This window comes from Sus scrofa, chromosome 15, assembly GCF_054392235.1.
Source record: "Sus scrofa isolate SSC_HxYL_T2T_F1_AM1 chromosome 15, Sscrofa_HxYL_maternal_Yorkshire_Landrace_v2.0, whole genome shotgun sequence".
Classification (NCBI taxonomy): domain Eukaryota; kingdom Metazoa; phylum Chordata; class Mammalia; order Artiodactyla; family Suidae; genus Sus; species Sus scrofa.
In genome coordinates, this window is record NC_139397.1 from 45,734,945 (window position 1) to 45,974,322 (window position 239,378).

At 48.0% G+C, this 239,378-nt stretch overlaps 5 protein-coding genes and 2 long non-coding RNA genes across 23 annotated transcripts; 4 read left to right on the plus strand and 3 right to left on the minus strand.

Annotated features, from left to right (window-relative positions):
- Nucleotides 1-2,629: 2,629 nt before the first annotated feature.
- Nucleotides 2,630-82,838, plus strand: SCTR (secretin receptor). 8 transcript variants are annotated; one of them, XR_014828804.1, is made up of 14 exons: nucleotides 2,630-2,930; nucleotides 15,678-15,798; nucleotides 38,404-38,511; nucleotides 46,410-46,516; nucleotides 50,601-50,698; nucleotides 52,942-53,074; nucleotides 53,690-53,843; nucleotides 62,192-62,252; nucleotides 63,597-63,666; nucleotides 69,454-69,545; nucleotides 72,005-72,131; nucleotides 76,522-76,563; nucleotides 76,987-80,857; nucleotides 81,006-82,838. XR_014828804.1 is itself a non-coding variant. In XM_084998154.1 (13 exons), the coding sequence occupies exons 3-13, from the start codon at nucleotides 38,382-38,384 to the stop codon at nucleotides 77,134-77,136; spliced, it is 1,164 nt and encodes a 387-aa protein (XP_084854280.1). In that variant the 5' UTR covers nucleotides 2,630-2,930; nucleotides 15,678-15,798; nucleotides 37,912-38,381; the 3' UTR covers nucleotides 77,137-82,838.
- On the minus strand, nucleotides 73,568-85,439 carry TMEM37 (transmembrane protein 37). Of its 4 annotated transcripts, none has more exons than XM_003133305.5 (2): nucleotides 85,338-85,439; nucleotides 73,568-80,272 (listed from the first exon to the last, which is right to left on the minus strand). In XM_003133305.5, the coding sequence occupies exons 1-2, from the start codon at nucleotides 85,356-85,358 to the stop codon at nucleotides 79,613-79,615; spliced, it is 681 nt and encodes a 226-aa protein (XP_003133353.1). In that variant the 5' UTR covers nucleotides 85,359-85,439; the 3' UTR covers nucleotides 73,568-79,612. The 4 variants fall into 4 exon arrangements, with proteins under 4 accessions (XP_003133353.1, XP_084855778.1, XP_084855779.1 ...); XM_084999652.1 differs by having other exon boundaries at nucleotides 73,568-80,649; XM_084999653.1 differs by having other exon boundaries at nucleotides 85,195-85,439.
- A 7,105-nt stretch (nucleotides 85,440-92,544) lies between these two features.
- LOC110256906 (uncharacterized) lies at nucleotides 92,545-148,205 on the minus strand. Of its 3 annotated transcripts, none has more exons than XM_021074723.2 (3): nucleotides 147,864-148,205; nucleotides 93,247-93,445; nucleotides 92,545-93,004 (listed from the first exon to the last, which is right to left on the minus strand). In XM_021074723.2, the coding sequence occupies exons 1-3, from the start codon at nucleotides 148,146-148,148 to the stop codon at nucleotides 92,559-92,561; spliced, it is 930 nt and encodes a 309-aa protein (XP_020930382.2). In that variant the 5' UTR covers nucleotides 148,149-148,205; the 3' UTR covers nucleotides 92,545-92,558. The 3 variants fall into 3 exon arrangements, with proteins under 3 accessions (XP_020930382.2, XP_084855871.1, XP_020931171.2); XM_084999745.1 differs by lacking the exons at nucleotides 92,545-93,004; nucleotides 93,247-93,445 and adding exons at nucleotides 114,212-114,676; nucleotides 114,919-115,117 and having other exon boundaries at nucleotides 147,864-148,182; XM_021075512.2 differs by lacking the exons at nucleotides 92,545-93,004; nucleotides 93,247-93,445; nucleotides 147,864-148,205 and adding exons at nucleotides 114,212-114,676; nucleotides 114,919-115,117; nucleotides 115,518-116,052.
- LOC146395814 (uncharacterized) lies at nucleotides 109,245-111,610 on the plus strand. The gene is made up of 3 exons (XR_014829721.1): nucleotides 109,245-109,399; nucleotides 109,807-109,895; nucleotides 110,041-111,610. It is a non-coding gene; the product is annotated as an uncharacterized LOC146395814 (long non-coding RNA).
- On the plus strand, nucleotides 146,750-154,364 carry LOC146395815 (uncharacterized). Of its 2 annotated transcripts, XR_014829719.1 has the most exons (3): nucleotides 148,111-148,445; nucleotides 150,055-150,233; nucleotides 150,615-154,364. It is a non-coding gene; the product is annotated as an uncharacterized LOC146395815 (long non-coding RNA). The 2 variants fall into 2 exon arrangements; XR_014829720.1 differs by lacking the exon at nucleotides 150,055-150,233 and having other exon boundaries at nucleotides 146,750-148,445.
- Nucleotides 154,365-158,349: 3,985 nt separating this feature from the next.
- LOC110257058 (uncharacterized) lies at nucleotides 158,350-210,646 on the plus strand. Of its 4 annotated transcripts, none has more exons than XM_021075599.2 (4): nucleotides 158,507-158,718; nucleotides 189,071-190,139; nucleotides 190,547-190,745; nucleotides 190,988-191,454. In XM_021075599.2, exons 2-4 carry the CDS (start codon nucleotides 189,747-189,749, stop codon nucleotides 191,431-191,433), a joined length of 1,038 nt encoding a protein of 345 aa, XP_020931258.2. In that variant the 5' UTR covers nucleotides 158,507-158,718; nucleotides 189,071-189,746; the 3' UTR covers nucleotides 191,434-191,454. The 4 variants fall into 4 exon arrangements, with proteins under 4 accessions (XP_084855898.1, XP_084855897.1, XP_020931258.2 ...); XM_084999770.1 differs by lacking the exon at nucleotides 158,507-158,718 and adding an exon at nucleotides 172,409-172,591; XM_084999771.1 differs by lacking the exon at nucleotides 189,071-190,139 and having other exon boundaries at nucleotides 158,384-158,718.
- LOC146395816 (uncharacterized) lies at nucleotides 160,430-161,943 on the minus strand. Its single transcript, XM_084999773.1, has 3 exons — nucleotides 161,743-161,943; nucleotides 161,139-161,337; nucleotides 160,430-160,896 (listed from the first exon to the last, which is right to left on the minus strand). Exons 1-3 carry the CDS (start codon nucleotides 161,884-161,886, stop codon nucleotides 160,451-160,453), a joined length of 789 nt encoding a protein of 262 aa, XP_084855899.1. The 5' UTR covers nucleotides 161,887-161,943; the 3' UTR covers nucleotides 160,430-160,450.
- Nucleotides 210,647-239,378: the final 28,732 nt, after the last annotated feature.

Consider the following 239,378-nt stretch of genomic DNA (forward strand, 5'->3'; position numbering starts at 1 on the left):
AACCTCCGTATGCCAAGGGTTCGGCCCTAAAAAGCAAAAAAAAAAAAAAAAAAAAAAAAAAAAGTGTTAGTTTCCTAGCCTTCCCTTTCCACCCTTATTATGAAATTGTTTTCTCTGGCAGGTTTTACAAAGCCACTAACTGCATCTACAGCTTCCCACAGGGCACTTCTGATCCTTTTCTCAAAATACGCTGAGAGACACAGCCTCCTATTTAAAGACAAATGGCTTGCCACAGGTTAGAACTTTATTGAATTGCCCAGAACAAATTTCCTTTTGCTTTTTCACTGGAGATCACAAGGGTCCAATATAGAGCACAAATTACCTTGTTTTCTTTTTATGTCTTTCCATCAAAAAAGCAATAGAGACTGTGCTTATAGAAAATATTCAAGCAACACGAAAGTCTATACAGTAAAAATGGCAAGTTCTTACCTCACGCACTTTCTAATGCACATTTAGGGTGTCAGAATTTAGGGGACCCAGTTAATAATATTTTTTCCAGTCTCAATCTTGAACCAACAGGGAAACAAGATTAACACAGATGGGACCCTGTATCACTTTTATTAGTGATAATGCTGGTCTTGGAGAATGTGGTGTATACTTGTGGGCAAGCGGGTTTATTAGTGCTGTTTGTCTTAGAGAATGTGGTTTACACTTGTGGGCCAGAATTAGATAAATCACCTCCTGCCACTGGCTATGCTGGATCAAGGCAGTCAGAACCTTGACCTCCAATGGCAGCCTGGCCCAGGGCCATCTAGGTACAGGCTCTCTGCTGGTGGGAGTGCTGTGAAAGGCAAGAAGTGTGTGTGTGTATGTGTGTGTGTGTGTGTGTGTGTAACCTCATGCCAGTCCTCACCCCAAAGCATCAATCATGTAGAGTTTGCCTCACCTTCACATGTGGGGGAGGGGGGTTAATGAGGGGTAGAGAGAGGAAGATTACATGACCTCCTTCCTGCTTTCTGCTGCTCGAATAGTGCTTCTAACAAACTTGTGCATATTTCATTGGGCCTTTGGGTAAGTACTTCTACAGCAAAAGTTCCTAAAAGTGACTTAGTGGTTATGCACATATTAGGTTGACATGGACTGAATGTTGACTGCGGACCTGGGAGAACTAAAGCCATTTATCCTCCTTCTATTTTTTTAGGACCATACCGGAGGCATATGGAAGTTCCCAGGCTAGGGGTCGAATTGGAGCTACAGCTGCCAGCCTACACCACAGCCACAGCAACACCAGATCTGAGCCATGTCTGCGACCAACGGATCCCCGACCCACTGATCAAACCCGCATCCTCACGGATACTAGTTGGATTCATTTCTGCTGCACCACAATGGGAACTTCCTCCCCCCATCTATTTCTGCTATGGTTTATCAACCTCACCTCACTTGAGCAATAGCATCTTCAGTAGGGAAGGCTGCTAAAGGCTCCAGTAAGTTACTTTTTTTAGAGCCACACCCAAGGCATACGGAGTTTCCCAGGCTAGGGGTCAAATCGGAGCTACAGCTGCTGGCCTATGCCCCAGCCACAGCAACATGGGATCTGAGCCACCTCTGGGACCTACACTACAGCTCACAGCAACGCCAGATCATTAATCCACTGAGAAAGGCCAGGGATTGAACCTGCAACCTAATTGTTCCTAGACAGATTCGTTTCTGGTGGGCAAGGACGGGAACTCTGAGTAAATTACTTTAATAGCTGCTAAGTAGTCTGACCAGAGGCTAGCCACTCAGAGTTAGGGTCAGCCAGAGGTGTGTAGATCCAGGCTTTTCCCCTCTGACCTTCTGAGTCACATGTACCTGGTGACATCACTGGTCTTCCTCCACCCTCAATGCCCTCCTGTCTAACAGGCATAAAACCACCCAGGGGTTTGGAGAGAATTCAAAGGCTGATGTTCTTAAAGTGCCTGGGAGAAAGATGAAGGAGAGACGGAAAGATGAAGGAGGATATGGAAGAGGCATCAGGGCTGAGAAAGGAAAAAAACGGGTCTAACACCGAGGGGCCAAAAGCCAACCTCCAGGACTTCTGAGCACTCAGACTCAGGATGAACAATACTGAGCTATCTCCCTGTTGCTTAAATGACCTCCCGGAACCACAAAGCTTCCGGGGGTTCATCTTTAGCCCAGCTCCCAACGCCTGGGGCCAGTTGGTGGTTCTTGGTCTCATTTGATCATCAAAGCCTTCTCAGTGTGATGGAGCTCACGGGTGTAAATAAAACTTTCTGGAATGAGCATGTGTAGCTAATGGGAAAGAAATATGAAGTGAAAATTCGAAATGGAATAGCTGATGGGCAGAATGGATGCTACAGGGCTTTCCTGAGCACTCCTCTACATCACAGGACACTAACACAACCTCCCTACGTCCCGAAGGCGGGTATCATCAGATGTGTTGTTCCAGAGAACACTGAGGCTCAAAAAGGTGGCCTTCGTCGCGCGTCGCATGCAGCAAAGCGGTGGCGGGACTGACCCAGCCCTTAGGAGCGAGCTCTTTCAGTCCGAGGGGGTGTGGCAGCTGCAAGGCCGAGCCCGCGTGCTCGCTCCCGGTCTCCTCCCCCCACTGCCAAGCCTGCGGGAACCAGCTCCCCGCCTGAGCCCTCCCGCCCTGCTCCCCCGCCGGCCTCCGCGCCGGCCCCCAGCCAGTCCCAACTAGGTGGAGGAGCGCCGGCTGCGTCGCGCGTACTTATCAACCCGGCCCGGCGGCATAGCGCGTGCGGCCGCCTCGTGGGAGGAAGCGCGGTCCGGGGGTGGGGTGGAGTGCCCCAGTCATGGCTTTTCAGGGCGCAGCGCCCGGCCCGGGTCCGAGCGCCTGCGGGGGACGCTAAGCCCCAGAACTGGCTATGCGAGCGGGCTGGCGGCCGTCCGGGCGCCGAGGGAGCGCACGGGGCACCATGCGCCTCCGCCTGTCGCCGCTGCTGCTGCTCACCTGCGCTGCGCACACGGTGAGTACGCACGTCGCCGCCGGCCCCATGCGGGATGGGGGGTGAACGGAGACCCCCAGGATCCTCTGCTGAGGAGCGGGAACCCTTCCTCTGCATCCGTCCCCACCAACAACGATCCCCTCCTCTCCAGAGGCCGCTTCCTCCAAAATAAAAACAGCGTGTGCCCAGGAGAAGGTGGTCCTAAGATAAACCCCCTTGCCCTCCACCCACCCCTTCCTCCAAGCTGCGCCCCCGACCCCCTCCTAGAGAGCAATTCTGGAGCTGCCCCTGGCCATGCCTTTTGTGTGCTGGGCACTTTGCCTGCATTATCTCATTGAAACCTTATCATCGCCTTTCAAGGTTGATATTATCACCCTCACTTTACTGACAAGGAAACGGACACTTGGAAAGACCAAATATCTTGGCCCAAGAAAAGACAATTGGAACCCAATCCGTCTGCCCCCAAAGCCTTGACATTTTCACACACGCTGCCCAGCTGAGGATGGGAAAACGTCCGAAAGCTCTGACTGCAGCTGCCGGGTCTGTGATGGGACTGCTTGGCGCTCCCTGCCTCCTTTCTCCTGTGGGTTTGGCTCCCCAATGTCTGTATGTCTGGGGACTCCTGGGAGCGGCTGGTCTCCGCAAACCAGATCCTAGGAGGAGCTGGAAGAGAAAAGAGAAGGCAGCAGAGTGGGTGGCTTGTTTTTTCTCTCCCTCAGAAACTCTGGGGAATCCTGGTCCTCTCCCTGGGGGATTCCTGACTGAGAGAGGCAGACAGGCCTGATGGAAGCAATGCGGAGGGGTTCTTGGGGTGGGCTGTGGGCGTGCAGATTCCAGAACAACTCATTTCCACCCACCTTCCAAACTAGGCTTCCAAGAAACTCCCCAGGGAAAACGCTTGGTAACCCAATTCTGAGTCTTATCTCTGTCCTGGGCAAGTCCTCCCTGGTGTCCAATGACCTTATCTTTCCTGTCCTCCTTGATTATAAGAAAAATCTGCTTGGAGTTCCCGCTGTGGCACAACAGGATCGGCACCCTCTTGGGATCGCTGGGATGCATCGGATCCCTGCCTGGACGCAGTGGGTTAAGGATCCGGAGTTGCCGTAGCTGCAACTTAGTTCTCCACTGCCCCTCCACTGCCCCTCGGATCTGATCCCTGGCCAGGTGGGGCAGCCAAAAATAAATAAATAAATAAATAAAAATTTTTAAAAGGAAGAAAAAGAAAAACCTGCTTCCTGAGCTGATGGGAGCATTGACCCTCAGGAGGGGCCCAAGACCTTCCAGAGTGGGGGTTGAGGCTCTTGTTCCCAGCTCTCTTGTAACCTTGGAGCCTCTTATCCTTGGTGCTGGCGTTGGAAAGTGCTAGGGCAACAGCACCCACTCATTCCTCTGAGCTCTCAATTTGGGGAAGTGCCACCTGAGACACTGAGTGAGTTCAAAACCAAATGCAGCCAGGAGGTGTGCTGTTATTCAGTGCCCAATGGGAGGCAGCAGCTCCTCTTCGTGACACCCCACGCCCACGCCCAGCCTCCTTTTAAAGTATTTCCAGTAACTTCTGCTGTCAGAAGAAATCAACAGGTGGCTGGGCTTCAGGACTGAGGTTCAACCTACATTTTAATCTCAAGAGGACCTCTGTGTTATCCGGAATAAACAGAGGGGGAAAAGAGAGGCTTCACTGGGTTCAAGGCTTCCATGTGCCTTCATCACACCCTGGTCCAATTTCCTCTTTTTACAGGGGAGCAAACTGAAACCCACAGAAAGTGGGGGCCTGCTTCACATCAGCAGGTTTGTGGTAGCGCTGGGACTGGACTCCAGATCTCGCGACGCCTAGCCCCCTAGGGCTCCATCCATGACGTCCATGATGTCCCTTGTCATTACACATCATTTTCATCCACTCCTATACTGCTTTGTGCTACATGGTTCCCTGTGGGTACATCTTGGTTCTCTGGTTATTTTATGGGCTTATCCAGACCTGAGGGTCACACTTGGTAGAGAACTCCTTCAATAAATAGGAATGGAACTGACCTACTTCAGCTGGAGTATCTCCCAGCCTATAAAACCCTACTTTTATTCTGTTTGACTCTGAGTGGTCAGACATTTGATTTTGAAATTTAAGGGTATTCAAGTAATTCTTTATTCATTTGGGGCTTGCTCTTGAGGGAAATCATAGGCATCTTCCTAATGAGGGGAGGTTGATAAGTCCAAATCGCTTATTACTACTCCCCCCACCCCCACTACCACTGTCACCTTCCCATATAGGGCACGTCAGGAAGCTCCCTTACACGTGGACTAAAAGGTGATGGTGCTTGAGGGGGAAGTTTTCTGAGCCCTCCATTGGAAGCCCTGGCCACACCTCCCTTTACTGTGCCCCCTCCGTGTATCTCATGAGGACTTTTACCTGCAACAGTATTGTAATTATTTACCAGCACATCTGTCCTCTCCAGTACATTCACTTTGATCTTGAGCTCTGAGACTTTGCCTTGTTCATCTTTATCCCTAGAGCCTGTCAGTGCGAGAGGGACCTTGATGAGTGCATGTGGGTTGAATGGATGAATGAAATGATGATGCTACCCATAGTGGACGGTCTTAAGCTGGGGCAGTTTCCTATAGCAACAAGTAATGAAGAATGACACCCTGAAAGCAATCATTGCTTACCACATTGTACAAAAATGTGTCAAGCAAAGGAGAAGGAGTCGCTCAAGGTAGGGCTCTTTAAGCCAAAGCACCTGGCAAACTGCCAACCCGATAACCTTAGTGGGTTAAGTGGGGCACAGGGCTGCTTTTTCCTTCAAGCAGGATTTCTTAGCTTTGACACTAATTCTGAATCTTAATCCCAGGCTTTCCACAAGGGGTGACAGGAAGAGAGCCAGGCCCTCCCTTGACATGAGAGAGAATGATAGGATGGGGACGGTGGGGACAGGGCAGAGAGAGGGGTAGGCAGATAATTATTGCTGGGGGGCTGTCCTGTGCATTGAATGCTACCCACAGAATCCCTGGATTCTACCTACCAGAAGCCATTAGTATCTCTTCAAGCTGTGCCAACAGGAAGTGTCTCCAGACATTGCCAAATGCCCTCTGGGAGCAGGGAGGGCAAAACTGCCCCAGTTGAGAACCATTGCCTTAAAGGTTGTTATGTTTCAGGGTAAATGCATGAACAGGATTCATACCAGGTGTTCACTGGATGTTGGATTCAGGGTAGGGGGTGTTGGTGGCAGGGTGTCTGAGTCAGAGGACAGAAACAGGTGCACCCGATGAAAACCCATATCCAGACAAGGTGACTTCCCCAGGGCCTGGGTTCATTGGTCTTTGCCCCCGCTCCCTTTTCACTCTCCCCTCTCCATCCCACTCCTTTTCTGTTGATGGCTCAGAAACACACAAACTCCAAGGATGGGGTCCGACACATAGAATCTTCCAGCCCGTGGTGGTCCCTGCTCCTCTCAGGGTGCCTCTGGGTCCAGAGGCTGACAAGCTCTGTGGCAGCTTGGTGAGCAGAGTTCTCAGAAGCCTGCAAAGATCACCTGAGGGGGGCTGGCCACTGATACGCCTTAGGGGAAAGTTGCTGGTATTTTTGTATCCCTCAACAGTCACTTTCAATTTTCTGAGGAAGTATTTGTGGATTTCTGTTTACGTTTTTTACTCTCCCTAAAATTAATGTGACTGATGATGAAGATGAAGATGATGATGATGATGATGGGAAAGGCTTCTCTTACTGAACACTTATTTCACACCAGATCCTCAGCTGAGTCCTTCCCAGCACTGCCTGATTTCTGTCTCACATCAGCAGTCACCTTTATTGTGCAGATGAAGAAACTAAGGCTCAGAGAGGTGAAGCCGTTTGTCAAGGTTACCCAGCTAGCTAGACACAGTGGCGGGAGATCTCAAACCCAGGTGTTCCTACCCAGTACATGCACCTGCTCCCAGAGGCAGAGGCCTGCTCTGGCTTCTGGTGCCCAAGGGGCTGTCATAAAATTCTCTCCCAAACCGCAAAATGACAGTAATTTCAGTTTAATCTAATCACTTTATAAAACAAATATTGAAATTATACAGAGCGTTTTATGGAGAGGGCCAGAGATGAGCTTGGGGTCATGGAATCAAACAAACAGGAGGTCCTCTTCCCATACTGTTTAGGGGAGCCCTTGTGGCTTTGGCACCTCCTTCAGGAGTTTCCTTAAAGCTCCCCTCCTTCGGCCCCATTCCCAGGATCCCTACCTGCCATCCCCGCCCCTCCCCATACCAAGGAGAGCACAACTCTCTTGTTGAAAGCTCAGACCTAAAAACCAGGTTTAGAGCAGCTCCTGATTTGGCCCCCACATCCCTGCCCTTAGTGAGCCAAGGCTGCTCACTACTGACCTTCATTTGGGCTGTGGAACAACCTGTGGCCCACAACACACAGATCCTATCTACTTGCTTACATTACAAACAGAGGCCTGCCCAGCAGTTGGGAGGGCATAAGAAAATAGGGATATCCTGGGACCCACCCAGCTTCACAATTCTGTGTCTGACAGAATCCTCCGGGCATGTGGGGAATCAACACCCCTGACAGGTCAGGTCCTGCTGCCGTGGCCCATCATGCTGCCAGGGTCCCTGAGTTTTCCAGTCTTCTCCAGAATCCCCAGCTGCCTGACATCAGTTCCCTCCACCTTAGCTCTCAGAGGCTCCCCCTGATGTCCTCTAAATTTCTGACCTTAGTACCTCCTCTTTCATGTGCAACAGACCAGTTGACCTCCTATTTCCTGCGAGTCAAGGAATGAACTTCTGAGCAACATCTTCTCTTACAGATGTGTCTATATATTGTACCCCCCTATTTCCTTCCTCCTTCCTTCCCTTCCTTCCCCTGGACTGCTGTAACATGATACCATAGACCAGGGGCCTTAAACAGCAGACACTTATTTTCTTTCTATCTTTGATTTTTAAATTTAGGGCCACACCCACACCATATGGAGGTTCCTAGGCTAGGAATCAATTGGAGCTGCAGCTGCCAGCTACATACATCACAACCCCAGCAACACCAGATCCAAGCCATGTCTTCGACCTACACCACAGCTCATGGCAACATTGGATCCTTAACCCACTGAATGAAGCCAGGGATCAAACCTGCAACTTCATAGATACCAGGTGGGCTCCTTACAGCTGAGCCTCAACAGAAACTCCATGACACTTATTTTCTAACAGTTCTAGAGGCTGGAAGTAGCAGATCAAAGGCCAGCAGGGTTAGGTTCTGGTGAGACCTCCCTTTCCTGGCTTGCAGATGGCTGCCTTGCTCTCACATGGCCTTAGCTGGTGGAAGGGTTGGGGGTAGGGGGGTTGGATGGTAGAGAAGGGAAAGGGGTGGGGGAGGGAAAGGCACCAGGACCCCACTCTTATGACCTCATTTATCCTAAATTACCTCTTTATGGGTCCCATCTCCAAAGAGAGCCACATCTGGGGTTAGGGTTTCAAGGACTTTGAGGAACACAGACGTTTATCCACAACAGCACCCCAGTGGAAGAGGCTTTACTCTGGTCCACCACCAGTTGCTACACCTGTGGTCCCAACCCCAAACCCCACCATGATCAGTGATTTTTGCCTTCATCTTGACTGACTTTTTTCATCAGCTGGTCACCTAAGCCTGTCTAGCCCTGTGACAAAGCCCCGCCTCCCCCGAGCTCCGGGCCTTTGGGCCACGGTTCCACCCCTGCACCCTCATGACCAGTGTCTTGGAAGAGGCATCCACGATCACTGCTTCCACTGCCACCCATTTCTCAGCCTGCTGCCACCTGGTTCCCACCCACCATGCACTGACATCAGTCTCCCCAGGGCCTGGTGTTTTGCCACTTTCACTAGACGTTTGGCTTTGCTCTATCCAGGGGACCACATGACTTATGAGGGAGGCTCAACGTTAGGAGGAATGACATCAGGGCAGTGGGCACACACACTGTCCTGGGCAAAGTGGACAGGGGACCCGTGGGACCCTGGAGGTATTCAGCGCCGAGACACGGTCCTTCCCACTCCCCCCTCCCTTGGCGCCTATCTTTCTCAAGCTTCCGGTCCCTACGCTGCTGCTCACTAGGTCCCTCCCTTCGCAGTAGTCCCTCCTCTCGCGTGGTTTCTCCTCTCGCGTGGTTTCTCCTCTCGTGTGGTTTCTTCCCTCTCAAGGTTTCCGCTCTCGTTACGTCTCCCCAGGCTGTAAGGATCCACCTTCCCAGCTGAGTCTGGCGCTGCCTTTCCTCACTCTGCTCTGTTTGACCGTGTGAGATTCCTTTTCTGTCTTCCTACCATACCAGGAACCTGGCTTTTGTTAACTAAACTTATCTTACCCAAACACCAAAGCTTCCATTTCTTTTCCTTGTTTTCCCTGTTCTTGGAGCTACCGAGGCATCCAAACCAGACTCTTGGAAGCCATGCTGTCCTTTGCCCTCACCCCCTACCTTAATCCATAACCTGCTCCCGCAGAATCTGCCTGCTCACTGTCACATCTGGGCCCCCTGCCTTATGGGGTGTTGGATGTTCCTGCTTTGGAAATGATTTCTGGCCTAAATGGTAGAGCCACCTCCTGCGGGTTCCCTGCTGCTGCTTTTGGTCCATCACGATCTGGCTGCTGCCTTCACCGTGTACTCCAGCCACTGGCCTCTCTGGACTCCTTGGAGACCCATGAGCTTCAAGAACAGGAACCCTGTTCCTTCACCTTCGTGTTCTCAGTGATGAGTAGATTGCTGGCCGGCCTAGGTGCCCAGTAAATGTCTGATGATATATAATTGTGTTTTGAACGTGTGATAGAGTTCCTTCTTTTTAGTTCTCCTTGTGTAAACTAGACTAGTATTATTTCTCTTTTTTTTCCATGGAAACTATTTCTTTCCAGTCTCAAGGTGGCAGACAAATAATTGTAAAGTGTGATGAGCAAAGTGATATTGAGTTTCTTCACTTTCTTCAAAATTCAATAGGTTTTCATTATAGCACCTCCCAGATTTCACCTTTTCAGATTTAAATGTCCAAAATTAAACTCTAAAATAGCTAACTGAACTCCCTCTCTCTTTTTTTCCCCCTTTGGGTGCAACTGAAGCATGTGGAAGTTCCCAGGCCAGGGATGGAACCAGAGCCACTGCAGTGACCACACTGGATCCTTAATCTGCTGTACCAGAGAGCTCCGCAGAACTCTTTCTTGCTATCTGTGGTCTGTTTCTTTATTCACTCTCTACAGACTGGACTTTTCTGTTGCTTTGTGAAGGATAGAGTATAGCTGCCCCATAGCTTCCAAGCTTACATGCTTAAATGCTGTGAGCTGTGGCGTAGGTCTCAGACGTGGCTGGGATCTGGCATTTCTGTGGCTATGGTTTAGGCCAGCAGCTGCAGCTCTGATTTGACCCCTAGGCTGGGAATTTCCATATGCCACATGTGCATCCCTAAAAGGACCAAAAAAGAAAAAAAAAAGTTGTGTCCCGGTATATGCCTAGAAGTGGGATTGCTGCATATGGTAGTTTTGTATTTAGTTTTCTGGAGAAACTCTGTACAGTTTTCCATCGTAACAATTTACTCTCCCATCAACAGTGTAGGAGGGTTCCCTTTTCTCCGTACCCTCTCCAGCATTTGTTATTTGTAGACAGTAATGATGGCCATTCTGACCCGTGTGAGGTGGTGCTTCATTGTAGTTTTGATTTGCATTTCAACAATGCAGAAAGAGAAGAGAAGTGCCTTTGAGTTTGGAAGAAAAAATATTTTCAACCTGGAATTCTCTGCCCCAGTTTTTAGTTTGATAATTAATCAAGTTAATAAGAGCTCTTTCACTCCTGCGAAGATTCAAAAATTTACCTCCTGCGGATGCTTTCTTAGGAAGTTACTAGAGAATGTGCTTCTGTAATACCAGGGAGTAAAGCAAGAAAATAGTCAAGGAATAGGAAATGGAATGCTAGCCAGGAGAGCCGGGGAGAGGACCCCAAAACCCACAGCCAGGCATCAGGCCCAGGTTGACAAGAGGAAGGATTTTTGCTGGGGAGAGGTCTGCAGAGGTAAAACAAACAGAACTCTTGATAGATGTTGAACAGAACTGGTGGAGCACTTGGAAAAATTAACCGTATGTACATAAAAGAACTAATCCAATGAAAAAAACAAAGTAATTATTGACCACAGGAAAAACAAAATGTACAAGAAGAGACATAATCATTTTACATGACTGGACTCAGCAGGGACCAGTATTTCATAGTCAAAAGAAGTCATTATAAATGCAGGCCATTCATTTAACTAAAAATTAAATCAGGAGAAGGATGTGTCGGGAAGTTTAAAAGCATCTAAATCTTTCTCTTCCATAATAGAGAGTTTTGGAGAATGTCCCAAATTGGTAAACCAAGAAATAACAGTATAAGAGTATAATTTTAAAATATGGATATAAAAATGAAAATAAATAGCTAAAAAAATTGAAAGTGGTTTTCTCTGGAGAGCAGGAAATGGTTAGGCAAGGGAACTGCTATTTTTCATCATAGACACTTTAGTACTACTACAAGTAAAAGGAAAAAAGGATTTAAATAAACTTGATTTTTAAAAACTGTTTAAAGAGAGCTTTTCAGGATTAATAGCTCTTGTTCTGAGGAAATGTTAATATAAATTTTAACAATACTTTCACCTTCACCTGTTTCTCCTGTGAATTTTAAGTAAAATTATATTTAATACTTTTAAATTGAATAATTATATAGAAACATATGTGTAAACATACATGCATTTGACTTCTAAATATCAGCCTCTCCTCTCCTTCTCTAAGGAAACTTACGTAATAAGGGGGCTTTTTCCCATTCATTCTCTTTCCGAGGCTCCATTGAATGCAGGATCTTGCCAGCTACTCCCAGGAACCTCTCAGGCCCCACTCCTTCACTGCTGGCCACTGCCTGGAAGCCATGGACTCAGTCCTTTCGGAATACTGTTGCTGTCACATGGACATCAGTGGACACCACGTGTTTCTGCAGTTTGCATTCCTCTACACGAGATTATCTTAGTTTATTAAATGGAAGGATTGAGGGAGGTGGGATGATCCACTTCACACCCATTAAAATGGGTAGTATTGAAACAGAAGAATTACAAGGATTGATGAGGATATAGAGAAATTAGAACCCTGTTCTTTGCTGGTGGGGTTGTAAAGTGATACAGCTGCTATGGAAACCAGTATGGTGATTCCTTAAAAAAGTAAATTTGGTATTATATGACCCAGCCATTTCACTTCTTGGTATATAATCAAAAGAATCAAAAGCAGGGTCTTGAAGAGATATTTGTACCCCCACATCAATGGCTGTGTAATTCACAATAGCTAAGAGGTGGAAACAACCCAGCTGGTAAACAGATGAACACAGGGTGGTCTATCTATACAGTGGAATATTATTCATCCTTAAAGAGGACTGAAATTCTTATAGATGCTATAACATGGACATGAAATGATCCAGTCACAAAAGAACAAATATTGTATGATTCCACTTATATGGAGTATCTAGAATAGACAAATCCATAGAGTCAGAAATTAGAATAGAGGTTATCAGAGGCTAGAGGAAGAGGTAATGGATAGTTATTGTTTGATTGTATAATTTCATTACAGAGTTTCTGTTGGGCCATTGAAAAAGTTCTGGAGGGAGTTCCCGTCGTGGCGCAGTGATTAACGAATCCGACTAGGAACCATGAGGTTGCGGGTTCGGTCCCTGCCCTTGCTCAGTGGGTTAATGATCTGGCGTTGCCGTGAGCTGTGGTGTAGGTTGCAGACACAGCTCGGATCCCGCGTTGCTGTGGCTCTGGCGTAGGCCGGTGGCTACAGCTCCGATTCAACCCCTAGCCTGGGAACCTCCATATGCCGCGGGAGCGGCCCAAGAAATAGCAACAACAACAACAACAGCAAAAAAAAAAAAAAAAGAAAAAAAAAGAAAAAGTTCTGGAAATGGGTAGGGGTGATTGTACAACTTTGTAAATGTACTTGATACCACTGAATTGTACACTTAAACATAGTTATGATAGCAGATTTTTATGTTATGTATATTTTCTACAACTTAAGAAAGAGAAATGTGGGAGTTTCTCTTGTGGCTCAGCAGTTGCAAACCCGACTAGTATCCATGAGGATGTGGGTTTGATCCCTGGCCTCGCTCAGTGGGTTAATGATTCAGTGTTGTCATGAGCTGTGGTGTTGGTAGCAGACATGGCTCAGATTCCGAGGTGCTATGGCTGTGGTGTAGGCCAGCAGCTGCAGCTCCAATTCGACCCCTAGCCTGGGAACCTCCATATGCCTCAGGTGTGGCCCCAAAAAGCCAAAAAAAAAAAAGAAAAAAGGAAAGTGAATTATAGAGTGAAAAATTGATTAAGGCTCGTTCATAGGGTCCTGTTACAGTCACATCCACTCTCTTCCCACCCTTCCTTACCTCCTGACAACCATTTGTACTCCTTTTTTATAACTCTGCTATTTCAAAGATGTTATATAAATGGAATCATACAGTTCGTAACGCTTTGGGATTGGGTTTTTTCATTCAGCATACCTCTCTGGAGATTCATATAGGTTGGTGTGTGATTCAGTTCTTTGTTTCTTTTTATCACTGAGTAGAATTCCATAGTATGGATGTACCATCATTTGTTTAACAATTCATCCGTTGAAAGACATCTGGATTGTTTCTGTTTGAGTTTGTTAGGAATAAAGCTGCTATAAATAGTAGTGTGCAGGGTTTTTTTGTGAATATGTTTTTACTTCTCTGGGATAAATGCCCAAGAGTGCTGTGGCTCAGTCATACCATAGTTGCATGTTTAGCTTGCCTTAAAACACTGTCAACTGTTTTCCGGAGTAGTTGTCTCTTTTTACAATTCCCTCAGCAATGCGTGTGTGACCTAGTTTTGCCATAATCTTGCCAGCATTTGTAGTCATCTTTATTTTAGATATTCTGATAAACATGTAGTGAGAGCACACAATGATTTCAGTTTGCGTTTACCTAATAGCTAATAATGCTGAACATCTTTTCATGTGCTTATTTGCCATCTATATATCTTCTGCTGTGAAATGTCTCTTCATACATTTTTCTTATGTTCTAGATTTTTTATATGTTTACTATTGAGTTTTTAGATGCTCTTTATATTCTAGATATTAGTTCTAATTTGTGGATTGATAATATATGGATTGCAGATATTTTACCTTGATCTGTAGCTTGTCTTTTCATCCTCTTCACATGGTTTCTTGTGGAGCAAAAGTTTGTTATTTTGATGAAGTCCGATGTATCAATTTTTCTTTTCTTTTTTTTTGGGAGGGGGTCTTTTTAGGGCCACCCATGGCATGTGGAGGTCCTCAGGCTAGGGGTTGAACTGGAACTTCAGCCACTGGCCTACACTACAGCCACAGCAACACTAGATCTGAGCTGCGTCTGCAACCTACAACACGACTCACAGCAACACCAGATCCTTAACCCACTGAGAGAGGCCAGGGATCGAAGCTGTGTCCTTGTGGATGCTAGTCAGGTTCATTTCTGCTGAGCCACAGTGGGAACACCTACCAATTTTTCTTTTTATGGGTTGTGCTTTTGGTGTCAAGTGTAAGAAATCTTTGCCTAGCTCTCCACCTTGAAGATTTTCTCCTATGCTTTTTTATAAATGTTTTAGTTTAATGTTTTGCACTCAAGTCCATGATTATTTTGACGTAATTTTTGTATAAGGTATGAATCTTAGTTCAAGGTCCATTTTGTTATCTGTGGATGTTCAGTTTCTCTAACACCAATGCCATGCTGTTTTGATTACTGTACGGATATAGCAAGTCTTTAAATCAGGTGAACTGATTTCTCCCACTCGCTTTTTTTTTCTTTTTAGGGCTACACCTGCAGCATATGGAAGTTCCCAGGCTAGAGCTTGAATAGGAGCTGCAGCTGCTGGCCTATGTCACAGCAATGCCAGATCTGAGCCACGTCTGTGAACTTTGCTGCAGCTCAGGGCAATGCCCAATCCTTAACCCACTGAGCAAGACAAGGGATCGAACCGGCATCCTCATAGATACCAGTTGGGTTCCTAACCCACTGAGCCACAATGGAAACTCCCCCACTTGCTTTTCTTTAACAACTAGAATTTATGTTGTTGAGGGGATTTAGGTTTACAGAAAAACTGTGCACAAAGTATAAAGAATTATCATATGCCCCCTCAACCCCTCTCTCCAGTGTCTCCTTTTTTTGGAGGGATGCACCTGCAGTATGCAGAAGTTCCAGGGCCAGGGATCAAGCCCAAGTCATAGCAGTGACTGGAACCACAGCAGTGACAAAGCTGGATCCTTAACCCACTGAGCCACCAGGGAACTCCCAGTGTCTTTTATTAGTAATGTTGTGCATTAATGTGTACATTTGTCACAATTGATGAGCTAATATTGATACATTCAAATCTATGGTTTACATTATGCTTCACTCATTCTTTTTAAAATTTTTATGTATTTAAGTCTTTAATTGAAATATAGTTGCTGTACAATATTGTATTGGTCATAGGTGTACAATACAGCGATTCATAGTTTTTAAATGTTATACTCCATTTACAGCTCCTGTATAATGTTGGCTATGTTCCCCACATTGTACAATATATCCTTGTAAATTATTTTATCTCTAAAAGTTTGTACCTCTTATTCCCTTGCCCCTATGTTCCCCCACCCATTTGTTCTCTATATCTGTGAGTCTGCTTCTTTTCTCTTTTATTCACTAGTGGGCCTCCCTCATTTTGAGCCTCCATCACCTAGCCCCATTCCTGCTCGTGGAAAGTCCTTATGTGGTAGAATCAGCTCAGTGGCAGTGGTGAGCATTCTTTGTTTTGGTCTTGCAGGTCGGAGCCCTTCCTCGACTGTGTGATGTGCTCCAGGTGCTGCGGGAGGAACGGGAGCAGTGCCTGCAGGAACTGTCCAAAGAGAGGACGGGAAACCTGGGCATGGAGCAGCCAGCCCCAGGTACGTGGCCCACCTGCATCCACACTTGAACATGGCTTGTGTCCAGTTCCATCGGGTCAGGGGAAGCTTGTGCCATGGGCAGGATGGGGATGGAGGGGCTGGACCCATTCAGAGAATGAGCTAAGGGGAAGGGTCTGGAATGGTCTTGGTGATTAGTCTACACACACCCAGAAAACCGCATTGTCACCATTCTTTGGTTCTCAGAGTTTGTGGTTACAGCCAGTATTTTTGAAACATTAGCTTCTTCTGCATGATGACTTCATCAAGGTAAGCATTTGGTGAAAATTACTTGTCAAGGCAATGCACTTCTCATTCATTCTCTCACCTCCACTGCCAGTTTGATGGGTGAGGCAATCAGAAAGGCAGTGTGGGGGTCAATGCTGGCTGACACTCACTGGCTGTGTGAACGTGGACAAATTATTTAACCTTCTGAGCCTCAGTTTCCTGGTCTAAAAATGGAAGTGACAAAGTCTGCATCAGAATTACAAAGATATATGAGATAGAGTAAGAATGTATGTGTGACTGGGTCATCTTGCTGTGCAGTAGAAAATCAACAGAACAGTGTAAGTCAGCTATAATGGAAAAAATAAAAATCATTATTAAAAAAATTACAAAGATATATGAGATAGAGTATGTTAAATACAAGTGTTTCTTATTTATTTATTTATTTTTATTTATTTATTGTCTTTTTAGGACTGCAGTGGAGGCATATGGAAGTTCCCAGGCTAGGGAGCAAATCTGAGCTGCAGCTGAGGCCTGCGGTACAGCCTCAGCAACATGGGATCCAAGCCAAGTCTGTGACCTACACCACAGCTCACAGCAATGCTAGATCCTTAACCCACTAAGTGAGGCCAGGGATCGAACCTGAGTCCTCATGGATACTAGTCAGGTTATTATGCTGAGCCACAATGGGAGCTCCTGGTGTTTCTTAAATATTATTAATTTAAATTAATTATTTGTATTAGTCAAGACCGTAAATATTATTAATTTGATATTTACATGTTAATTTTATTTCTGTTCCCTTCTTTCACTTATCTTCTTTGCTTTCTCTCTTAGAAGGGCAGGGAGGGATGTGACATTAAGAAAAGAATCCTTAGGAGTTTCTCTTGTGGCTCAGGGGGTTAATAGTGTCCATGAGGATTCAGGTTCAATCCCTGACCTCACTCGGTGGGTTAAGGATCCAGCATTGCCTCAAGCTGTGGCATAGGCTGAAGATGCAGCTCAGACCTGGCATTGCTGTAGCTATTGTGAAAGTCTGAAGCTTCAGCTCCAATTCGACCCCTACCCCGGGAACTTCCATTTGCTGCAGATGCAGCCCTAAAAAAAGGGAAAAAAATAAGAAAAAGAAAAAAAGAGAAAAGAACCCTGGAGTTCCCTGGTGGCTCAGCAGGTTAAGGATCTGGCATTGTTATTGCTGTGGCTTGGGTCACTGCTCTGGCATAGGTTTGATCCCTATTCCACATGCTATGAGTATGGCCAGAAAAAAAAAAATCCTTTGCAAATAGTCAAACAAAGACTTGCACAGGAAAGGTTTTAGCAGCACTAGTAACAATAGACAACAGGTGGATTTAACCCAAGTGTCTGTCAACTGATGAATGGATAAAGAAAATGTGGTATGTACATACAATAAAAGAGTATGAATGAAGTCCTCATATGATCCAGCAATCCAACTCTTGGGTATATCTGGAGAAATCCATAATTTGAAAAGATACACGCACCCCAAGTTTCCAACACTGTAGCAACACTATTCACAATAACCACGACATGGAAACAACTTAAATGTCCATGGATAGAGGAATGGATAAAGAAGATGTAGTACTTATACACAATGGAATACTACTAAGCCACAAAAAGGAACAAAATAATGCCATTTAAAGTAACATGAATGGACCTAGAGATTATCATGCCAAGTAAAGTAAGTCAGACAGAAAGACAAATGTATGGAGTTCCTGTCGTGGCTCAGTGGTTAATGAATCCGACTAGGAACCATGAGGTTGCAGGTTCCATCCCTGGCCTTGCGCAGTGGGTTAAGGATCTGGCGTTGCCGTGAGCTGTGGTATAGGTTGCAGACGCGGCTCGGATCCCTTGTTGCAGTGGCTCTGGTGTAGACCAGTGGCTCCAGCTCTGATTAGACCCCTAGCCTGGGAACCTCCATATGCCGTGGGCGTGGCCCTAGAAAAGGTAAAAAGACCAAAAAAAAAAAAAAAAAAAGACAAATGTATGATACTGCTTACATGTGGAATCTAAAAAATTATGTAAATGAACTTATGTACAAAAGAGAAACTGACTCATAGACATCGAAAACTAATGTATGGTTACCAAAGGGGAAAGGAGGGAGGGATAAATTAGGAGTTTGGGATTAAAACATGCACACTAACATGTAAAATAGATAACCAACAAGGACCTACTGTACAGCACAGAGTATTGTACTCAATATCTTGTAATAATCTATAATGGGTGAGAATGTAAAAAAATTATATATCTATAATGGAATCACTTTGCTGTACACCTGAACCTAATATGACATTGTAACTCAACTATACTTCAATAAAAACTTTTTCTTTTTCTTTCTTTTTTTTGTTTTTCAGGGCTGCACCCATGGCCTATGGAAGTCCCTAGGCTAGGGTTCAAATGGGAGCTACAGCTGCCAGCCTACACCACAACCACAGCAACGCCTGGTCCTTAACCCACTGAGTGAGGCCAGGGATTGACCCCAAGTCCTCATGGATATTAGTCGGGTTTGTTAACCACTGAGCCATGGCAGGAACTCCTGAATTTCTTTTCAATAGACAATTTTTTAAGAGCAATTCACTGCAAAATGAACAGCAAGTACAGAAAGTTCCTGCATACTCTCTGCCCTGCCCCATCTACCCAAGCACATAGCCTCCCTACCATCAACATCCTATGTGATGGTACTTTGTTACAACTGATGACCCTACATGGACATAGATAGCATCATTAGGGTTCACTCCTAGTGCTGTGTATTCTGTGGGTTTTGACAGATATATGATTACATGTGTCCACCGTCATACTGTCAGAGTAAATCTCTCTGCCCTAAAAATCCTCTGGGCTTCACCTCTTCATCCCTGCCTCTCTTCTAACCCCTGGCCACCACTGACCTTTTTGCTGTTTCATAGTTTTGTCTTTTCCAGACACTCATAGATTTGGATTCATGCAGTATGTAGTCTTTTCAGATTGGCTTCTTTCCCTTGGTGATATACATTTAAGGGTATTTTCCCTTATGTCTTTTCTTGGCTTGGGAGCTCATTTCTTCTTTGAGCTGACTAATATTCCATTGTTTGCATGTACCACAGTTTATCCATTCTCCTACTGAAAGGCATCTTGCTTGCTTCCAAGTTTGACAATGCTAAATCAAGCTGTTCTATGTGGGTGTAAGTTTTCTACTCACTTGGATGAACGCCGAAGAGAAGGATTGCTGGCTCACGTGATAAGAGGAGGTTCAGTTTTGTGAGAAACTGCCAAGCTGTCTTCTGAATGGCTCTGCTGTTTGCTTTCCCACAGCATTGGATGAGCATTCCTGTTGCTCCACATCCTCGCTAGCATTTGATGTCAGTGTTTTGTTTTGTTTTTTTAGTTATTGTAAAATACATATACATACATCTTACTATCTTAATCATTTTAGTGGCTCTTGATGCCGCTGAGGAAAGCAGACATTCCCGGAGTTCCCATTGTAGCTTAGCGGGGTAAGAACCCAACTAGTATCCATGAGGATATGGGTTTGATCCCTGGCCTAACTCAGTGGGTTAAGGATCTGGCATTACCGCGAGCTATGGTATAGGTCACAGATGTGCCTCAGATCCGGTGTTGCTGTGGCTGTGATGTAGCTGGTAGCTGCAGCCCCAATTTGACCCCTAGCCTGGGAACTTCCATATGCCACAGATGCAGCCCCCCCCCAAAAAAAAAGAAAGAAAAGAAAGAGGAGGAGGAAAGGGGAATGGAGGTCCCCAGGCTTTTAAATTAGACTGTGTGATCCTAAACAAGTACCTAATGTCTCTGGGCCTCAATTTCCACATTCATTTTACAGGGTTGGTGTCCAATTAAAAGCATTCAAAAAGTACTTAGCATTTACTGTTACAAGGTGAGAATGGTGAGAAAAAAAGGAATTTAGATTCCTCTCAGTGCATAGGCGCGTGTTTTTGTACAGGTGGCAGAAACAATACGCCAGCTTCATCAAATAGGGCCTGATTTTTGACACGTTACAAAAAGTCCAGGGCTGGTGCAGAGTACTCAGGTGTCAGCAGATTCCAGATTCCGTCTTTCTGCATAATGTGTGGCTGTTGCACCTCCAGGGAGAAGGGAAGAGGAATGGAGATTTGGGGGAGAAGAGGTGAAGGTGGTGAGTTCTGTTGTGGACTTGCAGAGTGGAGACTTTGGAGAAGGGTCAAGATGTGAACGCTTCCGTTTGGGTGACAGCTGAGGCTGAGGTTGCAGGAGGAGAGGATGAAGGAAGGGAAGGAGGAGAGGACCCAAGAGGGCCTCGAGATGCCTGAACTTATGTGTCAGGGCCAGCCTGAGGCAGAGGCCACACAGTGTGAATGCTGCGATGTGTTTTAGCCAAGTCACCCCTCCTCTGCATGAGGGATGGGACAGGACGGCAGCATGGAGCCTCTCCTTCATCTCCTCTAGCCATGGAAGATGCTTTCAGGGAGCCCGACCATAGTCTTATGGCTCTCAGGGTAGGGGCACCACTGAGCCAGAGCCTTCTGACCTCCTGGGCCTGCCACTCTAGAAACTGGCCAGCAAGACCTGCATGTCCCCAAGGGGAACGCCCAAAATCCCAGTGACAGGGCCTGGGGCTTTCATTCAGGCCTGAGACATAAAGCCTAGGGTGGCAAGCTGCTGGGAGAGATGATGCTGACCTTGAGTTCTCACTGAGAAGCAAGGGACAGTTGTTTTAAAAATTAGCATCTGAAGAGTTTATATGTCCCATCGATCCCCAGTGGTTCAGCTTCTGACTTGTCCACGCATCTACCCCAAACAGTTCCACTTGCCTCAACCAAATTGCTTACAGTTTCCTGACTGTGTCAGTTTCTCTCATGCCTCCAGGCCTTTGCACGTACTCATCCTTCTGCTTCAACACCATTCCCGCTTCTCCGCTCTGCCAGCCACTCTCCTTTTTCGACTCCTCCAGGAACAGTTTCCCAAATGCTCATAACTGCTGGTTTAGTGGCCACCCCGACTCCTGCAGGACCCTCCATTTCTCTCCCTCCTGGCACCTCTGCACTGCCTCACAGAGATATGTATGCTGGATTGGAAGGGACTGTGTCACTTTCCTCTTCTTCCGCAATGCACGGCACAGGGCCTGCAAGACCGCGTCCTTGGTGTGTGTTTCTTGACTGATTTACTAAATGAATGAATGAATGCAGATATTTGACTGAGACAGAGCAAGGAGAGTGAGAGAAAACCAAAGAGAGGATACTTGAAGGAGAGAGTGGGAGCTGAGGCAGAGCCATTGAGGTAGAGGATGTGGATGCCCGCCCCAGCTTGCCCAGCTGGTCGTAAGCTAGCCGAGGTGAGCCGCGTAGCCAGGTCACCCATGGAGGGAGGGGCGCTCTCTAGAGCCTGACCTGGGGTCACCTTATGGGCGCTGACCTCACATCGCAGGACTGGGGAGATCATGAGCATGCCCCTGTGACTGATCTGGAGTAGGTCTGGCCCTCTTTTGTCCCCTAAGGCTCCCTTGTGGTCCTAATTGTGCATCCAGAACTGAGAAAGCTCATTAGAGACCTGCCTCTGGCTCTGCGTCTCGCTCCCCTAGAGAGACCAAACTCTCCTGTGTGCGATAAGACTGTGCTGCATTTGCAGTATTGGAGCCTGGCAAGGCTGCAGCAGGTGGAGGGTGCCCAGCCTGGCCCCACCCTGGGAACAAAGGCTCAGGCCACTTGGATCTGTTTTGCATTTTGGCCTCCTGCAGCTTTCTTGTAGGAAAGGAAAGGGGGTCTGTGGCTTTGAAAACCTGCTTGAAAAGCCCCTAAGGCAGAAGATGTTGAAGGACCCGGCCTCCTAGAAACATCTTCAGGCCTGTTCTGCTGAGAGGTTGTGAAAGCTGAGCCAGAAAACTGATCACAGAGTTTAGCGTGGATGTGGTGGCCCCTTGAGAAGGAAGGTGGAGGAGAAACAGCAAAGGCGCAGAGCTGGTGGACAGAACCAAGCGGGTGTCAGGGCTGTGACTGAGGCCACCCGGGTGCAGGTCCAGCCCCATAACCTCCACTCAGCAGCACGATGCGGGGGCCCACAGGCCCTCCATCCCCAGGAAGGATCTGTCTGGCGTCCGAGGCGGGGAGGGGGGGCTGGCGGACTCTCTGTTGGGGGCACAGGTTAATGGTTAAGCTGCCCAGTCTTCCCTGGGGAGGCGGTTAATGTTTGAATGCCAGAAGAGTTGCAGGAAACACCACTCACCGAGCTGTCACCAAGCCCTGCACACTTATCACAAATAAAAAATTAACTCTTCAGCTATTCCGGGTTAAGTGGCCAAGGCCTTCCCAGCATTTTGTGGAAACATTTCAGGGTCACCCTAATAACTGCATGGCCTGCTCTACTGGGCTATTTATTGCTCTGTTTTCAGAAGCCGCTACCCCCTCAGAGCTGGCTGGTAGAAGGGCTTTGCCTTTCCCTTGGGAAGAATGTTCCATAGACAGTGTGGTGGCAGGAAAGATGTGGGCTTAGCAGTTGGACAGACTTGGACTGCTCTGTCACTTAGGGCTGTATAACCTGGGAAGACCCCGATCCTTTCTGGGCTTTCATGTCCTCGCCTCAAAATTGGGACACGCCAGAGTTCCTCGTGGCGCAGCAGGTTAAGGATTCAGCATTGTCACTGCAGAGACTTGTGTCTCTGCTGTGGCACAGGTTCCATCTCTGGCCCTGAAACTTCCACATGCCATGGATGCGGCCAAAAAAAAGAAAAAAAAGTGGGGACATGCCATCCTCTTTTCCTCTGTCCCTGCCAAAGGACAGGAGCAGGAGGGAACTGGCTGGCTTCTTGGGTGGGGAGGTGAAATTCACATCCTAACCATCTCAGAGTGAGTAATCCAATGGCATTTAGTACGTTCACAATGCAACCGCCACCTCTGCGTAGATCCAACAACTTTCTCATCACCCGGAATTAAAACCTGAGCCTCTTAAGTAATCACCCCTCATCTTTCCCTGCCTTCTGCCCCTGGAAACCAGGAATCTACTCCCTGTCCCTGTGGATTTGCTGAGTCTGAAAAGTTCGTACAAATGGAATCACAATATATGACCTTTGTGCTTATCTCCTTCCACTAATGTTTCCAAGGTTCATCCATGTCGTGCCGTGTATCAGTATTTCTTACCTGCTGGCTTTTTTTTTTTTTTTTTTTTTTTTTTTTTTTTTTTTTTTTTGCCACACCCACGGCATACAGAAGTTCCCAGGCCAGGGACTGAACCCATGCCACAGCAGTGACAATGTTGGATCTTTAACCTGCCACGCCTTCGGGGAACTCCCATGCTGGCGTTTAATGCAGTTTCTCTAACAGATACTCCAGAATCCTTTTCTGGATTCTCCTGGCTGCTGATGGCCTTTGGCAGCCAAACACCCTGGGACAACCTCACCCTGCCCCGAACTCACCTCTCCCCATGCTTTCCTTGGCACAAGTGATCTTGGCTCATTTTTCAGAAACAAGTAACTTATGTTTATGTAACTTTTTTTTTCTGCTTTTTTTAGGCCCATACCTGTGGCATACGGAGGTTTCCAGGCTAGGGGTCGAATCGGAGCTACAGCCACTGGCCTACACTACAGCCATATCTGTGACCTGCACCACAGCTTATGGCAACACCAGATCCTTAACCCACTGAGCGAGGCCAGGGATTGAACCTGTATCCTCAAGAATACGAGTTTGTTACCACTGAGCCACAATGGGAACTCCTACGTAGCATTTTAGGCATTTTGTTTTCAGTTCTTAAAATAACCTGTGCCATCAGTACCATTATTACAGATGAGGAAATCGAGGCTGTTAGAGGCATCGGATTACCCAGAGCTGAAGCAGGACTCTCAGCCCAAATCTTTTGATTGCAGACTCTGAGGACTATTTTGCAGTCCCAACTGAGCTGTAAGTGACTTATAAGTTCACCCTCCCAAGAAAAGAAGGAAAAGAGAGACTGTCCATGCCAGTTAATGTCTAATTAGTGTGAGAGGCAGCATGCGAGGCAGAGCTTTCAATCGGGGAGGAAGAGCTCTTGGGTGAATGAGGAGGGTTCTGAGGGGCAGGTACATTTTGTACCATTGCTGGGAGCAGGAGGGCTCAGTGTACAGTGCTCAGAAGCCGGCTTCCAGCAGGCCTCCCCAAGGGAGAAGAGCCAGCCTGGCCCAAGGAAGCTGTGCTCAGCCTCAGGTTCAGAGGGTCCTTCATGTTGTCCAGTGCAGCCTCCTAATTCCGTGACCCGCTCTGCTTGAATATTTTCATTGGTGGGGAACTCACTACTCCTCAGGATAGTTCGTCCCCCCAAAAGGCTTGTGCCTCATGGTTTAAAGAGGAACATTCCGGAGTTCCCGTTGTGGTCCAGTGGTTAACAAATCCGACTAGGAACCATGAGGTTGCGGGTTCCATCCCTGGCCTTGCTCAGTGGGTTAAGGATCCAGTGTTGCCGTGAGCTGTGGTGTAGGTTGCAGACGTGGCTCAGATCCTGTGTTGCTGTGGCTCTGGCGTAGGCCGGTGGCTCCAGCTCTGATTAGACCCCTAGCCTGGGAACCTCCACATGCTGTGGGAGGGGCCCAAGAAATGGCAAAAAGACAAAAAAAAAAAAAAAAAAAATAGAGGAACATTCCCACACTCTTTAGCTGTTCCACCTGTGCTGTGCTTTTATTTTTTATTTTATTTTATTTTTTTTGGCTTTTTTTTTTTTGCTATTTCTTGGGCCGCTCCCGTGGCATATGGAGGTTCCCAGGCTAGGGGTCGAATTTGAGCTGTAGCCACCGGCCTATGCCAGAGCCACAGCAACGCGGGATCCGAGCCGCGTCTGCAACCTACACCACAGCTCACGGCAACGCCAGATCCTTAACCCACTGAGCAAGGTCAGGCACCGAACCCGCAACCTCATGGTTCCTAGTCGGATTCGTTAACCACTGCGCCACGACGGGAACTCCCTGTGCTGTGCTTTTAAATGCTTTTGCCACCCTGAGCCTTCAGTTCCTCTAACCCCACCCCCACCACCTCTGTGTGTGGTCCAGCTGGCATAAGTCAGTAGCGGGGTAGCGCTGTCCTTGACCTCAATACTGTAGGTCAGGTCATTAGCAAGAAGACCTTACCAGGTTGCCCTTTGGATGGGCTAGGGATGGGGCTGGGGGTGGGCACAGTCAAGCCAAGGAACAGGTGCTGTGCAGAAGCTCCTGAAGTACCACTGCAGCACCTTGGGGAGGAGAAAGGGTGGGTGGAGGGGACAGGGCCTGGAGGCATTGTGGAGATGGGTATGGCAGCTCTAGGCAAGAGGAAAGAAACTCTGACAAAAGCAGACTCTGGGAGGAAGTTCCCGTTGTGGCACAGTGGAAATGAATTGGACTAGCATCCATGCGGATGAGAGTTCGATCCCTGGCCTTGCTCAGTGGGTGGGGAATATAGTGTTGCCATGAGCTGTGGTACAGATCACAGACGTGGCTCAGATCCTGTGTTGCTTTGGCTGCGGCGATTTGACCCCCCTAGCCTGGGAACTTCTACATGCCGTGGTTTCAGCCCTAAAAAATGCGGAGGCTGGGAGAGGACATGTGGGGACAAGGCACAGAGGGGCTTGGACTCCCTGATGATCTCCACTGGCAGGGTGTGTGGGGATCTGGGGGGATGGAGAGCGCACAGCCCAGTCCAGCATGGCCCTGGAGCCCTGGCTTGCTCCTGGCCCCATGTCCTTGCAGCCTGACACTCTGCTCCCCAAATATCATCAGGCCACCTGAACTCATGTATAAATAGTCAAGGCCTGGAGAATGGATGCTCCTCTCCAAGTGAATGCAGGGCAGCTTGCAGTCAGCAGAGGACTGAGTAGGGAGTCTAGAGGTTTCTAAGGCACTGTCCTGCCCTCTCAGATCAGCTCTCCCCTATTCCAGCCTCCTCCCCACTGCCAGGCCTGCCTCTAGGGCCACCTCTTTGTTGGGGTTGGGGCTGGGCAGAGCAGAGGGAGGGGATGTTACTGTCTGCTCTGGGCCTGGTGCTGAGAGCTTCACGAGTATAAAGGTGACTAGTCTCTGCCCATAAACTCCAGTCAACAGAAATAGATCTTTCTCAGAGTTCCCTGGTGGCCCAGCGGTTAAGGACCTGGCATTGTCACTGCTGTGGCACAGGTTCAATCCCTGGCCCAGGAATTTGTGCATGCTGTGGGTTCAGCCAAAAAAAAGAAACCGCTTTCTCTATTTTCTGTAACTTTAATTCTGACTCCATTCTCCTGGATGGCAGACCTCTATGCCTTGGTATTTTCTGGATCTCCCCTGAAACTTGCCCAGGGTTTCAGAGATGCATATGGCACCATGGTGTCTGCGGGTGCCGTCTAGTCTCGAGCTTTGCTCCACAGGGTGGCGGCTGACAAACCCCTGTTCAGGGCCAAGAGGTCTTTCTGTGCTTTGCAGGGAGCCTAGGCTCCACACAGCTATGGGTCCTGCTCATCCACACGTGTCCCCCATAGCCACTTCTCCGCTGGACTTTCCCACCGTCTGGGGCAAGCGGGCGGCAGGCTACTCGTGCCTCTTTCTGGAAACTTCTGTGTCCCTGCTCATCACATCACCCTCTTGTCTCCCTGTCCAGAGGAAGGTCCTGCACTTTTTCTGTTTCCTCCCAAGCATTGTGATGATGCCAGGATTCCCCATTCTGCCTCCTGCCCCAGGGGCCTTTGGAAACCCAAGTCAGGATGACTGTAAGTCTGCCTGCCCTCCTTGGAGACTGTGAACCAGCACTCTGAGGAGGAAGGGCAGGACAAAGGGGAAAAAATACCAGGAGGGAAATAAAACCATAAAGAATACTAGATCAGAAAATATTCCACTGCACACAAATCATTTAATTCTCACCAAATGAGGGATATCACTCTGCACATTTTATAGATGAGGAAACCGAGGCTCATAGAGGTAAGTGGCATGCCCGAGGCTCACTCTAGCTCCACCACTCCAACCCAGTATCCCATGCAGTCCTCTCAGGCCACGGGCGCTAGGCTGGCATCCCTGCCCCCCCCCAGGTGGCATTTGTGGTCTGGTGGTATCTTTCCTTGTTTCCCTAATTAAACTTCCTAGCCTTCCCTCCCACCCCTCCAGCCAGGCAGCGGAACTGGTGGGGGCGGGGTGGGATATGCATTCCCACCCCCACCCCTCACTTACTCCCAGGACCTCACAGTGATGAGTGTTCTGTGCTTTGTCCCAAGGGGAGGCCAGGCCAGGACGTCCCCTTCCCATCCCTGTTCCAATCATGCAGCCCTCCCCAAACTCAGAGTAGGAGCCTGAGGGGAGTAGGGTCTTAGGCGCTCCACTCCCACCCTGGGGAGGTGCAAGGGGGGCCCTGAAAGCAGCCAGGAGGCCACACAGATGCCCACTCCCCTGGCCCTAGTCCCTCCAGCCCAGTTACACCATGCACCATCAGTACTGTGGTTTCCTTAACATTTTTTCCTTTAAATCAATTGACTTTTTTTTGTCATCATGCTGTATGTTAGATCTTAGACTTATTCATCATACGTTAACTTCAACTCTGTAATCTTTTAACCTCTCTGCCTTTCCCCCCCAACCCCAGCCCCTGGTAACCACCATTCTATCAGGTGGTACTGTGAGTTCACCAGTCTATGAATTTGACTTTTGTGGATTCCAGGTAGCAATGAGATGATACAGTATTTGTCTTTCTGTGTCTGGCTTATTTCATTTAGCATAATGTCCTTCAAGCTCATCCCTGTTGTCACACATGGCAGGATTTCCTTTTTTTTTAAGGCTGCGTAATATTTCATTTCTCTATCCATTCATCCTTTGATGGACACTCAGATTGTTTCCATATTTTGGCTGTTCAGAATGATGCTGCAGTGAACGTGGGCGTGCAGATAGCTCTTGAGATGGTGATTTCATTTCCTTTGGGTGTATACCCAAAGTGAGATTGCTGGATCATATGGTAGTTTTATTTTAACTTTTTGAGGAACCTCTATACTAGTTTGCACAGTGACTGCACCAATTTATATTCCCACCAATGTTATAGGAGACAAATACTAGCTGCAAATCACAGCTGTGGTATGCTTGTTCTATAACATTTCTAGGGCCGCTCCTGCAGCATATGGAGGGTCCCAGGCTAGGGGGCTAATCGGAGCTGTAGCCGCCGGCCCACACCACAGCCATGCTGGATTCAAGCCTCGTCTGCTACCTACACCACAGCTCACAGCAATGCCAGATCCTTAACCCACTGAGCAAGGAGCAAGGCCATGGATTGAACCCGCAGCCTCATGGTTCCTAGTCGGATTCGTTAACTACTGCGCCACCACGGGAACTCCTATTCTATAACTTTTTACTACATCTTAAATTTTCTTTTAAAAAATGTGTAACTAAGAGTTCCCTGGTGGCTTAGGGATTAAGGATCTGGCATTGTCACTGTTGTGGTGCAGGTTCCATGCCTGGCCCAGGAAATTCTGCATGCTGCAGGGAAGGCGGAAAAAAAGAAAGAAAAAAGGAAAAATGCGTTTCTTAAAAAATAAATGAATAAATAAATAAATATGTGTAGCTATTAAAATTAAAGGTGTTGGAGTTCCTGTTGTGGTTAAGTGGTTAAGGACTCAATGTTGTCTCTGGAGGATGTGGGTTCCATCCCTGGCCTTGCTCAGTGGGTTAAGAATCTGGTGTTACTGTGGCTACAGCATAGGTTGCAATTGTGGCTCTGATTTGACACCTAGCCTAGGAACTTCCATATGCCACAGGTGCAGCCATAAAAAGAGGAAAAAAAAAGAAAATAAAATTAAAAATGTTCAACCAGGATGGGGTTAAGATGGCCGAGTATAAGGACTGGAGCTCAACTTCTCTCATAAAAGCAACAAAATTACAACCAACTGCTGAACACCCTTCAACCGAATAGACTGCAAACTATCAAAAAAGATATCCTGGGAGTTCCCGTCGTGGCGCAGTGGTTAACGAATCCGACTAGGAACCATGAGGTTGCGGGTTCCGTCCCTGCCCTTGCTCAGTGGGTTAATGATCTGGCGTTGCCGTGAGCTGTGGTGTAGGTTGCAGACACAGCTCGGATCCCGCGTTGCTGTGGCTCTGGCGTAGGCCGGTGGCTACAGCTCCGATTCAACCCCTAGCCTGGGAACCTCCATATGCCACGGGAGCGGCCCAAGAAATAGCAACAACAACAACAACAGCAATAACAACAACAACAAAAAAGACAAAAAAAAAAAAAAAAAAAGATATCCTACTCCAGAAGACAAAGAAGAGGCCACGTCAAGAAGGTAGGAGGGGCGATTACACAATATAAGCAACCCCATACCTGCTGGGAAAGTAACAGACTGGAAAGTAACTGTATTACAGAGACTCATTTATGGGAATGAGAGTTCTGAGCTCCACGTCAGGTCTCCACACCTGGGGATCTGGCATTGGGAAAAGGAGCCCCCAGAGCATTTGGCATCAAAGGCCAGTGGGGCTTGTGCACAGGAGCTCCATGGGACTCAGGGAAATAGAAACCCCACTCTGGAAAGGCACACATAGGCTTTCACGTGCACTGGGTCCCAGGGCAAAGCAGAGACTCCATGGGAATCTGGGGAAGACCTGACTGCAGTTCCTGAAGGATCTCCTGGGAAAACAGGGGGTGACTGTGGCTCGTTGTGGGGGAAGGACATTGGAGGCAAATGTCTCTGGAATAATCAGCATGGCCATTTTGGAGAAATCTGGCCCCACCTATCAGTGCTGAGAAGCCCCGGGCCAAACAATAATCCAGACAGGATCACAGCCCCATCCATCAGCAAACAGGCTGCCTAAAGACCATACAGGCACATAGCTCTCTAATTTCACACAGAGACAAAGCCCCACCCACTAGAGGGATAAGAATCAGCTCCACTTGCCTGTGGTAGGCACCAGTCCATCCCATAAGGAAGCCTACAGCAAGCCCCCATTATCAAATTCAGCCACAATGGTGGTGGACATCAGAAGCAAGAGAGGCTACAACTCTATTGTCTGCAAAAAGGATACCACAACAAAAATATATAAAAAATGACAGGGCAGAGAATGATGACTCATATAAGGGAGCAAGAATAAAAACCCAGAAAAACAGCTAAGTGATCTGGAGATTATCAACCTCCATGAAAAAGACTTTAGACTGTTGATAGTGAGGATGATTCAAGATATTGTAAATAAACTGGAGGCACAGATTGATAAATTATAGGAAACATTGAACAAACAAATACAAGATTTAAGGATTAAGTAAGCAGAGATGGAAAAGTACAATAACTGAAATAAAAAAATCATTGGAAGCAACCAGCAGCAGAATACAGGAGACAGAACAACAAATAAGTGGAGGACAGACTAGTGGAAATCGCTGATGTGGAACAGAAAAGATAAAAAAGATTGAAAAGAAATGAAGAGAGTCTAAGAGAATTCTGGGACAATGCTAAATGCACTAATATCCATATTAATAGGGGTGCCAGAAGTAGAAGAGAGAAAGGGCCAGGAAAATATTTGAAGAGATAATAGCTGAAAACTTCCCTGACATAGGAAGGGAACCACTCACTCAAATCCAGGAAGCACAATTAGTACCACATAAAATAGGCCCAAGGAGGAACCCTGAGACACATATTAATCCAACTGACCAAAATTAAAGACAAAGAGAAAATCTTGAAAGCAGCAAGGAACTTCTCTAGGCAGAAAAGAAAATGTCACAACCAAAACCAAAAATACCACAAATGACAAGGTTCACCAGTAAAGGCACATATACAGTAAAGATAAGAAATCATCCATGCACAGTTATGCCACCAAAATCAGATATCACGAGAAGAGGAGGGTACAAATGTAGGACACTGGAGATGTACTTGCAGTTAAGAAACCAACAACTTAAAACAAACTTGTATGTATTTAGACTCCTATATCAAAACTTCAGGGTAACTGCAAACCAAAAATCTACAATTGATATACAAACAAATAAGAAAAATCAACTCAAATACAACACTAAAGATAGTCATCAAACCACAAGAGGAGAGAACAAGAGAAGAAGGGAAGAAAAAAGAGCAACAAAAACAAATCCAAAGCAATTAATAAAATGGCAATAGAACATACATATCAGTAATTACCTTAAATGTTAATGGACTAAATGCCCCAGCCAAATGCATAGACTGGCTGAATGGATACAAAAACAAGACCCACATATATGCTGTCTTCAAGAGACCCACTTCACTTCTAGGGACACATACAAATTGAAAGTGAGAGGATGGATGAAAATATTCTATGCAAATGGGAATCAAAAGAAAGCTGGAGTAGCAATACTCATATCAGACAAAATAGACTTTAGGATAAAGAATACTTTAAGAGATAAAGAAGAACATTATGTAATGATCAAAGGATCAATCCAAGAAGAAGATATAATAATTTTGAATATCTATGCACCCAACATAGGATCACTACAATATATAAGGCAACTGCTAACAACCTTAAAAGGACAAATAAGACAATAAGACAGTAAGAGTGGGGGACTTTAATACCCCACTTACAGCAGTGGACAGATCTTCCAGGCATAAAATCAATAAGGAAACACAGGCCCTGAATGAAGCATTAGATCAGATGGACTTCATAGATATGTATAGGACAGTCCATTCAAAAGCAACAGAATACACATTCTTCTCAAGTGCACATGGAACATTCTCTAAGATTGATCACATTCTGGGCTACAAATCAAATCTCAGTAACTTTAAGAAAATTGAAATCATATCAAGCATCTATTCTGACCACAATGCTATAGAACTGGAAATCAACAACAAGAAAAATACTGCAAAAAACACAAACATGTGGAGACTAAACAACATGCTACTAAACAACCAATGGATCACTGAAGAAATCAAAGAGGAAATTAAAAACTACCTAGAAGCAAATGACAACAAAAATACAACACTCCAAAACCTATGGGATGCAGCAAAAGCCATTCTAAGAGGAAAATTTATAGCAATAAAAGCCTACCTCAGGAAACAAGGAGGGTGCTGGAACCAGTTTCTCACAAATACAAAGGGATGACTGTAACTCCAAAGAAAAGAAAGAAGAATAAATATCACTGTATATTATATATATGACATAATAAAATACCTACTAATATCTTAAAAAAAAAGAACCAAGCTGACTGTCCATAGCTGGCTACAGAATCATTTTATAATGTAAATATCATAAAATAATGCCTACCAAATAGCAATGCTCCATTGTAAAATCCTGAGGTGCTGATTTGCTTCTGGAAATGTCTTTTTAAAAATAACTTTGCCAAGGTGTATTTAACAATTTTCACCCATAAGTGTTCAGTGTAATGACTTTTAGTAATTTTGTAGAATTTTGCAACCATTGCCACAATCTATTTATTTATTTGTTCACTTATGTATTTTTTATTATTAAAGTGTAGTTGATTTACCAAAAAAACATATTTGATTAACCCTAAAGAAGTAGGCAGCAGAGGAATAGAGAAGAGACCACATAAGACACGACTTATATTCAACCATATCATGAAATCAGAAACCACATCTTTCTTATTCACTACTGTATCCCATTACTTTGCACAATGCCTAATAAAGATTGTTCAGTCAATAACTTAAAAAAAAGTATTGCTACTCCAGCTTTCTTTTGATTCCCATTTGCATAGAATATTTTCATCCATCCTCTCACTTTCAATTTGTATGTGTCCCTAGAAGTGAAGTGGGTCTCTTGAAGACAGCATATATATGGGTCTTGTTTTTGTATCCATTCAGCCAGTCTATGCATTTGGCTGGGGCATTTAGTCCATTAACATTTAAGGTAATTACTGATATGTATGTTCTATTGCCATTTTATTAATTGCTTTGGATTTGTTTTTGTTGCTCTTTTTTCTTCCCTTCTTCTCTTGTTCTCTCCTCTTGTGGTTTGATGACTATCTTTAGTGTTGTATTTGAGTTGATTTTTCTTATTTGTTTGTATATCAATTGTAGATTTTTGGTTTGCAGTTACCCTGAAGTTTTGATATAGGAGTCTAAATACATACAAGTTTGTTTTAAGTTGTTGGTTTCTTAACTGCAAGTACATCTCCAGTGTCCTACATTTGTACCCTCCTCTTCTCGTGATATCTGATTTTGGTGGCATAACTGTGCATGGATGATTTCTTATCTTTACTGTATATGTACCTTTACTGGTGAACCTTGTCATTTGTGGTATTTTTGGTTTTGGTTGTGACATTTTCTTTTCTGCCTAGAGAAGTTCCTTGCTGCTTTCAAGATTTTCTCTTTGTCTTTAATTTTGGTCAGTTGGATTAATATGTGTCTCAGGGTTCCTCCTTGGGCCTATTTTATGTGGTACTAATTGTGCTTCCTGGATTTGAGTGAGTAGTTCCCTTCCTATGTCAGGGAAGTTTTCAGCTATTATCTCTTCAAATATTTTTCCTGGCCCTTTCTCTCTCTCTTCTCCTTCTGGCACCTCCATAATATGGATGTTGGTACATTTAACATTGTCTCAGAGTTCTCTGAGACTCTCTTCATTTGTTTTCAGTCTTTTTTCTCTTTTCTGTTCTGCATCTGTGACTTCCACTAGTCTGTCCTCCACCTTGCTTATTCGTTCTCTGCCTCCTGTATTCTGCTGTTGGCTGCTTCTAATGAATTTTTTCATTTATTGTATTTTGCATTTCTTCCTGCCTAATTTTTATGTCTTGTATCTCTTTGCTCAGTGTTTCTTGTAAATTATCCATCTTTGCCTCCAGTTTATTTCCACTGTCTGGCATCATCTTCAGCATCAACAGTCTAAAGTCTTTTTCCTGGAGGCTGAGAATCTCCTGATCACTTCGCTGTTTTTCCGGGTTTTTTTTTCTCCTTTATCTGAGTTATAGTTCTCTATCTTTTCATTTTTATAGGTTTTTGGTGTGGTGACCTTTTTGCAGATAATAGAGTTGTAGCCTCTCTTACTTCTGGCATCTGCCCCCCTTGTGGCTGAAGTCAGTATGGGGGCTTGCTGTAGGCTTCCTAATGGGAGGGGCTGATGCCTGCCCACTTGTAGGTGGAGCTGATTCCTATCCCACTGGTGGGTGGAACTTTATCTCGGGGTGAGATTAGAGGTGGCTGTGTGCCTGGGGGGTCTTTAGGCAGCCTGTTTACTAATGGGTGGGGCTGTGATCCCATCTGGATTGTTGTTTGGCCTGGGGCTTCTCAGCACTGATGGTGGAGCCAGATTTTCCCAAAATGGCCACCTCCAGAGAAAGGCATGCTGAAGAATATTCCCAAGAGCTTTGCTTCCAATGTCCTTCTCCCACAACAAGCCACATTTACCCATTTTCCCAGGAGGTCCTCCAAGAACTGCAGTCAGATTTGATCCAGATTCCTATGGAGACTTTGCTTTGCCCTGGGACCCAGTGCATGTGAAAGTCTGTGTGCGCCTTTTAAGAATGGGGTCTCTGTTTCCCCCAGTCCCTTGGAGCTCCTGTGCACAAGCCCCACTGGCCTTCAATGCCAGATGGTCCTGGACTCTTTCTCCCAGTTCCAGATCCCCACACTTGGGGGTTTGATGTGGGGCTCAGAACTCTCATTGCTGTAGGTGAGTCTCTGTGAACCAGTTACTTTCCAGTCTGTGGGGCTTCCCACCTGGGGGAGGTATGGGATTGCTTATATTGTGTAATCGCCCCTCCTACCTCTTTATGTGGCCTCCTCTTTGTCTTCTGGAGTAGGATATCTTTTTGAAAGTTTCCGGTCCATTTGCTTGAAGATTGCTCAGCATTTGGTTGTAAATTTTGTTGTTTTTTAGGAGGAAAGTTGAGTTCCAGTCCTTATATTCGGCCATCTTAATCCCATCTCCTGGAGTAGCACTACTCTTATCAGACAAAATAAACCTTAATGAATATTATGAGACAAAGACAGACATCACATAATGATCAAAGAATCAATCCAAGAAAAAGATATAGCAATTGTAAACATATATGCACCCAACATGGGATCACCTCAATATATAAGGCAGCTGCTAACAACCTTAAAAGGAGAACTTGACAATAACACAATAGTAGGGGTGGACATTAACACCCCACTTACAGCAATGGACAGATCATCCAGACAGAAAATCAATAATCTCTACCTCCTGATTCTCTAGATCCCCTAGCTTGGCTCTAACAGGAGGACTCTAGGAGGCTGGAGTTGATGCCTCCTGGATCAGGCAGGGGGTGGTAACAGTTACCTCCCAATCCCTCTATTTCTTGGCTGTGTGGCAACACCCTGGGAACCCACTTCTCCCTGTTTTGCTACCTCGTTTGTGAAATGAGAACAGAGCTGCGTGCCTTGAAGTGCAGCTGTGGATTAAGTGAGCTCCCGTATATAAAGGACAGAGTGACTCCCACTAGCAACAAAGCAGAGCTGGCAGCCAGAGGACTGGGAGGCCAGGACATTCACTCGGGATTTAGAAGTCAAGTGGGCATCATGGAAAAGTTCCTGTTGTGGCTCAGCAGGTTAAGACTCCGACTGGTAGAGTTCCTGTTGTACAGCGGAAATGAATCCGACTAGTATCTATGAGGATGTGGGTTCAGTCCCTGGCTTTGCTCAGTGGGGTGGGGATCCATTGTTGCCATGAGCTGTGGTGTAAGTTGCAGGTGCAGCTCGGATCTGTATTGCTGTGGCACAGACCAGCAGCTGCAGTTCCGATTCCACCCCTAGCCTGGGAACTTCCATATGCTGCAGGTTTGGCTGTAAAAAAAAAAAAAAAAAAGCAGGCATCATGGAGAAAGCCCATGTACAAGGGCTGCATGATGGGGAACAAAACAGGGGCCAAAGGCTCGGACATTCGTCCATGCCTTAGCTGCTTGTTGAGTACCTGTGTTGTGCTCTGCCTTTGTGGGCACTGGCCCCCAGCAATTGGGAATCAGATAGATCCTGCCCCTTCCTCGCTGCCCACCCCCGGGGCTATCTGCCCAGGGCAGGGGAGCCATCTGCACCCAGGCACCAGAGGGAGCCGCTGCTCCACAGTAACCTCCCTGGCCTCAGGAGGTGGCCTGTCTCACCACCATCTGGGTTTTGCTCCTGGGAGCCCAAGGCTGGTCTGAGCCCTGAAATAGTGCAGAGATTCTTTTTTTTTTTTTTTTTTTTTTTTTTTGTCTTTTTGCCATTTCTTGGGCTGCTCCCGCGGCACATGGAGGTTCCCAGGCTAAGGGTCTAATCGGAGCTGTAGCCACCAGCCTACGCCAGAGCCACAGCAATGTGGGACCCGAGCCGCGTCTGGAACCTACACCACAGCTCACAGCAATGCCAGATCCTTTAACCCACTGAGCAAGGTCAGGGACCGAACCCGCAACCTCATGGTTCCTAGTCGGATTCGTTAACCACTGCACCACGACAGGAACTCCTAGTGCAGAGATTCTTGAAGCAAAGCTGGTGTATGGTGAGGCAGGACTGGGATCCAGTCTGTGGGACTCAAGAGTCTGGGTTCTTTCTGAAGGTTGTGGGCTCCAGGTTGGTGTGGTCTGCTCTGTGCTTCTCAAACCGGAGGAGGGGTGACTGCTGATCTCACGGGTGTCATCTCACCTCAATTTCTGGCCTGCTGCAAACCTCCCTCCATGATGTCCTCCCTGGTGGTGGGTGGCGTGGGCCCTCAGAAGCCTGTCACAGGAGCAATTTCCCTGGCTTTCCTCCTCTGAGCTCAATTTTGGGAGAACTGGGGGGGTGCTTATATTAAATGATAATTTTTCTTAATTAATTTATTTATGCATTTATTTATTTTTAGGGCGGCTGCACCTGTGGCATATGGAAGTTCCCAGGCTAGAGGTCAAATCGGAGCTGCAGCCACCCGCCTGCATCACAGCCACAGCAACACAGGATGCGAGCCGCCTCTGAGACCTACACCACACGTCCATGGCAATGCCGGATCCTTAAACCACTGAGTGGGGCCAGGGATCAAATCCATGTCTTCATGGATCCTAGTTGGGTTCATTATCGCTAAGCCACAATGGGAACTCCTAAATGATAATTTTTTAAAGAGAGTGTAAAAGAGAATATAAAATGAATACCCGCCAAACATTGTACTTAAGTAAATGAGAGAACCCATAAGATAGTACCACTGGTGCAGAAGAGAATTCAAAGAGCCATCATACAGGCAGAATGGTAAAATGATTTTACAAATAGATGCAAAACTGGCTGAAAAAAAATTTGGGTAAATTCTTGATAACTCATAGCGATGCAAAGGCAAAGTGATAGAAATGTGGATTCACATGCCTTTGGACAGGAATCATTTGCATAGACATCAGTTATCTACAGTTTGTAGAGGTGCAAAATAGCTCAAAGCGATAAAAGGCCAGAGAACCATAGAATCAGATAACACTGATTTTCTGAGGCTGTGCTTAGACAGTGCCTAGTTTTGCATTGAAAACCCCCAATAATCTTTTCGGGTCATTCCAAAGCCTTTCAGGCAGAAGCACCCACTCCACCAGAAGTGGGAGGATCTGGCTCTTGAGCTTCCTAGCAGCCAAAGCAAAGAGGAGACACCCCTAAGACTCAATGTATATAAAGACAGATAAATACTAGTTTTTCACCCTTAGTTCAGCTTTTCCTTCAGGGAGGGGCTTCACCTAGGGAACCAGCGAGGTGGAAAGCTGTGTCCTCAACAACATTCTTACCACATATGCAGTGGCGACTCTGGTGCTGCTTCCACAGGCCAGGGCAGTGGTTCTCAAAGCGTGGCCTCAGACCAGCAACACCAGCTCCCCTGGGAACTTGTTTAAAAATGCAGATTCTCGGGAGTTCCCACTGTGACACAGTGAATTAAGGATCTGGCTTTGCCGCAGCTGTGGAGTAGGTCATAGCTGTGGCTCAGATTTGATCCCTGGTCCAGGAATTTCCATATGCTGTGGGTGTGGCCAAAAGTGGGGGAAAAAAGTTATGGAAAAAAATGCCAATTCTCAGGCTCCACAGAGATTCCAGAGTGGGGCCCACCTATCTGTGTCTGAACAAGCCTTCTGAATGATTCTGATACAGGCTGGAGCCTGAGACTCATGGGACAAGGTTCTCAACCCTGCCATCATGATGGAATTCCCTGGAAAGCTTTAACTCCAAATCATGCCTGAGCCCCACCCAAGGCCAATGCAGTCAGGATCCCTGGAGGTAGGGCCCGGTTATGTATGTTTTTGAAGCTCCCCAGATGATTATATGGGGCAGCCAGTATGGAGGCCCAGTGTCACTGAGGCGCTTAGTGAAAGCAGAGGCCAAGAGATGGCCCATCTTCTCTGGAAGCCTTCTACCCCATGTCCGTGAGGCTCGTGCGTTCACCCCTTCCTTCCTCCCTTTATGTCTTCAGCCCTGAGCACCTACCATGTAGGGGCACCTACCTGAAGACAAAGGGCACGTTAGACACCAGTGGCTCCTGGTCTCAAGGAGTCAGTACCTAATGGGAGCACCCAGGCAAGGGTACGGGGGGAGGCCCTGGGTCCACGCTCTGTCCCTGTCTGATGCTGCTTCTCTTCTTGGCAGGCTGCGAGGGGCTCTGGGACAACATGAGCTGCTGGCCCTCATCCACACCTGGACAGACCGTGGAGGTGGAGTGCCCCCGGTTCCTCTGGATGCTCGTGGGCAGAAATGGTAACCACTCAGCCCCAGGGACCCGGCTGGGAGGCTGCAGGGCACCCCTTTGGGTGGGGCTGGGGCCTGGGCCTGGAGGCATGAAGCCAAGGACACTTCTCTGGGGCCAAGGAGTGAGTGGAATGACGGGGGTGGCCCTTACTGGGCACTGAAGCCTTGGCTGGGGAGGTGTGGTGTGGGCTGGGCTCAATTCTCAGGGTGCCGAGCAAGGGGGCAGGATGGGGGGCACATACCTGGAAAGTGGTCATGAGGCCAGGCTTGCTTCTTTCTGCCCCATGCCCCCACTTAGGGGCACCCCCTCCTTCCTGCCACATTTCTCCCCCTTAGGACCCAGGGCCTTTGCTGCAGCCCTCATGTCTGGGTTCCACCTGGCCCTTCCAGGCCTTCCAGAAGACTTCCTCTGTGCCCAGTGGCCAGGTCCTGCTGATAAAGCTTCTGGCCTCCTGGCCCCCTTGGGGGAGCGCTAGCCTGAGCAAGCAGTTTATAAGGATTCCCTTAATTTCAGGCAGAGAAGCGAGGAAGTTGTCTCAGACAGCGGGCACTCAGAGGTGAACACTGGCTGAAGCCCCATCATATCCCAGGCATTTTGATTTGATTTGATTTGTATAGCTTTTGTTTTTATTTATTTATTCATTTTTGCTTTTTAGGACCACACCCACGGCATATGGATGTTCCAAGGCTAGGGGGTGGAGTCAGAGCTACCGCTGTGGGCTTACACCACAGCTCATGGCAATGACATATCCCTGACCCACTGATGGAGGCCAGGGATTGAACCCACATCCTCATAGATACTAGTCAGAGTCATTTCTGCTGTGCCAGCACCAGAACTCCCAGGCATTTATATATATATGAGTTTATGTAGTCATCACAAAACCCCTGCAAACCACAGGCCCTTTCTCTCCACTTGAACCAGTTTAAGAGTAAAAATAACAGTCTAAGAGGAGTTGAGCCACTTGCCTCAGGTTCACAGCTGGGAGGTAGAGAAGCCAGAACTCAAACCCAGATTTCTCTGAATTCAAAACCAGTGCTCTGGAGTTTCCTGGTGGCTCAGCTGGTTAAGGATCCAGCATTTGCCACTGATGTGGCTCGGGTTGCTGCTGTTGGTGGTACAGTTTTGAGCCCTTGCCCCAGAACTTCCTCATGCCACCAGTGGGACCAAAAAAAAAAAAAAAATCAAATAATAAAACCCCCACACCAGGAGTTCCCGTTGTGGCTAACAAACCCGACTAGTATCCATGAGGATGCAGGTTCAATCCCTGGCCTCACTCAGTGGGTTAAGGATCTGGCATTGCCATGAGCTGTGTTGTAGGTCACAGATGTAGCTTGGATCCTGTGTTGCTGTGGCATAGGCCAGCTCTGATTGGATCCCTAGTCTGGGAAATTCCATATGCTGTGTGTGGCCCTTAAAAAAAAAAAAATTAATAATAAAATTTGGTTAAAAAAAAAAAAAAAAAACCAAACTGGTGCTTTGTCCTCCAGGCTATGGTCCAGGAGGATCTACAGACCCTGGGTCTAGGCAAGGTAGTTTTTTGGCCTTTGGCCCCTGCCCTGAGGGTGCTCATTTTTAGTTTAAAATCTGCTGCCCCACCTTGCTCATCCACGCGGGACAGGAAATGCTGCCTGATGAGGCCCTTACCAAGAACAAATGAAAAAAAAAGATGATTTAACACTGAAACCCAACAGCCTTCTAAAGCCAAGCAAGGTAGGGATGGCTGTGCAGCGTGAGAGAAGAGCGTATGTCCTGCATCTTTTCATCCTTTAGTGCACACGGGCACACGTGCATGCCAGATTTGGGGGACATGGTTCTACAGCTCCCTGTCCTGCTCATCCTCACCTGACACCCCTGATAGAGGAATTGGAGGGAACCAGGGGGTTTTTAGAGGAATTGGAGGGGACCAGGGGGGGCCGGTCTGAATCCCACTCCTCCATTGACTTCTTGGGTCCCACTAGCTGCCACAGCAGACCCATCCCTCAAATCCTAAAGCCTGCATGCACTGCCTGCCCACCTGAAGCCCCTGAAGCCCAGCCCCTCTCTGCTAGTGCTTTTGACACCAGCCTCTCTTCTGACTGGTGAGGGGAAAAGGACCCACAGGATCACATGGGGGAGACTGAGAAGACCAGGCCTGGAGGTGACAATTTGTCTGCCCAGGTGGCCTCTGCCAGAGTTCAGTCATGGTGATGCCTACTGCAAGGGACATGGGGACATGGGGTCCAGCTGGGCACCAGTCTGTCTCAGGGTCCAAGTTCCTCATTATCTCTTAGTCTCAATTTTCTCACCTGAAAAATGGGGAGAATAAAAAATTTTTAAAAATAAAAAAAACAAAAATAAAATAGGGGAGAATAAAGAATACCTGCCCATAAAGCCATGCTTGGAAATAAATTTTAATTATCTTCCTTTATCCCTTCTCTTCTCCCCTCAGGTCCCTTTTTTTTTTTTTGAGTGTTTGATGTGAATTTTATTTTTTTAATAATGATTTTTATTTCCATTATAGCTGGTTTACAGTGTTCTGTCAATTTTCTACTGTACAGCAAGGTGACCCAGTCACACATACATGTATACATTCTTTTTTCTCACATTATCATGCTCCATCACAAGTGACTAGATACAGTTCCCAGTGCTAAACAGCAGGGATCCTTTGCTTATCCATTCCAAAGGCAATAGTTTGCATCTATTAACTCCAAATTCCCAGTCCATCCCACTCCCTCCCCCTTGACAACCACAAGCCTTTTCTCCATGTCCATGATTTTTTCTGTGGAAAGGTTCATTCGTGCCGTATATTAGATTCCAGATATAAGTGATATCATATGGTATTTGTCTTTCTCTTTTTGACTTAGTTCACTTAGTATGAAAGTCTCTTGTTCCATGTGTGTTGCTGCAAATGGCATCGTTTTGTTGTTTTTTATGGCTGAGTAGTATTCCAGTGTGGTGTGTGTGTGTGTGTGTGTGTACTACATCTTCTTAATCCAATCATATGTCAATGGACATTTAGGTTTTTTCCGTGTCTTGGCTATTGTGAATGGCACTGCAGTAAACATGCAGGTGCACGTGTCTTCTTCAAGAAAAGTTTTGTCCGGATATATGCCCAAGAGTGGGATTACTGGGTCATATGGTAGTTCTATATATAGTTTTCTAAGGTACCTCCATACTGTTTTCCACAGTGGTTGTATCCACCTTGTCTCTTCTTGTCCTTCCTCTCCTCCCCCAAATCAGGCCAGCAAACTTACCAGCAGTTTTTAATCTCCTGGCATGACCCTCCATGTCCCTCTCTGGGATCTGAGGAGCTCAGGCCACAGGAGGTTAAGTCAGATAAGGTTGACTGGAGCAAGACCAGCCTGGTCTCTAGCTCCCGGTTCAATGCTTCTCTCAGCTGGCCAAGGTCTCCTGTTGGAGGGACTTGAAGCTCTCCTCCTTCCCCAGCCCTCCCCTCACAGCATCCCACAGCCATGGTGCCCCACCACCCTCATCAGCATCCCCTCTGCTCTTCTGCAGAGGGGTCAGGCAGAGCCATGCTCAAGGCCACATCTCTCCCCTGTTGATTACTTGAACTCCGGTCTGCCTCATTAACTAGAAGCCCACAGTTTCCTTCTTGAGGCGCCCCAACCTTTAAATACGCATGACCAGCCAAGGTTACCCAGGCGTGCGGTTCAAGTATGTGCTCTGGCAGGGACGTCCTCTACCCACGTCTGCTGAAGTTTCTTCTTTCTGCCACATGGTGCCGCTGTGGGGCTGCCTTCACGTTTGAAAGGAGGTGCTGCCCACCTCTGATGGATCCCCCACTGCCACCCTAACCCAAGTGCAATGCAGGATCCAGGAGGTGGGGCGGGGCGGGAGGGTGGGCAGCCAAGGAGCATAGGTCAGGACCAGTCCAGCGTCAGTTACTCACCAGTAACTGCCCTCCCACCGCCACCTCCCTGTCCATGGATTCACCTGGGGTGTCTGGGAATCCTCCCAGCCCCTCCTTCTCCTCTCAGGAAGGAAGGCTCCTCAGTGGTGTCCCAAGGATTTCAGGGCTCCCCATCCCAACCCAGGGAGGGGCACCCAGCGAGGACTGGCTGGTGCCCTGGACCTTTCTTTTTGAAAGAAGAAAAAAGTAGAATAAAGGAGTTCCCATCATGGCCCAGAGGTTAACAGACCCAACTAGTATCCATGAGGACATTGGTTCGATCCCTGGCTTCTCAGAGTGGGTTAAGGAACCAGCGTTGCTGTGAGCTGTGGCGTAGGCCAGCAGCTGTAGCTCTGATTTGACTCCTAGCCTGGGAACTTCCATATGCCACACAGTGCCACCCTAAAAAGACACATACAAAAAAAAAAGTATAATAAATTAATTCTTTCTCAGGGCACCCACTGCATGGGCCCAGACAGGATGAATATCCATGTGACTGGAGAAACCACAGGCTGGTTTCTGCCCCCAGATATTTGGGGCAGGGCTTAGAATGTTCCCTCTAGGATGCATTCCTTTGAGTCTTAAGAGGGCACTGGTCTTCCTGAGTTTCTTATTTAAAAACACGCTTCCCCAGTGGGGTCAGGCCTTGGCTTTCTTTCCCTGCTGTCTCGGTGGGGACTGGAGCCTTAAAGCAGTAGAGATTCCTAACCTGATTAGGGTCCTCAAAAAGCTTTTAAGAATCAAATAAAAGCTCTGGCCTGGCTCTTCCCCAAGCTGCACACATGTATCTGTACAAAAATTCTGACTGTACTTTTGGGGGCCCTTGAGGTGTTTAGGGACCTGCCCCTGGGTCAGCACCCCTTACCTATTAGGAATCTAAACCCAGAGAAAGTGGGTGGGATAGAAGGGACTCAAGAGGAGAGCCCAGCCCTGGTCCCCTCTGCAGTTCTACCAGGAGCCCAGTGGCAGAGGCACCGCCTTGTCCTCTGCTCTGGGCACCTGGCCTGGATCATGTGCAGCATCTGTCTCGGGAACCCTGCTGGGTCCATGAGGAGAGGCCTCGAGACTGGCAGCCCAGTCTCTAGGGACATGGATCATGCTGTCTGATAAGAGCCTCTGGATTCCAGGGAGTTTGTGTGCTTTTAATTCAGCTTCTCATCCAACCAGCCTACCTTTGACTACCATTCTTTCCTGTCTAACAACCTACCTTACTTGAGTTAATTACAGAACTCTTCCGTGCTCCTGAATTCCAAGGCTCCAAGCCCCACCACTCCTCATATATTTTATTTAACTGCCCATGGCTTAAGGCAGTTCCCGGACCAGGGATCATATCCAGTGCCTCAGCTGTGGCAATGCTGGGTCCTTTACCCACTGTGCCAGGCTGGGGATTGAACCCATGCCATTGCAGAGACAACTCTGGATTCTTAACCCGCCATGCCATAGCGGGAACACCTCCTGGTCTATTTTAGAAAGGTCCAAAGCAGAAGGGAAGTAGCCCCGCAGCTCACACACTCTCTGTCTGGCACCAGCCTCAGTGATTTCCATGTGCCGCCGTGCTTCGGGCCAGGTCCTGCAGTGTGGTTGATTATTTCCATTGGGCGCAGGGAAGTGTTGCACCTAAGGGCACGCAGCAACCAAGAGCCAGTGCTAGGTTTCCAACTCAGATCCACCTGGTTCCAAACCTGTGTGCCAGGACTCAGGAGCTGTCATAGACCTGGCATTCCCAGACCCCAGAAGCCACAGGATCCTGCTAGAGCTCCCCGTGGGATAGCAGGGAGATGGCCAGGCAGGAGGGCAGTGCAGTATTGGAACACATCCCTGCTGGGTGCTGCTACCCGATTCTGGGCCTTGATTTTGTAAGATGGGCTGGCAGCATCTCCCGCAGTGGGGCGCTGTGAGGGTTAGATCAGAATCTGTACATCAGCATTAGTGGCTGGTTCTAGAAAGGCACACCATGTTTCTTCAGCTCAGAGGAAACTGATTCTAAACTCTGAGAGACAGTGGCCTAGACCCTGTCTAGACCATGCCAGAGAGGAGCATGTCAAGCCCAGCTAGGGAGGCTGGGGGGGCCCTGGGCAGGCTACTCATCAGAGCAGAAGGAGAGGCAGGCTCCCAACAGCAGGGCTGGGATCAGCTCCCTGCACCGCAGCCTCCACAGCATCCGGCCCAGGGACCGGAACTCGGCCAGCCCTCTTTGGCAGCTGGAGCGGAGGAAGCAACTGGGCTGGTCAGTGCATGCAGAGACGCTTCTCCTGAGGGCTTTCCAAGACTTCCTTCTAGGCTGGCAGCTCCTCTTCCTGTCTTCGGGCTCCTGTTCTAAAATCCCCCTGTGGGCAACCCCCCCCTCTTCTGTTATAGAAGAGCTTAGAGCAGGCTCCTTTTTCCCCCTCATTTGCTCTCCTAGCCTGCCTGGCTGCAGGTGTTTGATGAGCAAGGGCTCTGGGCAGCCCCTGGAGAACACGCAGGAGCACATCATTTGCTAGGGGAGGCCAAGGAGCCATTGTCACCACGGTGTGAGGGGCGCAGAGTGCAGCCTTGTGCTGGAGGGTTAGGGTGCAGTCATCTTGTGATGTATAATGCAGAGAAACACAGGGTGTATCCTTGTCATCATGGTTGAAAGACTAGTAGATCCATTCCTTCCAAGAGGGGCGGCTGCCTGGAAGGTTTTAGTTCTGCGGCCGCTCTGCTGGTTTTCAAATGCTGAGCAGCAGGATGTAAAGTTAGATGTAAAACAGAGCTACTGGAGTTCCCCTTGTGACTCAGGGAGTTAACAACCCCACATAGTATCTGAGGATGTGGGTTCAATCCTTGGCCCCACTTAGTGGGTTAAATGTCGGGTGTTGCCTTGAGATGTGGTGTAGGATCACAGACGAGGCTCGGATCCTGAGTTGCTCTGTGGTGGTGCAGGCTGGCAGCTGCAGTTCCAATACAGCCCCTAGCCTGGGAACTTCCATATGCCACAGGAGCAGCCCTAAAAAGAAAAAGAAAAAAAAAAAAAAGAAGCCAGAAGGGGCACCTCAGGCAGGGGATGGAGGATGGGCAGTGGGGTTTGGAGCCAGGGAAGGAATGGCGAGGGCTGGGGTGGTCACAGATGGGCCTAGGATGAAGTGGGTTGCAGTGGCACCAGATGTCTAAGAGACCCCTGGAGTGGGGCTGGGACCTGAGGGCAACGAGCAGAGTCGGAGCAGTGACACTGGAACTTTTGCTTGGGCCTGGCTTTTTGGTGCCTAGGGCCTGTGACACATGTCAGTCACATCCCTTATTGTAAATAAAGCCTGGTGCCTGGCACAGTGGGCCGTAGGGGGTATGGCTGAGGATGTGGGTGAAGGGGTACTGGTTCAAGGCCGTCCCGGTTTGCAGGTCCAGGGATCAAGGATCTGTGCACGACGCACATGCATCCTGGGCCTTTACCCCTCTAAGGCCACCTGCCTACATACCTTTCTCACCACTTTTCCCAACTGACTCTTACCAAGCCTTCAAGAACCAGTTGGGCTGGAGTTCCCTTCGTGGCTCAGCAGTTAACGAACCCGACTAGGATCCATGAGGATGTGGCTTCGATCCCTGGCCTCACTCAGTGGGTTAAGGATCCGGCATTGCCATGAGCTGTGGTGTAGGTCGCAGACACGGCTTGGTTCCTGAGTTGCTGGCAGCTGAAGCTCCGATTTGAGCCCTAGCCTGGGAACCTCCATATTCTGCAAGTGTGGCCCTAAAACAGCCAAAACAAAAGGAAAGAAGAAAGGAAAAAGAGAGAAGGAAGGAGGGGGGGAGAAAGACAGAGAAAGAAAGAAAGAAAGAAGGAAGGAAGGAAGGGGGGGAGAAAGAGAGAAAGAACGAAAGAAAGAACGAACGAACGAACGAAAGAAAGAAAGAAAAGAAAGGAGGGAGGGAGGGAGGAAGGAAAGAAAGAAGGAGAACCAGCTGGGCAAATGGGGAGCTGGTTCAGAGAAAGGGACAGGGTGACGGAAGGGCAGTCCCGGGTCCCCACGCTCACCACAGGATGCTTGGCCCCCACAGGTTCCATGTTTCGAAACTGCACGCAGGATGGCTGGTCGGAAACCTTCCCCAGGCCTGACCTGGCCTGTGGGGTTAATGTGAACGACTCCTTGTCCAACGAGAAGCGGGTAAGCCCTCCCTGTGGGGCAGAAGTGTCTGGGGGAGGGTGGAGTGAGGTGCCCCAGGGCTGAGGTCAGGCGACCTGGGGCTGCCCCTCCTCACCTCCCCTGCTTTCCCTGGGGTGGCCGGCCCACTTCCCTGCCCTGGTCTGTCAGCCAGAGTGAGTTTGAACTCAGCCTCGCAGCCTTGGTGGGATGGGGAGGACTTAACTTCCTTGTGCCTCAGTTACTTCACCAGGGAAATGGGGTTAGGAATAGTCCTGACCTCACAGGATCGTCAGGAGAACCAGAGTAAACACATGGAGGTGCTGAGGCAGGTGCCTGGCCACAGTGTGTGCTCACATATGTCCCTTCTCAGAGGAGCCTGGGGCTCTGGCAGGCAGGGGAGCCCGGCTGCCAAAATCATTGCGCCACAGCAGACACTCTTCTTTTCTTCTCTTTTTTTTTCTTTTAATCAAATGATGCTGAAAGTACACATTTGCTGGTTGTCTTTTGCAACTTCCTGGCTTGGCACCCACCAGTTGCCAACGGTGGACTCACATTAGCAGCAAGACCTGGCAAAGCGGCCATTTGGAGAAATAAAATGGGATTTGCTTACCCAGAGCAGAGGTTAGCCAACTTTAGCCCCTGTGCCAAATCCAGCCCACCACCAGCTTTTCCAAATAAAGTTTTATTGACACACAGCCATGCCCATTTGTACTACAAGCGCAGAGTAGAATAGCTGCAAAAAAGACCAAGTGGTACCCACACCTAAAGTGTTTACTGGCTGTCCCTGTATGGAAAAATGTCTGCTGGAGTTCACATTGTGGCTCAGCAGGTTAAGATTCTGACTAGTATCCATGAGGATGCAGATTCGATCCCTGGCCTCACTCAGTGGGTTAAGGATCTGGCATTGGTGTGAGCTGCAGCATAGGTTGCAGGTGTGGCTTGGATCTGGCATCGCTGTGGCTGTGGCGTAGGCCGGCAGCTGCAGCTCTAATTAGACCCTTAGCCTGGGAACTTCCATATGCCGCAAGTGCAGCCCTAAAAAAAAAAAAGTTTACTGACCCCTGGTGCAGAGGAGAGAGCAAGAGGGTGGCCCAACCAAGACACAGAGCAGAGAGATAGGCAACTGGGTCCAGGACAGACAGCAGTGAGGCTTCCGTCTGCATCTCCACTCTGCTGGGGGCTGCACAGCTGCTGATGTTGAGGGCTAGGGCACTGAGATCACACATGGCTTCTTGGAAACAGGGTCAGATCTTAAAGGCAGAGCTGGCCGGGGTGTCCTGAGGGTTCCTGACAGACTGTAACCCAGGCACAGGACGGCACAGGATACTCAGCCTGAGCACTCTACACTTGTCACCCCATGCCTCAGGCTGGCCCAGTCTGCTTCTGAACTGAAAGCTGCAAAACCAGGTCCTGGGAGTGAGGCTGATGCCCTCAGCCATGGGGGGCATCCCGGACATGGCAGGATCCTAGGTTGACACATTGGTCCTCCAGCTTTTTGTTTGGTTGTTTTTCAGCTGCACCTATGGCATGCAAAAGTTCCTGGGCCAGGGGTGGAACCCAAACCACAGCAGTGACGACACTAGGCCACCAGGGAACTTGAGTCCTCCAGGTTTTTTGACATTTCACTGCTCTTTAATGTCCCCAAATTTAGGAACCATTCATCTGGTGCAAACTACTGTGTTTTGACTCTCCCTCTCATTCCTGAGAGGTGGCTCCTGGCTTCTGGAATTGCAGTCACCTCAGTGGGGAAGCTCAGTGGCACGTGGCAGCCAATCCATCAACCCTGTCCCCTTTCACTGACAGAAAAAATTGGGTCTCTCTGAGTTAAATCTACTTTCTGGTAACTCCCCCTGCTGGAGCTCAGTTAAGCCTTTTCTTATCTATCATTTTAATACTTTTCTTCCCTATGTTTGCTTTTTTCCTTTGAGGTGTAGTGTATCCAGTTTTTTAATGCTCTCTTCAGATGACCCAGTCACCGTCCTCCAGAAATCCTCCAGTTTATTAATGCTTCTCTTACAATAACATGTCCAGAACTGGATGAAACACTCCAGACTTGACAGCTGCTCCAAGGCACTTCATTACTGTAACTGACAAGAGGCCTGTTTTAGTAGCTACCTCATACCTCATACTTCATTCCATAATCTCAGACTGTTGACTCAGAATGAATGATGGGTGGGGAGCGGTAGAGGGTGGAGATGGGGGGAAATTAAGGTGTACTGAGTGTCTTCTAAGTGCCAGGCATTATCTAGATACTCTACCTGATACCCTATTTGTTCTTCCAACAAGCCTGCAACATAGATATCATCCCCATTTTGTAGGTGAAGGCTCTGAGGCTCAGAGATGTTAAGTAATTTTCCCAAGGTCACACAGCTGGTGAGTAGTAACAGTCCTGGGTTTGGACCTCTCTACAATATTTTGAACCTAAAAAATACAGGTATTTACATTTATTTCATGTCACATTATTCCGTTATATTGAGATCTTTTTGAATCAAAGATGAGTTAGTAGAACAAGTAAATGACTATTTGGCTGTGTTAATAGGAGTGCAGTGTGTAGATCCGGGGAGGTGATGGTCCCACTCCATTTCTTCCTAGTCAGAGAATACCTGTGGAGCTCTTCAGCTATCTGGTTCTGGGTGTTTTACTTAAGAAGGACATTCACAGAGTTCCCTGGTGGCCTAGTGCTTAAGGATCCAGCATTGTCGCTGCTTTGGCGCAGGTTCGATCCCTGGCCCAGGAACTTCTGCATGCCACAGGCACGGTCTAAAAGAAAAAAAAAAGGGGGGGCATTCACAAACTGGACCATATTAGTTGAGAAAAATGATGAAGGGCTATGGAAAGAGATTAAAGACATGGAATATTTAATGCTCAGATGATAAGTGAAGGACAGGTAGGCAGAATAGCTGTATTCAGAAATGATAAGCCTCTTTGTAGAATCTTTGTCACTCTTCTATAAACTATTCTACAATGAAAGTTTATTTTTAAAATAACCATGGGAGTTCCATTGTGGCATAGCAGGTTAAGGATCTTGGGTCAGGTTTGCTCCCTGCCCCAGGAACTTCCACATGCTGAGGGTGAGGCCAAAAAATAAATAAATAAAATAACAATGAGCTCTAGGTGCAAGGCAAATTCAATTTATTTTAAGTGGCTCCGGGAGCAGAAATGAAATCAATGGGTACAATTTTAAAGTAATAGATTTTAAAATAAAAAATAAAGTAATAGATTTTAAAGGATATCCATGGGAAAACAGTCACAATTCATATCGGTCTATAGTGTAGCTAAAAGTATTGTATCAGTGTTAATTTCCTGGTTTCAATAATTGCACTCTGGTTATGTAAAATGTGAGTATTAGGGGTAGCTGGATAGAGGATAAACAGAACTCCCTGTACTGTCTGCGCAACTTCTCTGTAAGTCTGAAATTATTTCAACATAAAAAGTTTTAAAACTTTGATTTAAAATAAAAGTAATAGATTTTTGGAGTTCTCGTCATGGCTCAGCAGTAACGAAACTTTCTAATATCTATGAGGATGCAGGTTCGATCCCTGGCCTTGCTCAATGGGTTCAGGATCCAGCATTGCTGCAAACTGCAGTATAGGTGGCAGACAAAGCTCGAATCTGGCTTGGCTGTGGTGTAGGCCGGCAGCTGCAGCTCCAATTCCACCCCTAGCCTGGGAACTTCCACATGCCACGGGTGTGACCAAAAATTTTAAAATAAAAAAATAAAATATGAACAAAAATTTTTTTAAAAAGTAATAGATTTTAGACTCACTTGAGAAAAAATTATCTAATCCTTTGCACTGTTGTATACCCAGTGACTTCCTCAAAAAGCAGTGAGATCCTTACCCCTGAAGTAGACAAGCAAAGGCTTGAATTCAGGGTGGTCAGGGGCTCTGTATATGGGGTAGAGGTTTGCATTGGCATCAGGTGATCCCCAAGGCCTTTTCCTAAGCCAAGATGTCATGAATCTCTGATTTTCTGTCTTTGGGTTATGAACAGAAGAGCTGTTGGAGTTGAAGGGAACCTGTAGCAGGTACACTCTGAGGCAAAAAAGGGCAGGTTCAGCCAGGGGTGGGGGGCTGGGAACTGACACATGCCTCTCTCTCTGCAGTACCAGTACCTTCTGAAGCTGAAGGTCATGTACACTGTGGGCTACAGCTCCTCCCTGGTGATGCTCCTGGTTGCGCTCAGCATCCTCTGTGCTTTTAGGTAAGAACACACCGCCAGCTTGCCATCTTCCCAGGCTTCCCCAGACACAGACTTTGGGTCCTTTTTAATTGCTCAGATCAGAGAGAGGAAGATCCGAGCGGGCCATTTCATCCTCTCTTGACCCAAAGCTTACCTGGAGTTCCCATTGTGGTGCAGCCAAATGAATCTGACTAGTGTCCATGAGGATGCAGGTTTGATCCCTGGCCTCACTCAGTGGGTTAGGGATCCGGTGTTGCAGTGAGCTGTGGTATAAGTCTCTGACACGGCTCAGATCTGGCGTTGCTTTGGCTGTGATGTAGGTCAGCACCTTCAGCTCCAATTCGACCCCTAGCCTGGGAACTTCCATATGCCACGTCTGTGGCCCTAAAAAGCAATAATAATAATAATAATAATAATAATGATAATAATAAGTCTTACCTGGGGCTAAACACTGAAGCTTCTGTGACCTCATTCATTCCTTTACCCATTCAACATTTGCTGAACATCACTGAGAACTTGCTGTACCTGCTGCTTTGCATACATTATTTCTAATTTTCACACAATGCCATGAGATAGGGATCATTATCCCCATTTTACAGGTGTATTACCCAGACTCTAGGTTGCAAGAAACAGAAATCCCAGATGCGGCTGGGATCCCGTGTTGCTATGGCTGTGGTGTAGGTTGGCAGCTGTAGCTCAGAATCAACCTCTTGCCTGGGAACTTCCGTGAACCATGGGTGCAGCCCTGAAGAACACACACAAAAAACCACAACCAAAATAAAATTTCTCATTTATCAAACTGGTGAATTTTTATAGAAATAGTAAATATATGGAAGCTAAATGTCAATTAATGAAGAGTTAAAAAAAAAAACAGGAGTTCCCGTTGTGGCGCAGTGGTTAACGAATCCGACTAGGAACCATGAGGTTGCGGGTTCGGTCCCTGCCCTTGCTCAGTGGGTTAACGATCTGGCGTTGCCGTGAGCTGTGGTGTATGTAGGTCGCAGACGCGGCTCGGATCCCGCGTTGCTGTGGCTCTGGCGTAGGCCGGTGGCTACAGCTCCGATTTGACCCCTAGCCTGGGAACCTCCATATGCTGCGGGAGTGGCCCAAGAAATAGCAACAACAACAACAACAAAGACAAAAAAACAAAACAAAAAAAAAAACCAGCTTAAGAAAAACAAAGGTGACCTGAAGCACAGTAACTGACAAGTTTAGGGGCACCGGCTTTAGATGTGGCTGGATCTAGGTGCTGAAAGGTATCCACAAAAGTCGGTATATCTCCCATCATTTCTTCGCCCTGCATTGGCCTCATCCTCAGGCAGGCTTTCTGAAGGGGTGGCAGAGACAACCACTAGTGGCTGCAGAGGCACACACTACCAGCTCAGTAATACCAGGGCAAAGAGACCTTCTTCTCCTCTAGTCGCAGTTCAAGTCCTGGGGGAATTCTCAAGGCCAGGCTTTGGGTCACGTTGAGCCAATCACTGCAGCCAGCTGATTGGTTAGGGGTGTCATGAGGTTGGGGGGTGGAGTCATCCCCACCCAGAGCTGAAATGTGTTCCCCATAAGAAAGCCTGTTTCCCATACCAGAAGAAGGGGAACAAGTGACATACTTCTGTCCCCTACAGCAAGGAGGAAGCCTAGGCTTTGATTAGTTCAAGGCTTGCTCTAGGTCTCGTAGCTGAAAAGTAGCAGAACCTGGTCTGATTTCTCCCCACAGCCTGTGTTCTCTCTGTGCAACTTGTCCCCGCCAACACATACAATTCTGGGAGCTGGAAGTAATAGAGCAGAATATAATCTTGCCCTTAAAATGTCAGCTTTTTTCTTCTTAAGTTTTTTTTTTTTTCTTTTTTTGGCCACCCCATAGCATTGGGAGTTCTTAGGCCAGGGGTCGGATCCCGGCCGCAGTTTCCACCTATGCCTCAAGTGCAGCAACACCAGATCCTTAACCCACTGTGCCTGGCTGGGGATCAAACCTTTGTCCCAATGCTCCAGAGAAACCACCAATCCTGTTCTGCCACAGTGGAAACTTCTTTATTTATTTATTTATTTTTGTTGTTGTTGTTTGTTTCCATTTGCAGCTTGAGACAGAGTAGCCTGGGCACCAGGAGCCTGGGCTCTCACCAAGGTTCTGCTAACAGAGCGCTTCAGAGATGTCACGAGCGGGACCTGGGTCTCCCTGGTGTGCAGGGGAGGGGCGGGCCTGGCTGAGCCCCAGCACCTCTGGCTCAGGCTCTGGCCCACCTCCCGGCATTCTCTCCCTCCAGGAGGCTCCACTGTACCCGCAACTACATCCACATGCACCTGTTTGTGTCGTTCATCCTTCGGGCCCTGTCCAACTTCATCAAGGATGCCGTGCTCTTCTCCTCCGACGATGCTGCCCACTGCGATGCCCACAGGGTAACATGCCTGCTTGGGCCCCTGGTGTGGCCAGGCCTGCCTGCCTTCCCCGCTCCCCACCCCCACCCGCAGCATCCAGAAGGGCCAGTGCCCAGGCCCAGCTGAAGAGGCAGATCTCAGCTAGCAGCACCCTTTGGGCCAGGTTCCCAGACCCTGCCCAGCTGCCATCACTGAGGGAGCAAGGTACTGGGGACCTAACAGGCTCTCAGGCTCTTCAGACCATGCAAACCACAGCTGGGTCCCATGGACGGCTCTACTCTCAGGGAAACTGCTGTGGCCATTAGGTCACAGAGGTGGGGCCTGGGCCCAGCCAGTGGGCCGCCTCAGCGAGGGCTCTGGAGCTCTGCAGGACACAGCCCACACCTGCCCCAGCCCACCCCACCCCAACCAAGTCACCCACCCACCTGAGGCTAGAGGGCCTGGAGGGCCTCAAGTAGAAGGTGTGGATCCCCTTCTCACTGCACTCTCTCTGCCATGAGGCCCACTGCCTCGGTGACTGTTGACTGGCCAGGACCTCTAAGGATCCCTGCTGACGGCCACCTCACCCCATCACATGGCCACTTCTGGAGAGAAGCCCACAGGTGCACCCTTGGGCTCAGCTGTCTCTCTTCGTAGGTGGGCTGTAAGCTGGTCATGGTCTTCTTCCAGTACTGCATCATGGCCAACTACTCCTGGCTGCTGGTGGAAGGCCTCTACCTTCACACCCTCCTTGTCATCTCCTTCTTCTCAGAAAGGAAATGCCTCCAGGGATTTGTTGCCCTTGGATGGGGTACGTTTCTCCAGGGGTGTGGTGGCTGCGGGGTATGTGGGAAAGGGCACTGGGGCAGAAGGGTTTTTCTTTTTCCCCTTTCATTTTTATTTTTATTTTTTTATTTATTTCATTTTAAAAAATTTTTTGTCTCTTTCCTGCTTCCTGAGGCATATGGAGGTTCCCAGGCTAGGGGTCGAATCGGAGCTAGAGCTGCCGGCCTACACCAGAGCCACAACAATGCGGGATCCGAGCCACATCTCCGACCTGTACCACAGCTCACGGCAATACCGGATCCTTAACCCATGGAGTAAAGCCAGGGATCGAACCCGAAACCTCATGGTTCCTAGTCGGATTCATTAACCACTGTACCATGACAGGAACTCCCTTTTCATTTTTTAAAGTTTTACTTAAGTATAGTTGATTTACTACGTTGTAATAGGATTTGGTTTCTAGTTCCAGTTGTACACTCACTTAAGTTAGTTAACTTGTGTAATGATATTTAACCCTCTGGTTTGAGTTTATTTTCTGTTAAATGGGAACTACTAGCTAAAAGCTAGCCCCAGTTTCTGGCAGCCAGACCCTTTTTACAACGTGATTCCCCAGCACTCGTTGCCTCATATTCCTTAGATGGTCCATTCATATGTCCTCATCCTTGTGTCCTTTCTGTATCAGTTTGGGTGCTTTTGACTGTAGGTATCATAAAACCTGGCTTAGGCTTTACACATAAAAAATTAATTGGAGTTCCCATTGTGGCACAGCAGAAGCAAATCCGACTAGGAACCATGAAGATGTGGGTTCAATTCCTGGCCTCACTCAGTGAGTTAAGGATCTGGCATTGCCATGAGCTGTGGTGTAGGTCGCAGATGCGGCTCGGATCCCACATTGCTGTGGCTGTGGCGTAGGCCAGCAGCTGTCAATCTGATTTGACCCCTAGCCTGGGAACTTCCATATGCAGTGGGTGCAGACCTAAAAAGAAAAGAAAAAAGTATATATAAATTGGGATCACCAACTTCAGGTGAGGCTGAATCCAGCAACTCAGTATCATTTTCATCTTTCTGCTTTGCCTTCGGAATGTCAGTGTTATCATTAGGCTGGTGCTCCCAATGTAACTGCCGACAGTTTCTGGACTACTTGTTGGGGTCACCATTACATCTAATGAAAGAAAAAAAAGAGGCTATGTCCCAGCATTCCCAGCAGATATTCTGAGATTCACTCTGATTGGACCAGCTTAGGTGTCATACACAAACTGGAACCAACCACAGAGGACTGAGGGAATGGAGTATATTGATTGGCTTAAGCTACTCAGACCAGCTGCCTAAAGGAAATTCAAGATTCAGTTTCCAGGAAGGAGGGGAAACTATAGCCAGACAGCCACCTGCAGCCCTCATTGCCTCTCTTCCTTCTTTCCTTTCTGGTCAATGAGGATGATGACAATTCTGACTTCATGAGCACCTGCCATATGCCAGGCATTGAGCACAGCACTTTGCATGCATTATTTAATCAGCGCAACAACCTCCAGAGGCCTCTCAGAGGAGCCTTGGCTCAGTGAAGTGACATAAGGTGCTCAGCTCACACTGAAGATAAGGGTTGAAGCAGCATTCAAACCAAGGCCTGCCTATTTACAAAGCCCCTTAGCTCTTATTCTATATAAACGAATATCCATCTGTCCATCCTTCCATCCATCCATCCATCTACCCATCCATTCACACACACATCCATTCATCTATCCATCCATCCATCTACTCATCCATTCACACACACGTCCATACATTTGTCCATCCATCTACCCATCCAATCACACTCACATCCATTCATCTGTCTATCCATCCATCCATCCAGCCAGCCAGCCAGCCAGCCAGCCACCCACCTATCTGTCCATCCATCCATTCCTCACTTGTTCATTTAATAAACACATGTAAGTTATCCACTGGGTTCTAGACAGAGTCAGGTTTCTGTGAGCAATTCGTAGGCTTAGAGGGCTAGTCCTGTGTATCAGTCATTAGCTTCATTTACTTTCTTCTTGGTTCCTTTAATTAAGAAGTGCCCCTGCCAGGAAAGTCCTCCACTGACTTTTCTGCTTGTCTAAATCCTTACGTACAAGGGCCCTATCTCCTCATGAGACCATCAGGGAAGTTGCCCAAACTGGCAGAGCTTACTTAGCCCTCCTGCTTCGGTGCTTTGGCAGCCTGATTAACACATGATCCCTGGCCAGCGGGAGCCATAGGGCTCTGCATATCTGGAATTCCTTGAACCCCAGATATGCCGAGATTTCCATATATGAACATGGACAGTTCCATCATCTATCATATCAGGGTCATAATTTATTCACTTTTTTTTTTGTTTTGTTTTGTTTTTAGGGCCACACCCATGGCATATGGAGGTTCCCAGGCTAGAGGTCCAATCAGAGCTACAGCTGCCGGCCACAGCCACAACCACAGCAATGCGGGATCTGAGCTGCGCCTGTGACCCACACTACAGCTCATGGCAACGCCAGATCCTTAACCCACTGAGCTAGGCCAGGGATAGAACCCACATCCTCATGTATCCTAGTAGGGTTCGTTAACCGCTGAGCCACAAAGGGAATTCCAGAGCTTTTACTTTGTTAAGATGACTTGGGTATCGGTCTGTGCCCAGAAAAGGGAGATATCTCTGGCTTTTATGGGAAATGAATCAAACTTCTACTCACTGAGGGAACTCAGAGCAGTGGTTCTCCCCCTGAATCATACAGGGGGCTTAGCCATCCCGACTCCCTGGCTCCGACCTCAGAAGCTGGAGCCAGTGGGCCAGCGCTGGAGCCTGAGGCTCTGCATTTCTGACAGGGCGCCTGGTGACTCTGCTATTTCTGGTCCAGGGACCACACTGAGAACCAGGACTTAAGCCGTTATCAGTTTTTCAAATTTCCACCAACTCACTGTTAAAGATGTAAGAAAAAATAATAAACAGGTGGCTCTCAGAATCCATGTTTGTCCAAAGTACCCAGAATTGAGGCAAGTAATTTTTTTATCTAAGTCACATATGTACTTAGTTTAAAGAATTAAATAGAACTACAAGTATCATAATGAGAAGAAAAAAAAAATGCAGTCTTGTGAAAAGGCTCCTACTTCTGCTCCCAGAGGTAACTCCTTCCACTCATCAGCTGTTCCTCCTAATATTTACCCTCAAGTTTCTAAACAATATTTTACTGGCATTCCCTGGTGGTTCGGAAGGTTAAGGATCTGGTGTTGTCATTGCTGTGACCCGGATTTGATCCCTGGCCTGGGAACTTCTGCATGCCACGGGCACAGCCAAAAAAAAAAATTCTACTATATCTTGATTTGTTCATCTGAAGCATTATTTGTTGACTCCTTATGATGGAAGATAAGGATATAAAATTCTTCATCCACCACCATCATCCTTTCTTTAGAGTTTTTCAGGTTTCAGCAAAATCATATCCAGTGTATATACATCAGTATGTCTGTGTACATATTTTTTACTCCTGAGCTAACTGGTGGACAATGATTTTACTTCCAACATTTAACTTTTTATTTTTCATGGAGTCGCTTTTAATTTACTCATTTTATGGTGCCATCATTAATGCTCCCAAATTCTCAACAGAACTGGAAAATGCTGTAGTGTCACCTCCCCCACCCATCATCTAATGCAACAACATGAAATCTTTTAGTTCCCTTTTTTTTTTGTTTTGTTTTGTTTTGTTTATTCCTGCTGTACGAGTATCCTAGGGCTGCTGTGAAAGTTGCCACAAACTTGGTGGCTTCAAACAATAGAAATGTATTCTCTCCAAATTCTGGAGGCCAGAAGTTCAAAGTCAGGGTTTGGGCAGAGCTGATCCTTCTGCGGGCTCCTGAAATGAGATGTTATATGCCTCTCTCCTCATTTCTTGTGGTTGCCCACCATCCTTGGCATTCTTTGGCTTATAGGTGCTTTGCGCCAATTTCTCCTCCATCTTTACATGGTCTTCTTCCCTCTGTGGCACCTCTGTGTGTGTGTGTGCGTATGTATCTTGTGGCCTTAAAACCAGTCAGATTAGATTAAGGTCTGTTTAAGTATACCTCATCTTAACTCATGATACCTGCAGAAACCCTGTTTGGGTCACATCCTAAGGTTCTAAGGATAGGAACCTTTGGGGAAGTTACTATTTAACCTAATATGCCCACCCATGTTCTTTCTAGAAGGGCCTTATACCCTCTGACTGGTTATTCTCTAGCTTTGCTCAACTCCTTTAACCTTTGTGCTGAGATCTCCTTCATTGCCCTCCAAAAATTCTACTCCTTGTCTTCTTGTCTCCCTCTCTTTGCTTTACCCTCTTCAATGTCCGTCTAGCGAAGAAGGCATGGAAGGAACAGTTTTTTCATGGCAGAGCTTAAAATATCTTTGTTGAGCTTTCACATGTAATTTGTTGGGAGGTTTGAGGATTTTTTTGCTTTTTTTTTTTTGGTGACATATGAAAGTTCCCAGGCTAGGGCAGCCATGGCAACACAGGATCCGACCTGCATCTGTGACCTACGCTGCAGTTTGTGGCAATGCCGGACCCTTAACCCACTGGATGAGGCCAGGGATCGAACCTGCATCCTCACAGAGACAAGGTTGGGTCTTAACTCACTGAAGCTACAACAGGAACTCCTTTTACACCTAACTGGTAGTCTTGCTGGGTATAGAAATTAGGTTGAAAATCATTTTCCCCCAGAGTTTTGGAGGCCTTCTGTCTTGGCATCTGGTGTTACGGGACATGCCATGCCATTCTATTTCCCAAGCCTTTTTACTCACCTCTCTTGTAAGCTGCAGAACCTTCTTTCTGTCCTCTGCATTTTTTTTTTTTTTGTCTTTTTGCTATTTCTTGGGCCACTCCCGTGGCGTATGGAGGTTCCCAGGTTAGGGGTCTAATTGGAGCTGTAGCCACCGGCCTACACCAGAGCCACAGCAACGCGGGATCCGAGCCGCGTCTGCAACCTACATCACAGCTCACGGCAACACCGGATCCTTAACCCACTGAGCAAGGGCAGGGACCGAACGCACAACCTCATGGTTCCTAGTCGGATTCGTTAACCACTGCGCCACGACAGGAACTCCTGTCCTCTGCATTTTGAAATTCAGGGATGTGGCCCTGAGTGAGTTTGTTTTCATCCTTTCTGCTGGTTTGTAGAGGTCCTTTCATCTGGAAACACGCATCCTTCATTTCTTGGACAATGTTCTTACACTATCTGTTTGATCATTTCCTTCCCTCTGGTTTTTATTTTCTCTTTTGAACTTTTAATCAGATGGTACACATCCTGGAATCGACCTCTAATTTGCTCATTTCTTTCCTCCTACTTTTCATGCCACACTTTGTGTTCTGCTTTCTGGGCAATTCCTATCTTCTAACCCATCTATGGAATTTTTTCAATCTTGATTATCATATATTCGGTTTCCAAGCCCTCTTCCTTCTTTTCCGAATGCTCCCTGTTTTCGGCATCCTGTTTGTGTCTTTCAGAGGCAGTCATCTCTCTAATCTCTCTGACGCTATTTCTTGGGATTGTTTTGTTCAAGTTCCTCCTACAGCTTGTATAGTCTGTTTCCTCCAAGTTCCTTTTCTCTGGTTGTTTTGGTCCTTGTCTTTTATGTAATCAGCTTTCCTCAGACGTCGGCGACCTTGACGGCTCATATTTAAGAGTGAGTCACTTCAGAAGGCCCTCTGTGTGTGTGTTTGCAGGGGAGCAGGGGACATGTCTCTCAAGGGAGACTGGGCTGGAAGTGGCTGCAGTGTTGGGGGTTCCTCAGCATTGCTATCTATAGGCCCTTTGTCTGGGGCTGTTTGGTTCCCCCAGAGAAGAATCCTTTCATCCCTGCCTGGGGTGGGGTTGGAAGGTTGGAGCTGGAAGGAATCCTAGCTGCTCGAGGTCTGAAAACTGAGCAGCCTTGGGGAGGGGGGGCTCTTACCAGTGGGGGGTGAGGGGAAGCCCTCATGTCCATTAGAAAGAGACTCTGTTGCATATGTAACAACATTTTCTAGTATCCACAGTAAACACAGTAAAAAGAAATTAATTTTTTCACTAATTAGTAATATGTATACACACACACACACACACACACACACACACATACATATATTTTTGACTGCGCCTATGACACACAAAATTTCCCAGGCCAGGGATCGAACCTATACCACGGCAGTGACCCAAACTGTCGCAGTGACAACCCTAGATCCTTAACCTGCTGCACCACAAGGGAACTCCAATAATAGATTTTATTTAACCTAATATAACCAAAATATTAGCACTTCAGTGTATACATTTTTTTTGTCTTTTTAGGGCTGCACCCACAGCATATGAAAGTTCCCGCCCAAACCACAGCAATGCTAGATCCAAGCCAAGTCTTTGACCTACACCACAAGCCGCAGCAACACCGGATCCTTAACCCACTGAGCAAGGCCAGGGTCAAACCCAAATCCACATGGATACCAATCAGGTTCGTTACCGTCGAGTCTTGATGGGAAATCCTTAAAAATGTTAATAGAAGTTCCCGCTGTGGCACGATGAGATCAGTGGCATCTCTGCAGCACCAGGACACACGTTCGATCCCCACCCGGCACAGTGGGTTAAGGATCCAGCATTGCTGCTGCATAGGTCACAACTGCAGCTCAGATCTGATCCCTGGCCTGAGAACTCCATATGCCGTGGGGTGGCCAAAAAAGAAAAGAAATTGTTAATAATATATTTTACATTCTTTTATTCATGCTATATATTCAGAATCTGCTGTCTTGCACTTTTAGCACAACCCATGTAAGAACAGCCACGTATCAAGAGCTCCATAGCCACTTGTGGTGAGAGAGACTGCTTCACAGGCAGCACCAGCATATACTCTCACTTTATCCCTGTGCTCAGCTGAGAACCCCTCCCACCCTCTGCTGGGCCAGAGACCTGATTCCCCTTGGCTCAGTTTCTCCAGAGAATGAACTTCTGTCAGTGAAGAACAACTAACTGTTTGGCGGTGGGAGGGTCCTACTGGCCCCCTGGAGTGATATCTGCCTCCTCTTCAGACTTCAAACCTTTCTACTGTTCCAGTCCCACCCCCTCTCCTATCTGCTGGGGTCCCAGGGACCCCCAGCCCAGGGCATGGGCATCCACCCAGCAGTAGGGAAGGAGTTTGTGTTTCAGACCTCTCTGCTCTGGGACATCAGTCACTGCTCCTTGGCCAGCTTCTGGGTTCCCAAGTGTGTTGACATCTCTTATCCACTGTACCCTTCTTTCCCATTCGTTATGCTTATGGGCTTATAGCATTTTAATTTATTTTTACTTTTTGATAGGCAAGAAGTAGATTTATTAAGATAGGACGCTTGTGAGAGATGCAAGCAGGCAGACAAGGAGGCTCTGCCCCCTGGATCCGGTCTCTTTTTATTTTTTTAATTTTATTTTTAATTGTTTTTGCTGTGCCCACAGCATATGGAAGTTCCTGGGCCAGGGACTCAATTTGAGCCGCAGCTGGAGTAATGCCGGATCCTTAACCTACTGCAAAGGGCCAGAGATCAAACCCATGCCTCAGTAGTGACCTGAGCTGCTGCAGAGACAATGCTAGATCTTCAACCTGCTGCAGGGGAACTCCGAATTTTTAATTTCTTTATTATCATTTTGGAGGGATTTCAGTGAGAAACAGAGATAAATCTATAGGTTCAATTTGCCATGTTTAACCAGAAGTCAGGAAATGTTCTTGTGTTTTTATCTTTAAAATTCCTGGGTACTTTCCATTCTCTAGTCCCCCCATTTTTTTTTTTTTTTTTTTTGGCTGTGCCTCTGGCATGGAGGTTCCCAGGCCAGGGACTGAACCCGAGCCACAGCAGCAACCTGAACCACAGCAGTGACAATGCTGGATCCTTAACCCACTGATCCACCAGGGAACTCCCAAAATGTATTTTCATTTATATGATTTCGATAGCTTACATTACCAGTTGAATGACCAAGCTCTTAATAAGCCAGTATTTGAACAAAACAGTTTTCCTATGGCCTTGTGTCCCACAATATTCCAGTTTGGGAAAGGGGCACCCTTTCCCACATGGCCTCCACAGGCTCACTGGGCCTGCCCAGGAGGTCTTGACTCTTGCCTTCTTCCCCACAGAAGTCCTCCGGAGTCTGGCCCCAAACTCCCAGTAGACCCCAGCCCTCAAGCAGCCTTCAGGATCACTCTGATCCTGTCCCAGTTCCCAGGGAATCCTTGGCACCCTTGGAGCATGAGGCTACACATTTACCCAGGATGGCAAGGGGGTTTCCATGGAAACCAAACTTTGGCACCTGTTCGCTCCATGGACTGGAATCACTGGTGGTCCTTTTTCTCTTAAGGATATTGAAAAGTGAGTCCTCTCTCTCCTTCCCCTCAACCCCCTTATTTTTAATCTTCAGGTTCCCCAGCCATTTTTGTCGCTTCGTGGGCTATCACCAGGCACTTCCTGGAAGATGTTGGGTAAGCTTTTGCACAGAGAAGGAACGAGAGTCTTTTTCTTTTTTTCTTTTTGGCCACCCTGAGTTATATGGAGTTCCTGGGCCAGGGATCAGATCTGAGCTTCAGTTGCCATCTAAGTGGGATCCTTAACCCACTGTGCTGGCTGGGGATTGAACCTGCTCCCCAATGCTCCCAGGATGCTGCCAATCCCGTTGCACCACAGCGGGAACTCCAAAAGAGTCTATTTTATACTGTCCAGTTCTTCTGACTTCTTTGGTGTTGGCTGGGCGAGTCCTGTTTCTCGGACATGGGGCCACGGTCGGGTTTTTGGGAATGTGGGCTGCTGAGTGCCCAACTCTCCCTGGTGTGAGTCTGCAGGTGGGCTCAGCTGCCTCCACTGTGGCTGCATCCTCCCAGGCCCTCCCACCGGCCCTGCCAGCTCTGTGGTTAGGTCAGGTGCCAGCCAGGAACTGTGAAACTCCAGGCTGGTACCGATCCATGAGGAAGCTTTAAGGGCCAATCCAGTTTTTCCTCCTCCTGGCCCCTCCCTGCCCTGCTCCTCCCGACATGGGGTGTTTGACGCCCAGGAGCTGGTGAGCAGAAGCTGCATCCTTATAACCCCTATGGGCACAGGGAGACTTATTCTTGTCCTCTAAAGCTTTGGGCTCTGGGACAGAGTAGACCCAGGGGGGTTCCTGGGAGTGGCTCGTGGAAGGACAGCCTGCAAGAAGGCCGAGGGGAGGATGTGGGGCTGAGGGACCGAGCAGGCGGCTGTGTCTCTTTGCCACAATGACACAACCGGGCTAGTGAGTGGACCAGGGCATCGGCGTTTACAAATGTCTTGCATTCCAACTTCAGTCCAAAATAGTTCCTTTAATTGGATGAATTCACTTAAAAAAAAAAAAAATCTGGATTTTCAGCTTCCCTACAGTAAATGGAAAGTTCTATCAACATTTCCCATGTGCCCTTGTCACAAAAATCAGCTGGACAGAGTTGTGGCCGCCTTAAACCAAGCACGTACTCTCCAGTTTGCCGAACACCCTCCCCCCCTGGCCTGATGTCCCTGGGTCCCCAGGTCACATGGCTGTCACCCAGACACTTCACTGCCTGATGTCGCCTGCCTGGCCTCTCTTAGCAGTGGAGTTTGTCATCATGCTCCCTGATGGATTCTGTTGGTGCTTCTGCTCCTCAGATGCTCCCTGGGCCCCACCAGAGCTCCTGGGCAGCAGAGGAGGGTCAGCCTTAACAGCCTCAGAGGTTCAGACCATAACGTGGGTCCTTCACACAAAGGGCAGCTTAGAAAACGAGTCTCTTGTGGCCAGCCCGGCTCCCCACGCCTACTGATGCCTGCCTGTCCTTCCCTAGGTGCTGGGACATCAATGCCAATGCATCCATCTGGTGGCTCATTCGAGGGCCTGTGATCCTCTCCATCCTGGTAAGTGGCCGTCCTCCCCTGAGCTGGGCTTCGGTGGGAGAGACAGAAACAGCCACAGGCTTGCTGAGCATAGGGGTGGGACAGGGTAACATCGCTCCCTCCAGGTGTGTGGAGGGTAAACCTGAGCTTCCAGAGGCTGGTCAGCAGTAAGAGGGTCTGGAAGTTCCTTCCACCAAGAATGCTGCCTGGGAGCTGAGTAAGGCAGGCAGGGGGCAGGAGTTCACACATGCCTTCCAAGAGCAGCAGCTGCCCTGCCATGCTGCGAGCAGGGTTCTTACCGTAACTGGCTGGCTCTGGCCTGAACCTTCACTGGTTCAGATCTTTGGCTCGTGATTTCTTTCCTTTTACACTTTTTTTTTCTTTTTTCTTAGGGCCGCATATGTGGCATATGGAGGTTCCCAGTTGAGGGGATGAATCCTAGCTACAGCTGCCAGCCTACACCGCAGCAACACTGGATCTGAGCCGTGTCTGCAACCTACACCACCGCTCACGGCCATGCCAGATCCTTAACCCACTGAGTGAGGCCAGGGATGGAACCTGTGTCTTCATGGATACTAGTCAGATTTGTTTTCGCTGCACCACAACGGGAACTCCCCATGATCATTTTTGTAGTCATTCTCTTGTTAAGCTGGGAAGACTCACTGAGCTGGGATCACAGGAGAGGGCTGCACCTGGGGAAAGCGAAGGGACTCTGTGGTCTTGGGCCTTAGTGGTGCTGTGATGGGGAAGTGTGGAGGGGTGACCCCCAGGGGAGCGATATAGGGACTCATGGACAGGGGAGCTCAGGGCGTCTCTACCCTGCCTGTACTCAACCTAGGAACTTTTTAAAAATACTGATAGCCTGGAATTCCCGCTATGGTGCAGTGGGTTAAGGATTGGGTACTGCTGCAGCTGTGGCAGAGGCCACAGATGCAGCTGGAATTCAGTCCCTGGCCCAGAAACTTCCATATGCCCGGGGTGTGGCCAAAAATGGAAAAAAAAAAAAAAAATACGGATAGCCTAGAGTTCCCTTGTGGTTCGTCAGGTTAAGGATCCAGTGCTCTCACTGCTGTGGCTCTGGTTACAGCTGTGGCCTAGGTTCGAGCCCTGGCCCCAGAATTTCCACATGCTGCAGGTATGGCCAAATAAATAAATAAATAAATAAAAATACTGGTAACCAGAGATTGGGGCTCTCCTTGTCCTGAGGAGGGGCCTGGGTGCTCGCATTGGTTTTAAGTTCCAGGGTGATTCTGCTCTGCAGTCGGGGTCTGGAGCCTGGTAGCTGAGCCTGTGGATGTGGATGAGAATAAGGGGGCAGAGGCAGGAAGACACATGGGGGCACCTGGGGGCGTCTCATGGAGTCAGCCTCTCAGCTGGAGGGATGTGTGCAGGCTCAGAGGGAGGCCAAGGCTGCAGAACCAGGTGACAGAAAGGGTACCTCCTGGAGCAGAGAGAGGGCGGGACAGGACAGTACCCCCTTCCTCCATAGGCAGACAGGGTCACTTCCTGGGGCCTGTTGAGAGGAGGGGGCCAGCGTATAACCACTTTTTTTTTTTTTCTTTTTTGGCTGCCCTCAGCATATGGAGTTCCTAGGCCAGGGATCATTCCAAGCCGCAGTTGGGATCTAAGCCACAGCTGCAGCGGATCCTTAACTCACCGTGTCAGGCCAGGGATCAAACCTATGTCCCAGCGCTGCCAAGACGACACCAACTCCATTGCACCACAATGGGAACTTTTTTTTTTCTTTTTTTAGGGCTGCACCCATTGCATATGGAGGTTCCCAGGCTAGGGATAGAATCAGAGCTATAGCTGATGGCCTACACCATAGCAACTCGGGATCTGAGCTGCATCTGTGGCCTATACCACAGCTCAGCAATGCCAGATCCTTCGAGCAAGGCCAGGGATCAAACCTGCATCCTCATGGATACTAGGTGGATTCATTTCTGCTGCACCACAACAGGAACTCCCTTTTTTTTTAAAATAATATAATTTTGGGAGTTCACTGGTGGTCTAGTGGTTAGGATTCAGTAGTTTGACTGCTTTGGTCTGGGTTCAATCCCTGGTCTGGGAATTGAAATCCCACATGAAGCTGCTGTACAACATAGCAAAAAAAAGGAAAAAAAAAAAAAAGTTACATGATCCTACCTACTGTCTCAGCTTGCAATAGAAGGTTTGGAAATTGTAGAGAAATCCAAGTAGCATTAGGCCACTTAGTAGCTCAGGAAAGCATAATGACTTCTCCCTTTTCTGGTTCGTCATAGCAAAATGTGAGGGCCATTCATGAGTCTGGAAGCATGGAAGGGAGGGGCTTCTGAGAAATGTAGTACCTGCTGGGATAGCAATGCAAAGTTTACTTAAAGCATGGGACACAGCTAGTACTGTTTTAGTTTTAGTGTCTTTGGGGGGATTTTTTTGGCCATGGTGTACAGCAGCTTGATGTGGGATCTCAGTTCCCAGACCAGGGATTGAACCCAGGCTGCAGTGGTGAAAGCACCAAATCCTAACCACTCTGCCACCAGGGAACTCCCAAGTAGCTAGTATTTTACACTAAACTTTATTTTTGCTACCCTAAGACATTATTACCCAAAGTCATTTTATGGTAATAAATAAATAACTTGATTATAATTTTGATTATGCTAACTTCATCATAGTGTTTTATAATCTGACTAAATTGAAACTTAAGCAATGATGAAGGATATTAAGCTGCTTTTTCCTACTACAATCTTAATATGCTGAGAACAATATATGAAACCTGCTGTTATTGACCAAAAGTTGTTTTTTATCAGCTTGTCACATTTAAGTAATGTTATAATATTTTTTATTAGTTGATACTATGATGAGAAAATATTGATTCTATCTATCATAAACTATGTTATACTAAGAATATACTTGTTTTTCTGTAAAATCAAAACATATTGGCATTTCTAAAATAATAATAATAGAATTCAGGTAAAAAAATGTATTTATTTATTTGACTCTACCTGCGGCATGTGGGAGTTCTTGGGCCAAGGATTGAACCTGTGCAATAGCAGTGACAACACCAAATGTTTAACTGTTAGGCTACATGGAAACTCCCAAAATGTGTTTTTAAAAAGGGAATAAGGGAGTTCCCATTGTGGCACAGTGGAAACGACCCCGACTAGTATCCATGAGGATGCAGGTTCGATCTCTAGCCTCTCTTATTGGGTCAGCGATCTGGTGTTGCCCTGAGCTGGGCATAGGCCACAGATGATGCTCAGATGTGGTGTTGCCGGCTGTGATGTAGGCCGGCAGCTGTAGCTCCGATTGGACCCCTAGCCTGGGAACCTCCATATGCCGCAGGTGTGGCCCTAAAAAGACAAAAAAGGGGAGGGGGATAAAATCACCCATCAGCACCTAGATGCACACTGTGATCATGTGCTTTTCCTTCCTGTCCTTTTCTTTGAGCACATATACTTTTCTTTTTCAAAATGAGTAATGTAGTTTTGTGTGCTAGTTTTTTTTTTTTTTTTCTGCTTAGCAATAGATGTGAGCTTTCCCATGTCATGTGAAATTATTTGACCAACTGATGTGCTGTCGCTGCCTGATATTCCTACAGAAGGATGTTTCCTCACTTAGTTGAGTGGTGTCCTTGCTGTAATTCCGGGATTTTGACAGCCCAGCCTGGGAAGAACCCTAGGGTCCAGGTTGATTTCTAAGACTCTGGTCTCTTTAGTGCCTGAGGAATGTTGGATGGACACTCCTGATGCAAATGTCTTGCAAACAGCCTATCATGGGGCCTAGAATTCCACTCTTTACCACTCGTTTTTGAGATAATAAAGATTTTCCCTTTTGTGTTCAAGTGCTCCCTCTTACATTTAATACAACTTGGGAGTTCCCTGGTGGCCTAGTGGTTAGGATTTGGCATTTTCTTTCTTTCTTTTTCTTTTTTTTTTTTTTTTTTTTTGTCTTTTTGCCTTTTCTAAGGCCACTCCCGCGGCATATTGAGGTTCCCAGGCTAGGGGTCTAGTCGGAGCTGTAGCCACCGGCCTGTGCCGGAGCCACAGCAACTCGGGATCCAAGCCGTGACCTGCAAGCTCACGGCAACATCAGATCCTTAACCCACCAAGCGAGGCCAGGGATTGAACCCACAACCTCATGGTTCCTAGTCGGATCCGTTAACCACTGTGCCACGACGGCAACTCCAAGGATTTGGCATTTTCACTGCTACAGCCTAGGTTCAGTGCCTGGTCTGGGAACTGAGATCTCACATCAAGCTGCAGCATGCTACAGCCAAAAAAAAAAAAAAAAAAAAAAAAGAGTAAAACTCAATATCAAAATCAATAAAACTGTATTGTTTAAAAAATAAAAATTTGAAAAATTAAATACAACGCAAAGGCAAAAAGTAAAATAAAATGAAAGAGTTGTTAGTTTACATCACCCATAGCCAAGCAAGACACACAAACAGTGAGCTGAGAAGTGTTCCTGAAGTGGGGGCCCTGGGCTTGGGGTCTAGACAGGCCACTAATCCTGTGTCTTTTGGCAATTGGCCCCAGGCCCCAGGCTACTCATATGAACAATGAAGGTGCCCAAATGGTCAGTTCCACTGACCCCTGCTTCTAAAACATGGTTCTGGAGCTAGTGAGTGAGGGGGGAAGAAAGGGGTCACCATTTGGGCAACTTCATAATGCTGCCGGCACTGGGGCTGGGGGAGAGGACACCAAAAGGACACCGAAAGACTGTTGTTCCTGTCCTTTAGAAAGTTAGAATTGAGGAGTTCCCACTGTGGCACGGTGGGTTAAGGATCCAGTGTTGCCACAGACATGGTTCAGGTTGAAGCTTCGGCTCAGATTTGATCTCTGGTCCAGGAATTTACATTTGCCACAGGTGTAGCCATTAAAAAAAAAGAAAAAGAAAAGAAAGTTAGGGAGTTCCCACTGTGGTGCAATGAGAAACAGTGTTAACTTGGGAGCGTTGGGACAGGCACAGTGGGTTAAGGATCTGGCGTTGCTGCAGCTTAGGTTGCATCTGTGGCTTGAATCTGACCCCTGGCCTGGGAACTCCATATGCCTTGGAGTGGACAAAAAAGGAAAACAAGAGAAAAAGAAAGAACTGAATTGGCAATTAGTGGATACACAGAGAGATGCTCGCATTTGGCTCCTTTCAGATATTTCAAGTGCATCATCCCTACTACAGTGAGTCAGGAAAAGGAGGTAATCAAGAAGGCTTCCTAGAAAGAGTTCCCTGGGGGCTCAGCAGGTTAAGGACCAGGTGTTGTTACTGCTGTGGCTCAGGCCACTAATGTGATGAGAGTTCAGTCCCTGGCACGGGAACTTCTGCATGCTGTGGTTGCAGCCAAAAAAAAAAAAAAAAAGAAGAAGAAGGCAAGCAGTGGTTCTTCCTAAGTCAGCATCTTCACCTGGGAGCTTGTTAAAAATGCAAATCTTGGCAGTTCCCATCATGGCTCAGTGGATTAAGAACCCGACTAGTATCCATGAGGATGTGGGTTCCATCCCTGGTTTCACTCAGTGGGTTAGGTATTATCTGGTGTTGCTACAAGCTGTGGGCATAGGGCACAGATTCGGCTCAGGTCTGGCATTGTTCCGGCAGTGGTGTAGGCCGGCAGCTGCAGCTCCAATTCGACTCCTAGCCTGGGAATGTCCATATGCCTAAAAAAGAAAAAAGAAAAAAAATGCAAATCTCATTTGCATTTACTAAACCCATAACCAGTGCTGTGCCATCCTACTGAGTTCGGCAGTGCCCTCTCTGCCCTCAGGGCCAGGGCCAGGCCAGGAGAAGTGCGGGAAGGCACATCAGTCACCTTTAGCCCCACTGCCTTGTGTTTTACAGATTAATTTCATCCTTTTTATAAACATTCTAAGAATCCTGATGAGAAAACTTAGAACTCAAGAAGCAAGAGGAAATGAAGCGAACCATTATAAGTAAGTAGAGGGCAAAGACTCAGGCATGCTCAGTCAGCAGGCATTTACTGAGCATCTTCTGTTTACTCAGCTCCTGCTAGGCACTGTTGGAGACGGAGGAAAAGGAAAAACCTTTTCCTGGGGAGTTTACAGTGGAATCAGGGGGAGGAGGAATGGGTTCATGTGACACCTGCCCTGGGGTTAGAGAGAAAAGAAATCTAAGCAGGATCCCTGAAGGGGGATCTCGGGACAAGGCTAGGGAGTCAGAAGTAGGTCTCAGGGACCCAAATTCAGATTTTTTTTTTTGTACAGCGGCCCTCCTTAGCTGTGGGTTTTGCATCCAAGGATTCGACCAACCCTGGATGGCAGACTGAAAATATTTGAAAAAAAAATCCAGCGGCATCCTGTTGTGGCTCAGCAGAAATGAACCTGACTAGTTTCCATGAGGATGCAGGTTCCATCCCTGGCCTTGCTTTAATCCTTGGGTTAAGGAGCCGGTGTGGCCATGAGCTGTGGGCCAGCAGCCCTAACCTGGGAACTTCCATATGCTGAAAGTACAGCCCTGGGGAAAAAAAAAAAAAAAAAAGAAAAAAGAAATCCAAAGGCAACATTGTATGAGGTATTATAAGTAACCTAGGTGATTTAAAATATATGGAGAAAAGTGTATAGGTTATATGCAAATTCTACCCCATTTTATAGAATTGACTTGAGCATGCAAAGGTTTTGTTATCTGTGGAGGGTCCTGGCACCAGTCCCCAGGGATACAAGGGTTGACTGTATGTGCATTTTCCAGCTTTCACCAGACCTTAGTTTTCACCAGATTTTCTTTAAGCTGTTCAAGAAAGATGCTGTATTAGTCTGCTCAGGCTGCCACAACAAAATACCACAGATTGGCTGGCTTCAATAAGAGAAATTTATTTACTTACAGTTCTGGAGGCTAGAAGTCTAAGGGGAAGGTGTTGGTGGGTTTGCTTTCTCCTGAAGCCTCTGTCCTTGGCTTGTAGACAGCCTGCTTCTGGCTAGGTGCTCACACAGCCTTTTCTCTGTGCATGTGCAACCCTGGTGTCTCTTCTTATAAGGAGACCAGTTGATTGGACTGAGGTCCCACCCTAAGGGCCTCATTTAGGCGTAATCACCTCTTAAGAGCTCCTGTTGTGGCTCAGCAGGTTATGAACCTGACTAGTATCCATGAGGATGTGGGTTAAGGATCTGGCGTTGCTGTGAGCTGTGGTGTAGGCTGGCAGCTGCAGCTGGATTCAACCCCTAGCCTGGGAACATCCATATGCTCCAGATGCAGGCCCCCCCCCCAAAAAAAAGCAAAAAGCAAAAAACCTTAATCACCTCTTTATGGTTTCTTTCTGCAAATAACATACACATTCTGAGGTACTGGGGGTTAGAGCTTCAGCTTACAAGTTTTGGGGAGGGGACACAGTTCAGCCCATAACAAATGTTAAAGACAAATCAGAGGCTTTCTCTGTGATGTTCTGAGTCTTGAGAATCTGGCAGAGACTGTATGGACGTTCCCAGGCTAGGGGTCTAATCGGAGCTGTAACCGCCGGCCTATGCCACAGCAACACCAGATCCGAGCCACGTCTGCGACCTACACCACAGCTCATGGCAACGCTGGATCCTTAACCTACTGAGCGAGGCCAGGCATTGAACCCACAACCTCATGGTTCTTAGTCAGATTTGTTTCCACTGTCCATGATGGGAACTCCCTGAGGCCTGAATTTCTTGGTGACAGATTTCCCAGGCTATCTCTAGAGCAGTGGGCTCCGAAGTAGGGTGGAGCTGGGGATCCATGAGAAAGTTGCCAGAAAAAATACACGATGCTCAGTTTCATTTCAATTTGGGATAAATAGCAAATAGGTTTTTTTAGTACTCACACCAAAGAATTATCCATTGTTTATCTGAAATTCAAATTGAACTGGGCATCCTGTATTTTTGTTTGCTAAATTTGGCAACCCTAACCTGGGAAGAATTAGATATTTATTTATTATTAAACAAATAGGAATTCTGGCTTTGCTAATAATGTGTTAGACACAGAGTGGTAGTAATACATGCACGTAAGTTATAAATAAATAAAGTTACTTATTGGGCATGGGTTCACATATTTTTACTGACAGGGTCAGAAAGTTTTAGGACTGGCCATAGACTGATAAGTATTGAATCTGGGTAATGGGTACAGGGAGTTGGAAATGTTCTGAAATAAAAGTAAAAACAAACAAAAAAGCAGTGGGGGAGTTCCCGTGTGGTTCACTGGGGTAAGGATTAAGGATCTGGTGTTGCATTACAGTGGCTCAGGTCGCTGCTGTGCTGCAGGTTGGATCCCTGGTCTGGGAATTTCCACATGCTGTGGGGGTGGCCAAAAAGAAAAAAAATAGCAGTGGTGACACTACTGCCAAGCCTCCAGCAATCAGGGGGTGTGCCTGTGGGACGTACAGGGGCCCCGAGACTGCAGCCTGTCTCTGTGTCCCCAGGCGTCTGGCCAAGTCCACCCTCCTGCTGATCCCCCTCTTCGGCATCCACTACATCATCTTCGCCTTCTCCCCGGAGGATGCCCTGGAGATCCAGCTGTTCTTTGAACTGGCCCTTGGCTCCTTCCAGGTAAGCTCAAGGGATTGTGACTTGAAGGTGTAAGGAGGTCTTCTCTCCCCTTAGAGTAAAAAGGAGGCCCTGGAGACCAAAGCCACATGTTGCCCGAAGAGTCTAGCAGTGCTTTCGGGAAGGCAGGTGGATGCCTCACTTGGCAGAGATCCAAGAGAAGCAGGGGCAGGACCTCATCGTGCGGTGCAGTGGGACCCATGTTCCCCATCCGTCACATGGGGGTAGCAGTTACAACACCAGGGTGGGGTGAGGGGGGTGAGACTGACTTTAAGGAAGACCAAAGGGGAAGGTAAGACCAGCGCACTGTCACACAGCGCTCAGCGGCGGTACAGACTCCAAAGGGCTTTAGCGGAACCGTCCAGAAATGGGGCAGGGTGTTCCCACTGTGGCACAACAGGATTGTTGGAGTCTTGGGAGCGGTGGGATGCAGGTTTAATCCCCACCCCTCACAGTGTGTTAAGGATCCCACGTTGCCGCAGCTGTGGCTTAGGTCAACTATGGTTAGGATCTAATCCCTGACCTGGAAACTTCATGTGCTCTGGGGTGGACAAAAAAGACAAAAAAGACAAAAAAAAAAAAAAAGAAGTGGGGCAGGAAGATGAGCACTGTGGGAGAGTGGGAGGAGGGGAGGCTGACTGAAAGAATAATATCCTCATCTTCACACTGGGAAGTCCATAAAAATGCCCCAAGCAGAAAAATCCAGAAGTAGCAGCATCAGCATATTATTCAGAATCAGTTCAGAGAGTTCCTCTGAGAAACAGGAAATGGGGGTAGGGGTGGCAGGCTACAGCTTTCTTTCTTTCATTCTTTCTTTTTTTTAATTTATTTTGTCTTTTTAGGGCTGCACTCACGGCATATGGAGGTTCCCAGGCTAGGGGTCAAATCGGAGCTGTAGCCACCAGCCTACACCACAGCCACAGTGACACCAGATCCGAGCCGCATCTGCCACCTGCACCACAGCTCAGAGCAACACCATATCTTTAACCCTTGGAGTAAGGCCAAGGATCGAACCTGTATCCTTAATGGATACTAGTCAGATTCATTTCCCCTGAGCCACAATGGGAACTCCTCCTACAGCTTTCTTTCCTTCTTTCCTTCCTTTCTTCCTTTTATTTCGTGTGCATGAGACAAGAGACATTTGACTCTTTGAAACCAATTACATATACAATTTACTAAAAATAAAAACCAACCTTAAAAAAAGGAGTGCCCTGGTGGCTCAGTGTGTTAAAGATCCCATGTTGCCACTGCTGTGGTGCAGGTTCGATTGATTCCTGGCCCAAGAAATTCCACATGTCAGAGTTGTGGCCAAATAATATAAATAAATAAAAAGAGGGGAAAAAGGAAAAAAGGGGAGAGGGGAGAAATCACCTACCTATGAAGTTTAAAAAATGTAGAAAACCTGTTTGTACAGAAGGGACTCAACATGAACCCCAAACTTTACAATGCTATTTGTTTATTCGTAATTATCTCCTTCCAAAAATAATTGATGTAGCTTTCAGGAAAAACATACAAAAGACAGAAAATAAATAGATGAGGGAATCAGTGAGGAAAGAGAATAAGCCCAAAGTGAATTCATACACAGAAACAAATTCCATGAAGTCCTTTGAAGGTGGGAGAGGTGTGTCATAAGTTTGGTTTGGAGCTTCCCAGAAGCCAAAGCAAAGACAGAAACACAGTCTGTTCCAAGGTTTCTGCTATCTGTGGATGAAAACAAGCTGGTTTTCCAGGAGAGGCCTCATATTATAGATTTTGGGGCCTGAGAGAAATTTCTCCCAGTGGCTTTTCCTCAAGGAAGCAGCCCGTCTTCAACAGCATTGATGGTTCTGCAGAGTCTTCTTCACCTGGGCAGGCCCCAGCCTCATGTTGCCTGGAGTTCTGTCTGGGACGGGTGTGTCCATGACTGTCTTCCTGCCATGCCCAGGTTCCAGAGCGGACACGTCACCGGGAACCGTGGAGTCAGGTTAACCCACACCTTCAGATCCCACCCCAGGGCTGCCCCCTCTAGCCTCCCCAGAGTATGTGTTTCTAAAAGACAAGGGCTTAAAGAGCACACATGAACCACAATACCATTATCACTGACATATTTTTTTAAAACTAAAGTTTATTAGCTCTCCTGATTATAGAAATAGTTGCTTACTGAGGAAAATTTGGAAAATGAGGAAAAGTTAAAAGAAAATGGAAAATTAACCCATAATCTCATAACTTGGATATAACCTGTGAAAATGTTGGTGTGTTTACTTCCAAGTCTCTTTTCTAAGACACACACACACACACTAAATGAGATCGTGATGAGTGGTTTTATATCCTCATTTTAATTCTCTATCACTCCATCATGAACATTTCCTCATGTCATTAAAATTCTTCAAAGACTTCATTTTAAAAAAAAATCTTGGCCACGCCCATGGCATGGGGAAGTTCCCAGGACAGAGATCTAATCTGTGTCACAGCGGCGACCAGAGCTACTGCAGTGACGATGCTGGGTACTTAACCCACTGAGCCACACAGGAACTCCTCATTAACTTCATTTTTAATGCTGGTTTAAATACTGGAATTTCTTAAACTTGATGGCTGTGGGAAGCCCGCCCTATGCGTACCTGGGGCACCTCTAACCTGCCCTCACCTGAACAGTGATACTGTGTCGCCGGATCTTAGAGATCCATGAAACCCTGGGCCCAGTGAGATGGGAGCAGCCTGACCACCAGCTCTGGGGCCTGCTGAACCCCATGACTCAGTTCCTTCATCTGCAAAGTGGGGCTCCTCCCCGGGGCTCTGACAAGTAGTAAACGAAGCATCTGGAACCCAGAAGCCCGCAGTTACACAGGCTAAGCTGCGCCCCACACCCAGCTCTGGTTTATTTCAGAGCCTGCCTTTCACACCCTCTGACAGCGACTCCTAATCAGTGATGCCCTTTGGAACCATCATGGGGTCTTTCAAAGCTGCTGATGGTCACACCCCAGGCACTGGAATTTGGGGGTACAGAGAGCACCCTGAGTAAGCTGCCAGGTGACATTCATGTGCAGCAAAACTTGGAAACCGCTGTCTTGAGTGTTCCTGCCTCAACCCCCATGGTCACCATCCATGTGGCTTCATCCATGGCTGAAACGCTACAACAGGTCCCTCGAGCTTGTTTCTCTTGCTAAAATGCCGGACCCCTGAGCAGTTGTGTATGAAGCCCACCATAAATGGGTTGTTCGTCATGCCCTGGGGTCCTGTGTCCTAAGTAGCTAAGGGCAGGCCTTGAGGGACTGGATGGCGAGGGGTTTGGGCCACTTGAGCCAGGGCTGTGGCACCCAGGCCTCTACAGGAAAGGGTGCTCACCATTGGGAAGCCTGGGGTCCTGAGGGCATGAGCAGCACAGAGGGAGTGAGACACCCTCATTCACAGCTCATGTTTCCGTGCAAGCCTCTCAGGCTCAAACCCTGCATCTCAGCCTGGCAGATCTCCATGCCTGGAGTCCAGGGGCACCACTGGGAAAACAGGAGCTCTGGATGCTAGGGAGGGAGGGTCCTGATAGGTACAGACCCCGTCACACCAGGGACATAGAGCATATGCAGCCCTGAAGCCTCTGACCTGGGAGATGTGAGCAGGGAGTCAAGCTCCACTGTTAGCTGCTGGGACCTGCTCTTGAGGTGGGTTCAAACGCTTGTTTTTCTTTCTTTTTATCTTTTTTTCTTTTTTTAGGGCTGCACCCACAGCATATGCAAGTTCCCAGGCTAGGGGGTTGAATCAGAGCTGTAGCTGCTGGCCTTCACCATAGCCACAGCAACGCCAGCTACAAGCTATGGTGGCAACCTACATGACAGTTCAGGGGAACGCTGGATCCTTACAATGAGCAAGGCCAGGGATCACACCCACATCCTCATAGATTCTAGTCAGAGTCATTACCGCTGAGCCCAGCAGGAATTCCCAAACATTTCTTTTTTCAACTTGAATAGCTCTCTGCTTAAACCTCTCCAGATCCCGCGTTCATCCTGCCAAGGAGCCCACCCCGGCCCAGGGGCTCATGTGGGCCACCCCCCTTGTTGCAGGCAGGACAGGCATGCGTCCAGTGCCACCGCTCCCTGCCTCTCTGGATGGCCCACCTTAGGGATCCCAGCTACCTGCCTAGTCTCTACTGAATGTAACTGACACCAACTCTGTGCAACACACTGGGGACATCCTTGCCTCCAAGGGTCTCAGACTGAGTGGGTGACGCCAGCACAGCTAAGGGCATGTGGGGCCAGAATAGGAAGCCCCAGTTTCTCCCTGGGGTGGGAGAGGTGTAGGAACACTCTGAAAGAGCTATGGGGACAAGTGAGCCTAGGCTGGAGATTAAAGGGCTGAGGGGGGGAGACTGAGCCTGGGGGCTGGAGTCCTGGCACCAATCCCTGTACCCTTGCCTCCTCCACAGGGCCTGGTGGTGGCTGTCCTTTACTGCTTCCTCAATGGGGAGGTGAGTGTCCCGGGGCTGCCCTGATGCCTGGGGGAGCCTCCCGGGAGGGATGGTGGGGAGCGGGGTGCCATGTGGCTGGGCGAGGCCTGGGCCTGTCTTCTAGGAGTTCCAGCTCACTTCACGGGGGCAAGAGAATCACCCAGAGGCCTTGTTAAAACAACCACTGGGTCCTCCCTTGTTTCTAAATCAGCAAACATGGATCCTGTAGGTCTAGACTGGAGCTGTGAATGAGGTGATTATCCTCGGGCAGGTCTAAGGAATGGCTTTGGAGAGGGATGGCTGGAGATGGCAAATCTGCGCAGCCAACGGGAGAGGGGACAGTGTGCCCAGGAGCAGGAGTGGCACAGCTTGGGCTGGGGGAAGAGCAGGACCCTGGCCACAGGGTCATCCTCTCTCTGACTGATGATTGGTCTCCGGGGGCAGGTGCAGCTGGAGGTTCAGAAGAAGTGGCGGCAGTGGCACCTCCATGAGTTCCCACTGCGCCCGGTGGCCCTCAGCTCCTCCTTCAGTAACAGCACCAAGGCCAGCCCCTCGGAGCAGAGCCAGGGCACCTGCAGGGCCAGTGTCATCTGAGGCCGGAGCAGGGCCATGCACCCACAGAGGCCAAGATGGGTCCCCGACAGCTGCAGGGCTCTGACAGACAGTTGTGACCTTCTATGACTAACACTCTCCTCCAGGCCTTGGGGTGGGGGCGTGGTGATAATTCCTCAGAACTGAATGAACCTGGGATGCCCTGGGGCAGGAAGAGGCCTGGGATTTGGGTCTGCTGTGTTTTCTGGGAAGAGCAGTTCTGGGGGTTCCAGAAGGGAGGAGGGGAGTAATGGCAACCGGAATGAGATTTGTCAATATTCTTGTCCTTGGGATACAAGGCGAAGGATGCTCTGGCTCTATCCCTACCCCTTCCTGGAGGAGGGGCTTCCCTCATTCCCCTGCCCCAGTTCAGGGACAAGCTTAGAAGCCCAGGAAACAGGAGAAATTGAGGCCCTTGGTGGCCCCTCCATCCCCTCAGTGCAGCTCACCTGGCCAGCAGCTCTTACCCCAGAGCCTTCAAGACAGTAGCTGAATTGGATCACATCACAGAGGACCACAGCTGCTCTTAGTCACCCCAACATGGTAGAGGCCCCTATTGCTCTTACTGCTCTTGAGTTAACAGTTATTCTCAGTACAGCTGGAAACGGGGCAGAATCCCACTTGACAGAAAAACCAGTTCGCCAAAAGGTCCTGTGACTTGACCAAGATACTCAGCAAGGAAGTAGCAGCACAGGCTACTGCTTTTGTTTCAAAACCCCATGCGCTGAGGCTGTGTCCCCTTCCCCTGCTCCTGGGCAGGAGGGACAGCAGCCTATCTCCACCACCAATGGAGACTTGGGTCTCACCCTTAACCCTCTGGATCCTCGGTCCCTTAATATCAGCACTCCTTCGCCACCAGCCACGTAAGGATGAAAGAGGACTGAATATCTGAGCCCTTTAAGGAAACAAGGCCTATGTGCTCAGGGGAGAACATTCTGCACAGAAGCAGAGACGACCCCACCCCGCAGCCAGTGGAGATGAGGGCGTCTTGCTGGTGGGTGGACCCAGCTCTAGTCCTGGCTTTGCGTGACCCTGGCTCCCCACTTCTGCGTCTCATCCCTGCAGACCAGGTCACCACCCCCTTTGCACCCTGTAGACAGCCCCTGGGATGGAAGGCCAGGTGCCCCTTTTCCAGGGCAAAGAACCCAGCCTATAGGGTTGACGAGCTTTGCTCTCCAAAAACCCTGACTGGTCCACAAAACCTTTCTCCAGTGACCTCTAGGGACTCCATGGAGCTTGGAAACAGTGTTTGAAAAAAAATCACAAGAGGTAGGTATAGTCCAGCCCCACAGAGGGGACCTAGCAGGGCAAAGACCAAACCCCACTCAATCAGCAGCAGCCAAAATGAACCAGGAAGGCCAAGGGGCTAAGCATAGAATGGAATGGGCTGAGGAAAGAAAAGAACCTGGAAAGGGGTCAATTCAAGATACCCAAAATATAGATCTGCCAGCAAGGGTGGAAATATCCACTGGCTCGCGGTCCATTTAACCTTCGGGCATCTGCATCCAGGCTGGTTGTTCATCATTACTGGGGGTCTGGCCAGTTCCCTGTGCCCCCTGCAGTCCAGTAGCTCCAGATACGTGCTCTTTGCAGTGTGTTCTAGCATCAAAAATGGAACCCTGCAGGGGGAGCAAGGCGGTGGGGTCTGACCCTTAACCAGTGTGGACTCACGCTTTCTCCAGAGGACAGGGTATTGGAAGTCAGGTAGGCCCTCTTGGAAAGGCTTAAGGCCAGATTCACAGGGAGGGTTCCCAGAGGGGACCGCCCCTTGCTGGAAGCCAGGGTTATCCAGGGATCATGGGGTCCCCCAAAGGGCAGGACTCAAGGAAAGTTAAATGACTGGAAAATCAGGAGCTCCCGCCGTGGCACAATGGGTTAATGATCCAGCTTGTCCCTGAGGCAGCGCTGGTTTGATCCCTGGCCTGGTACAGTGGGTTAAGGATCTAGTGTTGCCCCAGCTGTGGCATAGGTCTCAGCTGTGGCTGGGATTTGATCCCTGGCCCAGGGACTTACACAAGCTGTGGGTGTGGCTGGAAAAAAAGTGGACTGAACACCTACCACAGGAAAGAAATCCTGACCTCTGCCTCCCTGGCATGACCAAGCTAAAGCAGGGAAACTGCACAAAAGTCCTTTGATTTGGTGGAAGAAAATCCAAGGCACTGAACTTTGCTGGAAGAATGAGTTACTCCTAGCGATGCAGGAGCCCCCAGGGACCCAGCAGCCCACATCCCAGCAGAGTCAATAATGCAGGTGTGAACTGTGCCTGGCTGTGCAGCCAACCTGGGCACCTGTTACCTGACCTCCTTCCAAGTCCATTCCCGTCCCACGAAGGATTCAAGAAAAGGTTTTAAAATTTCTTCTTGTAAAATCAACATCCTAATAACTTGGCTAAAACAGTACAGCTGGTGGCACTGAGGCACCCACTGGCCTCTGGGCTGCAGACCAGCTGCAAAGGGCCTAGGGCTAAGAGGTGGCAGATTCAAGGTCGTAGGTTGGAAGAGTCACTTGATGACACTTTCTGGTAGAATCTGATGTCCTCAGAAGGAAGCCTGAATTTCGTAGGCTGGCCCCAGGAATGGGTGAGGCTGTTGATATGGGTGAGGCTGTTGATGTGGAGGCCACTGATGGCGTTGAGGAATAAGAGGAAGGAGGCCGTGAACTCGCTCCAGAACATCAGGGTGAAGCCGATGAGCCTGACCTGGTTCCTGAGAAGGATCAGGAAGCTCAGGAGACCCCCGAAGGAGAGGACGAAAGAGACGAGGAGGAGGACGGAGCCCATGGCCCACTTGTGCCGGGAGTGGAGGTCCTCGCACACCTGGGACACCATGAGGAACTCCAGGCCAAAGATGGCGACCACCACGGCCAAGGTGGCCATGCTGCGGGCCAGGACCATGCCCCAGGCCAGCTCAGGCACGTGGGCCTGACTCAAGTCTCTGACGCAGTGTGGGGCAGTCTGGTTGGAGGTCGTGCAGAATTGCCACAGCCCGAAGAGGCGGTCCTCGGCCAGGAGCCAGTGGCCATCGCAGATGGAGATGGAGGAGAGGATCACAGCCAGGGAGGCACACAGGATGATGAGGGTCCGGATAAAGGACTCAAAGAAGGACTGGTGAGGCCTCCTCTGGGCCAGCAGCCTCTGGGCCTGGGAGAAAGCAGAGGAGCATATCAGGGAAGCCCTGCCTCCCTCCACCAACCTCTTCAGGGAGGCAGCCTGTGCCTTCCAGCTTCCCACCGCCACAGTGTTCTTCTCCCTTTCTAACTGCTCCCAGCCAGTCCTCCAGTAAGCATTGTCTTTCTGGTTATTCAGCAGGCAAAAAGTCCCCAGACCTTCCTTTTGTTTTTTGAAAACATTTCTGAAGTACAGTTGATTTACAATCGACTTTTCTTTCTTTAATTATCTCTATAATGAGTAAGAAATCCAAATTTTACAGACAGGGAAATCTTTGTCCATTCTGAAGTCAGGAGAATTTGTCTGGCCTGGCTGGTGTGACTTCGAACTAGCAGCCTGCCTTGGTTTCTCTGTGTGCAAAACAAGAAAACTCACAGTGGGCTGTGGGGGCAGTAAAAAACCCTGGATGTTAGCGTATCGATACAAAGCTAAATTGTTCCCCTTCAGCTCCCTGGTCTGCTCGAACACCAGCCCTTTTTGGGGTGGGGGTTGGGGGGCAGCGCACACTCCCAGGACATGCAGAAGTAACGGGCCAGGACTTCCTTTGTGGCTCAGCGGGTTAAGGATCTGGCATTGTCACTTCAACAGCTCAGGTTGGATTCCTGGCCCAGGAAACTTCCACATGCAGTGGGTGCAGCCAAAAATAAAAATAAAGAAGTAACTGGACCAGAAAATCAGGCCCAAGCCACAACAGTGACAATGCCAGGTCCTGAACCCCTAGGCCACTAGGGAACTCCAGTACCAGCCCAAATTTATTCTAACCCCGATCCCGCTGCTTCTGCAGGTCCAGGATCCAGGACTGTATGTTACTCCCTGATTTTCCACAGTACTCAGGGATGTTTGCACTTTGCCCTTCAGCCCAGCTCAGCTTGTACCCCACCCAGAACTTGCCAAAGCTATCTGTCCCTGCAGCTTCCAGGCAGGGAGTCCTTGGGGCTCTCCTTCAGCCTCTAGTTTCAGCTCCAGGAAAGTGCACCCCCCACTGGCAAGCTGGACCAAGGGTTCAGTGAGCTGTCCCTTTTCTCAGCCCTGGGACACCCCCCTGGTCACTGTTCCCAACGCCTGGCCCAGAAGCAAAAGAAATGCATCAAAGAGTAAAGCCCCATATGAGCCCCCTCCCAGGGCCTTCTCCCCAGCCACCTCCTTCAGGCACAGAAGCCCTCTTCCCATGCCCAGAACAAGCCTAGAACTTTCTTCCTCAGGCCTACTGGCTCCTCCATCTGAAAAGCTTTTCTCCGGGCTGCTTCCTTTTCTCCATTCTTCAGGTCTCAGCTGAAATGTTACTTCCTCCAAGAGGTTTTTCCTACCCACCCAGCCCAAAGGACCCGCCTCTGGTCATTCTCTGTCAGGCAGTGTTCTGACCCCAAGTTATCCATTCCTGTCTGTTTTGTACATGTACAAATATATGTATTACTGTCTGTTACTGTCTATTACTGTCTATCTCACTTGGGAATTGTGCTCTGAAGGAGGACAGGGCCTCCCTTTAATCACAGCTGTGTCCCCAGCGCTTGGTGCCCTGTTCAAGAAGAGCCATGAGATAAATGAAAGGTCAGGTTGGCAGTCACTTCCACGTGAAGCTCCCTTTAAACGGAGTCTCCTGCCCAGTCATAAATTACACCCTTTACGTGTGTGTGTGTGTGTGTGGAAGCTGCCCAGTTTGCACCCTTGTTTGCGTGGAAAACAAGACAGCTCATGGATGAAGGTCATGGCTGGAAAACCAAAAGGGGATTCTGGGATGAGCCCTATACCACGTGCAAATGGAGGAGTCCACACATGCAGGTCTGGGCCACAGCTCTCAGGGAGGGCAGAAAGCAAAGCTACACTCCTGGAAGACTCCTGTGGTCACAGCCCCTGCAGGTACACCAGGCTGCCTCCTAACTTCCAGGGACCCCCCAGGGACATAGGAAGAAGGATCTGGTAGGATTTCTGCTCTTTTGCCTAAGTCAGGGTCCTATTTCACTCTCTACCTGGGAGGTTAGTAGAGCAGAAAGCTCCATGAGGAGTATGGAATCGGGGAAACTGTCACACAGCAGTCAGGTGACCTGCCTAAGGTCATTCATCTAAATCACAGTGAAGCCTGGTCCAGCTGCCTGGACGCCTGTATCAGGTGCAGGGGTGGGATGCATGCCGCCCATAAACACCAACTGGTTCTTTGTGGGAGGGGCTCGATGTTACCAGTGAGGACAAGGACTGGAGGGTCCAGAGGGCTGCCCGAGGGCTCAGGACCCCCAACCCAGACCCGAGACAAAGGCAGTCAGGGCCTTGGAAAGAGCACCTGGGCCGGGGTCCTGGCTTTGGTTCTGTGTCAGCATGTCCCCTAGAGGGCTTCCAGGTGCTAATGCAGGGGAGTAAGGGGTTAGCTCTGGCCCCCTCACCTCAGTCACAAAGATCCCTCTTAGCTGCTGGAGACACTGGGAATCTAAGAGTCTGTGCCGGATTTCATTAGGAAAAACAGCCCTACTGCTAAGAAACCAAGAGAACTTTGAAACCTGTGTCTATGAATCATTAAAGGTGTTTGTGTGGTTTCTTAACCTCCTAAGCCCTGGTTTTGTTATCTACAAAGTGGAGTTAGTGCCCCCTGCAGGAAAGCCTGAGCCATGAAGTCACCAGGCGAGGTTACAACAGCCCCAGAGCTACCAAGCTCTAAGTTTAAGTTATTAGGCCCCTAGAGGTCCTAAGTTTCCAGGATGGGAGAACCCCAGCCACAGGCAACAAGTCACAAGAACACAGCACCCAGAGGCCTTTTGACCTCATACATCACGCTGTCTGAAGAAAAAGCACATGCTGTCCTGCCTTGGCCCCACCTGTCCTGGACACAGACTGGACTTTAACCTCCAGGCCCTCAGACATCACACTGGGATCAGAAGATGACAGCTGACCTCCTCTCTCCCAGCCCAAAGGAGGGCATCATTTAAACTCTGACACCAATAAAATGCAATCATGTATATAAAGGTGCCTGGCATGTGAGCAGTGAGCCGTTCCCAGAAGCTATTCCTGCTATTAGTAACAATAATAAGGTCCATTGGAGTCCTCATTCCTCACCACTGCCCCTCACGCCAGCTGCCAGCACTTCTGCAAACTTTCAGTGATCCAGGGCCTGAAACCCTCTCCTGGAGGGGCCAGCAGCGTGATCAGGGAAGAAGGGACAAGAACAGCCCCAGCTGTGACCTTGGGCAAGTCAGTTTAATCTCTTACAGCCTGGACTTTCTCCATTAAAAAAAACGAACAAACAAACCTGAACATTGATTTCTAGTGATCACAGTGTCACTCCTTTGTGGGCCACTGAGTCCAATGCCAAGGTCTTGTCTTCCTCTCTAACCCAGGAGCCCCCTCTGACCAGGATCTAAGTAGACACTTTGGGCTGCTCACTACTCATTCTCCACATCCCCCCTCCCTCCAGCCCCACCCCCTACTCAGCCCAGGGCCGGGTCAGGCCCTCCTCCTCCCCCTCCTCCTGGATCAGCTGGATAGAAATCTCAACAGCTTCCTAAAGAGTTAGCCCGCCCCATTCAAGGCCTGACCCATCCCTGCCTGCAGGACCCCAGGGCACTGGTCAGGCAGAGGCAGGAGCCAGCCTGCTTGCTTTTTAGCGATTTGACCTCTGGCAAGTTATTTATCCCCTAGAGGTTACAGAACCTGCCTCCTGCAGTCCCGGTGAGTTGCAAAGAGTTCTCAGCACCTCCAGTGCTTAGGTCAGTCCCTAAGCACTATTTTCGAGCAAGCACAGCCCCCACCCCCACCCCAGTAGACCCCCAGGGTTTTTCCACATCTTCCCCACACCCCCTTCTCCTTCCTCCATCAAAAAGTCAAGCCCCTTTACCTGGCTACTGGTCTTCCTGCCCCTCCCAGCTCAGTTAATCCTGCCAGCAGTTCCTGTACCTCTTCACTTAGCACTCATTTCCCCCCATCTCTTCTAAATCCTGCTTTGAGGTCTCCCTCCCTAACTGTGCCCTCAGTTCCTCCAGCAAAGACCGCACCCAATCCCACCCTTCTCATGGCTTCTTCCAGGACTCCAGACCAGGTCCTAGAACAAAGAGGAACTCACTTCATCATCTTCTCAGTCCCACCCCTCAGGCTACGGTGTTCTGTTCGGGGAGGATGGCCTTGGGTGCAATTTCTCCTGTTAGGGAGAGGCAGAAAGGACACGTGGCACTGGGAGCCAAGACGTCCCAGTTTTGACTCTGGATTCTGATCCTGAGCTGGCCGCCAGGGGCAGGGTGCTTCACCTCTGAGCCTCAGTCACCTCATCTATAAAATGGGCGGAGCAGTATCCACCGGAGTCAAGCGTGCTGGGGCTCTGCGTCCTTGCAGGCAAAGTCTGCGAGCCTTTCTCAGGCCCAGAACCGCCCTGCGGGGAGGCTGGGAGGCTCCAGAGAAGGCAAGCTGGCGGAACGCCTCCCCTAAAGGCAGGGCGACCACAGGGCATCGGTCCGGCAGGCTAAGACTTCCCTTTGGAGAGCCTCACGCCTGAGGGGGAGAAAGCAGGAATGCACAGGTTCTCATAAACAAACACCTAGCATCACTCTAAGGAGAAATCTAATCTTTGCGATGCGGGTCCTCCCTTTACTACAGCCTTTTCTCTGACGTGTCTACGCTCCCCAGCAATCCCACCCCTGTCCCCCATGATCAGTTTTCAGGAGGGGAGATGGTCTTGCCAGTCCCGGCCAAAGAAAGTGCTGGCTTCCCCAAAGATACCTCCTCTTGTAGCATAAGGAAAGCCTCACGCACCTTCTTTCCTAAAAGGGACCCCTCTGGTGAACCTAACGGACGGACACGACGGACCCCACAGAGAAGCAGAACAATTCTCCCCAAGAAGTTAGGGAGCCCCGAGTACTTGCAGGGCCGCGACGAGACCTCGCGCAGGAAGAGTGCTGGGGTTCGGGCTCCCAGCTCACCTTCCGGATCCCGGCGGAGCACCCGCACCCAACTCCATCCCCGCCCACAAACCCGCTGCTGGAGCTCCTGACGGGTGCGAGGCCCGGTCCTCCCCCAGGGTGGGCAGGCCCCCGGCCCCGGCCCCCGGTCTCCGCGGGGCTACCTGCACGCCGAGGGAGGTCATGCTGCGCCGCGGATCAGCCGCGCTAACCCGCCCGGCTCCTTCGCGCTCCTCCGGTGCGAACTGCCGGCTCTGAGCCAAGTCTTCTCACTGGGGCGGGGCGGGGCAGCCGGGGACGGGGCGGGGCGGGGCGGCCGGGGGCGGGGCGGGGGCAGAGAAAGGGGGCAGAACTAGCCGAGCAGTTAACCTGAGGCCGGCTCGTCCGGCTCCCAGCCATCGGTGGCTTGGTTTACGCTGAGTCAGCGGGAGCCGCCCAGAGGAGCCCCCCAGGGATGGAAGGGGAGGGGAAGGAAGGGCTGCGAGGACCACGCCCAGAGTGGGGAGGCACTCCCAAGTCCGAGGCTGATAGGCTCAGGCCCTTGATTTCCAGGGAGAGGGCGAGTGTGCCCAGGGCTCCTAGAGAGCTTCCTAGAGGACGGGAAGGCGCCGGCAGAAAGGCCCCGGGGCGAGGACCTAGTTCCGCCCCAGCCTGCCCACTCCAGCGTCTGAGGGAGGCGGTGGTGTCTAGACGGAGCAGGCTCGTGCCTGTGCTCTGCTGCCTTCACCACCTTGCTGTGTGGTCTTGGGCTGCTTGTTTAACATCTCTGAGCCACTGTTAATAATGAGATACTATTTGTGAAAGGTCAGGGTCTTGCAAGGCCCTAGGTGAGAGTGGAATCCTCTGGGGCAATCTCTACTGCGTCAGTTTTCTCTCTCTCAAAGGGGGCTGTAAAACTCTGCTGGCCCCTTTGTCTCCTGAGGGATCATCAAAAAGGCAACTAGGACAAAAATCACTGCTCTTTCTTGAATACGCCAGGCCTGAGTTCTCCAGGAGGCAGTGCATAAAGTCCCCACCTCTAAGAGGATAAATTCCAACTAAGACCCTCCCCTGGTTCTCAATATGAGTTGATAAAGAGGGAGGGTGGTTCTGCTTAATGTAAAGGAAGATCTCCTTTTTCCTCAAGGAGGTAGGGTCAGTTAAATTCTTTGGCTCACTCAGGCAGGCAGCTCCTTGGTGACTTTACCCAAGGACATTCTGAATAACCATGCTTATGGCTTCCCGCTCCCCAGAGCCATGTGAGAGGGGGGGGCAGATACAGTGGTCCCTGCAACTCCTGTGATTCATCTGATTCCATCATTGCCAGGGAGACCTTTTAAAATCCAAGCACCCACCTTGTTTTTCCTAAGATTCCTTGTGTGGTCAGGCACATTTGTGGGTGTGCTGCCTGGTATGCTTTCTTGGTAAGAATAGAAAGTCTTGAATCAGTGGAATTTAGAGGCACATGTCTTGTCAGCAAGACTGAGAAACAGAAATGACTTAGGAATAATAAGGAGGAAGTGATGGTTCCTTCCAACCATTTTAGGGCCATTAGAAGGCCCGGGACACAGCCTGAGTCCAGGCGGAGTTTGTGTGTAGGACCAGGCACCCATTCAGGTCCCCCAGGTGGGACCTCTGCATTGTAGGGCCTGAGGTCTCCTAGGTCACTCCGTGGGGCCAGGGCTGAGCAGAGCAGGTGAGGCGGCATCCACAGCAGGCCCTCAGTGCACCTGCCACCCCTGGTGAGAGAGTGAAGGCGCAGATCACTCACACCGCGGGAGCTGACCATCTGGAGGGCAGGGGTTCTCAGTGCCGTGGAGGCCGTGGCAAGGGCAGGGATGGGACCTTCCAGGGTTAAAACCAGGAGTGGCATGGGGGCAAGGGTGGGATAGCACAGAACCCACCCAATTGCTGGACTTTCTCTGCATCTTCTCCAGACACTAACAGGTTAGATACACATCCTACTTCAAGGCCTGGCAGGTTAGGGGAAAGAGGAATGGCATAAAGAAGGGGAAGGCAGGAGTTCCCATCATGGCACAGCAGAAATGAATCTGACTAGGAGCCATGAGGTTGCAGGTTCAATCCCTGGCCTCGCTCAGTGGGTTAAGGATCTGGTGCTGCCAAGAGTTATGGTGTAGGTCACAGATGCGGTTTGAATCTGGCATTGCTGTGGCTGTGGTATAGGCTGGCAGCTGTAGCTCCTATTCAACCCCTAGCCTGGGAACCTACATATGCTGCGGGCGAGGTGCTTAAAAAAAAAAAAAAAAAAAAAAAAAAAAGGAGGTCAACGGGAGTTCCTGTTGTGGCTCAGTGGTTAACAAAATCGACTAGAACCCATGGGGATGAGGGTTCAATCCCTGGCCTCGCTCAGTGGGTTAAGGATCTGGCATTGCCCTGAGCTGTGGTATAGGTCACAGATGGGGCTCGGATCTGGTGTGGCTGTGGCTGTGGCATGGGCTGGCTGCTATAGCTCTGGTTCCACCCCTAGCCTGGGAACCTCCATATGCCACAGGTGAGGGCCCTAAAAAGACAAAAGACAAAAAAAAAAAAAAAAAAAAGAAAGAAGGGGAGGACATTACCCCTCACCCAACCCTCTGACCATTCTTGTCTGATGAGAAAGACAGAGGCATTGTTCTTAGAAAGTTCCGGGGAAAAGACACAGGTACTGATTAATGAATCCACAAGCTCAGTCAGCCAGCACACTCCCATCTCTGGGCCTTTGATTTTTTTGTGGGTTTTTTTGTTTGTTTGTTTGTTTTTTGGTCTTTTTAGGGCCACACTTGTGGCATATGGAAGTTCCCAAGCTAGGGATCAAATCCGAGCCAGAGCTGTGACCTAAGCCACAGCTGAAGCAATGCCTGATCCTTAAGCCACTGCGCCAGGCAGGCCAGGGATTGAACTGGCACTTCCACAGAGACAAGCCAGATCATTAACCCACTGTGCCACCGCGGGAGCTCCTCCTTTGTATTGTTGGGTCACCAGCTGAACCTTTCTGTTTGTCTGTTTTCCTCTCTAAAAGATTCGACACAACCCGGGCACTAGGTCTGTCTCTTCTTCACCCCCACCCCCAAGCCCCGTCCCAAGAGCAGGGACCTCTAGAAATGGTTTCTGATGGATGGACCAGGCCTCAGATGCATTCTGGGCAAATCACTTCCCCCGTGGGAGCCTCGGTTTTCTGTCAAACAGGGAAACATTCTTCTCGGTGCTGTGGGCACCAGGTGGGGCAGTGGGTGTGACGTGCCTAGCAGCAGGTCTGGCCCAGAGTGTGCAGTGACCCCTGACCCTGGGGAAGCATAGATGGGGCAGGAGGCTCCACTCTGCCATTAGGGGGAGCCCTGCTCTGGGGTTTTTCTCCTTTGAGGAGCTGGGGTGGGGGGACTCCTGGTCTAGGAGGCGAGGCAGAGCAGACACACAGGGAGACCCCGAGGCACTAGCAGGGAGGCTGCTAGGAGCTGCCTGTTCCCTGGGTGTTTTCAAAGCTGGTGACTAACTGCCTGCCCGAAGCCTGGACCTCTGACCTCTGCAACACTCCCCTGCTTTGGCACCTGCCCCTTTGCCTCTCCTGCCCCTTTCTGTCCCCTCCCTCCTCCCACCACCCTGCCTTCATCCAGGGTCTCCTCTTCTCCCAGCCCCCTCCTCAAGCTTTCCTGACTCCAGGCCAGGTCCAGCCCCTCGAAGCAGGCCTCCCCCCGCCCCTGGCTTCCTCTGCCTCCAGCTCCAGCCCTGCCTTCCTACCTCCTCCCAGGGCCCTGATGGCCACACAGACTTTGTTGACCAGATCCTAGTGGCCTAGGGGCTTCCCTGGGCCTCCCCAGGGCTCTTCTTTATAAGCTTCCCTCTGGGCCCAGGGCGATGTTGTCCCTGAGTGCACAGGGTCAGCCTCAGAGAGCCCCGGGGCACCAGCTTCTGAGGAGGGAGGTGGGGAAGGGAGCTCACGGTGCTTGAAGTGAGAGTGAATGAAGGAAGCAGGGATGTTGCCTGAGCTGTGTTATGGGTCAGAACTTCACCATGTTGCTGCAGGAGGCTGGGCAGTGATGGAGGTGGACGCAGAGGGTCGCTTTTCTGCAGACTTCCCACTTTTTTGTTTCTTTTTAGAATCTCACTTGAGGTATGCATAAGTTCCCAGGCTAGGGGTCGAATCAGAGCCGCAGCCACCGGCCTGTGTCACAGCTCACAACAACGCAGGATTCTTAACCCACTGAGGGAGGCCAGGGATGGAACCCGCATCCTCATGGATACTGTTTAGGCTCCTTTCCACTGAGCCACAACAGGAACTCCCGACTCTCCACTTTTACAGTCAAGTCCTTCCTTGAGATGGCAGCCCCTCCAGGGGGCACCAGGACCCACAGATTTCCAGGATGACCTTATACCTCTGTCAGGGAGACTTCTAGCACCTTTGCAGGCTAGGACTTGTCAGCACACCCCAAGACACCCAGTCTCTAGGGGATGGTCACCCAGGCAGACACACGCAGGGCAGGTGTATAGCGAGGGTGGAGCCTTTCCTTTCCCCCACATGGGCCCTTCCATCATTACAAGAGAATGAGCACTCATCATTCTCAGACTCTCCCCATAAATGTAAACGGCAAATACTCAAAAAATCATTTTAGGAGGCCACCATGATCCTACTATCAGAGCCACACAGAGCCACGAGAAGAAAACTATGTGCACATCCCCTTGATGAGTCAGTGCAAACATCATCAGCAACATACTAGCAAACCCAATGCAACATCACCTGCAAAGAGTCACATACTGTAATGGAGTGGAATTTATTCCTGGAATAAAATGATGTCTTTTTCTTATATTCCATTTTTCATTGCAAAATAACACATAGGCCCAATGGAAAGATAAACAAAAGGTTTTGGAATACTTTTATACATTTGAAGTTCGAAGCTCAGCCTGATCAGAGAATGGACTAAAGAGCTAACTCATTATTGCCTACTCTAAATTCTACCCTTAGGGGTATGTGAACTCATGCATCCAGTATGGGAGATGGTAGGGAACACATCAGGTTAGGACTCGAGGGACAGCTAGGAACGATGCAGTCTTAAGTAGAGACGTGGATGGTGGTGGCTGTAGGGCTTCTTTCCTCCCCACTTCTCCTGCTCCAGCCACACATGGGCCCTCAGTTCCGCACCACAGCCGAGCTCCTCCAGCCCAGCATCTGGGTCATTCCTCTTCCCTTTGCCTGGATGACCTTGTCCTGATGCTTCATGTGGCTGGCTCCCTCTTGTCTGTGGGGTTTCACTGTCACTGTCAGCTGTGAGAACAGCCTTTCCCTAGTTCCCTCTCTGAGCAGCCTCCCTGGCCCACCCGTGAGGCTCACCCGCAATGCCCTTCTTCTTTCTGTGTCCTTCTCACCATCTGAAAGGGTCTCTCTCACTTGTGCACTTGCTGACTGTCTGTCCTCCCCCATAGCGTGTCAGCTCCAAGAGGACAGACACTGGGTCTGTCTTGTGGATCCCTCTGTTCCCTGCCCATTCCCTGTAGATTCCTGGGAAAACAGCATTTCAAATAGGCCGATAACTGTCCGTGGAAAAAGGCAGCTCCTTGACTTTATTCTTTCCTGTGTGTGGATAGAAAGGAATTTCTGGTTATCCATCCTGATGCAGCGTGCATCTCTGTGCATGCCCTTGTCTGAGCTGGCCTCTGGAGGTTTTGTTCAGGAATGCCTCCGAAGCAGAAATCTTGGCTCCATGAGGGAGCATGAGTGTGTTTCAGGCCCCTCCATCCACATGGCCACAATGTATTCCAGAAAGTCCAAGTGAAGACCCACCAGCAGGGCCACCACCCCTAACATACAGGCTGAGAGACAGGGAGTCTGGAGACCAGCAGAGCCCATGAAACCCCTGGGGATCTGGACACGATGCAGATTGTGCTGCAGGGGTCAGGACTGGTGCCTGAGATGCTGCCTTGCTCACAAGCTCCCCGGAGAATTCCCCCAGAGGCTCCATCCTGCCTGCTCTCTCCTGCAGTGTCTGGGCTCCACAGGGATCAGCCCGTGGGCCCCTGAGCCTCTGCCCTGCCCGCTGCCTCCCAGGCCAGCAGCCCCAGCAGGAAAGCCTGTGCTTGTGTCTGGTCTGCTGGCCTCAGGCCCTGTCTCCATGTGGCTCTCAGCCCAGGCTCCAGAATCCCTGATGCCTGTGCGGTTCTCGGGGTTCTGGGTGGGGTTTTCCACTCGGTGTGGAGGAAGCGGTCCCTTCAGCTCCCAGGATGTTCCAAGGCCCTGGGTGAGCTAGTGGACATCGGGGATGACGTTTCCTGCCTGTCCCGTGTCTCCCCATCTTCTCCCCATAGTCCCTCTTGGATCCTGTGAAGTCCCCTCCCCCATCATTTCCTGGTCCAGGGGGCTTGGAGGAAGGGGAGCCTGTTTAACACCCCAGTGCAAAGGGGAGCCTATCACCTAGATCGGGCCAGTCCACAGAATTCATCTCTTTGGTTTCGGGAACCTGTTGGAGGGTGGACCTGTGACATGGTCCCGGGAAACTTGTGCCTGGCCTTGGAACAGCGCTCTCGTGGATGAGAAGCTCGGTCCCCTCTGGGGGGCTGCCAGGCCACTTGCGGCTGACTGACCAGAGTGGGAGGCCCCCGTGGAAAGCAGAATGAAGGTCAATCCTGATGTCATCATTTTTGGCCCTGGGTCCAGCTGGACCTGAAGCTGACTGGAGCTCCTTGGGGCTGGGCCACCTGGGAGCGCTCTTGAAAATCGTCAAAGCAAGGCATCAGGTTGGCCTGAGGCTTGTGTGTGTCAGTGTGTTCAGCACAAATTCAGGAGGAAGGAAGGCTCCAGAAAGAGGAAGCCCAAGAGAGCACCTGCCCTCCCTCCCACCCACATGTCCCCCCCACCGCCCACGCCCAGGGCTTGTGGGCACAGAGTCCAGGCCAGAAGAGGGGGGATCATGGCGGGGGTGGGGAATGGCAGCCAGGAGAGACGAGGGCGCCTCCAGGTGGATGGCAGGTGTTTCCCGGTTACTGGCATCTTGGCCTGTTTCCCAATTAGCTTGGAAACAATGAAAACCACAGATGCCTCAGGTGGGTGATAAGGAGCTGTGTGCGAGAGGGAGTCCAAATCAGAAAAGGGCTGTATTTTCACCAAAACCCCAAAGGCCAGGTCACCAGCCCTCTCTTCCCGTTGGTGGCCAGACAGTCAAAGCCACCTTTGGGATGGTGTCCTTGAGGGGAACATCGGAACAGGTCCAGAAACAGAGACCAAGAGGATGAAGGCTCGGGAGAGGCGGGGGGGAGGGGAGCCTGCTGAGTCAGTGCCTTGGATCAAGGCTTTCTTGGGGTGGGGGATGAAAGAGGCTGCAGTAAGACGGGCGTGGTGGTTGCACAGCCCGGGAATGGACTGCAAGCTCCTGAACTGCACGGCGTAAAAGACGACACGGTGCACCTTGCAAATTTTATTTCTAAAACATAAAGTAAATTACACCATACATAACATGGAAGAGAAATAGGAAATCAATACACATCCAAAGACAAATGGCGAGAGGGGAAGGAGAGTACATTTCGGGAGGGGGAGAGGGTGAGTGGGGCTTTTGGGGAGCTGCTGGGGAGGGCACTTGCAGGGGTGGAGGGGGCTTTGGGGAAGGTGGTTTTGGAAATTGGCCCGGGGCTCTTGCCTGAGCCAGCTCAGGACTTAGTCTAGGGGCCGCTGGAGCAGTCAGTGCAGGCTCTTCCTGCAGGGCTGCTGCTGGATTCTCCTGTGGCCCTTGGTCTCCTGCAGGAGCCGGAGAACCATCTTCCTCCAGCGGAGGAAAATGCCCGTCAGTGTCTGGGGCTGGGGCCAGAGAGGCTGCAGGTTCTTCCTGCCCGGGTGGTGTCTTCGCCTCTGGCTGCGGGTCTCCTGCGGGAGCTGTGAGAGGAGAAAAGTGTCCCTGCATGCCTGCCTTGCCATGTGCTCTCCCAAGGACAGCAGTCTTCCCAGAACCTTCCAGTCCAGTCCCCACCCAGCAGCTTCTGGTGTGCAGTCCACCAGGTGGGTGGCGGGGGTGAATCTTTGTTCCTGGCCCAGCACCATCCTCTGGGGTCTCCCCGCCGTGTGGCCCAGAACTCAGCTCCCCGCACCCTAACAGGGCCCCGTCCCCATCTTCTCACCTTCAGGCTGGGCCTCAGGGGGGGCCAGGCCATCCAGGGCTCTCAGGCCCAGATGGTGTCTGTCCTCGGTCCCAGAGCTGGATGTTCTGAGCTCCCTGTGAGCCCGGGAGAGGCCCCTGGGGGGCGGCCTGGGGGGCGTTTCAACTGGAGACCTTCTGCCTTCCTCGCCCAGCTCCTGGCAGGGCTCAGGTGGGGGGCTCTGCAATGAGAGTGAGGGGCAGGGAGCCCGGCCCAAGGGGTCAGAGCCCTGTGGGGCCATTACCTTCTTGCTGCTGCTTCTGCCCCTTGACCTTCTGCTCCCAGATCAGGTGAGGGCTTGTCTGCTCCGATACCCCGTCCCCCGTGAGGAGTGAGATGTCCCCGGGGGACTGGGGGTACAGCTCACACACAGGGTTCGGCCCGACTCTCAATCAGCCAGCTTTGTCCTGGGGTGTGGACATGCCCCAGGGACATCCAACCCCATCAGGCTGCTCTTGCTCGAGGCAGACCCACCCCTTACACCCCCCTCTGCACACAGTCATCCCAGGAGGGGACACGGGGCTACCGTGTGGGATCAGAGACGTCCCTGCGCTGGGCTGGAGCTCCCTCTCCCTGTGCTACCTCTGGGCCCCTGCGGGCAAAGGCCCGAAGGCGTCTGCCCTGGGTGCTGATCCATCGTCTGCTGCTTTCGATGAGGTTTCCTCCTCTGGGCCCTCTCCTGCGGCTTCGGCCTCGGGAGATGGGGGCGCAACAGAGCAAGTCCATCCTTCCTCTGTCCTTTCCTGGAGAAGTGGGTGCCTGGCCACCCAGGTTCCAAGTTCTGTTGGGCTCTGTTGCCAGGGAAGTGAGGTCACTTCCTGGGGTCCCCTTCGCCGGGCTTCCTCCTTCCACCAAGCTCCCCAGGGGTACCTCTGGGCTGCTCCAGCTCACCCCCAACCCCATGCCAAGTCTCAGCAGCGTGACACTAACAACACAGCACACAGCCACGATGGGAACTCCTTGAGCGGTTCATTTCTTTGTACTGCCTTCAGTGTCTTTCACCAAGTTCTTTCAGTTTTCCGAATCCGGGTCTTTGACCTGCTGGGTCAGAATATACTCCCAGGTGTTTTATTTTTGTGAATGTCACTGTCCACGAGGTTGTTGTCTTGATTTCTCAACCTCTTCATTTCCTAAACTCCTCTGCTGAGAGTTTGTGACGAGGGTGTAGATATGCCAGCAATTTCTTTTTTTAACTCATTGAATTTCACGGCATTTATCATTGTATCATGATCATCACCACCCAATTAGGTAGCATTTCCACCCCAAACCTGCAGCACATCCCCCCACCCCCGCCCTGTCTGCTTTGGAAACCATACGTTTTTCAGAGTCTGGGAGTCAGTATCTGTTCGGCAAAGAAGTTCATTGTGTCCTTTTTTTTAAATTAAAAAATGCTTTCTTGTTAAAGAATGCCAGAACTATTACAGTAGTAAAAGGAAAGATCGCTGATCACAGATTGCTGTAACAAATACAGCAATAATCAGAACGTTTGAAATACTGCAAGAACGGCCACAGTTGTGACCCAGACACACGAAGTGAGCAAGTGACATTGGAAAAACAGCATCCAAAGACTTGATTGATGCAGGGTTGCCACGGAGCTTCAATTTGTAAAAAACTCCATAAAGCAAAGCACGATGAAATGATGTATGCCCCTATTCATAAAATGGGCAATAAAATCATGAAGATAAAAATACCACACATTTGAAAATATTACATTTATAAGTAAGGTTTTCACCTTGGGTAATATGTGGGGAGGAGCCTCCATATTTCAGTGAACATTCCATTAAATCTCATACGCAGTGATTCCAGAAAAGTCTAGCAACACACTCTGATACCAATAAATTTTTGGGTGATGCAAATGCACTGGGAAGCTCATATACTTGCCTTTTGAACAACCCTTACATTTGAATGTATTGGGAAGACGGTTGGCTGCCTTTGGGGGAAAATACACCACATGGAGTATTATTTAGCTCTTAATTTATTCTTCTTTCTTTCTTTTCTTTTCTTTTTTTAAATATAGACATGGTAAAACATGCCTCTGGTAAATTTATACATTTTTTTTTTGTCTCTGCCTACAAAACCTCACTGAGAATATGTAGAATATTTTCTTCATTTTCTCAGGGCATATTAAGTTATAAGATTGTTTTTATTTCCCTGCTTGGGAACAGCTGCATTGAAAAGAAAGTCACAAAACTCTACTTCAAAGAGACACATGCACCCGCATGTTCATTGTGGCACTATTCACAAGAGCCAGGACATGGAAACAACCCAAACGTCCATCAACAGATGATTGGATTCGGAAGATGTGGTATATAGACACAATGGAATACTACTCAGCCATAAAAAAGAAGGACATAATGCCATTTGCAGCAACATGGATGGAACGGGAGACTCTCATACTGAGTCAAATGAGTCAGAAAGACAAAGACAAATACCATATGATATCACTTATGACTGGAATCTAATATCCAGCACACATGAACATCTCCACAGAAAAGAAAATCATGGACTTGGAGAATAGACTTGTGGCTGCCTGACAGGAGAGGGAGGGAATGGGAGGGATCGGGAGCTTGGGGTTATCAGATACAACTTAGAATAGATTTACAAGGAGATCCTGCTGAGTAGCATTGAGAACTATGTCTAGATGCCCATAACAAAGGGTGGGGGAAAGAGGTATACATGTAAGAATAACTTGATCCCCATGCTGTATAGTGGGGGGGGGGGAGAAAGAAAGTCTCCTTTTCTAAAATACAAATTCAGAGGATTTATAAAATTTTGTGTCAATGATATGGTGTACGAAAGTAATGCACAGGCAGATTTTTCTGCAACTACCTTTTATTGGAACTACATATGCTCTTTCTCTGATGTCTTCAATGCCTTAGTAAAGTTCACCAGTGGTCACATATACTTATGCATTACTATTTAGGTTCTTTTTCATGATGTGTATGAAGCTAGGGCTATGCTTTTCATATTATTATGAAGCCTGGAATTTACTAATATAAATATATGTATATTGTATACATATACAAATTTTTGAGAATTATCAAATCACAGAACTTTAAATATTTAGCATATACAATATGTATATTGTATATAAATATGAGTAGTATATATGGGTATTGATAAAAATATCATCACTAATTATCCAACAGTAAGTGCTTCGTCTCTGTGGAACTGATATGTAAGAACAGCTATTACCTTGAAAATGAACAATGACACAACTTGCAATAAACAGCCAAGAACAGTGATCCATTTACTAGTGTCGGAATGGGAAAAGCTTTATACTTTCAAGGAAAAATATACAATAAGGTACACATTCATAAGGAATTAACCTGTTTTAGATGATATTTAGAATTACACAAGCATTAACTTATTTTAAGGAATAGATCTTTAAGATACGAGTGTACTAGTAACAGTGATGGGAAGATTCAGATGCATTTCCCCAAGTAGCCACCAGATGGCTATATGAGCCCGTTCTTGATTTTGAAGTTTAGTGGTTTCTTTTCTTTCTATACAACTGAAGATTTAAGCAATTCATTATATTTCTTATGGACTTTGGAAGTAACTGAAGTGTGGTGAAATAATGTATACAAATTCAGTGACACGCACATGTAATTGTTTCTTCTGATTTTAGCATTAAGATTGAAGAAAAATTTTTGAGAATTATCAAATCATAGAACTTTAAATATTTAGCGCTCATCTAGTCCTAAATCTTAATTTTAAAAGTAAGAATTGAGCCAAAGCAATCCTGAGAAACAAAAACCAAGCAGGAGGCATAACTCTCCCAGACTTCAAGAAATACTACAAAGCCACAGTCATCAAAACAGTGTGGTACTGGTATCAAAACAGACAGACAGACCAGTGGAACAGAATAGAGAATCCGGAAATAAACCCTGACACCTATGGTCAATTAATCTTTGACAAGGGAGGCAAGAACATAAAATGGGAAAAAGAAAGTCTATTCAGCAAGCATTGCTGGGAAACCTGGACAGCTGCATGCAAAGCAATGAAACTAGAACACACCCTCACACCATGCACAAAAATAAACTCCAAATGGCTGAAAGACTTAAATATACGACAGGACACCATCAAACTCCTAGAAGAAAACATAGGCAAAACACTCTCTGACATCAACATCATGAATATTTTCTCAGGTCAGTCTCCCAAAGCAATAGAAATTAGAGCAAAAATAAACCCATGGGACCTCATCAAACTGAAAAGCTTTTGCACAGCAAAGGAAACCAAAAAGAAAACAAAAAGACAACTTACAGAATGGGAGAAAATAGTTTCAAATGATGCAACCGACAAGAGCTTAATCTCCAGAATATATAAACAACTTATACAACCCAACAGCAAAAAAGCCAATCAATCAATGGAAAAATGGGCAAAAGACCTGAATAGACATTTCTCCAAAGAAGATATACAGATGGCCAGCAAACACTTGAAAAAATGCTCAACATCGCTGATTATAAGAGAAATGCAAATCAAAACTACCATGAGATACCACCTCACACCAGTCAGAATGGCTATCATTAATAAATCCACAGATAACAAGTGCTGGAGGGGCTGTGGAGAAAAGGGAACCCTCCTGCACTGTTGGTGGGAATGTAAACTGGTACAGCCACTATGGAGAACAGTTTGGAGATACCTTAGAAATCTATACATAGAACTTCCATATGACCCTGCAATCCCACTCTTGGGCATCTATCCGGACAAAGCTCTACTTAAAAGAGACACATGAACCCGCATGTTCATTGCAGCTCTATTCACAATAGCCAGGACATGGAAACAACCCAAATGTCCATCAACCGAGGATTGGATTCGGAAGAGGTGGTATATATACACAATGGAATACTACTCATCCATAAAAAAGAATGACATAATGCCATTTGCAGCAACATGGATGGAACTAGAGAATCTCATCCTGAGTGAAATGAGCCAGAAAGACAAAGACAAATACCATATGATATCACTCATAACTGGAATCTAATATCCAGCACAAATGAACATCTCCTCAGAAAAGAAAATCATGGACTTGGAGAAGAGACTTGTGGCTGCCTGATGGGAGGGGGAGGGAGTGGGAGGGATCGGGAGCTTGGGCTTATCAGACACAACTTAGAATAGATTTACAAGGAGATCCTGCTGAATAGCATTGAGAACTTTGTCTAGATACTCATGTTGCAACAGAAGAAAGGGTGGGGGAAAAAATGTAATTGTAATGTATACATGTAAGGATAACCTGACCCCCGTGCTGTACAGTGGGAAAATAAAAAAAAATTTATTAAAAAAATAAATAAATAAAAGTTAAGATTGATACATAAAATATTTGCAGCCCTCTATCTTTTGGGCTTTCTTTTCACTGGCAAAGTCAAGTGGAAGTGCGCTAGTCACAGGAGTCACATGCAGGATTAGGGAAAGGACAACAAAATGACCTGTACAACCACTCCCCAAATAAAAATATAAGAGGCTTATTTATTTAATAATTCAGGAAATTATACTAATCTAGTGCTGAAGTTTCTACTTTGCTTTCATTCTGTCAGTGTAATATAGGGAAAGAATAGGCAACATAGAAGGAAGTCTAAAGAGTTTTTGAGATTATATCTTATCAGTATATTTTGCTCTGAATACAATTATCTTTTTTTTTTTTGTAGCTGGAAAGGGAGCAGCATTTTAATACAAATACTTTCAAATAATTACAGATATTCTTTAATATTACAAAACCTGAAAAGTTGCAGTTTCTTTTTTTAAAATTACTCAGTGAATTTTCTTACATTTATAGGTGTACAACAATCATCACAACCAAATTTTAAAGAAACCTGCAGTACATGCCCTCACCCCCCAACCTGTGTCATTTGGAAACCATAAGTTGTCAAAGTCTGCAAGTCACTATCTGTTCTGCAAAGACATTCGTCATGTCTTTTTGGAGATGCCACACGGAGGTGATAGATAGCATAGGACGCTGTGTCTCACTGTCTGTCTAACTACACTGAGCATGATCCTTTCTAGGTCCATCCATGCTGCTGCCAATGTCATTGTTTCTTTCCTTTCTAATGGCTGAGTCATAGTCTGTTGTGTATATGTGCCACATCTTCTGTATCCACTCCTGTGTTGATGGACATTTAGGGCGTCTCCATGTCTTGGCTATTGTCTATAGTGCTGCAACGAACAATGGAGGACATGTATCTTTTGGAGTCACGGTTCTCTCTGGATAGATGCCCAGGAGTGGGCTTGCTGGATCAAACCATCATTCTGTTTGTAGTTTTCTGAGGAATCGCCATACTCTCTTCCTCAGTGGTTGTACCAATTTACATTCCGACTGACAGTGTTCCCTTTCCTCCACACCCTCTCCAGCATTTATTTGATAATGGCCGTTCCGGCCAGTGTAAGGTGGTGCCTCCTAGAGGTTTTGGTTTGCAGTTCTCTACTGATGAGTGATGTTGAACATCTTTTCATGTGTTCTTTGGCCATCTGTATGTCTTCTTTGGAGAAGTGTCTGTTTAGATTTCAGCCAGTTTTCTAGTAGCTTCTTTAGGATTTTCTAGGTATAGAATCGTGTCATCTGCAAACAGTGATTGTTTTACTTCTTCCTTTCCAATTTGGATGCCTTTCATTTCTTTTCCTTCTCTGATTGCTGTGACTTCCAATGTTACTGTGTTGAATAATAGTGGTGAGAGCAGATGTCCTTGTCTTGTTCCTGATCTCAGCAGGAATTCTTTCAGCTTTTCACCATTGAGAATGGTATCAACTGTGGGTTTGTCCTATACGGTCTTTATTATGTTGAGGTTGGTTCCCCCTATGCCCTCTTTCTGGAGGTGTTTTTTTTTCTTCTTCTTTTTTTAATCAAAAATGGGTGTTGGGTTTTGTCCAAAGCTTTCTCTGCATCTGTTGAGAGGATCACATGGTTTTTATTCTTCAGTTTGTTAATGTGGGGTAGCACACTGATTGATTTGTGGGTATTGAAGAATCCTTGCATCCCTGAGATGAGCTCTTCTTGATCATGATGTACATTCCTTTGCATGTATTGTTGGATTCAGTTTGCTCGTATTTTGTTGAGGATTTTTGCATCTATGTTCCTCAGTGGTATTGGCCTGAGGTTTTCTTTTTTGGTGGTATCATGCCTGGTTTTGGTGTCAGGGTGATGGTGGCCTCATAGAATAAGTTTGGCCTCATAGAATAACTCCTTCCTCTGGAGTTTTTTGGAATAGTTTCAGAAGGATAGGTAGGTATCAGCTCTTCTGTAAGTGTTTGATAACATTCATCTGTGAGGCTATCTGGTCCTGGACTTGTGTTTGTTGGAAGTTTTTTAAATCACGGTTTCAGTTTCAGTACTTGTGATTAGTCCATTCATCTTTTCTGTGTTGTCTTGGTTTCGTCTTGGAAGAGTGTACTTTTCTAAGAATTTGTCCATTTCTTCTAGGTTGTCTTCTTTATTATCATACGGTTGCCTGTAGCAGTCTCTTTTGATCCTTTGTATTTCCGTGATGTCTGTTGTAACTTTTCCTTTTTCATTTCTAATTTTATTGAGTCCTCTGTCTTTTTTTCTTGATAAGTCTGGCTTACCAAATTTGTTGATCGTCTCAAAGAACCAGCTTTTAGTTTCACCGATTTTTTTCTATGGTTGTCTTCATTTCTTTCATTGATTTCTGCTCTGATCTTTACAATTTCATTCCTTCTGCTACCTTTAGGTCTGGTCTGTTCTTCTCTCTCTAGTCGCTTTAGATGTAAAGTTGGGTTGTTTATTTGAGCTTTTCTTGTTTCCTGAGGTAGGCTTGTATTGCTATCCACTTCCCACTTAGAAGTGCTTTTGCTGCATCCCATAGGTTTTGTATTGTTGTGTCTTTGTTGCCATGTGCTTCTAGGTTTTTTGTTTGTTTTTTGTCTCTTTAGGACTGCACCCATGCAATTCAGAGATTCCCAGGCTAGGGTGGACTCAGACCGGTAGCCACTAGCCTATGCCACAGCCACAGCCACACCAGATCGGAGCCATGTGTGTGACCCACACCACAGCTCACAGCCATGGCAGATTGGGAACCCGCTGAGCAAGGCCAGGGATTGAACCTGGGTCCTCATGGATGCTAGCCAGGTTCATTTCCACTGAGCCATGGCAGGAACTCCTGCTTCTAGGTATTTGCAATGTCCTCTTTGATTTCTTCAGGGATCCATTTGTTGTTTAGGAGCATTTTGTTTAGTCTCCATGTGTTTGTGTTTCTTGCAGTTTTTTTCTCATTGTTATTTCCCAGTCATATAGTGTTCTGGTCAGAGAACATGCTCGATAGGATTTCAGAGTAGTTAAATTTACCAAGGCTTGATTCAAGGCCCAGAATACGATCAGTCCTAGACAATGTTCTGTGTGCCCTTGAGAAGACTGTGTATTCTGCTGCTTTTGGATGGAATGTTCTAAAAAGATCTATTAAGTCCGTCTGGTTTGATGCATCATTTAGGGCCTGTGTTTCCTTGCTGATTTTCTGTCTGGAGGATCTGTCCCTTGCTGGAAGTGGGGTGTTCCTGTCCCCCACTATTATTGTGTTATTGCCAAGTTCTCCTGTGAAGGTTGTTAGCAGCTGCCTTATCCAGTGAGGGGATCCTCTGTTGGGTGCATATCTATTTACAGTTGGTGTATCTTCTGGATTGATCCTGTGCTCCTTATGTACCGTCCTTCTTTGTCTCTTACACATTCTTTATTTTAAAGTCTATGTTGTCCGATATGAATATGGCTACTCCAGCTTTCTCCCGTCTGCATGAAATATCTTCTTCCATCCAAAGAGACACTGATCCGTGGAGACAATGGCCTCTTGTCTCCATTGCAGTTGGAACATCCAAAGTCAAATGGATTGGGCAGTTCTGCGAGCAGGGAGTGCTATGTGTGGTGAAGGGTGAGGCTGGCCCTGCCTTCACCTCCCTCACTGCCCTCAGGGGGCCCATTCCGCCTCTCTGACCCCCAGCTCACGTGCTTTCCGCCTTGGCCTTGTCTCTGCACAGCTCGCAGGAGTTCTGTCTCCTGAGGCACTGCCAGGGTTTGGTGTGGCCTTGAGCTGCCCCTGGCCAGGGTCTCTGCTGATAGAGCTCAGAATCCTTTGGACGCACGTGGAGTTTGGCATTAGGACAATGCGGCGGTGCAGCCTCCACACTGCCCAGAACTGGGGTTCCGCCTGATCCAGTTGCTGCCAGGAGGAAAAGGTGAGGAGAAGTGAGGAAGCATGGGGAGGATGAGGCTTAGTGGGGAGAAGCTTCCTGTGTGAAGACCCCCAGAATGGCTGCGGGGGTCCGTCTTCAAGGGACGCAGCAAAGGCTTGATGTGGAAAAGCGGGCTTGTCATCACTTTTGCGTGTGGTGCACAGGAAGTATGTCACCAAGTAGAAATGTTTTAATTTTATAGCGTCCATGCTATTACCTTTTTTCACTTTAGGCGTTGCCTTCTCATGACGTTTCACAAAAGTCCAAGCCCGTGGACAAGTAGCTTTTCTTCTAGGCTTGCTTCTCTAACTTTTTTCATACGCTTCTGTTCTAAATGTGTTTGTGGCTCATTTTGCATGAGCACTGGTGTACGATTTAAAGGGTGTGTGCATTCGTTTCACTACATCTGGTTCTCTAATTGAGTTGCTTGTTCTCTAAGTTTTGAGAAGTTCTAGGATATTGGCCTTCCTCCCTGTGAGTTTCCAAAGCCAAGTGGATTCAGCAGGACTGCCAGTGGGGAACTCAGCCTCCCCTGACCTTGGGTGGGGCACAGCCTGCATTTCCCAGTTTGCCAGCAGAGGGCGACAGGCCCGCCCCTCTTGCCAGTGCTTTACGTGCCTGCTTTGCCCACTGCCTAGTGTGACTTTTTTCAAGGGGTTTAAAAAATGTCACTCTGATTTAATGATGCGTAACGTCTTGCTTTGTTTTGTTTTGTGCTGAACCTGCAGGATCTGGAAGTTCCCAAGCCAGGATTTGCACCCACACCACAGTGGTGATAAGAGCCACAGCAATAACAACTCCAGGTCCTTAACGTGCCGACAAACCAGGAGATGGCAGAGGCTCATAAGTGGAGTTAAGAAGCAAGTTAGAAATGCTTCCTGGAGATCTCATTGTGGTTCAGCAGGTTAAGAACCCAACTAGTATCCATGAGGATGCAGTTTCAATCCCTGGCCTCAACAGAGGGTAAAGGCTCCAGCATTGCCACAAGCTGCAGTGTTGGTCCCAGATGTGGTTCGGACCTGGCGTTGCTGTGGCTGTGACATTCATGGGCAGCTGCAGCTCCGATTCCACCCCAGCCTGGAAACCTCCATATGCCGCAGGTGCAGGCCAAAAAGTTAAAGAAATGCTTGCCAAACATTTTAAAGAGGCTGTCAGGAACGGGTATTTGGTGAAATATTTCCCTATAACTTATAGGGTGCTCTCATCTCTACAGACCACAGCACTAGATTGTATACACATACGTAAGCATGAGTTTCAGAGAAAGGAAGTCAGGCTCCAGTGTATCTCGTGATGTTTGCCCTGTTTTTAAAATATTCTTTTGGGGAGTTCCCTTCGTGGCTTAGCAGTTAATGAACCTGACTAGCATCCATGAGGACGCAGGTTGGATCCCTGGTCTCGCTCAGTGAGTAGCTGTGGTGTAGGTTGCATATGCGGCTCAGATCCCACATTACTGTGGCTGTGGTGTAGCCTGGAGGCTACAATTCCTATTTGACCCCAGCCTGGGAACCTCCATATGCCACAGGGACAGCACTAAAAAAAAGACAACAAAAATAAATGAAAAATAAACTAAAATATTCTATCGGGCACTCTCTAGTAGCTCAATCGGTTAAACTCCGTCACTGTCACTGCTGTGGTACCGGATTGCTCCTTGGCCCTGGAATCTCCCACACACTCCTGAGCCAGCCAGAAAAACAAAGACAAAAACAAGACAAAACATTCTAATGATAAAAAGATATGATTCCAATAAATAAAATGCACAAGATTTTACAAATGGGAGATTCCATTTTGGCATACTTTTTTTTTTTGTACATTAAAATAATACCAAAAGGAAATCTCTCTTCATTTCTAATATTTTCATTGCTAATATTTTCATTGCTAATAACCAGTTCAGGGCCTGTTTCCCTCCTTCCAGCCTCCCCAGCTGGCCCCAGGTTTTGTTCCTGAAACTCTGCCTGCCTGAGACCCAGCTCCTCTTCCTGCCCAGATGCCAGACCTTCCTGCTCCAGCCCTTGCCCCATGGCTGTGACCGCTCCCTTCTCGGTTCAGGCTCCCGAGACAGAATGTCCTTAGTCCAGGACAGCTGGGCACTCAGTTTAAAGGGAGGCAGATGGCCTGAGAGCTGGGGACACTGGGGCTAGGGGTCCTGGGCCAGGAAAGCTGTAGCCAAGGGCTGGGGGCAGGGTCTTGAGGTAAAAGTCACAGCCTCCTGGGCAGCAGAGACTCTGGCAGGAAAAGGCTGCACACTCCACAGAGAGCCCCTCCCCTGCCTGAGCCCCCTCCTCTGGACCACGGGTGTAGGCACTGACCTGCCAGGCCTCTCAGACCCCTCTCGGCCTGGTCCTAGGCTGGCCACCCCCTTTTCAGATGGTATCACTTGCTGATGATGAGGGGACACCTCTTCCCCTCTTCCACATTTGGGCTGGATGATATTTGGTCTCTGACCTTATCAACTGATTTTTAAAATATATTTCCAGAGTTCTCAGTGCACTGTTCTCAGGCTTTTCATTTTTTTCTGGATAGTGACATGATTCTCAACCTTTTCCAATGGACACCCCCCCCCAACTTTCTGTTTTGTTGGCGCCCAGCCAACCACTTTGAGATCATACACATCAGCCAACCTTGCATTCCTGATCCTCCAGGAGGTTATTTTCCTTTTTTCATTCCTCCAGTGGTACTGCCTTTAATGTGTTTCATGTACACCCTTAACTATTGTGTATACTTGTGTGTGCATGTGTTGTGATTTTTGCTTTGGTAAGTGACATTATACTACAAATCCTTTTTGGGGGGGGAGGGATGGTGCCCACAGCATGTGGAAGGTCCCAGGCCAGGGACTGAATCTGAGCCACAGCTGTGGCAATGCAGGGTCCTTTAACCCACTGCTCTGGGCCAGGGATCAGACCCGCACCTCCACAGCCACCTGAGCCACTGCAGGGGGATTCTTAACCCACTGGGCCACAGCTTGAACGCCAATGCTATACATCCTAAGTTCCCTGCTGCTCTCACCCAAGGGCCTGCTTTAAGGCTATTCCTATAGATTTATAGGTCACTCAAATTCAGTGATTTACAAGTGATAGGCTGGATCCCAACGGTGGCTCCTGACATCAGTCTGGTGGGGGCATCATCAGCAATGATCAGAAGGAAACCCGCTCCTGGCCCCAGCACCATCCTCCGAGACACCCACATGCTCTGCAAACAAAGCGGAGGAAGAAGCAGCTGTTCCAGCTGAAGCCCAAAGGTAGGAAGATGGGGGAGAGGTCCACAGAAATCTGTACCCCCATGGAAAGCACAGGAGCAGAAGCAAGGAAAGCCCAGAGGCCACGGACACTGGTACCACTTTTTGGACTGCACGCCTTCTGTCTGGAACTGGACTCAGTGGATCGGGAACACCTCTGCCCATTCTGATCTCCTCGACCACTGTGAGACCCACTTGGCTCGTATCAAAGTGGTCCCTTTGGGGTTTTTGCGCTGGACCTGTGCCATTCTGGATGGACCAGTGCAGGTCTCATTTGTGAAGGCTGAAGGGAACACGGGCACAAGAAATCATCTGCTTTCTAAGCTGAATTTGAAAAAACAAATAAATATAGTATACTAGAAAGTATCAGAGTGCCTCAAACATAAGGAAGGTACATGTTTGCTGAATCTCTTTTCAAAAACAGACAGGTCGCCTGATACAGGAGGCAACTTCCTTTTCTCCAACTATCCTTCCGACCTTGACCTGGAACTCACCTGGGTGTGAGGAGCATATGAACTGGAATTTCTAAGTGGCCTATTTACTTTCCTCAAGGAGGTCAATTTGGACGTGAAGATACTGGTTTACAGAGACGAGAGTGAGAATTCATAGTCTCCCTGGCAGTGTGAAACAGTCAAGTGAAACTCTTAGGCCGAGGCTGGATCCTATGCCAGGATGGCCCACTGTGCCTACACACTAGAGCCACTTGAAGAGCTTTATAAAGAAAAAAAAGGCGGGGGGGGGGGGACGGGAATGAGGTGGGGGATTTGCAGGTCTGTGGCTGTGACTTCTACCTGGAGACCCTGCCCCCGCCCTTGGTTACAGCTTTTCTGGACCAGGACAGACAGCCTGGCCTGGCTCAGGGGATTAAGGATCTGGTGTGGATGTGGCTGCGCAGAAACTCAGCTGCAGCTCCTATTTGACCCCAAGCCTGGGAACGTCCGTATGCTGCAAGGGTGGTCCGAAAAAAAAAAAAACAAAAAAAACCCCTGCACTTCAAGAATTCTAAATGCACCATTCTCCAGCTCCTACATGTTTTCTGGATAGTTATGTGATTCTCAAGCTTTCCTGTTAAATGACCCCCTCCCCATATTTTTGTTTTGTTAGACCCCAGTGCAGAGCCCAGCCAACTTCTCTGAGATGATACAGGTGGGCATGCTTGCATTCCAGATCCGCCTGGAGTTTATTTTGCTTTGGTCATTCTCCAGGTGGTACTGCCTTTGGAGTGTTTGATGTATATCCTTAGGTATTGTGGATCCTTGTGCGTTTCTACGTGTGTGTGATTTTTGCTTTTTTTTTTTCCTTTTCCTTTTTGCCTTTTTAGGGCTGCATTGTGGCCTGTGGTGGTTCCCAGGCTAGGGATCCAATTTGAGCTACAGCTGCCGGCCTCCACCACAACCACAGCAACATGGGATCGGAGCCGTGTCTGCAACCTATGCTACAGCTTGAGGCCATGTGGCTCCATAACCCACTGAGAGGAGCTAGGGATTGAACCCGCATCCTCATGGATGCTAGTCGGGTCTGTTTCAAACTAAGCCACAAGGAGAACTCTGATATTTGCTTTTTCATGCATTATGCTATAAATCTTTTTTTCTTTCTCTCCTGCCTCCTTCCTCTCTTCCTCTTTCTTCGGTTTGCTCTTTCGCCCTTTCACTTTCTTCTTTCTTTCCCCCAGCCCATGGCACCTGGAATTTCCCAGGCCAGGGATTGAATCTGAGACCCAGCTGTGGCCACACCAGATCCTTAACCCACCATACCAGGTCAGGGATCTGGCCTGCGCACCGACAGCAACCCAAGCTGCTGCAGCCAGATTTTGTGTCACAGTGGGAGCTCAAATGCCATAAATGTCATGTTTCCTATTGTTTTCACTCAACAACATGGTTTAAAGCCATTTCTATTGATTTGTGTATAAATCTAATATAGTGTTTTACACATGTTAGGTTGGGTCCCAACAGTGGCTCTGGAAATCAATTTGGCAGGGGCCTAATCAGCACTGATCAGAAAGAAATACAATAAAACAGAAAACGTCAGAGTGCTTCAAACATAAATAGGGTAAGTGTTGTTTCATGAAACTCTTTTCAATCCCAGGAAGCAAAGTTTGAGGAGTTCCCATTGTGGCTCATCAGCGATGAACCTAACTAGCATTCATGAGGACCCGGGTTGGATCCCTGGCCTGGTTCAGTGGGTTAAGGATCTGGGGTTGCCGTCAGCTCAGGAGTAAGTTGCAGACTTGACTCGTATCTGGTGCTGTGTGGCTGTGGCATTCCCAGCAGCTGCAGCTTTGATCCAACCCTTAGCCTTGGAACATCCATGTTCTGCGGGTGTGGCCTAAAAAGCAAAAAAAAAAAAAAAAAAAAAAAAAAGAAAAGAAAGAAACAAGAAAAAGGTTGAAAGTTCAAGTGCGATGCTTCTGCTTGCTTTAGATTTTTCTGCTTTTCACCCACATTAGTAATAAAGATGAGGTGACTTCACAACACCCACCCCCAAGCACCCTGGTGAATCTCTTAATCCATGTGAGTCTGTGAGCAACGCCCTTTATGCTGTGGAAGCCTCCAAGTACAGCACCAATGGAGAAGCCAGAGGACACAACATAGAAATGGCTCAGAGACCAGATGAGGAGGCCTGAATCCTGCAGGTCGTTCCATCAACTTAAAGCACGAAGTGAGAAGCCCGGGAGGGCAGAAGAGAGGCAGCAGCTTCTCACACACACCTGGGATGCAGCGCAAGGGGGCCGGGAGGTATGGAGCACCTGCATCCTGGGTCTGCAGGGCTCCCCTGTCTTGTCTCTCTCTCTCTCTCTGACCTTGGCCTTTTCCAACGAAGGTGAGTTCTAAGGGTGACAGTGGAGGTTTGAGCAAGGGACAGAGGTGACCCAGGGCAAACGCACAGGCTCAGAATCAGAGGACTGGTCGAACTGGTCCAGCTGTAACTGCCCATGTAGTCTGACCACGAGCCCTGGGTGTTCTGTGCTAGAGGACTCCTAGGCCAGAATGGACGTCACCAGGAAGCAGCTGCATTCAGATGGTGACTCTTAGGTGACTGGGATTTTATATACCTAGCCTTCTAAAATCATCGTTTGTGCCTCATGAAAAGTGAAAGCATCAGGAAGTTCGCATATTCTTCTCTATACTCAACCAGACCAAACTCCCCTTCAGTTATTTGTGATTATGGTCAGGAGTGCAGCATAGTTTCTCAAGGAGGCTTTTGTTCCAAGCACAGCTGCCATCCTCTGTCTCAAAGCCAAGAGACAATCTGATGGTAGAAACAGGCAGCTCTTTTCAAGGGAGGGAAGAGAGGGGATGTTTTCAGGCGGCCTCCAAGGCTGATGACTCTCCTGCTCTCTAGGCGGTGGCTCCAAGGAAGGAGGCACATCCCAGGCCAAGAGAGCAGGCGTGGCTGGAACAGAGGATCCTCACTCAGCTGTGCCTTCAGCAGAGAGGCTGGGGCATTGCCAGATGGAGTGATTTAGCATCCCGGCCAGGAGGGGGCGCCTGTCCTTCTCCAAATGCTGCGTTCCGATCATCTTGCTCAGCCCTCGGTGGCCAGCAGGTGGCGACCAAACCTGCCCTTGCGGCCTCTTGCCAAGCGCAGGCAGGCGCAGCAGCCCTGCGTTCTTCCCTGCGACCGAAGGCTGTGTTTTTCTCCGGACGGACTGAGGACGTGCCTGTGGGGCTTTGGGACACGGGCCTGGTGGGGCCCCTTGTTCAGAAGAGAAGACCGCCATCTGAGCCCGAGGTGTGCGGAGGTGTCTGCAGACTCTGATCCAGTGCAGAGCCTTCCTTCCCCGCGCCGTCCTCTGTGGTTTCCTCTCCACTTTGTCAGGCGACACCGTAACAGGGCTTATTTTACAGCAGGATGCGGTCTTTAAGGGAATGGGCTTGGTGGGAGGAAGGGCGGGTGGTGGGGCGTCCCAGGCAGGGGCTGTTTTGTGGGGGGAAAGCCTGCACAGATTGTGACCCGGAAACGCATGTGCGATGGTGGAAGGAGGACCCGAGGTACGGGGACCCTGGCGTCCAGCCAGTTGGATGCAGTGGGGACCCGTCACGGAGCCTGGTGAGACACCCAGAATCCCTGGGCGAGAGGGACACGTTTGCAGTTAGGAACTTCCTTTCGTTCCTTTCTCCTCCTGTGCCCCCTGAAAGTTGGAGGAATGCCTGTTTTCATTGGCTGCATCCAGAGTGTCTGCTTGGGGCGTTCCCGCTGAGGCGCTGGTATCTGCCAGGCGGAGCAGGTAAAGGACCCGACTGTTGCCCCTCACGTTCCAACGGCGCCTCGCATTGGACCCCTGCCCTGGAAGCTCCACATGCCTGGGCCGCGGGGTGGCCAAGAAAAGGGGAACCCATAAAATAGAGTGTCTGCTTCCCTTCCTCCTCAAGGGCACGGAACTGTCCCCTTCTTCACGGGTGCAGAAGAGCTTTCCTAACACCCGCGGCATATCACCACAGGGGTAGAATGTCAAAGCAGTTGAAAAGTACTGAACAGGTAATGGGGCGTCGTTTTCAAACACATTCGTTCTAAGTCTCATCTTTGAAGTCTGTCCAAATCTGAACTGACAAGAAATTACTTTCCTGGATTTCATGCAAGTTATCTCTAATATATTTAATAATCACCTCTTACTTGAGTTTGTATCCAAATTCAAATGTTGCCATGCATGTTGGCTTCTCATAACACAGTAACTGTCTTAAGTATTTGTAAATATTGGGTCATTGAAATGTCTTTTGCAGGATTGGCCTGTGACTAGCAGTGTTAAAAATAATACTAGCCAGGCCACTACCAAATTTTTTATAAGAATGTAATAAAAATACTGTGAGTCATTGTAGGAGATACAAACAAGTGTTGTGATTTTTTTAAATACTAGCGGTTGCATACTATGAAGACAGTTTGAGAAGAAATACATTCAAATGTAAACCTTCAGCATATTTAAAAGCCAAAGCAATGACACCTTTTTTTTTTTTTTTTTTTTCCTTGCTTTTTTATCCCCTTAATGGCTGGCCCCTGAGGTCTCTGGAAGTTCCTGGGCCAGGAATTGAATCTGAGCTGAAGCTGGGACCTATGCATGTACCTGTGGCCACACTGGATCCTTTAAGCCACTGTGCCAGGCAGGTGATAGAAGCTGTGACTCTGCAGCGACCTGAGGCACTGCAGTGTGATTCTTAATCCACTGTGCCACAGCAGCAACCCCACAATGGCACCTTTTGGGAAATTAGAGACTTTCATTTCAAATACACTTTCTTCTGATAAATCAAAATATGAAGGCCTTTAGACTCGTATATCTCTATTCAATTGATAAATTGAATAGGACATCTATAATTTTAATTAATCACAACGCCGCTGGGAACACTTTTGACAGTCTCAAACTGCCTGTTGAAACCACAGTTATCTGAAGAGATCTGATGAGAAGTGACCTACACATTCCAGTGATGATGTCTGTCTGAAATAGGATGTAAGAGACTAGTGTGAATATATCTATCTCAGAAAACGGGATGACCTAGATCAAGTAGATCTATTTCTACAAAGACACAGCCTTCAGAGACTGAATCATGCATAAGTGGAGAGTCTGAAGAGACCAGTAATGAGTGAGGAAAGAAAGAATCCAAGTCAGTCTTCCAAGTTTCCCTGCAGAGAAAAGTCCCAGCCAAGGACCAGATGACTTCCAAGGTGAATTTTTTCCAACATTTACAACAGAATGAGCACTCATCATTCTCAGACTCTCCCCATAAATATAAAAGGCAGATACCCAAAAAATCATTTTAGGAGGCCACCATGATCCTACTATCAGAGCCACAGAGAGACATGAGAAGAAAACTATGTGCCCATCCCCTTGATGAGTCAGTGCAAACATCATCAGCAACATACTAGCAAACCCAACGCAACATCACCTGCAAAGAGTCACATACTGTAATGGAGTGGAATTTATTCCTGGAATAAAATGATGTCTTTTTCTTATATTCCATTTTTCATTGCAAAATAACAGATAGGCCCAATGGAAAGATAAACAAAAGGTTTTGGAATACTTTTATACATTTGAAGTTCGTTCGAAGCTCAGCCTGATCAGAGAATGGACTAAAGAGCTACCTCATTATTGCCTACTCTAAATTCTACCCTTAGGGGTATGTGAACTCATGCATCCAGTGTGGGAGATGGTAGGGAACACATCAGGTTAGGACTCGAGGGACAGCTAGGAACGATGCAGTCTTAAGTAGAGACGTGGATGGTGGTGGCTGTAGGGCTTCTTTCCTCCCCACTTCTCCTGCTCCAGCCACGCATGGGCCCTCAGTTCCCCACCACAGCCGAGCTCTTCCAGCCCAGCATCTGGGTCATTCCTCTTCCCTTTGCCTGGATGACCTTGTCCTGATGCTTCATGTGGCTGGCTCCCTCTTGTCTGTGGGGTTTCACTGTCACTGTCAGCTGTGAGAACAGCCTTTCCCTAGTTCCCTCTCTGAGCAGCCTCCCTGGCCCACCCGTGAGGCTCACCCGCAGTGCCCTTCTTCTTTCTGTGTCCTTCTCACCATCTGAAAGGGTCTCTCTCACTTGAGCACTTGCTGGCTGTCTGTCCTCCCCCATAACGTGTCAGCTCCAAGAGGACAGACACTGGGTCTGTCTTGTGGATCCCTCTGTTCCCTGCCCATTCCCTGTAGATTCCTGGGAAAACAGCATTTCAAATAGTCTGATAACTGTCCGTGGAAAAAGGCAGCTCCTTGACTTTATTCTTTCCTGTGTGTGGATAGAAAGGAATTTCTGGTTATCCATCCTGATGCAGCGTGCATCTCTGTGCATGCCCTTGTCTGAGCTGGCCTCTGGAGGTTTTGTTCAGGAATGCCTCTGAAGCAGAAGTCTTGGCTCCATGAGGGTGCAGGAGTGTGTTTCAGGCCCCTTCATCCACATGGCCACACTGCATTCCAGACGGTCTGAGGGAAGACCCACCAGCAGAGCCACCACCCCTGAATGTGCAGGCTGAGAGACAGGGAGTCTGGAGACCAGCAGAGCCCATGAAACCCCTGGGGATCTGGACACGATGCAGATTGTGCTGCAGGGGTCAGGACTGGGGCCTGAGATGCTGCCTTGCTCACAAGCTCCCCAGAGAATTCCCCCAGAGGCTCCATCCTGCCTGCTCTCTCCTGCAGTGTCTGGGCTCCACAGGGATCAGCCCCTGGGCCCCTGAGCCTCTGCCCTGCCCGCTGCCTCCCAGGCCAGCCGCCCCAGCAGGAAAGCCTGTGCTTGTGTCTGGTCTGCTGGCCTCAGGCCCTGCCTCCATGTGGCTCTCAGCCCAGGCTCCAGAATCCCTGATGCCTGGGTGGTTCTCGGGGTTCTGGGTGGGGTTTTCCACTCGGTGTGGAGGAAACCATCCCTTCAGTTCCCAGGATGTTCCAAGGCCCTGGGTGGGCTAGTGGACATCGGGGATGACGTTTCCTGCCTGTCCCGTGTCTCCTCATCTTCTCCCCATAGTCCCTCTTGGAGCCCATGAAGTCCCCTCCCCCATCATTTCCTGGTCCAGGGGGCTTGGAGGAAGGGGAGCCTGTCTAACACCCCAGTGCAAAGGGGAGCCAAGCACCTAGATCGGGCCAGTCCACAGAATTCATCTCTTTGGTTTCGGGAACCTGTTGGAGGGTGGACCTCTGACATGGTCCCGGGAAACCTGTGCCTGGCCTTGGAACAGTGCTCTCGTGGATGAGAAGCTCGGTCCCCTCGGGGGGGCTGCCAGGCCACTTGCGGCTGACTGACCAGAGCGGGAGGCCCCCGTGGAAAGCAGAACGAAGGTCAATCCTGATGTCATCATTTCTGGCCCTGGGTCCAGCTGGACCTGAAGCTGACTAGAGCTCCTTGGGGCTGGGCCACCTGGGAGCGCTCTTGAAAATCGTCAAAGCTAGGCACCAGCTTGGCCTGAGGCTTGTGTGTGACAGTGTGTTCAGCACAAATTCAGGAGGAAGGGAGGCTCCAGAAATAGGAAGCCCAAGAGAGCACCTGCCCTCCCTCCCACCCACATGTCCCCCCACCACCTCCCACGCCCTGGTCTTGTGGGCGCACACAGAGTCCAGGCCAGAAGAGGGGGGATCATGGTGGGGGTGGGGAATGGCAGCCAAGAGAGACGAGGGCGCCTCCAGGTGGATGGCAGGTGTTTCCCCATTACTGGCATCTTGGCCTGTTTCCCAACTAGCTTGGAAACAATGAAAACCACAGATGCCTCAGGTGGGCGATAAGGAGCTGTGTGCGAGAGGGAGTCCAAATCAGAAAAGGGCTGTATTTTCACCAAAACCCCAAAGGCCAGGTCACCAGCCCCCTTTTCCTGTAGGTGGCCAGACAGTCAAAGCCACCTTTGGGATGGTGTCCTTGAGGGGAACATCGGGAACAGGTCCAGAAACAGAGACCAAGAGGATGAAGGCTCGGGAGAGGCGGGGGGAAGGGGAGCCTGCTGAGTCTGTGCCTTGGATACAAGGTTTTCTTGGGGTGGGGGATGAAAAAGGCTGCAGTGAGACGGGCGTGGTGGTTGCACAGCCCGGGAATGGACTGCAAGCTCCTGAATTGCACGGCGTAAAAGACGACACGGTGCACCTTGCAAATTTTATTTCTAAAACATAAAGTAAATTACACCATACATAACATGGAAGAGAAATAGGAAATCAATACACATCCAAAGACAAATGGCGAGAGGGGAAGGAGAGTACATTTCGGGAGGGGGAGAGGGTGAGTGGGGCTTTTGGGGAGCTGCTGGGGAGGGCACTTGCAGGGGCGGAGGGGGCCTTGGGGAAGGTGGTTTTGGAAATTGGCCTGGGGCTCTTGCCTGAGCCAGCTCAGGACTTAGTCTAGGGGCCGCTGGAGCAGGCAGTGCAGGCTCTTCCTGCAGGGCTGCTGCTGGATTCTCCTGTGGCCCTTGGTCTCCTGCAGGAGCCGGAGAACCATCTTCCTCCAGTGGAGGAAAATGCCCGTCAGTGTCTGGGGCTGGGGCCAGAGAGGCTGCAGGTTCTTCCTGCCCGGGTGGTGTCTTGGCCTCTGGCTGCGGGTCTCCTGCGGGAGCTGTGAGAGGAGAAAAGCGTCCCTGCATGCCTGCCTTGCCATGTGCTCTCCCAAGGAGAGCAGTCTTCCCAGAACCTTCCAGTCCAGTCCCCACCCAGCAGCTTCTGGTGTGCAGTCCACCAGGTGGGTGGCGGGGGTGAGTCTTTGTTCCTGGCCTAGCACCATCCTCTAGGGTCTCCCCGCCGTGTGGCCCAGAACTCAGCTCCCCGCACCCCCACAGGGCCCCTTCCCCATCTTCTCACCTTCAGGCTGGGCCTCAGGGGGGGCCAGGCCATCCAGGGGTCTCAGGCCCAGGTGGTCTCTGTCCTCGGTCTCAGAGCCGGATGTTCTGAGCTCCCTGTGAGCTCGGGAGAGGCCCCTGGGGGGCGGCCTGGGGGGCGTTTCAACTGGAGACCTTCTGCCTTCCTCGCCCAGCTCCTGGCGGGGCTCAGGTGGGGGGCTCTGCAATGAGAGTGAGGGGCAGGGAGCCCGGCCCCAAGGGGTCAGAGCCCTGCGTGGCCATTACCTTCTCTCTGCTTCTTCTGCCCCTTGACTTTCTGCTCCCAGATCAGGTGAGGGCTTGTCTGCTCCGAAACCACCCCCCATGAGGAATGAGACGTCCCCGGGGGGCCGGGGGTACAGCTCACACACAGGGTTCGGCCCGGCTCTCAATCAGCCAGCTTTGTCCTGGGGTGTGGACATGCCCCAGGGACATCCAACCCCATCAGGCTGCTCTTGCTCGAGGCAGACCCACCCCTCACACCCGCCTCTGCACACAGGCATCCCAGGAGGGGACACGGGGCTACCGTGTGGGATCAGAGAGGTCCCTGCGCTGGGCTGGAGCTCCCTCTCCCTGTGTTACCTCTGGGCCCCTGCGGGCAAAGGCCCGAAGGCGTCTGCCCTGGGTGCTGATCCATCGTCTGCTGCTTTCGATGAGGTTTCCTCCTCTGGGCCCCCTCCTGCGGCTTCGGCCTCGGGAGATGGGGGCGCAACAGAGCAAGTCCATCCTTCCTCTGTCCTTTCCTGGAGAAGTGGGTGCCTGGCCACCCAGGTTCCAAGTTCTGTTGGGCTCTGTTGCCAGGGAAGTGAGGTCACTTCCTGGGGTCCCCTTCGCCGGGCTTCCTCCTTCCACCAAGCTCCCCAAGGGTACCTCTGGGCTGCTCCAGCTCACCCCCAACCCCATGCCAAGTCTCAGCAGCGTGACCCTAACACAACACAGCACACAGCCACGATGGGAACTCCTTGAGCGGTTCATTTCTTTGTATTGCCTTCAGCGTCTTTCACCAAGTTCTTTCAGTTTTCCGAATCCGGGTCTTTGACCTGCTGGGTCAGAATGTACTCCCAGGTGTTTTATTTTTGTGAATGTCACTGTCCACGAGGGTGTTGTCTTGATTCCTCAACCTCTTCATTTCCTAAACTCCTCTGCTGACAGTTTGTGACGAGGGTGTAGATATGCAAGCAATTTCTTTTTTTAACTCATTGGATTTCACGGCATTTATCATTGTATCATGGTCATCACCACCCAATTAGGTAGCATTTCCATCCCAAACCTGCAGCACATCCCCCCACCCCCGCCCTGTCTGCTTTGGAAACCATATGTTTTTCAGAGTCTGGGAGTCAGTATCTGTTCGGCAAAGAAGTTCATTGTGTCCTTTTTTTAAATTAAAAAATGTTTTCTTGTTAAAGAATGCCAGAACTATTAGAGTAGTAAAAGGAAAGATCGCTGATCACAGATTGCTGTAACAAATACAGCAATAATCAGAACGTTTGAAATATTGCAAGAACGGCCACAGTTGTGACCCAGACACACGAAGTGAGCAAATGACATTGGAAAAACAGCACCCAAAGACTTGATTGATGCAGGGTTGCCACGGAGCTTCAATTTGTAAAAAACTCCATAAAGCAAAGCACGATGAAATGATGTATGCCCCTATTCATAAAATGGGCAATAAAATCATGAAGATAAAAATACCACACATTTGAAAATATCACATTTATAAGTAAGGTTTTCACCTTGGTAATATGTGGGGAGGAGCCTCCATATTTCAGTGAACATTCCATTAAATCTCATACGCAGTGATTCCAGAAAAGTCTAGCAACACACTCTGATACCAATAAATTTTTGGGTGATGCAAATGCACTGGGAAGCTCATATACTTGCCTTTTGAACAACCCTTACATTTGAATGTATTGGGAAGACGGTTGGCTGCCTTTGGGGGAAAATACACCACATGGAGTATTATTTAGCGTTTAATTTATTCTTCTTTCTTTCTTTTCTTTTTAAAAATATAGACATGGTAAAACATGCCTCTGGTAAATTTATACATTTTTTTTTGTCTCTGCCTACAAAACCTCACTGAGAACATGTAGAATTTTTTTTTTTTTTTTTTTTTTTTTGTCTTTTCTAGGGCCGCTCCCACAGCATCTGGAGGTTCCCAGGCTAGGGGTCTAATCAGAGCTGTAGCCACAGCCCCACGGGATCTGAGCCAGATCTGTGACCCACACCACAGCTCACGGCAACGCCAGATCCTTAACCCACTGAGCGAGGCTAGGGATCGAACCCGCAACCTCGTGGTTCCTGGTCGGATGCGTTAACCACTGAGCCACGACGGGAACTCCAGAATATTTTCTTCATTTTCTCGAGGCCATATTAAGTTATAAGATTGTTTTTACTTCCCTGCTTGGGAACAGCTGCATTGAAAAGAAAGTCACAAAACTCTACTTCAAAGAGACACATGCACCCGCATGTTCATTGTGGCACTATTCACAAGAGCCAGGACATGGAAACAACCCAAATGTCCATCAACAGATGATTGGATTCGGAAGATGTGGTATATAGTCACAATGGAATACTACTCAGCCATAAAAAGGAAGGACATAATGCCATTTGCAGCAACATGGATGGAACGGGAGACTCTCATACTGAGTCAAATGAGTCAGAAAGACAAAGACAAATACCATATGATATCACTTATGACTGGAATCTAATATCCAGCACACATGAACATCTCCTCAGAAAAGAAAATCATGGACTTGGAGAACAGACTTGTGGCTGCCCGACAGGAGAGGGAGAGAATGGGAGGGATCGGGAGCTTGGGCTTATCAGACCCAACTTAGAATAGATTTACAAGGAGATCCTGCTGAGTATCATTGAATACTATGTCTAGATACCCATACTGCAACAGAACAAAGGGTGGGGGAAAAAGTTATACATGTAAGAATAACTTGATCCCCATGTTGTATAGTGGGGGGGGGGGGAGAAAGAAAGTCTCCTTTTCTAAAATACAAATTCAGAGGATTTATAAAATTTTGTGTCAATGATATGGTGTACGAAAGCAATGCACAGGCAGATTTTTCTGCAACTACCTTTTATTGGAACTACATATGCTCTTTCTCTGATGTCTTCAATGCCTTAGTAAAGTTCACCAGTGGTCACATATACTTATGCATTATTATTTAGGTTCTTTTTCATGATGTGTATGAAGCTAGGGCTATGCTTTTCATATTATTATGAAGCCTGGAATTTGCTAATATAAATATATGTATATTGGTTGAAAGGATCTACATATAAATATGAGTAGTATATATGGGTATTGATAAAAATATCATCACTAATTATCCAACAGTAAGTGCTCCGTCTCTGTGGAACTGACAGGTAAGAACAGCTATTACCTTGAAAATGAACAATGACACAACTTGCAATAAACAGCCAAGGACAGTGATACATTTACTAGTGTCGGAATGGGAAAAGCTTTATACTTTCAAGGAAAAATATACAATAAGGTACACATTCATAAGGAATTTACCTGTTTTAGATGATATTTAGAATTACACAAGCATTAACTTATTTTAAGGAATAGATCTTTAAGATACGAATGTACTAGTAACAGTGATGGGAAGATTCAGATGCATTTCCCCAAGTAGCCACCAGATGGCTATATGAGCCCGTTCTTGGTTTCTTTTCTTTCTATAAAACTGAAGATTTAAGCAATTCATTATATTTCTTATGGAGTTTGGAAGTAACTGAAGTCTGGTGAAATAATGTATACAAATGCAGTAACAAGCACGTGTAATTGTTCCTTCTGATTTTAGCATTAAAAATTGAAGACAAATTTTTGAGAATTATCAAATCACAGAACTTTAAATATTTAGCTCTCTTCTAGTCCTAAATCTTAATTGATACATAAGATATTTGCAGCCCTCTACCTTTTGGGCTTTCTTTTCACTGGCAAAGTCAAGTGGAAGTGCACTAGTCACAGGAGTCACATGCAGGATTAGGGAAAGGACAACAAAATGACCTGTACAACCACTCCCCAAATAAAAAAATAAGAGGCTTATTTATTTAATAATTCAGGAAATTATACTAATCTAGTGCTGAAGTTTCTACTTTGCTTTCATTCTGTCAGTGTAATATAGGGAAAGAATAGGCAACATAGAAGGAAGTCTAAAGTATTTTTGCGATTATATCTTATCAGTATATTTTGCTCTGAATACAATTATCTTTTTTTTTCTAGTTGGAAAGGGAGCAGCATTTTAATATAAATACTTTCAAATAATTACAGATATTCTTTAATATTACAAAACCTGAAAAGTTGCAGTTTCTTTTCTTTAAATTACTCAGTGAATTTTCTTACCTTTATAGGTGTACAACAATCATCACAACCAAATTTTAAAGAATTTCCATCCCAAACCTGCAGTACATGCCCTCACCCCCCAACCTGTGTCATTTGGAAACCATAAGTTGTCAAAGTCTGCAAGTCACTATCTGTTCTGCAAAGATGTTCGTCATGTCTTTTTGGAGATGCCACACGGAGGTGATAGATAGCATAGGACGCTGTGTCTCACTGTCTGTCTAACTACACTGAGCATGATCCTTTCTAGGTCCATCCATGCTGCTGCCAATGTCATTACTTCTTTCCTTTCTAATGGCTGAGTCATAGTCTGTTGTGTATATGTGCCACATCTTCTGTATCCACTCCTGTGTTGATGGACATTTAGGGCGTCTCCATGTCTTGGCTATTGTCTATAGTGCTGCAATGAACAATGGAGGACATGTATCTTTTGGAGTCACGGTTCTCTCTGGATAGATGCCCAGGAGTGGGCTTGCTGGATCAAACCATCATTCTGTTTGTAGTTTTCTGAGGAATCTCCATACTCTCTTCCTCAGTGGTTGTACCAATTTACATTCCGACTGACAGTGTTCCCTTTCCTCCACACCCTCTCCAGCATTTATTTGATAATGGCCGTTCCGGCCAGTGTAAGGTGGTGCCTCCTGGAGGTTTTGGTTTGCAGTTCTCTACTGATGAGTGATGTTGAACATCTTTTCATGTGTTCTTTGGCCATCTGTATGTCTTCTTTGGAGAAGTGTCTGTTTAGATCTTCTGCCCATTTTTGGATGCAGTTGTTTGTTGTTGTTTTTTTTTTTTTTTTTTTTTTTGGTATGGAGCTACAGAAGGTGACTATAAATTTTGGAGATGAATCCCTTGTCAGTCAATTCATCTGCACAGATTTTCCCCCATTCTGTGGGTTGTCTTTTCCTTTTGGTTAGGGTTTCCTTGGCTGTGGAGAAACTTTGAAGTTTAATTAAGTCCCATTTGTTTATTTTTGTTTTCACTGTCATTACGCTTAAGAGGTCGATCTGAGAAAATGTTGCTGTCATTTATGTCAGAGAGTGTTTGGCCTATGGTTTCCTCTAAGAGTTTGATAGTGTCTGTTCTTATATCTAGGTCTTTAATCCATTTGGAGTTTCTTTTTGTGTGTGGTGTTAGGGAGTGTTCTACTTTCATGCTTTTCCATGTGGCTGTCCAGTTTTCCCAGCACCACTTATTGAACAAGCTGTCCGTTCTCCATTGTATGTCCTTGCCTCCTTTGTCATAGATGAGTTGGCTGTAGGTGCATGGGTTTCATTCTGGGCATTCTATCCTGTTCCACTGATCTCTATTTCTTTGTGCCAGTACCCTATGGTTTTGATGACTGTTGCTTTGTAGTATAGTCTGAAGTCTGGGAGGCTGATTCCTTCAGCTCTTTTTTTTTTTTTCAGGATACCTGTGGCTATTCTGGGTCTTTTGTGCTTCCAAACAAACTTGAAAATATTTTGTTTGAGTTCTGTGAAAAACGTCCTTGGTAATTTGATAGGGGTTGCATCAAATCTGTAGATTGCCTTGGGTAGTATAGTCATTTTGATATTAACTCTTCCAGTGCAAGAGCACGGTATGTCTTTCCATGTATTTGTGGCATCCTTGATTTCTTTGATTTCTTTGATCAGTGTCTCATAGCTTTCAGAATACAGGTCTTTTGTCTCTTTAGGTAGGTTTACTCCTAGGTATTTTATTCTTTTGGATGCGATGGTAAGTGGAGTTGCTTCCCTAATTTCTCTTTCTGATCTTTCACTGTTAGTATATAGAAATGCCATTGATTTCTTTGTATTAATTTTCTATCCTGTCACTTTGCCAAATTCATGGATGAGCTCTAACAGCTTTCTGGTAGAGTCTTAAGGATTCTCTAGGTATAGTATCATGTCATCTGCAAATAGGGATAGTTTTACTTCTTCCTTTCCAATTTGGATTCCTTTCATCTCTTTTACTTCTCTGATTGCCATGGCTAGGACTTCCAAAACTATGTTGAAGAGTAGTGGTGAGAGAGGACATCTGTGTCTTGTTCCTGATCTCAGCGGGAATTCTTTCAGCTCTTCACCATTGAGAATGATGTTCGCTGTGGGTTTGTCATATATGGCCTTTATTATGTTGAGGTAGGTTCCCGCTATGCCCACTTTCTGAAGGGTTTTTATCAGAAATGGGTGTTGGATTGTGTCAAAGGCTTTTCCCACGTCTGTTGAGAGGATCATATGGTTTTTATTCCTCAGTTTGTTAATGTGGTGTATCACACTGATGGATTTGTGGATATCGAAGAACCCTTGCATCCCTGGGATAAGTCCCACTTGAGCATGACGTGCAATCATTTTAATGTATTGTTGGATGTGCTTTGCTAGTATTTTGTTGAGGATTTTTGCATCGATGTTCATCAGTGAAATAGGCCTGTAGTTTTCTTTTTTTGTGGTATCTTTGTCTGGTCTTGGCATCAGGGTGATGGTGGCCTCATAGAATGAGTCCAAAACTCCATGTTTGAATATTCTACTGCCTACTTGACATCTTCACATGGATGTCTAATAGGCATATCAACCCCCAAAAAATACCATAGAAAAATTCTTAAATGTCCCTGTCAAACTTCCTCCTCCACACTCAGCCAACCATCTTCTCTATTTCAATAAATGGCAGCACCATCCACCCATTGTTTAAGTGAAAAGTTCCAAAACATTGACTTCATCTCAAAAACTTATACCAAATTAAATCGATGTCTTTCCATCTCAATTGCTACCCATCCCAAGCCAACATCGTCACTTGACTGACTAGTGCAAAAACTTTGCCTACCTGCTTCTATTCTTACCCTACTCTCTCTTACACACACACACACACACACACACACCCCTCTTCTACAAGCATCAATCAGAGTGATCAGAGCTCTCTCTCTCTTTTTTTGGCCCTGCTCACGAAATGTGCAGAGTCTCAGGCCAAGGATCAAACCCTAGCCACAGCAGTAACCCAAGCCACAGCCATGACAACACCAAGTCCTTAACTGCAGTGACACCAGGGAACACTTAGATCTCTTAAAACTATTGGTTTCCTACTGAACTTAGAGTAAAATCTAAACTCAGCCTAAACCATTTATATTATATGGTGCAGAATTAATGAAACAGACTTACGAATATTTTTAAAGTGTTTAAAATCCTCAAAGAGAGTTTTCATCATGCCTTAGCAGAAACAAACCCAACTAGTATCCATGAGAATGTAGGTTTCATCCCTGACCTGGCTCAGTGGGTTAAGGATCTGGCATTGCCATGCGCTGTGGTGTAGGTCACAGATGTAGTCTGAACCCCACATTCCTGTGGCTGTGGCATAGGCCGGTAGCTACAGCTCCAATTTGACCGTAGCCTGAGAACTTCCTTATGCCATGGGTGCGACCCTAAAAAGACAAAGAAAAATCCTCAAGGAAATTAAGGAATGTTGATAATATGCAGCAGAACTAAACAGAAGCAAGAAGGAATGCAGAGTATGACAGAATAATAATTGAAATATGGAACTCTACAAATTAGATAAATAATAGAATGGATGAACCAAAGAATGACTTAGTGAGCTATCAGATCAGGCAGAGGATTGCTGCTGAACGCATCAGGAAAGGATTTTTTTTTTTTTATGTCTTTTTGCCATTCCTTGGGGCGCTCCCGTGGCATATGGAGGTCCCCAGGCTAGGGGTTGAATCAGAGCCGTAGCCGCCAGCCTATGCCAGAGCCACAGCAACACAAGATCTGAGTCAAGTCTGCGACCTACACCACAGCTCACAGAAATGCTGGATCCTTAACACACTGAGCAAGGCCAGGGATCAAACTCGGAACCTCATGGTTCCTAGTCGGATTCATTAACCACTGAGCCACGAGGGGAACTCCAGGAAAGGATGTTTTTTAAAGGAACATACTAAAGTTAACAGATACGGAGAGAAGGTAGAAGGGACAGAATTTATATAACCGAATTCCCAGAGAGAAAAAATAATAGGAACCAAATATTTGAAAAAATAAGCAATAATTTCCAGAACGGAGGAAAGATCAAAAATCTCAGATCAAACTGTCTGGAATACAACCTGGCACAAAGTAGACTCCCAACAAATGAATGTTTGTTAAATGAAATAATGAATGAACGAGGGAATGAATATGAATCCGAGTGCCAAATAAGGGAGAAAAGGAACTACACCCAGACACACTAGAAACCAAAAAAGGTAAGCAAAACATTCCAAAATCTTCTAGAGAGGAACTGCAGGTCACACACAGGAAAAGAAATCACATCGACGTCAGAACTTCCAAAGATCAACATGAGAGGCAAGAAAACAATAGAGCCATATTTCAAAATGTTAAGGGAAAAGACTTTCAAACCAAAAATCTCTAATCAAATGAAGCTATCATTTAAAAATGAGGGTTTACCAATGATATTTTCAGGTATATAAAGGCCTTCGAATATATACACACAAATAACCTGAAAATTGCTTTCCAGTAGGCACTCAAATAAGAACTAAAATGTATCTATTAGAACATCATGTGATAGGTGGGACTTAGTAAATGACCTGATACACCTAGCGTTTCACATAAAAAGGAAAATTACAGAAAAATGCCTGAAGAAGACCCCTAAAAATCCAGAAGTAAAATTCTACAAAACATGAGCATGGCTGCTGGGACACTGCAGGGGTAGGAGGTGGGGTGGAAGAGGCCAGAGGAAAGTGAGAAAGTGGTCAACGTACTTGTCGTATTCGAAGGGAAGAAAGCAGACACCCTGAAATACGTTAAATATATATTTATAAAATTATGACAGTGTGGGAAATGGATGGACATACAATGAAAAGAATGTGAATAATCGCCAATATATGTGTTACTACAATACATTGATTACATTGATTGTAATAAATGAAAATGGATAAACTCTTTCATCCAAAGGGTCTCTGGGGTTGGATAAAAATAAGATTCAGCAATTGACTGCATAAAAGAGACCGAAATAGGATACTAAAATGGTGGACAATAAAAGGATAGGAAGAAGAAGTACCAGGAAGTATAACGCCAGTCCGGCACACAGACTTTTCTTGAGGCCCCATTCAGAAATAATGCAGACCCTTCCTGTGCGGGTGCAGCTCCCCGCCATTGCTGGGCCTATGGATTCCAGGGCTGCCTTAAAGCTCGCACACTAAGGAGTCATCCAGTTTCCTTATGGGACAGGGCTTCGATTTCTCTTTCCTATTATGACGTCGAGTTCTTTTTCCTTTCAGACATCCGCATATTCCTCTTTCTTGCTTTCAAGCTCGGCCGTGTTTTTTAAAAATTTTATTTTTACCGTGCATTTCCATATATGTCATTGAAACGAAGGGAGTGTTCACACTTTGCCACATGGTGCAGATATCCCCAGAACATGCACTTAATTTTTTTAATCTTACTTTCTTCATCTATAATATGGAACGGTAAAGCTCAAAACAATTAGGCTAAAAGAAGCAAATAAAATCATATCCTACCACACATAGGCCTGGGTGCATATAAAATAGTCAAATGCCGCCCTCTAATTTTACCACCAATTTTACATTCTGTCGAAAGACAGTAAAGCTAGGACCAGAAGCATGGAATACAAGTGCCTAACTTTTCTCTAGGTCCAGCTTTCACTGGGCTGCAGTTTTGTTGAGGGTAAAAATGCTTCCTCTAAAACTGTTTTGAGAAAAAATATGGGACTAGTAAAGGACCAAATTATAGCAACAGAATTCAATGATCCCTAAGAGGCATTCGGTTAGGAAGTGACTATCGCTTTCTCTGGGATTTGATCTGGGATTCGAGTCTCAAGAGTCTATTCTGAGATCTACCACTGACTTTCTGATTGACATTCATCACATCTCCGTATTTCTGTTCCTTCCTGAGAGGAAATTTAGGCTAGATAACATTGAAGAGCTCCTATTTTCCTAAAAGTCTGCTTCCAGAATAAGAGGTTTAGAACAATTTCACTCCGTTTTATTTTTCTATGAGTACAGAAGTGGTAGCTTAAGTTACCAAACAATTATGACATCTTTACTGATGTGTCCCCCATGCAAAAGAGAATAAACCATTAGACATACAGACTAAATATTTCCTATCTTAACAAAGACCAAAAGCTTAGTTACCTCACACCTAAAAAGTATCCTTAAAGTAAAATGGAAAATCCTCAAGGTAAATGGCCATGATTCTGGGACATTAAATGGACTCTCCCCTTTACCAAAACCACTTAAAACAATCCAAGTGGAAATGCATCTATGGAAAAGGTTTGTGCTTGCTTTTACCATGCCTTCCTAAAGCAAGCCTTGGTTGATTTTCACCACAGTGGTTCCTGGTAACTAGTCTATACCCTTTTCCCACAAGCATATGATGGTCACATTCCAGACCAAGAAATGAGTATCATAAAAATCACAAATTCAACCAACGACATGAAAAAGATGGAAAACATCCACATACTTTAAAATAAACTGTCTTCCACACCATCCTTAAGACAATATTTCTTCAACTCCTTAAGGAGTTCTTATGGTCTATTGTACACAGCTTCTATAATGAACATGTACTACCTGTGCAATGTGAAAAGACAAATTTTAAAAATAATAAACCAGGTCGGCTTCCACCTGGTTTGCTGGAAGTTCTCCAGTTTCTCCACTGGAGAGCCGCAGGGTTCTGGTTAGAACCCAAGGGGAGAGAATAATGAGAAGGCAGGTGAGAGAACTGCTTCAGAGAGAGAGGAAAAGAGGAAAAAGGTTCTTTTATGTATTTTATATTTTCCAACCCAGCCATCAGAATAGGAAAGGAAGCAAAAGACTCAGGGCAGAAGCCCAATCTAGTCAATACAGGTGCACTTTCAGTTGTGCTCCTGTGTATTTTATCCTTTAGGAATCTGAGCATGACAGTCAATTCAGAAGACTATACCGAGTAAATGCACTGTAGACAGTCATTTGGTTTAGCTATATGTGTGTATTACTTTCCAAATTTGGGAGTTGCCACTGGGGCGCAGCAGAAACAAATCTGACTAGGAACCATGAAGTTGCGGGTTCGAACCCTGGCCTTGCTCAGTGTGTTATGGATCCGCCGTTGCTGTGAGCTGTGGTGTAGGTTGCACGTGTGGCTCGGATCTGGCATTGCAGTGGCTGTGGCAGAGGCCGGCAGCTGTAGCTCCAATTAAACCCCTAGCCTGGGAACCTCCATTTGCCGCAGGTGTGGCCCTAAAAGACAAAAGAGCAAACAAACAAATTCCACAAGGTTAAACCAATGGTGTAAAACAGAGTCATACTTAGACAGCCCAACTGTTTGAGAGCTTTATCACATCTCCCCAAAGGAAGCCACGGCTGATTTCCAGCACAAGGTTTCCTGGTTCTGTTCCACACCATGGCACCCCAAGACAATGATGACTGTATTCCAGACCAAGAGACAACACACGGTCACAAAGGAGAGGAGGCCGCACTGAACAGACAGCAAAAACCAAGGCACAGTAGGGTAGAAAACGAGGCTAAAGAAAGGAGGAAGGGATCACGACAGGAAGCACCTTTTCATGGTCTGTATAAGGACAACAGCAATTTTTTTTTTTCTTTTTTCTTTGTCCATGCCCACGACATGTGGAAGTTCCCAGGCCGGGGATCAAACTCAAGCCACAGCAGCAACCCAAGCCACTGCAGGGACCACGCTAGATCGTTAAACCCCTGCACCACAGGAAAGCTCTGACAAAACCAACTGAAGGATTTGAAAAAGTAGTGACACAATTTGAGCAGCATATTTTAAAAGATGCTGTTGGTGAAACTACGGAAGACTAAAGAGGAGCTAGAGGAGAGACAGGGAGGCCACTTCAAGTGTAACAACCAGACTGTGAGGTAGGAAGAAGGAGTGAACAGAAGCAAGTCCGCCAGAATGACAATCAAGTCTCTGGCTCCAGCAACAAGATGTAAAAATGCTTTGAAAGTAAGTTAAAAGAAGCAATTCGCATGTATCGCTTATATTTATCTTCTAAAAGTAATGTACCTAAGAGTCGCGACTTAACAACACTTTAAGTTCTTAAGTACTTTCTTCATTTTTTTTATTAACAATACCTCAAATTAAAAAAAAAAAAACTCTTTTGTTATAGCTGTGGCTCGAACCCCTAACTACAGCTCCAATTCACCCCCTAGCATGGGAACTTCCATATGCCAAGCATAGGGCCCTAAAAAGACCAAAAAAAAAAAAAAAAAAAAAAAAGAAAATTCTCATTCTCATTACTCCATCAGATAATATTACAAAAGAGATTAGTGGTAAAAAGATTTTTTTTTTTTTTTTGCCTGTCAAACATTGGACCAACCATATGAGAAGTTCACATTCTCACAATTCATTCGGAATTTTTATAGGAAGGAAAACAGGCAGTTGTGTTTATAACTTTTTTCTTTGATATTTATATGTATATATATCATATGTACACACATAGAGAGAGAGAGCTATAGCTATTTATTTCCAGAATATTTAAGGTCAGTATATAAAATACTCATCTGCAATGGACAGAGTTAGCATGAATGACTTTTAAGGCTCCGAGTTTCTAAAAATGTGTTGCAATGCTTGCTGACCTCTTTCTAGCCCTACAAGGCTCTAAACTGTGCAACATCCACAGATCAGCAGAGGGCTGCAACAGCCCAGAGAAAACGGTCAGGCAGCTTTACTTGCATCTCTGGCACTGGCAGGTAGAAAAATCACCACCCCTGAAAGCAGAAAACTAAAAGCCACTATATATTCACTTCATTGTCAACAGACTCTAAAATGGGGGCAGAAGCAATCCCCCAAATCCTAAAAATTGAAAACACTCATAATTAAGCATTTTACCAAGCTCCTTTCTCTTCTTGCAAGAAAGTGAGTGTTTGGGAAGCTGAACAAAATCTCACTAACAAAGAGTAATCAGAAGCAAAAAAAAAATCAGTTAAAATGAGCTAGCCACTCACGCCTCCTTTCAGACCACTGCTCCACACTGCCGCTACTGGACTAATCTTCCTAAAAGGATCATTTCATTAGGTTACTCCCAGATCTACTTTGCCCATTTTGTTCTGCATACAGTGCAGTGCTAGAGTCTGACATTACTGTGGCTAGATTTTAAGGTAGATTCCAACCTCATATATATATTCCCTTTTCAGCTCCCCTGTTGTGAATGCTCTTACTGTTCCACACAACATGCAATAGAGTTGAAATGGAAAAGTCACTCTGGTGACCTGTGAAGAAAGAAACACATGTGCATAGGTCTAGGGAAAGGGAAAAGCCACCTTCGGAAAAGTCTGTGCAAAAAGGGAGACAGGAATTTCCCTGGAGCAGTGCAGAAGTGGCTCAAGAAAGGTACACAGGGGGCTTCAACTGAATTTGTAAGGGTTACTTCTTATAACTGGGGAGAGGTGCCAGGTGCTCATTGTGCTATTTTCTGTACTTTCTTTGGGCTGCGCCCACATGGGGAAGTTCCCAGGCAAGGAGGGAACCCAAGCCACAGCAGCAACCTGAGTCACAGCACTGACAATGCCGGATTCTTAACCCACTGACCCCACCAGGTTACCTGAAATATTTAAAAGTAAAAACAGGCTTTGGTATTGTAACTTTGCCCCTCAAAAGACAAGCAGCAATCTATGCAAGCGGTCATACATCTGCCATCTTACTCAGTACTACTCACAGGTTAATTACAAGTAATGCCCTACCTCATTTTTAGCGCTTTCTTTAAAAATGAGAGATCGTTCCCTTCGTGGCTCAGTGGTTAACGAACCTGCCTAGGATCCACAAGGATTCAGGTTTGATCCCGGGCCTCACTCAATGGATTAAGGATTGGCGTTGCTGTGAGCTGTGGTGTAGGCCGGCAACTGTCGCTCCGATTCAATCCTTAGCCTTAGCCTGGGGACTTCCATATGCCGTGGGTACCACCCTAAAAAAAGCAAAAAAAAAAAAAAAAAACACCAACAAAAAAAAAAGGTAGATACATACATTAGCCTTACAGGAAAAGAAAGGACTTTGAATTGCTTCTATAACTGGCTGTACTTTGAAGAGTGGCACCAAAAATGAAAGAGATTTGGGACGTAGGGCATGGCATAAAAATTCAGAGTAGTTTATGATCATCACAGCTTCTGCAATAAAGCCTGAGGACCAAAAACCATCTGTATTTTTTTGTTTATTTGGTTCGTATTTGTACTTTTGTTTGTTGTTTGTCGTTTTGTATTGTTTCATTTAAGTCCACACCTGGCATATGGAAGTTCCCAGGCTAAGGGTCAGATCAGAGCCATAGCCGCCAGCCTATGCCACAGCCACAGCCACACCAGATCCGAGCTGCATCTGTGGCCTATACCACAGCTCATGGTAATGCTGGATCCTTAACCACTGAGTGAGGCCAAGGATCAAACCTGAGTCCTCAGGGATATTAGTCCATGTGCTGTGGTGCAGAGGAAGTATTTCACCAAGTAGAAATGTTTTAATTTTATAGCGTCCGTGCTATTTAAACTTTTTAAATTTTATGTGTTGCCTTCCCATGATGTTTCACAAAAATCTAAGCCCGTGGTCAAGCAGCTTTTCTTCTAGGCTTGCTTCTACAACTTTTTTCACATGTTTCTGTTCTAAATGTGTTTGTGGCTCATTTTGCGTGAGCACTGGTGTACGATTTAAAGGGTGTGTGCATTCGTTTCACTACATCTGGTTCTCTAATTGAGTTACTTGTTCTCTAAGTTTTGAGAAGTCCTGGGATATTGGCCTCCCTCCCTGTGAGCTTCCAAAGCTGAGTGGATTCAGCAGGACTGCCAGTGGGGAACTCAGCCTCCCCTGACCTGGGGTGGGGCGCAGCCTGAATTTCCCAGTTTGCCAGCAGAGGGCGACAAGCCCACCCCTCTTGCCAGTGCTTTACCTGCCTGCTTTGCCCAGAGCCCCGGCTCTCTTCACAGCTGATAGGTACCTGGTCTCAGATCCCACTGGGGATCGAGCTTCATGACCACAGAGGGCTGCATCTTCACAGGGAGGAGCTCCATTGTCCTGAGACCAGCTGAGAGGTGCCACTGGGGGGACAAGTGGAGGAAAACATGGGGAGACCCTTCCTGTGCCTGGCTGACTGCCTGGTGGGGTCCATATTCAGAGGACGCAGCCAAAGAAGGGCTTGATGTGGCCGGTTGTGGCGTTTGGTTCATGATGTGTGTGGTGCACACTGTGTCCGGGGTCCCAGTGGGGCTTGTGATGGTCTATGTTTCAGGCAAATGATTCAACCCCTAGTCTGGGAACTTCCTGTGTCTCAGGCCAATGTGTCCTTTCTCTGGTGAGTGTCCCTGGCAGCTTTGTAATCAGTGACCTGAGCCCAGACGTGCAATATTGCTCACGGGTTCTCTCTCTGCTATTCCTCTGGCCCAGGTGCCTCTTTTGTGCCATGTCTACACTGTCTGGTGATTGTAGCTTCATTCGATGGTTTGACGTCAGGGGGTGTGTTTCCTCTTGCAACTGCCCTGGTTTCTCAGGGATCCCCTTTGGCAGGTCAGGGTCCTTTGTAGTTCCATACGAACGTCAGGCTCATCGGTTCAGTTTCTGAGAAAAATGCCACTGGAAGTCTGGTAGGACTTGCGTTGCATGTGTCTGTTTGGGTGGAGGGGCATTTGAGCGCTACTCATTCTTTTCGTCCATGAGCACAGGCCGTCTGTCCAAGTCACTGCATCTTCAGTGTCTTCATCCACATCTTAACATGTTCATTGGGCAGGTGCTCTCGTGACTTTGAATTCTTAGGTCTTTTGTCTTTGGATGTTCTTGGGGATGAGGTGGTGCAGGGGCAGGTGCAGGTTGCCAAAGAGGTGTAGCAGGTGCTGGAGGGGAAGCTGCTGGGCTGCGCCATGCCCCCCTCCCCTGCTGCAGGACTACAAGGGGCAGGGCCGGGCCATGGGGACAGAGATGCTGCTGAGCTCCCTGCTGGAGGCCAACCGGGTGCCCTCACTCATCCTGTGGGAGTCCCGGGCTGAGGCAAGACCACGCAGGCCCACGTCATCACCAACAGCCACAAGAACCCAGCATAAGATTCCTGACATTGTCGGCAACCAAGGTCAGTGAGACGACCAACATGGACAATGGCATCAAACAAGCCCAGAAGGAGAAGAGCTTTCAAGAGGAAAACCCTCCTTTGTGTTGACCGGATTCATCAGTCCAGTGAGTCAGAGCAGGACACGCTGCTTCCTCAGGTGGACTGTGGGATGATCAGGCAGAAGGGGCAACCAGGGAGAACCCCTCCTTCCAGGATCTTGCATCTCTTCTAAGCCGCTGGGTTATGTTCTCAAGAAGCTTCCAGGGCAGGCCGTAGTGACTGCCTTAAGGTGGCCGCCAGCTCTCCGGGGATCCGAGTCCCGGACACTGGATGCCCCGCCCTCCTCTGAGTCACAGCAGCAATAGCAGTTTTGAGCCCTCTGTGTTCACAGAGGACAAAGTGGTGGACACCCTGGCCCATCTCAGTGACAAGGACGCCTGGGGAAACCTGGACTGGACTGAACGGACAGCAGCAGGTGGTGCTGGCCAGGCTTCATGAAGTGAATTAATACTGTAAGAACTACCTGTTCCATCATAGTATTTACATCACAGTGTTTTTTCAGGATTCATTTCTGTAGGTTTCCTTCTGCTTTAAAAAGCGTATATTGGGAGTTTTCTCAATTGGTTTAAAAAATGTAACTGACTAAATACTGCATAGCATTTCAGGTGTTTTATTGTTTTATTGGTTTTTTTCCTGAACCTGCAAGATGTGGAAGTTCCCAAGCCAGGAACTGCACCCACACCACAGTAGTGATAAGAGCTACGGCAATAATAACTCTGGATCCTTAACCTGCCGAGAAACCAGGAGGCACCGGAGGCTTAGAAGTAGGTTAAAGCTTTGCAAATGAGACACGCGTCCTGGAGGTCTCATTGTGGCTCAGCAGGTTAAGAACCCAACTAGTATCCATGAGGTTGCAGTTTCAATCCCTGGCCTCAACAGAGGGTAAAGGCTCCAGCACTGTCAAAAGCTGCAGTGTTGGTCCCAGTGTGGTTCGGACCTGGCGTTGCTGTGGCTGTGACATTCATGGGCAGCTGCAGCTCTGATTCCACCCCAGCCTGGGAACTTTCATGTGCTGCAGGTGCAGGCCAGAAAGTTAAAAGGAAAGAAATGCTTGCCAAACATTTTAAAGAGGCTGTCAGGAAAGGGTATTTGGTGAAATATTTCCCTATAACTTATAGGGTGCTCTCGTCTCTACAGACCACAGTACTAGACTGTCTACACATGCGCAAGCATGAGTTTCAGAGAAAGGAAGTCAGGCTCCAGTGTATCTCGTGATGTTTGCTCTGTTTTCAAAATATTCTTTTGGGGAGTTCCCTTCGTGGCTTAGCAGTTAACGAGCCTGACTAGCATCCATGAGGACGCAGGTTGGATCCCTGGTCTTGCCTAGTGAGTAGAGGATCCGATGTTGCCGTGACCTGTGGTATAGGTTGCAGACGCGGCTCGGATCCCACGTTACTGTGGCTGTGGTGTAGCCTGGAGGCTACAACTCCTATTCGACCCCATATGCCACAGGGACAGCACTAAAAAAAGAAGACAGCAACAATAAATGAAAAATAAATTAAAATATTCTATCAGGCGTCTCTAGTAGCTCAATCGGTTAAACTCTGTCACTGTCACTGCTGTGGTACAGGATTGCTCCTTGGCCCTGGAATCTCCCACACACTCCTGAGGTAACCAAAAACAAAACAAAACAAAAACAAAAAACAAAACAAAATATTATATTGATAAAAAGATGTGATTCCAATAAATAAAATGCACAAGATTTTACAAATGGGAGATTCCATTTTGGAATCATTTCTTTTGTACATTAAAATAAAACCAAAAGGAAATCTCTCTTCATTGCTAATTTTTTTTCCATTGCTAATAACCAGTTCAGGGCCTGTTGCCCTCCTTCCAGCCTCCCCAGCTGGCCCCAGGTTTTGCCCCTGAAACTCTGCCTGTCTGAGACTCAGCCCATCTCCCTGCCCACACGCCAGAGCTTCCTGTTGCAGGCTCCTGAGAGAGAATGTCCTTAGTTCGGGAAAGCTGGCCGCTCAGTTTAAAGGGAGGCAGATGGCCTGAGAGCTGGGGACTCTGGGGCTGGGGGTCCTGGGCCAGGAAAGCTGTAGCCAAGGGCTGGGGGCAGGGTCTCGAGGTATAAGTCACAGCCTCCTGGGCAGCAGAGACTCTGGCAGGAAAAGGCTGCACACTCCACAGAGAGCCCCTCCCCCTGCCTGAGCCCCCTCCTCTGGACCACGGGTGTAGGCACTGACCTGCCAGGCCTCTCAGACCCCTCTCGGCCTGGTCCTAGGCTGGCCACCCCCTTTTCAGATGGTATCACTTGCTGATGATGAGGGGACACCTCTTCCTCTCTTCCACATTTGGGCTGGATGATATTTGGTCTCTGACCTTATCAACTGATGTTTAAAATATATTTCCAGAGTTCTCAGTGCACTGTTCTCAGGCTTTTCATTTTTTTCTGGATAGTGACATGATTCTCAACCTTTTCCAATGGACACCCCCCCCCAACTTTCTGTTTTGTTGGAGCCCAGCCAACCACTTTGAGATCATACACATCAGCCATCCTTGCATTCCTGATCCTCCAGGAGGTTATTTTCCTTTTTTCATTCCTCCAGTGGTACTGCCTTTAAGGTGTTTCATGTACACCCTTAACTATTGTGTATACTTGTGTGTGCACGTGTTGTGATTTTTGCTTTGGTAAGTGACATTATACTACAAATCCTTTTTGGGGGGGAGGGATGGTGCCCACAGCATGTGGAAGGTCCCAGGCCAGGGACTGAATCTGAGCCACAGCTGTGGCAATGCAGGGTCCTTTAACCCACTGCTCTGGGCCAGGGATCAGACCCGCACCTCCACAGCCACCTGAGCCACTGCAGGGGGATTCTTAACCCACTGGGCCACAGCTTGAACGCCAATGCTATACATCCTAAGTTCCCTGCTGCTCTCACCCAAGGGCCTGCTTTAAGGCTATTCCTATAGATTTATAGGTCACTCAAATTCAGTGATTTACAAATGATAGGCTGGATCCCAACGGTGGCTCCTGACATCAGTCTGGTGGGGGCATCATCAGCAATGATCAGAAGGAAACCCGCTCCTGGCCTCGGCACCATCCTCTGAGACACCCACATGCTCTGCAAACAAAGTGGAGGAAGAAGCAGCTGTTCCAGCTGAAGCCCAAAGGTAGGAAGATGGGGGAGAGGACCACATAAATCTGTACCCCCATGGAAAGCACAGGAGCAGAAGCAAGGAAAGCCCAGAGGCCAGAGATGCTAGTACCACTTTTTGGACTGCACGCCTTCTGTCTGGAACTGGACTCAGTGGGTCGGGAACACCTCTGCCCATTCTGATCTCCTCGACCACTGTGAGACCCACTTGGCTCGTATCAAAGTGGTCCCTTTGGGGTTTTTGCGCTGGACCTGTGCCATTCTGGATGGACCAATGCAGGTCTCATTTGTGGCTGAAGGGAACACGGGCACAAGAAATCATCTGCTTTCTAAGCTGAATTTGAAAAAACAAATAAATATAGTATACTAGAAAGTATCAGAGTGCCTCAAACATAAGGATAGTACATGTTTGCTGAATCTCTTTTCAAAAACAGACAGGACGCTAGATACAGGAGGCAACTTCCTTTTCTCCAACTATCCTTCCGACCTTGACCTGGAACTCACCTGGGTGTGAGGAGCATATGAACTGGAATTTCTAAGTGGCCTATTTACTTTCCTCAAGGAGGTCAATTTGGATGTGAAGATACTGGTTTACAGAGACGAGAGTGAGAATTCATCGTCTCCCTGGCAGTGTAGATAAGTAAAGTGAAATCCTTAGGCCAAGGCTGGATCCTATGCCAGGGCTGCCAATTGTAACTGCACACTGGACCCACTTGGGGAGCTTTAAAAATAAAAAAAGGAGGGGACTGGATCAGACGGGGGATTTGCAGATCTGTGGCTCTCAGGCTGCCCTCCCCAGGCCCCTGTGCAGGCTAGCTGGGCTGGCGGGTGCTGGAGACAAGGCAGAGCACTTTTTCTCACACTTTCGTCCCTGGCTGCTCATCCCAGGTTGCCATCAACAGCATGGTCCTGAGTGGGAATTAATGAGGCTTCCCAAGTTTTTCTATGGGCAGAACCCCACAGGCAACCAGCATATCCCAAGATCTAAGTTTTACAACAGCAACACATGCCAAAAAGGTCCCAAACAATCAGGGATACATGACATCTCCAAAGGAACAAAACAAACTTCCAGTAACTGACCCCAAAGAAAGAGAAATCAATGTAGTGCATGAAAAAATATTCAAAATCATCATGTTAAAATAACCTCATTGAGTGAAAAGACATTTCAGACAGAGAACTAGGCACATTTAAAGAAAGCAGTACATAATCAGAATGACAGGTTCAGAAGAGATAGAAACCATCAAAAATGAATTCTAGAGCAAAGAATGTGATGACCGCATCAACAAATTCCATAAAGAGCTTCCAAAGCAGACTTGCAGAAGCACAAGAAAGAATCGGTGGACTTGAGGACAGGTGATTTGAATTCGTCTACTCAGAGGACCTAAAGTCCAAAGGAATGAAAGACTCCATAATACCTACAGAAATTCTAGGGCACAATCAAGAACAACAGCATAACACAATGGGAGTTCCAGAAGAGAAAGGAGAAGGGTTTTTGAAAGAGTTGATGGCTAACTGTCCGACAAATCTAGGAAAGAAAAAGGACATCTAGATTCATAAAGCCAAAATACCACAATGAGGTTGAACCTAAAAAAGTCTGGGGGCCTGGCACTGGAAGGAGGAGCCCCCAGAGCATTTGGTATGGAAGGCCAGTGGGGCTTGAGTGAGGAGCTCCACAGGCCTGGGGGAAACAGAGACTCCATTCTTGGAGGGCGCACACAGGGTTTCATGTGCACTGGGTCCCAGGCCAAAGCAGTCACTCCATACAAATCTGGGTCAGACCTACTTGTGGGTCTTTGATGGTCTCCCAGGAAAGGAGTGGGGACTGTAGCTCACTGTGGGGACAGCACTTTGGAGGCAGTCATCCCAGGGAATAATAATTAGCATGAGCTCCCCTGGCAGTCACCATTTTAGAAAAATCTGCTTCCCATATTTTTCAGCCAAATCATGGCCGAGAAGCCCCAGGCCAAACAGCAAACAGGCTGTAAACACAATCTCAAACATCAGCAAACAGGCTGCCTAAAGTCCTCACAGGCACACAGCCGCCTCTAATCAAAACCACAGACAAGCCCCACCCACCAAAGAGACAAGACAAAGTTCCACTGACCAGTGTGCAGGCACTAGTCCCTCCCATCACAAAACCGGCCATAAACCCTCTGTCAACCTTACCCACAAGGAGGCAGACACCAGAATAAGTGAGACTACAATCCTGTAGGCTGCAAAAAGGAGGCCACACAGAAAACTAGACACAATGAAAAGACAGAGAGGAGTTCCCTTTGTGGCTCAGTGGTGAATGAACCTGACTAGGAACCATGAGGATGCAAGTTTGATCCCTGGCCTCGCTCAGTGGGTTAAGGATCCGGTGTTGCCATGAGCTGTGGTGTAGGTCACAGACATGGCTCAGATCTGGCATTGCTGTGGCTGGCAGCTGTAGCTCTGATTGGACCCCTAGCCTGGGAACCCCCATATGCCACAGGTGTGGCCCTAACAAGCAAGAAGAAAAAAAAGAAGAAGAAAAAAAAGAAGAAGAAAAAGAAAAGGGAAAAAACCCCCAAAAAACCAACCACTACAGGCCAGAAAAGAGTGGCGAGATGGATTCAAAGTTCTAAACAGGGAGGTCCCATCGTGGCTCAGCAGTTAACAAACCCTACTAGCATCCATGAGGACGCAGGTTTGATCCCTGGCCTCGCTTAGTGCTTAAGGATCCTGCGTTGCTGTGAACCGTGGTGTAGTCACATACACGGCTTGGATCTGGTGTGCCTGTGGCTGTGGCATAGGCCAGAAGCTGTAGCTCTGATTCAACCCCTAGCCTGGGAACTTCCATATGCCATGGGTGCCGCCATAAAAAGAGAAAAAAGACCAAAAAAAAAAAAAAAAAGAGTTCTAAACAGGAAAAATTTGCAGACTAGAATACTCTACCCAGCAAGAATATCCTTTCAAATAGAAGAAGAAATAAAGGATTTCTCCAACAAATAAAAACGAAAAGAGTACAACAATACTAAACCCATTGTAAAAGAGATTCTGAAAGGGCTTCTCTAAATAAAAAAGAAGTAAGGAGAAATAGGATGGAGGAAATCACAACTGGAAAGCAAACACTTAAACCAGTACACAGCTCTAAAAAGAAAAAAAAACCCCGAAAAAACCATATTGTCAAAGTGAAGGTAAAAACAAGGAACAGCAAAAGGACAAACATGAAGATGTTTAAAAAGAACTTCACAATCATAGAATGTGGGGAAGAAAAGTAAGAAAATCTGGACTTTTTTTTTTTTTTTTTTTTAAGAAGGTGTTTGAGCCTATGTGACTATCAGGCTAAAGCAATCAGATATTAGGTTTATTTTTTTTCCTAGTTTTTTTTTTTTTTTTTTTTTCTTTTTACTATTTCTTGGTCTGCTCCCGAGGCATATGGATTTCCCAGGCTAGGGGTCCAATCGGAGCTGTAGCCGCTGGCCTACACCAGAGCCACAGCAAGGTGGGATCTGAGCCGCGTCTGCGACCTACACCTCAGCTCACGGCTCACGGCAATGCCGGATCCTTAACCCACTGAGCAAGGCCAGGGATCAAACCTGCAACCTCACGGTTCCTACTCAGATTCGTTAACCACTGTGCCATGACGAGAACTCAAGCAGATAATAGGAAACGGTTAATATACCTGAAAAACAGGGCAACAACAAATCAAACCCAAACATTTCACAAAAACTAAAAAGAAAGGGACACACGCATAAAATAAAAGGAAATCATCCAACCGAAAAAGGAAAGGAACAAAGGGGAAACAGAATCAACTGGAAAACAAGGTTTAAAATGGCCATGGACTGAATGCTCCAATCAAAAGACACAGTTTGCCAGATTGGATTAAAAAAACAAAAGCAAGAGCCTACAATATGCTGTCTAGAAGAGACTCACCTTAAGGCAAAGGACACAAACAGATTGAAAGTGAGGGGATGGGAAAAGATATTTCCTGCCAATGGACAAGACAGGAAAGCAGGAATTGCAACGCTCGTATCAGACAAAACAGAGTTAAAATGAAGGCCATAAAGAAAGACAAAGAAGAACACTACTTAATGATAAAGGGATCCATTCAAGAAGAGGATATTACAATCACCAATATATATGCCCCTAATATAGGAGCACCCAGATACACACAACAAACACTAACCAACCTAAAAGGAGAAATTGATGGGAAGACAATCATAGTAGGAGACTTTAACACCCTGCTCATGTCAATGGACAGATCCTCCAGACAGAAAATCAATAAGGCAACAGAGATCCTAAAGGACACAACAGAAAAGTTAACCTTAATTGATATTTTCAGGACATTACATCCAAAAAACTCAGAATATACAGTCTTTTCAAGCACACATGGATTGACCACATGAGAATGCTCAGGGACTGACCACATCCTGGGCACAAAACTAACCTCAACAAATTTAAAAGTATACAAATTATTTCAAGTATCTTCTCTGACCACAATGCCATGAAACTAGAAATCAACCACAGTCAAAGAAATGAGAAAAAACTGACTACACGGAGACTAAATAACATGCAAGTAAAAAACCAATAGGTCACTGAGGAACTCAAAAAGGAAATGAAAAAAATACCTCAAGACAAATGATAATGAAGACATAACCATTCAAAATCTGTGGGATACCAGAGTTCCTGTCGTGGCTCAGTGGAAATGTATCTGATTAGCACCCATGAAGACACAGGTTCGATCCCTGGCCTTGCTCAGTGGTTTAAGGATCCGCCATGGCCGTGAGCTGTGGTGTGGGCTGCATACGCGGTTTGGATCTGGCACTGCTGTGGCTGTGGTGTAGGTTAGCAGCTCCAGCTCGTTTGACCCCTAGCCTTGAAATCTCCACATGCCACAGGGGCAGGCCTAAAAAAGAAAAAGGCAAAATCTATGGGATGATGCAAAATCACTGCTTAGAGGGAAGTTCTTAGCAGTACAGGCCTTCCTCGAAAAAGAAGAAAGATCTCAAACTGACAACTTAACCCACCACCTAAATGAATTAGAAAAAGAAGAACACACAAAAGCTAAAGTCAGCAGAAGGAAGGCAATCATCAAGATCAGAGAGGAGATCAATAAAACAGTGATTCAAAAAACAATAGAAAAAATCAATAAAAGCAAGAGCTGCTTCTTTGACAAGGTAAACAAAATTGACAAACCTCTGGCCAGACTCCCCAAGGAGAAGAGAGAACAAACCCAAATAAAATAAGAAGTGAAAAGGGAGAAATCTCAACGGATACTGCAGAAATACAAAAAACCATAAGAGAACACTGTGAACAATTATATGCCAACAAATTTGACAACCCAGAAGAAATGGACAGCTTTCTAGAGACTTACAGCCCACCAAAACTGAGTCAGGAAGACACAGATCAACTGAACAGACCGATCACTAGAAATGAAAGTGAATATGTCGTAAAAACACTCCCTACAAACAAAAGTCCAGGACCAGGTGGCTTCACAGGTGAGTTCTACCAAACATACAAAGAAGAACTTACACCCATCCCTCTTATTAAACTTTTCCAAAAGGTTGAAGAAGAAACACTCCCAAAAATATTCTATGAAGCCACCATCACCCTAATACCCAAACCAGACAAAAGTACTACCAAAAAAAGAAAATCATAGGCCAATATCTTTGATGAATATGAATGCAAAATTTGTCAACAAAATTGTAGCCAACTGAATCCGACAACACATAAAAAAGATCATACACCACGACCAAGTGGGATTCACCACACATTCACAAGGATCGTTCAACATATGCAAATCCATCAACATCATACACCACATTAACAAAAGAAAAGTCAAAAACCACATGATCCTCTCAATAGCTGCAGGAAAAGCATGTGGTAAAGTCCAACATCCATTCATGATAAAAACTCTTACCAAAAAAGTGGCTTTGGAGGGAACATGCCTCAACGTAATAAAAGCCAGTTACGACAAACCCACAGCCAATATAATACTCAATGCAGAAAAGCTGAAACCCTTGCTGCTAAAATCTGGAAAAAGACAGGGACGCCCACTCTCACTCCTGGGATTCAACATAGAATTGAGAGTCCTAGCCACAGCCATCAGACACACAAAAGATAGAAAACTGTATCCAAACTGGAAGAGAAGAGGTAAAATTGTCACTCGATGCAGATAACATGATACTATATATAGAGAAAACCCTAAGGACTCCATACAAAAACTACTTGAAATGATCAACAAATTCAGCAAAGTAGCAGGATACAAGATTAACATTCAGAAATCAGTTGCATTTCTGCATACCAACAACGAAATATTAGAAAAGGAATACAAAAATATAATACCTTTGAAAATCACACCCTGGAACATTAAATGCCTAGGAATAAACCTGACCAAGGAGGTGAAAGACTTCTATGCTGAGAACTCGAAGACATTAATCAAGGAAATTAAAGAGACCTCAAAGAAATGGACAGATATTCCATGCTCCTGGGTTGGAAGAATTCATATTGTAAAAATGGCCATATTACCTAAAGCAATCTACAGATTCAGTGCAATCCCTATCAAATAACCCATGCCATTTTTTATGTAATCAGAACAAACAACCAAAAGATGTATAGGCAACCATAAAAGACCCAGAAGTGCCAAAGCCATCCTGAGGAACAAAAACCAAGCAGGAGGCATCACTCTCCCAGACTTCAGGCAATCTTACAAAGCTACAGTCATCAAGACAGGGTGGTACTGCTACCAAAACAGACATACAGACCAAGGGAACAGAAGAGAGAACCCAGAAATAAACCCAGACACCTACAGTCAATTAATCTTTGACAAAGGAGGCAAGAATATAAAACGGGAAAAAGACAGTCTCTTCAGCAAATATCGCTGGGAAACCTGGACAGCTGCATGTAAATCAATGAAACTGGAACACACCCTCACACCATGCACAAATATAAACTCAAAATGGCTTAAAGACTTAACCCTAAGACACCATCAAACTCCTAGAAGAGAAAAGAGGCAAAACATTCTCTGACATCAAGCTTACAAATGTTTTCTTAGGTCAGCCTCCCAAAGCAACAGAAATAAAAGCAAAAATCAACAAATGGGACCTGGTCAAACTGCCAAGCTTTTGCAGAGCAACAGAAACCATAGGGGAAAAAGAAATAGACAACCTACGAAGTGGGAGAAAATCGTTCTTTTTCTTTCCTTTCTTTTCTTTTTTGCTCTTTTTGTCCTTTTAGGGCCACACCCAAGGCATATGGAGGTTCCCAGGCTAGGGGTCTAATCGGAGCTGTAGCCGCTGGCCTATGCCAGAGCCACAGTAACACCAGAACCAGATCGTGGCAATGCCAGATCCTTAACCCACTGAGGGAGGCCAGGGATCGAACCCGCAACCTCATGGTTCCTAGTTGGATTCATTTCTGCTGCACCACGATGGGAACTCTGGAGAAAATAGTTTCAAATGATGCAACTGACAAGGGCTTAATCTCTAAAATACACAAACAACTTAGATGACTCCACAGCCAAAAAACCAACAACCCAATTGAAACATGGGAAACGACCTGAACAGACATTTCTCTAAAGAAGACATACAGATGGCCAACAGGCACATGAGAAAATGCTCAACATCACTGATTTTTACAGACATTCAAATCAAAACTACTCTGAGATACCACCTCACACCAACCAGAATGGCCATCATTAATAACTCCACAACTAACAAATGCTGGAGAGGGTGTGGAGAAAAGGGAACTCCCTTCCACACTGTTGGTGGAAATGCAAATTGGTATAACCGCTACGGAAAACAGTGTTGTGGTACCCCAGAAAACTATACATAGAACTGACATGTGACCCAGCAATCTGACTCCTAGGCATATATCCAGACAAAACTGTCCTTGAACAAGACTCATGCACCCCTATGTTCACTGCTGCACTATTCACAAGAGCCAAGGTATGGAAACAACCTAAACGTCCAACAAAAGACGACTGGATTAAGAGGATGTGGTGTATATACACAATACTACTACTCCGCCAGAAAAATGAACAAAGTCATACCATTTGCAGCAACGTGGATGGAACTAGAGACTCTCATACTAAGTGAGGTCAGAAAGAGAACGACACCATGTAATAGCACTTGTTTCTGGAATCTAATATAAAGCATAAATGAACCTATCCACAGAAAAGAAATTCATGGACTTGGAAAACAGACTCGTGGCTGCCAATGGGGGAGGGGGAAGGGGAGGGAGTGCGATGGACTGGGAGTCTGGGGATAATACACACAAACTATTGCATTTGGAGTGGACAAACAATGAGACCTTGCTGCATAGCACAGGGAACTATAGCACAGGGAACTATATCTAGTCACTTACGATGGAACATGATAGAGGATACTGTGAGAAAAAGAGTGCGTGTGTGTGCGCGCGCGCGGGCACATGTGCAACAGGGTCAATTCGCCATTCAATAGAAACTGACAGGACACGAAAGCAACTCTAATGGAAAAAATAAAAATCATGAATAAACAAAGAATGTATATACGACTGGGTCACTGTGCAGAATAGCAGAGATTGACACCACACTGTAAATCGACTACACACTAAGTTTTAAAAAATCATCTAAAAAATTTAAAAAGGAAGCTGGAGTAGCCACACTTCTATCAGACAGAAGAGACTTGAAAATAAACACTGTGACAAGAGACAAAAAAAGGACACGACCTAACGATCCAGGGAACAATCCAAGAAGACACAACACTTGTCGAGACAGAGGCAAACAACACAGAAGCTCCTCAGCATCTGATGTGGATGCAACATCGTAGGAGAAAGGACGGCATTGTGCTGGAGAAAGAGTGACTTCAGGAGGTCATGAGCTTAAGGGATTTCTAAGAGAGGGGCTCTCTGAAGGGGATGAGGTTGAAGGAGCCCAGCTGGGTATCTGTTTGCCTCCTGCTTTGGGACGGGGGTTGGGGGTGGTTTCCTATCTGGATGAGGTGGAAGAACTCTTCCCCTGGAGGTGTTTAGACAAGGTGTCTGGCAGGATGCAAGCTTGCGGGTTGGTCCATGTGCCAAAAAACCCAGATAATCTAGAGAGGCTCAGACGCAGGCCTTTCCCAGAAAGAAGCAGAGAGAGGAGCTGGCTTTGACCACTGCAAAGCTACCTGGCCCCTGGTTAGTACGGACAGAAGGTTCCCAGAATGAAGGGATGGGCAGGAGCCAGCATGGCTGCGGCCCTCGGGCCTCAGCCCCCAGAGGGGTTACCCTTCCTAGGAGAGATTTCTTTCCTGCTTTCAAGGAGGCTGGCGGGAGGTGGAAAGCGCTTCTCCTGCAGGTATCTTTTCCTAAGTAACATTCATTCAAGATAATCAATATGCATGAAGGCACATTTTGAGGTGACCTGCCCTGGGCCCTAACAATACTTACCTACATATATACACATATATATATATGCGTGGCGGGGAGGGGTGTTGCTGAGAGACAGAGAGAAACAGGAGAGGGAGAATGAGTAGCAGTCACACAGTTTTCACCAATCAGTCCATGTGTTAGATCCAGTCACCATGTCCCTCCACCCGGCAGGGGCAGGGATGGAACTAGGATGTTGGACAAGGAGGCAACACACTTCAGGCCACTGTGGGGCAGCCCATGCCACAGGAGCCGAGGTGAATCACAACACACCAGGAGGACCAGGAAACCTGTAGGCCAGAGGGGTTGATGTCTGACTCTTGTGGAATTTCAAGCTTCTCAGAGGGGTCCTGGGAAACGGGCAGGAAAGGGAGGGACTTCCCCTAGGTCCCAGAGCACAACCAGGCCTGGGGCAGTTGTATTCTGTCATCAGCAGCACCGGATGGCACCCTTCCTTTGCTAAGTCTATGCAGGAGTTCCCTGTGACACAAGGCCATGGGGTTTCCAGGCACTGGCGGTAGTTCTAGCGCTACAGACCTGATGGCCTCCCTAGGGCACAAGGAGCATTGGGGAGACTGGGAGACACGTGGCTTGTCCAGGGTCACATCCCTGGTGATGAGGAGGAGCTGGGTCTGAACCAGCTGTGTCCTCAGAGCCAGGGCCCTGGCAGCACTCAGGCCGCCCCAGAGCTATGGGCTGTGTTGTGTTAGGGTCACGCTGCTGAGACTTGGCATGGGGTTGGGGGGTGAGCTGGAGCAGCCCAGAGGTACCCTTGGGGAGCTTGGTGGAAGGAGGAAGCCCGGCGAAGGGGACCCCAGGAAGTGACCTCACTGCCCTGGCAACAGAGCCCAACAGAACTTGGAACCTGGGTGGCCAGGCACCCACTTCTCCAGGAAAGGACAGAGGAAGGATGGACTTGCTCTGTTGCGCCCCCATCTCCCGAGGCCGAAGCCGCAGGAGAGGGCCCAGAGGAGGAAACCTCATCGAAAGCAGCAGACGATGGATCAGCACCCAGGGCAGACGCCTTCGGGCCTTTGCCCGCAGGGGCCCAGAGGTAACACAGGGAGAGGGAGCTCCAGCCCAGCGCAGGGACCTCTCTGATCCCACACGGTAGCCCCGTGTCCCCTCCTGGGATGCCTGTGTGCAGAGGGGGGTGTGAGGGGTGGGTCTGCCTCGAGCAAGAGCAGCCTGATGGGGTTGGATGTCCCTGGGGCATGTCCACACCCCGGGACAAAGCTGGCTGATTGAGAGTCGGGCCGAACCCTGGGTGTGAGCTGTACCCCCGGCCCCCCGGGGACGTCTCATTCCTCCCGGGGGGGGGGTGTAATAGGAGCAGACAAGCCCTCACCTGACCTGGGAGCAGAAGGTCAAGGGGCAGAAGAAGCAGAGAGAAGATAATGGCCCCACAGGGCTCTGACCCCTTGGGCCTGGGCTCCCTGCCCCTCACTCTCATTGCAGAGCCCCCCACCTGAGACTCCCCAGGAGCTGGGCGAGGAAGGCAGAAGGTCTCCAGTTGAAACGCCCCCCAGGCCGCCCCCCAGGGGCCTCTCCCGGGCTCACAGGGAGCTCAGAACATCCAGCTCTGGGACTGAGGACAGACACCACCTGGGCCTGAGACCCCTGGATGGCCTGGCCCCCCCTGAGGCCCAGCCTGAAGGTGAGAAGACGGGGACGGGGCCCTGTGGGGGTACGGGGAGCTGAGTTCTGGGCCACACGGCGGGGAGACCCCAGAGGATGGTGCTGGGCCAGGAACAAAGACTCACCCCCGCCACCCACCTGGTGGACTGCACACCAGAAGCTGCGGGGTGGGGACTGGACTGGAAGGTTCTGGGAAGACTGCTCTCCTTGGGAGAGCACATGGCAAGGCAGGCATGCAGGGACGCTTTTCTCCTCTCACAGCTCCCGCAGGAGACCCGCAGCCAGAGGCCAAGACACCACCCGGGCAGGAAGAACCTGCAGCCTCTCTGGCCCCAGCCCCAGACACTGACGGGCATTATCCTCCGCTGGAGGAAAACGGTTCTCCGGCTCCTGCAGGAGACCAAGGGCCACAGGAGAATCCAGCAGCAGCCCTGCAGGAAGAGCCTGCACTGCCTGCTCCAGCGGCCCCTAGACTAAGTCCTGAGCTGGCTCAGGCAAGAGCCCCAGGCCAATTTCCAAAACCACCTTCCCCAAGGCCCCCTCCGCCCCTGCAAGTGCCCTCCCCAGCAGCTCCCCAAAAGCCCCATTCACCCTCTCCCCCTCCCGAAATGTACTCTCCTTCCCCTCTCGCCATTTGTCTTTGGATGTGTATTGATTTCCTATTTCTCTTCCATGTTATGTATGGTGTAATTTACTTTATGTTTTAGAAATAAAATTTACAAGTTGCACAGTGTCCCCTTTGCATTGGGGTGTTAGACAGGCTCCCCGTCCTCCAAGCCCCCTGGACCAGGAAATGATGGGGGAGGGGACTTCATGGGATCCAAGAGGGACTATGGGCAGAAGATGAGGAGACACCGGACCAGCAGTAAACGTCATCCCCGATGTCCACTAGCCCACCCAGGGCCTTGGAACATCCTGGGAACTGAAGGGATGGCTTCCTCCACACTGAGTGGGAAACCCCACCCAGAACCCCGAGAACCACACAGGCATCAGGGATTCTGGAGCCTGGGCTGAGAGCCACATGGAGACAGGGCCTGAGGCCAGCAGACCAGACACAAGCACAGGCTTTCCTGCTGGGGTGGCTGGCCTGGGAGGCAGCGGGCAGGGCAGAGGCTCGGGGCCCAGGGGCTGATCCCTGTGGAGCCCAGACACTGACAGGAGAGAGCAGGCAGGATGGAGCCTCTGGGGGAATTCTCCGGGGAGCTTGTGAGCAAGGCAGCATCTCAGGCACCAGTCCTGACCCCTGCAGCACAATCTGCATCGTGTCCAGATCCCCAGGGGTTTCATGGGCTCTGCTGGTCTCCAGACTCCCTGTCTCTCAGCCTGCACGTTCAGGGGTGGTGGCTCTGCTGGTGGGTCTTCCCTCGGACCGTCTGGAATGCAGTGTGGCCATGCGGATGAAGGGGCCTGAAACACACTCCTGCACCCTCATGGAGCCAAGACTTCTGCTTCGGAGGCATTCCTGAACAAAACCTCCAGAGGCCAGCTCAGACAAAGGCATGCACAGAGATGCACGCTGCATCAGGATGGATAACCAGAAATTCCTTTCTATCCACACACAGGAAAGAATAAAGTCAAGGAGCTGCCTTTTTCCACGGACTGTTATCGGCCTATTTGAAATGCTGTTTTCCCAGGAATCTACACGGAATGGGCAGGGAACAGAGGGATCCACCAGACAGACCCAGTGTCTGTCCTCTTGGAGCTGACACGTTATGGGGGAGGGCAGACAGTCAGCAAGTGCACAAGTGAGAGAGACCCTTTCAGATGGTGAGAAGGACACAGAAAGAAGAAGGGCATTGCGGGTGAGCCTCACGGGTGGGCCAGGGAGGCTGCTCAGAGAGGGAACTAGGGAAAGGCTGTTCTCACAGCTGACAGTGAAGACAAGCCAAGACATGAAAACAAGCTGAATGTCCACCTGCAGGTGATAAAGAGGGAGCAATATACACAACACAGTATTACTCAGCCATAAAAGAGCAAGACGGAATGCCCTTTGCAGCAACATGAGTAGACCTAGAGATTATCCTACGAAGTGAAGTCAGTCAGTAAGAGACAGAGAGCATATCATACCACTTTCAGGTGGGCTCCAATACAGGACACAAATGAACGTATCAAGGAAACAGGCTCACCAAGAATCAGAAAACAGACTTGTGGTTTCCAACGAGGGGGGCGGGGTAGGGTTAGATTGGGAGTTCGGGACTAGCAGACGCAAACTATGAAATACAGAATGGCTCAACAGCAAGGTCCTACTCTGTAGCAGCGGGACCTGTACTCAATACCACGGCATACACCATAACGGAAAAGAATATTTTCAGAAGACTGTACATATATGTATCACCGAGTCACGTTTCTGTACAGCAGAGATAAACACACTGTAAATCGACCATACTTCAGCTTCGAAAAGACGTTTGAGAAGCCTTAAGTACGGCTGAGCATTCCTACCTTAAACTTAAGTGAGGCAAGGGCCCAGAGGTAGCTGCGCGTCGTCTGTCCGGCTGCACGAGGGGCGTGGAGTCCCAGGCACTTCAGGTCACCAAGCACCTCCAGGGAGAAGGCGGTGAGGCACACTGGGGCTCCGGCCGCGGCTTCGCTGCTTCCCCAAGGCTCGTCCCTGAGATCTGCCGAAGCCAACTCCTCACGCACACCACCCGCTCCGCGCCAGCGTGCCCCCCGTGCGCCGTGGGAGCGTGAGGTCAAGGCGCTCTCTGAGCCCCGCCCACTCGCCATGGCGCCTTGCGCGGAACTCCCAGTGCTGTCTCCTCGTGGCCATCGGCCGGCCGGGGCTCCCTCTGCTCCTGCCGCCTATGCTGGCCTCGCTGGACAGCCCGAGGGAGTCGGTGGCTGGAGGCCGGTGGCCCTTGCGTGGGGCCCGCAGGCAGGGTGCCCTGGGAGGGACTGCATCCAGGTGCGCAGGTGCAAGTGGAGTTTCTCCCCAGCCTGCAGCGACCTTGATGAGCGAGGTGAGGCTGGGCCTTCTGGAAGGCTCCCTACTTCTCCGCCCTGAGTCCTGAACAAGCCTGCCAGGTGAGTGGGCTCAGTGGGGGACTGCAACGTCTTCCTGTCTAGGTCCTCAGACAGTGGGAACTGAAGCTGTTTCAGCCCCTGAGCGCAGCGCGCACCCTCTCTCCTAGGCTTTTTCTTTCCCAGAGCAGTGGGATTGGCTCTCTCGCCGTGGTTCCTGATGGGGCCGTTGCCCAGGTTTAACCAGGCAGCGCCTTTAGCCCCGTGGAGGCCAGGGACGTCGGGAAGAGAAGCTTCCTTCCAGACGCAGCCCAGGAGAAATGGAACTTGGGCCTGAGGTGCGATCAGTAAGCACCTTCCAGCGGCACTTATTGATGCCACTCAGGTGTAGGCAGAGCCCAAGACAGAGGAGAGGGGTCCCAGGGTGACTGATAGACTTTCTGTAGGGTCGGTGGCTAGTGGCCTGGGACCGAGCCAGGTTCTTTCTGGAAGGGCCTTGCAAGCCTGTAAGATTGCCCATCTCTCCTGACAGGTGGTTGGTGGGGAAGGAGTGCTGATGTTGAGGGAACTGGGATCCAGGGAGTTAAGGGTGAGACTCAAGTCCCCAGTGGTGGGGGAGACAGGCCCTGTCCCTCCTGCCCAGGAGCAGGGGAAGGGGACACAGCCTCAGTGCATGGGGATTTGAAACCAAAAGCCCTGGCCTGAGCTGCCACTTCCTTGCTCAGTATCTTGGTGAAGTCACAGAACCTTGGGGGACCAGGTTCTCTTCTGTCAAATGGGATTCTGCCCCATTTCCAGCTGTACTGCAGATAAATGGTAACTCAAAGAACCGTGAGAACAGTAGGTGCCTTGTACCATGTTGGAGTGACTAAAAGAGGCCATGCTCCCCGGTGTCTTGATCCAATTCAGCTGTCATCCTGAAGGCTCTGGGGTGAGAGCTGCTGGCTGAGTGAGCTGCACTACGAGGCAGGAGGGTCCACCAAGGGCCTCAGTTTTTCCTGTTTCCTGGGCTTCTCGACTTGCCCCTGAAAACAAGCAGGGAGATCAGCGAAGCCCCTCCTCCAGGAAGGGGTAGGGGAGAGAGCCACAGCATCCTTCACCTTGGGTCTCAAGGACAAGAAACCTGACAATACAGCCCAAATCTCTTCCCCGTTAGCATTATTTTCCTGCCCCTTCTGGAACCCGGAACTGACCATCCCACAAAACAGCACATACACAAATCCCAGGCCTCGTCCTGCCCAAGGGCACCCCGGGTTCCTTCAGTTCTGAGGAATGATTGCCAACCCCCACCCCAAGGTCTGGTGGAGGGTGTTAGTCACAAGAGAAATCCCAGTGTTGGCTGGACTTCCTGCAGCTGCTGTCAGCCCTCTCAGCACCCATCTTGGCCTCTGAGGGTGGCCCTGCCCCAGCCTCAGTTGACACTGGCTCTGTTCCGAGGGGTGGGCCTTGGTGCTGTGCCTGAAGGAGAAGCTGAGGGCCATGGGGCACAGTGGGAACTCACAGAGATGCTACTGCTGTCACTGTTGAACCTCCAGCGGGAGCTGCCTCCAGAGACCATCCATCAGCTGAGGAGAGAAGGTGCCCCTGTGCCCAGGGTCCTGCTAGTTACCCTGGTCCTCGGTATGGGCCCTGCAAGTGCCGTGTAGCAGTCACACCTTCCCCTCTGCTGCAGGCCACTCAGATGGACCATTTCCAGCCCTGGTGTCCAGTAGTTGGGAGGGCCCGCTTTCACTTGGGTACCTTCACCTCCAATCTCAGTACACCTGTCCTGAAGAAAGGGCCTGTGGTTGCTCTACAAACTTCAGATTTTCATCTTGGACAATTGGATGTGTCCTCATGAAGCCAACCTAGGTGAGAACTTATCTGGGGGCCAGGGAGCAGATCTTGGGGAATTTCCTGCATAACCCCCAGTAGTAGCTCAAAGCCTTTGGGACTGGGTTTCCTGCTTGATTTTTGGGAAACAGCAGAGCTTACACCCATTCAAGCGGGATGAACCAGACAGAAGATTGACAGTCACCGGAAGGCTTTATTTGTGTGCAGCACACTCTTCAGCTAATGCCAAGTGCATAGCCTTGGTGTGCTCGGAACCTTATGACCTGACCCCAGTGCCATGGGCGTGGGCAGAGTCCTCCAGCTAAATGTGCAGCCCCACCCATGACCCCCAGGAGTCAGTTTTTGGAGATGTCTGAGTTTGGAGTTGCAGACGTTTCACCTGCATTCTTCATTTGACAGATGGGAAGACTGAGGCTCAGAGCAGGGCAGTGACCAAGGCCACCCAGCAGACAAGCAGCAGACAGCAGCCTGGGTTCTGGTCGCAGTGCCTGCATTTTCCTCCATCTCCTGAACTTGCCCAAGGCTGAGAAGCTCCTGGAGTTCTTGTTCAAGTATCCTCAGCCCCCAGCAAACATCTGAAGAATCCGTTTCAGCTGATTTAGAAATAAGGTAGGACCCAGTGGTTGTTTTAATGAGGCCACTAGGTGATTCTTTTGCCCCCAGGAAGGGGACTCAAACTCCTGGAAGACAGGCCCAGGCCTCCCCCAGCCACACCACACCCCACTCCCCACCACCCTTCTCAGGGAGCTCCTCCGCACATCAGTAAAGCCCCAGAACACTCAATCTCCCATTGGGGAAGTAGAAGAAGCCACCCCCAGGGCCTGTGGAGGAGGCAGGGGCAGAGGGTTTAGGGTCGGGGCTCCAGCCCCTGGTCTCATTCCCCCCTGCCCCCAGGCCTTTATCTCCAGCCCAAGGCTCACTTCTCCCCACAGTGGTTCCAGAGCCTTCCCACACCTCTCCCACTCCAGGGGGAGCTTGGGCTTCCTCTTCTGGCCCTACAGGCCCTTCACTGGGCTGGCATCAACAATAGAGTGACCCTTGGGTGCAAGAATGGTCCCAGGGTCTGGCACAGGGCCCATCATGGGGTTGGTGTCAGTTGCATTAAGTAGAGACTAGGCAGGTAGCTGAGATTATCTAAGGTAGGCCTTTCAGAGGGGCAGGGAGCAGTGGCACTGGAAGCATGCACTTTGGGGCAGCCCAGGTGAGCCCCTGGGCCTGGGTGGGTTCACTGGCAAGATGGGGCTGGGGATCTGGAGAGGTATGAACAGTGACAGCCATTCCAACAAATGCTGGAAGGCGTGGAGCCTAAGAAGCTTGCGTGGAACCAAGAGCTCTGATGATAGTCTCTGTCTGTACATCCTACTCCTCTCCTCAGGCCAGCCTGCCCTCATGCTCTCTGGCTGGCGAGCACATTCCTCAGAGGCCTGGGTGCCAAAGCCCTGTCCTCAGGTAGCCCAGCCCCTCTCCGCAGACCCATCCAGGCCTGCCCTTAGCTATGTGGGACATGGACACGCCCCCAGAGCATGATGAAGGAGCCCTTTTGGGATGGGCTCCAATACACACAACTGCTCAGGGGTCCTGATGTAACAGGGAAGAACAAATCTGACTCCCTCTTAGATCTGTTTAACTTTAACCTTTGTGGCCCCAGGGGACCCAGCCAACTCTCAGATCAGAGTTTGCCCTGACAGCCATTGTCTGGAAGGGCCTGGAATCTGCTCTTATCATCACTGTCCTATGTGCCTTAGAAGTAGGAACCCTCTTAATCCTCTTGGAAACCCATGGGATAGGTCCCAGTACCATGACCCCTTTCTTCAGATGGGAGACTGAGGCGCAGAGAGCTTAGCTACCACCCCAGGGTCATAGAGCCCAGGCCTTCAGGCTCCAGCATCTGGGATGTGGTCAGTGCCTGTGTTGGGTTTCCCTGGCCTCCCTTTACCCTCCCCTGGGACCCCTGGCTGAAGCCTCAGCCCAGTGTGATTATTTGCAGAGATCAGGGGTTTGTACTGGGGGCTGATTTCCCTGAGCACTGTTTCCCACAAGGCCAGCAGCTCAAGGGCCTGGGTTATATTTACCGCTGTACGCCAGGCCCAGCCCCAGGCCCGCCACACTGCAGGGCCTGAATCATGTGTGTTGATGGAATACCTGAACCCAGAATGGCCACTGTCCTGTCCCTGCCTCAGTGTCCTCACCTGTAATTGAGAACTAGGAATGGGTCCCCTGAAAGTCTTACCAAGACCCTTCTCTGTGACACTGGGGAGTGACTGCCCTCTCTGTGCCGTGTCTCATCTGTATTAAACAACTAGTAACGGGTACCCAAGGAGGGCATCCTCAGTCCATGCTGTGTGACTTTAGGCAGCCACTGCGCTCTCTGTCCCTCAGTGTCCTCAGCTGTATCAAAGAACTTGTAAGAGGGCCCCAGTGAGGCTCACTGAGACCCTGCTGTGTGATCTTGGCATCTCTTCCCTCTCTGTGCCTCAGTGTCCTCCTGTGTAACAGGGAACTAGTAAGAGGGCCTCCCCATGAGGACTCGCTAATACCCTGCTGTGGGGCTTTGGGAAGCAACTGCTTTTTCTGTGCCGGGTGACTTGATGTGGTCATTTCCCTCTGTGTGCCTCAGTGTCCTCATCGTAATAGAGAACTAGTAACTGTGCCCCCGCTTACCCGGACTCACTAAGACCCTGCAGGGAGACCTCAGGTGACTTCTCCCCTCTCTCTGTGTGTCCTGGCCTGTATTGAAGAACTTGTAACAGGTGCCCCAGGGGGTTCACTAAGACCATGCTGTGTGACCTTTGGTGGCCGCTGCCCTCCGTGTGCCATCGTACCCTCATCTGAAATAGAGAACGGAAGAGGTGAGGAGGCCTGCTACAGGGACAGGGTCCCATCTTTCTACTCCACACACCTGCTGAGCCACTGTGCATTCTGTTCCACCAAGCACTCCCGCACCTTGTCCCCAGCAGGTCACAGTGTGGTGATGCTCTGTGGCCACTGTAGTCACCACCCCTCCCTCATTAGCTGTGCCCTCCCTCCTCTGTGAAGCCCTCCACATCACAGCCTTCTCATCTGGTGTTAATTGGTCCCTTGTTGTCAGATACCCAGGCTACCCCCTGCCCCCAGAATGTCTAGCCTAGGGCCAAGTACCCAGCAGGGGCTCAATCCAGGTTGACAGCCGCAGGGGAGGCACTTCTCCTTCCGAAGGATGCTTCTGTGGAGAGGCCAACTCCAGCTCTTCAGCACGCAGAGCAAGCCTAGTCTGTGTGGATGCTTAGGGACTGGTGGCAGATCACTGCCATGCATGTGTGCGTGTGTGTGCTGCTGGGAGCCGAGTTTCAAGAATGGAGTCCACCTGATGACAAAGTCCAGGGGACTCTGAAGAAAGGAATCTGCCTGATGATAAAGTCCAGGAGATTCTGAAGAAGGCTCTGCAAACCAGCATATTCACCAGGCCTCGAAACCCCCACCAGGCATTAGAGACCAGTGCCTGGAGATACATATCATTGGCTTCTGTTTTTTGTTTTTAATAATCGATCCATGCCTTGCTTATTGTGCCTTAACTCTGTGTTCTTTTTGCCTTAAGAAAGGAATTTATTATTTTCTATTTAAGCTTCTACCTATTTGTGTTTGTTAGCCTTTAGTTTATCTTTGGAGCTATGGCTCCGTGCTGTCTACTTCCAAAATAATAGCTTCTGGGGAGGTTTCTGTTTTTTCATATGATGATCTTAGATAATGTGGGCATGCTTTATTTAGGCGGCACAATTATTTAGTTTTGGCAGTATAGTATGTAGGCATTAGGAATTGATGATTATTATTACTTTATGGTACAAGTATAAAAATCTATTATAATGTTAGGAGTTCAAGTTAAGATTGTTGCTAGGTAGTAAATCGACATTTGTGTTAAAGGACAATAAGATGTATGTGACATCTACAAGGTTGTCTGTGACCTGTATGTGCCTCTAGCTTTCTGCTTGTTCACTCTTTCATGGCTTTATGGTGTACTTTCCCTGATCCAGGTGCCTTTTTCTATCTTTACACTTAATCTGTAACCCTGGAACAGTGAGGAGATACTGATCTTTTTTGCTGATATAAGTTTTAAGTTTTTCCCTATATAAGCTGCTGCCGTTCACCAGTAAATTTGAGACTGCTTGAGCACTACTGGAGAGCGTGTGCGTCTCCGTTATTCTTCCTGCGCCTGCTGCCCCTCCTCTTCGGGAAATCGCCTGACCGCCGGGGCAGGACCCCGGCAGTGTGTCTGTGCAACGTTTAAAAATTGGAAGATTTCAGACAACTGCGGTTTCTAGCTTTGATAGTTTTGAGAGGAAATGAGAAGTTCCAGCCTCTCTGGTGATGCTGCCTCAGGGAAAGCTCTTCTGAGGCCAAGTGGGAGCCCCCTCTGCTTGGGGCTTGTGTCCCCAGCTCGCCACAGTCCCCACAACTCCCTGAGTGTCCCTGGGCCCAGGCGCTCCTCCTGCCTCCCCTTGCCTTGCCCCTGGAGACATCTGGGTTTGCAGGCCTCCCTCTGGCCCCTTAGTAGGTGCTTCAAAGCTACACCTGAGACACGAGGGCTGCAGGGAGGAGCCCACACAACCCCTGGATAGAGGGGAGCAACGGGATGAGCCTGCAGCCCTCACAGGAGGGGTGTGTCACCTGCCTCTGAAGGCGCCAGGAAGGGGGAGGACAAGGACCAGGGCCAGAGCTCTGGACAGTGTGCCCTGGATGCCCTGTCTTCCAGCCCAAAGCTGTGCCCTGGGCTCCCCCTTTCTCCCACTCCTTGTGCATGGCTGCAGCCAGGCTTCTGTAAACCTTGGCGGTACAGAGGCTGCTGTCCCAGCCTCAGCCCTAAGGGCAGCAGCCACGGGCCCCAGCCCAGCTCCATGTCTGGCAGCTCAGCCAGCTTAGCACTGCTATGAGGTGGCCACCACTGTGAGAAATGGAGCCTCCGAAGGGAAAGGGATTGGAGCTCACAGGCTGGCAAGGGAACCACATGTGGTCTCAGCCCGGGGAGCCGAGGGAGGCTAGAGGCCTGCAGGAGACGTAAGGATCAAGAAGGGCTTCATGAGGGACGTGATCTCTGAGCTGGGTCTCCAAGGACAAGCCATCAGCCAGCCAGGGCCCAGCCCAGCAGAGAGCAGGAACCATGTGCATGATGAGTGAGCCAGCGAGTAAGTGCGCAGCCCCCTAAGAGCAAGGTACTTCTTGACTTTTTTGTCCATGGAACATATCGCCGCCTGACTTGGTGTAGATTTTACCCGTTTTTCTCAGCCTCCGCCAGGCTGTCTGCTGCTTGCGAATGGAGAGCCACCTGCTTGGCTTCCAGCTGTGTTGGAGTCAGGAACCCACCCAGCACACAGTAGGAACTCAGTGAACGTGCACTGGGTGTGTGGACACTGTAGGCCACAGACAGCATGTTCCAGGTCAGAGTCATTCATGTATTACTGACTGAGCCCCCACATGTGCCCAGCACTGCCCTTGTGGTAGGCAGGGCTGTGAATGACACACCTGGAACACACAACCTGTTAGAAGGGATGGACTCATGCTGTGGGAACAAGCAGGGTTTGGGAGGGTCAGGGGTGTAGGTTGGGGAGGAGAGGTTGGGAGGGCAGTGGTGGGAGAGAGATGAGAGAGGTGGGGGACTGTGGCCCCTGCAAGGACCTTTCCTCTGGGTGGGGGAGTCAGGGCCGGGTGTGGAGCAGGGGGCCTGCCCTCAGCCATGAAGGGCTGGGGAAGCTGTCCCTGTAGACAGTGCAGGCAGAGAAGACTCCTCTGAGGAGGTGACACTTGAGCTGAGCCTTGTATGGACCCTGTCTTAACCGTCTCTACACTTGACGCTTTACTATCTGCCCTGCAGGCATGGTGGGTACCCCCTGTTCTAAATCACCTGGACGTAGCAGGAGGCCACGTCCTGCTACCCTTGTCAGCCCCTCCCGCCCCCACGAGGGGTCAATCCCAGCACGTCCTCTATGGGACTCATGCTCCGGGCCACTCTCCACCTGCCCTGCCCCCAGGGTCAGATCCCAGACAATTCGGGCCACCCCTGCACCACGAGCCCATGAAGTTACTCAAAAGGGCCAGTCCTCAACCTGCTTAGCCTGCCTGCCCTTTCCTCCCACAGAAACCACCGTACAGGCTCCTGTCCATCCCCAGCTCCTTGCTCTTTGGCCTCCTGACTTCCCCCTGCATCCCCGAGTGTTGTGTCCCTGCGTGGTGTGTCCCCTGTGGTGCGCAGTCCCCCCATAGTGCATCCCTGCGTGGTGAGCCTCCCCTCCTCCTTGTACCATGAGTACAAACCCCGTCTTCTATGGCAGTTGTCTCCTGATCTGTTGGCCTTGCTGAACCTCAAATTTCCTATTAAACTTTCTGTTTACACCAGCCTATAAGAGCCTTTGCAGATACTTAGAGTAAACAAACGAAGAACGAGAGAACTGCATATCTCGACCATATTGTCAACTGGTTGAATATTTTACTATGTATTAGAAATCTTTTCCCGTAAAATCACAGGCTCCATAAGGGTGGAGGGAAGGACCAGACACCTGCGCAGTCCTGAGTATCCGTCTCCCCAAACTGAGGGCTCAGATCCAGACTTGACCAAGTCCCAGCTCTGCCTTCACAATATGAGTGGAATCTGTTGGTTTTTCAAAGTAAGTTTTACACTTGTCCGCCTAGTGGGAAAGTTCCGAACTCATCTTTCCAGCAATAATCACGTTACATCACACGTGACATGGCCCGTTCCCTGAGTGCCCTTGGGCAGGACGAGGCCTGGGATTTGTGTATGTGCTGTTTTGTGGGATGGTCAGTTCCGGGTTCCAGAAGGGGCAGGAAAATAATGCTAACGGGGAAGAGATTTGGGCTGTATTGTCAGGTTTCTTGTCCTTGAGACCCAAGGTGAAGGATGCTGTGGCTCTCTCCCCTACCCCTTCCTGGAGGAGGGGCTTCGCTGATCTCCCTGCTTGTTTTCAGGGGCAAGTCGAGAAGCCCAGGAAACAGGAAAAACTGAGGCCCTTGGTGGACCCTCCTGCCTCGTAGTGCAGCTCACTCAGCCAGCAGCTCTCACCCCAGAGCCTTCAGGATGACAGCTGAATTGGATCAAGACACCGGGGAGCATGGCCTCTTTTAGTCACTCCAACATGGTACAAGGCACCTACTGTTCTCACGGTTCTTTGAGTTACCATTTATCTGCAGTACAGCTGGAAATGGGGCAGAATCCCATTTGACAGAAGAGAACCTGGTCCCCCAAGGTTCTGTGACTTCACCAAGATACTGAGCAAGGAAGTGGCAGCTCAGGCCAGGGCTTTTGGTTTCAAATCCCCATGCACTGAGGCTGTGTCCCCTTCCCCTGCTCCTGGGCAGGAGGGACAGGGCCTGTCTCCCCCACCACTGGGGACTTGAGTCTCACCCTTAACTCCCTGGATCCCAGTTCCCTCAACATCAGCACTCCTTCCCCACCAACCACCTGTCAGGAGAGATGGGCAATCTTACAGGCTTGCAAGGCCCTTCCAGAAAGAACCTGGCTCGGTCCCAGGCCACTAGCCACCGACCCTACAGAAAGTCTATCAGTCACCCTGGGACCCCTCTCCTCTGTCTTGGGCTCTGCCTACACCTGAGTGGCATCAATAAGTGCCGCTGGAAGGTGCTTACTGATCGCACCTCAGGCCCAAGTTCCATTTCTCCTGGGCTGCGTCTGGAAGGAAGCTTCTCTTCCCGACGTCCCTGGCCTCCACGGGGCTAAAGGCGCTGCCTGGTTAAACCTGGGCAACGGCCCCATCAGGAACCACGGCGAGAGAGCCAATCCCACTGCTCTGGGAAAGAAAAAGCCTAGGAGAGAGGGTGCGCGCTGCGCTCAGGGGCTGAAACAGCTTCAGTTCCCACTGTCTGAGGACCTAGACAGGAAGACGTTGCAGTCCCCCACTGAGCCCACTCACCTGGCAGGCTTGTTCAGGACTCAGGGCGGAGAAGTAGGGAGCCTTCCAGAAGGCCCAGCCTCACCTCGCTCATCAAGGTCGCTGCAGGCTGGGGAGAAACTCCACTTGCACCTGCGCACCTGGATGCAGTCCCTCCCAGGGCACCCTGCCTGCGGGCCCCACGCAAGGGCCACCGGCCTCCAGCCACCGACTCCCTCGGGCTGTCCAGCGAGGCCAGCATAGGCGGCAGGAGCAGAGGGAGCCCCGGCCGGCCGATGGCCACGAGGAGACAGCACTGGGAGTTCCGCGCAAGGCGCCATGGCGAGTGGGCGGGGCTCAGAGAGCGCCTTGACCTCACGCTCCCACGGCGCACGGGGGGCACGCTGGCGCGGAGCGGGTGGTGTGCGTGAGGAGTTGGCTTCGGCAGATCTCAGGGACGAGCCTTGGGGAAGCAGCGAAGCCGCGGCCGGAGCCCCAGTGTGCCTCACCGCCTTCTCCCTGGAGGTGCTTGGTGACCTGAAGTGCCTGGGACTCCACGCCCCTCGTGCAGCCGTGCAGCCGGACAGACGACGCGCAGCTACCTCTGGGCCCTTGCCTCACTTAAGTTTAAGGTAGGAATGCTCAGCCGTACTTAAGGCTTCTCAAACGTCTTTTCGAAGCTGAAGTATGGTCGATTTACAGTGTGTTTATCTCTGCTGTACAGAAACGTGACTCGGTGATACATATATGTACAGTCTTCTGAAAATATTCTTTTCCGTTATGGTGTATGCCGTGGTATTGAGTACAGGTCCCGCTGCTACAGAGTAGGACCTTGCTGTTGAGCCATTCTGTATTTCATAGTTTGCGTCTGCTAGTCCCGAACTCCCAATCTAACCCTACCCCGCCCCCCTCGTTGGAAACCACAAGTCTGTTTTCTGATTCTTGGTGAGCCTGTTTCCTTGATACGTTCATTTGTGTCCTGTATTGGAGCCCACCTGAAAGTGGTATGATATGCTCTCTGTCTCTTACTGACTGACTTCACTTCGTAGGATAATCTCTAGGTCTACTCATGTTGCTGCAAAGGGCATTCCGTCTTGCTCTTTTATGGCTGAGTAATACTGTGTTGTGTATATTGCTCCCTCTTTATCACCTGCAGGTGGACATTCAGCTTGTTTTCATGTCTTGGCTTGTCTTCACTGTCAGCTGTGAGAACAGCCTTTCCCTAGTTCCCTCTCTGAGCAGCCTCCCTGGCCCACCCGTGAGGCTCACCCGCAATGCCCTTCTTCTTTCTGTGTCCTTCTCACCATCTGAAAGGGTCTCTCTCACTTGTGCACTTGCTGACTGTCTGCCCTCCCCCATAACGTGTCAGCTCCAAGAGGACAGACACTGGGTCTGTCTGGTGGATCCCTCTGTTCCCTGCCCATTCCGTGTAGATTCCTGGGAAAACAGCATTTCAAATAGGCCGATAACAGTCCGTGGAAAAAGGCAGCTCCTTGACTTTATTCTTTCCTGTGTGTGGATAGAAAGGAATTTCTGGTTATCCATCCTGATGCAGCGTGCATCTCTGTGCATGCCTTTGTCTGAGCTGGCCTCTGGAGGTTTTGTTCAGGAATGCCTCCGAAGCAGAAGTCTTGGCTCCATGAGGGTGCAGGAGTGTGTTTCAGGCCCCTTCATCCGCATGGCCACACTGCATTCCAGACGGTCCGAGGGAAGACCCACCAGCAGAGCCACCACCCCTGAACGTGCAGGCTGAGAGACAGGGAGTCTGGAGACCAGCAGAGCCCATGAAACCCCTGGGGATCTGGACACGATGCAGATTGTGCTGCAGGGGTCAGGACTGGTGCCTGAGATGCTGCCTTGCTCACAAGCTCCCCGGAGAATTCCCCCAGAGGCTCCATCCTGCCTGCTCTCTCCTGTCAGTGTCTGGGCTCCACAGGGATCAGCCCCTGGGCCCCGAGCCTCTGCCCTGCCCGCTGCCTCCCAGGCCAGCCACCCCAGCAGGAAAGCCTGTGCTTGTGTCTGGTCTGCTGGCCTCAGGCCCTGTCTCCATGTGGCTCTCAGCCCAGGCTCCAGAATCCCTGATGCCTGTGTGGTTCTCGGGGTTCTGGGTGGGGTTTCCCACTCAGTGTGGAGGAAGCCATCCCTTCAGTTCCCAGGATGTTCCAAGGCCCTGGGTGGGCTAGTGGACATCGGGGATGACGTTTACTGCTGGTCCGGTGTCTCCTCATCTTCTGCCCATAGTCCCTCTTGGATCCCATGAAGTCCCCTCCCCCATCATTTCCTGGTCCAGGGGGCTTGGAGGACGGGGAGCCTGTCTAACACCCCAATGCAAAGGGGACACTGTGCAACTTGTAAATTTTATTTCTAAAACATAAAGTAAATTACACCATACATAACATGGAAGAGAAATAGGAAATCAATACACATCCAAAGACAAATGGCGAGAGGGGAAGGAGAGTACATTTCGGGAGGGGGAGAGGGTGAATGGGGCTTTTGGGGAGCTGCTGGGGAGGGCACTTGCAGGGGCGGAGGGGGCCTTGGGGAAGGTGGTTTTGGAAATTGGCCTGGGGCTCTTGCCTGAGCCAGCTCAGGACTTAGTCTAGGGGCCGCTGGAGCAGGCAGTGCAGGCTCTTCCTGCAGGGCTGCTGCTGGATTCTCCTGTGGCCCTTGGTCTCCTGCAGGAGCCGGAGAACCATCTTCCTCCAGTGGAGGAAAATGCCCGTCAGTGTCTGGGGCTGGGGCCAGAGAGGCTGCAGGTTCTTCCTGCCCGGGTGGTGTCTTGGCCTCTGGCTGCGGGTCTCCTGCGGGAGCTGTGAGAGGAGAAAAGCGTCCCTGCATGCCTGCCTTGCCATGTGCTCTCCCAAGGAGAGCAGTCTTCCCAGAACCTTCCAGTCCAGTCCCCACCCAGCAGCTTCTGGTGTGCAGTCCACCAGGTGGGTGGCGGAGGTGAGTCTTTGTTCCTGGCCCAGCACCATCCTCTAGGGTCTCCCCGCCGTGTGGCCCAGAACTCAGCTCCCCGTACCCCCACAGGGCCCTGTCCCCGTCTTCTCACCTTCAGGCTGGGCCTCAGGGGGGGCCAGGCCATCCAGGGGTCTCAGGCCCAGGTGGTGTCTGTCCTCAGTCCCAGAGCTGGATGTTCTGAGCTCCCTGTGAGCCCGGGAGAGGCCCCTGGGGGGCGGCCTGGGGGGCGTTTCAACTGGAGACCTTCTGCCTTCCTCGCCCAGCTCCTGGGGAGTCTCAGGTGGGGGGCTCTGCAATGAGAGTGAGGGGCAGGGAGCCCAGGCCCAAGGGGTCAGAGCCCTGTGGGGCCATTATCTTCTCTCTGCTTCTTCTGCCCCTTGACCTTCTGCTCCCAGGTCAGGTGAGGGCTTGTCTGCTCCTATTACACCCCCCCCCCCGGGAGGAATGAGACGTCCCCGGGGGGCCGGGGGTACAGCTCACACCCAGGGTTCGGCCCGACTCTCAATCAGCCAGCTTTGTCCCGGGGTGTGGACATGCCCCAGGGACATCCAACCCCATCAGGCTGCTCTTGCTCGAGGCAGACCCACCCCTCACACCCCCCTCTGCACACAGGCATCCCAGGAGGGGACACGGGGCTACCGTGTGGGATCAGAGAGGTCCCTGCGCTGGGCTGGAGCTCCCTCTCCCTGTGTTACCTCTGGGCCCCTGCGGGCAAAGGCCCGAAGGCGTCTGCCCTGGGTGCTGATCCATCGTCTGCTGCTTTCGATGAGGTTTCCTCCTCTGGGCCCTCTCCTGCGGCTTCGGCCTCGGGAGATGGGGGCGCAACAGAGCAAGTCCATCCTTCCTCTGTCCTTTCCTGGAGAAGTGGGTGCCTGGCCACCCAGGTTCCAAGTTCTGTTGGGCTCTGTTGCCAGGGCAGTGAGGTCACTTCCTGGGGTCCCCTTCGCCGGGCTTCCTCCTTCCACCAAGCTCCCCAAGGGTACCTCTGGGCTGCTCCAGCTCACCCCCCAACCCCATGCCAAGTCTCAGCAGCGTGACCCTAACACAACACAGCCCATAGCTCTGGGGCGGCCTGAGTGCTGCCAGGGCCCTGGCTCTGAGGACACAGCTGGTTCAGACCCAGCTCCTCCTCATCACCAGGGATGTGACCCTGGACAAGCCACGTGTCTCCCAGTCTCCCCAATGCTCCTTGTGCCCTAGGGAGGCCATCAGGTCTGTAGCGCTAGAACTACCGCCAGTGCCTGGAAACCCCATGGCCTTGTGTCACAGGGAACTCCTGCATAGACTTAGCAAAGGAAGGGTGCCATCCGGTGCTGCTGATGACAGAATACAACTGCCCCAGGCCTGGTTGTGCTCTGGGACCTAGGGGAAGTCCCTCCCTTTCCTGCCCGTTTCCCAGGACCCCTCTGAGAAGCTTGAAATTCCACAAGAGTCAGACATCAACCCCTCTGGCCTACAGGTTTCCTGGTCCTCCTGGTGTGTTGTGATTCACCTCGGCTCCTGTGGCATGGGCTGCCCCACAGTGGCCTGAAGTGTGTTGCCTCCTTGTCCAACATCCTAGTTCCATCCCTGCCCCTGCCGGGTGGAGGGACATGGTGACTGGATCTAACACATGGACTGATTGGTGAAAACTGTGTGACTGCTACTCATTCTCCCTCTCCTGTTTCTCTCTGTCTCTCAGCAACACCCCTCCCCGCCACGCATATATATATATGTGTATATATGTAGGTAAGTATTGTTAGGGCCCAGGGCAGGTCACCTCAAAATGTGCCTTCATGCATATTGATTATCTTGAATGAATGTTACTTAGGAAAAGATACCTGCAGGAGAAGCGCTTTCCACCTCCCGCCAGCCTCCTTGAAAGCAGGAAAGAAATCTCTCCTAGGAAGGGTAACCCCTCTGGGGGCTGAGGCCCGAGGGCCGCAGCCATGCTGGCTCCTGCCCATCCCTTCATTCTGGGAACCTTCTGTCCGTACTAACCAGGGGCCAGGTAGCTTTGCAGTGGTCAAAGCCAGCTCCTCTCTCTGCTTCTTTCTGGGAAAGGCCTGCGTCTGAGCCTCTCTAGATTATCTGGGTTTTTTGGCACATGGACCAACCCGCAAGCTTGCATCCTGCCAGACACTTTGTCTAAACACCTCCAGGGGAAGAGTTCTTCCACCTCATCCAGATAGGAAACCACCCCCAACCCCCGTCCCAAAGCAGGAGGCAAACAGATACCCAGCTGGGCTCCTTCAACCTCATCCCCTTCAGAGAGCCCCTCTCTTAGAAATCCCTTAAGCTCATGACCTCCTGAAGTCACTCTTTCTCCAGCACAATGCCGTCCTTTCTCCTACGATGTTGCATCCACATCAGATGCTGAGGAGCTTGTGTTGTTTGCCTCTGTCTCGACAAGTGTTGTGTCTTCTTGGATGGTTCCCTGGATCGTTAGGTCGTGTCCTTTTTTTGTCTCTTGTCACAGTGTTTATTTTCAAGTCTCTTCTGTCTGATAGAAGTGTGGCTACTCCAGCTTCCTTTTTAAATTTTTTAGATGATTTTTTAAAACTTAGTGTGTAGTCGATTTACAGTGTGGTGTCAATCTCTGCTATTCTGCACAGTGACCCAGTCGTATATACATTCTTTGTTTATTCATGATTTTTATTTTTTCCATTAGAGTTGCTTTCGTGTCCTGTCAGTTTCTATTGAATGGCGAATTGACCCTGTTGCACATGTGCCCGCGTGCGCGCGCACACACACACTCTTTTTCTCACATTATCCTCTATCATGTTCCATCGTAAGTGACTAGATATAGTTCCCTGTGCTATAGTTCCCTGTGCTATGCAGCAAGGTCTCATTGTTTGTCCACTCCAAATGCAATAGTTTGTGTGTATTATCCCCAGACTCCCAGTCCATCGCACTCCCTCCCCTTCCCCCTCCCCCATTGGCAGCCACGAGCCTGTTTTCCAAGTCCATGAATTTCTTTTCTGTGGATAGGTTCATTTATGCTTTATATTAGACTCCAGAAACAAGTGCTATTACATGGTGTCGTTCTCTTTCTGACCTCACTTAGTATGAGAGTCTCTAGTTCCATCCACGTTGCTGCAAATGGTATGACTTTGTTCATTTTTCTGGCGGAGTAGTAGTATTGTGTATATACACCACATCCTCTTAATCCAGTCGTCTTTTGTTGGACGTTTAGGTTGTTTCCATACCTTGGCTCTTGTGAATAGTGCAGCAGTGAACATAGGGGTGCATGATTCTTGTTCAAGGACAGTTTTGTCTGGATATATGCCTAGGAGTCAGATTGCTGGGTCACATGTTAGTTCTATGTATAGTTTTCTGGGGTACCACACACTGTTTTCCGTAGCGATTATACCAGTTTGCATTTCCACCAACAGTGTAGAAGGGAGTTCCCTTTTCTCCACACCCTCTCCAGCATTTGTTAGTTGTGGATTTATTAATGATGGCCATTCTGGTTGGTGTGAGGTGGTATCTCAGAGTAGTTTTGATTTGAATGTCTGTAAAAATCAGTGATGTTGAGCATTTTCTCATGTGCCTGTTGGCCATCTGTATGTCTTCTTTAGAGAAATGTCTGTTCAGGTCGTTTCCCATGTTTCAATTGGGTTGTTGGTTTTTTGGCTGTGGAGTCATCTAAGTTGTTTGTATATTTTAGAGATTAAGCCCTTGTCAGTTGCATCATTTGAAACTATTTTCTCCAGAGTTCCCATCGTGGTGCAGCAGAAATGAATCCAACTAGGAACCATGAGGTTGCGGGTTTGATCCCTGGCCTCCCTCGGTGGGTTAAGGATCTGGCATTGCCATGATCTGGTGTTGCTGTGGCTCTGGCATAGGCCAGCGGCTACAGCTCCAATTAGACCCCTAGCCTGGGAACCTCCATATGCCTTGGGTGTGGCCCTAAAAGGACAAAAAGAGCAAAAAGAAAAGAAAAGAAAAGGAACGATTTTCTCCCACTTCGTAGGTTGTCTATTTCTTTTTCCCCTATGGTTTCCGTTGCTCTGCAAAAGCTTGGCAGTTTGACCAGGTCCCATTTGTTGATTTTTGCTTTTATTTCTGTTGCTTTGGGAGACTGACCTAAGAAAACATTTGTAAGCTTCATGTCAGAGAATGTTTTGCCTCTTTTCTCTTCTAGGAGTTTGATGGTGTCTTAGGGTTAAGTCTTTAAGCCATTTTGAGTTTATATTTGTGCATGGTGTGAGGGTGTGTTCCAGTTTCATTGATTTACATGCAGCTGTCCAGGTTTCCCAGCGATATTTGCTGAAGAGACTGTCTTTTTCCCATTTTATATTCTTGCCTCCTTTGTCAAAGATTAATTGACTGTAGGTGTCTGGGTTTATTTCTGGGTTCTCTCTTCTGTTCCCTTGGTCTGTATGTCTGTTTTGGTAGCAGTACCACCCTGTCTTGATGACTGTAGCTTTGTAAGATTGCCTGAAGTCTGGGAGAGTGATGCCTCCTGCTTGGTTTTTGTTCCTCAGGATGGCTTTGGCAATTCTGGGTCTTTTATGGTTGCATATACATTTTTTGGTTGTTTGTTCTGATTACATAAAAAATGGCATGGGTTATTTGATAGGGATTGCACTGAATCTGTAGATTGCTTTGGGTAATATGGCCGTTTTTACAATATGAATTCTTCCAACCCAGGAGCATGGAATATCTGTCCATTTCTTTGAGGTCTCTTTAATTTCCTTGATTAATGTCTTCGAGTTCTCAGCATAGAAGTCTTTCACCTCCTTGGTCAGGTTTATTCCTAGGTATTTAATGTTCCAGGGTGTGATTTTCAAAGGTATTATATTTTTGTATTCCTTTTCTAATATTTCATTGTTGGTATGCAGAAATGCAACTGATTTCTGAATGTTAATCTTGTATCCTGCTACTTTGCTGAATTTGTTGATCATTTCGAGTAGTTTTTGTATGGAGTCCTTAGGGTTTTCTCTATATATAGTATCATGTTATCTGCATCGAGTGACAATTTTACCGCTTCTCTTCCAGTTTGGATACAATTTTCTATCTTTTGTGTGTCTGATGGCTGTGGCTAGGACTCTCAATTCTATGTTGAATCCCAGGAGTGAGAGTGGGCGTCCCTGTCTTTTCCCAGATTTTAGCAGCAAGGGTTTCAGCTTTTCTGCATTGAGTATTATATTGGCTGTGGGTTTGTCGTAACTGGCTTTTATTACGTTGAGGCATGTTCCCTCCAAAGCCACTTTTTTGGTAAGAGTTTTTATCATGAATGGATGTTGGACTTTACCACATGCTTTTCCTGCAGCTATTGAGATGATCATGTGGTTTTTGACTTTTCTTTTGTTAATGTGGTGTATGATGTTGATGGATTTGCATATGTTGAACGATCTTTGTGAATGTGTGATGAATCCTACTTGGTCGTGGTGTATGATCTTTTTTATGTGTTGTCGGATTCAGTTGGCTACAATTTTGTTGACAAATTTTGCATTCATATTCATCAAAGATATTGGCCTATGATTTTCTTTTTTTGGTAGTACTTTTGTCTGGTTTGGGTATTAGGGTGATGGTGGCTTCATAGAATATTTTTGGGAGTGTTTCTTCTTCAACCTTTTGGAAAAGTTTAATAAGAGGGATGGGTGTAAGTTCTTTGTATGTTTGGTAGAACTCACCTGTGAAGCCATCTGGTCCTGGACTTTTGTTTGTAGGGAGTGTTTTTACGACATATTCACTTTCATTTCTAGTGATCGGTCTGTTCAGTTGATCTGTGTCTTCTTGACTCAGTTTTGGTGGGCTGTAAGTCTCTAGAAAGCTGTCCATTTCTTCTGGGTTGTCAAATTTGTTGGCATATAATTGTTCACAGTGTTCTCTTATGGTTTTTTGTATTTCTGCAGTATCCGTTGAGATTGCTCCCTTTTCACTTCTTATTTTATTTGGGTTTTTTCTCTCCTCTCCTTGGGGAGTCTGGCCAGAGGTTTGTTGATTTTGTTTACCTTGTCAAAGAAGCAGCTCTTGCTTTTATTGATTTTTTTCTATTGTTTTTTGAATCTCTGTTTTATTGATCTCCTCTCTGATCTTTATGATTGCCTTCCTTCTGCTGACTTTAGCTTTTGTGTGTTCTTCTTTTTCTAATTCATTTAGGTGGTGGGTTAAGTTGTCAGTTTGAGATCTTTCTTCTTTTTCGAGGAAGGCCTGTACTGCTAAGAACTTCCCTCTAAGCAGTGATTTTGCATCATCCCATAGATTTTGCCTTTTTTCTTTTTTAGGCCCGCCCCTGTGGTATGTGGAGATTTCAAGGCTAGGGGTCAAACGAGCTGGAGCTGCTAACCTACACCACAGCCACAGCAGTGCCAGATCCAAACCGCGTATGCAGCCCACACCACAGCTCACGGCCATGGCGGATTCTTAAACCACCGAGCAAGGCCAGGGATCGAACCTGTGTCCTCATGGATGCTATTCAGATTCGTTTCCGCTGAGCCACGACAGGAACTCTGGCATCCCACAGATTTTGAATGGTTATGTCTTCATTATCATTTGTCTTGAGGTATTTTTTTCATTTCCTTTTTGAGTTCCTCAGTGACCTATTGGTTTTTTACTTGCATGTTATTTAGTCTCCGTGTAGTCAGTTTTTTCTCATTTCTTTGACTGTGGTTGATTTCTAGTTTCATGGCATTGTGGTCAGAGAAGATACTTGAAATAATTTGTATACTTTTAAATTTGTTGAGGTTAGTTTTGTGCCCAGGATGTGGTCAGTCCCTGAGCATTCTCATGTGGTCAATCCATGTGTGCTTGAAAAGACTGTATATTCTGAGTTTTTTGGATGTAATGTCCTGAAAATATCAATTAAGGTTAACTTTTCTGTTGTGTCCTTTAGGATCTCTGTTGCCTTATTGATTTTCTGTCTGGAGGATCTGTCCATTGACATGAGCAGGGTGTTAAAGTCTCCTACTATGATTGTCTTCCCATCAATTTCTCCTTTTAGGTTGGTTAGTGTTTGTTGTGTGTATCTGGGTGCTCCTATATTAGGGGCATATATATTGGTGATTGTAATATCCTCTTCTTGAATGGATCCTTTTATCATTAAGTAGTGTTCTTCTTTGTCTTTCTTTATGGCCTTCATTTTAAGTCTGTTTTGTCTGATACGAGCGTTGCAATTCCTGCTTTCCTGTCTTGTCCATTGGCATGAAATATCTTTTCCCATCCCCTCACTTTCAATCTGTTTGTGTCCTTTGCCTTAAGGTGAGTCTCTTCTAGACAGCATATGCTCTTGCTTTTTTTTTTTAATATCCAATCTGGCAAACTGTGTCTTTTGATTGGAGCATTCAGTCCATGGCCATTTTTTTGTTGTTGTTGTTGTTGCTGCTATTTCTTGGGCCGCTCCCGCGGCATATGGAGGTTCCCAGGCTAGGGGTCCAATCGGAGCCATAGCCACCGGCCTACGCCAGAGCCACAGCAACGCGGGATCCGAGCCGCGTCTGCAACCTGCACCACAGCTCACGGCAACGCCCACTGAGCAGGGGCAGGGATCGAACCCGCAACCTCATGGTTCCTAGTCAGATTCTTTAACCACTGCGCCACGACGGGAACTCCGCATGGCCATTTTAAACCTTGTTTTCCAGTTGATTCTGTTTCCCCTTTGTTCCTTTCCTTTTTCGGTTGGATGATTTCCTTTTATTTTATGCGTGTGTCCCTTTCTTTTTAGTTTTTGTGAAGTGTTTGGGTTTGATTTGTTGTTGCCCTGTTTTTCAGGTATATTAACCGTTTCCTATTATCTGCTTGAGTTCTCGTCATGGCACAGTGGTTAATGAATCCGACTAGGAACCATGAGGTTTCGGGTTTGATCCCTGGCCTGGCTCAGTGGGTTAAGGATCCGGCATTGCCGTGAGCCGTGAGCTGAGGTGTAGGTCGCAGACGTGGCTCATATCCCACCTTGCTGTGGCTCTGGTGTAGGCCAGCGGCTACAGCTCCGATTGGACCCAAAGCCTGGGAAATCCATATGCCTCGGGAGCAGACCAAGAAATAGCAAAAAGACAAAAAGAAAGGAAAAACAGGAAAAAAAAATAAACCTATTATCTGCTTGCTTTAGCGTGATAGTCATATAGGCTCAAACACATTCTTAAAAAAAAAAAAAAAAAAAAAGTCCAGATTTTCTTACTTTTCTTCCCCACATTCTATGATTGTGAAGTTCTTTTTAAACATCTTCATGTTTGTCCTTTTGTTGTTCCTTGTTTTTACCTTCACTTTGACAATATGGTTTTTTGGTTTTTTTTTTTTTTTTCTTTTTAGATCTGTGTACTGGTTTAAGTGTTTGCTTTCCAGTTGTGATTTCCTCCATCCTATTTCTTCTTACTTCTTTTTTATTTAGAGAAGCCCTTTCAGAATCTCTTTTACAATGGGTTTAGTATTGTTGTACTCTTTTCGTTTTTATTTGTTGGAGAAATTCTTTATTTCTTCTTCTATTTGAAAGGATATTCTTGCTGGGTAGAGTATTCTAGTCTGCAAATTTTTCCTGTTTAGAACTCTTTTTTTTTTTTGGTCTTTTTTCTCTTTTTATGGCGGCACCCATGGCATATGGAAGTTCCCAGGCCAGGAGTTGAATCAGAGCTACAGCTTCTGGCCTATGCCACAGCCACAGGCACACCAGATCCAAGCCGTGTATGTGACCACACCACGGTTCACAGCAACGCAGGATCCTTAACCACTAAGCGAGGCCAGGGATCAAACCTGCGTCCTCATGGATGCTAGTTGGGTTTGTTAACTGCTGAGCCACGATGGGACCTCCCTGTTTAGAACTCTGAATCCATCTCGCCACTCTTTTCTGGCCTGTAGTGGTTGGTTTTTGGGGGGATTTTTTCCTTTTCTTTTTCTGCTTTTTTTTTGTTTGTTTGTTTTTGCTTTTTAGGGCCACACCTGTGGCATATGGGGGTTCCCAGACTAGGGGTCCAATCAGAGCTACAGCTGCCAGCCACAGCAATGCCAGATCTGAGCCATGTCTGCGACCTACACCACAGCTCATGGCAACACCGGATCCTTAACCCACTGAGCGAGGCCAGGGATCAAACTTGCATCCTCATGGTTCCTAGTCAGGTTCATTCACCACTGAGCCACAAAGGGAACTCCTCTCTGTCTTTTCATTGTGTCTAGTTTTCTGTGTGGCCTCCTTTTTGCAGGATTGTAGTCTCACTTATTCTGGTGTCTGCCTCCTTGTGGGTAAGATCGACAGAGGGGTTTATGGCCGGTTTTGTGATGGGAGGGACTAGTGCCTGCACACTGGTCAGTGGAACTTTGTCTTGTGTCTTTGGTGGGTGGGGCTTGTCTATGGGTTTGATTAGAGGCGGCTGTGTGCCTGGGAGGACTTTAGGCAGCCTGTTTGCTGATGTTTGAGACTGTGTTTACAGCCTGTTTGCTGTTTGGCCTGGGGCTTCTCGGCCATGATTTGGCTGAAAAATATGGGAAGCAGATTTTTCTAAAATGGTGACTGCCAGGGGAGCTCATGCTAATTATTATTCCCTGGGACGACTGCCTCCAAAGTGCTGTCCCCACAGTGAGCTACAGTCCCCACTCCTTTCCTGGGAGACCACCAAAGACCCACAGGTAGGTCTGACCCAGATTTGTATGGAGTGACTGCTTTGGCCTGGGACCCAGTGCGCATGAAACCCTGTGTGCGCCCTCCAAGAATGGAGTCTCTGTTTCCCCCAGGCCTGTGGAGCTCCTCACTCAAGCCCCACTGGCCTTCCATACCAAATGCTCTGGGGGCTCCTCCTTCCAGTGCCAGGCCCCCAGACTTTTTTAGGTTCAACCTCATTGTGGTATTTTGGCTTTATGAATCTAGATGTCCTTTTTCTTTCCTAGATTTGTCGGACAGTTAGCCATCACTTCTTTCAAAAACCCTTCTCCTTCTCCTCTGGAACTCCCATTGTGTTATGCTGTTGTTCTTGATTGTGCCCTAGAATTTCTGTAGGTATTATGGAGTCTTTCATTCCTTTGGACTTTTGGTCCTCTGAGTAGACGAATTCAAATCACCTGTCCTCAAGTCCACTGATTCTTTCTTGTGCTTGTGGAAGGCTGCTTTGGAAGCTCTTTATGGAATTTGTTGGTGCGGTCATCACATTCTTTGCTCTAGAATTCATTTTTGATGGTTTCTGTCTCTTTTGAACCTGTCATTCTGATCATGTACTGCTTTCTTTAAATGTGCCTAGTTCTCTGTCTGAAATGTCTTTTCACTCAATGAGGTTATTTTAACATGATGATTTTGAATATTTTTTCATGCACTGCATTGATCTCTCTTTCTTTGGGGTCAGTTACTGGAAGTTTGTTTTGTTCCTTTGGAGATGTCGTATATCCCTGATTGTTTGGGACCTTTTTGGCATGTGTTGCTGTTGTAAAACTTAGATCTTGGGATATGCTGGTTGCCTGTAGGGTTCTGCCCATAGAAAAACTTGGGAAGCCTCATTAATTCCCACTCAGGACCATGCTGTTGATGGCAACCTGGGATGAGCAGCCAGGGACGAAAGTGTGAGAAAAAGTTCTCTGCCTTGTCTCCAGCACCCGCCAGCCCAGCTAGCCTGCACAGGGACCTGGGGAGGGCAACCTGAGAGCCACAGATCTGCAAATCCCCCGTCTGATCCAGTCCCCTCCTTTTTTTATTTTTAAAGCTCCCCAAGTGGTTCCCGTGTGCAGTTACAATTGGCAGCCCTGGCATAGGATCCAGCCTTGGCCTAAGAGTTTCACTTTACTTATCTACACTGCCAGGGAGACTATGAATTCTCACTCTCGTCTCTGTAAACCAGTATCTTCATGTCCAAATTGATCTCCTTGAGGAAAGTAAATAGGCCACTTAGAAATTCCAGTTCATATGCTCCTCACACCCAGGTCAGTTCCAGGTCAAGGTCGGAAGGATAGTTGGAGAAAAGGAAGTTGCCTCCTGTGTCTAGCGACCTGTCTGTTTTTGAAAAGAGATTCAGCAAACATGTACCTTCCTTATGTTTGAGGCACTCTGATACTTTCTAGTATACTATATTTATTTGTTTTTTCAAATTCAGCTTAGAAAGCAGATGATTTCTTGTGCCCGTGTTCCCTTCAGCCTTCACAAATGAGACCTGCACTGGTCCATCCAGAATGGCACAGGTCCAGCGCAAAAACCCCAAAGGGACCACTTTGATACGAGCCAAGTGGGTCTCACAGTGGTCGAGGAGATCAGAATGGGCAGAGGTGTTCCCGACCCACTGAGTCCAGTTCCAGACAGAAGGCGTGCAGTCCAAAAAGTGGTACTAGCATCTCTGGCCTCTGGGCTTTCCTTGCTTCTGCTCCTGTGCTTTCCATGGGGGTACAGATTTACGTGGTCCTCTCCCCCATCTTCCTACCTTTGGGCTTCAGCTGGAACAGCTGCTTCTTCCTCCACTTTGTTTTCAGAGCATGTGGGTGTCTCGGAGGATGGTGCCGAGGCCAGGAGCGGGTTTCCTTCTGATCATTGCTGATGATGCCCCCACCAGACTGATGTCAGGAGCCACCGTTGGGATCCAGCCTATCATTTGTAAATCACTGAATTTGAGTGACCTATAAATCTATAGGAATAGCCTTAAAGCAGGCCCTTGGGTGAGAGCAGCAGGGAACTTAGGATGTATAGCATTGGCGTTCAAGCTGTGGCCCAGTGGGTTAAGAATCCCCCTGCAGTGGCTCAGGTGGCTGTGGAGGTGCGGGTCTGATCCCTGGCCCAGAGCAGCGGGTTGAAGGACCCTGCATTGCCACAGCTGTGGCTCAGATTCAGTCCCTGGCCTGGGACCTTCCACATGCTGTGGGCACAATCCCTCCCCCCCAAAAAAGGATTTGTAGTATAATGTCACTTACCAAAGCAAAAATCACAACACATGCACACACAAGTATACACAATATTTAAGGGTGTACATGAAACACCTTAAAGGCAGTACCACTGGAGGAATGCAAAAAGGAAAATAACCTCCTGGAGGATCAGGAATGCAAGGTTGGCTGATGTGTATGATCTCAAAATGGTTGGCTGGGCTCCAACAAAACAGAAAGTTGGGGGGGGGTGTCCATTGGAAAAGGTTGAGAATCATGTCACTATCCAGAAAAAAATGAAAAGCCTGAGAACAGTGCACTGAGAACTCTGGAAATATATTTTAAACATCAGTTGATAAGGTCAGAGACCAAATATCATCCAGCCCAAATGTGGAAGAGAGGAAGAGGTGTCCCCTCATCATCAGCAAGTGATACCATCTGAAAAGGGGGTGGCCAGCCTAGGACCAGGCCGAGAGGGGTCTGAGAGGCCTGGCAGGTCAGTGCCTACACCCGTGGTCCAGAGGAGGGGGCTCAGGCAGGGGGAGGGGCTCTCTGTGGAGTGTGCAGCCTTTTCCTGCCAGAGTCTCTGCTGCCCAGGAGGCTGTGACTTATACCTCGAGACCCTACCCCCAGCCCTTGGTTACAGCTTTCCTGGCCCAGGACCCCCAGCCCCAGAGTCCCCAGCTCTCAGGCCATCTGCCTCCCTTTAAACTGAGCGGCCAGCTGTCCTGAACTAAGGACATTCTCTCTCAGGAGCCTGCAACAGGAAGCTCTGGCGTCTGGGCAGGGAGATGGGCTGGGTCTCAGGCAGGCAGAGTTTCAGGAACAAAACCTGGGGCCAGCTGGGAAGGCTGGAAGGAGGGAAACAGGCCCTGAACTGGTTATTAGCAATGGAAAAAAATTAACAATGAAGAGAGATTTCCTTTTGGTTTTATTTTAATGTACAAAGAAATGATTCCAAAATGGAATCTCCCATTTGTAAAATCTTGTGCATTTTATTTATTGGAATCACATCTTTTTATCAATATAATATTTTGTTTTGTTTTTTGTTTTTGTTTTGTTTTGTTTTTGGTTACCTCAGGAGTGTGTGGGAGAATTGAGGGCCAAGGAGCAACCCTGTACCACAGCAGTGACAGTGACAGAGTTTAACCTATTGAGCTACTAGAGAGCGCCTGATAGAATATTTTAATTTATTTTTCATTTATTGTTGTTGTCTTCTTTTTTTAGTGCTGTCCCTGTGGTATATGGAGGTTCCCAGGCTAGGGTCGAATAGGAGTTGTAGCCTCCAGGCTACACCAGAGCCACAGTAACGTGGGGATCCGAGCCGCGTCTGCAACCTATACCACAGGTCACGGCAACATCGGATCCTCTACTCACTAAGCAAGACCAGGGATCCAACCTGCGTCCTCATGGATGCTAGTCAGGCTCGTTAACTGCTAAGCCACGAAGGGAACTCCCCAAAAGAATATTTTGAAAACAGAGCAAACATCACGAGATACACTTGAACCTGACTTCCTTTCTCTGAAACTCATGCTTGCGCATGTGTAGACAGTCTAGTACTGTGGTCTGTAGAGACGAGAGCACCCTATAAGTTATAGGGAAATATTTCACCAAATACCCTTTCCTGACAGCCTCTTTAAAATGTTTGGCAAGCATTTCTTTCCTTTTAACTTTCTGGCCTGCACCTGCGGCATATGGAGGTTTCCAGGTTGGGGTGGAATCGGAGCTGCAGCTGCCCATGAATGTCACAGCCACAGCAACGCCAGGTCCAAACCACATCTGGGACCAACACTGCAGCTTTTGGCAGTGCTAGAGCCTTTACCCTCTGTTGAGGCCAGGGATTGAAACTGCAACCTCATGGAGACTAGTTGGGTTCTTAACCTGCTGAGCCACAATGAGACCTCCAGGACGCGTGTCTAATTTGCAAAGCTTTAACCTACTTCTAAGCCTCCGGTGCCTCCTGGTTTCTCGGCAGGTTAAGGATCCAGAGTTATTATTGCCGTAGCTCTTATCACTACTGTGGTGTGGGTGCAGTTCCTGGCTTGGGAACTTCCACATCTTGCAGGTTCAGGAAAAAAACCAATAAAACAATAAAACACCTGAAATGCTATGCAGTATTTAGTCAGTTACATTTTTTAAACCAATTGAGAAAACTCCCAATATACGCTTTTTAAAGCAGAAGGAAACCTACAGAAATGAATCCTGAAAAAACACTGTGATGTAAATACTATGATGGAACAGGTAGTTCTTACAGTATTAATTCACTTCATGAAGCCTGGCCAGCACCACCTGCTGCTGTCCGTTCAGTCCAGTCCAGGTTTCCCCAGGCGTCCTTGTCACTGAGATGGGCCAGGGTGTCCACCACTTTGTCCTCTGTGAACACAGAGGGCTCAAAACTGCTATTGCTGCTGTGACTCAGAGGAGGGCGGGGCATCCAGTGTCCGGGACTCGGATCCCCGGAGAGCTGGCGGCCACCTTAAGGCAGTCACTACGGCCTGCCCTGGAAGCTTCTTGAGAACATAACCCAGCGGCTTAGAAGAGATGCAAGATCCTGGAAGGAGGGGTTCTCCCTGGTTGCCCCTTCTGCCTGATCATCCCACAGTCCACCTGAGGAAGCAGCGTGTCCTGCTCTGACTCACTGGACTGATGAATCCGGTCAACACAAAGGAGGGTTTTCCTCTTGAAAGCTCTTCTCCTTCTGGGCTTGTTTGATGCCATTGTCCATGTTGGTCGTCTCACTGACCTTGGTTGCCGACAATGTCAGGAATCTTATGCTGGGTTCTTGTGGCTGTTGGTGATGACGTGGGCCTGCGTGGTCTTGCCTCAGCCCGGGACTCCCACAGGATGAGTGAGGGCACCCGGTTGGCCTCCAGCAGGGAGCTCAGCAGCATCTCTGTCCCCATGGCCCGGCCCTGCCCCTTGTAGTCCTGCAGCAGGGGAGGGGGGCATGGCGCAGCCCAGCAGCTTCCCCTCCAGCACCTGCTACACCTCTTTGGCAACCTGCACCTGCCCCTGCACCACCTCATCCCCAAGAACATCCAAAGACAAAAGACCTAAGAATTCAAAGTCACGAGAGCACCTGCCCAATGAACATGTTAAGATGTGGATGAAGACACTGAAGATGCAGTGACTTGGACAGACGGCCTGTGCTCATGGACGAAAAGAATGAGTAGCGCTCAAATGCCCCTCCACCCAAACAGACACATGCAACGCAAGTCCTACCAGACTTCCAGTGGCATTTTTCTCAGAAACTGAACCGATGAGCCTGACGTTCGTATGGAACTACAAAGGACCCTGACCTGCCAAAGGGGATCCCTGAGAAACCAGGGCAGTTGCAAGAGGAAACACACCCCCTGACGTCAAACCATCGAATGAAGCTACAATCACCAGACAGTGTAGACGCTATAAAATTAAAACATTTCTACTTGGTGAAATACTTCCTCTGCACCACAGCACATGGACTAGTATCCCTGAGGACTCAGGTTTGATCCTTGGCCTCACTCAGTGGTTAAGGATCCAGCATTACCATGAGCTGTGGTATAGGCCACAGATGCAGCTCGGATCTGGTGTGGCTGTGGCTGTGGCATAGGCCAGCGGCTATGGCTCTGATATGACCCTTGGCCTAGGAACTTCCCTATGCCGGGTGCGGACTTAAAAGAGTACAAAACAAACAACAAACAAAAGAACAAATACAAACCAAATAAACAAAAAAATACAGATGATTTTTGGTCCTCAGGCTTTATTGCAGAAGCTGTGATGATCATAAACTAGTCTGAATTTTTATGCCATGCCCTACGTCCCAAATCTCTTTCATTTTTGGCGCCACTCTTCAAAGTACAGCCAGTTATAGAAGCAATTCAAAGTCCTTTCCTTTCCTGTAAGGTTAATGTATGTATCTACCTTTTTTTTGTTGGGTTTTTTTTGTTTTTTTTTGTTTTTTTTGTTTTTTTTTTGCTTTTTTTAGGGTGGTACCCACGGCATATGGAAGTCCCCAGGCTAAGGCTAAGGGCTGAATCAGAGCAACAGTTGCCGGCCTACACCACAGCTCACAGCAACGCCAATCCTTAATCCATTGAGTGAGGCCCGGGATCAAACCTGAATCCTTGTGGATCCTAGGCAGGTTCGTTAACCACTGAGCCACGAAGGGAACGATCTCTCATTTTTAAAGAAAGCGCTAAAAATGAGGTAGGGCATTACTTGTAATTAATTCTCATTACTTGTAATTAACCTGTGAGTAGTACTGAGTAAGATGGCAGATGTATGACCGCTTGCATAGATTGCTGCTTGTCTTTTGAGGGGCAAAGTCACAATACCAAAGCCTGTTTTTATTTTGAAATATTTCGGGTAACCTGGTGGGGTCAGTGGGTTAAGAATCCGGCATTGTCAGTGCTGTGACTCAGGTTGCTGCTGTGGCTTGGGTTCCCTCCTTGCCTGGGAACTTCCCCATGTGGGTGCAGCCCAAAGAAAGTACAGAAAATAGCACAATGAGCACCTGGTACCTCTCCCCAGTTATAAGAAGTAACCCTTACAAATTCAGTTGAAGCCCCCTGTGTACCTTTCTTGAGCCACTTCTGCACTGCTCCAGGGAAATTCCTGTCTCCCTCTTTGCACAGACTTTTCCGAAGGTGGCTTTTCCCTTTCCCTAGACCTATGCACATGTGTTTCTTTCTTCACAGGTCACCAGAGTGACCTTTCCATTTCAACTCTATTGCATGTTGTGTGGAACGGTAAGAGCATTCACAACAGGGGAGCTGAAAAGGGGATATATATGAGGTTGGAATCTACCTTAAAATCTAGCCAAAGTAATGTCAGACTCTAGCACTGCACTGTATGCAGAACAAAATGGGCAAAGTAGATCTGGGAGTAACCTAATGAAATAATCCTTTTAGGAAGATTAGTCTAGTAGCGGCAGTGTGGAGCAGTGGTCTGAAAGGACGCATGAGTGGCTAGCTCATTTTAACTGATTTTTTTTTTGCTTCTGATTACTCTTTGTTAGTGAGATTTTGTTCGGCTTCCCAAACACTCACTTTCTTGCAAGAAGAGAAAGGAGCTTGGTAAAACGCTTAATTATGAGTGTTTTCAATTTTTAGGATTTGGGGGATTGCTTCTGCCCCCATTTTAGAGTCTGTTGACAATGAAGTGAATATATAGTGGCTTTTAGTTTTCTGCTTTCAGGGGTGGTGATTTTTCTACCTGCCAGTGCCAGAGATGCAAGTAAAGCTGCCTGACCATTTTCTCTGGGCTGTTGCAGCCCTCTGCTGATCTATGGATGTTGCACAGTTTAGAGCCTTGTAGGGCTAGAAAGAGGTCAGCAAGCATTGCAACACATTTTTAGAAACTCGGAGCCTTAAAAGTCATTCATGCTAACACTGTCCATTGCAGATGAGTGTTTTATATACTGACCTTAAATATTCTGGAAATAAAAGCTATAGCTCTCTCTCTCTCTCTATGTGTGTATATATATATATGATATATATATATATGATATATATATAAATATCAAAGGAAAATAGACAGTTATAAACACAACTGCCTGTTTTCCTTCCTTCCTATAAAAATTCCAAATGAATTGTGAGAATGTGAACTTCTCATATGGTTGGTCCAATGTTTGACAGGCAAAAAAAAAAAAAAAAAAAAATCTTTTTACCACTAATCTCTTTTGTAATATTATCTGATGGAGTAATGAGAATAAGAATTTTCTTCCTTTTTTTTTGTTTTTTGGTCTTTTTAGGGCCCTATGCTTGGCATATAGAAGTTCCCAGGCTAGGGGGTGAATTGGAGCTGTAGCCAGGGTTTCGAGCCATAGCTATAACAAAAGAGTTTTTTTTTTTTTTTTTAATTTGAGGTATTGTTAATAAAAAAATGAAGAAAGTACTTAAGAACTTAGAGTGTTGTTAAGTCACGACTCTTAGGTACATTACTTTTAGAAGATAAATATAAGTGATACATGCGAATTGCTTCTTTTAACTTACTTTCAAAGCAGTTTTATATCTTGTTGCTGGAGCCAGAGACTTGATTGTCATTCTGGCGGGCTTGCTTCTGTTCACTCCTTCTTCCCACCTCACAGTCTGGTTGTTACACTTGAAGTGGCCTCCCTGTCTCTCCTCTAGCTCCTCTTTAGTCTGTCTTCTATGGTTTCACCAACAGCACCTTTTAAAATGTGCTGCTCAAATTGTGTCACTACTTTTTCAAATCCTTCAGTTGGTTTTGTCAGAGCTTTCCTGTGGTGCAGGGGTTTAACGATCTAGCATGGTCCCTGCAGTGGCTTGGGTTGCTGCTGTGGCTTGAGTTTGATCCCCGGCCTGGGAACTTCCACATGTCGTGGGCATGGACAAAGAAAAAAGAAAAAAAAAATTGCTGTTGTCCTTATACAGACCATGAAAAGGTGCTTCCTGTCGTGATCCCTTCCTCCTTTCTTTAGCCTCGTTTTCTACCCTACTGTGCCTTGGTTTTTGCTGTCTGTTCAGTGCGGCCTCCTCTCCTTTGTGACCGTGTGTTGTCTCTTGGTCTGGAATACAGTCATCATTGTCTTGGGGTGCCATGGTGTGGAACAGAACCAGGAAACCTTGTGCTGGAAATCAGCCGTGGCTTCCTTTGGGGAGATGTGATAAAGCTCTCAAACAGTTGGGCTGTCTAAGTATGACTCTGTTTTATACCATTGGTTTAACCTTGTGGAATTTGTTTGTTTGTTTGTTCTTTTGTCTTTTAGGGCCACACCTGCGGCATATGGAGGTTCCCAGGCTAGGGGTTTAATTGGGGCTACAGCTGCTGGCCTCTGCCACAGCCACTGCAATGCCAGATCCGAGCCATACGTGCAACCTACACCACAGCTCACAGCAACGGCGGATCCAAAACACACTGAGCAAGGCCAGGGTTCGAACCCGCAACTTCATGGTTCCTAGTCAGATTTGTTTCTGCTGCGCCCCAGTGGCAACTCCCAAATTTGGAAGGTAATACACACATATAGCTAAACCAAATGACTGTCTACAGTGCATTTACTCGGTATAGTCTTCTGAATTGACTGTCATGCTCAGATTCCTAAAGGATAAAATACACAGGAGCACAACTGAAAGTGCACCTGTATTGACTAGATTGGGCTTCTGCCCTGAGTCTTTTGCTTCCTTTCCTATTCTGATGGCTGGGTTGGAAAATATAAAATACATAAAAGTACCTTTTTCCTCTTTTCCTCTCTCTCTGAAGCAGTTCTCTCACCTGCCTTCTCATTATTCTCTCCCCTTGGGTTCTAACCAGAACCCTGCGGCTCTCCAGTGGAGAAACTGGAGAACTTCCAGCAAACCAGGTGGAAGCCGACCTGGTTTATTATTTTTAAAATTTGTCTTTTCACATTGCACAGGTAGTACATGTTCATTATAGAAGCTGTGTACAATAGACCATAAGAACTCCTTAAGGAGTTGAAGAAATATTGTCTTAAGGATGGTGTGGAAGACAGTTTATTTTAAAGTATGTGGATGTTTTCCATCTTTTTCATGTCGTTGGTTGAATTTGTGATTTTTATGATACTCATTTCTTGGTCTGGAATGTGACCATCATATGCTTGTGGGAAAATGGTATAGACTAGTTACCAGGAACCACTGTGGTGAAAATCAACCAAGGCTTGCTTTAGGAAGGCATGATAAAAGCAAGCACAAACCTTTTCCTTAGATGCATTTCCACTTGGATTGTTTTAAGTGGTTTTGGTAAAGGGGGGAGTCCATTTAATGTCCCAGAAGCATGGCCATTTACCTTGAGGATTTTTCCATTTTACTTTAAGGGTACTTTTTAGGTGTGAGGTAACTAAGCTTTTGGTCTTTGTTAAGATAGGAAATATTTAGTCTGTATGTCTAATGGTTTATTCTCTTTTGCATGGGGGACACATCAGTAAAGATGTCATAATTGTTCGGTAACTTAAGCTACCACTTCTGTATTCATAGAAAAATAAAACGGAGTGAAATTGTTCTAAACCTCTTATTCTGGAAGCAGACTTTTAGGAAAATAGGAGCTCTTCAATGTTATCTAGCCTAAATTTCCTCTCAGGAAGGAACAGAAATACGGAGATGTGATGAATGTCAATCAGAAAGTCAGTGGTAGATCTCAGAATAGACTCTTGAGACTCGAATCCCAGAGAAAGCGATAGTCACTTCCTAACCGAATGCCTCTTAGGGATCATTGAATTCTGTTGCTATAATTTGGTCCTTTACTAGTCCCATATTTTTTCTCAAAACAGGTTTAGAGGAAGCATTTTTACCCTCAACAAAACTGCAGCCCAGTGAAAGCTGGACCTGGAGAAAAGTTAGGCACTTGTATTCCATGCTTCTGGTCCTAGCTTTACTGTCTTTCGACAGAATGTAAAATTGGTGGTAAAATTAGAGGGCGGCATTTGACTATTTTATATGCACCCAGGCCTATGTGTGGTAGGATATGATTTTATTTGCTTCTTTTAGCCTAATTGTTTTGAGCTTTACCGTTCCATATTATAGATGAAGAAAGTAAGATTAAAAAAATGAAGTGCATGTTCTGGGGATATCTGCACGATATGGCAAAGTGTGGACACTCCCTTTGTTTCAATAACATATATGGAAATGCACGGTAAAAATAAAAATTTTAAAAAACACAGCCGAGCTTGAAAGCAAGAAAGAGGAATATGCAGGTGTCTGAAAGGAAAAAGAACTCGACGTCATAATAGGAAAGAGAAATCGAAGCCCTGTCCCATAAGGAAACTGGATGACTCCTTAGTGTGCGAGCTTTAAGGCAGCCCTGGAATCCATAGGCCCAGCAATGGCGGGGAGCTGCACCCGCACAGGAAGGGTCTGCATTATTTCTGAATGGGGCCTCAAGAAAAGTCTGTGTGCCGGACTGGCGTTATACTTCCTGGTACTTCTTCTTCCTATCCTTTTATTGTCCACCATTTTAGTATCCTATTTCGGTCTCTTTTATGCAGTCAATTGCTGAATCTTATTTTTATCCAACCCCAGAGACCCTTTGGATGAAAGAGTTTATCCATTTTCATTTATTACAATCAATGTAATCAATGTATTGTAGTAACACATATATTGGCGATTATTCACATTCTTTTCATTGTATGTCCATCCATTTCCCACACTGTCATAATTTTATAAATATATATTTAACGTATTTCAGGGTGTCTGCTTTCTTCCCTTCGAATACGACAAGTACGTTGACCACTTTCTCACTTTCCTCTGGCCTCTTCCACCCCACCTCCTACCCCTGCAGTGTCCCAGCAGCCATGCTCATGTTTTGTAGAATTTTACTTCTGGATTTTTAGGGGTCTTCTTCAAGCATTCATCTGTAATTTTCCTTTTTATGTGAAACGCTAGGTATATCAGGTCATTTACTAAGTCCCACCTATCACATGATGTTCTAATAGATACATTTTAGTTCTTATTTGAGTGCCTACTGGAAAGCAATTTTCAGGTTATTTGTGTGTATATATTCGAAGGCCTTTATATACCTGAAAATATCATTGGTAAACCCTCATTTTTAAATGATAGCTTCATTTGATTAGAGATTTTTGGTTTGAAAGTCTTTTCCCTTAACATTTTGAAATATTGCTCTATTGTTTTCTTGCCTCTCATGTTGATCTTTGGAAGTTCTGACGTCGATGTGATTTCTTTTCCTGTGTGTGACCTGCAGTTCCTCTCTAGAAGATTTTGGAATGTTTTGCTTACCTTTTTTGGTTTCTAGTGTGTCTGGGTGTAGTTCCTTTTCTCCCTTATTTGGCACTCGGATTCATATTCATTCCCTCGTTCATTCATTCTTTCATTTAACAAACATTCACTTGTTGGGAGTCTACTTTGTGCCAGGTTGTATTCCAGACACTTTGATCTGAGATTTTTGATCTTTCCTCCGTTCTGGAAAATTATTGCTTATTTTTTCAAATATTTGGTTCCTATTATTTTTTCTCTCTGGGAATTCGGTTATATAAATTCTGTCCCTTCTACCTTCTCTCTGTATCTGTTAACTTTAGTATGTTCCTTTAAAAAACATCCTTTCCTGGAGTTCCCGTCATGGCTCAGTGGTTAACGAATCCAACTAGGAACCATGACGTTCCGGATTTGATCCCTGGCCTTGCTCAGTGTGTTAAGGATCCAGCATTGCTGTGAGCTGTGGTGTAGGTCGCAGACTTGACTCAGATCCTGTGTTGCTGTGGCTCTGGCATAAGCTGGCAGCTACGGCTCTGATTCAACCCCTAGCCTGGGAACCTCCATATGCCACGGGAGCGCCCCAAGGAATGGCAAAAAGACCAAAAAAAAAATCCTTTCCTGATGCGTTCAGCAGCAATCCTCTGCCTGATCTGATAGCTCACTAAGTCATTCTTTGGTTCATCCATTCTATTATTTATCTGATTTGTAGAGTTCCATATTTCAATTATTATTCTGTCATACTCTGCATTTCTTCTTGCTTCTGTTTAGTTCTGCTGCATATTATCAACATTCCTTAATTTCCTTGAGGATTTTTCTTTGTCTTTTTAGGGTCGCACCCACGGCATAAGGAAGTTCTCAGGCTACAGTCAAATTGGAGCTGTAGCTACCGGCCTATGCCACAGCCACAGGAATGTGGGGTTCAAGCTACATCTGTGACCTACACCTCAGCGCATGGCAATGCCAGATCCTTAACCCACTGAGCCAGGTCAGGGATGAAACCTACATTCTCATGGATACTAGTTGGGTTTGTTTCTGCTAAGGCATGATGAAAACTCTCTTTGAGGATTTTAAACGCTTTAAAAATATTCGTAAGTCTGTTTCATTAATTCTGCACCATATAATATAAATGGTTTAGGCTGAGTTTAGATTTTACTCTAAGTTCAGTAGGAAACCAATAGTTTTAAGAGATCTAAGTGTTCCCTGGTGTCACTGCAGTTAAGGACTTGGTGTTGTCATGGCTGTGGCTTGGGTTACTGCTGTGACTAGGGTTTGATCCTTGGCCTGAGACTCTGCACATTTCGTGAACAGGGCCAAAAAAAGAGAGAGCTCTGATCACTCTGATTGCTGCTTGTAGAAGAGGGGTGTGTGTGTGTGTGTGTGTGTGTGTGTGTGTGTGTAAGAGAGAGTAGGGTAAGAATAGAAGCAGGTAGGCAACGTTTTTGCACTAGTCAAGTGACGATGTTGGCTTGGGATGGGTAGCAATTGAGATGGAAAGACATCAATTTAATTTGCTATAAGTTTTTGAGATGAAGTCAATGTTTTGGAACTTTTCACTTAAACGATGAGTGGATGGTGATGCCATTTATTGAAATAGAGAAGATGGTTGGCTGAGTGTGGAGGAGGAAGTTTGACAGGGACATTTAAGAATTTTTCTAAGGTATTTTTGGGGGTTGATATGCCTATTAGACATCCATGTGAAGATGTCAAGTAGGCAGTAGAATATTCAAATATGGAGTTTTGGACTCATTCTATGAGGCCACCATCACCCTGATGCCAAGACCAGACAAAGATACCACAAAAAAAGAAAAATACAGGCCAGTTTCACTGATGAACATCGATGCAAAAATCCTCAACAAAATACTAGCAAAGCACATCCAACAATACATTAAAATGATTGCACGTCATGCTCAAGTGGGACTTATCCCAGGGATGCAAGGGTTCTTCGATATCCACAAATCCATCAGTGTGATACACCACATTAACAAACTGAGGAATAAAAACCATATGATCCTCTCAACAGACGTGGGAAAAGCCTTTGACACAATCCAACACCCATTTCTGATAAAAACCCTTCAGAAAGTGGGCATAGCGGGAACCTACCTCAACATAATAAAGGCCATATATGACAAACCCACAGCGAACATCATTCTCAATGGTGAAGAGCTGAAAGAATTCCCACTGAGACCAGGAACAAGACAAGGATGTCCTCTCTCACCACTACTCTTCAACATAGGTTTGGAAGTCCTAACCAGGGCAATCAGAGAAGTAAAAGAGATAAAAGGAATCCAAATTGGAAAGGAAGAAGTAAAACTATCCCTATTTGCAGATGACATGATAGTATACCTAGAGAATCCTTAAGACTCTACCAGAAAACTGTTAGAGCTCATCCATGAATTTGGCAAAGTGACAGGATAGAAAATTAATACACAGAAATCAATGGCATTTCTATATACCAACAGTGAAAGATCAGAAAGAGAAATTAGGGAAGCAACTCCACTTACCATCACATCCAAAAGAATAAAATACCTAGGAGTAAACCTACCTAAAGAGACAAAAGACCTGTATTCTGAAAGCTATAAGACACTGATCAAAGAAATCAAGGATGCCACAAATACATGGAAAGACATACCGTGCTCTTGCACTGGAAGAGTTAATATCAAAATGACTATACTACCCAAGGCAATCTACAGATTTAATGCAATCCCTATCAAATTACCAAGGACGTTTTTCACAGAACTCAAACAAAATATTTTAAAGTTTGTTTGGAAGCACAAAAGACCCAGAATAGCCACAGGCATCCTGAAAAAGAAAAACAGAGCTGAAGGAATCAGCCTCCCAGACTTCAGACTATACTACAAAGCAACAGTCATCAAAACCATAGGGTACTGGCACAAAGAAATAGAGATCAGTGGAACAGGATAGAATGCCCAGAATGAAACCCACGCACCTACAGCCAACTCATCTATGACAAAGGAGGCAAGGATATACAATGGAGAACGGACAGCTTGTTCAATAAGTGGTGCTGGGAAAACTGGACAGCCACATGGAAAAGCATGAAAGTAGAACACTCCCTAACACCATACACAAAAAGAAACTCCAAATGGATTAAAGACCTAGATATAAGACCAGACACTATCAAACTCTTAGAGGAAACTGTAGGCCAAATACTCTCTGACAGAAACAACAGCAACTTCTTCTCAGATCCACCTCTTAAGCGTAATGACAGTGAAAACAAAAATAAACAAATGGGACTTAATTAAACTTCAAAAATTCTGCACAGCCAAGGAAACCCTAACCAAAAGGAAAAGACAACCCACAGAATGGGGGAAAATCTGTGCAGATGAATTGACTGACAAGGGATTCATCTCCAAAATTTATAATCACCTTCTGCAGCTCCATACCAAAAAAAAAAAAAAAAAAAAAAAAACAACAACAAACAACTGCATCCAAAAATGGGCAGAAGATCTAAACAGACACTTCTCCAAAGAAGACATACAGATGGCCAAAGAACACATGAAAGGATGTTCAACATCACTCATCAGTAGAGAACTGCAAACCAAAACCTCCAGGAGGCACCACCTTACACTGGCCGGAACGGCCATTATCAAATAAATGCTGGAGAGGGTGTGGAGGAAAGCGAACACTGTCAGTCGGAATGTAAATTGGTACAACCACTGAGGAAGAGAGTATGGAGATTCCTCAGAAAACTACAAACAGAATGATGGTTTGATCCAGCAAGCCCACTCCTGGGCATCTATCCAGAGAGAACCGTGACTCCAAAAGATACATGTCCTCCATTGTTCATTGCAGCACTATAGACAATAGCCAAGACGTGGAAATGCCCTAAATGTCCATCAACACAGGAGTGGATACAGAAGATGTGGCACATACACACAACAGACTATGACTCAGCCACTAGAAAGGAAAGAAATAATGACATTGGCAGCAGCATGGATGGACCTAGAAAGGATCATGCTCAATGTAGTTAGACAGACAGTGAGACACAGCGTCCTATGCTATCTATCACCTCCGTGTGGCATCTCCAAAAAGACATGACGAACATCTTTGCAGAACAGATAGTGACTTGCAGACTTTGAAAACTTATGGTTTCCAAATGACACAGGTTGGGGGTGAGGGCATGTACTGCAGGTTTCTATAAAATTTGGTTGTGATGATTGTTGTACACCTATAAATGTAAGAAAATTCACTGAGTAATTTAAAAAAAAGAAACTGCAACTTTTCAGGTTTTGTAATATTAAAGAGTATCTGTAATTATTTGAAAGTATTTGTATTAAAATGCTGCTCCCTTTCCAGCTACAAAAAAAAAAAGATAATTGTATTCAGAGCAAAATATACTAAGATATAATCGCAAAAATACTTTAGACTTCCTTCTATGTTGCCTATTCTTTCCCTATTTTACACTGACAGAATGAAAGCAAAGTAGAAACTTCAGCACTAGATTAGTATAATTTCCTGAATTATTAAATAAATAAGCCTCTTATTTTTTTATTTGGGGAGTGGTTGTACAAGTCATTTTGTTGTCCTTTCCCTAATCCTGCATGTGACTCCTGTGACTAGTGCACTTCCACTTGATTTTGCCAGTGAAAAGAAAGCCCAAAAGATAGAGGGCTGCAAATATTTTATGTATCAGTTAAGATTTAGGACTAGAAGAGAGCTAAATATTGAAAGTTCTGTGATTTGATAATTCTCAAAAATTTGTCTTCAATTTTTATGCTAAAATCAGAAGAAACAATTACACGTGCATGTCACTGCATTTGTATACATTATTTCACCAGACTTCAGTTACTTCCAAACTCCATAAGAAATATAATGAATTGCTTAAATCTTCAGTTGTATAGAAAGAAAAGAAACCACTAAACTTCAAAATCAAGAACGGGCTCATATAGCCATCTGGTGGCTACTTGGGGAAATGCATCTGAATCTTCCCATCACTGTTACTAGTACGTTCGTATCTTAAAGATCTATTCCTTAAAATAAGTTAATGCTTGTGTAATTCTAAATATCATCTAAAACAGGTTAATTCCTTATGAATGTGTACCTTATTGTATATTTTTCCTTGAAAGTATAAAGCTTTTCCCATTCCGACACTAGTAAATGGATCACTGTCCTTGGCTGTTTATTGCAAGTTGTGTCATTGTTCAAGGTAATAGCTGTTCTTACATGTCAGTTCCACAGAGACGAAGTATATACTACTCATATTTATATGTAGATCCTTTCAACCAGTATACATATATTTATATTAGTAAATTCCAGGCTTCATAATAATATGAAAAGCATAGCCCTAGCTTCATACACATCATGAAAAAGAACCTAAATAGTAATGCATACGTATATGTGAACACTGGTGAACTTTACTAAGGTATTGAAAACATCAGAGAAAGAGCATATGTAGTTCCAATAAAAGGTAGTTGCAGAAAAATCTGCCTGTGCATTGCTTTCGTACACCATATCATTGACACAAAATTTTATAAATCCTCTGAATTTGTATTTTAGAAAAGGAGACTTTCTTTCTTCCCCCCGCCCCCACTATACAGCATGGGGATCAAGTTATTCTTACATGTATACCTTTTTCCCCCACCCTTTGTTCTGTTGCAATATGGGCATCTAGACATAGTTCTCAATGCTACTCAGCAGGATCTCCTTGTAAATCTATTCTAAGTTGTATCTGTTAACCCCAAGCTCCCGATCCCTCCCACGCCCTCCCTCTCCTGTCGGGCAGCCACAAGTCTCTTCTCCAAGTCCATGATTTTCTTTTCTGTGGAGATGTTCATGTGTGCTGGATATTAGATTCCAGTCATAAGTGATATCATATGGTATTTGTCTTTGTCTTTCTGACTCATTTGACTCAGTATGAGAGTCTCTCGTTCCATCCATGTTGCTGCAAATGACATTATGTCCTTCTTTTTATGGCCGAGTAGTATTCCATTGTGACTATATACCACATCTTCTGAATCCAATCATCTGTTGATGGACATTTGGGTTGTTTCCATGTCCTGGCTCTTGTGAATAGTGCCACAATGAACATGCGGGTGCATGTGTCTCTTTGAAGTAGAGTTTTGTGACTTTCTTTTCAATGTAGCTGTTCCCAAGCAGGGAAATAAAAACAATCTTATAACTTAATATGGCCTCGAGAAAATGAAGAAAATATTCTACATATTCTCAGTGAGGTTTTGTAGGCAGGGACAAAAAAAAAATGTATAAATTTACCAGAGGCATGTTTTACCATGTCTATATTTAAAAAAAGAAAAGAAAAGAAAGAAAGAAGAATAAATTAAGAGCTAAGTAATACTCCATGTGGTGTATTTTCCCCCAAAGGCAGCCAACCGTCTTCCCAATACATTCAAATGTAAGGGTTGTTCAAAAGGCAAGTATATGAGCTTCCCAGTGCATTTGCATCACCCAAAAATTTATTGGTATCAGAGTGTGTTGCTAGACTTTTCTGGAATCACTGCGTATGAGATTTAATGGAATGTTCACTGAAATATGGAGGCTCCTCCCCACATATTACCAAGGTGAAAACCTTACTTATAAATGTGATATTTTCAAATGTGTGGTATTTTTATCTTCATGATTTTATTGCCCATTTTATGAATAGGGGCATACATCATTTCATCGTGCTTTGCTTTATGGAGTTTTTTACAAATTGAAGCTCCGTGGCAACCCTGCATCAATCAAGTCTTTGGATGCTGTTTTTCCAATGTCATTTGCTCACTTCATGTGTCTGGGTCACAACTGTGGCCGTTCTTGCAGTATTTCAAACGTTCTGATTATTGCTGTATTTGTTACAGCAATCTGTGATCAGCGATCTTTTCTTTTACTACTCTAATAGTTCTGGCATTCTTTAACAAGAAAACATTTTTTAATTTAAAAAAAAGGACACAATGAACTTCTTTGAAGAGCAGATACTGACTCCCAGACTCTGAAAAACGTATGGTTTCCAAAGCAGACAGGGCGGGGGTGGGGGGATGTGCTGCAGGTTTGGGGTGGAAATGCTACCTAATTGGGTGGTGATGATCATGATACAATGATAAATGCCGTGAAATTCAATGAGTTAAAAAAAGAAATTGCTTGCATATCTACACCCTCGTCACAAACTCTCAGCAGAGGAGTTTAGGAAAGGAAGAGGTTGAGAAATCAAGACAACACCCTCGTGGACAGTGACATTCACAAAAATAAAACACCTGGGAGTACATTCTGACCCAGCAGGTCAAAGACCCGGATTCGGAAAACTGAAAGAACTTGGTGAAAGACGCTGAAGGCAATACAAAGAAATGAACCGCTCAAGGAGTTCCCATCGTGGCTGTGTGCTGTGCTGCGTTAGTGTCACGCTGCTGAGACTTGGCATGGGGTTGGGGGTGAGCTGGAGCAGCCCAGAGGTACCCTTGGGGAGCTTGGTGGAAGGAGGAAGCCCGGCGAAGGGGACCCCAGGAAGTGACCTCACTTCCCTGGCAACAGAGCCCAACAGAACTTGGAACCTGGGTGGCCAGGCACCCATTTCTCCAGGAAAGGACAGAGGAAGGATGGACTTGCTCTGTTGCGCCCCCATCTCCCGAGGCCGAAGCCGCAGGAGAGGGCCCAGAGGAGGAAACCTCATCGAAAGCAGCAGACGATGGATCAGCACCCAGGGCAGACGCCTTCGGGCCTTTGCCCGCAGGGGCCCAGAGGTAACACAGGGAGAGGGAGCTCCAGCCCAGTGCAGGGACCTCTCTGATCCCAAACAGTAGCCCCGTGTCCCCTCCTGGGATGCCTGTGTGCAGAGGGGGGTGTGAGGGGTGGGTCTGCCTCGAGCAAGAGCAGCCTGATGGGGTTGGATGTCCCTGGGACATGTCCACACCCCAGGACGAAGCCGGCTGATTGAGAGTCAGGCTGAGCCCTGTGTGTGAGCTGTACCCCCAGCCTCCGTGGGACGTCTCATTCCTCACAGGGGGGTGGGGGTTGTATCAGAGCAGACAAGCCCTCACCTGATCTGGGAGCAGAAAGTCAAGGGGCAGAAGAAGCAGAGAGAAGGTAATGGCCACGCAGGGCTCTGACCCCTTGGGGCCGGGCTCCCTGCCCCTCACTCTCATTGCAGAGCCCCCCACCTGAGCCCCGCCAGGAGCTGGGCGAGGAAGGCAGAAGGTCTCCAGTTGAAACGCCCCCCAGGCCGCCCCCCAGGGGCCTCTCCCGAGCTCACAGGGAGCTCAGAACATCCGGCTCTGAGACCGAGGACAGAGACCACCTGGGCCTGAGACCCCTGGATGGCCTGGCCCCCCCTGAGGCCCAGCCTGAAGGTGAGAAGATGGGGAAGGGGCCCTGTGGGGGTGCGGGGAGCTGAGTTCTGGGCCACACGGCGGGGAGACCCTAGAGGATGGTGCTAGGCCAGGAACAAAGACTCACCCCCGCCACCCACCTGGTGGACTGCACACCAGAAGCTGCTGGGTGGGGACTGGACTGGAAGGTTCTGGGAAGACTGCTCTCCTTGGGAGAGCACATGGCAAGGCAGGCATGCAGGGACGCTTTTCTCCTCTCACAGCTCCCGCAGGAGACCCGCAGCCAGAGGCCAAGACACCACCCGGGCAGGAAGAACCTGCAGCCTCTCTGGCCCCAGCCCCAGACACTGACGGGCATTTTCCTCCACTGGAGGAAAACAGTTCTCCGGCTCCTGCAGGAGACCAAGGGCCACAGGAGAATCCAGCAGCAGCCCTGCAGGAAGAGCCTGCACTGCCTGCTCCAGCGGCCCCTAGACTAAGTCCTGAGCTGGCTCAGGCAAGAGCCCCAGGCCAATTTCCAAAACCACCTTCCCCAAAGCCCCCTCTGCCCCTGCAAGTGCCCTCCCCAGCAGCTCCCCAAAAGCCCCACTCACCCTCTCCCCCTCCCGAAATGTACTCTCCTTCCCCTCTCGCCATTTGTCTTTGGATGTGTATTGATTTCCTATTTCTCTTCCATGTTATGTATGGTGTAATTTACTTTATGTTTTAGAAATAAAATTTGCAAGTTGCACCGTGTCGTCTTTTATGCCATGCAATTCAGGAGCTTGCAGTCCATTCCCAGGGCTGTGCAACCACCACGCCTGTCTCACTGCAGCCTCTTTCATCCCCCACCCCAAGAAAGCCTTGTATCCAAGGCACAGACTCAGCAGGCTCCCCCCCTCCTTCCGCCTCTCCCGAGCCTTCATCCTCTTGGTCTCTGTTTCTGGACCTGTTCCGATGTTCCCCTCAAGGAAACCATCCCAAAGGTGGCTTTGACTGTCTGGCCACTGACAGGAAAAGGGGGCTGGTGACCTGGCCTTTGGGGTTTTGGTGAAAATACAGCCCTTTTCTGATTTGGACTCCCTCTCGCACACAGCTCCTTATCGCCCACCTGAGGCATCTGTGGTTTTCATTCTTTCCAAGCTAACTGGGAAACAGGCCAAGATGCCAGTAATGGGGAAACACCTGCCATCCACCTGGAGGCGCCCTCGTCTCTCTTGGCTGCCATTCCCCACCCCCACCATGATCCCCCCTCTTCTGGCCTGGACTCTGTGTGCGCCCACAAGCCCGGGGCGTGGGCGGTGGGGGGGACATGTGGGTGGGAGGGAGGGCAGGTGCTCTCTTGGGCTTCCTCTTTCTGGAGCCTTCCTTCCTCCCGAATTTGTGCTGAACACACTGTCACACACAAGCCTCAGGGCAAGCTGGTGCCTTGCTTTGACGATTTTCAAGAGAGCTCCCAGGTGGCCCAGCCCCAAGGAGCTCCAGTCAGCTTCAGGTCCAGCTGGACCCAGGGCCAAAAATGATGACATCAGGATTGACCTTCATTCTGCTTTCCACGGGGGCCTCCCGCTCTGGTCAGTCAGCCACAAGTGGCCTGGCAGCCCCCCAGAGGGGACCGAGCTTCTCATCCACGAGAGCGCTGTTCCAAGGCCAGGCACAGGTTTCCCAGGACCATGTCACAGGTCCACCCTCCAACAGGTTCCCGAAACCAAAGAGATGAATTCTGTGGACTGGCCCGATCTAGGTGATAGGCTCCCCTTTGCACTGGGGTGTTAGACAGGCTCCCCTTCCTCCAAGCCCCCTGGACCAGGAAATGATGGGGGAGGGGACTTCATGGGATCCAAGAGGGACTATGGGCAGAAGATGAGGAGACACGGGACAGGCAGGAAACGTCATCCCCGATGTCCACTAGCTCACCCAGGGCCTTGGAACATCCTGGGAACTGAAGGGACCGCTTCCTCCACACTGAGTGGAAAACCCCACCCAGAACCCCGAGAACCACACAGGCATCAGGGATTCTGGAGCCTGGGCTGAGAGCCACATGGAGACAGGGCCTGAGGCCAGCAGACCAGACACAAGCACAGGCTTTCCTGCTGGGGCTGATGGCCTGGGAGGCAGTGGGCAGGGCAAAGGCTCGGGGCCCAGGGGCTGATCCCTGTGGAGCCCAGACACTGCAGGAGAGAGCAGGCAGGATGGAGCCTCTGGGGAATTCTCTGGGGAGCTTGTGAGCAAGGCAGCATCTCAGGCCCCAGTCCTGACCCCTGCAGCACAATCTGCATCGTGTCCAGATCCCCAGGGGTTTCATGGGCTCTGCTGGTCTCCAGACTCCCTGTCTCTCAGCCTGCACATTCAGGGGTGGTGGCTCTGCTGGTGGGTCTTCCCTCAGACCGTCTGGAATGCAGTGTGGCCATGCGGATGAAGGGGCCTGAAACACACTCCTGCACCCTCATGGAGCCAAGACTTCTGCTTCGGAGGCATTCCTGAACAAAACCTCCAGAGGCCACCTCAGACAAGGGCATGCACAGAGATGCACGCTGCATCAGGATGGATAACCAGAAATTCCTTTCTATCCACACACAGGAAAGAATAAAGTCAAGGAGCTGCCTTTTTCCACGGACAGTTATCAGACTATTTGAAATGCTGTTTTCCCAGGAATCTACAGGGAATGGGCAGGGAACAGAGGGATCCACCAGACAGACCCAGTGTCTGTCCTCTTGGAGCTGACACGCTATGGGGGAGGACAGACAGTCAGCAAGTGCACAAGTGAAAGAGACCCTTTCAGATGGTGAGAAGGACACAGAAAGAAGAAGGGCATTGCGGGTGAGCCTCACGGGTGGGCCAGGGAGGCTGCTCAGAGAGGGAACTAGGGAAAGGCTGTTCTCACAGCTGACAGTGACAGTGAAACCCCACAGACAAGAGGGAGCCAGCCACATGAAGCATCAGGACAAGGTTATCCAGGCAAAGGGAAGAGGAATGACCCAGATGCTGGGCTGGAGGAGCTCGGCTGTGGTGGGGAACTGAGGGCCCATGTGTGGCTGGAGCAGGAGAAGTGGGGAGGAAAGAAGCCCTACGGCCACCACCATCCACGTCTCTACTTAAGACTGCATCGTTCCTAGCTGTCCCTCGAGTCCTAACCTGATGTGTTCCCTACCATCTCCCATACTGGATGCATGAGTTCACATACCCCTAAGGGTAGAATTTAGAGTAGGCAATAATGAGTTAGCTCTTTAGTCCATTCTCTGATCAGGCTGAGCTTCGAACTTCAAATGTATAAAAGTATTCCAAAACCTTTTGTTTATCTTTCCATTGGGCCTATCTGTTATTTTGCAATGAAAAATGGAATATAAGAAAAAGACATCATTTTATTCCAGGAATAAATTCCACTCCATTACAGTATGTGACTCTTTGCAGGTGATGCTGCATTGGGTTTGCTAGTATGTTGCTGATGATGTTTGCACTGACTCATCAAGGGAATGGGCACATAGTTTTCTTCTCGTGTCTCTGTGTGGCTCTGATAGTAGGATCTGGTGGCCTCCTAAAATGATTTTTTGGGTATCTGCCTTTTATATTTATGGGGAGAGTCTGAGAATGATGAGTGCTCATTCTCTTGTGAATGTTGGAAAAAATTCACCTTGGAAGTCATCTGGTCCTTGGCTGGGACTTTTCTCTGCAGGGAAACTTGGAAGACTGACTTGGATTCTTTCTTTCCTCACTCATTACTGGTCTCTTCAGACTCTCCACTTATGCATGATTCAGTCTCTGAAGGCTGTGTCTTTGTAGAAATAGATCTACTTGATCTAGGTCATCCCGTTTTCTGACATAGAAATACTCACACTAGTCTCTTACATCCTATTTCAGACAGACATCATCCCTGGAATGTGTAGGTCACTTCTCATCAGATCTCTTCAGATAACTGTGGTTTCAACAGGCAGTTTGAGACTGTCAAAAGAGTTCCCAGGGGCGTTGTGATTAATTAAAATTATAGATGTCCTAATTTATCAATTGAATAGAGATATACAATATGAGTCTAAAGGCCTTCGTATTTTGATTTATCAGAAGAAAGTGTATTTGAAATGAAAGTCTCTAATTTCCCAAAAGGTGCCATTGTGGGGTTGCTGCTGTGGCACAGTGGATTAAGGATCACACTGCAGTGCCTCAGGTCGCTGCAGAGTCACAGCTTCAATCACCTGCCGGGCACAGTGGCTTAAAGGATCCAGTGTGGCCACAGGTACATGCATAGGTCCCAGCTTCAGCTCAGATTCAATTCCTGGCCCAGGAACTTCCAGAGACCTCAGGGGCCAGCCATTAAGGGGAAAAAAAAGCAAGAAAAAAAAAAAAAAAAAAAAGGTGTCATTGCTTTGGCTTTTAAATATGCTGAAGGTTTACATTTGAATGTATTTCTTCTCAAACTGTCTTCATAGTATGCAACCGCTAGTATTTAAAAAAGTCACAACACTTGTTTGTATCTCCTACAATGACTCACAGTATTTTTATTACATTCTTATAAAAAATTTGGTAGTGGCCTGGCTAGTATTATTTTTAACACTGCTAGTCACAGGGCAATCCTGCAAAAGACATTTCAATGACCCAATATTTACAAATACTTAAGACAGTTACTGTGTTATGAGAAGCCAACATGCATGGCGACATTTGAATTTGGATACAAGCTCAAGTAAGAGGTGATTATTAAATATATTAGAGATAATTTCCATGAAATCCAGGAAAGTAATTTCTTGTCAGTTCAGATTTGGACAGACTTCAAAGATGAGACTTAGAACGAATGTGTTTGAAAACGACGCCCCATTGCATGTTCAGTACTTATCTACTGCTTTGACATTCTACCCCTGTGGTGATATGCCGCGGGTGTTAGGAAAGCTCTTCTGCACCCGTGAAGAAGGGGACAGTTCCGTGCCCTTGAGGAGGAAGGGAAGCAGACACTCTATTTTATGGGTTCCCCTTTTCTTGGCCACCCCGCGGCCCAGGCATGTGGAGCTTCCAGGGCAGGGGTCCAATGCGAGGCGCCGTTGGAACGTGAGGGTCCTTTACCTGCTCTGCCTGGCAGATACCAGCGCCTCAGCGGGAACGCCCCAAGCAGACACTCTGGATGCCGCCAATGAAAACAGGCATTCCTCCAACTTTCAGGGGGCACAGGAGGAGAAAGGAACGAAAGTAAGTTCCTAACTGCAAACGTGTCCCTCTCGCCCAGGGATTCTGGGTGTCTCACCAGGCTCCGTGACGGGTCCCCACTGCATCCAACTGGCTGGACGCCAGGGTCCCCGTACCTCGGGTCCTCCTTCCACCATCGCACATGCGTTTCCGGGTCACAATCTGTGCAGGCTTTCCCCCCACAAAACAGCCCCTGCCTGGGACGCCCCACCACCCGCCCTTCCTCCCACCAAGCCCATTCCCTTAAAGACCGCATCCTGCTGTAAAATAAGCCCTGTTACGGTGTCGCCTGACAAAGTGGAGAGGAAACCACAGAGGACGGCGCGGGGAAGGAAGGCTCTGCGCTGGATCAGAGTCTGCAGACACCTCCGCACACCTCGGGCGCAGATGGCGGTCTTCTCTTCTGAACAAGGGGCCCCACCAGGCCCGTGTCCCAAAGCCCCACAGGCACGTCCTCAGTCTGTCCGGAGAAAAACACAGCCTTCGGTCGCAGGGAAGACCGCAGGGCTGCTGCGCCTGCCTGCGCTTGGCAAGAGGCCGCAAGGGCAGGTTTCGTCGCCACCTGCTGGCCACCGAGGGCTGAGCAAGATGATCGGAACGCAGCATTTGGAGAAGGACAGGCGCCCCCTCCTGGCCGGGATGCTAAATCACTCCACCTGGCAATGCCCCAGCCTCTCTGCTGAAGGCACAGCTGAGTGAGGATCCTCTGTTCCAGCCACGCCTGCTCTCTTGGCCTGGGATGTGCCTCCTTCCTTGGAGCCACCGCCTAGAGAGCAGGAGAGTCATCAGCCTTGGAGGCCGCCTGAAAACATCCCCTCTCTTCCCTCCCTTGAAAAGAGCTGCCTTTTTCTACCATCAGCTTGTCTCTTGGCTTTGAGACAGAGGATGGCAGCTGTGCTTGGAACAAAAGCCTCCTTGAGAAACTATGCTGCACTCCTGACCATAATCACAAATAACTGAAGCGGAGTTTGGTCTGGTTGAATATAGAGAAGAATATGCGAACTTCCTGATGCTTTCACTTTTCATGAGGCACAAACGATGATTTTAGAACGCTAGGTATATAAAATCCCAGTCACCTAAGAGTCACCATCTGAATGCAGCTGCTTCCTGGTGACGTCCATTCTGGCCTTGGAGTCCTCTGGCACAGAACACCCAGGGCTCGTGGTCAGACTACATGGGCAGTTACAGCTGTACCAGTTCGACCAGTCCTCTGATTCTGAGCCTGTGCGTTTGCCCTGGGTCACCTCTGTCCCTTGCTCAAACCTCCACTGTCACCCTTAGAACTCACCTTCGTTGGAAAAGGCCAAGGTCAGAGAGAGAGAGAGAGACAAGACAGGGGAGCCCTGCAGACCCAGGATGCAGGTGCTCCATACCTCCCGGCCCCCTTGCGCTGCATCCCAGGTGTGTGTGAGAAGCTGCTGCCTCTCTTCTGCCCTCCCGGGCTTCTCACTTCGTGCTTTAAGTTGATGGAACGACCTGCAGGATTCAGGCCTCCTCATCTGGTCTCTGAGCCATTTCTATGTTGTGTCCTCTGGCTTCTCCATTGGTGCTGTACTTGGAGGCTTCCACAGCATAAAGGGCGTTGCTCACAGACTCACATGGATTAAGAGATTCACCAGGGTGCTTGGGGGTGGGTGTTGTGAAGTCACCTCGTCTTTATTACTAATGTGGGTGAAAAGCAGAAAAATCTAAAGCAAGCAGAAGCATCGCACTTGAACTTTCAACCTTTTTCTTGTTTCTTTCTTTTCTTTTTTTTTTTTTTTTTTTTTTTTTGCTTTTTAGGCCACACCCGCAGAACATGGATGTTCCAAGGCTAAGGGTTGGATCAAAGCTGCAGCTGCTGGGAATGCCACAGCCACACAGCACCAGATACGAGTCAAGTCTGCAACTTACTCCTGAGCTGACGGCAACCCCAGATCCTTAACCCACTGAACCAGGCCAGGGATCCAACCCGGGTCCTCATGAATGCTAGTTAGGTTCATCGCTGATGAGCCACAATGGGAACTCCTCAAACTTTGCTTCCTGGGATTGAAAAGAGTTTCATGAAACAACACTTACCCTATTTATGTTTGAAGCACTCTGACGTTTTCTGTTTTATTGTATTTCTTTCTGATCAGTGCTGATTAGGCCCCTGCCAAATTGATTTCCAGAGCCACTATTGGGACCCAACCTAACATGTGTAAAACACTATATTAGATTTATACACAAATCAATAGAAATGGCTTTAAACCATGTTGTTGAGTGAAAACAATAGGAAACATGACGTTTATGGCATTTGACTTCCCACTGTGACACAAAATCTGGCTGCAGCAGCTTGGGTTGCTATCGGTGCGCAGGCCAGATCCCTGACCTGGTATGGTGGGTTAAGGATCTGGTGTGGCCACAGCCGGGTCTCAGATTCAATCCCTGACCTGGGAAATTCCAGGTGCCATGGGCTGGGTGAAAGAAAGAAGAAAGTGAAAGGGCGAAAGAGCAAACCGAAGAAAGAGGAAGAGAGGAAGGAGGCAGGAGAGAAAGAAAAAAAGATTTATAGCATAATGCATGAAAAAGCAAATATCAGAGTTCTCCTTGTGGCTTAGTTTGAAACAGACCCGACTAGCATCCATGAGGATGCGGGTTCAATCCCTAGCTCCGCTCAGTGGGTTATGGAGCCACATGGCCTCAAGCTGTAGCATAGGTTGCAGACACGGCTCCGATCCCATGTTGCTGTGGTTGTGGTGGAGGCCGGCAGCTGTAGCTCAAATTGGATCCCTAGCCTGGGAACCACCACAGGCCACAATGCAGCCCTAAAAAGGCAAAAAGGAAAAGGAAAAAAAAAGCAAAAATCACACACACGTAGAAACGCACAAGGATCCACAATACCTAAGGATATACATCAAACACTCCAAAGGCAGTACCACCTGGAGAATGACCAAAGCAAAATAAACTCCAGGCGGATCTGGAATGCAAGCATGCCCACCTGTATCATCTCAGAGAAGTTGGCTGGGCTCTGCACTGGGGTCTAACAAAACAAAAATATGGGGAGGGGGTCATTTAACAGGAAAGCTTGAGAATCACATAACTATCCAGAAAACATGTAGGAGCTGGAGAATGGTGCATTTAGAATTCTTGAAGTGCAGGGTTTTTTTTTTCGGACCACCCTTGCAGCATACAGACGTTCCCGGGCTTGGGGTCAAATAGGAGCTGCAGCTGAGTTTCTGCCGCAGCCACATCCACACCAGATCCTTAATCCCCTGAGCCAGGCCAGGCTGTCCGTCCTGGTCCAGAAAAGCTGTAACCAAAGGCGGGGGCAGGGTCTCCAGGTAGAAGTCACAGCCACAGACCTGCAAATCCCCCACCTCATTCCCGTCCCCCCCCCCCCGCCTTTTTTTTCTTTATAAAGCTCTTCAAGTGGCTCTAGTGTGTAGGCACAGTGGGCCATCCTGGCATAGGATCCAGCCTCGGCCTAAGAGTTTCACTTGACTGTTTCACACTGCCAGGGAGACTATGAATTCTCACTCTCGTCTCTGTAAACCAGTATCTTCACGTCCAAATTGACCTCCTTGAGGAAAGTAAATAGGCCACTTAGAAATTCCAGTTCATATGCTCCTCACACCCAGGTGAGTTCCAGGTCAAGGTCGGAAGGATAGTTGGAGAAAAGGAAGTTGCCTCCTGTGTCTAGCGACCTGTCTGTTTTTGAAAGGAGATTCAGCAAACATGTACCTTCCTTATGTTTGAGGCACTCTGATACTTTCTAGTATACTATATTTATTTGTTTTTTCAAATTCAGCTTAGAAAGCAGATGATTTCTTGTGCCCGTGTTCCCTTCAGCCTTCACAAATGAGACCTGCACTGGTCCATCCAGAATGGCACAGGTCCAGCGCAAAAACCCCAAAGGGACCACTTTGATACGAGCCAAGTGGGTCTCACAGTGGTCGAGGAGATCAGAATGGGCAGAGGTGTTCCCGATCCACTGAGTCCAGTTCCAGACAGAAGGCGTGCAGTCCAAAAAGTGGTACTAGCATCTCTGGCCTCTGGGCTTTCCTTGCTTCTGCTCCTGTGCTTTCCATGGGGGTACAGATTTACGTGGTCCTCTCCCCCATCTTCCTACCTTTGGGCTTCAGCTGGAACAGCTGCTTCTTCCTCTGCTTTGTTTTCAGAGCATGTGGGTGTCTCGGAGGATGGTGCCGAGGCCAGGAGCGGGTTTCCTTCTGATCATTGCTGATGATGCCCCCACCAGACTGATGTCAGGAGCCACCGTTGGGATCCAGCCTATCATTTGTAAATCACTGAATTTGAGTGACCTATAAATCTATAGGAATAGCCTTAAAGCAGGCCCTTGGGTGAGAGCAGCAGGGAACTTAGGATGTATAGCATTGGCGTTCAAGCTGTGGCCCAGTGGGTTAAGAATCCCCCTTCAGTGGCTCAGGTGGCTGTGGAGGTGCGGGTCTGATGCCTGGCCCAGAGCAGCGGGTTGAAGGACCCTGCATTGCCACAGCTGTGGCTCAGATTCAGTCCCTGGCCTGGGACCTTCCACATGCTGTGGGCACAATCCCTCCCCCCCAAAAAAGGATTTGTAGTATAATGTCACTCACCAAAGCAAAAATCACAACACATGCACACACAAGTATACACAATAGTTAAGGGTGTACATGAAACACCTTAAAGGCAGTACCACTGGAGGAATGAAATAAGGAAAATAACCTCCTGGAGGATCAGGAATGCAAGGTTGGCTGATGTGTATGATCTCAAAATGGTTGGCTGGGCTCCAACAAAACAGAAAGTTGGGGGGGGGTGTCCATTGGAAAAGGTTGAGAATCATGTCACTATCCAGAAAAAAATGAAAAGCCTGAGAACAGTGCACTGAGAACTCTGGAAATATATTTTAAACATCAGTTGATAAGGTCAGAGACCAAATATCATCCAGCCCAAATGTGGAAGAGAGGAAGAGGTGTCCCCTCATCATCAGCAAGTGATACCATCTGAAAAGGGGGTGGCCAGCCTAGGACCAGGCCAAGAGGGGTCTGAGAGGCCTGGCAGGTCAGTGCCTACACCCGTGGTCCAGAGGAGGGGGCTCAGGCAGGGGGAGGGGCTCTCTGTGGGGTGTGCAGCCTTTTCCTGCCAGAGTCTCTGCTGCCCAGGAGGCTGTGACTTATACCTCGAGACCCTGCCCCCAGCCCTTGGCTACAGCTTTCCTGGCCCAGGACCCCCAGCCCCAGAGTCCCCAGCTCTCAGGCCATCTGCCTCCCTTTAAACTGAGTGGCCAGCTGTCCTGGACTAAGGACATTCTGTCTCGGGAGCCTGAACCAAGAAGGGAGCGGTCACAGCCATGGGGCAAGGGCTGGAGCAGGAAGGTCTGGCATCTGGGCAGGAAGAGGAGCTGGGTCTCAGGCAGGCAGAGTTTCAGGAACAAAACCTCGGGCCAGCTGGGGAGGCTGGAAGGAGGGAAACAGGCCCTGAACTGGTTATTAGCAATGGAAAAAAATTAGCAATGAAGAGAGATTTCCTTTTGGTTTTATTTTAATGTACAAAAAAAAATGTATGCCAAAATGGAATCTCCCATTTGTAAAATCTTGTGCATTTTATTTATTGGAATCATATCTTTTTATCATTAGAATATTTTGTCTTGTTTTTGTCTTTGTTTTTCTGGCTGGCTCAGGAGTGTGTGGGAGATTCCAGGGCCAAGGAGCAACCCTGTACCACAGCAGTGACAGTGACAGTTTAACCGATTGAGCTACTAGAGAGTGCCCGATAGAATAGTTTATTTTTCATTTATTTTTGTTGTCTCTTTTTTAGTGCTGTCGCTGTGGCATATGGAGGTTCCCAGGCTGGGGTCAAATAGGAATTGTAGCCTCCAGGCTACACCACAGCCACAGTAATGTGGGATCTGAGCCGCATTGCAACCTGCACCACAGCTACTCACTGAGCGAGACCAGGGATCCAACCTGCGTCCTCATGGATGCTAGTCAGGCTTGTTAACTGCTAAGCCACGAAGGGAACTCCCCAAAAGAATATTTTAAAAACAGAACAAACATCACGAGATACACTGGAGCCTGACTTCCTTTCTCTGAAACTCATGCTTACGTATGTGTAGACAGTCTAGTACTGTGGTCTGTAGAGACGAGAGCACCCTATAAGTTATAGGGAAATATTTCACCAAATACCCTTTCCTGACAGCCTCTTTAAAATGTTTGGCAAGCATTTCTTTCCTTTTAACTTTCTGGCCTGCACCTGCGGCATATGGAGGTTTCCAGGTTGGGGTGGAATCGGAGCTGCAGCTGCCCATGAATGTCACAGCCACAGCAACGCCAGGTCCGAACCACATCTGGGACCAACACTGCAGCTTGTGGCAATGCTGGAGCCTTTACCCTCTGTTGAGGCCATGGATTGAAACTGCAACCTCATGGATACTAGTTGGCTTCTTAACCTGCTGAACCACAATGAGACCTCCAGGAAGCATTTCTAACTTGCTTCTTAACTCCACTTATGAGCCTCTGCCATCTCCTGGTTTGTCGGCACGTTAAGGACCTGGAGTTGTTATTGCTGTGGCTCTTATCACCACTGTGGTGTGGGTGCAAATCCTGGCTTGGGAACTTCCAGATCCTGCAGGTTCAGCACAAAACAAAACAAAGCAAGACGTTATGCATCATTAAATCAGAGTGACATTTTTTAAACCCCTTGAAAAAAGTCACACTAGGCAGTGGGCAAAGCAGGCACGAAAAGCACTGGCAAGAGGGGCGGGCCTGTTGCCCTCTGCTGGCAAACTGGGAAATGCAGGCTGTGCCCCACCCAAGGTCAGGGGAGGCTGAGTTCCCCACTGGCAGTCCTGCTGAATCCACTCGGCTTTGGAAACTCACAGGGAGGAAGGCCAATATCCTAGAACTTCTCAAAACTTAGAGAACAAGCAACTCAATTAGAGAACCAGATGTAGTGAAACGAATGCACACACCCTTTAAATCGTACACCAGTGCTCATGCAAAATGAGCCACAAACACATTTAGAACAGAAACGTATGAAAAAAGTTAGAGAAGCGAGCCTAGAAGAAAAGCTACTTGTCCACGGGCTTGGACTTCTGTGAAACGTCATGAGAAGGCAACGCCTAAAGTGAAAAAAGGTAATAGCATGGACGCTATAAAATTAAAACATTTCTACTTGGTGACATACTTCCTGTGCACCACACGCAAAAGTGATGACAAGCCCGCTTTTCCACATCAAGCCTTTGCTGCGTCCCTTGAAGACGGACCCCCGCAGCCATTCTGGGGGTCTTCACACAGGAAGCTTCTCCCCACTAAGCCTCATCCTCCCCATGCTTCCTCACTTCTCCTCACCTTTTCCTCCTGGCAGCAACTGGATCAGGCGGAACCCCAGTTCTGGGCAGTGTGGAGGCTGCACCGCCGCTTTGTCCTAATGCCAAACTCCACGTGCGTCCAAAGGATTCTGAGCTCTATCAGCAGAGACCCTGGCCAGGGGCAGCTCAAGGCCACACCAAACCCTGGCAGTGCCTCAGGAGACAGAACTCCTGCGAGCTGTGCAGAGACAAGGCCAAGGTGGAAAGCGCGTGAGCTGGGGGTCAGAGAGGCGGAAGGGGCCCCCTGAGGGCAGTGAGGGAGGTGAAGGCAGGGCCAGCCTCACCCTTCACCACACATAGCACTCCCTGCTCGCAGAACTGCCCAATCCATTTGACTTTGGATGTTCCAACTGCAATGGAGACAAGAGGCCATTGTCTCCACGGATCAGTGTCTCTTTGGATGGAAGAAGATATTTCATGCAGACGGGAGAAAGCTGGAGTAGCCATATTCATATCGGACAAAATAGACTTTAAAATAAAGAATATGTAGGAGACAAAGAAGGACGGTACATAACGAGCACAGGATCAATCCAGAAGATACACCCACTGTAAATAGATATGCACCCAACAGAGGATCCCCTCACTGGATAAGGCAACTGCTAACAACCTTCACAGGAGAACTTGGCAATAACACAATAATAGTGGGGGACAGGAACACCCCACTTCCAGCAAGGGACAGATCCTCCAGACAGAAAATCAGCAAGGAAACACAGGCCCTAAATGATGCATCAAACCAGACGGACTTAATAGATCTTTTTAGAACATTCCATCCAAAAGCAGCAGAATACACAGTCTTCTCAAGGGCACACAGAACATTCTCTAGGACTGATCATATTCTGGGCCTGGATCAAGCCTTGGTAAATTTAACTACTCTGAAATCCTATCGAGCATGTTCTCTGACCAGAACACTATATGACTGGGAAATAACAATGAGAAAAAAACTGCAAGAAACACAAACACATGGAGACTAAACAAAATGCTACTAAACAACAAATGGATCCCTGAAGAAATCAAAGAGGACATTGCAAGTACCTAGAAGCAGGAGTTCCTGCCATGGCTCAGTGGAAATGAACCTGGCTAGCATCCATGAGGACCCAGGTTCAATCCCTGGCCTTGCTCAGTGGGTTCCCAATCTGCCATTGCTGTGAGCTGTGGTGTGGGTCACACACATGGCTCCGATCTGGTGTGGCTGTGGCTGTGGCATAGGCTAGTGGCTACTGGTCTGAGTCCACCCTAGCCTGGGAATCTCTGAATTGCATGGGTGCAGTCCTAAAGAGACAAAAAACAAACAAAAAACCTAGAAGCACATGGCAACAAAGACACAACAATCCAAAACCCATGGGATGCAGCAAAAGCACTTCTAAGTGGAAAGTGGATAGCAATACAAGCCTACCTCAGGAAACAAGAAAAGCTCAAATAAACAACCCAACTTTACATCTAAAGCGACTAGAGAGAGAAGAACAGACCAGACCTAAAGGTAGCAGAAGGAATGAAATTGTAAAGATCAGAGCAGAAATCAATGAAATAGAAATGAAGACAACCATAGAAAAAAATCAGTGAAACTAAAAGCTGGTTCTTTGAGAAGATCAACAAATTTGGTAAGCCAGATTTATCAAGAAAAAAAGACAGAGGACTCAATAAAATAAGAAATGAAAAAGGAAAAGTTACAACAGACATCACAGAAATACAAAGGATCAAAAGAGACTACTACAGGCAACTGTATTATAATAAAGAAGACAACCTAGAAGAAATGGACAAATTCTTAGAAAAGTACACTCTTCCAAGACGAAACCAAGACAACACAGAAAAGATGAATGGACTAATCACAAGTACTGAAACTGAAACCGTGATTTAAAAAACTTCCAACAAACAAAAGTCCAGGACCAGATAGCCTCACAGATGAATGTTATCAAACACTATCAGAAGAGCTGATACCTATCCTTCTGAAACTATTCCAAAAAACTCCAGAGGACGAACACACACCCAAACTTATTCTATGAGGCCACCATCACCCTGATACCAAAACCAGACATGATACCACCAAAAAAGAAAACCTCAGGCCAATACCACTGAGGAACATAGATGCAAAAATCCTCAACAAAATACGAGCAAACTGAATCCAACAATACATGCAAAGGAATGTACATCATGATCAAGAAGAGCTCATCTCAGGGATGCAAGGATTCTTCAATACCCACAAATCAATCAGTGTGCTACCCCACATTAACAAACTGAAGAATAAAAACCATGTGATCCTCTCAACAGATGCAGAGAAAGCTTTGGACAAAACCCAACACCCATTTTTGATTAAAAAAAGAAGAAAAAAAAAAAACACCTCCAGAAAGAGGGCATAGGGGGAACCAACCTCAACATAATAAAGACCGTATAGGACAAACCCACAGTTGATACCACTCTCAATGGTGAAAAGCTGAAAAAATTCCTGCTGAGATCAGGAACAAGACAAGGACATCTGCTCTCACCACTATTATTCAACACAGTAACATTGGAAGTCACAGCAATCAGAGAAGGAAAAGAAATGAAAGGCATCCAAATTGGAAAGGAAGAAGTAAAACAATCACTGTTTGCAGATGACACGATTCTATACCTAGAAAATCCTAAAGAAGCTACTAGAAAACTGGCTGAAATCTAAACAGACACTTCTCCAAAGAAGACATACAGATGGCCAAAGAACACATGAAAAGATGTTCAACATCACTCATCAGTAGAGAACTGCAAACCAAAACCTCTAGGAGGCACCACCTTACACTGGCCGGAACGGCCATTATCAAATAAATGCTGGAGAGGGTGTGGAGGAAAGCGAACACTGTCAGTCGGAATGTAAATTGGTACAACCACTGAGGAAGAGAGTATGGAGAGTCCTCAGAAAACTACAAACAGAATGATGGTTTGATCCAGCAAGCCCACTCCTGGGCATCTATCCAGAGAGAACCGTGACTCCAAAAGATACATGTCCTCCATTGTTCGTTGCAGCACTATAGACAATAGCCAAGACGTGGAGACGCCCTAAATGTCCATCAACACAGGAGTGGATACAGAAGATGTGGCACATATACACACAGACTATGACTCAGCCATTAGAAAGGAAAGAAGTAATGACATTGGCAGCAGCATGGATGGACCTAGAAAGGATCATGCTCAGTGTAGTTAGACAGACAGTGAGACACAGGGTCCTATGCTATCTATCACCTCCGTGTGGCATCTCCAAAAAGACATGACCAACGTCTTTGCAGAACAGATAGTGACTTGCAGACTTTGAAAACTTATGGTTTCCAAATGACACAGGTTGGGGGGTGAGGGCATGTACTGCAGGTTTGGGATGGAAATTCTTTAAAATTTGGTTGTGATGATTGTTGTACGCCTGTAAACGTAAGAAAATTCACTGAGTAATTTTAAAAAAAGAAACTGCAACTTTTCAGGTTTTGTAATATTAAAGAATATCTGTAATTATTTGAAACTATTTGTATTAAAATGCTGCTCCCTTTCCAGCTACAAAAAAAAAAAGATAATTGTATTCAGAGCAAAATATACTGATAAGATATAATCTCAAAAATACTTTAGGGAGTTCCCGTCGTGGCACAGTGGTTAACGAATCCGACTAGGAACCGTGAGGTCGCGGGTTCGGTCCCTGCCCTTGCTCAGTGGGTTAACGATCCGGCGTTGCCGTGAGCTGTGGTGTAGGTTGCAGACGCGGCTCGGATCCTGCCTTACTGTGGCTCTGGCGTAGGCCGGTGGCTACAGCTCTGATTCAACCCCTAGCCTGGGAACCTCCATATGCCGCGGGAGCGGCCCAAGAAATAGCAACAACAACAACAACAAAAACAACAACAACAACAAAAAAAGACAAAAAGACAAAAAAAAAAAATACTTTAGACTTCCTTCTATGTTGCCTATTTTTTCCCTATATTACACTGACAGAATGAAAGCAAAGTAGAAACGTCAGCAATAGATTAGTATAATTTCCTGAATTATTAAATAAATAAGCCTCTTATTTTTTTATTTGGGGTAATAGCTGTTCTTACATATTAGTTCCACATAGACGAAGCACTTACTGTTGGATAATTAGTGATGATATTTTTATCAATACCCATATATACTACTCATATTTATATGTAGATCCTTTCAACCAATATACATATATTTATATTAGTAAATTCCAGGCTTCATAATAATATGAAAAGCATAGCCCTAGCTTCATACACATCATGAAAAAGAACCTAAATAATAATGCATAAGTATATGCGACCAGGGGTGAACTTTACTAAGGTATTGAAAACATCAGAGAAAGAGCATATGTAGTTCCAATAAAAGGTAGTTGCAGAAAAATCTCCCTGTGCATTGCTTTCGTACACCATATCATTGACACAAAATTTTATAAATCCTCTGAATTTGTATTTTAGAAAAGGAGACTTTCTTTCTCCCCCCCCGCCCACTATACAACATGTGGATCAAGTTATTCTTACATGTATACCTCTTTCCCCCACCCTTTGTTCTGTTGCACTATGGGCATCTAGACATAGTACTCAATGCTACTCAGCAGAATCTCCTTGTAAATCTATTCTAAGTTGTATCTGATAACCCCAAGCTCCCAATCCCTCCCACTCCCTTCCTCTCCTGTCAGGCAGCCACAAGTCTCTTCTCCAAGTCTATGATTTTCTTTTCTGAGGAGATGTTCATGTGTGCTGGAGATTAGATTCCAGTCATAAGTGATATCATATGGTATTTGTCTTTGTCTTTCTGACTCATTTGACTCAGTATGAGAGTCTCCCGTTCCATCCATGTTGCTGCAAATGGCATTATGTCCTTCTTTTTTATGGCTGAGTAGTATTCCATTGTGTCTATATACCACATCTTCCGAATCCAATCATCTGTTGATGGACATTTGGGTTGTTTCCATGTCCTGGCTCTTGTGAATAGTGCCACAATGAACATGCGGGTGCATGTGTCTCTTTGAAGTAGAGTTTTGTGACTTTCTTTTCAATGCAGCTGTTCCCAAGCAGGGAAATAAAAACAATCTTATAACTTAATATGGCCTCGAGAAAATGAAGAAAATATTCTACATATTCTCAGTGAGGTTTTGTAGGCAGGGACAAAAAAAAAATGTATAAATTTACCAGAGGCATGTTTTACCATGTCTATATTTTAAAAAAGAAAAGAAAGAAAGAAGAATAAATTAAACGCTAAATAATACTCCATGTGGTGTATTTTCCCCCAAAGGCAGCCAACCGTCTTCCCAATACATTCAAATGTAAGGGTTGTTCAAAAGGCAAGTATATGAGCTTAGCAGTGCGTTTGCATCACCCAAAAATTTATTGGTATCAGAGTGTGTTGCTAGACTTTTCTGGAATCACTGCGTATGAGATTTAATGGAATGTTCACTGAAATATGGAGGCTCCTCCCCACGTATTACCAAGGTGAAAACCCTACTTATAAATGATTTTCAAATGTGTGGTATTTTTATCTTCATGATTTTATTGCCCATTTTATGAATAGGGGCATACATCATTTCATCGTGCTTTGCTTTATGGAGTTTTTTACAAATTGAAGCTCCGTGGCAACCCTGCATCAATCAAGTCTTTGGATGCTGTTTTTCCAATGTCATTTGCTCACTTCGTGTGTCTGGGTCACAACTGTGGCCGTTCTTGCAATATTTCAAACGTTCTGATTATTGCTGTATTTGTTACAGCAATCTGTGATCAGCGATCTTTCCTTTTACTACTCTAATAGTTCTGGCATTCTTTTTTTTTTTTTTTTTTTGTCTTTTTGCTATTTCTTGGGCCACTCCTGCGGCATATGGAGATTCCCAGGCTAGGGGTCCAATTGGAGCTGTAGCCACCGGCCTATGCCAGAGCCACAGCAACTCGGGATCCGAGCCGAGTCTGCAATCTACACCACAGCTCATGGCAATGCCGGATCGTTAACCCACTGAGCAAGGGCAGGGACCGAACCCGCAAACTTATGGTTCCTAGTCGGATTCGTTAACCACTGCGCCATGACAGGAACTCCAGTTCTGGCATTCTTTAACAAGAAAACATTTTTTAATTTAAAAAAAAGGACACAATGAACTTCTTTGCCGAACAGATACTGACTCCCAGACTCTGAAAAACATATGGTTTCCAAAGCAGACAGGGCGGGGGTGGGGGGATGTGCTGCAGGTTTGGGGTGGAAATGCTACCTAATTGGGTGGTAATGATCATGATACAATGATAAATGCCCTGAAATTCAATGAGTTAAAAAAAGAAATTGCTTGCTTATCTACATCCTCGTCACAAACTCTCAGCAGAGGAGTTTAGGAAATGAAGAGTTTGAGAAATCAAACAACCTCGTGGACAGTGACATTCACAAAAATAAAACACCTGGGAGTACATTCTGACCCAGCAGGTCAAAGACCCAGATTCGGAAAACTGAAAGAACTTGGTGAAAGACACTGAAGGCAGTACAAAGAAATGAACCGCTCAAGGAGTTCCCATCGTGGCTGTGCGCTGTGTTGTGTTAGGGTCACACTGATGAGACTTGGCATGGGGTTGGGGGTGAGCTGGAGCAGCCCAGAGGTACCCCTGGGGAGCTTGGTGGAAGGAGGAAGCCCGGCGAAGGGGACCCCAGGAAGTGACCTCACTGCCCTGGCAACAGAGCCCAACAGAACTTGGAACCTGGGTGGCCAGGCACCCACTTCTCCAGGAAAGGACAGAGGAAGGATGGACTTGCTCTGTTGCGCCCCCATCTCCCGAGGCCGAAGCCGCAGGAGAGGGCCCAGAGGAGGAAACCTCATCGAAAGCAGCAGACGATGGATCAGCACCCAGGGCAGACGCCTTCGGGCCTTTGCCCGCAGGGGCCCAGAGGTAACACAGGGAGAGGGAGCTCCAGCCCAGCGCAGGGACCTCTCTGATCCCACACGGTAGCCCCGTGTCCCCTCCTGGGATGCCTGTGTGCAGAGGGGGGTGTGAGGGGTGGGTCTGCCTCGAGCAAGAGCAGCCTGATGGGGTTGGATGTCCCTGGGGCATGTCCACACCCCAGGACAAAGCTGGCTGATTGAGAGCCGGGCCGAACCCTGTGTGTGAGCTGTACCCCCGGCCCCCCGGGGACGTCTCATTCCTCATGGGGGGTGGTTTCGGAGCAGACAAGCCCTCACCTGATCTGGGAGCAGAAGGTCAAGGGGCAGAAGAAGCAGAGAGAAGATAATGGCCCCACAGGGCTCTGACCCCTTGGGCCCGGGCTCCCTGCCCCTCACTCTCATTGCAGAGCCCCCCACCTGAGACCCGCCAGGAGCTGGGCGAGGAAGGCAGAAGGTCTCCAGTTGAAACGCCCCCCAGGCCGCCCCCCAGGGGCCTCTCCCGGGCTCACAGGGAGCTCAGAACATCCGGCTCTGGGACCGAGGACAGACACCACCTGGGCCTGAGAGCCCTGGATGGCCTGGCCCCCCCTGAGGCCCAGCCTGAAGGTGAGAAGATGGGGACGGGGCCCTGTTAGGGTGCGGGGAGCTGAGTTCTGGGCCACATGGCGGGGAGACCCCAGAGGATGGTGCTGGGCCAAGGAACAAAGACTCACCCCTGCCACCCACCTGGTGGACTGCACACCAGAAGCTGCTGGGTGGGGACTGGACTGGAAGGTTCTGGGAAGACTGCTCTCCTTGGGAGAGCACATGGCAAGGCAGGCATGCAGGGACGCTTTTCTCCTCTCACAGCTCCCGAAGGAGACCCGCAGCCAGAGGCCAAGATACCACCCGGGCAGGACGAACCTGCAGCCTCTCTGGCCCCAGCCCCAGACACTGACGGGCATTTTCCTCCACTGGAGGAAAACGGTTCTCCGGCTCCTGCAGGAGACCAAGGGCCACAGGAGAATCCAGCAGCAGCCCTGCAGGAAGAGCCTGCACTGACTGCTCCAGCGGCCCCTAGACTAAGTCCTGAGCTGGCTCAGGCAAGAGCCCCAGGCCAATTTCCAAAACCACCTTCCCCAAGGCCCCCTCCGCCCCTGCAAGTGCCCTCCCCAGCAGCTCCCCAAAAGCCCCATTCACCCTCTCCCCCTCCCGAAATGTACTCTCCTTCCCCTCTCGCCATTTGTCTTTGGATGTGTATTGATTTCCTATTTCTCTTCCATGTTATGTATGGTGTAATTTACTTCATGTTTTAGAAATAAAATTTGCAAGTTGCACCGTGTCCCCTTTGCATTGGGGTGTTAGACAGGCTCCCCTTCCTCCAAGCCCCCTGGACCAGGAAATGATGGGGGAGGGGACTTCATGGGATCCAAGAGGGACTATGGGCAGAAGATGAGGAGACACGGGACAGGCAGGAAACGTCGTCCCCGATGTCCACTAGCTCACCCAGGGCCTTGGAACATCCTGGGAACTGAAGGGATGGCTTCCTCCACACTGAGTGGGAAACCCATCCAGAGCCCTGAGAACCACACAGGCATCAGGGATTCTGGAGCCTGGGCTGAGAGCCTCATGGAGACAGGTCCTGAGGCCAGCAGATCTTAAGGATGCTTAAGGATAAGGCATTACTTCAGCTGTGGCTTAGTTTGCAGCTCTGGCTCAGATTTGATCCCTAGCTTGGGAACTTCCATATGGCACAGGTGTGGCCCTAAAAAGACCAAAAAAAAACCCTCAAAAACCCACAAAAAAATCAAAGGCCCAGAGGTGGGAGTGTGCTGGCTGACTGAGCTTGTGTATTTATTAATCAGTACCTGTGTCTTTGCCCTGGAACTTTCTAAGAACAATGCCTCTGTCTTTCTCATCCAACAAGAGGGGTCGGAGGGGTGCGTGGGAGGTCACATCCTCCCTTTCTTTTTTTTTTTTTTTTCCTTGTCTTTTGCCTTTTTAGGGCCCTCACTGTAGCATATGGAGGTTCCCAGGCTAGGGGTCCACCAGAGCTATAGCCGCCAGGCCATACCACAGCCACAGCAATGCCAGATCCAAGCCACGTCTGCGACCCACACCACAGCTCATGGCAACACTGGATTCTTAACTCACTGAGTGAGGCCAGAGATAGAACCCACATCCCCATGGATCCTGGTTGGGTTCATTAAGCCCTGAGCCACAACAGGAACTCCGATGTCCTCCCTTTCTTTATGCTATTCCTCTTTATGCTATTCCTCAAACCTGTCCAGGCCCTGATTTAGGACAGTGTCACAATGTCTGGAGGAAAGGCAGAGAAAGTCCAGCAATTGGGTGGGTTCTGTGCTGTCCCACCCTCACCCCCAAACAGCTCCTGGTTTTAACCCTGGAAGGTCCCACCCTGTCATCCCACCCCCACACCTGCCCTTGCCACGGCCCCGAGAACCGCGGTGTGAGTGATCTGCGCCTTCACTCTCTCACCAGGGGTGGCAGGTGCACTGAGGGCCTGCTGTGGATGCCGCCTCACCTGCTCTGCTCAGCCCTGGCCCCATGGAGTGACCTAGGAGACCTCAGGCCCTACAATGCAGAGGTCCCACCCAGGGGACCTGAATGGGTGCCTGGTCCTACACACAAACTCCGCCTGGACTCGGGCTGTGTCCTAGGCCTTCTAATGGCCCTAAAATGGTTGGAAGGAACCATCACTTCCTCCCTATTATTCCTAAGTCATTTCTGTTTCTCAGTCTTGCTGACAAGACATGTGCCTCTAAATTACACTGATTCAAGATTTTCTAATCTTTAAAAAAAAAAAAAAAAAAGACAAAAAATGTAGTTCCCATTGTGGCTCAGCAGAAACTAATCTGACTAGCATCCATGAGGACACAGGTTTGATCCCTGGCTTTGCTCAGTGGCTTAAGGATCCAGCACTGCTGTGAGCTGAGGTATATGCAATGCATACGGCTGGGATCCTGTGTTGTTGTGGCTGTGGTATAGGCCCGCAGCTACAGCTCCAATTGGACCCCTAGCCTGGGAACTTCCATATGCCAGGGGTGTGAACCTAAAAAAAAAAAAAAAAAAAAGAAAGAAAGAAAGAAAATAATGAGACTCACCATATGTTAACATAGCCAGACACAAAATATCACATATTGTATAATTTCAATTATATGAAAAATCCAGGACAAGTAAATCCATACAGACAGAAGGAAGATCAGTGGTTCCAGGGATTGAAGGTGAGGGAAATGAGGAGTGACTGATTATAGGAAAAAGGTTTCTCTTTGATGAGAATGTTCTAGAACAAGAATTTCCTGTTGTGGCTCAACAGGTTAGGAACCTAACATAGTATCAATGAGAATGCAGTTTCAATCCCTGGCCTGGCTCAGTGGGGTAAGGATCCAACATGGCATTGCAGCAAGCTACAGCATAAGACAGATGCGGCTCAGATTTGACATTCCTCTAACTGTGGTGCAGGCCTGCAGCTGCAGCTCTGATTTGACCCCTAGCCCGGGAGCTTCCACATGTGGCCATACAAAGAAAAAAGAACAAAAGAAAATGTCCTGGAACCAGATAGTGGTGAATAAATACTTAATGCCTCTTAATTTAAATACAGTCTGAAAGAGCAAAGAGGTAATTCTTCTTTTAAGTGAAAACTCTAAGGAAAATTATCCTGAACCATTCAGTATATGGGAGATTAAAATTTTAATGCAATACAGGGGAGGAGAGGGGGCTGCAGCAGGCACCATCTGCAGCTCAAGAGTTCGAATAGAAGGCCCTGCAGGAGCTGAGGCAGGTCACAGAGAGGACACAGGGGCTGTTCTAGCTCATGCTTGAAAGCTATGAGTTGAGCTTGACCTGGTGCCAGTATGGGAGCTGGAATACAGTGCTTCTTCTACCCTTGATCAAGAACTCTGACTCGAGCCTGCCTTGGCTCTGAAGTTGGATGTGGTGCAGGTGGTTGCTCTAGCTCTTGCGCTTGCATGAGAGCTGTGCCTCGAGCATGTTCTGGCTCTGGAATTAGAGATGGCCTCTGTGCTTGTTCTAGTTCTTGAGGTTGCTTTATATATTTTTTTGGTCTGTTCAGGCCACACCTGAGGATATGGAAGTTCCCAGGCCAGGGGTACAATCGGAACTGCAGCCACCAGCCTAGGCCAGAGCCACAGCCATACACGGGATCAGAGCCAAGGGGCTCTTGCTTCTGGAGGCCAGCGCCCAGCCCCACCCAGACTGGAGGCAACATGCCAGGTGGGGCGTTTGATTAGGGCGGTACACCTGCAAAAAGGCAATGCAGGTGTCCTATGTGAGCTCCGGGAATACAGAACCCGCATGTGGAGCAGAAAGGCGAAAGCTCACCTGATCTTGATATTCAGTCTGGGTAGAGACCCTGAGAGCCAGGCCTCATGGTCTCTTTGACCTTCATTTTTAGGGTTCTAAGCAGGAGGTGTCAGAAAAGTTACCACAGAGACAACTGGTTTGTGGCAGCCAGGCACGCATAGTGACATCACTTTTCGATCCTTGGCTGTCCGCTCTTCCTGTCATGGTGATGCAAAGAGGAAAATTAATCTGAATTATCCAGGTGGGCCCAATGGAAACACAAAGGTCCTCAAATATGGAAGAAGGAGGCAGACTGTCAGAGTCAGAGAAGCACATGTGAGGGTGGAAGCAGGTCAGAGAGGGATGTGAAGATGCAAAGCTGCTGGTTCTGAAGATGGAAAGATGGAGGAAGGAATTCAGGCCTCAACCAGCAAGCAGATGGCCCTCCGGAGCCTCTAGGGGGAGCACAGCCCTGCGCACATCTTAATTGAGCCCAGGGGGATCCATGTCAGACTCCTGACTACAAGATAATTTGTGTTGTCTTTAGCCACTAAGTTTGCAGTAGTTGGTTACAGCAGTGGCGAGAATCTAATACAACATCCTACATGAAGAAAACACTGGTCTACAGCACACTCCTTTTCTACCCACTACTCCACTCAGCCAGGAAGAGAGACTCGGGCCCATGTGCTCCTGAATAAAGAGCTGGATCCTGGTAACCATCATGGCCCTCTGAGCGTTCACAAGCCACTGTCCACAACCCACATCTGGGGTCCTGACTTCATGTCCCTCAGCTACACAAAGAAAACCTGACTCATCCTGAGTAGCACAAAGGGCAGTTTTACATGTAAAACAATGAGCATAGAATACTCCACTTTAAAAAAAAAAAAAAATGTTACAAGAATTCCCCTGTAGAACAGGGGAAACAAATCCGACTAGTAGCCATGAGGTTGCGTGTTGGATCCCTGGCTTCACTCAGTGGGTTGAGGATCCGGAATTGCCCTGAGCTGTGGTGCGGGTGGCAGACGGGCCTTGGATCCTGAGTTGGAGTAGTTGTGGCGCAGACCGGCAGCCGCAGCTCCGATTGGACCCCTAGACTGGGAACTTCCACATGCCGCAAATGTGGCCCTAAAATGCACAAAATAAAATAGAAATAAAAGAGTTACACACCCAACTTGTACATACTTCAATATTTCTAAAATCATTGATGATGATGGCTAGAGGGACGGCCTGGGTTTGGGGTCTGAACTAGGAGGGAGATTCTTTGTACTGCACGGACTTTTGTGTGTGTGTTTTAAAGTATCTGTATAGGAGTTTATGTCGTGGCTCAGTGGTTAACGAACCCAACTAGTATCCATGAGGACACGGGTTCACTCCCTGGCCTTGCTCAGTGGGTTAAGGATCTGGCATTTCCAGGAGATGTGGCATAGGTCGCAGGTATGCCTCAATCCCACGTTGCCGTGCTATGGTGTAGGCCAGCAGCTACAGCTCCAATTCACCCCCCAGCTTGGGAGCCTTCACATACCTCGGGCGTGGCCCTAAAAAGACAAAAGACAACAAAAAAAGGATCTGTGTAGTGTTACTGGGTACCATGCCTTTGCATGATCACATGTTTTTTCTCCTGTAAAATACAAACAACTAAGAAGAAAGAGGAACCACCGAATAGAAGCAGAGGTGCGTGGATCAGGAGCAGCACACATGCAAACAGCTCAGAGGAGTCCTCATTCTATGTGGGTGCCACACAAGTCAACCTGGAAATCTTTCTCTTACATTTCCACCGGGCGCCTTGCTGTTGTGTTGCCCTTTGTTGGAATGTCACTGAGCTCAGTTTCAGCTGCTTATCACTCAAAAGCCAATAACTGGAGAGGCGAGAGTCAATAGAAAGGAAAGGGACTTTAATCAGAAAGGAGGCGGACTTGTGTCCTGAGACCCACTCGAAGATTCTGCTCAGCCAGGACAGTTGTTGAAGGGGGAAATGGGGACACATCTCAGTGAATTATCAAGGCAGGAGGTTGGGCTCTGCATCAGCCTCCATACATGTGGACCGGCTGACACTTCAGATGTTACCTTGCCCACATGACCTACCTGCGGGATTGCGAAAGGGGCTGTGAGGGGTAGAGAGACAGTCATTTTTTAACTGCTTAATTCTGTTTGTTTGTTTGTTTGTTTGTTTGTTTCTAGGGCCATACCTGTGGCATATGGAAGCCCCTGGGCTAGGGGTCTAATCAGAGCTATGGCTGCCAGTCTATGCCACTGTTGCAGAAACTGCAGAAACCGTGGCATCAGAAGGAGACAAATGGCACTTGGAGATGCAGAAGAGCAAGGTTTATTCAGCACCCATGCGGGCTCAGAGGAGTCATCTCCAGAGTCTGAGCACCAGGTCTTTGTTCTCAGCAACTTTTATACAATACAGGGTCTTCTTTTTCCCATGTAAGCATCTCCGGACCGCCCCCCCCACCCCACACACACACGCACCTCCCCCCTTCCCCAAGCAGGCAGTGTTCCTCCCTAAGAAACTGAGCAAGGAAGGTTACAGAAGCAGAACTGATAAGCGATGCTTGGAAAACCATTAGCAGGGCTGCTGGCTTGGACATGGGGTACATTATTACAAGAAGGGTAGCATGAGGCAAGCATAGCTGAAAAGGCTTGCAGCTGCCTTTTCAGCCAAGGAGGGGTTGTTCCTTAGTTAAAACTCTTATTTCACCACAGCCACAGCAACCCTGGATCCTTAACCCACTGAGTGAAGCCAGGGATCGAACCCACATCATCATGGAGACTATGCTGGGTCCTTAACCCGCTGAGCCACAACAGAAACTCCACTGCTTAATTCTTCATTCTTACTTATTTTTATCTAGAAAAAGAATCAACAGGATAGACAAGGCCTGGTGAGCATTCAGGACAGCATAAGTCAGGAGTGAGGTTCAATTGCCTAGTGACCTCATCCCTATAATTAGTTTCTTTTAAAGTTAGAGGGGAACCAGAGTTCCCCTCATGACTGGTGATCCCCTCGTGGCTCAGCAGAAATGAATCTGACTAGCAACCATGAGGACACCCCAAGTTGCTATGGCTGTGGTGTAAGCTGGCAGCTGCAGTTGCAGTTCGATGCCTAGCCTGGAAATCTCCATGTGCCGCGGGTGCAGCCTTACAAAGACAAAGACCAAAAAAAAAAGTTAGAGGGGAGCAGAAATGGGCAAACAGGAAAGGGACAAAGGAGCTGCTTTTTTTTTTTTTTTTTGGCTTTTTGGCTTTTTGGCATTTTGCCATTTTGCCATTTCTAGGGCCGCTCCTGAGGCATATGGAGGTTCCCAGGCTAGGGGTCTAATCGGAGTTGTAGCTGCCAGCCTACGCCAGAGCCACAGCAACTCAGGATCCAAGCCATGTCTGTGACTTACACCACAGCTCATGGCAACACCGGATCCTCAACCCACTGAGCAAAGTCAGGGATCGAACCTGCAACCTCATGGTTCCTAGTTGGATTCGTTAATCACTGAGCCATGACAGGAATTCCAGGAGCTGCTTTCAATTCCCCACTAGCAGACTTCATTCCATTTCCATGGGACTCCACATCTTCTCGGGGTGGGAAATATCAACACAGGACTGTAGCATCTCTTTGCTGACAATTTTAGTTGCTGCTTACATATACAGATAGAGAAAGTTGCAATTATTTTGACACCCACAAAGATAGAGGTTATCATGACCAATAACATGAATTCCACTCTCTTGAGGCCAGTTCTTGGAATTGTGCTAGCCATGGATGCAATGCTGCTCAAGATGAAACAGCTTATGTCCTTCACGGCTGCCATCTGGTCATCCATGCAGTTAGCTTTTTTATCGTTGGGGGCAGTTATAGAACCTGTAAGACAACTCAGGAACGTCTATCAGACACTGAGTCTGTGACTCTGTTATCCTCATCATTAACTGCTCAGTTTTGCACTTGGGATCCTGCAGGAACCTGCTCAGGTTCCAAGAAAACAAGTTAGTCAGGGCTCTGCAAAGGCACTGTGACCCACATAAGCAGGGTGGCAGTTGGCAAAACGGCTCCCCTGGGCAGCCCACCTGAGCAGGAGAGCAGGTGTGAGAATCCATGTCTTTATAGACTGACAGTGTGTCCTGTAGGCCTCCAGCTTGTCACCCCAACTTGAGGAACCCTGGACACTCAACCGTCAGCTAAGATGGAAAATAAGACCAGGTACGAAGCCCAACATGAGAAGTTCCCAGTAGTAAGTTTTCTCAGCATTGGCCAAGGTCATGAGAGGGGGTGGTCAAAATCCACTTCCACAGCACTCAGTGGCAATGAAGTAGAGCTCTGCCTGCTAGGACACTCGTATCTGTATGTGAGGTGGGCCTTCCCCACACACACCCTCTCTTGTGGAACCAGCTGCTGCAGCTGCTCTGAACAAAATGTCATGAACTTGTGCTCCCTGTTCCTAAAGTGAGGGCTAGCTTCACCCCACCTCCCTCTTCCTCATCCTATTTTTAACATCACTGAGAAAAAAAAAAAAAAAAAGGTTGTCAATGAAACAGTGTGCACTAATGCAAACAAAAAAGCCTGGTAAGAAGTAAAATCTCCTGAATGACATTTGCTTAGAGCAGAACTATCTTGTAATGTGTTCTCCAGGCTAACACATCCCTGGCTTCCCCAAGATCCACCAACTTTCTAGATGGAAAACAGTGGAACCAGATAATGCACAAATGTAAGACAGGACCAGTGTCCCCACTTTATTACTTACTTTTAAGCATTATTACTTACTTTTCTCAGATGTGTGCTGGATGCTAGGACAACTGCAGCCATACTTGGATACCAGGACTGTCACCTAGCATCCGTGCTCCTTGCTGCTAACCATTCTCCCAGAGTTGGAGTTTTGATTAAAGAAGTTAATTCCACAGAATATTTATCTTACCCAACACCTAATTTGGGTAAGCGTCTCTTTAAGGAAAGAAAACCTCTTTCGTTCTTGTGAATGTCTCTTGCTAGCTAGTCATTTCTAACCCCTGGCTTTTGTTACTGAGAGCCCTGCAGGAGCTGGAGGACCAGCACCTGCTCAGGGCAGGGCCTGGCCATTTGTGGCCTTGCTGACCAGCACAGGGCTCAGAAGCAAAGCCGCTAAGAAGTTGTGTACCGGAAGGGCCTCTGCTAATTCGAGTCCTACTTAAACCTCATGTATTCAATAGAACCAATATTTTGAGCAAAAAGTTAGGTCCTCTAGTCTCTTGTGTTCCTGTCCTGTGAGGTATGTGTTCCCGGGGATGATGCGTTGATTACAGGGACTCTGATGGAAAGTTTTACATTTTAATAGTGTTATATGAATTTTGATAGGCATTAAGAAAATATACCTCACCAAACATTATTATTAGGCAACCAAGTAAAAAGAATGATTAGATTCAAAGTCAATTCAGAGAAAAACGTTCAGAAAAATAGAATAAAAACATAGCTGTGACAAATATCATGAGTTTTAGGCCAGTGACTAATGCCCTTAGTGCAAGACCACAGGCCCAATGCGCAGGGAGGCCAAAGAAACTGATACTTGTTTGGAGCAGAGACAAGGTTCATTTCATGGCCATGCAAGGAGATGGGTGGCTTGTGTTCCAAAAATATCCCAATTCCTGGAAAGAAAATTGCAAAGCATTTTTAAAGGCAAGGTTAGGGAGGGGTGTGGTTGGTTGTTGCAAATTCTTGGTGCAGAGCTCCTTTGTTCTTGTAGCTGTTCACAGAGGTCAGGGCTAGATGTTCCTATAAACCTCCAACAAGATACAGAGAGGAGTAAAGCAGAGGATATGGGGGAAGGGCCTGCCTGGGAAGGCCCCACGTGTCCTGCTCCATTTCCTTTGATATTCCTCAATCTTTATTTTTATTATTATTTTTTTATTTTTGGCTTTGTGGCTTTTAGGGCCACACCCGCGGCACATGGAGGCTCCCAGGCTGAGGATCCAACCTGAGCTGTAGCCACAGGCCTATGCCAGAGCCAAAGAAATATGGGATCTGAGCCTCATCTGCAACCTACACCACCACTCCTGGCAACGCCAGATCCTTAATCCACTAATCGAGGCCAGGGATCAAACCCGAGTCCTTGTGGATGCTAGTCAGGTTCGTTAACCGCTGAGTCACAATGAGAACTCCAAATATTCCTCAATTGTTTTTTTGTTTGTTTGTTTTTGTCTTTTGTCTTTTTAGGGCCGCACCTGCAGCATATGGAGATTCCCAGGCTAGGGGTCCAATCGGAGCTGCAGCTGCTGGCTTACACCAGAGCCACAGCAACTCAGCATCCAAGCCACATCTGCGACCTACACCACAGCTCACGGCAATGCCAGATCCTTAACCCACTGAGCAAAACCAGCGATCGAACCTGCAACCTCATGGTTCCTAGTCAGATTCGTTAACCACTGCACCATGACAGGAACTCCTTAATTAAACTCCTATTAAAGACCTTAAAAAACAAGGTTAAAGATCTGATCACATGCTTATTGACAAAAAAGCTTATCCATGTTGTTAGGACATAGAACATCTTCAGATTAACTAAAATTTTAACATTTTACCAGGACATATCCAAATTTCAGAAAACTTGCATAATTTCTAAAATGTCTATTCACAACATCTATTCACACCATATAACCTGAGGAGGTTATCACTCATTTGACAATACTTTCCAAGTAATTTAACATACCAACCAATCCTAGTTAAATTTTTTTTTTCTGAGATGCCTCAAGGACCCCCTGAAATCCCAAAGTTAGCCGAAATCAAAAGAATTTGAATCAGAATTTGATAAAGAAGTTCATCAAAAATATCAGTTTTAAAAATATTTGGTCAGATAGCATCACAGGTCACAGTGAACACTTAAAAACAAATACAGATCACTCAAAGGCAAGGAAGTTCACAGTCCGTTACTCAAAAGCTGCATTCTAGATAAATTTGTTCTCTTAGCAGAGAGGAACCAATTCCAGTCCTGTACCAGTTTACTTTTAGTAACAAAATCCATTTACCTAATTAAGCTGAATCTAATTTCAACCTGATATACATAAAACTCCTTGTCTACTCAAAATATATATCCCATTTTCCCACACTATAGTGAAATGATTCTTTTCTTATTTTGTGTAGTTTAATTACATAGTTAGATTAGAATCCTCAATCCTGTAGTGAAAAGCAAGAGGCAGGTAATTTTGACCAAAATCTTAGAGAGGCTATTTTAGGTAGACCTTTTTAAAATACAATCATTCCTACAAAGTTTACCTAAAAGCTTTTATCTTGCTTGCACTTAATTCAAACCAAGTTTTGGTTTTTTTTTCTGTTGACAAACTAGTAACAGATATAACAAGATTTGGAGTTCCCTTCGTGGCACAATGGTTATCGAATCCGACTGGGAACCATGAGGTTTCAGGTTCAACCCCTGGCCTCACTCAGTGGGTTAAGGATCCGGCATTGCTGTGGGCCGTGGTGTAGGTCGCAGACACAGCTCGGATCCCGCTTTGCTGTGGCTCTGGTGTAGGCCAGTGGCTGCAGCTCCAATTAGACCCCTAGCCTGGGAACCTCCATATGCTGTGGGAAGCAGCCCTAGAAAAGACCAAAAAAAAAAAAAAAGATATAACAGGATTTTATTTTAACTTCTACTACATCTAGGTGAAGTCATCAAGCCAGCTTTCTCTAGCAGCTTGTGCAAAACAACAACAAAAAACTAGTTTTGCAATTTCGAGAGTTTCGCCTCAACCAGTTTTTTCCAGAATCTACAGAATATAGTGGCCATGCAGTGTTAAAAAATCTTCCTCCTCTCACTCTCTAGAAGCATACTAAAGATCTCCCAGTTTTGCAAAATGGACCCGAGGGGGACTATCAAATGGACTAGAGTTCTGATTAGCATGGCAGGTGTGATGAAATATCAAAGAAATAAATGCAATGCAAACTGGGCCCTCAGAATCTGTTCCCTTACACCGAAAAGGGAGATTCCCTTCCATTACAAAGGGAAAATCCCCCATACCGCTCTGCCACAGGGGAAACCCAATGCAATAGGGAAGGATACCTGCTGTCATCACATGTGAGCCCTGTTACCAAAGACATCTCAACTGACAAATGGAAGACTACAACTCACCCACAAACAACAAACAAAGGATCAGATGAGCTGGAGCCTGGAAATCCCACTTCCATTCCCAGACGGAGGCCTCCAGAGCAGCCTGACTCCCCAAAGACAAGAGAACAGAACACGAGCAGCTTGCCCCAAAATGATGCACACAAAACCACAAACAGCAGCTAAGCTATGGGCACACACACAGAAAATCAGAGGAGGTGTGGTCTAAAATTCCACTTTCACTCCCAGATGGAGGAAACCTCCAGATTAGCCCAGGTCTCAAAAGAGAATGGACCCAAAGTCACCCTATTCCTGCAGGGGAAGCAGCTCAAATCCATCTGGAGTGACTTAGCTCCAGGGACACTGCATGTGGATCACAGCTCTGGACATTTCTGGGCTCCAAACAGCCTCATGGCGTGGGTGGCCAACCCCTGTCAGGGACAGTCCCTCCAAGGTCCCTGGAGTGAAGTGGGCTCTGGCAGCTCCTGAGGGCTCAGGAAAGGGGCTACCCTAGCCAGGGTCAGCCTGCCGCAGACACAGACTCCTAGGCTGGCTTCACCAAAATTGTTAGTGCAAGTGCCCAGCACACAGTGAGGCCAAACAAACCGAAACATCAGAGTTTGAAGTAGAGGAAAGTTTACGGCATGTCCACGCAAAGAGACAGGTGGCTTGTGCCCTCAAAATATCCTGAACTCCCCAAACCAAAATTACAAAGCAATGTGTGTGTGTGCGTGTGTGTGTCTTTTTAGGGCCGCACCTGAAGCATATGGATGTTCCCAGGCTAGGGGTCCAATAGGAGCTGTAGCCACTGGCCTATGCCACAGCCACAGTAGCTCCGACCTACACCACAGCTCACGGCAGTGCCAGATCCTTAACCCACGGAGCAAGGCCAGGGATCGAACCTGCAAACTCATGAATACTAATCAGGTTCGTTAACCACTGATCCACAATGGAAAATCCCTGCAAAGCATGTTTAAAGGCAAAGTGAGGGAGGAGTGTGGTTGATTATTGCAAACTTCTTGGTGCAGAAGTCCTTTGTTCTCATAGCTGTCCACAGAGGTCAGAGTGTTGCAGGAAGGGGGACCCCTTCCAGGGCCCAAGAATGGACTCTCGTCTGTCACATGAAAGTGAACTGTCCAAGAAGACACCAGTGAGGACAAAGTGAGAGACTTTATTGGGGGCCCTGCGTGGAGAGCAGCAGGGTGAGGGAATCCAGAAGAACTGCTCAGCCAACTGTTCACAGCCCCTGGTGTTATGGAAATGGGGGTTACTTTCCAGTTGTCTCTGGCCAATCAGATGATCTGACTCAGGGTCCTTTTTGGTGGCCTGTGCAGCTCTCAGCCAAGAAGAATTCCAGCACCAAGGCTTCTGGAAAGCCAGTCTTCTCCTCCCTCCTATCGGCCCCTCCCACCTCCTCTTGGTTAGTCTTCAGGGCAGCACCGCCTTGCTAATCAGGGCCTCTTGTTATGAGACCCATCCTGCCAGCGGCTATTATGTCGCCTGGCCGGGCAGTTTCAATCAATGATCCCCTAACAAGGGCACCGTGTTCCTGTAACTCTCCAACAGATACAAGTTATACTTCAGAAAGGCATTAAAGTGCAGGATATGGGGAAGGGCCTGCCCTAGGAAGGCCCCACAGGGTCCTGCTGGGTCCCAATGTTGGGAAATGCAGGGAAGGAGAGGGAGGTGCATTTACAGCTCTTCCCAGGCCAGTCCCTCAGACAGCAGGGCGCACCCCAAGCTCCTCCCCGCTGAGGACCCTGCCTCCACCCTCTCCAGCTCCCTACCCTCCAGCTCCTGATTTGTTTAGTCTCGGGTTTTTCACTGGAGGTGTCTCCTGCACTTTTGCCTCTCTTATCCACGCCTGTTTTCACTTTTCCATAGGCCCTTCCAGGAAGAGGCCATTTGCATGAGGCTATTTGCATGCTTATTTTCCCATGGTTGTCATCATGCAGAGAGTTTGCATTGGGCTTTATTTCATTCAGTATTATATCAGAAACATTTTCCACCTGGAATACAGTTTTAATTTCTAAGGGTTGATTTTTCCTTTTTTTAATTTTTTTTTTAAGTGAATATCATTGGACACATAGCTTTTGCTTTCTATTTAACTTTGGGTTTTTTGGGAATAAATTCATCTTAAGTGGCATAAATGGGTCAGTCCATATAAATTTTCATCACTTCTTAATTGTCCATGCCCACTTTGCTTGAGGCATCTTAGCCCATAAAAATGATCACCTTTTCTTATACGCAAAGCAGTTTTTCAAAGAAAGGGATTTTTAAAACTCAGTGGAAAAAGAACAAAGGATATGAAGGTTATCTCCAAGAAAAATAAATAGACTTGACTATAAATGTATGATAAATGCTCAACCTCACCAACCATTAAAAATTTACAAAGTCAGCCCCCCCCCCACAAAAAAAAGATACCTAGTAAGGTCTGAAGCATTTGAGGACACATCCTGAAGGTAAGACCAGAGGAACAGCCACTTGCATCGAATTTTCCACACATGTCGATTGAAAAGATTTTAAAGGAGGATAATTCGGCCGTCACTGCCAAAACTCAAAATACATATTTGCCTTCTGACCCAGGAATTCTACTTCTAAGATCTTACAGACTCACAAATGCACGCAAAGATAAATGAACTGTTGTATTCATGTCAGTATAATTTTTAATAGTAAAAACTGCAAATATTTTACATCTCTACCCTTGAGAAATACGGGAGAGGAGGGAGAGGGATGGACTGGGAGTTTGGGGTTAGTACATGTAAAGTATTACATTTGGAGTGGATAAGCAATGAAATCCTACTGTATAGCACAGAGAACTGTATCTAGTCACTTGAGATGGACCATGATGGAGGATAATGTGAGAAAAAGAATATAGGAGTTCCCATCATGGCTCAGTGGTTAATGAATCCGACTAGGAACCGTGAGGTTGCGGGTTCGATCCCTGGCCTCACTCAGGGGGTTAAGGATACGGCGTTGCCATGAGCTGTGGTGTAGGTCGCAGATGCAGCTTGGAACTGGCATAGCTGTGGCTGTGGTGTAGGCTGACGGCTACAGCTCTGATTAGACCCCTAGCCTGGGAACCTCCACATGCCATGGATGTGGCCCTAAAAAAGACTAAAAAAAAAAAGTGCGTATATATATATATGACTAGGTCACTTTGCTGTACAGCAGAAATTGACAGAAAGTGGTAAATCAATTGAAATAAAAAAATCAGGGTACATGTATTTCAGCGGCATAGAGTACTGCCACCAACAGGAGAAGGGGATTTGCTGGTAGAGTATAGACACCTGTCAGGGTCAAGCCCAGGGGACACAGCTGGTACATACAATGTGACCACAGTCAAGCCCATCTGTATTAACGTGGGAGTGGGAAGCATGTGGGATTCTTCACTTTATATTGTTTATATTATTTGAATTTTGTATAAAAATCACATCATATTTTGGAAAAGTAAACCATTAAAGGAAAAGGGGAAGCTCTTGAGAAGAGTCAGTAACATATATTTTTTAATGTATTTAGAAGGAGTCACTTGGAAAATTACTGATCAAGGGGCCACAGTCTTTTCTTCCTCATTAGAACTTGCCAGTGGGCACATTCTTTTCTTTCTCAGTAAGACTACTAGTGACCAAAATATTAGCCTCAGTATCAGAAAACGAGCATTCTGCTGCTTTGCTGAATAAGTCACTGGATTCCATGCTGTGCTAGAAGCTGGGTGGGGATAAAAAAGTCTTGATTGATGGATGAGAGGAATTACAGCACAAAGAATGCAGCTGACTGTCAGTGAGCATCGAGAATGTGGTCCAGGGAATGCTGGCCAGCGCTGGGTCCAGGGCTCCTTCCCCTTGCTCTCTATTGCACGGAAGCAGGACTTAGGCACCAAACCCAACCCTACATGCATGCCAGCCTCCAAGCCCTGACCACTGCTCACAGAGGTTAGCTGCAAGCCCATGTGCAAACGTTGCTGTGCTCCTTGTCCTAAGACCCCTGCTACACCTCTGACCAACTCCACCCTAGATTTGCGCCTGCCAAAGGCCAGCCTCCAGAGCAGTGCTGTCCAGTAGCACGTCTGGCCATGGAGGAAGGTTCTGGACCTGCCCTCACAAACAGATGCTTATTGAGTGCTAGAAATATGGCTGGTGCAACTGAGGGACAGGGGTGTTATTTTATTTACTCCCCACCCACCCACCCCTGCTTTTTAGGGCCCCACCTGTGGCATATGGAGGTTCCCAGGCTAGGGGTCCAATCGGAGCTACAGCTGCCGGCCTACGCCACAGCCACAGCAACACCAGATCCGAGCCAAGGCTGCAACCTACACCACAGCTCATGGCCACACTGGATCCTGAACCCACTGAGCGAGGCCAGGGATTTGACTCGCAACCTCATGGTTCCTAGTGGGATTTGTTTCTGCTACACCATGACAGGAACTCCTTTATTTACGTTTAATAAACATAAATGTCCACGCATGATTACTGGCCACTGTATTGGATACGTGAAGCCTTCACTGGGGTCTGCTTTGAGAACTCTTAAAAAATCGGACACCACGTGGGACTGTGGTCAGCTGGACCAAGTCCATCGCTTAGGGAATTTCATGTGTGGTACTAGAAGGAAGACTAGGAAACAAAGACATAGTGGGAGAAACAGCAGAGAAGAGCAAGAGTGTCTTTTTGGAAGTGTGGCAAATTAACCAGGCCTCCAGGGTGTGAGGCTGCACAGGTCATGGGGCCATGGTCAGCACCCCAGGCCTATGGAGACTCTGGCTATGCAACCACCAAGAAGGGTCTTTGCTGCTTCTGGCCTCTCAGCATAACGGGCCGTACCTGTCAGAACTGGAGCTTGGGTCTGTGCCTCGCAATGGGATCGGCCTCACCAACACACTCTGTCCCTAGGTATGCAACCCAAATGCTATTGGATAGTTTGGTAAAACGAGTCATCCCCTCCTCTGTGATGGCTTATAAATCTTGATGTGCATGGACTGGATTTGCACAAACGAAAGCAGAGCTTAATTTCTCCATAATCCAGTCTGGGGTAGCGCGGAGATGATGTTTGCAATAAGAACAAGGGGTGGTGAGGAGTGACCCACTCTGCTCACCAGTTCCTGTTTCTCTCTTGGGTCCCTGTACCATCTGTGTGGTGCATCAGTATTTCCCAAAATGAGCAACCAAGGGGACCCTTTTCCAGGAAAGTACTTTCGTTTTCTTTTTTTATGGCTGCACCCCCACCATGTGAAAGTTCCCAGGCCAGGGGTTGAATCGGAGCTGTAGCTGCTGGCCTACACCACAGCCACAGCTATGGGGGATCTGAGCTGCATTTGCAAACTTCACCACAGTTTGAGGCAACGCTGGATCTTTAACCCACTAAGCAAGGCCAGGGATCAAACCCTTGTCCTCATAGAGACAGGGTCAGGTCCTTAACCCACTGAGTCACACGAGCACTCCTCCAGGCAAGAACCCTTGAAAACACCTGAGAATTCATGGAGGGACCCCATTCAAGATAATAGTTTTCCAATTTATTAGAGTTAGAATTGTAGCCAATTTCAGTTTACATATTTTGTTCACCTTTTAAAAATGCACACTGGGAACTGTATCCAGTCACTTGTGATAGAGCTTGATGGAGGTGAATGTGAGAAAAAGATATATATGTATGCATGACTGGGTCACTTTGACGTACAATAGAAAATTGACAGAACACTGTAAACCATCTATAATGGAAAAAATAAAAATCATTTAAAAAAATTCATCCATTCTTTTTCATTGGTCACATGTGTAACTTACAAATATAGTCATAAGATAGACGATAGATATAGAGAGAGACAGCCATTTCTACACCAATGGCATATAATACTCACCTGTATTTCATAACTTTCCTTTTGAATGTTTTTAATGTTCAGTCTGTTAATATTTGTGAAATGTATATTTGTTAATGGTGGGAAAGAGAGCTGCCAATTGTTTTTTCCAAATTTGTAGTCAGTTCTCCAAACATCTAACATATTCCTTTTTCCTCACTCATATAATACACCTCTTTCAATATTGACCATGTTCCCAAATGTATTTGGGCTTTTCTGAGATGTAGGATTTTTCATTTTTTTTCATTGCTCCATCTGTCTCTGCCAATTTTATTGCTAGAGTTTTCCAGTTTCCTCAAATTCTTCTTAGCTGTTATTGTACATGTTCTCTTCCAGATGAATATTAGTATCAGTTCGTCAAATTTAATTTTAGGCGTTCTCATCATGGCTCAGTGGAAACAACCCGATGCATGAGGATGAGGGTTCGATCGCTGGCCTCGCTCAGTGGGTTAAGGATCCAGCATTGCCATGAGCTGTGGTGTGGGTCAGACAACAGCTCGGATCCCACGTTGCTGAAACTGTGGTGTATGCTGGCATCTACAGCTCCGATTTGACCCCTACCCTGGGAACGTCTATATGCCACAGGTGTGGCCCTAAAAAGAAAAAAAAATTAATTTAAAATCCTTTAGGCAATTTGAGTAGTTATGTAGTATTTTCTATGCCTGTAAAGAACAAATAGATATACCTGCACATGAACGTGTCATCTCAGCAGTTATTAAAAGAGAAACTAGCCCCTAAACATAGGCACAGCAAAGACATTCTGGGAAGGTAGTCTCTGCCACAAGCCATACCAGGCAGACCAGGTGTGGAGCAGATGGTGAAGGGCTCAGCCACCAGTGTCCACCGTCACACGGAGCACAGTGCTGCCCTCAGACTGATGTCCACAAAGACTACAGATGGCCTGGAGACATTTCAAGGACAATGTTATATAGGAGTTCTCTTAGTAAGGACCTGATGTTGACAATGCAGTGGCTTGGGTCCCTGCTGTGGCTCAGGTTGGAACTTCCACATGCCATGGGTTTGGCCAAAAAAAGAAAGAAAAAGAATAATGTTAAATAGAAAAGAGTGCATACCACTATAGGTAGAAATACATAAATTTATATAACCATATCAACGAAGAGGAATGAGAAACATTTATTCATTCCGTAAACATATCTTGAGTAGGGACTCGCTAGGGGAAGGATCCACTCCTAGTTCATCTTTTCTCTGTACTCATGGTGATGCTTAAGGGAGATGATGGCACAGAAGGTCCATAGGGAGAGGCTGGCTCAGCCCCTGGACAAGGCTTCCCAAGGTGGCATGACCAGCTGCTCAGGTCCAGAAACCGAATGTCTTCCCCAAACACCCAACATTGATGAGGCTTCTGAGGACTAACTAATGATGATAAGCTCATAATTCCAAGAATTGCCAAGATGGAGTTCCCGTCGTGGCTCAGCCATTAATGAACCTGACTAGCATCCATGAGGAAGCAGATTCGATCCCTGGCTTCGGTCAGTGGGTTGGGGATCCGGCGCTGCTGTGAGCTGTGGTGTAGGTCACAGATCCAGCTCGGATCCCGCATTGCTGTGCCTGTGGTGCAGACCAGCAGCTGCAGCTACGATTCAACCTCCAGCCTGGGAACCTCCATGTGCCAAGGGTGCAGCCCTAAAAAGACAAAAGACCAAAAAAAAAAAAATTTCCCGAAGGCTTATGTACCATCATAATCCCAATTTCTTCAGTTGCAATAGAAGCAGAATTCTCCAGTGAGCAGAGAACTCAGAGAGTTTCAGGATCTTTCTGGCTGGTCCCAGAAAAACCTCTCTCAGCCTTGGAACACACCTGGCTCAGCTTGGAATGGGAGCCAGATGATGAGTGTCTTGGAGAAAAGCCACCCAGGCCCAGTGGGAGACAGATCGAGCTCCCAGGCAGGGCTCCTGATCTGAAGGGTCCGCTTTTGAGGGGCTTCAAACAGGCCATGTCCCAACACATAACACATTTTGTATTTTCCCTCTACTGTGTAAAGCAAATGATCCAAACATCAAAGCCTCAGCAATAACACCTCTTATCTCAGTGTCCTTGAGTCAAGAATCTGGGTGTAGACTTGCTGTGTCTCCAGGGCACAGTAACTCCCATGGCTCCGGCCACAAATTTGGGTCTGTGTCTACACACCATCTACAATGTATATTTTATACTTTGCATACTTATTTCCAGCAAAGCCTTTCCATGACTAGACATCTAAGCACAGGAAGTTGCCACACTGGTTTTTTTTTTTGGGGGGGGTTTGCTTTTGTGTGCCTGTGTGCATGTTTTATTGTGTATTGTACAGAGTAATGATTTAAACTGAATACATTTGGGCACAGTAAATATTTGACTTGAAAAGCAGTTGTATCAGAATGGGCCTCAAAAAAATAGCAAGACATCTTATACATCATAACTAGGAAATATTTTTCTATTTTTCCCCTCTTATAAATGTTTTATTACTATGAGATACTGTATCTCTATTCTAATTATAGATCATTACACCTGAGTTAAAAAGAATTTGAGCTAAGAATATTTATTTGGGATTTAATAATTAAAATCCACTTTCTTACATATAGTCTGTAATCTCATTGTATTAATCTTTTTTTTTTGGAAATATTTTTCTGTCTGATCATTGACGTGTGACAAATCCTGAGAATGTTAGACACTGAACAGACTAGGTACTACCTTATAATTCAGTCCTGCTTGAACATCATCCTTTTAAAAACTGAGGTACAAATTGCCTATGTAATAAACCTCAGTCTTTTCCGTTGTACAAAGAGTTTTAAAAAAGATATCAAACAACTGCTGTTCAATGGCTCTTAATACAGCTATTCGTCATTGACACGCTGTTCCACAATTTCCCATGTAAGTGGGGTTCTCCATTGCAGCTGCCGCTAGCTGTCATTTATCTGCTTGCTGAGGTTTTCCTCTGTCGAGTGGGTTCCTTCAGAGATGTAGATTTCCAACTTATGTTGAAACAGTAAACCCACGCTGTGAAGTTTTCCTCCTAAGCACAGCCCAGTAAGAGTTGCCAAAGAGCAGTGAGGCACTGCTGGTATGAATCTGCTAATAACCAGATGGTCTTCTTCATTTATCGCCTGCACCTCCATGCAATTTTCCGTTACTACTACCTGTTCTTCTCAAGTATTGGGCTTCTCTGGGTCTCGGAGAGTTCGAATCAAACAAGAACTTCAGGCGCTTTCTCTTCCATGATCCGGGGCTGCTGGGCAGCTCCATGCTCCAAGAGGCCCGAGAGCCACAGGCCTCTGTTCAGCATCCGGAAAACCTGCCCGGACACCCACCCCAATCTCATGCCCCGCCATCCCTGGCAACTGTCCCACCCGAGCCACCATCTCTCAGCAGTGAGCAAGCCCCTTGATTTATCAGCTTCCTGGTCTTCAAATGGGCCAAAACAAGCCTAAAGGTCCAGGGCAGCAGAGACTAGGTGGGACTCGTCATGCTGGTTTTTATTTTATTTTATTATTTTTTTTTTCCTCTTTTTAGGGCCATGCCGCAGCATATGGACATTCCCAGGCTAGGAGTCAAATCGGAGCTACAGCTGCTGGCCTACATCACAGCTCATGGCAACACCAGATCCTTAATCCACTGAGCGAGGCCAGGGATCGAGGCGTCCTCGTGGATACTAGTTGGGTACTAGTATCGCGGATACTAGTGGATACTAGTGAGAGAATGTGCTGTCCTACACTGGGCAGAAAAGATGCAAGCTGGGTCCTAGGGGATGAGGGAGGCTGTGACTGAAGGAGAATAGGGGACCCCAGGGATAGGCAGTGCATTTTGCTGGAAGTCCCAGCTTTGGGTCTGGGGGTGGGTACAAGGTGGAAGGGGGCTGGGGGCCAGGCCAGCCCATTTTTGAAAGGCTGTTAGACTCTCAGCGGCCGCAGATCTGAGGGACTCCCTTTTGTTGTTTTTTTTAAAGGCCACACTGGAGGCATATGGAAGGTCCCAGGCTGGGGGTCAAATTGGAGCTGCAGCTGCCGGCCTATGTCACAGTCACAGCCATGCTGGATCTGAGCTGCATCTGGGACCTACACCACAGCTCGGCACAACGCCAGATCCTTAACCCACTGAGTGAGGCCAGGGATCAAACCCGAATCCCCATGGATACTAGTTGGGTTTGTTACCACTGAGCCACAGTGGGAACTCCAGGAACTCCTTTTTCTGTTAAGATCTGAGAAGTTCACTCAGGACCCAGGGGCTAAAGAGAAATTCTTCACCTCTTTCCTTCTGCTGCAAGAGGTGGGATATGCATTCTCGAAGGTCCAGCAGCATCTTTTAGTACCCCCATGTTGGTTTCTGAAGGTAATGAGATATGTGTGCCTGAGGGTTGGGGAAAAGAGCATTGAATTAAGAGTCAGTAAGCCAAAATAAAGTTGCCATCACTGTGTAAAACACCTCTGCACCACTGGGATTAAAAACAGCACATGTAGCCACAGATAGGGCCTCGTTTTTTCTCACAGATGTCACAATCTAAAATAAGAAACAGCCACTATAGATGAGATGTAGAGTCAGAAGATGTTGCCCACAGAAAGGAGGGCGGAATCAGTGAGGGGTGTGTGGACGAGGTGTCACCTGATACCCTCCTACTTAGACACTGACCACAACCTGTCCCAGTTTTAGGGCTGCTGGTGGAAGACGTGAGACTACGGGGTCAGAGACCAAGGAGCGTGCGTTGTGCTTCATCCCTTGCCCCCACATCCCCCGCGGGGCATGTGAGAGACTGGGGCTGCTCACACAATGGGCAGCATCACAGGGGAGGAACACTGAGCTCAGGGATTGTACCAGAGGGAGCCCTCACCTCCCTGAAAATTCCCTGCTGCAAACACAGCTCTGAGAATGGCCTCCAGAAAGAGAAGTCCACCCCGTATTCTTGGCACCCCAGTACATGAGCCTTCTGGGACTGCCATAACAGAGGCAGTTTAAATCAACAGGTCTGGCATCCGGAGGTCTTATGTGGAGGTCTCGCCAGGGCTGGTTTCCTCTGGAGGTTCTGCTGGAGAATCTGTTCCTGACCTCTCTGCCAGCTCCTGGTGGTTTTGTTAGGTGGGATAGGATAGGGACTCGGATCCGGGTGATTCCAAAGAGGCCATTTAGGAGTTCCTGTCATGGCTCCGTGGTAACGAGCCCAATTAGAATCCATGAGGTTGGATCCCTGGCCTCACTCAGGGGGTTAAGGATGAGGCCTTGCCATGAGTTGTGGTGTAGGCCGGCAGCTACAGCTCCAATTTGACCCCTCGCCTTGGAACTTCCATAGGTCTCAGGTGCGGCCCTAAGAAGACTAAAATAAAATAAAATAAAATAAACAGGTCTTTTACCAAATACCAAAAACAGGAGGCCTGCTATCAAAAAATGAAGACACATGCAGGTACCAGATGGATGCTCTTCGGAGCACCTCCCTCTAAAGTTTTCCCCATGAAAACAAGGCGTCCCTGCCCGGAACCAACCAGAGGATCAAAACACACCCCCATACAGAGATCAAAACAACATGGAGTTCCCCTCCTGGCTCAGTGGTTCCCAAACCTGACTAGTATCCATGAGGAGGCAGGTTCAATCCCTGGCCTCGCTCAGCGGGTTAAGGATCTGGCATTGCCGTGAGCTGTGGTGTGGGTCGCAGACTTGGCTTGGATACAACCTGAGTTGCTGTGGCCGTGGTGTAGGCCTGCAGCTGTAGCTCCAACTGGATCCCTAGCCTGGGAACCTCCATAAGCCACAGGTGCAGCCCTAAAAAGACAAACAAACAAATGGCATAGGGGGATTGGGATAGGAAATTAGTGGGCCTGGGGCAAGAGAATGGGGTCCCCAAACAGGGATATAGGGATATAAGGAAAGACCCAGTCCCAGTCGCAGCCAGGGCCAGCCCCTACCCCAAGGGGGTCCCCCCTCTCTCTGGGGGCACAAATAAAACTTGCTGTACACTGTTACCTGACTTTTTTTTTTTTTTTTTTGTCTTTTGTCTTTTTAGGTCTGCACCCACGGCATATGGAGGTTCCCAGGCTAGGGGTCAAATTGGAGCTGTAACTGCCAGCCTATGCCAGAGCCACAGTAACACCAGATCCAAGCCACGTCTGCCACCAACACCACAGCTCACAGCAACGCCAGATCCTTAACCCACTGAGTGAGGCCAGGGATCGAACCCGCAACCTCATGGTTCCTAGTTGGATCCGTTACCGCTGCACCACTATGGGAACTCCCCCTGATTCTTGATTGCAATCAAGATTGCAACCTCCAAGTCAGCCGGCAGGAGGGTTTTTTGCTCGAGGCAACTAACCAGAACGACTCATTTAAAAAGCCCAAGTCAGAGCAGTCACACTGCGGTGTCAGCTGAGGGAAAATTAATTTCCTTCGACCCAGAACTGCTCCCATCCAGAGGTGATCACTCTTGTCTGGAGAGACCGCCTGCCTCCATCCCTGCGCTGCTGCAGCACCACCCTCCAGATCACCTGCTTCCATCCTTGCTCTATCCCAGCGCTGCTACAGCGCTTCTCAGCCTGCACCTCCAAATCGCTGTTGTGTGCAAGCAAGGACAGAGAGAGAGAGAGAGAACAGAGCAGAGGAACCTGAGAGTTTTCTGATGGTTTTCAGTGGTGCTGCTTGGCTTGTGGATGAACAAATCCAATTTTATAAGGACATCAGTCTCCGAGTCCTTATAAAACCCCAAATCCAGGATGATCTCAGGGTGCTCAACTTAATTACACCTACAAGACACTTTCTCCAAATGAGGTCACTCTCATAGGTGCACAGAGCCAGAATTTAGACATATCTTTTGCGGGGGTCGAGGGGGGACAGCAATATTCCACTCATACCCAGCAAAGATGTGCAGGAGAGGAAGCGGCCCACAGAGGGTGCTCTCCCAGTGCTGAGTGCCTTCCTAACCAGAGAAGAGCTGTGTGTTAGGCTTTGACAGTCACTAACGTGGAAAGGCAGGGAACACATTTGAGACAAGATGTCACATTTCTAATTTAGGAAGCCTGGGAACAAATCGTGTGAGATAAATTAATTTGCACATCTACTAAGTGCCAGATACTGTTCTAGGTGTAGGAATACAGCTGTTGACAAAACAAAAATTTCTGCCCTCATGGAGCCTACGTTCTGGTCAGAACATATAGGAGAACACATAAAAGAGTTAAAATTTCTAATATATTAGAAGTGGAGGAGTTCCCGTTGTGGCACAGCAAAAACAAGTCCAACTAGTGTCCATGAAGATGCAGCTTCGATCCCTGGCCTCACTCAGTGGGTTAAGGACCTGGCATTGCCATGGACTATGGTGCAGCTCACAAACGTGGCTTGGATCCTGCCTGAGTTGCTGTGGCTGTGGTGTAGGCCGGCAGCCGTGGCTCCAATTTGACCCCTAGCCTATGAACTTCCATATGTGACAAGTGCAGCCCTAAGGAAAAAAAAAAAAAAAGAACAAGAAGAAGTGGAATCTGAGAGAAAAGCTTCCCAGGCCAAGAGAAATGTCTGAGTCAGGAGTGGGCTTGTGATCAGATGAGGAAGGAGGCTAGAGGTGAAAGTGGGAACACTCTAGGGGTGGCCTCTCCTTGGGAGCTAACAGGTTAGCTGCCCCAGTTCCATCTGCAGGTGACATCAGACCTCTGAGTCAGAAAAACACCTTATCACTCCCAGTAAAGACAGCCACCAGAATAAGCATCTTGAGCCATGCCCCTGCTCCCCACAGGGGGGTGCCAGTTTCCCCTCTCATGCGAGGGGGTTGGGTCATAAGAGAGAAAGCCCGAGCTCAGAAGGCTTTGCGGTTTTATGATGTGGGGGGAGTGTGCGGCTGCTGACCTGCCCATCCTCCCCCAGAGAGAACTTGTTCACTGTCCTGCCATGTAAGCATCTTTGGGAAAGAGAGAAAAGGGTCTCTACTTACCCTGGAATGTAGGCTACTCTCCAGAAAAGAGGGCTTTCCCTCCCGGACAGGCTCTGTTCAGTTTGCTGTTCAGTCGTCCTTGGAAAGTCAGCCAGTGCCCTCTGCCCTGAGGCCGAGGCACGTTATGCAGGAACATGAGAGGGTTAGGGCCAGTGTCTCCCCACAATGGGAGGCAAATGCTGGGGCTTCACAGGGATGAGGTGGGAGAGGTGGCAAAGGCCTCTTGTGCAGGGAAACCACCACCAGAACCCCAATATTTATTCTGGGCCAAAGGGAACCATAGGAGGGTTCTGAGCAGAAGAGCTTCGTGAACTGACCTCATTACAGAGGTAGCAGTTCAGCTTCTGCATGACAACAGACTTCAGGGAAGCAGGGGTGGGAGCAGAGGACTAGTTGAGGAAGGACATTGCATAACCCGGTCAAGAAACAGACTGGTTGGAGCCCCTGGCAGCCAAGGAAGTAAAGAGAGGTGGTCAGGTTCTGGCTGTATTTGGAAGGGAGAACGGGTAGGCTGTGCCAACCGCTCACAGGAGAGAAAAGGGGAGAGGCACCGAGGTTGGATGGGCCCTCGTGGACTTCTTTCCCATCTCTGTGGAGTCGGGTCTGGTAGGAAAATCAGGACTGGAGTTTTGCAAATATTATCTTTGGGATGTTCGAGTAGAGTGGTTGAAATTTGGTGTTCTGTGGGCTATGTCCAGAGCTAGAGATCTCAGATTTGGACTTGTGGGTGTTTAGCAGGAATCCACAGCCTGAGACTGGATGGATCCCCAAGGGGATGCATTTGAAGGGAGAAGAGGGTGGAGCCTTCAGTCTGGGATATGGTGAGCGGGCAGCCAGATTGGTGGGGGCCTGCAAGAAGGGAGCGTGGTATCCAAACACCCACACCAACCCAGGGTTCTGAGCAGGAGAGAGCTGGACACTGCTGACTGATGAGGGTGACAGGCCAGGGTGCAAGCAACACAGAGGACATGAGGGAGGAGAGGGGGACGCAACACACAGAGGGAGTCAGCTCTTTTGAGGAAGCAGAGAAATGTGGTTGCACGGTGTCAGAGCAGGAAGTAAGGCCACACTTGCACACTGAGACAGGGTTCGAATACAGGCTGCTTATCTGGGAGTCTCAGGGAAAGGTTGTGTCCTCACACCCGCTCTGCTTCCAGTGATGGAAACTCCATCCTCTGGGATAGTTTTAGGAGCCTGTGAAAAATACCCTCCTCAGTTCTCCCGCACAAAGGGCAATAGGTATTAAATGACGCCCCCGACACTCACACATATGCTGCCATTTAGGGATTGAAGGCCCCAGGGCAGAAAGCGGCGGGGGAGGTCCACTCCAAGGCACTTCTGTTCCCCAAGGATGTCGGCAGATGGAGGCAGGAAGTCCAGCCCTCCCTTAGCTTCTGGGTTTTGTTTTCTGTTTTGTTTCATTTAGGGCCACACATGCAGCATATGGAAGTTCCCAGGCTAGGGATCCAATCAGAGCTACAGCTGTCGGCCTACACCACAGCCACAGCAACTCAGGATCCGAGTCGTGTCTGTGACCTACACCACAGCTCACAGCAACGCCAGATCCCCGACGCACTGAGGGAGGCCAGGGGTGGAATCTCCATCCTCATACATACGAGTCAGATTCATTTCCACTGCACCACAACAGGAACTCCCTGCACTAAGTCTTCACATGCTTTTTCACTGAGTTCTCACAGCAACTATATGAGGGATGTGGGCCTGGCTGGGCATGTGGCAAGTGGAGGCCTTGGTGGTCCACGCTCATCACAGACACGGGACAGCTTTCCAAAGCCTGGGGGAGGCTGGGAGTTGGCCTAGACAAACCTGTCATACAGACACTCTCAGAAGGAAGATCATGTCTGGAGGGAGGCTCACAGGGCAGGATCAGGGTTTCGGAGCATCAGGTGTAAATGTACTTGTCCTTTTGTCCACCCGGGGTTCTGTCTGGTTTGAAGGTGTATCTGGCTGGGTGGCCCATCTGTCTGTCCAGCTGGAGATCTGTGTGGCTCACTGAGTGTCTACCTGTCTAGATATGGTCTGACTGGCTGCTATCTTTCTGGCTGGGGGTTTACACATCTCTCCAGACAGATCAACTCCAACTTGAGGCTCTTATCAAGTTGGGAGTTGATCTGTCTGGAGTTTATTTTTCTAGCTGAATCTACCTGGAGGTTCACCAGTCCGTTAGACTGAGATTAGCCCATGTGACTGTGAAGTAGAGGGCTGTCTCGCTGGCTGCAGCTCTGTCTGCCCCGATGGCAGTCTGCGTGCATCTGCTATCCAGCTCAAGGGCTGGCCAGGGGCCTGTGTGAACAGCTAAGGGTCTCACTTGTTGGGTCGATTCATCTTTCTAGATGGAGGTCTATCTGTTCGTCTGGTTCTCAGGTCTGTCCAGCTTGGGATCTAGCTGGCCAGTTGGCCTGGCTGTTTCTCTGGCTGAGGCTGGTGTCTCATTGTGGCTGGGAAGCTATTTGTCTGACTAGGGGTCCAGCCATCCACTGGGCGCCTATGTACTTGAGGACTGGGAGCCCATCTGGCCAGAAGGGAATCCACCTACCTGAAGGATCTGCAGTGTATGTCCAACTGGCAGATAGATCTGGATAGTGGGGGCTCCCTCTGGCTCATGATGCTTTTCTATCTGAGGGTCCTTCTGCCTATCTGACCAGTTGACCTCTTGGGGGGTCCACTCGGCTGCGTTCCTAGCAAGATACATCCATCTGTCTGCCAAAATGTGTAGCTGGTGAGTTGGTGGGATTTGTCCACCTGTCTGCTTAGCTGGAAGACAGGGTGGGGTGTCTGTGCACTCAAGGGTCTGTGTGGTTGGTGCCCATATGGGAGTCCATTCGGCTAGTTGGGTGTCTATGAGGCTAGATCTGTCAGACTGTCTGCCAACGTAGGGGTGAGTCTGTGTAACTGGAAATTCTGTCTAGCTGAGAGGACTCCTGTGTCTGTTCAGCTGGATGTCTGTTTATATCTGTCTGGGAGTCTGTCCAGCTAAGGATCTATCTGGTTGTTGTCTGTCTGTACAGATGAGGGGGGGTGGTCTCTATTGCATGGGACGGTCTGTTAGCCTGTTTATGGACTGGAGGTCCACCCATGGACTGTCCCTTTGAAGGTCTGGCTGTCTAGGGGTATGACTATCTGCCTGTCCAGGTCAGGGGTCCATCTGTCTGCCTGCCCATCTGGGGATCTTTTCACCTGTCTGTCTGAAATCAGTCTGCTTGGCTGTTGTTGTACCTGGCTTCCATCTGT

Coding starts and splice junctions, on each gene's coding strand:
- LOC146395816 (XM_084999773.1), bottom strand. CDS start 161,886: ATGGACTTGCTCTGTTGCGCCCCCATCTCCCGAGGCCGAAGCCGCAGG. Junction 161,338..161,742: donor TTGCCCGCAGGGGCCCAGAG/GTAACACAGGGA, acceptor CTCTCATTGCAG/AGCCCCCCACCTGAGACTCC. Junction 160,897..161,138: donor CCCTGAGGCCCAGCCTGAAG/GTGAGAAGACGG, acceptor CTCCTCTCACAG/CTCCCGCAGGAGACCCGCAG.
- TMEM37 (XM_003133305.5), bottom strand. CDS start 85,358: ATGACCTCCCTCGGCGTGCAG. Junction 80,273..85,337: donor TGACCTCCCTCGGCGTGCAG/GTAGCCCCGCGG, acceptor GCTTTCTCCCAG/GCCCAGAGGCTGCTGGCCCA.
- LOC110256906 (XM_021075512.2), bottom strand. CDS start 115,910: ATGAACCGCTCAAGGAGTTCCCATCGTGGCTGTGTGCTGTGTTGTGTT. Junction 115,118..115,517: donor TTGCCCGCAGGGGCCCAGAG/GTAACACAGGGA, acceptor CTCTCATTGCAG/AGCCCCCCACCTGAGCCCCG. Junction 114,677..114,918: donor CCCTGAGGCCCAGCCTGAAG/GTGAGAAGATGG, acceptor CTCCTCTCACAG/CTCCCGCAGGAGACCCGCAG.
- LOC110257058 (XM_021075599.2), top strand. CDS start 189,747: ATGAACCGCTCAAGGAGTTCCCATCGTGGCTGTGTGCTGTGCTGCGTT. Junction 190,140..190,546: donor TTGCCCGCAGGGGCCCAGAG/GTAACACAGGGA, acceptor CTCTCATTGCAG/AGCCCCCCACCTGAGCCCCG. Junction 190,746..190,987: donor CCCTGAGGCCCAGCCTGAAG/GTGAGAAGATGG, acceptor CTCCTCTCACAG/CTCCCGCAGGAGACCCGCAG.
- SCTR (XM_021074618.2), top strand. CDS start 2,829: ATGCGAGCGGGCTGGCGGCCGTCCGGGCGCCGAGGGAGCGCACGGGGC. Junction 53,075..53,689: donor CCCACTGCGATGCCCACAGG/GTAACATGCCTG, acceptor CTCTCTTCGTAG/GTGGGCTGTAAGCTGGTCAT. Junction 69,546..72,004: donor AATGAAGCGAACCATTATAA/GTAAGTAGAGGG, acceptor CTGTGTCCCCAG/GCGTCTGGCCAAGTCCACCC.